The following is a 288,358-nucleotide window of genomic DNA, read 5'->3' on the forward strand; positions in this document are numbered from 1 at the left end:
AGAAATAAATCAAAAATTAAAAAACTAAATATAATTTTGTGTAATGTAAGCACTTTTTATTAGCCATGCTGACTACACTAAGCTCCAGGAATGACATTGTTAGTTGGCAGGTCGTTTGGTCCACCACTTTCGCCCAGACTGAAATATCTTGACAAGGATTGAACGGATTGCCATGAAATCTGATATTCACAGTGCCCAGAGGATGAATCCTTATGACCTTATGACAAGCTTTTGACCTTCAATTTAGCGATACCAGCAGGTTGCAGTCGTCACGTATCCAGTGGAACATCAACATCTCTACATCCACTTGATGGATTGTCACCAACTGTTGAACAGACATTACAGGGAAAGGTGTGTAATGAAATATTTACTGTGCTCCTCAATAATTTAACTCATTGTTCCATCGGGAGACTACAAGATATGGTCTGTTAGTTAATGTGGACATTCCAAAGGACAAAGCCAAAAGTCTCGCCGGGGGAGCACAGGAGAGTTGAAGGTGATGCAAAGATACTGCGTGAGGTGAATTTTAGTAAGAAATTGTACTCAGCTTCGAAGTCATAACTCAGTCATATTTGAACACACACATAAAACACACATTCATGCCTTTCAGGGTGACTTACACTTCCCAATGATATCATTAGCTCTGATGTCGATCACAAAGAAACATCCATAAATCAGTTTAAAAATCATTTTAAAAAGGCACTACACTGAGCTGATAAAAATGCAAAGAATTAGAAGTACAAGCAGCTCTTTCCACGGAAAGAACTCAGAGATCTGCTTTAAAGGATGCCACTACATGCAGGATTTAAAGTACAGGAGGACCAGCGAGTTTGCTGAAAAATGTTTCTGTAATTATTCTTAAGGGTGGTTGTGAAAAACTTCCCACATACACCCTCTGGGCAGGATTAAAATCTCTGACCAGGGTAGGTAATGTTAAAATAACCCTACCTCCCGTAGAGAATTAAATCCAGTCCAAACTAAGTTTAAGATGATGAGCCTGGTGAGCAGTACACCTTCTAAATATAAGTGTGATAACATTGTCATTTTGAGCATGGTAGCTTGCTGATGTTAACATTTAACTGTGCCTAATCAATGTTTCCCAGAGTCACTGGCATGGCTGTAGTCTTGCCAGACTATTTAGGCAAAGAGAGTGTCCAATTTTAGTTTCATAGTGTGGATTTTTCCATTGGCGCTAAACTGAAATGTAAGTTATTAATATTAAAACTATGTATGACAATTTGTACATAATCATGTCAACTTATTTTTTATTTTGTATTACTGCACACCTCCATGTTTTTTTCTTGTCATATTTGCGGCCAAGTGCTCATTTCTGGGGTCTTTTTGCACTCCGCTTCCCAAATGTCATCTGTCAATCTAAGCGTGTGTGCAGAGTGACATCTTGTAATCTCTGTAGAAAAGGTTTGAACTTTTTCAGGTTTCGTTTTTTGCTTTATTACTGTGGGTGTTGCTTCTTGGTCTTTTTTGGCGGCAATTACGGATCATGCTGATTCCTTTTTTGTTTATTCCAAACAAAGCGCATTAATTTGATGGCTTCAGATTATTGCTCAGATCCACTGATGACTCATAAATTGACTGACTTGAATCCACCAAGTTCCTTCTTCATATGCAGAGATTTTCCTTTTTATCGACAGGTTTGAAGGGACAGCAGGTTATGGTGAGAGGTAATGATGTGGAAAGCTGTGCTGGAGGAAGGGGTGAGGGCCGGAGGGGGCTGTGACAGCTGTCACACAGTAACAAACGCCTCCCTCTGTGAAAGGACAGAGACGAGGGGTGGGGGTGGGGGTCTCCCTCATCACACAGCTGCCACAGACCTGTCAGTCAGGATGTTATCGTGCCCCCTCATCTGGACTAGATAATGGACTTCTGGTCAGTGTGGGCATTAGCCAGACATCTCTACAGTGACTCCTGGATGCCACCCACAACTCTGGAGCGATGGCCTTCAAAAGATGTTAAAGCTAAATTGAACCAAAATTGCACTAAAGACTCTGAAGGTGCCTTGGGAACACTTCGTGTTAAATAGACAAGTGAATGGTTTTCAATACTCAACCGCATAATGATGTGTCTGTCTTGATTGTAGGATCACAAGGTCAAATAGTGCTGACTGACTAAATTATCCCAACACTACAATCGGGCACAGTAGCATTCAATTTAATGAGTGTCTTCACAATTACAACCTAAAGTCCTTCATTATCCAATGAATGAAGGCAAAATAAGTCCAATACTGCCACCCAGTGATACTTCAGAGGCCAATGACAGTGTGTAATCATTGTGAGAATGTATTTCTAAGACACATGCACACACAGCACTTTACTGAATACTCATTAACGTGATCAGCTAACTTCATAAGTGAAAGGTAGTCCAACAAAAGGTTAAGGGGGGTTCAAGAGTGCTACTGTGTAAGGTTTCTGAGGTGTTTAGTTCTTCGTTTCCCTTGCTGACAGCTGGTTCTTTGGGAAGGACACTTCCTCGTGTAGCTTCTCACTGTGTTCATTTACTTCACGTTTCAGTTTGTGACAGGTATAGTAAGTTGTTTCTTACTAACTACAGTGGCTTCACTGGCCCTTGTGTGTGCATTTCTTTCCCTGCTGTGCTGAAGGCATTTTCCCTCTGTTGGTTCAATAGAGTTCCGCTAGTACTAAATATTGCCATAATGTTACAAAATAAAGTGTGACAGTGCTGACCTGCACCTGTTGACACATATATAAGCAAGGAAATTTGTTGATTTGGAATAAACCATTAATCTAAATTGTGCTTGGATTAGAGAAGTCAGTGATTTGTATAGAGCGGATGTTTTTGATCTGTGATTTTGGCTAAACAGATGAGGTTATATTTAGTGAAAAGGAGAACAGTTTAACTTGCCTAACAGTGCACACTTATATTAATATATTTTTTTAAAATACAGCAGGTACTGTGTATAGTAATAAAGATCTGGGAAAGGGATCAAAATTTAAACATAGGAGGAAAAATGGGAAAAAGTTAGAAAATATTGGAAAACATGGTGGCTAATGCCGGGTGGTGGGTTAGAAATACATTTACTGTAAAAGTATACAGATCTTTTTATATACTATGTTAATATAATAATAATACAACAATTAGGAATTGTGTTGGCTTTATTGGTGCTTCAAGGATTGTTTGCTGCCATTTGAAGAGTCAGACAAAGCCTGCTTTTGCTGAATGGTTAAAAAAATTTAATTTGATATCTGCAATTTGGTTTTTTTTATTGTGTGTAGTATTTGTACTTTTTTGATTTGTTATTTTTTGATGATTTGCTGTAAGATGTTGTACTGTGTTTACAAGTCACGTGTTGAAAACCTTACAGAAAACAAACCTGCCACTTTACAGGACAGAGGTTTCACTGAGAATGAATAAATATTGACATATTAAATATGACAGGGTCTTTAAATTAGTCAGTGAAGGTGTCCATGCTGGAGGCAAACATCCTATACAACAGGATATGAAATGTCCTGAAATTTGTCTTACAGGTGTCACATCCTTCTGTCACAGCACTTTGTGACTGACATGTTAATTTCCCCACATCCTCTTTCACTGACAGATTTTGGAATTAGATAGTGTTTTTCTGTTTGAACAGCATTACTATCTACTGCCATCTCCTGGAAGAAAGCAAGAATGCAAGAGTCACATTTGAATTAGCGTTTCTTCTGCAACTTTCTTCTATTCTATGGATTCTATGCTTAAAAAAGAGGATTACAAAATTTCACTTCCTTCTTTGGATAATTGTGTAATAAGAGGAAGTTACAGGCTATTTTAGCAGGTTTATTTAACCAGCTTGTGTCTCTATGTGTTTCTAATCAACAAAAATGCTCATGTCTGATAAATAGTTTACACTCGACTTACTCGACTGCCAAAACAGGTCGGACAAGGAAGCTCGGTTATGAGCTTGACAGCAAACATTGGTCACAAGGTGGAACAATTTCATCATTTTCTCTCTCGCCAGGGTCACCAGTTGATGTCAATTAAGCCCCTCTCTGCCGGGACATTTACATAAGGCTCTGCAGAGCAGCACAGAGCATGGTTTGTTTCCCATTTTGGCAGCGGCCGTTTCCTAGATACACACAGGCCTGTTTTCAGCACCTTCAGGAGCTTTGTGTTTGACAAGCAGCAAAAAAAAAGGCCTAATCCCCTTGGTTTATATTTAGTACAGTCCTCTCATTACAAGAAGTCTGAATCACAGACTCATTGGTTTGACACATTGCCAGTTATGGTTTGAATGAATGGAGGAATGAGTGGGAGAGATGGTCTTGGCCCTGAGCATGGCAACCTCCTCTGTGTTTTGGATGAAATGGCTGTTGTTTTTAGTATGGTGAATGGCTACAGGCTTGTGACGTGTTTCTGAGCACACCCTATTTACTGAAAATAAGAATTCCCTTAGATACAAAGCTGCTTTGTAACTGATGATATCGTCACTCACAAGGTTTTGCTATTTAGTAAAACTAAGATAGGGGATGAAACTTTGTGTATGCGTGGGAAGTCACCTCTAGATGGCAGTAACACAGACACAATCGCCCTGTGATGGCAATTAACGGTTCTGAGATTGACAGATTCGGGTTTAACATTTCATATATGTGTGTGTGGCATCATTTGATTAAGGTATGAAAAGGCAGATGAGGTTTCAATGGCAAATGAAGAAGAGGAGAGAAGAGGTTCAGTTACATATTTGGTGTAAATGGTAAAATAAATTTCACATCAGGCCATAAACTTATTAACAACCCCAGAAGGATAATGAAATACTGCAGAGTGTGTGAGTGAAGCAGTGAGGAAACTAGCAAAGGTTTTAACTAAGCTTTAAACACAACATTTACATACTATTAGCTCAGAAAATTTAAATGTGTTAGCAAACAATTGACTATTTGAATGGAGTCGTGCTTCTGTCCACACTTTGTCTGTCTGCCATTTGGTGCTGTGCAGTTAGCATACAGTGGATTTATCAGAACTGTTTCACTTAAGAATAGCTGCCTGCTGCAGCTGGGAGCGAGGCTGAGGAGTGTGGTGAGACTGATTCAGAATAATAAAGTTGCGGGCTGTTAAAAAAACAAACAAACAATTAACTGAAAGATGATAAAACATTCCATAGAGTTCAGGGGAACTGAAGGGTTTGTCAAGTTGAGAGACCACTTTAATACTGCACATAATAATTGTATCCATGTTTATGCAGAATTATTTATAGCAGCTTTTTATAGCAGCTTTAAAGAGGTGGTATTATGCTTTTTGGCTTTTTCCCTCTCCTTTACTAAGTTATATACCTTTTTTGTGCATGTAACAGGTTTGCAAAGTGAAAAAGCCCAAAGTCCAGCCCAAAGGGCATTCCCATCTCCCACAGAAAACTCTGCTCTGAACTGCTTGAAAACAGCTTGTTTGTAGTCCAGCTATTTCCCTTTCATCCCTGTGACTTCACAGGCATGAAAGCTAAATACGCCTCATATAACGCTCGCCAAGCAGCTAGTCCAACACGCCCTCAAAAACACTGGTGGAAAAATACTCTGAGCTGCAGCACACAGTGACAAGACGTCCGCCTGCTGCCTCTCCTCTCCCTTCCTAACACTAGCTACCCTCCACGCAGTCAATGAACATAAAGTAGTTACTGTGATGTAGAGACAGAGCTCAGTTAAAACTTTATGGATGAAATTTACATTTGTGAGATTAATAACTCACCCCTTTGAAACGCTTGCTCCAGTCTATGTTGCCAAGCTGGTCGGCAACACGTAGCTTAGAGCTGAACCGAAGCCTTGTTTACGGGCTTCTCACTGACCCGCCCTTCTCTGCTTCTGATTGGCTAGTAGTCCTTAACAAGGAACTGCAAATGTGCATCTCCCAACAAAGATCATTTAGAGACAAGATGTATCACTCCGTAGCTAAAACGAAGCCTTCAACACACAGGGTGAAAAGAGGAGCTGCAGCAACGTGCAGTATGACAAAAATATGGTGTTTTTTGAAAATTAAACCATGTAAAGCTGTTTTGGTACAACCCCTAAATAGGATTTTGAAGCTGAAAATGAGCATAATACCACCTCTTTAAAGCAGCTATAAATCAGTGGTTTTTTCTATTTTACCATCTATTTTGTCATTTTCATCAGCGTGGATTCCAGCAATTTAAAGGCTCTAAAAAAATCCTGTTGAGCACCAAACATCAGAAAAAGTTAGCGACTAGCTGGTGAACAATGTGCAGCATTTAGCAGTAAAAGACTCTATTAGAAATATTGGTATTTCCCCAAGGAGTTTGTAGAGACCAAAACAGAGGGAATAGGAAGAGTGACTTACATTCATCAGCTAGACAAGATAAGAGATAAGAGCCAATAATATTTCAGTTATTGTGCCTACAGTCTATTTCCTCTGCCCCAAAGTAGCAAAAAAAAAAACCTCTCCATGCAGGTTTAACTTTTCAAATTTTCTTCTTTTTTTTGATAGAATTATTTGGTTTCCATAAAATTTACATCATTAGAACTGTTCTGAAAATAGTACTAACAATAAGTTGAAGCAGGGACAGTCTCCCTCTGTCAGTCCCTGATGAGCTAAAAAATGATTTAGGCCATCAGCAGCCTCTTTCAGAAAATAACTGACCTTTGTCCCAGTAGAATAACGTGCTCCAAATTAATTGGTAAGGGAGGATAAATTAGTATGGGGCGATATTATAAAGCACCCAGTGGGAGCTCCAAAATAGGCTTCCTCACAGTGGGATCCACTCTGGCCAAGAGAGAGAAGTGGAGAAATATGCCAGAGATTTAAGGCTACAGTCCAGGCAGAAAAGGCTAACTTTGTAGCTGACCCAACTAATATAATAAGACAGGGATAACTGAAGCGGTGAGCTTTTCCTGGCCCTGTATGTCCACTTTGTGTGCTTGGGGTTTTGTGAGGGGGACAGTGTGTTAGCCCCATATTTCAGTGCATTTCCTTAGGTCTTTACAATAACTTGAATCAAGCAGAAGAAGCATTACTTGAAATTGGGGAATTCTGGTTATTTTTAATTTACAATCTAAAAAAAAGACAGTTTACCTAGTGAAAAAAAGGTCAAATTCAAAACATTTATACTGTGGATTTTTTTAGCAATGCTTTGAGAAAGAAATAGTCCACTGTCTCACTGTCAACATTTTCTTTAAGGAGATTTGAATGAGGTTCTGTGAAAAGCTTAAGTTTTTTTCTTTCAGATTATTTACTACTTGTCCACAGTCATTTGAGAGCTAAAACAAAACAACATATGAAGTGTACATATTATGCATTATGGACCGCAAAATGATGTCCTATTCTACAACGGCAACCTTTCTTCAAGCAATTAGCAATCATTCAATAAAAACAAGGCAGTCAGAAATGGAGGATATAAATAATATGTAACTGAAAGATGCTTTTACTCACTTTGTTTTCACATGTAAAATGTTTTTTTCACTCGTAATTAGAACGAGCATTGGAAAGACTTAGGCAGACTTAATTTTTACAGATCAGTTTGGCTCATTTCACAATTCAAGCGGCATTCTTGGGGGGAAAATGTAAATATCTAAAATTATAGCATGTTTGAATGCTGAATTTCAACTTTTTGTCGGATAGTAAATTCTGTATTCAAGGTATATGTGTCAACTCCTAAACCTTGCACAAGGTACCAGGTAAAATGAACTGATATTTAGTTTGTTCTGACCTTGTATGTATATGTATTTAGCGATGACATGCAATTGTTTAAGTAGTTTATTAAATAACCTTTAAAACATATAAATGCTTTGAAAATACACAGTAACATGGGTTAACCCGAAACTATTGTTACCTCAGTTAACTCGTTAGTAAGCCTGAAATTGGACCAGTCAGGGGCGTTGTCAGGATCTTGAAACATTGAAGGCTTAGCCCAGCACAGAAAAATGTATCTAATAATTTTTGAGCTGTTTGTTGTGGTGGCAGCCCGGCTGAGGGTGAGTGTCCTGTTTGTTTCTCCTTTTTTCCACCATTCTGTTTTCCCTTGTGTTTTGCCTGCCTCTCTGTGTCTCCTCCTCTCCCCCTGTGTGTGCTCTCCCTCCGCTCCTGAGCCCAGCTGACGATCCACACCTGCACCTCATCAGCAGCAGCTTCCTCTGCCTGCCACACCTGCCAGCAATCAACTCCATCTCCGCTAGTATATCAACCCCGGTTCTCCACACAATCTTGGTTTGATCGTTGTTGCTACTTTTTCCCCATTCTCAATTTTCCCTGAGATTAACCCTGTCTGTCTGCTTTTCCCAGGTTCACTCACCTCCACCTACCGTTGTGTCAGCTGGGCTCGCCTACCTGCCCTCTCCCCTCAGGCTTCCTCCACGCGTCCTCCTGGCTCTTCCTCGTGCCTCGCCAGTCAGCCTGCCACCAAACTCATCTACCAACCCCCCCGGTCAGGTCTCCAGTGCCTCCTCCCTTTCTCGGCCCTCGGTGCCCCTCAGTTCCCTTGTCTTAGCCTCCTCTGCCCTACTTGCTCCTCGGCCCTCTGCGCCCGTGTTCCCCGGCAGCCACCTCTCCTTAATCTCCACTCCCTCAACCCCTTTTTCTCCCTTAATACAACCTGTTTAATCCTGAGCATTGCGTTTGGGTCTGTTCTGTCCTGACTCACAACAGTTTTGCACTAGATTGCCTACACTGGCTAACCCTGTTAGTGAAAGAACTCTCTTCACCAAACTGAGCTTGAAGATGAGGCCATGGCAAATGGAGATAACTCCTTCACCTCCTCTTGCCTCGGCTGTTTCTTGTTGCCTTCTGTACCATACTCACAGACAGCTACCACCAGATGCCAACACTGACAAGCCCTGAAGCTGTTACCAATGTGCACTTAATCTCAATAATTGACATTTCTCGACAATGTACCACATGACAATGTGAAAACAAGGTGAAAATATTTAAGGGATCGCTTGTAATGATGTACCTACAGAGAATTATCACCCTTTGGATTTATTGAGCTTTGCAAATTTCAGCTGATTGTTTAGCGGTTCGGCCCTAAACCTTACTGTTTTGGTTCACTATCACCACTCTAGTGTCATTTTTGGCCTCAGCAGCAGAGTAAAACCTCTAAAATCACACCGTACACAATCTGATCAGCATGAGACAGCGGACAGACACAGTTAGCTGGTGCACGTCATGGAGGATTTAGCAGCTAAAGAGCCAGATATATCTCACAGAATGGCTTAGTTTCTGCCAGTAAAACTATAAAGTACTTACAAAGTAAGTAAAATTACATCCATCAAGTATTATAATTATGGTTCACTAAAAGAAACATATGATAGTTTTGTTCAAACAATCTGAAAGCGCTGCTGTAGGCAAACATTTTATTCAAATGACATGGAAATATGTCAGAGAGACATAAATTGTCTCTGGAATGAATCAGAGAAATTCTCTCTCAATTCAATCTAGCTTTATTAGCATGAATGTAAAAAAACAATATTGCCAAAGCTACAAATAAATTACAAATTAACAATTCATTTTATTCAGTTCATTAAATAAAGTAAAAGTGTGTGTTCAAAAGTTTTCTCCCAGTAAATGGGGGAGTTTCTGTGTGTCTGATCTAAATTTGAATTTGGAGCATATTTGGGAAATGTTTGCATGAGGTTAGAAAGTGCAGCTCTGTCTCTACCTGTCCTCTGTCACACTGGGAACAGAGTCTCTCCTCTTCTGGCAGCCAGCTCTGTCTGTGGCGACCCTTTTCTATGGCCAGGCTGTGTTCACTCAGTCTGTACAGGTGCTGGTCATATTATTAGAATATCATCAAAAAGTTTGATTTATTTCAGTAATTCCATTCAAAAAGTGAAACTTGTATAATGTATACATTCATTACACACAGACTGATATATTTCAAATGTTTCATTTAATTGTGATGATTAAAACTGACAACTAATGAAAATCCCAAATTCAGTATCTCTGAAAATTAGAATATTACTTAAGACCAATACAAAAAAAGGATTTGTAGAAATGTTGGCCAACTGAAAAGTATGAACATGAAAAGTATGAGCATGTACAGCACTCAATACTTAGTTGGGGCTCCTTTTGCCTGAATTACTGCAGCAATGCGGCGTGGCATGGAGTCCATCAGTCTGTGGCACTGCTCAGGTGTTATGAGAGTCCAGGTTGCTCTGATAGTGGCCTTCAGCTCTTCTGCATTGTTGGGTCTGGCGTATCTCATCTTCCTCTTCACAATACCCCATAGATTTTCTATAGGGTTAAGGTCAGGCGAGTTTGCTGGCCAATTAAGAACAGGGATACCATGGTCCTTAAACCAGGTACTGGTAGCTTTGGCACTGTGTGCAGGTGCCAAGTCCTGTTGGAAAATGAAATCTGCATCTCCATAAAGTTGGTCAGCAGCAGGAAGCATGAAGTGCTCTAAAACTTCCTGGTAGACGGCTGTGTTGACCTTGGACCTCAGAAAACACAGTGGACCAACACCAGCAGATGGCATGGCACCCCAAACCATCACTGACTGTGGAAACTTTACACTGGACTTCAAGCAACGTGGATTCTGTGCCTCTCCTCTCTTCCTCCAGACTCTGGGACCTTGATTTCCAAAGGAAATGCAAAATTTACTTTCATCAGAGAACATAACTTTGGACCACTCAGCAGCAGTCCCGTCCTTTTTGTCTTTAGCCCAGGCGAGACGCTTCTGACGCTGTGTCTTGTTCAAGAGTGGCTTGACACAAGGAATTCGACAGCTTTAACCCATGTCTTGCATTCGTCTGTGCGTGGTGGTTCTTGAAGCACTGACTCCAGCTGCAGTCCACTCTTTGTGAATCTCCCCCACATTTTTGAATGGGTTTTGTTTCACAATCCTCTCCAGGGTGCGGTTATCCCTATTGCTTGTACACTTTTTTCTACCACATCTTTTCCTTCCCTTCGCCTCTCTATTAATGTGCTTGGACACAGAACTCTGTGAACAGCCAGCCTCTTTAGCAATGACCTTTTGTGTCTTGCCCTCCTTGTGCAATGGTCATCTTTTGGACAGCTGTCAAGTCGGCAGTCTTCCCCATGACTGTGTAGCCTACAGAACTAGACTGAGAGACCATTTAAAGGCCTTTGCAGGTGTTTTGAGTTAATTATCTGATTAGAGTGTGGCACCAGGTGTCTGCAATATTGAACATTTTCACAATATTCTTATTTTCTGAGATACTGATTTTGGGGTTTTCATTAGTTGTCAGTTATAATCATCAAAAATTAAAAGGAATGAACACTTGAAATATATCAGTCTGTGTGGAATGAATATATACATTATACAAGTTTCACTTTTTGAATGGAATTACTGAAATAAATCAACTTTTTGATGATATTCTAATTATATGACCAGCACCTGTATATTGTCAGCAGCAGTGTTGTCAGCAATTACAAGTTACAACAACAAAACTCTCTCCCAATTAAAAAAAACTCCTCTCTGTCTCTCTGTCTCTCTCTCTCTCTCTCTCTCTCTCTCTCTCTCTCCCTTCCACTAATGAAACCCTTTTCTCATGCTAAATTCCCATGCTAACAAAGCTGGCTCTCTTGGGATACATACATCAGGTCTACATGACTGATTCCTGAGCGAGGCTGGAGATAAAATTCATGTCGAGCGAGTCTTAACACACCATTACATGGCTGAATCCCTGCTCCTTTGGAGACATGAGAAAGCCTGATTATTTCCAGGTTTGCCTATTTTTAGATAAGCAAATTTAAGAAGTAGAGAGATTGGGGTCAAAGTGCACATACTTGCTTGCAGTCTGGAATTCCAACATAATTTTTTCCATTACCCAGAGTGCAGAAGGAGGGGCTTCTGCGTCTGCGTAGAACTTCTTTATCAGCAGCCCACACACACACACACACACACACACACACACACACACACACTTCACCTTATGTTCCCCCTGAGGGATATCCTGCCTAGAGCTAATGGTGTAGTATTTATTTACCCTCATGGAACACATTACCTGAGTTGTTATCTGTTTGCACACAGACCTTTATTTGTCTTATAAATTTGAGGGCCATTTCCACTTGCTCTTCCTTCAAGCCATTTGATTAGTATTTAAATGAGAATTGATAGTTTATCAGAAATATAGTTTTGAGGGAATAGTTCGTTGGATGAGAAGATCAATAATACTCTTATGTCTGTGCAGTTACAATGATGCTAGAGCCAGGAGATGGTTAGCTTAGCTTACAATTAGGCTGGAAGCAGGTTGCTAGACTGGCACTGCCCAAAAGGTAAAATGAATCCCCCCTAAAGCATTAGCACCTCTAAAGCTCACTAATTAACACATAGACAAAAATGATGAGCTTTACTTCTACATCTCACATGTACTGATTTACAGGATGTTTTTTTGACTCTGCCTAACACCGGAGAACCAGCGGATTATAATGCGGCAGTCGCAACACTGACTGCCTACTTAGTACCACGTGTGAACACCGCATTCACATGCCAAGTTTTCTACCAGACAATACAGAAACTGGGGTAAACTATGCAGCCCTTTGTAATAAGATTACAACAGGCTGCTAGACACCATGCATTTAATGCTGACATTGATAATCAAATAAGAGATACAGTGCTAAGCAGATACATGTTGGATTTTATACGGAAAAAGTTGTTTGAGGAACCCATGATGATTTTGGCACGCTCTCTGGAGATAGCAGCACAGTGGGAGAGAGGGGAGACACAGATGGCAGCAATAAAAGTGAGCGACAACAGCAGCGCTGTACATGAAGAAAGGATATTTCCAGAGAAAGAAACCAAAATCTTGTAGGGATGGAAAAGAAAAATCTGACAATGTGATGTTTAGATGTGGTCATGGAGTTCACTTCACCAAGGACCCAGCCAACCCTGTGAGTGGACTTGCATGTGGATCTAGTCATGCTAAGCGATTCAGGTTCATCAAGTAACGTGGATGAGGACACATGGGAAATGCTCAAATGCCCAGTAAAGGGTGTGTTCAAATGCCTAATAGGGATAGGAAAACATTAGAGTTCACAGTAAAACATGGACATAGATATGCCACTGCTAAATGCAGATATTTGTCATTTCAATATGGACAAGCTAATATTCATGGGCATACTGTTCTTACAAAAGATTTGGGCATAACACAGAGCCGTACCTCAGGAGTGGTGGCCAGAATGGATAGGACTGCAAAGAAACATGAGAAATCATGTCATAGATGCCAGATAGTGGCATGACCTGATGTACCTAAACAATATCACCTATGGCACTACCAGATGGGTTGTGGCAAGATGGCACAGCTGAATTACTGGGCCAACTCCCAACAGGACATTCTATATTGGTGGTTATAGACTACTAACATCCAAAACCACAAGTACGAAATTGACAATGTGATCAAGAGTCTAGATAACATTTTCAGTCAGATCTGATTGTGGTCAAACATTCTGCGGGGTCAACAGAATACTACATGTGAAAACTGGGAACAAGCCAATGGTGAAATGGAGAGGCAACGTACTTTACTGATTAAAAAAAGACAAGCATTGCACAATCTGAAGGACTACACTGGAAGAAGGAACTCCGTAAGTACGTCACAACCTACAAGTCTATCATTCACTCAACCACAGGAAAGACCTGCTCTTCAAAAGAAAAAATGTCTGGAAAGCTTCCAGACATAATGACACCACAAAGAGATCTGGAGACAAAGATACACAGATGTTAAACAAAAGAGGAAGTCAAACATCTACACAGACAACAAAAACAGAAAAAAAATGTGACTTTCGGCAATCAGGTTCTGGTAAAACAAGACAAGATGGACAAGTTTTCCACTACATTGTACAAGACCCCACACAAGATAATCTGTAAGGACAGTAACAATGTGGTTGTCAAATCACCAAGTGGAGCTACATACTCCTGGAGCACTACATTTGTCAATAAGTACTATACTGAGGACAATGCTCCACAATCAACTAACAAAACACGTGTGCAAGCGACCAGCACAGAGACTCACAATGACATCATATCCAAGCCTCTCACAAGTATGACAGACTCCAAAGGCAGATCAAACTGCAACAGAGGCTAACAGACTTTGTCATTGAAAAAAACAACACTTAAAGTAAAACAGCCTTCCAATGCTAAGGACGATGACACCTTGAAAACGGAGAAGATGTCTGTTTCAGAAATCTAGCAATGGATGTAAAAGAGAGAAAGAAGAGAGGAAGAATATTTATGCTTTGCAGGTCAGATCATCTTTCACTAAAGCAGGATACATGCTGGTAAAAAGAACAAAAGTGATGGTCTGGAGAAATAAGTTATATACCCTAGTTAATATCAACTAATTTAACCAGCGGTGGGCGCTGGATATTTACCATTTACTGTAAACATGAGAGTGGTATTAATATTCTCATCTCTCTGTTCCTTTACAATCCTCTGTCAGAACTACTCCACAAAACATGAATGGTTTGCAAACAGTTCTGAAACAGGAGTTAAGTTCATTAGCTCAGAAGGATTTTTCCCCCCACTTCAATAAAACTCTTTATTGAATAAAATTATGTACAATTCCTAGATAACATACCAGAGGGGAGTAGACAGACCAGTACGGAGTAGAAATAGAAAGAAGCTTAGGATACTATTGTGACTGACTAATACTAGCATGTCCCTGCCGGCTAGTGTGTCAGCTGTTAGCTGGCTATAGTGGTTCTGCTAGTAGTCTCTATGTCAACATGCTTCTAAAACCGAAGAGGATCAATTTCACTGTGTAGCACTATTCAGCTAAAGATTAGGTTAATTTGTTGTTTCATGCTGGGCTTGCTGAGCTCTACTTGCGAGGCACCAACTTAATTTTCCTCCCCTTGCGCCTCTTTCTTCCTCATCCTCCGTTTCTCATTTTCTTCCCTCCTCTACTGCCTATTAAGGACACTGCCAATGTTTTTTTAAGCTTTGTCTTCTTTTGGACTCCTCCTGAGAAAAACTATTAACTCTCAGTCATCCAGACCCAGCATGATGTATCGTAAGCACATACGGCAACAAAATATTAACTTTATGATATACATTAGAATGTTACAGTACAGTGTTACAGTATGGTCCTTAATTTACTGTGACAGTGGTGAGTTTAACCTTTAAAAAAATGTATTACCTAGTTTGGATTGTTTTGAAGGCCAGTCAGATCTGTGCATGCACACACAGACGGAACAGAACTGGCAAAGATTTCTTCCCTTTGAATTTTATCATTATCAACATACACTGAAGCAAACACAATCACGACATGGGAGTCACAAAGACACGCATCTACCCCCCCCCACACACACACACGCACGCACACACACGCACGCACACACATACAAACACTCTCTCCGATGCCAGACACAGCTGTGACCGTTCTCATTTTGGCGATAATCTCTCAGCTGTCTTCAAAGACTCTTAGTGAGCCATGATCATTCCCCCCCCTTCCCAAACACACACACACACACACACACACACACACACACACACACACACAAAATGCATTCCCTAGCCCCCTTACCTTAAACATCACAACCCTCAAAAAGCAGTCTCTACCAATAGGGACCTCAATTTTTGTCCCCACAGTGACATAAGTCCCAATGGGTTGGCGTGCATTCACACACACACACACACATACACACACACACACACACACCCTTGATCCCTCTTGTCATCTCTGCACAGCTGGAAGATCACTGAATGTGTGACATTTGGTTCAATTCACACAAAATACAAAATAGTAACATTGAGAAGCCTAAAGATTAATTTAACTTAGTCAATAAAGTGAGCTCTCACTGATTCAGTTACCTCATCTGTCCTCTTGGAACAGGAGCTCACTGCGTTGTTATCCAGTGCAAGCCTGCCCTATGCGTTTGACCTCAAACTACCTTTGACTGGAGTAGGCTATTTATGGTCCTGGGCTCCCGCAAAATCATCAGGGGAGATCACACCATGCCGTGTGAAAAGCATATCTGTAATTAATAGATGATGGCAGAAAAGTAATGGTGTGTTTTTACCAGATGTTGGACATTTTTAAATTTAGGTTACTTTTGTTTCCCCAGCTCATTCATAAACCATGGGTCAGTAAACAGGTGAGCTAATGCTGTATTTGTCAACAAACAGGTTTTGTAAAGCCAGGAAAAGGCTGATGTAATCTCTTCTCATTCACAATAATTCATTACGCATGAGTTTGGCTATGTCTTTGAGCACCCTTGGCAAAATCCAGTCATTCACACAGATCTGGTTTCCAGTCTTGTATTATATAATGACTTTTCCAAGATCTTCCTGCCAAAACCTTAATAGGCCATTTTTTGATCACGCAATGGCAATTTTAGTCTAAATTCTGTTGTACAACATGTTAGGACATGTGCAGCTGTCTGCCAATGGCTGCGGATTGAGCCCAGGTACATACATACAGTAGATGAGTGTGATAGCTATCTGCTGTTAGGCATCCACTACATGATAGAGGTTATCAGGGGTGTGATGTGATCATGACGTATCAACAGTTAATAAAAAACACCACCTTCACCACCATGTAGTGTTAGACCCTACAGGTCTTCTGCAATTTTGTGCCATTTCACCCTTCACCAGGTTTCGCAAACAAAAGCAGTTATGGTTTATTTAAAGAAATGTGCAGTCCCATTGCAGTCTTGGCTCACAAGATTACATTACCCGCCCACTGTTAAAAGGCTGATGTTTAACATCTAGCAAGCTTAAGAGACCACAGTGCTAAAATACCAGTGAAGACTGCACAAGTATGCCCACATAGTCCTGTTTTGGTTGAATGTGTAAACAACAGATAGTTCGTCTCATTAATCTTATTATTTACAAGTGCAATGAAATGTGCAACTTGACAATATGATCTTGTGACATGAATGGGCTATGGAGTATGTCTCTACAGTACAGTATGTGTCATTTTTAAAGTGATATTTGTGTCCTAATCTGACCCAGAACAGGGTTCTCAGTCACTCTCCAGTGCATTTTCTTCTCCACATTGGACTATCTAAGAAAAGAAAAATACAAACAAAGAAAGAACAAAAAAATAAAAACCTAAACCAGTAAGAAAAACAGACCTGGCCTGTAAACCTATCGTACACCCTAGTTCCAGCTCGTTCATGGTTTGTGACTAGACATAGATTTCAAGCTAGAACTCCGGCAAATACCTCAGTAGTACTGAAAGGAACTTCATCTCTGCACACCCTAAAGTAAAAAAAGGAATCCATGAGTGGTTCTATGATGGTACCTTCTGGTGGTCTGTGACCTAAGCCAGTGGACTGCATGCAGTCTGTTTCTGCATAAAGCATGAACAAGCACATACCATGTGATATGGTATGTGTCAGATAAGAACCCTGCCTGTTGCAATGTCAAAACACATAAGGCATCAGTAGGATTCATGGACAAATATGCACTGATAAGGAAGCTGCATTGTTGTAAGTGATGTCTCTTAACCTTAAGGCTGTTTATTAAAAGTTCAAAAACCTTGCAATATTGCAAATATGCAAAACACCCCATCTATTCAAGCCACAAATATGTAAATTTCGAAAAAATGGAAATAGTTTACATAAACAAAAGCCTGTTATTTAATATTATAACAAACTCAAGTTGCAGTTGTGGTTACGGACAACAAGGGGTGGACAGACTGAAAAATATAACCACTCATCACCATGGGATAGTCCAGCTGTGTCCGATAATGGACGCCGTGACATCAGAGGCAGCGCTGTTGTGTTTACGGCGCGCTGGCCCTTTAAGACAGCCCGTGTTTCCATTGGCACGGTGACGTCAGAGCAGCGAAGGACTCCAGCCTATCCTCTCCAAACAGTGAAGGCAATGGTCCTGGCAGAGAGTCCTGCTTTCGGAGAGAGACTTTTACACTGCACCAAAGCTAGGGAGACACTCGTACCCGAAGAGAACCAGAGCCCTCGGGCACTCGTCGTGGAATAAAACGGAAACTTTTGCTATGGCTCTGAACGTGAAAAAGTAGCACGAGAAGCAGCACGCTAACCGCCGCCGCCGCCGCCGCCGCCGCCGCCAACGGACCTTCTACTGCAAAGCAACTCCTAGTAGATGCACGGCCACTGCTGAAAAAATATGCTCCAGCCGAGCCGCCTCAACCCCGGCTTCAGTCGCACATTTCCAGCCTTATAACCAGTTTCGTGAGACATTCGCCGCCTTCTGTTTGTTTGTCCCCCCCCCTCACCCCCCCCCCGCTGCTTACCTACAAAGTCCTCTGTACAAGTCTCCGACCCACCTGCGAGAGAGAATTATGGCAGGGAAGCTGACAGCAGCGCAAGGCACAGGAATACTGCTTGTGACAGCCAACGTTGGATCCCTGTTCGAGGATGTGAGTTTCTCCATTGATAAACGCGGTCTGTCTGGGCTGACTGTACACACCAGTGTTGTGTTTGCACTTGTTTATTTTTTTCCCTCCTTTCAATTGTCAACTCAGTCTTCGTGTTAGGCTAAATAACGTCTCAGCTGGTCACGACTCGTGTGTGCCAAGTCGCGTGCTGTAGCCCGAACACATACTCTCAGGCATAAACACACGGGCCTGTCATAACCATAAAGACACATGCTAGCTCCGTGCGTTAAGGGTACTGTTTTCTACACACGCGGTGACCCACTTCTTCTGTCTCTTCTGGATGAATGGCAATGTAAATATGTGACCGTTAATATAACTGCTGTAGTATTGCCATGATGACCGTGATTGTTATTTTCTGTGATCTTAGGGATATTAGGAACTTAGGTAATCAGGCAGGTTACCTTTGCAGAGCACACCCACCTTTTAGACTGATGTGAATCTGCTTGTGTGCATCATAGAAAGTAAAAACAAACTTATGTAAGTTAAATGATTTTTTGTCTTGTTTTGAGAAAGCACATTCCATACACTTTTAAAGGGTAATAGAAGTTTACTAGTATCTGTGGTTGTGGAAGCATTTTTTTAAATATATATTTAATGTATAGGAGTATATTTGTTTGTTCATTTGTTTTCCATCAATATACAGTGAGGCAGCCCATGTTGTACACCTCCCGAGTTGTTTTTTTTCATTCATGTCATTGCTGCCCTGCTGTATGTCGCTGAGCAAGAGGTAAGGTATTTCCTAGAGTGGACAGTGTCATGAATAACACCAATGCCAGCTGAGATTGCACACTCACCAACATCCTATTTGCATAATTATGAGAGCAAGCAGCATTCAAATATTCACTCTAGATAAAGCCACTTGCTTTCTTGGCTGAAGAAAGCAAGAGCATGCTCTGTGTGAAAGGTGTGTCAGCCTCCTAAGGAGTGTCTGTGCAGGTTGTTGAGTGGCTGTCATGGACTCTTGGCTGTTCCTATGTTAGGCTGTAGCTTTGTACCTGTACGCTTAATTATGGTGGAAAGTGTAACTGTTACGGTTAAAAGCTTCACGGTGAAACACTGTGTCACTTTCAGTGTTGTGTCAATAGAGTCCCCCTCTCCCTCCCTCCTTTCACCAGTGTGAAGAGCTGATCCCAAACATGAGGGAAGAGCTGTCTCCCTCACTGGAGTAAGCCTATAAATAGCCTGCTTCTCACAAGCAGCACACTTTGGGTGACTGTTGGATTTTTTTTCCCTACACCAGACTTCTAACAGACTGAGCCAAAATGCACATTAGAAATTCCTTCTATGAGTTGGTGTGCCGGTCATATAAGAGTCTATATATAATCTGCAGTGTGTTGGTACCCCTCATCTGTTGGCATAGATGAGTTGAATGAAGTCTCTGTGTACTGCCTTTAATGTTTTTTTTCACTGTTAGGCCTGTTGTAGATGAAACGATTCTGTGTTATAGCGGCATGACCCTGAAGATACACTATAAAATGCATCACATACTCTAAAGTTGGAGTTATGTTCCCAAATTTGATCTCTAGATGGAAAATTTGCTTTTTGAAACTTTCCTTTCCTCATTGCAACTCAAGTTACATGGCTGCAGGCTCCTATGTTTACAGCCATTAGAACGCTCTTAACAGCCTCAACATGCAGTTGCGGTGTGTTTGAACAAGTAGTGCCACTCTGCAAGTATAGATTAAAACCTCTTAATGTGAAATATATTCCTTGTTGATTGAAGGTGTAGGAGAAAGGGGTACCAAAGGTGAAGAGGACAGAATGACTGTGGACAGGTGGACGTTGGCTGTGTGCCATTTTGCCTCGGGAACTTGGGACCTTCGGGTTTGCAGTTTTCGGCTAAGGCACAGATCAAAATTAGTTTGTTCTCTACTTTCTGAAACTGGTCGTCTTGTGGAAATGTAGTTGGGGTAATTATAGTATTTGCGGAGGTATGGATGCATTGGCTCTAAAGCCAGACTTAGCAAGAAGTAGAAACTGCATATTCATTATTTCACAAATGAAAAGTGGAATTCATGGATAATAAAATATTCCTTTCATATTCAGTACACTTGGGTTTTGCTGCTACTGCCGTATGACCATTACCTTATGTTGGCTAATGTTAGCTAATTTTTAATAGATATTGCTGTGTAACTGACATTATGGAGTCAGTTTGCTGACTTTATGACTCTTCTCTACTTCTGCTAATGACTACGTTTGAGCATATACCATTATACTACAACCGCCATTTGTGACAGCACTGCTGGTTGTTAAGGAAAAGTTACATAGGCTAAATGTATTGCTCTATGTGAAATGGAGATAGCTCCACCATATAGGAACTGTGGAAATGACATACAACATCAGTCAAGAGCTGCTTCACTTTAAGTCATTTTTATTTATTTGTGCAGTTTAAGCTGAACAGAAATGGCAAAAACATATTTCCATGTATTTAAAAAACAAAGCAAGCAGGGTATTGAAAAATACTGCCCCATTGCTTGTTTGTCCCACTTCTAACTTTCTTTGCGTCAAGTGATCCCACAGAATAGTGCACAATAGCTAAAGTTGCTGTTAAGCAGTTTTAAGCATCTCACCACAAAAATACAGTGTCTCAGTTGGTGGATTCACAAAATGCAATGCAGCGACGTGGTTGTGCCGTAGGTGGCCCAACGGGAACAGAACCCACAACTCTGCCAGTCTTAGTGTCTGCATTAACTATTGTCACACAGCACTATTGTTCCGAAATGCTGTCTTACAGTTCAATGTCCAAGATTGCCTTATTCGTGCCTTGATGTTAAAACGGCTATTTTGCTGGTCAGCCGCATCGTGCTTGGATTCATCCCATTTGTATTTTCTCTGATTCCAGTTATCCGTTTTTGTTCAGACATCTAAAGCAAAACCCAGACAATCAACCTCAAGCGTAAGTCATTTTCCATTATTGTCTCTCTGAGCCATCCTCAGTGAATCTAATTATGACAGCAAACATTGGCTTCTCCCATGTTTAGAAGATTCATCAAGCGTTAACCATTATTTGCTTTTTGTTGAGTCTCACATGTTCACTTTGTGTTTCTAAGGTAAAGAACCCCCTCCAGCTCAAAGCTGGATTGTCTGTTTGCTACTTTAAATTTTCAATAAGATAACCAGACGCTCTAAAAACAGCAGGGTTCACGTTTAAAGGTAACTTAGTTAAATAGAGCAACAAGCGAGCAGCCACTGAAATGTACTGTTAAAAGACAACGAGACTTAAGCTGGAGACACACGGGATCTGTTGACGGATATCAAGTCAGTGGATCCTATTCATTTTCAAATATGAATCAAGAATCAAGCAATTGCACTATTGACCAACAAAAACCTGTTCTAAAGTCAATGGCACAGTATTTTCCTGCTATATAAAGGGTGCATTATTCAGATGGTAAGATGCTCCTGCAAAGGCAGGCTCTAGTTTCATCATAGTTAATAATGCATCACAGTGAGGATACAGATGTTTCATCAAGGAGACAAGCATATCTAACTCAGATCTGTCACTGTTAACAGAGTCTCTATAGTTATAGTAGTACGCACTTAACTGATAAACCACCGAACTGTAGAGTAACTTTAGGCTTCATGATGATGGCCTGTATTTCGCTCGTCCACATGAGCTGCCTCTCTCTCTCTGTGGCGAGTCTGTATCAAACTTTTTTATTTATTTATATTTTATTATGGTTTTTATGATGTGCCATTCTTCCACCATTTAAATAGCAATGCACCAGATTGCAGGCACACTTGGCTTTTCTTTGAAAGCTTATGGGAGATGACAATGAATTCATGTTATCCCCACAACACATAGGATTGATTGATTGATTTGCACCTTGTGCTTTACTTTGAGACTAGACTATGCACCGTTTAACTAGCAAGTGTGGAGATGGACACAACCTAAATGCATTTGCAACATCCAACTTTAGACCATGTTCTATAGATAATCTAAACAGGTTTGCGAGTGTTCAGAACGTGAATCACCAGACATAGTAGAGGATGACCCTGATCTGAAATCTTTCCCTCTTTCTGATTCTAATTAATTTATTGAACCATGTTGAGTATTGCTGATCTTTTGCTAGACAGGGCTTTTAGTTTTAAATCTTCAAGTGACAATGTTCAGACTCCATCACTTTCCTTTTTTTTAATTCAGACAACGAATGTTACATGTTGACCTCGTGCTGAAACAGTAACTTCTTATTAAATGAGTGCTCGATGATGATGCAGCTTTAACATACATTATCCTACATAATACATTAAGTCCCTCCAAGCCTTAGGATATCTCCTTCCCAGGCTCAGTTTTATTATCCGCTCCCATCCTGGAGACACAGTGTGAAGGCACTGCGGGAAGCCAATTAATGATTTTGCATTACTGGCAACATTTGTCAAGCCTGCTAATGGCTAAAGGGGAGTGATTAGTGAATACATGAATAAATAAGTTGTTGTTTCAGGAGATGCTTTAAAACATGGTGGTATCTTACAAATAAGTCAAACCATTGCATTTCTGTTGCACCAACCTGAAGCGCAGACGAAGCTGACGATGGAGTCGTTACATTAGTTAACTGTCACTCCTGTTCAGCTCTGGCTAGAATCTCGTGCTAGTATGTGGGCATGTTCCCATCAAACGTGTTTGGAGAGCTCTGGAGTGTTTTTCCTTTTAGCGTTGGTTTGTTTGAACAGGTGGACACCGTGCTGGCTGAAATTGGGTGTCACCAAATAACATGCATCATGACGCCTGAGGCGCAGGTTTTTCTTTTGAATGAGGATGGCAGAATAGTTCTTGAGTGAAGGTAATCTGCTGTACCAACAAACCAGTGACAGGATAATGCCTCCAGAATGGAAAGTTTGGAAATTGAAATTCCTGCTTGAAAAACCTAAATGCCCAAGTGCTGGATGCAAGCTACTGCCTGCAATTCATGTTTTCCTAACCTGACATGAACATCTGAGAAGCTATATTTCAGACAAGACTGTGATAATCATAATGATAATCAACTTTATTCTGCAGATATGTTCATCAGGTTTCACTTTCAAGGACCAATCCAGTTGATCTTCCACCACCCAAAACCTCCACCACCTCCTTAGCTTGCTTGCATTTGTGCAGTTTGAACCTAAATAAACCCAACAAAAACAGTATCAAAGTAAACTTTTCCGCTAGGGTTTGGTTCAGAGAAAACAAACTATAGGTGTGACTGGAGTGTCCTTGTACACAATGTGATCTCTGGTGGTGACTGAATTTGGCTTGCTGACAGTATCTGTGAGATCGTATCATGACATTTGGAGACTTTCCAGCTGGAAAGCTCAGTTGGATTAATCCAAATTATTAAAATCTGACAAACAGATGCCAACTTTCCAGCTAGCTTTTATTTATTTATTTTCTATTATTTTATTGTTGAGGATGTAAGGTGATTGTGAGGTGTTGCTCTACTTTCGACGGCTGTGTGGGTAGTCTCCTCTTTTCCTAGTGTCCGAGTGATGGCCCCTACATTCTCAAGAGCTCTCATTGCAGTAAACACTGGTTCCTGGCTGTGGTTTTCTTTTGATTATAGCCACTCAGTTTTTGATTACACACCTCTTGTTTGCCGAGCCAAGATGACCATATGAATAGCCCACCTTGTGGGTTTGGTCTTCAAACTTATTTTTCATCATGTCTCTCTTTTCCTCCCCCTCTTCCTGCCTCTGCTTCTCCCTCTCCTGTCCACTGACAGCTCATTAGCTCAGGCTATCACAGGCTGGACCCCACTGAGCTGGCATATTTACACCTGCAACAATAGAAAAAAGTCCTTCCTGACTTCAACCTGGAAGCTTTGCATAAACTGCTCCCAGTATTTTGTCTTCAATGACTGTGTGTGTGTGTGTGTGTGTGTGTGTGTGTGTGTGTGTGTGTGTGTGTGTGTGTGTGTGTGTGAGAAGTATTTTAGAGGTCTTTGTCAGTACCAGACACCAGAGAGAGATACTAGTATTTTCCTTGTAAACTGGAAACTATGTTTTGTCTTTGGTCACATGGCTGGTGGTAGTAAATTCCCAAACTCAATAACGTATTTTAGAATTCAGGATGAGTATTTATAGCATTGGCAATTGTAGTGCAAATGTGTGATACCAGACGTGGTGCGGTGTTGATAAGAGGTTAAAATGGAGGAAGCTAACAATGAGCAAATGGCTTTATTCTTAATATCGAGTCTTTACTTTGTGTCCAGCTCTCCATTGTTTCTCCAGATTTTTTAGCTCAAGTTTTATAAGGAGAAGCTGAACAGAAGAGACTGTGACTAAATAGTTCATCTGACAGCTTGATTTTGCGTTTCTTCCTCTGCCAAAGTCTGTTCCAGTGTGTTGCTGCAGGAGTGGAAAAGTTTATGAAAGAAAGATCAGATGATGCTATTTTGGTGTTCTCCCTGCTCTGCCCTCCTCCATCCTGTCATAACACGGAATTAGAAGTTCAAAAGGAAAAGATGTTGGAAAGAGCTGAGAGTTGCCACCAGCAGGCAACGAAAAGTAGAACCTATTCCTCACCAGTACGTAGCATCCCGCATTGTCAATTATATATGTAACAATTATAATGAATTATATATTTTTAATGTGCTGGTATTTTACAGTTGATATTACTGACGCTGTAGTCAACCAAAGAAAATCTTGGTCGACTGATGTTCTACCTACACTTCTACCAGCCGATGTGCCGATGAACAAAAAAGACATTTAATGGTAATTTGGGTATTTTTTAAACCTGGGCCCTATCTTCACATATTTTGGTGTTAAAATGACTAGTAGGTACAAAAAGCTTTGGAATCCATGCAATCTACTGCACGGATTCCAAAGTCGGCAGCCGTGAACCTGCTGCAGTGGCTGCAACGTATTACTTTAGGGTAATTGCAGCCGTCAAAATTACATCCTCAAAGAGCTTCTTTTTGCCACCGACAGGCTCAGACTGTCATGCCAAGTGTCTGACAACATCATGGAAAGGATCCCTACAAGTGACACCCCTTGTTTTGATGCAGTGTTTTGATGCAGAAGCCTCTCCATGACAATTCTCGCTCTGAAATCTCATGAGAGGCGAGTTGTTGCAGGAAGATGCCAGGCGGAAAAGCGAGTCAGAGTTGGAGAGAGGAGATTATTATTTTTTATTCATAATAAATGTTATTTGTGACAAAATATAGCCTATCACCCCCAAAACAATGAATTAAGAAGCAACTTGTCTGATCAATGACAATCTGGTCAGACAAGAGCATTTTGACCAACCAACCTACCAGGAGGTGTCATCCCTAGAAATTATTTTAATGTAATGTCTTATTTAAGTCTCGTATCATGGTAACACTGTTATGAGTTGTTATGCTCAAAAATATATTTTCGTTTGGTTATCACCACAAATAATTTTTTATTTCCTCAATATATCATTTTAATACTGATAAAAATATCCATGTTATTGAAGATGGTGAGAATATGGTTGATGCTAGAATAATTTATGGTATTGCAAAATGATCAGTGGTATCACAATATGTGTGTGAGATTGTAGTAGATGCTTTTATTTTAACCCCTGTAGCTAATAACAATGTGAGAATGTGGTTAGAATGTTGCAATCTCTTGTTTGTCAGTTAAAAAACAACACACAAAAAAGTGTAAGGTATATTTTGCATGTTGTAACCACAACAGAGTGAGAGAGAAGATGGTCTTCAAATCTTTAAGGAAAGCCCTGTAGCTGTAAGCTACTCTGCACAGATTCAAGCCTCTCACAACCACTCCTGTCACTAGGGGTAACAGCTGAGTGCCCTCTAGGATTATTATTTTTTTTTTCTGTTATGAGAGGTAAGCCCCGTTTGTCTTGCATCACTCTTCACACGGGCCAGTCGCTCTCATATGCCAGACTCACTGACTTGTTATAGCCTATCACTGTGACAGCTGCCAAGTTAGCTTCCACAAAATGGCATATAAAAAACTGACATTACATAAAGGAGGAGTAGCATACTGTCCTTTGATGTCACCACTTCCTTTACAAGCTACTTAGCAATGGCCATTTTGGGCCTTTTATATTTAGCATTCATCTGAATTAATTTGGGGAAACCACATCATTTAAATATTCAAAAGTCATTCCACAAAGTTGGAATTCTGGCCGTAGAAAAAGACAGTGTAATGGGAATATATCTCGTAAGAATGCATTCATTTCAATATAATCGTTGCAATCAGTAGATCCGTTAGGAGGGGCGCAAACTTTTCCTATTTGTCCAACTGTAGGTAACTCTCATAATCGAATTCACACCGGTGACCTATTTCAAGCTGTATTAACAGGGCTGACGGTTGAGCGAAACAAGTCCTAAATAAATGGTGCAACACAGATCCAGTTTTATTTAGCGTTCCTCTCTCAGAGTATAAACTTCTCCACAAGAGGAATGCTTTGCAGACCGTTATGAGACTGAGTTGGTGATAGAAATTTACGTAAATAAACTGTAAACTGTCTCTCCCATTGGCAACTGAGCTAACGAGATTCCTAACTGAAAGTTAGGAAGCTTTCTACCAAGGAAAGCCCTCTTTAGCAGCTCTTAATTGAATCAAATGATGTACAATCCTGAGGATATAATGCTAGGGGAGTAAACGGCAGAGAAAATAGAGAGAAGCTCTGAGAGCTGTTGTGACTGACTGGTGCTAACATCACACTTATCTGAGCTGTACCTCCTAGGTCCTGAGTCAGGTTACCATGCCCCCCCCGAACAGAGTCTGTTCAGGCCCACACCAGCAGAGGTGTGGAGATGATGGTGTTGCTGATGTGGAGAACAATCTGTCCCCCCGGCTGTACTGAGCTGTTGATGTTACCAAGCAAAATAAGCAGTCACTCACTGAACCAGCCAGGAGAGTTTATGGTGCGGGTCTCTCAGGGGAAATGACGCACTCACAGACGTCTATGTGAATATGGAGACACACATACACACCAACTCTCAGTAATAAATGAGACACGGAGACATGAGACAGTGGGTCGACACAGCCAACTTTTTCCAGGGTTCATTGACCCCGTGCAGGAGGATTTGACAATGTGAGTGCGAGCAGAACGAGACATTGAGTTGCCGGGCCCCATTGGACCCAGATAAGAAAATGGGATAAGGGTGGGAGTGTCGACGCAGAGAAAGGGAAGCTTGGGTTTACTCCAAGAGCCATAATTATCCAGGATGGGAAAGCCAGAGAGGGACACCACCCCCACTGATGAGGAAAGGAGTCATTCATAAGATTCCCTGAAGGGACAGCAGTGTAGGCTCAGTCCCCATGAAAATTCACAAACAGTAGTACAAGGAACTGGTGCCATGCGAGCTTAGCCAGTATCAGAATCAAGTTATTGTTTCTGCTTGTGTTTGGTCATGTTGTGATCCTGTCAGATACAGAGGGCATTTTTTTTGTCAGTTTTTATCTGAGTCACCTTGGCTCTTTTAGTGCAAGAGGTCAGAGTCACCTCTGGTGATTGTTGCACTAGCCATAGTAATTGACGAGGCTCATTAATGTCAGATGCAAATGACAGGAGACGTTTAATAGCTCCCAACTAATTAAGTGTATCATTTGATTCGTACTGCTTGCTGCCACTTTCTGTTGCCATCAAATTGTTGTGTGGTGCAAGTCTGACTTTCACAGACATTGACAACCACACAGTACCAAATGTTTCCGAGCCAACGTGTTTAATATGTAAGTTAATGTGGCATTTTAGCAAGGTGTACAAGCTGTAACTGGGTTATTCTAACCCGTGTACTGAATAGCATGTACTTTTGTCAGCACAAAAACAGGTTAGTTGAGTAACCGGGTTAAGTGCAGAATGCTCTGTGCTCATAAACATGCAGGGATGATTAGGTGGTAATATGTTAATGACACTAATGTCACCACAGTGTTACATTAGTGGAAGTTAGAGCCATGAGACTTCGGCAGCAGCCGTCTTCCATCTGCGCATGTATGCTAAATGTTGGTTGATGTGCAGAGAGGAGTTATCTGATGGAGGTTTCTGTGTCTCAGAACACACAACGTGGATTTCCCAAACTATACCTGCATGTCCAGACATGCCTGTCTGTTAAAGGGACTGTAAGTGATTGTAACCAAATACACTTTTTATCAGTGAATATTTCCTCACGGCTTGCTAGCTCTCTGTTTTTCCTACACAGCCCTGGCTCTTTAAATGGAAACAAAGCAGTGTGGGCCTTGCCTAAAACATTGTTCCAGTCAATCAGCAACATTGTACAATCCTGTGCACAAAGCTTAGTACTTACTCTCACTCACACTTACTCTCACTTTAAGTCATTCATTGTGTTTGAGGATGTAAGTTGTGTTTTTAGTCAATGTTGAGTGTATCTTTTGGTATTTTCCAATCATATGTATAATTGATTTTGCTTGCATTAGACAAAGCGTGTCAGTCTTTCTTTCTGTTCCTCGTAAAGATACTGGTTAAGATATTATATTGTCTTAAAATAACAGTTTCTGGTTTGAGCACTTTAGTTCTTAGGTCTTCAGCATGCATTAAATTCAAGCTCAACCTTAGAGGGCCAGTTAATCCAAATCCCAAACAATATCACATGACTGTTTGAACTAGCTATACGTATAGCTTTGTTTTGGTTTTGAGATGGCTTTGTCTGAGTTATCTGCTGCCACTGCAGTACAGTGAAGATGAATTGAATTTTGCCTACGCACGTTGAACTTTCAAAGTCTGATAGTTAAAACCTCATGACAAAAAACGAGAAGGTCGATGCTTAGGTGCAACAAGGCCAAAAGCATCAAGTATAAAGAAAGGAAGGCTCTGCACTCCTAGGTCCAATGCAAGTATTTAAACTAAAGCCAATCTTTCTGTCAGGGCAGAAAGCCTTCAGGGCAACAGTCTGACAAAGTGTGTGTATGATTTTAAAAATGTTTTGATGGCAAGCACATGCTCGCTGTCTTAAATATCTATTCTATTTCAGGTTAGATACTATACTGTATAAAGAAATGAGAGAACTTTACTAAGGCTGAAATCAACATTTCTGATACCAGCACATGAGGATTTGAGTGAAAACCCTCATAACTCCTCTGTCCTTGATAGGACGGAGGGGTCTGTCCATGTACGATGAGAATTGTGACCTTTTTCTTCTGCTCACATATTGATGTGGTTGGAAAGTTCACAGCTTCTTGCATACTTCTCACTATGTTATCAAACTCTGGCTGAAGCAGACCATGTGGGCTTTGTTACAACTACATAACAAGACGGTTTCTTTGTAGACATGTTTTGGATTATCTCCTAGAAGTAGATAATTTTGTATAGTTTGCAGAAAGAGGTTTATGTTTTTATGATTTTAATGGTGTGTCATGAAACTGTTGGTATTTATACCTGGAAAAGTTTGTGTGCAGTACTTAGCTTGCGTCAGTGCTGTTTATCAAAGGAATTTGGCTCATCTTGTAAACCCAAAGTGTGTGTTTTTAAGAACTCTCTGAGCAACAGCAGGCCTTCTGTCCACTTATGTTTTCATCCACATCCACTTCACTTACATATGATCTCTTGTGGTGATGTCAGTTTTACACCTTACACTGCGTTTGTGGTAGTCACATGCTCACATGAACATGTGCACATGCTTTTCTCTCTGTTCTGCTGTTCTCTAAGCAACTGAGTCTGCTGGGGAGACGCACAAACTGAATGATTACAGAAGTGTACAGACCTCTTTTATCTCCATAGAAGCCAAACTTCTGAAATAAAGTAGCCATGACTTGTATCCTGCCTGTGCTTTTGTAGATGCAGACGGGTTTTAAAAAGGGAAGCAACTTCCAGTGTTGGTCGCGGACATCACATGTCTTTCCATTGGATTAATGGAAGTTACAGCTTTGCAGACTGGATTTCCTCTGACTTTTAAGGATATTATTACAGGCTCAGCAGCACTTCACTTTCAATTCATGTATTTCAGAAATGACATTATCATGTTAAACAGGAGGAATTGTTAGACGGTGTTCACTAAACTGCATATTTTTTCACAGCTTGAACTGCGCTGTATTAAAAGCAAACCTCCAGCCATTGTTGACTTTATTAAGGGAAGGTCCAGAATTAAGGTTTACCACAATGATTCCAAGGGTCACTGTTTTTGAAACAATATCATTTTAATGTGTCAGTTATCTGTGACCTTTGTTGTGTTAAAATCTCTGTCTGCAATGAAATCAAGTCAAACAGTGGCTGTTGCCTTGTGTGCTAACACCAGAGATAACTAAACTGTGAAGTTGTTGTGTTGTAGCTACAGTTGGGCTGTAGACTTTTACAGAAAGTGCTGTGAAAGATTGTTGTTCTATTCAGTGGATTCATGAGCCACTAATAGTTGCAGAAAGAGTATAGAGAACACCAGAATTAGCTGTCCATACCTTTTAACTGACCCTTTAGCATTTTATTATTTAGGGTTAGATATTGAGAACCAGTTCTAAAATGGAGCATGTACTAAATGTATAAGATTAAATTCTTAACTAGAAGCTTTTTGTTTTTCAACATTTTGAGAAATATTTGTATTGGCTTTTTTTCAGGCTTTTTTTCCCAGAAAATTGATACTATTATGTGACCAAATCTGTGACTACAACCACAGGACCGTACTCTTAGCTTAATATAAAGGCTGGGAACAGGAGGAAAGAGCTAGCCTGGCTCTCAAAGGTAAAAACAATCTGTCTACCAGCAACTCTAAGGCCTTGTTCAGACCGACTTTAACTCTGCATAAAGAATGGGGCCAGTCCAGAGACTCAGCAGGAGTGCCAACACTGAGGCAACGTTGTCTGCCAAAAAAGTTGAACCAGGCTCAACTTTTGCCACAATGCAGTCGTCTGGCAAGGCGCTGTGTTGGCCAATCGCATATGATACGTAGCAGCTCTGTAGCTTTTTTTATTATAAACCATTGTGCAGTGTTTAGGTGTCTGATATGCCATCAAATGAATGGATCTATTACTCAAACGGAGTATTTCATTGTCTCACTGGTCCCTGAAGCAAGACGGACCCCATCACATACATCACCTTATATTTAGAAATGCCAGAGCAGAGGTGAAATTGCTTTTTAAAACCGACTGATGGTTTGAACCAACTGACATTACCTTACTTCTGAATTACTGTGAGCCGATTTCACACTCTCTCTTTGCCTTTGCCTTTTATCAGAATCCTCAAAATCCTCAAAATCCTCATTTTAATTCTGTGGCTGTCCTTGCATAGCCACATCTTACAAAGAAGGGTCTGCTCACAGGGCATATGATGAGAGTCACATGTCAGGTCCTCCTCTACAAAGTCTGAGACATGCTGTGATGGATTAGGCGCTGTAGTCTCTCATGATATCCAGATTCTTTGCATCCTCTGTGTTATTATGCTAGTTTATTATTCCAGAGAAAACAGAGTTCTCCAGTTGGGTTGCACTTGTTCTCCCTCTCACTCCCTTTATCCCCCGCAGAGACAACCACTCACCAGTTCCCTTTATCTTTTTCCCATACAGACTCAGCTGCACATTCCCAGCAGGACGGCTGTTTATTTAACCCTAAGCCTTTGATGGAGAGTGCTTATTGTCTCTGGTCCACATACACGTCGGTGGTTGAATATTTCCCAGTTAAGGCCATTGTTTTTTTTCCACAGTGGCCCCTGTCTGAAATAGTACTTGTCTGGCCAAGTCATTAAGCAGGTCCTCGTACTGACTATGACTATACTTTTCCTCTAGCTTCTTGCTCTTTCAAGTTTCCTGCTCTGGAGTCAGCATGTTGTTAGTCAGAGCACCTGGATGGTATTACTGTATGCTGTGCTTCTATAAATATCGGGTATGATTTGGTCACCAACATACCTCTTTGATGAATTAAAAAGCGAGGACATGCATCAGTCAGAGTGTTACATTGCTCAAAAGTAAATCTTCCATCACTCAGAACTACGTCTGGTTTCTCTCAACATCTTGCTAAGCCATAATGGCAAAACTCCCTCCCAATGAACATCAGTATTTGACCGTTTGACACCCTCTGGTTCCCATTTAAGGCAAGCAGATCTCTGATAGAGTAATACATAACACACACACACACTTAATATACACTCACTGCTGGCTCTCCATCACTACTGAAATAGCTTGATAGCTCCTGTTATTTGTCACATGGCACTCCAAAGAGTTTCAGCTTTGCATTTATTATACTTGAGAAATCATAGTGTGGAATACTGACTGTAGATGTGTACTGCGTATATCCAGCACATGGAAATGTTAGTTTTGTGCTTATTGCTGGTCATTTCTCGTGCTGCATCCAGAATGCTCGTGTTGTTTTCTTCCCTCAGATGCAAATAGAGGGCCAGCTGCATGGGGTGTGGTGGTGGTGGTGGTGGTGGTGGTGGGGGGGGGTGGTATTGAGTGTTACTCCTCACCAAGCTGCTGTGGTGTGTTTGGCGCCTGCTTTAATTACTGCATCATTAGTCCTCCTACTCTCAGCCTCGCTTCTGGAGAAAATGTAGGTCCAGAACTGTTGAGTACCTTGAATGTATTTTTTTTTCAACACACTCAACGTAAACAAGTTTACCATAGCTAAAAACAATTGAAACACCTTAGCACTGAACTGTGACAATCTGTCTTCCTCTGTCTTTGCACCAGCAGGTACCAAATCTGCTACATGCTCCATGCATTCACAGGGCCAGCTGCACAGGGGGGTGGTATAAGGCATACATAACGCGTGCACACACACACACAGGCACACACACAGGCACACACACAGGCACACACACAGGCACACACACAGGCACACACACAGGCACACGCGTGCGCACAGGACAATGCAAGCCTACAGCATTTTTATGTTTTCTTTATCAATAACATACACATTACTTACAAATTTTAGCATTACAAATAAACAAATAATAAATAGTTAATGTAATAATATATAATAGTTATATATAATAATAGTTACTGGCAATGAGTGACCAATCATATAGCACTGTTATCACATGAAATGACATTATTTAGTATTTAATACTTATAAATGCTTCTTCACTCTTCATTACAACTGATGCTGCAGAAAGCTCTGGAAGAAATCTCCTAAGTTTTGTCAGGTTTCTGAGGTCAAGAATGAATCTTTAAGCTAGGTACGTGCACGGTACATTCACGGTTTTGAACAGATGTATAAACAGATTCAAAACCTCTTCTTCCTCATTTCCTTCTTTAACACCCCTAATCTTGCTGTAAACATTGCCCCTTGCTGTGCGCTTGCTGTCATAGACCATGTAATTAGCCTAAGGCATAATCTTAAGTCTAAATCAGGACTGTGAAACTGAAGCAAACTTTTGTTTCATTATCTACACCTGTGCGTTTTATATTATAACATGTCAAAATGTCTTCAGTGAAAAAAGCCTATGGAATCAAAGTGTTTTTTGATAATTTTTTTAAATAACAGTGTGAGACAACAAAAATTCAATATCAGAATGAACAAAACAAAGGAATTTGATTTTTATGTTATGCCACAAATGTTTAAAAAAAAAAAAAAATAATAATGGCACCAGAAGTTGAGAGAGAACATTGTGTTTATTACAGTAACAAATCTAAGCTTGAAAGCTGGGTTAGTTGCAGCTCTCTTGTCGACTGTGCTGATGTGATGTGAGTTGTTGGGTGGGAGTATGACCACTCCCTGCTGATTTCCCCTTTGTTTTGAAATTGTAACTGGTCCTCTGCCAGTTTCCAGCACATATGTGTGCATTTGTACTGAGGTGTGTGTGTGTGTGTGTGTGTGTGTGTGTGTGTGTGTGTGTGTGTGTGTGTGTGTGTGTGTGTGTGTGTGTGTGTGTGTGTGTGTGTGTGTGTGTGTGTGTGTGTGTGTGTGTGTGTGTGTGTGTGTGTGTGTGTGTGTGTGTGTGTGTGTGTGTGTGTGTGTGTGTGTGTGTGTGTGGTCCAGTTCACTGCCTTATCATTCCCGGCTTTTGCAGAGGGTTATCATTTGGTCTTCCACTACCGACAGTAAAGTTTCCACTGCGGACAGCTCGAACAATGCAGACCCTCCCTTGTTTCTCCACCACTTCTGCCTCTCCTCTGGCAGCTATATATAAACCTCAACCACAAGTATATCTTTGTCTAAGACATCCTATTATTTCTTTATAGTTTTGCCGGAAAAGGGCCACAATGTTCCCGGGCCTGGGAAACTGTGACAGTTAAGTATTGAGTGTCACCCAAATTTCCTCCTACAACAACAAAAACAGTGAGATAGCTAGCATAGGTGACAATAAATCATGTAGGGATTTTGGTGTTTTATGGGCTAGGTTGTGATTTGACCTGTCTAAATAATGCTCCTCCTTGTGCTTTTTTTGTGGAAAAGTTCCCTCAGGGACACATTGTGTATTGCACTGTGTTTTTGTTGTGATTTCTTTCAGGAGCAGCGCTTATATCTGCACCTTTGCTATATCAGAAGTGTGTCAGCCAGTTGTTTGCAACATGAGCATAAAGGTGGACAGTCAAGCAGTGATTTAAATGGTCTTTGAGAGGCTGTAGATAAAAGGAAGTAGAAACACTTCTGAAGGGTTTCCCTGGCCATTTGCCTGCAGCCTGTCAGCGCTCCTTCAGACAAAGTCCCTCTCAGACTGCATGGGACTGGCCAGCCCTGAGATGCTAGTCCACATACCAGTTGAACAGATGGTACCATCTCTACCTTGCCTGCTTTACAGATTTTTATTACCCAATTTGGCCAGCGAGAGGCTAGTTAGAAAGGGAGGACAAATACATTGTGAAAAAGGAGTATGTTTTTTCAACCTGCTAATGCTCATCATTTATCTTTTATAAGCATTTGCTTTGTCTGTGTAACAGTTGAAAACCTTGTTAAGTTGTGTGAGTAAAAGAAAAAATTAAATTCATGTTACTGCACAAGCCCTACTTAGTGTGTCAGTTGGGTTGTAGCTTTACTGTACTGTTAATGCAGTATGGCAGGGAAAAACTCATGTACTTATGCTATTTACAGCTATCCAATAGACATAAAACTGTCAGACACAAGATAGTAGAAGGGTTTATAAGGTTTGGCATCTGTTTTGTGCCAGTCTTGTAAAAATGTGTTTAAAATCGATTGCCTGGCTGCTTCTTCAAATGGCACATAATCATCTTTATCTTTATATCTATAGATACAGTGATATGGATACGGATGACTCTGTTTTACAGGCAGTGTGCTGTTGACCATTACACTCTGGCCTAGTTATGTCTTATGCTGCACTCATCTTCACCTGGATATGTACCTGTAGTAGCCAGTAGACTGTAACTATATTTCAGTTTACTTCATGTTTTTAATGATGTGTATCTACAGTTGCATGGTCAAGTTTTTTCCTGGTAATGCACCGGTCTGTATAATGTAGGCTGGTTAAACATATGACTCATACAGATACATGGCTTTAAACCACAACTTCAGTGCTCATACTTAAATGAGCAGAGATTGCAGCAGAAAGAGTGTCAGTTCTGTTGTTCTGAATAGGAGACTTCCAGCTCAGCAGCAGACCTTTGTTTTTTCACCAGTCCCAGCTCTGGCTTGTAGTAACAGAAAATAAGCAAGGGGTTGCTTTTCCACCTCGCCACAAGCCTATCAGTCCATTTTCACTTACATGCATTAGTGCAGTTGTTCACCTTCAGAGCCATCATTTGCCATGATTTCATTCACTGATGTCACAATAGGTGCTTGGTCCTACACTGTGATTCCAAACTATTCACCGGTCACCCAGTTTTTTCCCCCACATTTGGCGCGTGTTGAGTGTTCATTTGGGACACCGTTTTTACACATGGATCCAACCACAGTGAGGTGTGAAAGACAAAGTGTCTTATCTGATTAGCTGCTGGCAAAGGTAAAGTGGCGTGTGAAGGGACATAGAAGAGAGATAGGTGGCCAGTGATGGTGGTCTAGGTCTGGCCCTTCCTCTCCACCATATTTTTCTACTTCTACGTACTTTTAGTGACACTGTGTGAAACTGTGCGGCCATCTAGGGGCAGATTAACACTGGACACTGTTTACTGGTGCTTGAGGATTTCAACATCAAGGTAGTTAGCTGCAGTGAATATTATAGTTCACATACTTATGATGTTTATGCAATGATCTTTATTACCTTTGATTACAGTCATGCATCTTAACACACCAGTTTACAGTTTGGCACAGTTAGGCACAATGGAGTCTTAAGATGCATTCTAAGACAGGGGAACAATAGACATGGGCCTACTTTATTTGTACTTTGTGTGCATGCACTCACAGTAAAGGTGAAAACAAACTAAACATGCAACCAATAAGGCCCAGTCACATCAGAAAGTGGCTGATGTAGGTACCACTCGCAGGGCTAGTTAATGAACTACTGTAGCTGGTAAGCCAATGGCTAACGTGCTAGCCAGCTGTGAACATTTAAGTGCTGGGTGAGTAGAGGTGAGTAGAGGCTACTGGCTTTAAATCGAGCACGTCGGCTGTTTTCTCGCCGATGTCCGCCTGAAATCGTACGTTGGCAATGTATAGTTCGGAAATAGCAGCCAGCAGGCAGTGGTGTGTTTACTGCGAACAGCTGATGGAGTTACTCTAAATACTGGGTCTGAAGTTGTAGTTTAAAATTTTCATCAGTCAGCAGGTTTATACACAGAGCCAAAGTCGGTCTCCTCTTCTCTAAGACAGATTACAGAGCGCTGATTACAGCAGGTAATAACGCTTGTTAAAATTCCCGTTTATCGTGTGTCTCTCTATTTTACTCCCACAAAAAAAAGCTGTTTTTAATGGTCAAGCAAACGCTATAGTTTTTCATTATATTCCAATCAAATCTGATGTTCATTTATAAATTTTGCTTATGGATAGTAGTTACAAGTAATGATGCCTGTGCATTGCTTTGTACGGTGCACAGGCCTACAGCCTATGTCAGCTGGTTAATTTGCCTAATCTTTGCAGGTCTTTAGACCACAGTGGAAACACACACCAGTGGGCATAAGAAACCTCTCAGGTACTTTTGGTGGAAATGTGGCTTTAGTCACTGACAGGAAAAGGTCACACAGTTTATTCAAAAGATGTATTTGTACCATCAACTCCTCCCATAATGGTCTAAAAACCGCGTTAACTTTCATGGAGCAGTTTACACTGCGAAAGAGGAGTGTTAGATTGTGGACAATGCAACACCGCTAATAAACAACGAGGCGTCCTCCATTTTGGACTCTCTGGCTCTCTTTTTCCCTTAGAAGTCAGCACAGTGAAGACACTATGCCAGGGATTGTCAAATGTTATTTATTGTGGACCACATACAGAAAAATATAAGAACCGGCCAAATTCTGAAATGTTCAGCTTTTGCTCGCTATCTTCCGTCATTTCAGTTCCACTATGTTTAAACAACTGAGGTAAATGTTTTCAGTGACTAGTAATCCGCCTTTGTAGGCAGGGTCTGAAATCAACTTTTTTCACTACCTGCCACTGTGGCATGCAAGTTTTATTTTGTTGCCATTCAGAAATTGTGTCTGCCACTTTTTAAATGTATGGGCTAAATGAAGGAATAACCTAAATAATGTTGTCTGTAAGTGTTCAGTATATTTACACAAAACCATGCATGTTTACACGCACAAAGGACCCATGTCTTTCAGTACATGACAATCACCCCACCTTACAGGTATTTCAAAGATGCCGACAGATGACACGAAACACAAAGCAAACATGAACTTGAAGTTTCTCACACTGTATTATACAGTCAGTACTAGGGCTGCGACTAAAGACTATTTTGATAGTCAGATAGTCGATTATTCGATTATTGAAATGATTAATTGACTGTTCAGATTATGAATTCCGAAATTACTCCGTGCCTCTTATTTAGCTATAAGCCTTTAAATTTAGCTTGAGGTTGTTTTAGGCATGTGCTAATTAACAATAAAGACGATACAGTTAATGAAAGATTCTCCTGTGGCAACACGATGTTGCACTAAACAGGATATATACATTTAAGAAATAAAAGTGTGTGCAACGTTGTTTGTTGCACTCATCTGTGCAGCTGATCTGTTGTTTACGAGGCAAATCATTTATCTGTTGACAGAACGTTACACGGTGGTACTGCAACACACCGGGACAAACTGAAACAATATTTTTATACAACGAATTTACAAGAGGGGAAAATAATAACAAAGTAGACAGCTTCCCCTATCTCAACAAAAAACAAAACTCTTTAATTTTTTAAGGGTGTCTGGGTCGAATTAGCTGCCTCCTCAGTTATTACATTTCAACTAGCTTACAGAGACGAGTCTTCATCATCCAGAGATGATGACAGCTTTGCAAATTCTGCAGTTCACGACCTTTTTGGCTAACTTTACTGTTACGGTGTTTCTACGGCCTTATGACGTCATGGGCCTCTGGCAGGCTAACCGGCTGTCACTCAGTACGGGCTGGGCCTCTTGATTTTGGTTTGAAGCACTGCCATATATATTACCTGATCTGACTGGTATATGAGTGTGTGTCACGCTATATTCTAGTTTATTTCAAAAAATTAACTGCATACCACTTAAAATCGGGCAGTGGGCCGCAGTTGTTGTTACTGGCCAGTGGCATGAATTTGCATATCAAGAGTTCACCAAAGTTGAACATTCACTATTACTGAATGTCATTTGTTTCATTACAGGTTCTCTTTCAAGTCAGACCTAATATATGAATGGAGTATTGTTCGTCATTCAAGTGTATTTATACATTTGACCCAAACTTAGCTTAACCATCTTATGTAAATATTCTACGTTAGTACACTTTAAGAACTATTTTATTGGGGCCACTACAGAAAATTGCAGATGAACATTTAATATCCAGGGACATTAGAGACATTACCACTAACTATTCGTACATTATACATCATACACTTTATTAGGTACACCTGTTCAATTGTTTGTTAACAAAAATAGCTAATCAGCCAATCACATGGGAGCAACTCAATGCATTTAGGCATGTAGACATGGTCAAAACAACTTGCTGAAGTTCAAACCAAGCATCAGAATGGGCAAGAAAGGGGATTTAAGTGACTTTTAAGGTGGCATGGTTGTTGGTGGGCTGGTCTGAGTATTTCAGAAACTGCTGATCTGCTGGGATTTTTAAGCACGACCATCTTTAGGGTTTACAGAGAATAGTCCGAAAAAGAGAAAATATCAAGTTGAGCGGCAGATGTGTGGACGACAATGCCTTGTTGATGTCAGAGGTCAGAGTAGAATGGGCAGACTGGTTCGAAATGACAGAAAGGCAACAGTAACTCAGATAACACCTTGTTACTACCAAGGTATGTGGAATACCATCAAAGCATTGAACCTTGAAGGTCACACTGGGTGCCACTCCTGTCAGCTAACAGTCCATCACTTTATGACCACAGTGTACCCATCTTCTGATGGCTACTTCCAACAGGATAATGCACCATGTCACAGAGCCTTCATCACCGCAAACGCAATGAGTTCACTGTACTCCAACGGCCTCCACAGTCACCAGATCTCAATTAAGAGCACCCTTGTGGAACGGGAGATTTGCATCATGGATGTGCAGCCGACAAATCATCAGCAACTGTGTGATGCTGTCATGTCAAAATGGACCAAAGTCTCTGAGGAATGTTTCCAACAACTTGTTATAAGTATGCCACTAGGAATTACGGCAGTTCTGATGGCAAAAGGGGGTCCAACTAGAAAGGTGTACCTAATAATAAAGTGGCCTGTGAGTGTACATAATAGGGTTTGACTTAGTCTTGTTTTTCCCCCAATAGCTATGGTTATCATTTTTACCATCAACTCAGTTATTATTTGTGTGAAAAATAATCCTTCAGTCATTTGTGAGAGAGATGACAATTTGTTACCGAGAGTCTGAAACAACTTTAAGGTACTAAAAATAATCGCTCTATGGCTTAATATATCAAGTGTAAGAGTGCGCATGTATGTGAGCATGGGCAGGCCCAGTGTGCATTTTCACAAACCTCGGAGGTAGTGAAGGTGAGTTTAGGCACCCAGTGTTTTGTATCTGTCTGTGTGGCTCAGTGGAGTTTCTTCACATCAGGGGACTTGAGTTAGCCCAAATGGTTTAGCTTTTGTTAGAGACAACAGTGTGTGTGAGAAAGGGTGTTTGTGAGTTTGTATGAATTTTGCGTCTGGAACAGAGAGATTACATAGAACTGTCTCTCAATTCCTGTTTACGCATCTTTCGTGATGACCAGTAAACACTCCTTATCCTGTGTGTGTGTGTGTGTGTGTGTGTGTGTGTGTGTGTGTGTGTGTGTGTGTGTGTGTGTGTGTGTGTGTGTGTGTGTGTGTGTGTGTGTGTGTGTGTGTGTGTGTGTGTGTGTGTGTGTGTGTGTGTGTGTGTGTGTGTGTGTGTGTGTGTGTGTGTGTGTGTGTGTGTGTGTGTGTGTGTGTGTGTGTGTGTGTGTGTGTGTGGCACTCTTGAGTGTGTGCAGTTTCCCTATTTTGTCCTGTCCTATTGTGTGTACTTATTCTGCAGGAAGGTGCCCAGAGAGTGACGGGACTGCCTGGGAGATGTGATTAGATATATCAGGTGGTGAATGGGAACCTGGGTGGTTGCATCTGTAAAACTGATGAAGTGTATTGTGAGACCCGCTGCACTCTAACAGGAGATGCAGCTGTACAAACAGTGAATCATTTTGAGAATTGAAATAGATCTCAGACAGGGCTGGATTCTGTTTTTGTAGTGCACTGTGGCCAAAATTGTTTGCCTGTGTTCAGGTGATCCGTGTGTGTGTGTGTGTGTGTGTGTGTGTGTGTGTGTGTGTGTGTGTCATTCCATTCTACACTTCACCCATATTTCATTATCTGGCAAGATGTGTGAATACTAGGGCTGCAGCTAACGATGATTTTAGTATTCGAAGCTTCTATAGATTATTTCATCGATGCGTCGTTTAAGAAGTACTTTTGCTTGGCGGCGGTCTCCAAACCACTTTTATCAAGAAAACATACGTGAAACGGGAAACGAGCGATCCTGCACATGAAACAGCTGTTTGTTATTATAAAGATGGCAATTATAAAGACAAAGAATATGGTTGAAAGGATGGATTAGCACTCGCAGGTAGCAGGGATTGTCTGAGCTACAGAGAGCTGCAGGGGAGTTTAAAGGTGCAGCTCCTCGACACCCAGTTAACTCCTGACTGTGAGGTCACAACTCACGGCCCAAAAAGGAGAACAACAAACGCACGTGTGCACATTTTCAGCTGAGGACTGCAGCTTACTTTGGCTTCAACTCAACAATCAGTCATGATTTCAGTTAAATGCTAAAGTTGCTGTTACTGTTACCTTGTCTGTGGTCCGCTGGCAGAACACCGGTTGCTTTCTGATGAGGCGCCGTTGTGCTGTTGCCGAGGCGACAAAAGTTTGGTTTTACGGTGGACGGACGGTAACATTACAGAGTTGTTGTTTTCTTTAGCTTGAAATAATCCCATACTTTGGACACTTTATTTTTTGGCCCTCGCTGTTTCTCTCTCTTCCCCCGCTTTGCAAACGGCTCCATCGATGTGAGCAATGTGCAACAGTAATAAATGTCCCTGCGAAACTGTGCTGTATAGTTACATGGATTAAACGAAGCATCGATGCAAAGAATTTGTGAATACTCAAATCACATTTGGGATTAGAATACATTAAATTGATTGTTTTGCTGCTAGTGGCTTCAACAGTAAGACAGACAAAAAACAAAACATTCAACATACTGTATATTTGTAGTTCAAAGAGATTCACCAAAATCTTCAAGTGGATATTAGTTAATTTACTGTTCTTCACAACAGTGTTCTCAAAAATATAGATTTTCCCTCTTCCTCTCACTCACAGCGTTGTTGACTCGTTTCATTCGCTCAGGTTGAATTGTGTATTTTTTTTTTTTTTGACAAGTCGCGCCCTACTGTGCTGTGATTGGCTAGTACTCGTCAATTGTGATTGAATGCTGGCAAAGGATACAAGCAAGCCCACATGGTATGGTACAGAGCAGTGGAGCTGCCTCAGAGCTACCAGGGAGCTTCTCGGCACGGCTTTCTGCTGTTCTTCCTCGGGGCGGGGCGCAGCTTTCCCCGGGACACGCAGTCTGGGGTCCTTTGCGCTTTGGGGGGTCGTGGGGTACCCTGGCTACTAGGGGTGGGGATATCTGGGCGCTGCGCGGGTTGGTCCGGTTGCGGTTTGGAGGGCTGTGATGGGATTGTAGGGCGATTGTCGATGCATCTTGATGCATTGTGGTTTTTTTTTTGGTTATTTTGTTTTTTTCTCCTTCCCTGTGCAGGGCCTCTGGATGGCTGCTGGGTGTTTAGTTTGTGCATTGGAGTCCGGGGGAGGCATTTCCTCGTTGGCTTGGAGGGACCGGTTTGCGTCCCTGGTTTGCTTCGTTGACCTCAGATCCATGCTTCCCCATTTCTCTCTCGGCCAGTTGTTGGACCCCTCTGGATACTGAAGTTTAAAGTTAGTTTTCGGGATGTGCAGTGTGGGTGCGGGGCAGGGCTGTGCTCCAGTTTTTTCTGGGCTTGTGCCTGTAGTTCTCGGCCCTTGTTTTGGTTGTTCGCTGCGCGGCGGTGGGGTGCTGGGTTGGGGGGGAGCACTGGTCTATGTTGTGTGCGCCCTGCAGTCAGTCCGGGTGCTGCTCTTCCACGTGGTCGTTTTTATTTTGTTTATTTTTTTTGGGCGTCTGTTGGTTGGGTCGTGGTCTTCCGTGTTTGCATCGCGGTGCATCTTGAAGTCATATTTTTATTTTTTTCTCCCACCCCTAATTGGGTACTGGGGTTCTTGCCTGCCTGTTGCTGGGGTCGGTGTGGCACAGTCATGGCGTCCCACTCTCACTAACAACTACATTCTTTAACAGGCTTACACACACACACACACACACACACACACACACACACATTTAGGTTCCCTGGTAGAATTATTCCTGATGCTTTTCTTTCAGTTTATTTAAATTAATTGTAATTATTCCAGCTCTCGTGGCTGTGCTGTGTTGCTTATTTAATGTGCTGGACTGTTGACTGTTTTCATTTTTCTCTTAGATGTCTTACTATGTCAGCTGTTTATTGCTGCTGTTCGGCTGGTTGTCTTTTACAATTATTATTTTTTTTATTGTTTGTTTGTTGTTGTTTTTCTCCTCCCCAAGCCCCCCTCCCCGTTCTATTGCAGGTTTTGTTGCTTTCTGCATTTGGTGTTTCCCTCTGCTATTCCCTGTTGTCCCCACCTTCTATCCCCCTTCTCTTGCAGGTGTTGTCCTTTCTCTGTGCTGTCTGTTTGTGCTCCCCCATCCCGTCCATCATGTAATTTTTATTTTACATACACACAACACGTTTCACACACAAACACAACTCTTTTACTGTATTTACTTATTTAATGAAATGTTTAAAATTAATTGTTCTTATATAATTTATTTATAGCTTTGTCAATATTGTTGTTATACATTCATGCCAATAAAGCTGATTTGAATTAAAAATATTGGATGGATTTCCAAAACATTTTGACATCCATGGTGTTGAGAGAATGAATCTAAATGACTTTTGCGATCCCCTGACTTTTCCTTCAGCGCCACAATTAGGTAGATACATTTTCACTTATCCAGTGAATTATCTAAACATCTACAGCATACATAACATCTAATTTCGATACAGGCATTTATGGTCCACCGATGATGAATTCTACTGACTTTGGTGATACTTTCACCTAATACTTGTCATGAAAGTAATGTCACAGCCATGACATTCCTGTTTCCCACAGGATGACTTGTTAGAACTCTGGTGATCCCCCACACTTTCTGTCTTCTGTCTGTCTGGCCACGCAAAGATGCTTCCCTTCCCTCTCTGTCTTTCAGATGACCTACATGGCCACTATTCTAGTTGTCTAACTCTAAAATAAGTGATCTACTCAAGCTTCCAAACATATGACGCACTTGAAATGTTGTATGAAATGTAGGCTAGCCCACTTCTTTCCCAAATGCTGCTCTGTGAGGTCAGTTCATAAGAAAGTTGCAAAACTGAATTGTGAAATTATTCAAGTGTTTCATGAAAACTGTGAACTTAAATTGTCAAAAAAGGAAAATAATGAGTGCTTGAAGAGACCTGACCAGGGCTGTGCTCAGATAAACAGCAGATAACAAGATAAAGTGACAGAGGGCCAAAGTAACTCGTTCTGTTGGGGGGGATTCCCCCAGACTGTCATATATTGTTAGTGTTCTGATGTTTGTGGGAACAAGTGGAAATTTCTTATAATAGCCAAGGAGGAGCCCTGGAGAATATTTTATGCAGGAAAAGAAAGGAGGTGAAACTGAAGGGAGAGACAGATTGAGAGAGTTCAGCTGCAGGGAAATACTGTTATTCATCAGCAGTCTAAATACCACCAACAAACCCTTACATGCAGGTTCTAGATACTACTTCAGTAGATTATCATCTTTAACAAGCTTGTCGTGTGTCCAACGTCTTCGCCTAGCCCAGGTTGTAACCACTGAGGGCTGTTGTGGTGTTTCTGAGCCGTGACTCATCTATTCTGGGTCTGGTTGAGGTCTGAGCCTAGGCACTGTTTGTGGAAATCCAGCGCCCTCTCCATTGTTTATTTTGGAAGTCCGATTTTCTGGCACTCTGTGAAGGTCAATGCTGAGGGGAACCATTAAATGAGAGGACTACTTGGGAGCTATATTCTTGATTTGGACAAATTTTGGACGTGCTTTCTGTTGATAGAGCAGGGGAGAGTCTGGTTTGCCCCGTTTTGGGCTTGCCTGATGAACTTCGATGAATGTAATCTATTTTTGTGTGACACGGATGTTGATCTTTTTGCTCTACACAGTACACGGGACATGCCAGAAAGAATTGTTGCAGGGCTTCTTAAAGACATTTTAATGGGGTCCTGGTGGAAATGGAAACTGACCCTTCTGTGCCCCCTATTCCCTCCCAAACTGTCCACTCCCCTTGCTCACTCTTTTTCCTCCCCTCTTTTTTGTCTTTCCATTCTTACTCTCTCTGAAGCACTCCCACAGCAGGAAGAACCCAATTATAGAGATATCGGGCCCATGCTGAAAACGTGATAGCCTGTGAAATGTCTTCGGCGTCACACAGAGACAATGTTTGTGCTGCCCCAGTGCAAACAGGATGCTGTGTGCAGGAGAGCGTCGCGCGATAAGAACAGACAACGGCAAGAGGGAAAGACCAAAAAAAAGGCCTAGGGGGCAGAGGACAACATGGACAGAGAAGAGTGGGGCGGGGGGGGCAGCTGAGACCTGTCATGCAGAGATGATCTGATGACCCCAGGGGACAAGAAGCAGAGCAACAGTACAGTAACACTAAAATAATGAGATTTCTGTACAGGAAGTAGAGGGGTATGCGCTACCACCTGAAGGAAACACAACGTGTACTTCAGACATTGTTGTCTCTCCGCCTCCTCCTACTCAACCATTTCCTGTTGCGTCCTTGCTTGATAGTAGTTCACAGTGACTTAATTTACCAAGGAAATTAAAGGGTGAAGGGTGATCACCTGCTTTGCGCACAGACACTGGCAACAGGGATTTTGTATTATAGGCGTTATCACATGTTATTCTCACATGGAAACAGATTACTGGGTGATTTATCATCTTTTTCAACTAAGCCAAAAGATTATTCTCCCTTGCCGTGGTGTACTGAGCTCACTGTCTCCATAATGCTGCTGTTAAACTACTAATTCACGATTAAACGGGTGTCACGTCACTGTTGGTTGACAGATTGAAAAATTTGATTTGACTTATTTATGCTCAACATGAAGTCCCTTTTTATTTCTGTTGCCAACAATGTTGTGTGAGTTGACTTAATTATACTTTCTCATGACAAAGAACCTTAAATTATTTTTTAATATTATTATAATTATTATAACCTTGTTTGATTAAGGCCATAATTATAGTAAGTTGTTTGAACTTTTTCATAATGAATAACTACACTGCAACACTGATGTAATATAGACCCCACCTCATTTATATGCATCATTAAAAGCCATTAAAGATACCGAAAACAAAAAGAGAATTCAGACATTGCAGTTTATGTAAAGAGGGAAATGATTGATCTTGCTTACAAAAGGACAACATGATTGAAACATCAGTAAATAGCATGGCATGTTCATAACCTCCACTCATTCATATTCGTCTTAACAGTTATGTAGAGAACCATTGTACAAGCTTTTATGAGGTTGTGTTTTTCTGTTGCTATGGGATTTGTCTTTTTTGGTAGCTCTCAAAATTAACACCAAAAGCCATCTCTTTTGTTAGTTTTGTTGAATCGATGCAGGTAATGGTCCCTGACACCAAGACACAAACGCCAGAATCAATATCGGAATCAATTTTAGACTTTTAAACTTTGCACATAAACACGCACAGGCATAAAAACGGAACTCAAAAACCAGCTCGGTCCTCATCAAACATGTCTGTGCCTCTAGAGATGAGAGGCATCGGAGTGACTTTTCAAAGCTTGAGCAACTAGAGCAGGCTTTTTATGTTGTATCTGTGACAGCCTAATTCTCTCGCTCTCTCTCTTTCCTCTGTTGCTAAATTATTTATGCATGTTTCTAAGTATGTCCTTTTTACAGATTGAATCCTCCTTTTTGAAAGTGTGCACAGAACCAGTTTGATCGTGTCCCTCAGGATCTCCTCAGGCAGTCCGAGCACTGAGCGAGCGCCTCAGAGTTTTGGTAGACTCAGTATTTATGAGCAGCCGTGCAGGAATACTGTATTGTAATGTTTATTGTAACATGCGATAATTGTCTAAAGTGTAAAATTGGTTTTATTATGGTGCACAAGATATTATCAATACTAGACGTGTTGCTGGAGTTTTTGTCTTGGGTATCTTACAAATATGTAAAGTTGTACCAGAACCCGCTAACAGAAAATTTGTCAGGCAGCCAAAGAAGTAAATATATTTGTCTTGTAACTTTTAAGGGAAGTCTCAAAGGTTCTTGGGAAAAGAACTGATAATGGAGACGAAGTTCATTTTGGAAAAACACTGGCAAGATTCTGTGCATCATAAATATTGTGACAGACTCTTTGTTGGGTTCCTTGATAATGTGACTTACCCTGCAGCATAGCTACCATCTTGAATTACCCCGGCGGGGGCAAAGTAAACACCAGGATTAACCTTCAGCACTGCATCTGGCATAGCTTTTAAATCTCAGATAGAATGCATTTTCAGCGCAAAACAATAAGAAATCCTCCCAGTCTTCTCAGTGGCTGGCCTACTGATCTGTGAATGTCTGTGTAGAAAACCTCAGCTTAGCACATTTTCTTTCAATAATGCTTCCAAACTCTTTATCTTCAGATGCTTTACAGATTATTACATGAGTGAATAAGACATTCTACTTACAGTGACAGTAACCAGGCCTTAACAGCATTTTATTAGATCTTTCAATTAATGATGCCATATGGAACATTGTTTAATTCTTCAGGAAAGCGTCTGATGCTTGTAAAAGTTGAACGTTTTTATTTCTTTTCCAGAGAAGTTACACTCAGTCGGACGTGGATGTTTTTTAGTACAACCTTAGCCTGTCACTGTTAATGAGCTGCTGCAGTGGAAGTGTGCAAGAGCTTTGCTCTGCTGTACTTCATCTTTTTAAGGAACAATGGCATTAATTCGTCACTTTCTACTATAGGTGACGTATTGTTCCTACAATTAGAATGACCTTTGTCCAGAAAAGCAAATATATTTAATTTTTGTTTCCTTGAAAATTGTTGCCATATGACCTTATTTGCTCAGGATTATTTTATCCTTCCGTGCAAGGGATGTACAGGTTTATAAAGTTTGTAAAAATAATGTCTTAAAAATTCCAGTAGTGTCATTGACTCTGCTGCCATTTCCATTGTGATATCTCTTATTGTGGGGGGCAGATGTGCAGTTACTAAAATAAGTAATCTATTTGAAGCTGTTGCCATAACCTTTGGCCAAAACTCAGAATAGGTACCAAGTTATCTGGAAATTTAGCTAAAGCAATAAATGTACGCAGCAGAATTGATTTTGGCCTTGTTTTATACATACTCTTCCTTGTTTCTCAGGATAAGCTTGCAACATCAGGGCTAACTTGGCTCTAGACCAAGACCAGTGTTGGGTTAGCCCTCTTTGCACTGATTGAAAGATTTGCCATTGTGAAAAGCTTCTTATCTCAATGTCTAACAGTGTGTTTATTTTTTTTATTATGTCCGTAAAAAGCTGTACAGAACACCACCCAAGATTAAGTCAGTCAAGAAATCAACGTTCGGGAAAATGTAATGAGTTATTGTTCTTGGTCATTCTCTGTGACCACCAGAACAGACATTGTTGAGTACTGTCTACGGAGACAGATAAAATTATAATGTTAATTTCCCCTTCTAGCCCTATTAAATAGTAGAGATCCAGTAAGCAGCCTTTAGCTCCCAATCACCGGTGGTTGAATGTGAACAAGCCTTAGTGTGGATCAAAGAGAGACACAGCAGGCCTTCACAGTATAGATAGTCTTCTTCTTTGCTCCTAATTACAGTGTGGTGGGTCTGGGTGGCATCTGTAACACCAGACACTCCCTTCCTCTCTCAGTGATGGTTGACAGCATTTCCCTATGTTATTCTGACACATCTTTTTACAGTCATGTATAGATGCAGGCCTTTTTGCTGGACATATTTGACTTTTGTGGGAAGAATTAAACCATCAAACTATTTAAAATAGTATTATATACATACAGATTAAATACAATTTAAAATGTAGGCTACTGGTTACAATCATAAATGCTAATATGATTCCTACATTAAGCTGAGGGTCTACATCTACAGTATTTAATAGGGCTGTAATGATTCAATACAAGGCTCCTCCAGTAATGGAACGATTCAAAATACATGTTGTCAAAAAATCAACAAATGTGGTGCTGGGTTTCCTGAGCTGAGATGATATCATCACATTTGATTGTTGGTGTTTTTTGCACCGCACTCCTGTCACACTGTTGGACAGAATCAATGTCGATGCAGCAGAACCAGAGGTGCCCTTTTTTGTTTAAATTTATTTTTTATTCCACGTGAACTTCACAAAACACAGAACAGTTTAGCCAGACGATTCAAGCGTGTTATGCTAGCAGAGGCTAATGTAACCTTGAGCCTCAAGCAGAGATGAGGAGCTATAAATCACTATGTATCCAATCAGACCACAGCCTCTACCCCAGTCAGATACAAACCTTGAACAGTGTTTGATAGTTTAAAGATAGATTTTGGGTGGGGACACTGGCTTCTTGACAATCCCCAAAGGCTTGAAAAACTCTGTTGATTATTTTAGGCATCTTGTGGAGACATGTCCTGTTTTTTGTGGCATGCTGCACGTGCCTGACCTTTTTATACACACGCGCACACACACACTGACTGTGACTGTAACATTCTATATGTGCTTTACCAAGCTATATTTTTTTGAAAGATAATGATTCAGGTGGCCTGAACATTACAGTTTGTGTAATTCATTCTTAATTCGGTACATAAAGAATATTAGTTTATTACAGGACGATTCAGTATACATATAACCTGTCCTAAATCATATTGAATTAGGACATCGCCATGTGTTGAAGGTTCCTCTTCATGACTTCTCACTAAAGATGTATTTGAGTGCAGTACAGTAGCTCTATGCATCATATTGTTGTCTGTGTTGAGTAACACATGGCAGAGGTGTGAGTGGGAGAGCTTGTACTATTCAGATAGTAGGAAAGCTCCTTCAGGCCTGGTGTGTATTGCACAATGCGGACACATTTCAGTTTGGAATGTTACAGTTTCTTAGATGTGAATTGCCGACACATTGCGAAATGCTTGATGAAATCATTTATCAGAAGACATTTTTGACAGCTTGATTGACACAGGCTCTGTTCAGCAGTGCCGATGCACCGCTGTGTGTTAACCCTGACTGTACAGCATCATCCTCAACAGTTACTGTATCCATATGAGGTGTGTGAACTTTTGAATTGTACTGTAAGTGTGTGCTGCAGTCTCATGTAGAGAGGAAAAGGATTTCTAACCACCCAGCTGTGGTTGCTCTGAGTGGTGTAATTTCCTGTTTTCTGATGACACTTAATCTACAGAAATCCCATCTGATTGGATTATTGATTCACACTAAAAGGGGTGAGAGTGTGTGCACTCCCATGAATACTGTTTTCCCGTTTTCACTATGCCACTGCTGCATTTACCCTGCAGCTATTATTCCATTTATGCAAAGTATACTGTTTACTTCTCTGTTTATTGCTTATACAAAGAACTACCTTCTTAGTATGCAATTTTACACATTTATTTTGATCCTCTGATGCTTCTTTATACAACGTTGATGTTTCGTGCCTCTGTTCAACATATTTAAATACGGTGAAGAAGAAAAGTTTTCTCTAGAATGTTTTCATTGCAGAGAAGAAAAGCTTTTAACACATCACTGAGCGACCAAAACTCCATGATCTATACGTGCTTCTTTCTGTTCGGGGTCGAGGGGGGTTGGAACCTGTCCCAGCACGAATCGGGTAAAAGGCCCTGAAGAGCTCTGAGAGCTAGCAAAAATGCACAAGAGAATAAGCAGTCGCACATAAAAGCAAACCTATACGGGAACTGAAACAAACATTATATGGTCCTTTTGTTGTGCACTTGCTATATAGGAATGAGATAAAACTTGCAACAACACTCAAATAGAAGTCTCTCTCAGAATGAATTTGCTGCTGAGTGAAAAGCAGCGTGAAATGCTTGGGTGAAGATACTTGAAGACGTTTCGCCTCTCATCTAAGAGGCTTCTTCAGTGCTGCTCATGTCTGTAAATGTACATTTCACATTGTAGTAACTCAAGACTAGGCTAAGAGTAGTGTGTCTCTCGTTGAAAGTTTCAAGTCTCTTAAACCCCTGAATGTTGGGTGTGGTTGATGTGGCTGAAGATGCTCTCTGTTGCATCTGTGTACACACCTAACAGTGATGTCACAGTGTACTTATGTACCCTGGAGTACAATTCTACATCACGCCAGCCATGTAAGAGGTTGGAGGAGGGCAAAAATATGATTTGATGTTATATGATGTTAAGTGGATCTTTTAGGGTTTCCTCTAGATAGGCAGCATAGTATTAGTCAGTTGTATAAAAAAATATCCATCATACTGTAATGGAGCTGGATAACATTCGCTTAAAAGTCTTGAAATATTGAGGCTTGTATGCTATGCTTCAAATGAAACTAGTTTGTTTTGAGTGTTGTCCGATAACCAGCGATTGCTGGATGAACTGCTTTTTGAGGTGGAAAAGTTGTGCAATGGAAACAGACTCAGTAAATACATTGCGATGTACATGAGGCTTCACTAAGAGATCTGTGTGGAGCGGAGACCGTAAACTTCCTCAAATTGATACGTACTGTATTCTTTCCTTCGATGTTTGACTAGAGCTCTGTTATTTATGTCATCTCATTCGGCCCCTTTCTTCTACAATGGTTAAATTTTATTTTTATTGTATTAATTTAATTGCTGCTGGAGAATTGGTGTCACCAGCTGTTTATCTTGATAAACCAGCTTCTAAAATTCACATAACAGCGGATGGAAATGCATATTAATTTCTGGATGGGGTACAGTGCACATTTTTGGACCGTCTTATCTCAAAGGCAAAAAAACTTTCAGGCTCCCCTGCATCTGACGTTGAAAAGGTGTTGGCCAAGTGGGGATGATTCAATTGGCACTTTGTTTGAAACATACCAATTCTTTAACCCTCCTCCATACTTTTATACTCCAGAAGGATGAAGAAGTCTGTCAGGAGTTAGCTTAGGTCTAATTTAGTGTTTCCTCAGAGTGAGTTTGCTCTAATTAATTCCATGATGAGCCTCTTTGATGTGGAGTTAAATAAAACACTGAGGGGACACACCTCCGCTTCATCCGGCCTCCACTGAGCAACTGTGAAGGAGAGTTGTTACGGCAGCAACCTGTTGAAGGGGGCAGCCAATCAGCTTGATTCCCCTGCTGATTCTCCAGCTGCTCTCCTTCCTCAGATCAATGGCCTCCATCTAGGCAGGGTATTTTTAGTCAACTGCCCGCTCCCCTGAAAGCCAATAACCTCCTTTCTAACAGTCTGTCAGCACATACACTCACTCACATCTCACATCTCATTAGCACAGATAAAGTTTGAGAGACATATGTTAAAGCCTTTTTTACTCTATTTATGTGTAGTAGTATAGTAGTTTGTAGAATACATTTGTAAATGTGTTAATTGTATTTTATTTAAATGTTTAACCTACCTCGTGTGTTCTGTAAATGTTTTGGAACTGATTTATTTTTTTTATGTAAACCGTTGCTACTGCAACACTGTAGTTTCCCGTCAGGGATGATGATAGAATGAAGTATCACTCTTGGCTGCTCAATTATAGAAAAAAATCATAGTCAGGATTATTATAGTCAATATTGTGATCACAATTATTTAACACATTTACTCATTGACTTAGGAAACATCATGCATTCATTGAACTATTAAAACTGAATGTTTCATTTTTATAAATTATTATATACGCCAAAAAAAACAACTATGAACATGAAATAAGAAATGCCCTAGTAACATTATTACCTTTAAACAGCGTCTTAGAATGCAAGAGGACAACTGCAACACAGATTTCCCCCGTGGATGTATAGTGAGTGGGGTTTCCTGGGTTTCTCTGGGTAGACTGGGTCCCTGAGGGGGCTCTCTGTGTGTGTGCACACGGAGGTGTAGCAGAACAGGTGACAGGTAAACTGCTCGAAGTTGATGATTACTCTTTACGTTACATAACCCTTGAACCTACTCAGAGGGGCCATTTGTAGTTTTCAGTGGGCTCTAACGGTGAGGTTTAAGATTGCTAACGCTACCTTTCCAATCCTGTGCTTGTGCACATGCTCGAAGTAATGAGCAAGCACTCAAAATTGGTCAAAACAGAGACCCACACATCAGAGACGGCATCACCGTAGTAATTACCGTTACTATACTAAAGGCGAAGAAGCTATGTACCTGAGTATCGGAAAATGATACGGCTCAAGCTTAACTAAACATGCCACAGGCCTAGCTAAGAGTGAGTTTGGACTTTTAGGGAGGGTTGAGAGCCACCGCTGGAAAGGAAAGTGTTGCACTGGATTTATGACACAAGATAAAACCAGCACAGCACTGAAAAATGGGATGCGGCGCATTAATTGTTTTATGTTTGGTTAATCTTATTTTAATAATCGTTGGAATCCAAAATCGTAATTGAAAATAAAATTCTATGCAAAAATTCTATTCTATTCAATTGCACAGCCCGAATATCTACTCACACAAGCTTGCCCATGCACAGGGATCTGTGCCACAAGGTTTGGGGGGGAAAAAAACAAGGCTTTGACATGAAAGGCCTCTGTTGCATGCGAAGTGCTGCTGCTGAAAATGTTTCACTGTTAAATTTATATTTCTTTGGGATCTAGCAGTTTTTGTTGCTATTAATTAGGTTGTTTGAGATGGATATGAGAAAATGAAATCCTGGTAATAGCTATAATTCAGTCAAGCTTGGAACAATGAAAGCAGTGAAGGGAATCTCTTTGAAAATATGTTTTTCTGAGCTGTGGTTGTTGGGAGAAGCATTCCAAGCCTTCCTGGTAGAAGCACTCCCTGATTTATTCTCTCATTTTCCAAGGCAAATGAGGAGGTTGTGATTTGGAAAGAAAAAGATCCATCTTATCATGTCAATAGTTTGTTTACTCAAATTGGACATGCCTTATTTAATTGAATATGTACTTGAAAGTCTGCTTTGCATTTTGTTCTCTGAAGCAAAGACAAAGTCACAAGGCGTTTAAGATATTTTGACTATAGGTGGTAAGATAGACATTTCAAAAGAAAGAAGGAGGCTAAGCGGACTGGGCAGAGCATGACAGCACTACCAATGTGTGTTTGGTTACTTCGGAGAAACCAATACCAAAACTTACAAGCTGCTGTAATCAGTATTTTTATATCCACAATTGCTCACATGACTCTGTGGCTCCCCATAGCTCTACGGAGCTTTTTAACATCACTCAGATATGTTCTTCTTCAGCCCACATCACTCAAACCAGTGTGTCCGTCACTCCAGATAAAAGCACCTCGCGCCATTCATGTATATAAGGCAATTTATTTTCCGCCATGTGTCTGCTTTAGAGCGAGGTCCACTGGTTTGTATCAGAGATGGAGATGGAACAGGAACACCACATTAGAGCCCTACTGTAACGTACCTTGGTTTTATAAGTTTTACCTCAAATGCAGAGTTTCTTTTTCTGTGTTAGACCTGTATGTGTCTGGTATTAGTGCCAGGTGTAACCAAGCAACCGTTGCTTTTTTAAGACTCATCGCCACTCTCTTCTTTTCAATTACGCAGGTTACATGGTGCAGTTATTTTATTTTTTACTTTGTCTCTCTTACCCCAGAGAAAGCGAGACCAGGGCGTGCTTGCTGGGAATGAAAGAATAGCGCAATTGTTGAGAAGGATGAAGCAAAATAACCGCCACGGGAGACAGAAGGATGGACAAAACCTTGTAGATCAGCAGAACCAACTGAAAATAATAATATTGTAGTTGAAATTGAGACCAGTAGGAAACAGCGTGAGGATTACTTGGACTATGGAGTAGGTGGAGAAAGAGGAAACTCATGTGGTGGCCATGTGTTCCCAGCAGATCGCCACAGGGGTCTTTAACGGGATGGGCCCTGACGTAATTTCCCTTAAAAAATGGCCTGCTGTAATACCAAGATGGGTTTGGGGAATGCTGCTACACTATTGGCCAAAGAATTCCTCACCGCATGAGCCACAAGTGTGTGCACTTCAGGTCACGACCTGTGAGGCTCTGTGGTAGCCTGAAGGTTGTGACCTATGCTCGACTCGTAAAGCTTCATGTTTGTGTTTTAGTCCAGCACACCACATTTAAAGCAGGAGAGCATCGGTACACTTTGCATGTTATTGTCAGAGTACAGACTACATACGGAAGACATTTCTAGCAGTATTATGTTATCTTGTGAGAATAATCTAGTGAATGTGTGCACACATGTTTTGATTCATCACTTTCCTCATGTTACAGAGACATAACCACACGTTTCACTGGAAATTAAGTTTATAACAAATAGGCACAATTTCCTAATTAGAGAATGGTGTGTTGCAGCACCCGTTTGTGGTTTCGGTTACAGTCAGTTCACTCAAATCATAAAAAACAACAATATTTCTCACAAAGTAGCTTCTAGTCATACAGATATTTGGGTTATTGTTCATTTTGTTTGGTGATTATTCAAGCTGTAGAAAGTAGTTCCAATAAAGACTTTTCAGTAAGGTCTATTACTGCTATTGATAGGATAAAAGATTTTATCATAATAGTTTTGAATGTTCTACCTCAGATTTGTGAAGTGATCTACTGTTTGGCATCAAGTATTTATCATCTTCTGACCATAAAGAACAGTTTAAACCACAATTAACCATCAGGATTCAACTCTCACTCAGGAGCAGAAATCAACCTTTAAACTTGAAAGAAATAACTATTTGATACTATTTGATAATTAACGATATAGAAGTAGTGATAATATTTTTGGCCATATTGTCCAGCCAGATCTACACATTTGATACTTTGAAATATCATCACAAGGTCATTCACATTTATAATTTCAGAATGTAGTTCTACTCCATGTGACGCCACCTTTTGCCCAACATGCCCCGCTACAGTGCTTTGTATTGGCTTTGTTAAATTCAAAGATTGGGCATTTGTGTTGCAATAGTTAAAAGAAGAGCTGATAAGTTGAAGGTTGCTATGCTTTAATGTCAGATCAAACTGAAAAGGAAGAGATGTATTGTCATATTGAAGGGTCACAGTTCTGTCTAGTATTTTCCACTCTGTGATCAAAGAGTGCAACAGCATTAGAGATGTACTTTTAATGGCTTGGATTTTAAATATATCTCCACTAAAAACCCAAGCAGAGTCTCTTAGTTCCCCACGCTGTCTCAAAAGTAGGCCATCAACTGAGAAAACAGAGGCATGGGCAAAGAAGAGAGGAGGTGGAGAGAACTAAGCGAGCGAATGTGCCAGCGGAGGAAGAGGAGGTGTGCGTGGAGGAGAGGCTGGGGAGGGTATGGGTTTATTTTTACCTCTCTGCTAGTATAGCCCAACTTTCTAATTAACTGCAAATTAACTTCTGATAAGCTGAGGGCGGGTGGCAGAGTGCCGTGGCTACAGATATAGACTCTGTTCGACCTCCCTTCCCCTCCGCTATTAGCCCACTTTCTCTCCAGGGCACAGGCCTCTGAAGGCCTGCCGGTCTTCCTCTGAGCCACCCTGGCAAGGCCAACATCAGTTCCCCAGAACCATCACATCAGAGATGGGTCAGCCTAAATCTGCACACTCTATAAAGCTCTGGATGATTTTCTATACAACCAAGCTGCTGTAGCTGTTTTCTTTCCACTCTCCGCTCCATGTCGAGTTGATCTAGGCCACCACATATTCCCCAGATGAGATACTTTAAGACTTGTGTGTAAAACTGTCAACAGTTTGGTTTTATTGCCTCATTATCATGGTCACCCCTTTGTTAATTTGCCATCTGCTGTGTTGTCCACTTGTGCACTTGGAGGGAGATTTTTGCGAGATTAAATGCATCAGCCTTGCACCCTGTGCTGCGCAGAGTCTTTGTGAAATGAGTGTGATGCACAGGAAAACTCTGAAACTGGAGAGAGTGCAGTGGTCCTGGGAGAAACAACCAATCGAAAGAGCTAAAAATATCTGGATGATTCGTCAGAGGCTGCCATTTTACTGGATGGCACAATCACTATCTAAACTTGAGACATACAGAGAAGCATATTTGAAATGTGGTTTTTGGGCACCGTTCGCCAGTAAGCCACCAACACAAACGTGAGCTGCATGATGTACTATAACCTAGGGCTGGGCGATATGGACCAAAAAGTATACAGTTAGTGTTAGGCAGAACTCCGGTATAAAATAAGTATCTGTTTTTTCTGCTAAGTGGGGGGGGGGGTTCCTACTGCATGAACTTGGCTTGTTTGTTATTTCACCATTTTAATTGTACTTCATTCTCCACCTTATTTAAGTGTCACTCACTTGTTGAATCTGCCTCCTTCAGTTCTCTTCACACTCACAGACCTAACATACCTCTGCTGCAAACACGTCAGTGTGCCCCGCTTCTTCCGGCCTCTCCCTGGTTACCTCTATGCTGGTAACTTTCTCCATCAGTAGTAGGCTACGTTATATAAAGTCGCCTGTCTTCTTTCCTCCCATGATTCTGTTCACAGGAGCAGCTGCGCCGCATGTGATCCTTTCAAAACAAAATCAACGAATTACATCTGCACTATTGTGTTCATTGTCGCTTTACCTGGTCCGCACTTGTAAAATATCCACCATGCCCGCGACTTGTAACGTAATGACTGTTTCTCTGAAAAATGCTACCTGTCACCAAATATACCTGGGTGTCCCCCCGAAGTAAAGTGCATGTGTGAGGAAACACTGGCTGAACCACTGTTTTTTTTTTTTTTTTTTTTTACAAGCAGCTTCAGCAGCGTCGACCAGCGCTGTCTCTCCATCCATGTTGTTGGCTGCGTGCAGATGCACAGGGAGAGAGAGGAGCAAACGCTGGCAGGACTTTGAAACATATTAATTTACTCAACATCAAACTATATCAGTATAAACGGTTTTGTCTAATTTAATATCTCTTTTGAAAATATTTCGGTATAAGCTTATACCAATATACCGCCCAGCCCCACTACAACCCTGAAGCACGGGCACGACACGCACGCACGCACGCACGCAATGAGTCTGACCTGTCAGTGTAAACTTATGACTGTGTATGGCCGTTGATGATGCCACCAAGATGGTCAGGTGGCAACTCCCTGGTTTGAACCTTTCTGTTCCTCTGTCTGCCTGTCTCAGTCTCACTCTCTTTTTCTCTTCCTCCATCTATGTGACTAATGACAAGGTCCAGGGTTTATGTCCTTATATAGACCTATGCTCTGTCTGATCTGGCCGAGGCTGGGACGATGGTACACACACACACACACACACACACACACACACTTGCTGAGTCTTGAGACACTTAGGTGCCCATGGAAATGTCAGCATATATCAGGCATGAGCTCTGGACTGCATTAATTAATCGGTTTGTATGGGAGTATATCTATGGGAAGTGCAAAAAAGGATTAATTCCTACCTTGATGGTAAAGGAATAGTTCATTTAAGGAAACAACACTTATTTGCTTTAATGTGGGGACATATGTTACAACTGTTGTAACTGCCAATTATGAACATGATGGGCGTGACGACCTTCACGCCCATATCATCAGCGGGTGTTGATGGTCAGTACATAATATCATATAGTATGTGTGATGTAAATATTCTAATCTGAAGTCTTCACATCCAGTCACCTCTAGTCATTCTCATTAAATTTCTTGTAAATGTGTTTTTTGCAACTGTCACTTCTTTGTCTACTGATGGAGGCACACTGATAAAGAGCTGGTAGTTTCTTTTTACAAAGTTCACATAACTCCAGTTCTCTCATGTTTCTCACCCAACCCGCAAATGTAACAGCTTATAAATAATAAATAATAATTTTTATTTTTTTAACTTTATAGATATAGTATCTTATAAAAATAATAACCAGACAAGGCAGTAAAAATAAGAATAAGGCCAAATAACATGAGCAAAGAGGAAGTAAAGACATTAAATGAGATCAAATCAATACGAATAAAAACAGTAAAAAAAAAAAAAAACAAAAAAAACATGCATCAAACATTTCCAAATGCTTTCACTCACAGAAAAGATTTAAGAAGGGATTTAAAAGAAGCTAGAGACGTATCTGACTTCAGTAGGCAGACCGTTCCGTGGTGTGGGGGCTGTAATAGCAAAAGCCAAATCACCCTTTGTCACAAAATGTCTAAATGGTTGAGAGGGCACATACCAGGCCAATAAATCAGAAATGCATTTAGGAGTAAGGCCATTTAAGGCCTTAAAATTGAGCTATACAATTTTTTAACTCGGGTCAAAATCTAACGGGGAGCCAGCGGAGGTTGCCAAGCACAGGTGTGATTGTGCCTCTTTGTCCGCGTTAACAATTCGAGTAGGGCTGCAGCTAACGATGATTTTCATCGATGCGTTGTTTAAGAAGTACTTTTGCTTGTCACAATACAGAGTTGTTGTTTTCTTTTAGCTTTAAATAATCCCTGTAATAACTTTGGACACTTTCTTCTTCGTCCCTCGCTATTTTCTCTCTCTTCCTCCGTTTTGCAAACAGCGGCATCATAATCACGTGTTCTTACAGCGTAAGCGCGATTTGTGATAGTAATAAGTGTCTGCGCAAACCAGTGTGTTATAGTTATGTTACAGTGACATGGATTAAAGGAAGCCTCGATGCAAAGAATTTGCGTCGATGCATTTTAGTAAGCAATTTAATCGATTAATTCTTTCAGCCCTAGAGTCGAGCAGAAGCATTTTGTACCAGCTTGAGACTTATGTTATGCTTATTAAGTGCCTTGCAGTAATCAAGCAGGATGTAGGCCTGGATAAAATCATGTACAACTTTTTTTGTATATTAGCAATTGATACAAAGATTGGCCTGAGCAGGAAGAAACATGACCGAACGCCATTTTTAACATGATCATCAAAACAGAGGTTAGGATCAAATTTTACCCCAAGATTCCTAGCATATAAACAGTGCAAGCTTCCAGTTAGCGTCCTCGTTTTGGCATGTTTCCCGCTGGATTTGTAGGATTGCCGGTGTATTGTCTTCTGTATTTACTCACAGCTGTAAGATTTATGGTCCCTCCTGACCATTCTCTGCAAGTTAATGGAAACAATTTCTTCTAGTCTTTCAGGCTTTGTCCCAAGATTTAGATGAGAAGGTTGATATCACACTTGTGACAGTGTGTTAAGCACAGCTAGAACCAGAAGGCCAGTTAGCTTAGCATGAAGACCGAATGCAGGGGCACACTAATTAGTACTTGTATCTTGTTTTAATAAAAACAGTTGTTCACCAAGAAATAGTTACAGTTTGTAATGCTCCCATAAACCACAAATTGCTCTTTTTGCACAACTATTTGTATACAGGTCAAACAAACAGCTTTAGAGATTTTTATGAACTTTGGTGGTATTTGTTGGTGTTACTCTTCAAATAAGAAGACTGAAAGCAGGGGAAACAGCTAGCTTGGAACCCACCAAACACCAAATTCTCTCTCTTTTTTTTTAAGTTAGTAAGTTACATGTAATATGTAAATATGTTAATGTAGGTAATATTGATTTCCACATTCTGGAGACACTATATTTGGCGCATCGCCGCTGCTGACTTATAGAGCTGCTACTAAAATTTCACTCATGTTATTATTTGTCAATGTGGAACTACTGATTTTCACCTGCACACTGCGCGAGCTCGACAACACACGCTTTGCTAGCTGCCTCTCCTCATTCATCAAAGGACATCAAAGTTATGTGACAGCTGCAGTGTGTGTTCATAGCGAGTGAGTGGCTAAGCGAATGTGAGAGAGTGGCAGAAAGTGACGGAAAAAAAGAGCAAATTAGTTGTCATTCTGGCAGTAAATGTCTAGTGAAGGTCACAGTGTGTCCGAAAATAAAATGGATGTCTATTGTTTCGCCAACTGCTGGAAAGTGAAGCTGGTTAGCGCTAGCTAACCTCTGCCTGACTTCGGTCTGGAAGCTGAGCAGGACTGGACAGGGTGGTTTCATGTGACCACACACACAGTAGTATGTTTTTAAGGGTGAAATACATGGAGTAGAATAAAATGTGATTATTAAATACAGATGCTTCAAAAGTACAGTACTTAGTTACATTTCACCCCTGGCAAAAACCTGTTCACCTGCAAGTATGGAATGTGTGTGCCCACATCAATATTAAGTCAGATTTAGTTTTTTTCCAATAAGTAAAATGTTTTCAGATATTGAGTTGTCATGGCGATGTGGTATTTGGTGTGCTTTGTGCCCTGATGCCATCCAAGGACACCTTCTTCTTAAATATATTAGGGCTTTGTTACAGATACCAACAGACCCTTTAGATCCCTTGTGCACTCTTATTATAGACTAGTCTTGTTAGGACAAAGTCTTCAAAACACACACACACACGCACACACACACACACACACACACACACACACACACACACACACACACACACACACACACACACACACACACACACACACACACACACAGTTGTTCATCAGACCTAGTTATCAACATAGGGAGATCTTTCCTTAAATGGTAGACTGCCCAGGGCTCTGTCTCTGTTTCCACTGCACAAACCAAAAGGAGTCCAGGTCTGGGAATGGCCTTTTAAAGTGGAGGGGAGAGAGGGAGGGAATGACCGATACAGGCAGAGAAAAAGAAGGTGAGAGAAAGAAGATGGCGTGAGGCTCGTTAATGCCCTGGAAAACATGATTCATGATAGAAAGATGCTGTAACTGGAGAAAGACCACTTCCTGTCACTTGACAGCAGCACATGATGATACATATTATATACTGTGTGTGTGTGTGTGTGTGTGTATCAGTATACTGTATATGTATATATATTTCCACATACCCCATGCTCATGTACCAATGTGTTTGGTCAAGAGAAATCTTACAAGTTTTGTCTTTAGATGTTTGGCATTAGTTTAGATGTCAAATATCAGAGTTGGGTCTAACATGACAGCATCCAGATGTGAGTTTTGTCATGTATTCTTCTGATTGCCAAATTATGTGATCCTGCACAACCCGTCTGGCATTTTAAACAAGTTAAAACACACACTTCAAACCTGTGATGATGTCAGAAAATATATCGCTAACATCTTTTCTTTTTTCTCTTTCCAGCCTGAAAATCTACAGAAAACATGGCTGAGGGAGTTTTACCAGGTAGGTGATGCAGTATCCATCCTCAAATATGTAATGATGTTAGTCCAACAATGGCGCTTATGACACGATATAAATAAAATATCTTCTAATATAGTCTAACATAAATTAAAAGGTTATTATTATTATTTCTATTTGACATAATGACAGAATGTAATAAGAAATGGCATTGAATATATTTTTTACACAAATTGAGAATATACCATAGGGACACTGATCAATACATACTTGGAGTGCAGTTCTTTATGTACTTTATCATACTACAGTTTTTACTATTGTGCGTTATCTGAATTGTTATCTACTTATTTTGTCCACATCATCATTTCCCAGTATGCTACAGTAGTGGGAGTGTCACAGTTCTCCAAATTTACAACTCAGTTTGATTTTTGATTTTAGCACTTACGGCTATCCCATTGTTAGACTGTCAAGTCTTGGTTCGTAAACATCAACAGGTCATTGGTTATGCCTTGACAACTGTCCTTTACGTTTTCAAATTCTATAGACTCCTATGCAGTAGTAGTACAGTTCGATGTGCTATTCACCCAGCAGGCCCAGCAGTGTTTCTGTAACTTCAAGAGTTGTCATGGGACTGTGACCACAAACCTTGGGGGTAGTCCATGTGATTTTCTTTTTCAGTTGAAACTCTGTAGATTAAAGGGAGACTAAATGATTCTGCATAAGGAGTGTTGATAGGTGAACTCAACTGCCAAACAAATACACTCCTCCCTTCAGTGCTTCCTCAGATTTTCCTCTTTGGCTGTTTCTAGTCCAGCAAGTTTGAATGTGCTGCTGTATAGAACTCTCTCTACCCCCTCCCCCCCATCTCTCCTGTGCATAAGCTCTACCTGTTGCTGATTGGCAGTACAATGTTGTGGGCAAGGTCCACACCGCTTTCTTTGTTTTCCATGTGGAGAGCCAGGGCTGTGTAGGAAAAACAGTTTTTTTGCAGAGCACACAGAAATCTAGCAGGAAATATTTGTTGAATTTAACTAAAAATGTGCTTCCTATAGATGCAATGTCTTTTTTTGCAAAGAGAAAATCTAAATGTAGTTTTGCTGCAACCTATGATGCACTTGTTTGTGACTGTGCAAAATGTACATTTATCTTTTCATAATCAACTGATCCTGTTTGACAGTCCTTTTTAAAAAAAATCTTGCAGACTAATGTTTTTTTAAGCTGCTGTGATCTTATTCACCTTATTTTCACCCTTCTAAATTCATTGTTTTTTTTTCAAAAAGCAAAAGCTTGAGCTCAGTCATGTTTCATATCTTATCTTTTCATCTACATAGAAACCCTGACTAACCACAACTCTTTCCACTGGGGTAAGGGAAGTGAGGCAGCGAGAACTCTTAACTGCTGTCTGAAAGTGCTGCTGAAAGTGACAGACCGAAGAGAGAGAGAGAGAGAGAGAGAGACATGTAGTTTTGCTAAGTTTACCAAAATTACTATTTTCTTCTTTACAACTCTGGTGTGGTTTTGAAAGGTAATTTCAGCATACTGCGTTCTGTGCTTGTAAATTTATTTTTGTCAATCATGGGGTAATGTATGGAGTGCTGACCACCTGTTGCTGTGAGTTGTGACAGCTTAGACATTTGCCATCACCACAACTGGACCTATGAAAGAAGCGCATCTAAAGCTAGCTAGCTGTAATATGGGTTGAACACAACATCAAGTGTGGTGGAGCTACTGATTACTCAGCAGCTGTTAAAATAACATTAACAAAAGGTACCATCAGTGGGAATCAGCACTAATGTTAGTGAGCTAAGCTATATAGCTTCAACTTTCAGAGTGGAAGTTAGTTAGCTTAGCTTGCTAGCGTGTAAAACAGACTTTCTACAAATGCTCTAAAGGGACAGACAGCCTCTTTTCTTCATCCTTTTTGAAAAATGGAAAAAATAGATGCAGATCACTTCACTAGCATCAAACCGTCCGTACAGAAGTTGGTACAAGCTGCCAAAGTCAAATGTTACGGGACTTGATGACAGAGTTACACAAAAGGAAAGTCAGATAGACAACAAAAAGTTAATGAAAGACACCCAAGGAGAAATACTGATATAGAAAGAGACATAATAAATAATAAAATTAGCTGTGTCTTTAAATTTATCAGTAAGGCTGGCTGGAATTTAGCAATTCTTATAGCATTACTCAATACTGCTGTCAGGCTAAATAGCCCAGTATTGATTTATGTGTCAGTAATAGTAGCGTGCCAGTGCCAACAAGGGGCATTAGAGCCATGAATGTAGCTTGATGTTGTAGCGCCAATGTCTCTATACAGCAAGAGAGGACAGGAACAGGATCCTACCTGGGTTGGCATCCAGGTACGCTAGCAGTCAGCAATGCCAGGCGATAATACTACTAATGAGAGAGAGGGTTTTTTTGTTGTTGTTTAGAAAGTGAGTAGAAATCCATATGTACTGAAGAGGGCGGTGTGAGTTTAGTGAATGACACATTTTCGCTCTAAAACAGCACAAGATTCCGGGTTGGTTTGACTTACAGTGGTTATCCAGTTGCGCCTTTATCAATAAGAGGTATCCTGGAATAACTGCATGTGACCCAGACATGAATTTTTCCAGTCATGACACCACAATCTTACACTGTGAGCTTATTGGTGAATGTCTGTACAGTGTAGTTACGACTATTGAATGAAAAGTGTTCAGTTAAAGTGAAAGAGAAGATAAGGGGAGTCTCATGAACTATTGAGAAAACTCAGGCTCAGAGAACTGCACTGAGCTCACGCCCCTTCATATTGACAGCAAGGGTTTCTTGTAGATGTTTGTAATGGAGACCAGGGGTTCCATTACCTGAAATAGTCAACAGAGTATTAAGGTGGGGATTACTGATAAAGCAGGAGCCATACACATTGTTATTTTGATTGTTTATTTAATTTGTGAAACATTTGATGGCTGTCTTTGTTGTGAGTAGTTCCACAGGGGGGGTCTGGCCATCCTGCCTGTGTGGAAAGAAACCTCAATCAGTGATAGTCAGGGTTCACGACATAGTATTGAGTGCTCTTACTCCATTTCAGTTAGTTGTTATATTAGTTTAAAGAAGATAAGATGAACAATGTAAGTACTCACCTCTTCCTGGTTGTCTCTTCAGCAGGGGGCGGAGGCAAAGGAGTGTTGTAGGCCCAAGCACCTGCTTAACAGCTGCAGGAGCAAACCATGAAGCTGAGAGGGGGGGAGTAAAGCCATCAACAATGCTGATTTATGTGATTATTTTGAGTATGCTTTATTGATTTACTGATAGAAATTTGTATTTATGTAAATATTAATTCTTTGGGCTCTATTTTTCTATGGTGTTGGGTTATTGGGTAAATATTTATTATTCTAAATGATGGTGGTCCCACCTGAGTAGTTTTACCCACTTAATTAACTGCAGCAAAGAGTGTATAAAAGGCAGTGAGTTACTTTCAGTGTAAGTTTTGTTGCTTGTTGGTGTCGGTGTCTCCTCTTGTTTGTATGGAAGACAATAAATGCCACGTTTGTGCTTGCATTTTACCTCTGTCTCATGTCTCTCTCTGAAAAACGTAAAGCCACCGCCAGGCCATCGGACAATGTTACATTATCTTCTCTACACTTCATTCATAATAGTAGATTTTATGAAATGTGTTTGTGTGGGCAGAAGTTAAACATGCTTTTTGTTTTAAGAGTTTCTTGAATGTAAGAGAGCATCAATGCAGAGAATCAGAGTTGTTTTTATATGCATAATATATATACAAATGCATGCAAACTTGGTACTCTTCCTCAGGCTGCATCCAATGCTACATGCTATAAAGAGTATATGCCTGGCCAAGTTTTTTGTGTTCTTGTTGGCTCTTATTAGTGCTGATATTACACGATAGATGGATAGAATGAACAATCTTATTTACTATTCCCGTGAAGCATTGGTCCATTGGTTGTGACAGAAAATATTCCAGACTCACCCTGAACACACACACTGTCTGTTGTCATTCTATTTAACCCCAAGTGTTTACATGAATACTGTCTTTCACATATTCAAATATTGTTGCAAGGACATGAAAATGTATATTTTAATCCAAAAGATTGAGATTAATAGTTGAGTTGTGATCCATCTAATAAGGATGTTTGAAATTTGAAATAATACTTGTTAATACGGTACACGTCAAAGACCTCAGAACAACTCTGTGTACACAAGGCATTTGAGGTCTGTATTTTACTACAGCGCTTCTGCAGTCAAGTGCTCTATCTGTAATGGATTGCCTCAAGTGGGAGTCATGAATTTCCTCATATAAACTGAACACGCATACAGATAAATTTGATACAGGACTAATAACCAAGAAGTGAATGCTGATTAGGTTTCCTGGTAAGTGCCAGACCAATAAGTTCCATTAAGTCTTCTTATGCCACTTCACATCAACAGCATTTATAAGAGCTGGAATATATTGCGGCTGGCCTCATGACTTCTACTTCCTTTCACTCAACAGAAAGTACGTTTAGCTTATTGTTTGTATACTGTAGGATATAAAAGCAACCAAATAAGCCATTGTGCATAACTTTCAAAAGAGAATAAAATCCTTTTTGGACATATTTAAGGAAACAGTGTCTAAGCTTCAAGCATCTTTATCGCCTCTGTATCATGTATTATTGTGCATTGCAAGCTTTACTTACTTAAAACCGTTGATTGCTGGTATGTGACTTTTGTGTGGTGTATTGTGCTGGGTTTTTGTTAATGTAAACAGTACACGCACTCATGCTCAGCACAAATGAAGTTCCTAACAGATAAAGTTCTTTGAAAGGAATTGAATTCCATGGCAGTGGGTGACTGACATCCGAGGGCTGGCGTGGCTAAAGCTGATGATACACGGGGCAACTTTTTGAGCAATGTTGCTGGGCAACCTTGCTAGTGGCAAGTCTGACTATGTTTTGAACGGATAGCGGCGGTGCGGGACGGGTGGTGGGGGAAGGGGATTTCGGTAGTAATCTTTACTCATTACCATTGACGGCAACGTTGCCCTGCATGATTGCTCTAAAAGTTGCTCTGTGTATCATCAGCTTTAGAGACACGCTGTGAATTAATAGCCACGTGTAGTAGACAAATATTGATAGAAGATATTTTTCCCCTTATCAACAATCCCACTTAGTGTTGGGTGTCGACGTCTGTCCCTTTACAACTTTCAACATTTGGGAGATTCCAGTGAGCTGTTATGTTTGTATTCCACTTGGAAAAAGAAAGCGAGCAAGTTAGGCTAAGTAACCTCCGTCAGAAGGTGAAAGATAGTCAGTGTTAGCTATAATTCACGCTACACAACTAAATAATATATTACAGACTTTTTGGATAAAAAATATGCCATGTCTAAATGAAAAGAACAAAACAAATGAGATCTTTATGTGGACTGTGTAAGCATTTATTTACTTATTTATCTTCTAACGTTATTTTGGCCATTCCGTCCTCTTGGCTTTCAGCTTTGATACATTTACTTTTACTTCCGTGTCAATACTAACCAATTAGATAGGCATCAGTAGGTTCTGATACTGATCTTTGAAACTGGTTTGGGACATCACAAAAATTTCACTTTTAGTAGTGTTTATTGTGTCTCTCACGCCAACTAATCTAAATCTCTCAAAGGCTCATTATGCCAAGAGAATTTCACCTCTTCTGAGACTGTACAGCCGGTTACGGAAGTCAGAAAATAGGGAAGAACAGACTCAGCTGCATGGCCTCTGCATGTCTGAGTCTTTGTCAACTTTGCTTTACTCTTTCCTGTAATTATTACTGTCACTGGCATGCCAAAACATGTCGATTGCCAGGTGATTCCAGCCTGTATGTTTTGTTTCGCACTAGGATAGCAGAAGCACTGTGTGTGTGTTGGGGGGGGGGGACTGGAGGCATACTGTGGTTATGGCTATTGAGGAATTCAGTTTGCATTGTGCAGCAGGCTTGCACACTTTAGAGGAGGGTGTCGTGTCTGCTAATGTGTATGCATTGAGAAAGAGGGAGAGAAAAGCATGCAGAGAGAGAGAGGGGGAGAAAGGTGTGCCCCTGTGTGAACCAGGCAGGCCTGTAGCGTCATGCCAGCTCTGTGTCGCTGCTGGCTGACGTCATGGAAAGAAGCATCAGACTCTGAACTGGGCACGGCTGGGAACAACCAGCAGTGACGGCTAGAGTTAACTACAATCAGCCATGCTGCGCTAGTTCATCGTGACTCCTCTACACACACAATACACTCACTGTGTCTTCTGGTCCATCGCCTGCTATTTGGTCACAAACTATTCAAACTATGATGTGTTCTTCACTACAAAAACCTCAGTGGATATGAAAAGCACATTATATGTTTAATACAGCATAGTGTCACGGCTTCTGCTTTGAGGTGACTTCGCAAGAATCCAGAGGCTGTTTCACACAGGAAAACTTTGGTGTAACACCCAACAAACTGAATCAGCACTGTCGCTTTTAGTCATACAGGAACATCTTATCATCAGGAAACATTTAAGAAGCTGGTGTGGCCACTTCACACTGTAATACGTCCCCAAAATACCAGGTGCATCGCTACACCAAGGCAGCTGAATGCATTTCACACCCAGTCAACTGTCACTTGCTTGTAAGTAAAGTGATGTCTTATTTTGTGTGCGCCAAAACGAATCGCACCATAGTTCCTCTGCCACATCCTGGAAAATAAACAAGACAAGCTGTTAAACTGGCTTCTGTGGATGTGCGACTACAAGAAAGGACATTGGACAAGGTTGCCTGTTGGTACCTGCGGAGTTCCTACATATATTTATGTTTGTGTGTATTCTAGCAGTTGTGCCTTGTTTCTTTCAGCTATTCAGTACAGTGAACGGCACAGCGGGTCTGCAGCTTAAGGGAATTCCTTGAGGAAATACATTTTTTTTAATTTTATGTCACAACTCGGTCATAGTTCATGGACATGTTTGCACTAGTTACCATAAAACCTGCTTCAGTGCTCACTCTCCTCTTGATACGACTCTATGTAGGTTTCTTTTCAGTGGCTGTGATTTCTGACACGCTGTGTTCATACCATGCATGTTTGGAGCAGTTTAAAGTTAAAAACTCTGCTGTGTTAACTTGTTTTGTTCAGTTTTATTCGGGAGAACAAACGGAGCTGCAATAAGATGTCTGCACGTGTATGTCTCTTTTCTAAGAACTGCAGTGCGTTTTTTACAAATAAAAATGTGATTTTAACCATTTACAGGAACCTACCTCTGAGTGTAAGGTTTAAAAATATATTAACATCTGGCAGCCAGCACTTACTCATGAATCAATGTATGTGCTATTACTCATTCAGCTTTTCTTTCATGTGGTCTTAACTTGTATGACTTGTATTACACGAAAGAGCACAGAAACATCCCTCAGGCTCAGTTACAGTTAAAGGGATGTTGTTGTTTTTTTACTTTTCCCTCCACAAAAGAAGTGTTGCGATCATAAGTTACCAGAACTGTTCAATATTGCAGCTATGGGTGAATTATTGGGACTTGGGTTTAGCTTGAATTTTATTGGACAATATGAAAGTAATGTTAAGTGAAAAGGCAAAATTATTAACTACTATTATTTGGGAGGCCCATGATACATGCAATGACTAAGGCTTTTTCAAAGTTTTTGCTTTTCATTCCCTTCCTTCTCATGCTAGTAAGTCCTATCTAATCCTGTATCAGGACTCTCACTCAGTCTAAGGATATCCCAGTAATTTACATGTAAGCAAAGCAGAGTCATTTGCCTGCTCCACATGTGTGCAATAGACGGAGTTAAATGGGAATCGGGTATTGCTGCTGCGGGAGTACGAACAGTGCTTTGCATTGCACCACACTAAATTGAATAATCCCACAGCCAATTTGCATTGGAAACCACTGTCAGAGGCCAGTGATCGTGTCCCCACATCCAGTCTTGTGATTTGTAAAATTGTAGATGCACAGTACTACAAGTCATCAGATAGTTTATTGATTTGATGTTTTGTTAAAACCTGAAGTGCAGAACTTTTGTCTCCCCTTCTGGCAGTGAGAGTGACTACACAAACACCGTCCACACATGTTAATGACGGATGCCCACAGGTGAGCTTGCCCCAGGCTTGTGTTCATAATGGTAACCGAGAAATGTCCACAATTCCCATTATTTGGATTGAGGAAATCAAAAGGTTACATGTCTTACAAATACTTACCTGTCCAAGAGCAGTAACATGACATTCATGTCTGCCCTCAGTCGAGTTTCTCAGCTCAGCGCTATCCAAGGAGGAAAAGCTACACCAATGGTTATCCGTATTTGTTCTTGCCGTCGATCGCTTTCTTTTTTTTTGACTGTAATTCTTCCCCTCAGAAACTTTTCCTGGTTGCTGTGTCCTACTCCGTCACTACAGTTTTTCCAGTGCCATGTAGAGAGAGAGTTGCGTCTTCTCCGTTCAGTATCAGTTTCAAGTGGCTATATTGGCATGACTGCATACAATACAACGTTGCAAAAGCATATTAACACAAACTATACAATCATAAAAAACTTATACTTACCGCAATAAATGATCTCTCCAAGGATTTTGGAGCTCTCTACATGGCTCTGAGTTGCTCCCACTTTCAGATTCAGCAAACCAATCATTGCTGTTTGGCGTAAAATACTTCACTACTTGCTCAAGTGCAGGAACCGAGCCCAGATTTAAATACTCTGCGAACAGAGGGATTTACCTGTGAATCTTTCTGGAAAGGGCTTGAATTTAACAGATGTGCGTTTATATGTATAAGTCCTGCACTCAAGCTTTAAAGACTCAATCTGTAATTATATTATTGCTTGTGAAGACTTTAACCCCAGGCCTGCCTGTCAAAGAGATGTATTGGAATTGAAGGGTTTTAATTTAATAAAAAAGTAACATGATGAACTCCAGATTGTCTCCCGAATCCCTATATTTCCCATATTATGTTCACAGAAGCTTTTGAGTGAGTGAATGAACCACAGTTTGGACAATGAAGCAAAGAAGCCTCGTCGTACATCAGCTCACAAACTCCTCAGATTCCTGTGATTATTTTTCACCTCGAAATAGACTCATGAAATACGACTCAGGCTCTCCTGATTAGTCCTCATCAAAGGCCCTCTCTGTCTAGTAGATAATATCTGGTGCACAGTGCAGCTTTTGACATCTATGCTAGTTTATGAAGATGAAACACACTGTTTCTATTCTTCACTGTTCAACTGCGTTCGTCTTTTACTCTTCAAATGACATTTCCATTGCTTTCACCACTTAAGCATCAGCTAACATTTCAACTGCATTTGTCACTTTCTCTTCAACGACTATTTAAATTTAATGGTTAACATTGTGACTGACACTTGAAACTGTTTCAGTTATCTGATCTTCACCTTTGAACATAAAAACCCTTTCATTTTACTACTTTTATTGTTTATACACAACTTAGTACTTTACAGCTGCTTACAGTGCTTACACTTCAGCTGGGACTGTTTCAGTTGAAGCACTTAATGTGGCACTGACTTCTCTCAGGACTTCAGTTCAACTGACACCACCTTAATTTGTCACCTGCTTCTACTGACATTTCAATTTCATTCACTATTATACTTAGGCTCTATTTTTAATCGCTAATTCAACATGGAATTCGGCTGTCACTTCAACTACAAATTCAACTGGTTCACCTATTTCAAATGTTTCAACTGCACATTTTCAGCAGCTAGGCTACATTTTCTGAAGATATTTAGCCTATTCTAGTTTGAGGAAAGTTGTGATTGAGGTTTGTTATGTCACAACTTCTTTGTCACAAGGTGCGTCACATGGTCTTCTCTCTTACAAAAATGAACAACACAACATGATCATACACAACCAGGAGCATTCTGGATGTTTGCTGTGAGCACCCATGTAAAGAAATATGAATTTGGAAGATTCCGAATTGGATTAGACTTTAGTAGGGCAGTGCATATTCCAGTGGGCCACGGCTTGACAAATATTTAATGTAGACAAATGGAAACCTCCTTGGCATTCCCATGTCAAGAATCAGGTCATGGTAGGATGGAGATCAGGGAGAGGATGACACACATACACCTCCATATCAAACACATCAGCATCTGACATCCTTGTGAGGTTGAGAAATGGTCCCATATGGCAGTGCTCTGTTCAGCACGGCCAGATAGGATTTTCTCACCACTGCCATAGCAGCTGTCACTGTCTGAGGGTTGTTTAGAGAGGTGGCGACTGTTGTTGGCCATCATAAAATCATGTTTTATAGATACAATATTTGGCATGTCAATATTTCGGTCACTACTCAACTCAAATGTCAACAGAATTTCCTGTTAATAGTGGTGGATTTAATTGGATATTGGTTACAGGATTGCTCTTTGCCAAAGTAAATTAAGGTCACTGGTTTATGCTGTTTGGGTTAGGGCTGATAGCGTGATTGTGATTCTGTTAATAAAATTACCTGGATACTGTCTGTTTGCCAACATAGACCTGAATTTACAGCCTGGAAAGATAAATAGAATGCTGTCAGTTAACACAAGCACGTGTATGTTAGTGTGTGTGCACGCACACACGTCCCAGGCGTCACATTCGAACCTGACATTAGTTGCAAGCTCCTTGAGAGTGTGACCTTTTCCGTCGTGAGTTGATAGGTCCACTAATCTTTCCAAGTTTGAGCTGCTGTAGGTCCCCCGCTCTTGGGTCATCGGGCTAAGTGACAAGCCATAGGTTGATGGAAAATCCATAGTGTTATTGCCATACATTACTTTTATTTGATTGGGCCTGTAGTGAGCATAATGCTATGCAGTGGGGTGCTGGTGAAGAAGCAGGGCTCCGTTCGGGTCCAGGGTCCATTTTTTCGCTTCTCCACCCCCCAATATCCAGTGACAGTGATGTATGGACTTTTCCTACCATCCATAGGCCCAACCTGTGAGTGCTTGTGAGTGCTCTAAATCACTATGTGGTATTGATTTTCCATTAGAGGTCAACCACTCTGAGCACCTCTGACAGGGTGCTCACAAACACCTCACTGTGTGTAAGAGGGACTGTTAAAGGAACGCAACATGAGGTCATGTGACTCTAGATGGGATAGCATGCAGGAAGTGAGTCTTTCTACTTTTAAAGTATATACATATTTTTACTGTAATTAAAGAACTTTCATGCAAGTCTATATTCATTTCAACTTCTTTTTTTTTTCTGTCACAGCCTGTATTTGCTGGAGCCATGCCCACATTCTGATAAACATTCCTGACATATTCCTGCAGCTGTTTGTTGTTGGTATTGCGAGTGATGTGTCAGCACAAGTGGTGACGTGTGAGCATCTGTCACACCCTGCTGTACATACACACTGTGCTGCAGGCACATCCTAATGGTAGATGAAGAGGGGCCGGCGTTATGCTTGTGGAACAAGCTCACTAAGTGCCCTCTGCCTACATTAGCAAGACACTTTGTCTTGTGTAAATATAGTAGCATGTCCCAGAGTCACGTTAGGAAGAATTATGAGGCACTGCACTCACATAGGTTTTGTGCACGACTGAATAATTTGACTTAAGCTTTGTTTATTGGGAGCAAATAGGCTTACTGTAGTGTTGTAACAGCTGTTACTGGATGCACTTGCACTGAAAAATAAAGTGCAGTAGAACGGTTTTCCCTGTCCCTCCTTTTTGACCTGTGTTTCTTTCTCTCTCTTCTCTTACAGACAGTACAGACACATAAGCCTCACTTCTTGGCAGTGCACTGTCAAGAGGTGGGTGGGAAGAATTATGAGGCGTCCATGTCACATGTGGATAGTTTTGTCAAGTAAGTTTTGTGCTTATGTTTTTTTTGTTTTAATATAATATAATGGCTCAGCAGTTTCTATGATAAGAAAACATCCACTTGGCGGTTTGTTGAACGTGCTGGAGTTGTCCGTTTTTAACTGAACTGACTACTCCCCCCACTGGTCGCATCACAGCTGCACTTCAGCACATGTTGTTTTCTTTAAGAGAAATATACCATATAGTGTAAATCTTGGAGTGTATAAATATTAACTCGTGTGTGTGTGTGTGTGTGTGTGTGTGTATTCTGTCCATCAGAGAGCTGTTGTCTAGTGATCCTATGAAGGAGTACAACAGAGCCCGCATCTACCTCGATGAGAACTACAATTCCCTGGAGCATTTCACAGTAAGTCACTGTTTCATACATTAATGATTCAGTACACACAAACTCTTGGAATTTGAAGTGATCTTCATTTAAGCTTACATGTGTTGAATTAGGGATGAATCCCAGGCTTGATTCAATTCGATTTTCAAGTGGGCAATTTCAGTTCTTTCTTGATTTAATCTATTTACAAAAAAGATTATATTCAAGACTGATCAGGCAAAACACATGTATAAAATAAACTTAGAATAACATGAGCAACACAGACTGCAGAATTATGTATTGGACCTTTTTTTTCAAAAATAAGGCACAAAAAGTCACGTTTCTGTTTTTTTCACTAAATATTGAAAACCAGTAATTGACTTGACAGCCCCCTTTGATCTGAATTCTGATGTGACTAACAAGGAAACATCTCAGACTGTGAACATTAAATTCTTAAATTAGGGCACTGTGGTGTAATTTTAGCTTGGTGGCTGAAACTGCAATGTCTGTTTGCTGCAGTCAGAAGATAAACTATTGAAACTATCACCCACTATGTACATGAATGTTAAATGTTGCCGAGCGTGATTGTCAAATGCAGCCAAAGTCGGTTGACAACGTTGAGCGTGGTGTTTGGCTTTGAATGGCCTTCAATGAGTCTAAATTCAAGAATGCATCTTTTAGGGAATTTGGCTTATTAAAATCTGAATACAGCATAAACTAAGACCTGCAGATGACACAGGAACTTCAAACTAGCTGATTGACCAGGATCTGTTGGTTGACACAGAAAAAAACTACATATAGATGCTTGTGCATAGAGTGGTATTGCTTGTAAATGTTAGTGATCTGAAGACTGAAGTCCCAGCTTAATATACCTATAACAACAGCAGATGGCAGCAGATACTTGGGGATGATTTTGTTGTCAGAGCTCAGGTTAAAACTTTAAACGTTTTGGGACTGCTTCTTTACTGATTATCAGAATTTATTAACAAATGACGGGTTCCCGAGCATTGTAGTTACTTTTAGTTAACAAAAGTAAGTTTAATGCAGTTAACTATATAGCAATGCATACACAGGCTAAAAACACAACGGCCTAAAAAATAAAACTAAAAGTCAATGCAAATATTTTAGTTTGTCCATTTTTGTAAAGGTCTCCTGTCCAGTAGTAGGATGATGATGTGTTACACTGTGCCATCTTCATATATCAAGTTCCCTGTTTAGCTGGCACATCAGTAAATAATACTAGCATCTATGAATATAATTGGGATGGAATTGTACTTATGATAGAACCTTTAATCTTGGCAAATGACCCTTTTTTAATTCAATTATTAGTTCCACACCCGAACACATTTTGTATATGGCCACTTGGTGGAGCCAGATACTTAAACCTAACAGCAGAGGCAGAGGACTTGAGCCATGTTCTCTATTACCATCCTGACATTTACAAGGAAACATGGTTTTAAGAGTGGTTTTATGTCCGATGCTTAATTGACAGACCACTGGTATGTCAGATGATCATGTCTGCATTCCCAGGAGATTATGTGGGGAAAAAAGAAAGGACTATAGAAGAAAATACAGAGATTGGTCCAGAAATGGACTGGTATCAGTTTGTCTGTAATCACTGAGTTATGTGTGTTTTGGTTGTCCTCCATGTTTTTTGGCGTTATCGCCACGCTACACTGCACCTCCACAAACGCTCATAAATCACAGCACACACCAAGTCACATTTGCTCTTTTCAAAAAAATATTACAAATATTGGCCTTTAGAAAATATAATTATCTGGCTTTTCATATAAGCGCCGCGTAATATCCCGGCATTATGAGCTGTTTATTTAATGGTGTTTGTCTATAGATTAACCTTTTTGTTGTATTTTCATTTTCATCAAATAGAGATGGCAGTTTGCGCTTCTCTTTGTGAATCAGTCAGTGGAAAGGGAAACATCTGATGTGCTTTCTATGATGTTGATATTGAAATCCCGGCAACAGTAAATATGAATAGACTCTCCAGTCTTTCTCACACAGGGCTTGCCATTTAGCTTTGATGACATCACCCATATTTGTTTTCTCAGTCTTCGATCCCCCCCTCCCCCGTGCTCCTGGGATAATTGTTTGTTGTCTGCCCCGCCTGTCAATTTTCAGATAATGTAAGTGGGAACACTTTTCTGGGAACCAGAGCGTCCACTTTGTATGAGTGTGTGTTTTGTTGTGTTTTTGTATTATGCAGTTATGTGTGTGTAGTTTCTTTGGAAGTAGACAAGTGAATGTTTTGGATGAGTGGGAGTATAGTAAATGTGGCAAGGGTGTGATGAAGGCCAGTGAGATTGTTTACGTGCCTGCCCTGAGTGCGTTTGAACTGCATTTCTGTGTCAGTGATTGATAAATTAATGTGAGAATGTGTGACCCTTTTATTTTGCAAATGTGATTGGCGCTGAAAAAATGTGTCAATTAATCAATAAGACGATTGATGCAAAACAAAAAGCACTCATGTAATTTTTTAAATAAAAAAAAACCCAGGTTCCAGCTTCTCAGGTGTGAATTTTTGCTGGTTCCATTTGGGAAATTCTGATGGCAGTTTCCTTTTAACCTTTTTTTTTTTTCTCTATGGACCAGTCAATTAATCGAGAAAATATTGAGCAGGTAATGGAAATTATCAGTTGAATCCCTAACTGTGCTTAAATATGAAGAAATTATAAAATAAGTAATAAATGATAAATATCTATTTAAAAAGTGGACTTCGCTGTCTTTAAGTGACATTATTTCAAATACTGTAAACATTGATAGACCAAAACCCCTTTAAGGTTAATGAAAGTTTGATATTCTATAGAAAAAAAATATAGAATAATTTTTTTTGTAAAATCTGACAAATTTCCCCCAAATCTGACTGACAGATACATAATCTAAAATACAGTGTAGAGGCTGGAATGAGCTGTGGCCTTGTCTATTTAGTGTATCTTAATTTCTCTAAATTAAACTGTAATAATTCCTTGCTGTTAAAATGCTACATGTAACACCTTGGTGCTGAATCTGAACAATGAGAAGTCTAGGCGAGGAGCTGGAGCTCCTCCTCTCCTCCCAGAGGAAGGCAGCCGTGATGGGGAATAGCTTGACTGACACGTCCCCCCTACGGCTGAGCTCAGGCTTGGTGTTTTACAGGCCTGTTAAGGTATACAGCAGGTAAAATGTCAATTAGGAAGGCCCGCCCTGATAACTCAACTCCCAATCCACTTGTTCTTGGCCATTAATATTTATCATGGGCCTGGCCCTGGAGCTGCAGCTCATGTCATCTGGAATGATGCGCGCTAATGTTACGCTTCCTGACAAACACTTGTACTCTGGTGTCTGTACAGCTTAACAGAAATGCCTGCAAACCTGCATGCACAAACACACACCTACTGCTGTCACACAGTGTAATCAAGCTATCCACATACACCGACAGTGACACACAGCAGCACACACTGCCTACTCAGCCCTCAGTTGTTCCAGGGGCATTTTAATGGGAAATTAAAGGCATCCCTCATGTCTGTGGTCTGCAGGACAGGAATGAGAGCAGCGACAGAGGATAAATCAGGCTGTGGGGCTTGACAGGACACCGCTGTCTCCTTTTACCCTGTGGTTGAGTGTGTATGCGTGCATGTGTGTATTTGTACTTGCAACTGCTTTCACTCTAGGAGGCAGTGTAATAGTATGCAAGCACTTTGCCCTGACCAGTATGTGTGATGGATCTAAAACACTCATATTGGAAGTTCGGAGCTTTTTTAATGTCATCATCAAGGGGTCAGTGTAAGTGTATACGATCTGCAAATGGTAGTAGATTTCTAATAAAAGTCAGGTAACAGAGTACCTTGAATCCCAACTTAAAGGACGTTTAGTGGTTCAAATAATTGATTTAATGTGAAATAAGTTGCACTTTACATCATAAAACCACCCAGGCCTCGTCTTTTCTGAAGGAAATTTGAAAATGACCAAACATGCACGTTTACAGTAAATAAGCTCCTCTGAGATTAGCACATAATTAAAAATAAGATAAGTCTTAGGTCAAATTCCTAATTTGAATGGAATCCACAATTATATTTGAAGTGATTTACAGGGGAAATACAAGAACAATAAAAGAAGGGAAACAGAGTAAAATAACCAAAAACAACAGAAACGCTCAACTAAATCCTCACAGGGAACTACACAATGTAAATTGTAAAGTAAGTTCATATATGAAACATTTAAATCAGCCAGTCCTCTGGAGTGCTGCACTTTAGGCTTGTAGCATTGTTTTTCTGTTACTTTAGTATAATATGAATTTATTTAAAATGTTTCCAAGAAACATGTTGTTTGAAAGTATACAGAAGTGCATATAATGTTGGAACTAATGTTTTTCGTACAGTATATGTGTTACCAGAAGATGGATGCTCCATCCATCAATTGTCAGCCGCTTATCCTGCGTACAGGGTCATGTTATATTTGTTTTTTATGTTTGATAAACAGTGTCTTGTAATCCAATGTGGGCCAAATGTTAGACACAGAAACACAAAACAACTTATTACATAATAACATTTATGTTCTTGCTCAAAATTAAGAAACAAAGAAATTACTTCTATGAGAATGCTCAATTGAATAGAAAATGTTTTAAGATGTGGATGCAAGTCTCAGATCAGTTGGCCCATACTTTCATTTTTAAATACTCAATGCAATCGGACCAGATTCAGAGTAAGCTCTCCCGGCACTAGAGGACAAAATCTTAAGAATTTACATGTCAAAAGTCTGTCATGAAGACAGAAAGTCTAGTTTAGAACAGTACAGTGGACTAGTATTGTAGATTGTCTCTTAAAAGAGAAGTTGCTGGTTTGACCCCCACTACAGCCATATATTGATGAGTCTCTGAGCAAGGCACTTAACCTCCATCTATAGTCTGTCAGTGTAATTTTAAGGCTCTCAACAAAATGATTAACAGCACCAGCTAGATTCTTAATTTTCGCCTATCCTCCCCAAGCTGCCGTCTGGTCTCTGGTCAGTAGAGAAGCCTTGTCAGTAGCTGAGTAGGTGAGTCCTTAATTCTCCTCCAGGCAGCGTGCTGTAATGCAATCATCAGTACCGCTCTGCTCGGCCAGGAATTTATGAACACTTAGTGTCCCTCTGTGCTGACAGGGCCTCAGCGCGAGTGTGTTTACGGTATTGGCCAGAAATGCATGTCACTTGCATTTATCACTACTTCTTTTTTTTTTTTTTTTACTACGTCCTACGTATATCACCAAACCTGTTCCACCTTTTTATGATGAAACAAAACCAAGTTGCATATAGAGATTGTGGGGTCATAGAGGAGGGCTCTCTGTGTACAGTCTGTTGGTTTTACACACGGAGGTTAACTAGCAGGAGCAGCCCCCTCCTCCCTCCTCCACCTCTCAGCTCTGTTTAAAAAGGCCGCGGCAGGCATGTAAGCAGGTTAAAATATTGCTAACTAAATTTAAGAGAGCTCTTATTTCAATATGGTGAGAAGTACGGCACTGACTTAGGCCACTTGAATGGAGTAGATGTCAGCACAGTAATATCGCCAGGCCATAACTCTCCACGGCCATCACTCATACTCTCGGGACAGACATAAGTGCATACTGCACACACACATATAGTGGCAAAGCTGAATAAACACTGACACAAGCACGCACGCTGGAACACGCGCACACACACACACACACACTCAGGACACGGGTTGAGCGACAATCAATGAATCTGCCATCAGACGTGAGATATGAGGCAGAGAGAGTGGGCATTCCCTGTGTGAAAATATTTTGACTGAAAATGTAGATATAATTAATAGATTGTGTGAAGAGGTGGAGAAATTGATGCATTTATTACAAGGAGTCAAATCTGGCGGAACTGAGCCTTTTGCCCTCCTGGATCATCACTGCAGTGGGCATGGGCCGCTCTCACACACACTGAGAAGTCCACCTAAACACCCCGAGCTTCTCCTCATAAACTCTGATAAAGTGTTAACGTGTGTGTGTGTGTGGGGACGGGATCTAGCTGGGGGGAGTAAATCAGTTGTGTTGGCGGTGGAGGTGTTGTTGTCCTGAGGTGGTGGGAGGGTTGGGGGTCTCCAGCCACAGATAATGATGTGATTCCAGCATGAGGCGGGCCGGTGTACCTCGCCGCCGTCCATTATGATGTGCGGCCCCCATCCACCGAGGGGGCAGAGTGAAGGTGAGCCTGTCATATCGATCTTTTTAGTGCTAAAATATGAGCCACTTTACTCTGCTCCCCGGCGCAGTGATGTGAAAAATAATAACTCGGACCCAAATTAAAAATATTGATCGCTCAGGAGGTGTTGAGAGCAAATAAACACCCTCTGAAGGATTTTTATCCCCCCACCCCCTTACCCTCCTCCCTCCTCCGTCTTGTCCCTCCCCGCCCAGTGAAAGGGTCGGGTCAGGGATGGTGGCTAGCTGAACTGTAAAAAATATCACACCATCTTGTTGCTCTAGTAGTCTTGATAATAACAAGTTGCCAGGCTCTTGATGCTCCTTATTGTTTCCAGACACAAATCAACAAGCAACCATCTTTTCAGCGACTCTCTAACACTGATTGATCGGGTTTTGACTCCATAATCTGGCATTTGCTCGGCTCCATTCAGGTACACCCCCCCACACACCCCGAGTCATAATTTTTTGCACATCCGAGCTTGACTTTTTTATTCCTTCCCGCTGTAACAGATGAGCTGACACGGGGCCATCAAACGGGTGGGAAAACAATTGCCACAAGGTTAATTTTATTGCCTGCTCCATGCATTTGTGAGCAGGCGGGAGGTGTCCTCTGCCCGGGTCCTGATGAATGGCTGTGCCGAACGGGCAGGAATGAAAATGAGAGGGGAGAGGCCAGGCACGGGGAGTAGGAGTCTCTCCGCTCCCACCTGAAATTGAAATTTTTCTGACATGCTCAAAATTGGTATTCTGATATATAAGAGAGGCGATGTTCCATTTAGTTTGATGATGAAAGCCGTTGTGTGTCCCAGTCAATTGCATTTTACGACACCCACTTTACCTCATACATCCAAAGGAGGTTAATATCCGCACATTCTAAATGGCGGATGTCAGATTGTCCAGGCTCTGTAGGAAAATAAACTACTTAGTGTATCTAAATGCTGTCGTAATACTTGGCTGTCCTGGTAGCAGCACTATTGATTGTCCACAAGGACGTTTGTTCTGTTTTGGGGCCAAGGCGGGATGAATAGATATTTGATGGAGCGTGGAGTGGGGCCGGACCAGCATCTGGATCTCAGTGCTGTGTCAGTGGGGATGAGAGCCAGGCGTCGGGGGGGAATCACATGCTTCCTGTTGACATCAGTGAGAGGGAGCGCGGCCGGAGCTGGCGATATCTCCGGTTCCCCACTTGAGCTGGGTCCTTGTGCTGAAAGCTCACTCCTGTCTGCTGGCTGCAGGCCCTCACTCTGTGTGTGTGTGTGTGTGTGTGTGTGTGTGTGTGTGTGTGTGTGTGTGTTTGAATGCCTGTGCGTACATACACATGTATGCCTGTGTAGCATTACTGATATCGGGCCATCTCAGCCAGCACTTTGTCCATACCTATTGATTTTTCCTCCCCTACTGGCTTGAACTGCTTCATTTGCATGGCCCAGTTGAACCAAGCAGTCAGTGGCCATTATATTCCCATTAGCTAATCTCTCAGCTTTGATTTCCATAATCCCCTGTCTATTGAGAGCCCTCACAGCTCTCACCGTCCCCCTCTCCAAGAAGAAAAAATACCTCAAACCTCCCCACCCCAGTCACTTTACTCTCCAAAAAAAACAACATATATATATACATATAGTATATACTATACTTTGCTACAGTGTAAAGTAGTTTACAGCTTGAATAACAGTGTAAATTTGCTGTCCCCCAAAATAACCCATCACACAGCCATGTAATTTCTAAACTACTGGCAACAAACATGAGTACACCCATAAGTGAAAATGTCCAAATTGGGTCCAAAGTGTCAATATTTTGCAGCACTGCCTTAACCCTCTTGGACATGGAGTTCACCAGAGCTTCACAGGTTTCCACTGGAGTCCTCTTCCACTCCTACATGATGACATCACGGAGCTGGTGGATGTCAGAGACCTTTCGCTCTACCTTCCGTTTCAGGACGCCCCACAGATGCTCAATAGGGTTTAGGTCTGGAGACATGCTTGGCCAGTCCATCACCTTCACCCTCAGCTTCTTTAGCAAGACAGTGGTTGTCTTGGAGGTGTGTTTGGGGTCGTTATCATGTTGGAATACTGCCCCGCGGTCCATTCTCCGAAGGGAGGGGATCATGCTCTGCTATGTTGACATTCATGGTTCCCTCAATGAACTGTAGCTCCCCAGTGCCGGCAGCACTCATGCAGCCCCAGACCAGGACACTCCCACCACCATGCTTGACTGCAGGCAAGACACACGTGTCTTTGTACTCACCTGGCTGCCGCCACACACGCTCAAACCAAATAAGGTTATTTTGGTCTCATCAGACCACAGGACAGGGTTCCAGTAATCCATGTCCTTAGTCTGCTTGTGTTCAGCAAACTGTTTGTGGGCTTTCTTGTGGATCATCTTTAGAAGAGGCTTCCTTCTGGGACGACAGCCATGCAGACCAATTTGATGCAGTGTGCGGTGTATGGTCTGAGCACTGACAGGCTGACCCCCCCCACCCCTTCAACCTGCAGCAATGCTGGCAGCACTAATACGTCTATTTCCCAAAGACAACCTCTGGATATGACACTGAACACATGCACTCAACTTCTTTGGTCGACCGTGGCGAGGCCTGTTCTGAGTGGAACCTGTCCTGTAGAACCTTTGCATGGTCTTGGCCACCGTGCTGCAGCTCAGTTTCAGGGTCTTGGCAGTCTTCTTATAGCCTAGGCCATCTTTATGTAGAGAGTTGCCATGTTGAACTTCCAGTGACCAGTATGAGGGAGTGTGAGAGCGATAACACCAAATTTAACACACCTGCTCCCCATTCATACCTGAGACCTTGTAACACTAACGAGTCACATGACACCGGGGAGGGAAAATGGCTAATTGGGCCCAATTTGAACATTTTCACTTAGGGGTGTCCTCACTTTTGTTGCCAGCGGTTTAGACATTACATGGCTATGTGATGTCTTATTTTGTGGGGACATATACAGTGTGTGTGTGTGTGTGTGTGTGTGTGTGTGTGTGTGTATATGTATGTGTGTGTATATATAATATAATATAGGCGCCCTGCGATGGACTGGCGACCTGTCCAGGGTGTGTACCCTGCCTTTTGCCCGATGTAAGCTGGAATTGGCTTCAGCCCCCCGCTGAACTGTACTGTCCATCACCGTTTATTATCATGGAAGTATATTTAGCTAGTTAAGTTGCCATGTAATCTGAAGTGAAATATAGTGTCCACCTCCCAGTTTCTTACAAAGCCATCTGTAACTTTGGGGCCACTGAGTTACAGATCCTCTCAGTGCATGTACATTTGTGTAGATGTGTTGAGACTAGTGCTGGTGACAAGATAGGTGAATTGTCAAGCAGAGGCTCGTTAAAGGCTTCAGCAGTCTGAATTGGACTTTGTGCCCCATCTCTCTGGAATTACGTTAAGATAGTCTCTTTTCACTCCCAGAATGGAGAGGAGAAATTATTACAATAACTATTTTAATGTACTAATGGGCATGGGAGTATTTTATTAAGATAGACATGAAGAAATGTAAACCTACTCTTTAAATAGCTCTTGGTGTCTCCGCTTTAAAAGCACCCTTTATTAACATGAAAGCCGTGGCACAACTCAACATGGTCATACTTCATTGCATCATACCATCATATACAGACCAAATACAGACAATTCTCTCTTACTTAGGTAAGTGTATTTAACACTCTAGCCTGAAAACCAATCACTAATGCTATGACTAAGGCTTGCCAGCGATGTCGATGAGATACCTACAGCTGACACATTCGCCTCCCACATCTCCAGGGGCATCCTCTCCTGGAAGACACATCCGGTGTGCCAGGCCAAATTGTCCCTGATCACTCTCCGTAAAGTTATCTGGGAGCGATTGCTTATATTGATAAAAGAGGACCCACCACTTACCGCCCACACTCCACCCTTGACACCCCCCTACCCCCTCCAAATGAGCTGATAATTAATAAGGACTGGCGCTGCTAACACCAGCCACCAGACAGCATGATGGATTGGGCAGCTTGGATGCAAACCCAATACAATGCCAAGATTGTCTCCGGCCCTTGGGTGTCCTTTACCCTGCATGATCAGGCATGCATATGAGCACCCTCCCTGCTAATTAAATACTCACAGGTTGCCCTTGTTTTCCAGCTGGGATGCTTTCTATCTGTTCACTATTGGCATGTATTTAATAATTCATGGAGCTGCACCACTGAGGACGGTGCTCAGGCTCTGTGCTGTACTGTTGCAGACTTTGTGATAGTCTGTCAGGTTGCAGAGGTTTAATAGCTGAAATGCTAAAGCATATTTCTTAGCGTTCACTTAATTTTGGGAAAATGAACTTGTAATTTTCAGCATTTACTTTCTGGTTGTTGATTGAGCAGCTACACTCTAAATGCTGATCATGTAGGATACAGATAAGGCATATTAATAATAATTGTCATTCAGACAATTGAACAGGCAGTCACACCACTGTGGGACCTTTGCTGTTGAGATGCCAAATAACTACACCTGTCACTGGTGGTTCAACATCAGTGAACAGCATCACAGAATTATTCTGACATGTGACGGCCGTCTGCTTTTTTGCTGAATGAGATGAGCAGTGATGGCCACGTCCATGACTGATCCATACTGCAGCGCTAATGACCTCCTTTTAATCACTGAACTTCCTCGTGTTTTGTCACCGTACGACTTGTTAGCAGCTAATTGAGTGAGATATGGAACTTTCAGCTGTTTGCTGCTTCAACAGTCTGACTCAGGGCTTCACAAAAAACTGCTTGTCACCAGTGGTTTATACACGGTCATGGTTGTGTGTTTCATTGTCATTTGGAATAATGACTGTGTATGTTTAGAGAGCGTTGAGGAAATGAAGAAACAGAAAGTGGAAACTGCAGGTCTGATTCTTAATGATGTTACGTCCCGTTTCTGCAAGGCAACAGTTGCCGTAGAAAGAGCGGTTGTCGGGCCCCTGTGTGGCCCCTAACCGGTGTGATTGGGTGTAATTGGTGGATCTGGTCTAAGAGGAGTGCAGGGTCGCCGGCTGTGAGCCTGTCATAATAACAACCAACAATGTGATCATTTCATTTCCTTTTCACTTACACATCACCTCGCTTGACATGAGACAGGACACACACACGGACACGGGGACAAGGTTAACATTGGGCCCCATTTATTTTACTCCAACAATGACTCTAAATAGCCTTTCAAAAGCGGAGTGAGGAGGGAGACAAAAATAATCGAATCACACAATTACTGCTGGGCTTCATTCTATAGTTAAGTGCATTTTTATTGTGTAACGTTTCTTTTTCCCCTGCACCCTCTCCCACCTCTTCCACCCCCTCTATTTTTCCTGCCTCCCTCGGCAAGCGTTCTCTCCCTGCCACTTCTCATCTAATATGGCCATAATTGGGTTTGGTTGTACAAATCAGATTTCAGCAATTGGGTTATCCTCCTCTGAAATTGGAGAGGTCTCTGGGCTGGCATGGGTGGAGAGTTAATCTGCTTTTGTTAAGCCCTCCTTTTGGTGACTGCGGCAGCAACATCGGGCTGTGCCAGTTACAGCGTTTTACCTGTCACTGTGGACATGGCTCGTTATTCACCCCCCTCTTCAAAAGAAAGGGGGGGGGGGAAAACTCTCTCACGCACACACACATGCACACACAGAGTAGACATACAGCCATCTGCCTCTCCTCATGCAAATAATGACATTTGAATCGAGCATTAACAGGTTTAATTACTTTAAAATTGTCATTTTAATTTACACTGATATAGTATTGATCACACAAGCAGAGATTAAGGCCCTCAGTGGAGCGGTTGATGTGGAATTAAACAGGGCCGGGTCCTCCTGGGGCCCGCCTGGCCTGTCCTGCTGCAGCCAGAAGAGGAATGACATCCTCCCACTAATGAACTGGCAGCATGCGCAGACATGAATTTCAGGCCCCGCTGGAGAAGGAGGGAAATAATGGGGTTTGGGGAGCCATGGCGGGTTATTCATTCACTGCCATGCACCAATTCTCCTGTGATTCATCCCCAGGCCCCCAGGCCCCCAGACCCCCACTGCATGTTTGCCTGCCACATTCAGCCCGCCTGACCTTTCTCCAGCCTAAGTGTGTGTATATATATATATATATATCCCCTCCCTCCACCCGGAGCACCTAGCCCCATACCAGTTATCATGTACAGAAGGAGGGAGTGGTATGGGGGGAGCAGGTTTGGGGGCACCTACAGCAAGCTGCCAGCCTCTAATCCAAACATCTCCACAGTGGTGGAAGTGCCGTCCGTGATTCTCCCTCTCATCCTGGCCTGTCTGAAGAAGATGACACTTTCCCGGGGGATTGATCTCCTCGCTCAAGCCTAGTGTCACGTACAGCTGGTTAATATCAGGGGTGAAATCGTTACATTAAATCCAAGCATTTTCTCCCCAGTTTGAAGAAAGCCTGTGGCTCCTGTGGTAAGTGCTGTGTTGTGGAGTAATTATAGCGGTAGAAACAACCTCTTGACACCTGTCTCCAATGAACACACTCAAACAATCACACTCCACACAAGTGTTTTTAATGACTGGCTCTTAGAGCGAGGGGCATGTTAAGAATAAGGCCAATGCAGAGAGGAAAGGAGAGTATTCCTATGCATGTGCTGTGGACTAGTGATGTTGAGTCAGTACATTATGTAAATGCAGGTACCAGTTTCATGCAGATAATAAAATGAAGAAATGAAGAAAGAAAGAAATTTAAGGCATAATACCTGATAATGGAAAACCACCCAAGGCGACTGCTTCACCCATTACAACTTGGATTATATTACTATGGATGCAAAAGTTTCAAATTCATGAGGAATCCTAGAATGCTTATCCTTAAAGGGGCTATATGTAGTTTTCAGCGGCCACTAGCTGTGCGGGGTTTAGATTGCAACCAGGTGTGTGCCTGTGTGCATGCTTGAAATCAAGCGAGCAAAATCTGACACAGAGACCAACACAGCTTCACACAACATGCTGGAAACTCACATAAATGCCCCTTGCAACGTTACAGTTACAATAACTATTTGTGTATGTTTTACCAGAGAGGCTCAGCTAAATGTATTGGATGATAAAGAAACGGTTAGTGAGCTAGACTGAATATTATAAATGAGATTGTTGCCATACTTTATAACAGTTAGGCTGCAGTAAGTAACATTACTGGAGCTACCACTGTGTTCGTTGGTTAGGTAGCATTATTGGATATTATGTGGGTCACGTTAGTTAGAGCGACTGAGAAGCGTGGAGAAGCTGTGTACCTGAGTATCATTATAACAATAAATCTAAATTGAACGCTACGATCTACGTTTTAGGGAACTCCATGTCGGTAGTTGCAGGTTCATCCCTGTTAAGTGTAGTCAGTAGACAATGCAAGAGGTGCGGATGCACGTCACAGCCAAGAGATTTCCGGAAAATCTGACCCCGAGCCTTCACATAGGATTAGGCATACTGGCCTTCAGAGGTAACAGAAAAACCAGGCAAGTGGATAGTTTTTATGTGAGGTTACACCTCCTTCACCCACAGGCAATAAAAAAGTGATTCATTTCAATAAAAAACTACATATAGCCCCCTAACTGAAAAGCTATTTAACTGTTTTTTTGTTTTGTTTTTTTACAGTGTAATACTGTGCATTCATTCAGAACTGCAAACAAACACCTGCCTAATAGGTTTCTGAATATACTATATGGTAACTAGTAATTAATGGGCTCCTGCTACTCAGTAAGAGCTTAGTATTATCTGTGGCTGTAGTATAAATGTATATAGATAATTTATATTAGACAGCCCACAACAATCATGGTGGTAACTCTATCAGCCTCTATATATTATGGCAATAATATGTTTTTGCAGCTGTGTCTGTGTGGCATCCTCTCATCTTCATCTCCAACTTTCTCGTTGTTTTCCACTCTGGACTGTCGAGCTATATAAATGATTTATGGAAACGCATCATGAAATCAGACCGTGATGGCTCAGTGGCAAAGTCAAAACAGAATTCAAGTCTATGCTTGTCCTTGAGCCAGTTGACTACCAGTGTTTCCTAAAACGGCCCAAAGGTCCCAGAGCAGATTGATCGGGCAGGGGTGTTTGGGAAGGGGATGTTTGTGAGGTCCTCATTTGATTGCATTATCTATGCCTGGATGCCACGAGGTGGAAGCCATCTTCACAATGAAGGCTAAACAAAACAACAACCCCTCTCTCTTTTGGCTGGCAACTTCCCATGACGCATATCAAGATGTCTCCAATACACATAATGGACTTGGCAAGGCCTGAGGTGGCTGGACTTGGGCCTTCTACTCCACTCTGTCATCCAATCACCTTATTCTAATGCTATTGCATTGTTTAGTCAACCAGCCGTCCATTTACATCAACCCATAACCACACACAGCCACACCACAGAAGCACTTAATAGAATTAGCAGGTATTGTGCAGCACATTTTAAACACATAGGCCATTTTAAACACACACACTCAGTCACTCCACCTCCCTCCCTGGGCTGATGATCCCCCCGCTTGCTGTCAGAGTAATGGCATCACAAGCTCTCTATGCAGCGCCTGCCTTTCCTCTTTAACTGTCATAACTCTATACTCTGGCCACCATGGACAGTTGATTCAGATCTTTAAATGTGTAGCCAATATTGTTGTCATGTTTATGTTATGTACTACATATTAATAGCTCATAAAGCACATTTGTTGCATTATTAAATCATTTTTCACTCGCTCTTCATTAGGAAATAGGAAGCTGAAGCTCTCAACTGAAACAGCCGGTTAATTATAGGGCTCATAATTTCCTAATCTGATTTTGGGGAATGCGAGTCTGTTCGACTAGCCAGCATATAAATAGACAAACAAAAATTAAACTGCCACATGGCTGGGAATTTGCAGTCATATGCCCCGTCTTGCCCTTGACTGAATGCATTATTTTCCTTCTTAAACCTCAACACTCCAATGCACATCTTTTCAAACAAATTAATCTCATATACTTCCCTACTTGTGATTAGCACAGAACAAATTCACATCAAATAACACCAAAATTGTCTTAAGGCCTCATTTACTTATGATATTAAATGGGGCACGTGTGTGTTTATTTGAAATGACTCATCTGTGGGGTCAGGGGAAATGAGCAGTCCCTTTGTCCCCTAGCCACCACCCCCTGTTAAACTATTACCTATAAAACAGCCGTACACTCCCAGCCAGAGGGTGTGTCCTGCTCGGTGTAATAACAAGGGCCTTCCTCCTTGTCCCGTTCCTCAGCCAATTGATTTTTCTTAGGAAAATTAATGCAGTCTTTGTAAGGTTCTGGAGGTTAGAGGTAGACAAGCTTCAGCAGATGAGGGGCGGTGCTGTGCTGCATGCTGCTGCGGGACCTCCAGAGTCTGCCTGATGAAACTTACTGTGGGTTTGTTTGAGGGCGGAGCATGAAATAGCTTATGATGTATTGTCTCTGTGCGGTTTCATGCACACACCAAAATGCATCTCTTATGATTGACCAAGCCAATATATAGGCCTGTTTATTGACTACACTCACTCACCTCAGTGTTGGTTGTTTTTGTTGCCCTTGTTTTATGTTGGCTGTTCTTCTGTTCGTTGTCTTGACAACAAGACAGAGAAACACTTGTAGTTTAGGACTATTCATTTGAAGCATATCCAAGCTGTGTCTTATTAAGGTCCTATATAGGAATAAAAGCATAACCATATTTCAGTGAGTAATCAATCGCAAGTGGGAACCAATCTAACACAAGGGTGACCCAGTCAACAGGGTCCCTGCACAAGTTCAAGCCACAATGGTGCCCTGTGTCCACTGTGCTGTAGCTAATTTCCAACTCATTAAAGAGCCCTTTAATTAGATTGGATCTTATGCTATTTCAGTTAAATTCAAGCTCTTAATTTTAACTGCCTAATTACATTTTTGGAGCTACAGAGAACTGAACCTTATCGTCTCTGTTAAGTGAGTGTGTATCATTGAGACTTTAGGAGCATAAATCAGTGGAATGAGCTTATAGAAATGTATTGATAATTGTTGATATAGAGGATCTAATAGTGCTTTCAGCTGATAAAGCATACTTTCTGGAGGCCTTATTAGGGGGGACAAAAGTGGGTTAAAACAGCTGGTTGACTGTCTAAACAAAGGGTTTACAAAATAGGGGCCACGCTTGATTTGATTTATTTATGAACAATTAACAACAAAAAAGAGTGCCGCTAACTGCTGATGCTAACAAGCCTATCAAATAAGGTTAGCAATATTACAAAACAACACGTTTTTCTCAAAAGGGCGAATGACAAAGAAAAGTTCAATACAAACCAGTCTGATGAGTCAGCAAAATTGAGAACATGTTAGGGTTACTACACGTGCCATGTCTGAGCAAGAAATTAAGCATGTGATTTTAAAAATGTGTAACTTATCTGTAGTAGCACAACTTAACAGGAAAACACTTCATTGTAGGTAAAAGCCAGGGGAGGGGGGTAGTATTCAGAGAAAAAACTGACAAATGTGAATATTCTCTGAGATTTAAGTCTTAGATTTGCGACAAAAAACCTCAGAAAATACTTTTTTTCAGATGTGCTTGTGTTATTAAAGGCTCTGTACTCTGTAATAACAACATCTGTCACATTTCCGCTATTGTCACAAACCAGTATTATGAGACCAAAAGCATAAGAAATTGGCAAGAACTGCAAACATTTATAAATCACTAAGATGTGACACATGCTTTCAAGTGGCTTTGTTACAGTCCCTCTTATCTGCCTAACTGTCTGAAAGCTCCACCTTTTCTCTTATGTCTGCACTGACTCTTGGCTTGTATTATTAATGACTGAGAAAAACTAGAATGAGTAGTACGAGAAAATGAGTATGTTCTCGTAAAATTACGACTTTAATCTTGGAAATTCAGAGTTTATTCTCAGAACAGTACCCCCCTCTTCTGGTTCTGTAATTTATTTATTTTTTATCTCCAGTAGACCTAATACGACATCATAGTAACTACAAATACCATAAAAGCTAGGTATTTACTGGAACTTAAAAGCGCAGGAACATCGTCAACTACGTGTCTAATACCTCTTTAAAAACTTTGAAAGACATCAGCTCAGATGACATTTTGTTAAATCCCACTTAACAGTTTCCTGTAGATGCATTGACATACAATCATTATGTAATTCACCTACACCTCATCAATATTCACAGGTCAAAGGGGGGAAAAAAGCTTGGTTGTTAATTTTCTAGCCCTTGTTTGTGCAATCTCACCACTCTGCTAAATCTTCATGATGGCACCTGCAAAGCCAACTTCATGTCTAGTACTGAGTCAAATTAGTTCTCTGATGTAACAGATGCACTGTCCATTGCGTATTCTTCTCTACTGACACGTGACCTAATCATACACAATAGCGTACCACCTGGTCATCTGTCGAGCAGTCAAAGGGGCGACCCAGGAGCGTTGTTGCAGACCTGCATGGGGCCCTCCAAATCCTCTTTTCTTCCCACATTTCTGTGGGTGTGATATTTACAGGAGAGCAGACGTGAGTTTGCTGCCACTCTTACCCCTGGCACAGGACCTCTGCTCACTCACATCTTAAAGCTGTGTCTCAAGAGGGGCCACTGGAAAGGCCGGATGCTGCGATTGTACGGATAAAAAGAAACATCTGCGCAAGAAAAGTCCTCCGTTGTTCACTCTTTTTTTATTTATTATTATAATAATACAATAAGAGGAAAAAACCCCATGACATAATTTCTTGTTATCTAAGAAGCTGAGGCTGCATTTACATTTGCTTTTCATGCAGCGTCCATGTGCTCTTAGGGGCGATGCACTGGAGTATAACTAAGCTAGCATGGAGGATATCCAACCATTTAAATCAAGCCTCTGGGAATTTTACATAACACATCATTGGCAAGCATTGGTTTTTACATAAAGACAAAGACGGCCACAAAGAACCACCGGACGGGCGTCTTAGCCTGAGACGAGCCGCAGCGTGTGTTTTTGCAGAGTCCTCTAAAGCTTCACGGTCCTGTGGTCACTGTTGTGCTCCGAGAACGCCTCTGCTCATACCCAGACTGAACACAGACAGAAAGCTGCTTATTTTTTTTATACATTGAGGGGGGGGGAAAAATAATTTTTCTGACCTCAAAACTGAACCCTCTCTTCTGATGCGGTGACTTCTCGGCTTGATCTTCAGAGGAGTGCTCTCTCAAACCTCTGGGCCCAAGGAGATATTGTAGACCACCATCGATTGTCCCCGTGTCGGGAAAGCTGTCATATTTTATTGATGTTTCACGAGATGGCTCATGATCTAGACGATGTCGCCCTCATTTAGGAAGAGTTGTGTTTGTACTAAGGGAGGAGCAAGTGCTCTTGATACAGAGAAACGAGGACCTTCCTGATAAATTTTTCTCACAAATGCCACTAAGATGCAGCAAACAAATATATTTCATTGTGGCGCTCTGCAATAGAGCTGTATCTCATGGGCAGCCAAGGATGCCACTTTGTCATTACAAGGCCGGCGTAGGACAGGGACAGAATCAAAGCTGCCTCTGGACAGAAGCTGACTGATTACTTTCCCTACTGATATCACCGCTCTGACAGCTATCCCAGTGTCCTTAGGGGGAGTCGAGTTTGGTCAATACTAAGTATTTGACATCGAAAGTTGCTCATGTCACTGGTCACTTTACCCCAGATGTTGACTTGTGTGTGTGCACATGTGCTTCACCTCAAATACACTTACATGTTTAAAGTTTAAAAAAAGTGTTCATTAAAGGCAAGTAAACAAGTTGTGTATTCAGCCAATATAAAAAAAAAACTTTTCAAACTTCCTCACAGTCTTCATTTGGCCACAGCGATCAGTTAAAATGATATTGCATCCATTCTCCCTACAGCCAGTATGATCCTAATTCAATCAATTCTTTCACAAATGAGGCCACATGAATAGGCGTAATATTAAATCAGATAATAATATAGATTGATGAACAGTCCATGACAACATTAGCGGCCTTTCCAAAATGCAGAGATGAAAAAAAAAATCAATGAGCTCAAAGACCTGTCATTTGCATAGGCCTCTTCCCCTAATGGGAATACTTTTACAGACGGGGAATTACAAGTTGAAATATTCTTTTTGATTATTGGACATCCATAGCCAAATATGATTTACATTAATGAGCATAAGTATATTAAAGGCATTTTATCCCCTAGCATCCGAAACAATTGAATAATGGCTCTGGCAACCAAGCAGTGGCCTGAGAAAATAGAGAGGAGGTAATGTCACTTTAATTACTAATGGATACCTCAATTGTTCAGACTTTGATTTTTCATCTTTGGGAACAATCTAATAAGGTAGATATTCATCATCTTCATATCCCCTTTTAAAACGATGATTTTGTCAAGCCCAGACAGAACAGTTATTTAAAGAAAGTGGCCATTTACCGTCCTGGCCTCTAAAATCAACGGTTTATTTGAAGATTCCTTTCAAAAGATTGTTTTGCTGTGAAGAAGGAAGAAAGGTCTTTTCATTCCCAATTGCAGATGTCTGATGCACTTAGGGTTGAGAAGTTGACCTTGTTAGCAGGGACAGACATTTTCCCTTTAGAACTATAATTGTCCGGCATTACTGTTTGTCATTGACTGAATGTTACATCCTGTTTTAGTACTAGTTTGTTGTGCGCTGCAGTGTTTGTGACCTGAGCTTCATTGTACAGAACAATCTTAACATAGCTGTGTGTAAAGTATGGGGTTGGGTGACCTTGTTAAACTGCCCAGTCAACAGCAATTCAATTAGAACTCTGTTTAACACACAAGATCATTTATTTATAATACGCATAAAAGGTCCTGATGACCTCTCCAGTCATTGGAAATATATTGTTAAGTGTCTCCAAGTTAATATGAGGTGACCGCAAACTGTTGTAAGCATGCTGGCGTTTGTCTTGGTTTTTCATTATCATTAGATGTAGGCAGAATTTCTCCTTATATTGACCAAGAAAAGCTTAGAATAAGCTAACCTGACCTCAGTTAAGTTCACTGGTGTAATGCAGTATATTTCTGTAACCAAAAACCACGTTAACTTTGTTTTAGTTGTTTTGAAATTGTAGTATGCACACTTTAGAATTACCATTTACCAGTCCAGGCCTTTGAATATGCAGTGTTTAACAACAACAAAAATAACCTTATATAAAAAATGCAATGGGTGTGAAAATATTTAAGTGATTTCATCTTTTAATCATTGGTTACATAAGCTAACTAATTACTCTTTTGACCAATAAAATTACATTAGTTGAGTAATTGAGGAAACAAATATTTTTAAAATAGCTGTGGAAACTAAGTACCACACCTGTCTGCTCAGTGATTGAAACAATGCTGTTAAAACTGCTTATACTGTAGATATTCTGTGTCTGGCGTAGGGTTAATCTTTTTTAAAATGTGGTTAGCGCTAGAATTTTGGAGTAAAAATTGGCGCAAGGTTTATTTGCCGGGTGATTTCGTGTTGCTTTTCCATGAAGTTGGAGGACTCAAAGGATTAACAACAGAATGGTCCAAATTTTAAGCAGCAGAAGACAGATTGGTCAAGCTCCAGAAACGCTGGTTGCTACACTTAGGCCTGCCCACAGAAATGACTGGGCCCCTGAAAAAGTCCAGTGAATGGGCCCTCTGCAGATCTGCTTTACTCATGTCAACGCATGTTGTGCTGTCTATCTCGTACATAAACACATACATGGCCTGCCGTATGCGGTGCACTTTTGATGTTTTGACGTTTTGTACAACAAACATTACTCATACCATTTTCAGGAGAAGGGGTTTTCATTATGAAACAGGCTATATTTTACTAAAGCAACATTAAATTTTATTATTTTTACAAGTAATGATGAGTTTTTTGGTCCAAAATAAATTTGGTTATCTTTGCTTATATTTATAATGGACATCATTAGTGCTGGACTGCATGGGCCCCCAGGTGTAATCTGACCTTTGCCTGACACCAGAAGGAACAACCATCCTAGTCTGACTCACCTACATCACCACTGGCTGTTGCTTTAGCTGCTTTCTACTTTTGAGCCTGCAGCTCATATGTACGTTGTACCTGTGTCAAGCTACGCCCTCACCATGGCTTCATTTAATTAATATCCCCTATGAATTTACAGACTGTTCTGCCATGCAAAGGACATTTTGCCCAGCCTCCATAAGAGGTCAGCAGCAGAACAGGCCCCACAGGTGTAATCCCATTTACTTTGATCCTCTGTTTTTATGTCCTCGTTAAAAGCTGCTGAAGTAGCAACATGGTATTAGTAAATACACAAGTGGAATATATATGAGCATTAATCATTCTCTGCATTGAACAGGGCACTGCTACCTTACTAGAAATTGGGGACTGTGCAGAAATGATGCATTGATTTGAATTAAGATTCAAATCAATCCTTTAATAAGGATTGGAGTTATGTACCTTTCCTGTATGTATACTGCATATGTTACGTCACAATGTGCACAACCACATCTTTCTCATTGCTTAATCAGAAGACATTTATTCAAACCTCCCTCTCTGAAAATAGAAACGAGGTGCTGTTACTGTGTGTATAGAACATTTTTAACAAAGTTATCAAACTCTTCCATCTGGATTATGCTGAAGAACGCCAATGATGTGGTCTAGAGCAACAAAAAAAGTCCAGGCAATATAAAGAAGCTCTTTTAAAGTCTGAGTCATATCATGTATACACGTATTCACTTTTCTTTTTTTTGTTGAATGTCATTGCTTTGATGGTTTTATTGCTTTAGACCCCTCTGCCGGGCAGGTTAGAGGAGCGACTGCACGACTGATGAGCATGGCAGGAAATTGGCAGATGGAAGCATCCATTTCACCGCTAATTAGGGGGTCCAGAAGCCCGCCGACTGACAGGGTTCAACTGGGCAATGTAGTGCCTGCCAGCTCCCATCCCGTGCGCTTTATAAAACGCTCTTTAATTCCCCGGCACAATATCATTAACTTTGTAAGTGGATGAACACAATGGACAAGCAATTTAATTAACTTCTACCATTGAATGTTGGAGGGGAGACTAAATGAAATTAATGCACAATATTTCCCAGGGAGGCAGCCAACCTTGGGAGTGGGTCTGGATTGTTGGCAGGTCAGGCGCTGCTGTGGGTTTGGCCAATTATGCCTTGTTTAGACCCATCCATAATATTTTCCTCAAAAGAAAATAAAATCAGTGGTTTTGAGATCAATCATGAGCGCATGTCGCTCTGCATTCTGGGAGATTTTAGAATAATGAAGTGGAAGCCCGGAAACAGTCTTCAGAGCTAAACAGGTATCCTAACAGATCCATGCAGCCATTGGGGTTTACTTGAAATAGACAATCAATTAATGGGTGGATGGAGGTTTGGGAACTGTAGCAAAGTGGTTCAGTGGTTTGTAATTGTGGATCTAGGGATGGCAATGTCGGCTCGTTGGGCAGTCCATCACGTTGGTCCAGATTGAAATATCATAACAACTGTTGGGTGGCTTGCCATGAAATTCTTACTTTGGTGGGTACCTGACTTTTCATCTAGTAAGTCAGAATTTTCAGTTATATATGAAATATCCCAACACCTATAAAAGACGGATTGGCAAACTTTGTGCTCGACGAAGAGTCCTACTGATTTTGGTGATCCCCTGACTTTTCCTCTAGCGCCACCAGCAGGTTGACAATTTGTGAGTGTGAAATGTTTGATGCATTTTGATGCAGACATTGATGGCCTTTGGAAACCTGGTGATCTCTTGACTTTTCATCGTGCTTCATTCATCACCAGGTCAAAATTTCAGTTGTTCCAATACATTTGTTAATCTATCTACTTCATTATCTGTTTGGTTTTTGCAGCCTTGCAAAGCTGCTAGTGTGGCTATTGACTGTTAATCTAGTTTTGTAAACACACGGCTGCTAACATTATTACAGCGTTTCAGTGTAAATGTCCTCATCTAGCCATATTTTGATGCTGCAGGTCAGTATTATTCACTGTAGCCACAATACGAGTCAAAATGAGGATCAGGTGGTCTAGATCTGCTCTTCCTGTTGTAATTGTAAGGGATCGATACTAGTCCTGCTTTGCCATGTAAACCAATTTTCTTGCAAGGTCTGCTCAGAGGTCCCTCATGGGGGCAGTGAAAGAGCATTAAGGAGAATAATCTTAACTTAAATCTTAATTACTGTGAAATAACTAAGTACATTTATGTTAACATGTTTCCTTTTAGTATATCTTTGAGCAGTCTAATTCCTTCCCTCTGTCCCTTACCCATACCCCCCAACACACACACAAACACACCCCAGAGACAAGGGCTCCTTCAGGACGTGACGGATGGCTCCAACACTCGGGCCGCTTTCAAATCACAGGAAGTGACAGAGGAAGTTTTAATGAGAGTTTTGTCTGTGTATCCAGTCAGGCCTTCCAGGCAGCCGATGAATAATAGACACTGTGGCTCAATACTCTGAATACTCAATCAATGGCACTGGGAGAGGGCCTTGGCAAACACATATGGCGGCCCAGGGTGGGCGGTGGGCTCAGGAGGGGTAGAAAATACTAAGGCTTCTCCATCTGTATCTCCGGGCTGAAAAACCAAGCCATCTCTATTGATGCTGCTCACTTTTGTGCTGGGGTGTTTTCCTTCCCGGGGATGACAAACAGGCTGTTTGTGCAGTAACGGAGATTTGTGCAGAGAGGCTTCTGTGAAGATGCTCTTTTAGCCCCCGATACTGCATATCAATGGGTCCCCTGCTGGGACATAGAGGGCTGATCTTGAAATAGATATGTGGATCCTTGCATTCAGAAGCTGTCAGACCATGCTATGCTCTTGTCTGCTGAAGGGTTCACGTTTTACACCTTGATTTGGAGAATGTTAAGAATTTAGCCATGTATGAATGCTGGTGCTTAGTGACTGATGAGGATATTATGTACCTATTAGTCAGAGCTTATGTCCCTGCCTCCTTCTCTAAGCTGTTTTGACATAGCATGTGTTACTGATATATCGCAACACCATTTCTTCATGACAGCATATCTGATTGACCTTTCCGATAAGATTGCGTGTGTGTGTGGGAGTTGTTTTTGTGTGGTTATGTTTGTATATGTGCAGGTTTATGTGGAAGTGTGGCATCACTCGTGGTTTGACAGATGAGGAGACTCCAGGGATTTCTGAGCAATGAGATATAAACTGGAAAACAGCCCATTCTGTCTCTGCTGTCTAGAGGGCAAAATGCCACCGGAAACCCTGAGGTGGCCGTAACGAGTCTGTAGCCTGAACACTGAGATAACTCTGATCACAGTTCAAGTACTGTATCACTTTGAAGAGAGCAATTTTAAAGGGTAATTCTGTTTTAGTACAACTTGTCTTATATTCATAGTTTTGGCCATCTTTGCTGTCTAATAATAAGACTGTATTCACCAAGTCAATTTCTGAAAGGTGGCAGTCGTATCCCCAGTATAATAATAATGATAATAATAATGATGATGATCGTTTATGTTTTTATTAAAAACAAAACCCACGTTGTATCTAAGCATAATTATACTTAAAGGTTGACAAAGCACCACCAGTACCAGAGGTGCTGAAATTAGAAATGAGGTGCAACATTGGCAGATTAAAAATGAAAAGCAAGGGGAACTTACAAAAGATTAAAAGAATACTTATGGGGAGGGGGATCCCTCCTATGCTGCTCTGCCTGTGGTTTCTACCTTTTTTCCCCCTGTTAAAATGTTCAAGGGACTAAAAATAAGAGGGTCGTATGCTGTACAGACTGTAAAGCCCCTTGAGGCAGATTTGTTTTGTAATATAAAAATAAAATGTACTTTTTACTTACTTGATTCATGGAGTGGGATAGACCTCAATGCTATGGCCTCAGTTAACCATCTTATTTCAAAAGTATAGGGGGGGGAAAGCCTTCACCGTAGGACCACAGGAGTGGTATCCTCTTCCTTTCACAGAATGCACGCATACAACCTGGATGAACCACAGTAACAAAAATTCAAGGAAAAAAGTACCTTTTTCAAAACAATCATGTTAACATCTTTTGTAAACATCTTTTGAGCGAGCCTCTCTTGCTAAAGTGCATCATCTAGTTTCCTATTAAAACCCTCATTGGACACACATGCTCTATGCTCCACAAAACCCATAAGCCTCCACTTTGCCAGTGTCTGGGGGACAGCAGAACATTACCCTCGGAAGTTGTACAGTGACACTGTGATGACACTGGAGTGTGTATGTGTCAGCTCTCCTGGGACTGGCCACTCTCCCTTAGCGCAGATTGGAGGTGAGACCTTGAAGAAAAATTATTACTTTTATGTTTGCTTTATGGCTCATTTTTCACATTAAACGCAGAAAATCTATTCGGAGGTCACAGAATTCCTGCTTCTCTTCGTCGGCCAGAACTAATTTTTGCAGCCCTCGGTATCGATAAAGCATTCAGTGGAGCAAAGTATGCAGGCTATGTACTGCAGCTCTCAAGTCTCTATTTTCCACCAGCCAGTCTATTGGGACTTGTTCAGCCCATATCTGCTGGGGTTTTGGAAATGTCAACTACAAACTCGTACGAACACACATACACACACACACACACACACACACAGGCACACGGACAGCAAGCACAGCCGCCGTTGTGTCGGTGTTCCCTTAACTGTGAGCAGCGTAGCCAGTACAACTCGTGATAAGACATAGCATTGCCAGAATGAGTCATAAAACCCCAGCTTTTATGGCGCAGTTATTGTCTTTCTGTCTACAATTATGGTGATTACTCATTTCCCCTTACCTCCCCTGCGGCCCTCATGGTGCACTTAATAGACTGCATTTTACTAATGGAAAATTAAGTAGACGCTGTGGCAGTGGGGTTTATAAATATGTAAAATATACTTTTAATTATTTCAAGTGAATCTGGCAGCTAATCAATAAAGAGGGACGTGACAAACATACGTTTGACACAGGCCATTGTAAAGCTACTGGTAAAAGATAAGCACGGCCTGTCAGCGCAGTCCAGCCCTAATGAATATTTTGAGCCTGTCATGCAAGGAGACAAATGGATTAATTGCGCCCTGCTAATATAATAGCTTCTTCATGAAGAGTGCAGGAGGCAGGCAGAGGAGAGGAGAGAGAGCAGAGCAGCTGCTAGGTTCTGAACCCTGATGTCAAATAAATATTTATTAGGGTTGAGGGTTAAGTAGATTTTTGCGATTACACGGATAGCCACTTAAGCATAGTTGTTTGTCATTTATCTGAAAATTGATTCATGCCGATTTGTTTGATGTCATATTCATTTTACTTTTCGTAGTCGCAGGCATCGAGGGCCCGTAGAGGGATCCGCTTCCATTGCAATAGAGACAGTGGCTGTCTGGAATTAAAGTGAAGGGTTTAATCACTTCTTTATTTATTTATTTAGTTAGTTCTATTATTACTTTTATTCTCTGCACACAATAATTGTTGAAGACTCCCCTTTTTAAGCCAAGGTGTTTACTCTTAAGGGCGAAAACTGATCATAATTTTCAATCTGAGTATTTTTCCAATGAATTGAGTGAGAAATGAAATGAAATTGCAATTTCCCAGAGCCCAAGGTGAAAACTTTATATTGCCAGTTTTGCTTGTTCAGCAGTCTAAATATTCAATTCACAATACTACACTAACAGAATAGAGCAGAAAAATCCTCATATTCAAGCATAAACTGTTCATCCATTTGCTTAAACCATTAAACAGTTCTTGAAATGTATGTCTATTTCCAGAGAAACAGCAGTTAAATAATGTAATGTGGAGTGAAGTATCTCCTTTCTTCTCATTTCAAAATAGTAATTTTTACTCGACTACCCACTGAAATATTCACACAAACAGCAGCAGTTAGCGTAGTGGCACCATTGTGACAGATTCCCTCCCTCTGCCTGATTCCCTATCCATCTCTGTCTCCAAGTCTGCTGTTGGCACTTTAAGGTGAAAGAGAACATAAAGACAAGTGAGCACAAATAAGTGTAGGGGGAAGCTTCCTGGAAGCCGTCCTCTCGCAATGGGAAGCTGTGACCTTGAGTCCTGCCATCGCCAAACGGCATCCCCTCTCATACGTGCGCCCACCTCCCCTCTTCCCTCTATCCCTGTCCTCCGTCAGAGCAGGAGAAGGAATGAGGGAGGGAGGGGGGAGCGTGGCGGGGGGTCCGGGTCACCAGCCTCTGTTCTCATCAATTAAATGTGCGACAGTGTTTTCCGTCGGCTGAACTTATATGTCAAGGAGATGGGCAGGACCTCATGTTTGTGCTTTTGACAAATCAGCAAATGTTTAATCTCAAGATGTGCCGGCGCTCATAAATAATGCAGAGGCCGGGCCTAAACTCTCTCCCATCGTGCCGGAGAGAGGCGTCTGCACCCGGCCTCAATAGCAAAACGCAGGAAACCCCTTCAGGCTTAATCCTTCCTCTTGCTTAGAGCCTTTTTCTTCTACACGTCTCCTCCTTTTTGATCACAACCCATCAACCTCTCATCATCACGCCTCTTTATTTTACTGTCCCTGAGCGTCCTACCTTACATTATCTCTTATCTTCTACCTTGCACCTTCACTGTATTCTGTCTAACTCTCTTTGTTGTTCGACATTTTTTCTCTCTACTCGCTTATGTTTTAATTTGGTCGCTATGGTCTCTATAGTAAAAGTTACTCACCACCCTCTGCCTGTCTCTTTGAGGGCAGGAAGGAGACCCAGTATTATCCCGAGCCAAAGGTCTGCTATCTCAAAGACACAGGGGATTGAGCTTGAGCTTTGCCTCCATTTGCCCTAAATGTAAAGAGGGCAACAGAAAGCAGTGTAGTGGACTGTGAACCGCATCAAATCCCCCCTCTGCACGACTCTCACTTCTTCCCACAGACTTTGATTGGCCTTTTCCCCGACTGGGAAAGTTTCCTGATTGTTCACAAGGAAAATTAAGATTTTAAGCCTATTGAAGTTGATCTTTGCTCATTCAAAAGTCCATCTGAATGTGTCCTTTGAAAGCTTAAATTGTTGACTCGCGACATTAGAAGACTCTGAGCCCGAGAATGGGCTGTACAGAGACTATGCTGAGTGTACTGTACTGAGAGCACATTGCACCTGTTGTTGTGTAGTTGATGGTGTGTAGTGTATGTGGCTTCCCATTGAGCGGAGCTGTGGGAAGTGTGCTGTGGAGTGTGTTAAAGAGTCAGGCTCTATACTTTCAGCCTAGTTTATTAGCCAAGCATTCCCACATTAGGTCAATCCTTTGCACACTCTGCATTGTGAGAGGCTATGAACAGGGTTCTTGGAAACTGGAGAAATAATGTGATAAATTGTTGCTCTTGAACAGGTTGACAGTTCTTCCAAAAAAATTATGGGAAATGTGATTTTATTCCTCCCCTTTATGAGGATGATTTTCATCTGTGAAGTGATATGACAAATCTTGACAGGATCCAGGTCCTGGACTGGATCCAGAGCCAGTAAAGAAAGGAATATTTTGAAAAAGTATGCAATTATTTGTGATAAATATGTCCAATCTAACAAATATCTTCCCTCTTGCAGGCTTTGGGAAGTTTCTACTTTATCCACGAGTCTTTGAAAAACATCCACCAGTTTGATTTCAAAGGTGAGTGCCCCCCTCCAACATGCTTCCACATATAAATCATTACCACTGTCTCGAAATAAAATCCTCACATCGTGCCCCCTCATCCCACCCCTGCATATCAAACACAACCATTTGCAGGCTATTCCCGCTCCCATCAAAACCAGCGTGCTAAGATTGGCTTTGATAATGTAAAGGGAGGGGGACCGAATGGTAATGCTTATTAATATTAGGATTTAATTCATAAGATTTCGGGCCTACAGTAATGGTGTGCAGCGGGTTATTGGACAGTTACAGCGGTCTCATCAGCCTGCGGTGTCAGAGGGCCCTGGGGTCCGGTGGCTGCGCTAATTAAAGAAGGGATATAGATGTGGAGGCGCCTCGCTTCCTATTAGACCCAAGTCAGCATTAGCACCAGTTACCCCAGTGAAGGACAGGGCGAAGGCAGGGGAGGGGTCGAGAGGGGAGAGGACCACTCCACTTGTACACACCTGCTTTAAAGATTTGATTTAATTTAAAAGAATTACATAAACAGCTGGATATGGACGGTAGGGAAAGCACAGGTGTTACTAGTAACATTAACAATGGCTCTGTTTTATTCAAGTGTCCCAGTAAGTTGTGACAGTGAGCCAGCATACACAATACCAGGTCCCTGAAACTGAAGCGGCTAAATGGATTTCAGCTGTCATTAATTTAATTATTACCTACTGTGGCATGTCAAAATGTCTTCTGTGTAAAAGTTCTTTCTGTTGTTTCAGAGAAATTAAACTTCCTATGCACAGTAAGTAACTGACATTAGTGGTGTAACAATACAGTCTGCTCACAGTTCAGTTTAATACTCTAACAGGGTTCACAGTTTAAAACAAAGCTGTAAACGAACTGTAAAGACTTTCTTCATTAACCATAAAATGTGCAAAAACTATTAATTTAAGTAGCTTTTTTATAAGCTGATCTTTATGCACAACTAAACTGAAGATTGAAAATCAATGAGATTTATTTAATATTGCAATCCTGTCGTGCCATTGCCATGATAGGATTTTTTGTATCACAACAATATGTCGTTACGCTCTTCAGTGACACTAGCTCTCCCTCACTCACACGTTTAATCAGTCCCTTATGGCAGCAAAGCTTGTACATGAGCTTGAGTACAGACTCTGTGGTCGCATGGGTACTGAACTGTCAAGTTTGTTTATGTAGCCAAATCACACCTCAAATCAACATGCCTTAGAAGACTAACGTAGAACATACAGCACACAGTGATCTTAGACTCTTGAATCGGATAAGAAAGTACCCCACAAAAAAAGTTATTCTTCCTTCATGTTGTGGTAAATATGGAGGTATCCTGACATGGCAAAGCACTTTACTTAAGGATATTTTCAGGGTCATTATTCACAAACCACAGTATCTACCTGTGAGATCAAAGCCAGGCTTACGTGTTTTTATTTTAACTCACACTCACCTCTCCAGAATATGAATACAGATGTTCTTCACTCTGACCAGCAGGTGGTGCAGTTGTCTGAGGAAGCCAAAGTTGCTCTGGCTTTCAGTGAGCACTGATTGTGTTAGGAGATTCAGACTCACACACAGGGGTCTCTAAAAATTAACCCGCCATGTTTGTAACAATAAACTGTCTTCCTCCCTTTTCCTTGCTCTGTTTCTCCATCTCCTCCCCTTCCCTTTCTACCCCCGTCCGTCTTCCCTTCACTTTCCACCTTAGCCAAGAAATTCAAGAAGGTGGTAGGGAAGGAAACCTACTCAGACACACTAGAAAGCACACCCTCGCTGGAGAAGGAGAAGTTTCCACAGGACTACTTTCCTGAGGTGGGTAATGTAACAAGAACACTTGAGTGACTGATGGTGGTGTTGTCATCTAATGACAGCTTTCTGTCATGTGACAAATGGACACACGGCTTGTTTACACCATATTCAGTCTGTACAGTATGCGTTGCCCTTTTTACCACCCATATTGTTCAGTGTTTTATATAACAAGCACAATTATTATAAATATATTTCCCCCTAAACAAGACTGCAAAATAAATCTTGGAAAGTGCCTCAACCATTGAGTCTTAGTCTGTTATTTTATATATTAACAATGCCAAACTTTTAGATAGTAATTTATAATAAAAAAGAATATTATTATTATTAAAAGAATATTTCCTTTTCCCTACTTTTTATAGATTTTTTTCAAAATGTTTAGTTTTTTTGTTTTACTGTCCAATCTTTTTCTGCTTTCAAGGAAATCCAGCTGACACATGGCTTATTTGAAGACAAATCAGTCTCAAAATTCAAATCGTGAAACGGAGAAAGTCCTCGTTGTGCCTGTCGTGTCCCGTGGAGCAATTCTCTGCTCACTTCGCTGTGTTCACTTTTCTGGTTTCGGTGCGGTTTGCCATCAGAGGGGAGCTGAGCGCTGAGCATAGCTGTGCTGATATAGTAATAAAGAGCACGACTGCCCGTGTGTCATCCCCGCACTCCCCACTCATCTGTCAACCATGCTCCGACGGCCGCCTCCGCAAATATATGCAAAACAGATGGATACGGCCCCTTCACACACTTCCCCCCAATTTCCGTCTCTTTCACACACTGCAGGACTCCCCACCCTGCCCGCCCCGAGCCACCCTAGACATACACACAAACACATGCATTCACACACCCAAACAGCTTCACGTCTCAGGTTCCCCTCTTTCCCGTTCCACAGATGATCGAAAACCAATTACACTGATTGAGACGCAAAGCCATTTAAAATGATTAGAGTGAAAAAGCATTGTTCTGCGTTTAACAGGACAAGCAAAGAAAACCACAAAACAAACCTGGCATGGCACGGCGTGAGAGGGATGAGCGGAGTGATGTAGAGAGAAAGTGTGTGTGTGTGTGTGTGTGTGTTTGGGGGGGGCGATGAGAAAAGTTTTGTCCGGTGATTTATGCCTCTTTCCCGGCTGGGATATGAATCTGGGATGATGCTCCAGAGAGCAGCACTCCAGATAATGTTAGCCCATTTAAAAAGAGCAGATTTGTGTAGTCTATCAGGGTCGGCGAGTATTTTTTTTTCCCCCCTCCTCCCCCTCCTCCGTAGTGAGAAATTGGTTGTTATCATAGATCACAGATACTGCTCAAACCTCTTATGAAAGATGAATTAATTTCACTAATGCTTTAATGCAAAGCTCTCATGAGGGAGGCAGACTGGTGATAACCCCTGCCTCGTCCCCGCTTCCTCCGCTAGTGATTTATGCCCTCTTTTAGTAGATGAAACCGCCTAGATTTGCCATCCATCTGCAGCTTTGAGGAATCCTATTACACAGGGATCTTGGACCGGACAGAACGCCACACAAGAGTCCCAAACCCGTAGCTTGAGACCCAGCTCTCAGTTTTGGGTCACGCACCCTTTGATGTGTCGAGTAATTGTTGCATCATATGTGCAAAGATACCTGAAACTGAATGATTTAAAGTTATCAAAAAAGACACAGAGGGTAGGTATGTTGTTGACATGCTCATAACTAATCAGTGCGAAACAAGAACAAACTATATTGTATTTGGAATTCATCCAGTTTGTCAGACAGAATCCTCTGAGGAAGGTTAGGGAGTGACAGCAGACAGCTCAGGTGGCCAGTGGGAGACAGATGTGTGTGTTTCTCTGCTTGTGTCTCACCTTTACAGTTTCCCATTAATAAAGTGTCACTGAGCGAGCTGCTGATGACATCATGGTGGGAGGGCTGTGTACGTGTCTACATGTGTGTTGGTTTGTGTAGAAGCCAAATGTCATTCAGTACATTTGGCTGCACTTGATCGCTGCACTGGGGTTTAGTCCCAGGAAGTGTCCTCTCAAGATTCTGTGTGCCAAGCAGGGCTGCAGCTATCGATTATTTTAATTATCGATTCATCTGCAGATTCTTTTTCCAGATTAAACGATTAATAATTTTGTCCATAGAATTGGAAAGAACATCCACCCCAATTTCCCAGAACTCAAGGTGAATCACATTGCTCATTTTGTTCCATAAACCAAAGCTGTGCAGTTTACACTAAAACAAGTGCAGAGCGTGCTACTTAATGTCCTGTGCAATCAGAAATCTAACCAGAGTTTTTCCCCTTAATAATATTACTTAACGCTTCGATAAGCTCCATTTTCACATAACCTAGCTCATGCTCGTGATGGTTTTCTCTTTCAGCTCCTAAAAGTGGCTAAACTCAGTGTCATATAATAAAATATTAGGTAAAGTCACTTACATACACTTTTCCCGCTTGTGGCCCTTTCTGACGCTTACAGTACTTTGATTCTGATTTAAGTGACAACCCCTCCATATGCAAAACATCAGTTCTTCCCGTAATCCCACCTTGAGTTATAGCTGTAAGTGAAGGAGAGAGAAGCAGGGACATTAATTGAAATGCTGAATAAGAAGGAAGTGGACAAAATTGTGGGTGCATTTCTTTTGAAAGGTCGCTGTGATGGATTTGGCGGCTTGTCGTTTCCCGTTGTTCCGTCAATCTCTCCACCTCCCCAGTGGGCATTAATATATTTATTTGTTTGGCGCAGTAATACATACCTCCAAAAACCATTGCATCATAAGGATTTGTCATTGCCTTATATAAATAAAGTATACGACCCAGACCTTAATGTGCCCTTGCTATTGATTGTTTTACACAGCCGTAGGAAGAAAAAAAAAAAAGAAAAAGAAAGAAGGGAAGGAAATAGCGGACAGGCTGTAGATCAACATCCATATGAGTTTGTATTTGTTGTTTGGCACCATGAGCGTGTCCATAAAAGCATTGACTTTTCATACCCTTTTAGTGCCCTCTGTAGTAAGCTCTGATACGGGGCCGTGATTACTTTCAAGTTCTGCCCCCGATGAAAGTTAACTTCCCTCATGTTTTTCTCCTTTGATTTAAACACCGTATGTGATTCATAGATGCGATGCGTAGTACGTTAAGGAGATGAAGTCATTTAAACGGGCATTGCTTGTAAAATGCATCCCGCATTTATCACCAGACAAGACACCTGTGACACAGATGCTGTCCTCTGTGACAGGCGTGAGCCATGAGACTGCAAGGAGCTCATAAATGAGGGGATAATGTTGAAATGAAAGCTAAACGAAGGCTTTGTATGTGGGGGTTTGTTTTTTGTGTACAGAAGGATCAGAAAAAAATATCTTGATTTTTACAAGTGAACTGTAAAAAATCCAGTTTAGGCTGCTTTCTGGCTGTTTTAAATCCATCATTTTTCTTTTATCTGCTAGAATTTAACATATGAATTCTTAGAGCACTTGGCATGCCTACATCATGTTTACTGCAATATTTGAGTGGTGACAATGACAGAGACTGTTCCCTGTACACGTGGTGCATCTTTATCACACACACACACGCGTACATTCATGTGCTGTCCAGTCATATAAACCCTATGTGAGGCCCCCACTTATTTGATGGGCCCCCCTGGAAGATGGTATAAAGATTAATGTGACTGTCTACTGGGGCTCAAATCAATCAGCGTTTGTGTGTATTACTTATTACTCACAGTGCATTTCTGTCACAGGGCTTTTGTGTAACTCCCCCCCCCGCCAACCGTCCTGCACTCTTCTATCACCCCCCTCCAAACATCACCCCGCTGTAATATTATTTATGGAGGTCGGACTTTGAGCTGAAATATAAGAAAGGTCAAAGAATCAAACAGGAAACGATGGCAGGAGGGTGTCTTGGACACGGACTGGGAATAGGATCGTGTCTGTTTCTGTGTGTGTGTGTGTGTGTGTGTGTGTGTGTGTCCTGACTGTGTCATGTCTGACATTTTATAGGAGCGTAATTTTCCAATGGTCACAACTGGGGAGTTTTATGTAGTGGTTCCCAGTTTCCAGTGAATCCGATGGTTCTACTTTCCTCCATCATCGTGTCTTTTTCCATCCTTGTCTGTTGGTCTGTCTCTTTCTCATCGTGTGTGTGTGTGTGTGTGGTGGTAAGCCTGTATATGTATTGCCCGACACCCCTGGATGTGACCCACTGTGTAGCTGCCGTTCATCACTGTCATGGGCGGAGACGCCATCGCTGACCTGTGGAAGGTCAGCCAATGTCACCCCAAGCCTTGTGACCCTTTACCGTTGCCCTTTGACTTCCAGCCTCACCCTCCCCACTGCCTCTTTATAGCCACCAAAGTCACCTATCCATTTCATCCAAATATGTCTTTAACTCTAGCTGTGACATAGCTTATCAAAGATTGTACTGGCTAAAGTCATCTGTTTTTAAGATGCATTTGTGTGTGTGTGTGTGTGTGGGTGTGGGGTGTGTGTGTGTGTGTGTGTGTGTGTGTGTGTGTGTGTGTGTGAAAGGAGTGGGGAGGGAGGGATGATGATGTTTTCAGCATGAGATTAAATGGGGCTGGACAGCATCTGTGTCATCATCTCTGCTCCAATATCAGCTGCAGCAACCAAATGATGATGTCATCATGTCAACCAATAGAGAGAAATAGAGAGACTCTTTCCTTCTTCTGCACTTTTGATTGATTGTGGGAGATAAATATCTTAACCAGACTTCTATTACAGAATAAAAGCAGTTAAAATAGATAACACAGTGTATTTTTATTTCCTACTTTCTGATATGTATATGCTTGTTCCACTTGACTGGGAGGGTCGTCTGAGTGTTTATTCTGTGTGTATGCGTGTGTGTGTGTTGTGAGCGTGTTTATAAGGAAGCGATGATGCAGGGGGTCAATCAGTCATACGTGGAGGAAATGGGGCAATCTGGGGCCGGGTGTCAAGGAAGTGATGGATTTTAATGCTGCGATTGTAGTTAATGGCTCTTTAAATTAAATCCAGATTAAACGTCTCTGGTCCCAGCTTGTATGGGCACTGAGCAAGCCCCCCCCCCCCGAAACACACACACACACACAAACCCCCAAACACTCACTCTTCATCTTGTACCTCCTCATCCTCCCCACTCTCTGACTTTCTCTTCTCAACTTTACATCAGCAAATGCATACAGTACAGTAGGCTTATGGATTTTCTATGAAACGTAGTAAATGTATAATTGAATATACATGTACGCTTTGTGTACATGAACGCATGACTGAGATCACCGAGCTTGGTCACTCAGTCCTCATTGCTTTCGTTTATCTTTCCAATGAATTCTGATTCAGTTTGTTTAAAACATATTTTTCTTAATTGTGCTGCAGTGTGACACTCGCATCTGATTCCATTTGCTCCTTTCAAAGTCACAATATTGGGACAGCGAGTTATAATTGGGCCCATACATCCTGCCGAGGCAGTATGGATTAATTCAAGTATGCTAATGTAATTCAATTTGATACAGTTAATCTTGTACTAATGCAGATTGAAGGATGTGAGGCGCAATCAAATACCTCTTAGCCTTTTAATTTGCATCTGAGTTTTTTAAATAAAATTAGTCAATTTGTAATTATGTGACCTGGCCCATAATTAGTTTATTCATCACTGCAGTTAACTCCCCATTAGGAGAGTCGGGGCGAGAGAGACAGAAAAAGAGAGAGACTGAGGCAAAGAGACTTATTTATCTATTCAGAATGAGAACACTCGCAACATCAATTTGTCTCTCATTTAATAACGCACTTCATGGTCAATCATGTGCTGTTTGAGAAAGATCTTTGGACTTGTGATTGGATAATTTAACTCAAGGCTGGTGGGATCTGATCAAACAGCTGCCTACTAGATGTCTTCACACACCCAGTTGTATGCTCTGAATGTTTTATGTAACTTTCACCTACACAGACTGTAGGCTGTGTCTTGAAGCCTTTCGTATAACAGTTCCCTGCATTATTTATCAGACATGTTGCAAAGTGACTGACAAGGAATTTCAAACTAACTTTTGAAGTGTCCAAAAGAGAAAATGTGTTCTAGTCAGCTGGGTTTAAATAAATAAACATGGTGCCTGCCTCTACATGTAACTTTGATACTTGCAGTGTGTTCCACTTGTTCAGGGCTGCAACAAACAAATTTAATTTATTTTTTATTTAATCAGTTATTCTTCTGGTGTATAAAATGTCAAAATATAGTGAAACATCCCCACCAGAAGTCCAACTTAATCTTATCAAATTGTGAGTTTTGTCCAACTAAATGTCTAAAGTCCAAGACTAGGTTATTTGATTTACTAATCAAGAAAAGCGGTGAGAAGCCAGAATTAGGATTGGTTGGCATTTTTGACTGAAAAATTCCTTAAACAATTAATCAATTATGTAAATAGTTGCAAGCAATCATGAAGTCAATCGAGTAAACTGCAGTGGTGGGAGAAGTACACAGATCCTTTACTCCAGTGTAAATTAGTTACAAGTAAAACTATTTAATTATTTACTATGTAAGAAACATTTTCTTAAAGTGTCAAAATAATAAATGTTCTCACTGTAGAATGACCCCCTTTTTGGAGTATTATTATTATAATGTACATTATAGTATTGGCTTAATATTATTGATATTGAGATGTAAACAGCATTTCTTTTATGTTGTGGCTGGTCGCTCTCAAGCTATTTTGGATCATCACAATGGATCATACTGTATGTGCAAAAAAGTCTGAATGTACATAGTAACTTTTAACTATAGCTGTATATGCAGTTGAATAAAAAGTGCATTAATTCCCTAAAGTAGCATCAAATGGACCTTAAGTATTATAAGTGCCTCAAATGTGTACTTAAGTACAGTACTTGAGTAAATGTACTTGGTTACTTTCACCACGGCTAACCTATTAATAGTTAATAGATTATTAATCATTTCAGCTCTACATCTCTCTATCGGCGGTATCCATCAACAAGCTCTTACCAAAAGCGAGCAAATTTTATTCAAAAGTTTAATTTCAATAAAATTATAATTCGATACAACAGAATTTTCCAGAATTTTTTGGGTGGTATAGAAACTATTCTTGAAATACGTGAAACTGAATCAGTGCTCTCAGATTATTGACATTGTTACTTGATTATGAAACATTTGACATTTATAGCTTTCATTTGCCTTGTGATGACTGGTGAATCCTTACTAATGTCAAAGTCTACCACTGTCATGCTAAATTGAGTCTCTCTCTGTTCTGCAGTGCAAGTGGTCCAGAAAGGGATTCATCAGAACTCGATGGGCCCTGGCTGACTGGTGAGTTTTATTAATAAGTCCCTACAATGACAAATCCCACCTCATCTATGCTCAGTCCTGCATCATTACAACTGTATCATTGTGATTAGAGATGAAGATCTAACCATGTCAGTCATGTCCGGTTTACCCACAAGCCGCAGTGGGCTGTGTGGTTTTTGTAGACAGCTCAGACAGAGAGAGTGAGTTACATAGCGGAACCCTCTCCGAACAGTGTCCCGCGGAAGCGAGCGGGGATTTGATTAGACGTAATCACGTTAGTCAAGCAGTTGCATATGACAGATGACAAAAAACATTAGATGCAATTGAACCTGTACGGGATGAATACAAACGCTGGCTTCCAGCGTGCAGGGCAGGGGATGGGTGGGGGTGGTGGCTGAGGGGTGGAAGACGGGGATTGTAATCTAATGGAAGGATGACATGAGAACTAAAGAGCTGAAACGGTAAGCATTTAATAGGGGCATGACGTTTGACAAGAGCGGCGGAGGGAGAGAGGCTGGTGAAGAATAGGGAGATCAGATCAGAGATGGGATAGACAGAGATAGCCAAAGCCATGCATATATTCATTTTTTCTGGATGTCACTGCAGAATAAAACCCTTGAGATAAGACCAATTGCTCTGGGTCCCCCTGCCTGACACCATGCCAACAAAACAGGCCAGATTGATAGGATCAGCAGGGAGGTGTTCATCACTGTACATTGAGCCATCTTGGGTTTCCCTGACAGGACAAACTGAAAGAAAGCAGATTAGTGTTTGTATGTATGGATGTCTACACTCATATGTAGTGTTTGAGCATCTGTGGTTAGAGAAGCTTTTTATCCCACCTTTTAAGAAAGGTCGGGAGAGGGTTACCATCAGGAAATATCAGAAACATGTGTACCAAGTCAGCAATGACAAAATACTTGCTTGTTATTGTCAAATTGTTACTGTCTATAATTTAATCAAAAGCTCATCTAATGCCCCGATTCACAAATATCTATGTCTGGGGATTCATTCTCATCACATTAAAAATACACAGAGCAAGCTTTTATCAGTGCTGAAGTTGCCTGTGATTACTGTGTTAAAGAGATAAAGTCTTAATGCGGTTGATGAATTCATGAAAAAAAAAAAACAATTTTACAAATGTTCTAGTTGAAGAAGGTCACTTAGACTGTGTTCTTTCATCCCAGTGCCTTTGATCTGGTCAACATCCACCTTTTCCACGATGCTTCCAACTTGGTGGCCTGGGAGAAAAGCCCCTCTGTCTACTCTGGGACCAGGCAGAAGGCTCTGGGCTTTGTTTTAGACAGGTACTATACACTCCACCTCTGTTTCTCTTTTAGGTTTTCCATCCATGCTGTATTCTTGATGAGATCAAGGGAAAACCTCTTTCTTACATAATTATATTTTCATTGAATATGACCATAAAGAGTCCCTCACCTGTGGAGAGACTCCCTGCTTCTACTATTACTAGATGTTGTCAGACCATCACAGTTTATGTAGTTTTATGGACTCTACATGGTAATGTCTGTGCTTAATTGAGAAGCATAGACTCCAATTAAACTGTGAAATAGAAATTTAGAAAAAATACAAAGAAATATGTTTGGATTTTTTATCAATTTTTAAGAATGGGATTTGGATATTTACAAAATGTAGTAGATATTATCCTCAATTCCCCAGCATGTCTGGCGTGACAAGACCTGTATTGATATTGTAATATCGATCTCAGCTTAGCATGAGACCAAGCAGGAGAGGTACAGCGGAGAGGATTTTGGTGGGATTCAGTCTAGACCAATGGGATTACATCTGTCTGTAAAAGTAGGGGGTCTTACTCACTACACGGTCTGTGAACTCCCAACTCTCTTGTATCTGTTCTTTTTCTGTCCCTCTCTCTAACCACTCCTCACTTTTTTCAGCATTTTCTTTTTTTTTTTGTATTGTAATCCTACATTCATTTTCACTTTTGTCCCCTTACCGGCAGTATAAGTGTTTGTCCTTTAGCTGTTTGTGCCATGCGTCCAATTTGGTCCAGTGTATCTCAAAACATATCAAAAGTATGATTCTGGGGATCATGATCTTTTCTCTAGCACCGCCAATTTGGACAAAATTTCCCCTTGAATAACGATTTGGTACATCAGGATTTTAAAATGGGTTTGGTTTGCATGAAATTGGCAATGGACAATATTGGTCCCCTAATCTTAATTTGATTGCCATGACATTTACTGAGCCCATTCCAGCTCCCCAAAGGAGGACAACTTTCCATTCTGGACCATCCGTGACCTCAGTCCGCTGGTTTATTTGTCAAATATGTACACTAGATATCAAAGACAATTGCCCTTATTCCAGTTAAATCTGCTGTAGATATTCAGAGGATTCGCCCTAAAGTTTTTGGTGACCCCCTGACTTTTCCTGTTGCACCACCATCAAGCCAAAATGTCAAATTCTAGATTTAAAATATTTAACAAGCAATAGCCATGCCATTTGCAGATTTGTGCTTCCAAGAGGATCAAGCTTCAGAATAAATGTAACCTTTTTTAATAATGGTTGCGAGACTCTAGGTATCTTAATTGTAATGGGAAAGATTTCTCAGCACTGCACTGAGCAGTGCCAGCTTCTGTACAAACAGGCCAGGCTATCCATTCATAGGCCACACTAATGTGATTTATGGAATATCCATTTGCAGCGGAGCAGAACGAGAGGGTGCACGGTGCAACCTCTGCTCCCTACCTGGTCATGCTAACACAGAATAAAAGCCCGGTAGCAGCCTCGTAGCAGGTGACCTCCCATTCAGATGGCATCAGAATGCAAGACATGCCTCACCGCCGCCTCCACTTTGAATAACAACATGCATATATCGTTGGCATACATTATCACCAGGCTTTCTGATGTGCATGAGTTACGAGGCACTTTTTTTAAAGTATTCTCTACGAGGTCATAATTTACCTGTACTTCATTCTTGATTTGATGAAAGAACGGTCCACCTTTAATGGACAGGGAAATTGGAACGTTTTAAGAATATGGCCACTTTTGCAGTTTTTATTACGCTGTAACTTACCTGGATTTACTGGCATAATGAAGTTTCAAAAGGCCCCCTGTTGTTGCTTACATTTAAGTGTTTTTATTGTAATTCCTCTGCTTTCATCATGCAGTTGATTTATTTTTTTAAAGGCTCCCTTGTAAACACACCTAAATAGTGGAGTCTCTGAGTTTAAGTTGGGTGGCTGAGGGGATTGAATAGAAGTTGTGTTGGCTGAGTGGCAGTTTCCACGCTCCCTCTTTCTAAATCCCCTTGTGTTGTGAATGGTAACCCTGTTGTTACTTCTGGGCCATATCATTTAAAGGTTCTTTTTTGACAGGGGTGGGGATGAGGGGTAAGTGGTGTGAGGCAAGGTGGTGGAGGGGAGGTCGTTATATGTTCCGGCTACCCTGGTATTCCTTGCTAAGGCTACAGGGGTGGGATAGTGGTGGCATCGCGCCTCAGTCGCTCACTTTGGGGGAAACCGTAGGGCGCAGATCCGGAGCACCGGAGTGAGAAAAAGCTGGCGGTGCAGAGGGAAGGGAGGAGGAGCACAAAGGGTGCTTGGGCTCTGTAAAGGGCAGTGAATAATGGGTTGGTCCTTTCACAGAGGCTGCTAACCTTTTGGCAGCCACCAGCAAACTCCATTCTCCTCTGCAGATCTGGGAGGACAATGTGCCCGGGCCGGGCTTTGAATGAAGCGCTACCACCAACAGTGTTCCCATTCAGCGGCTGGTTGGGAACCATCTTTTTAGCCATTGTCCTAACTCTGACTCCTACCCCCAGAAAGCAGAGCAGGAAAAGGGAAAGGGGGAATATCTAAAGCCAAACTGCCCCTCCCTCTCTCCCTCGCTGAGCTCTAATCTCTCTCTCATTGCGGGATAGGAGAGGAGGGCAGGGGGGCTCCTGAACACACTACCAGCTGAGTTCCATAAGGCAGCCGGCACAGCAGCCTGATCACACGGCAGTGCTGGGGGACAGAGTTCTGCTGCCGGGCATCAAACTTCCAGCCTCCACCTTATCTGAGGCCCAGGCCTAATAATGCAGCTTACGGCCCATTGAGAAGACATCTGATAAGCCTTTTCCTCTGTGGCCCTTTTAACTGCTAAACGGTGTTTATCTCCAAAGTGCTTCAAGGCCTCAAGGGAACAATGCTGAGAAGGAACAGCGTTTAGCCAGCCAGACCTCACTATTGAGTCACATCAAAAAAGCACTGCTCTATAGCTGCGTTGATGTGTGAGCCACTTCCATGAGAGTGAAGCAAAGCTCTGCTTGAAATGCATCCTCTGCTAGTTTTCCTGTCCTTTGAAAATGCACATATGTGCTCAGGGCTGCATCAAGTGTTATTTACCTTGTTGACTCTGTTACACCTTTATGTGGAATTTTAATTATGTCAAGGTTTAATAGTTTTTGTGTGCACACAATGTAAAAAAAAGATTTTTAATACATTTTCTAAAATGTAAAGAATAATGTTCACCCACTAATTGCTATAAAGGGACAAGATGCTAGAGATGTGTATGCAGTAAAAAGATGCTTCTTATTTGCTTTCTGCACAAGACAGCTGATAGTGATGCTGGCCTCTTGAGAGGATGGAGAACATGGCTACTGAAATCATAGCATGAGATAAAATCAACAGTTTTTTTTCCTCTTCCTTAAAAAAATCCCTTTTGTGTATTGGAGTTTGTTTCTTTTTCCAACCCCCATTCAGAGTGGCTGGTCCGGTTCAGGGGAGAACAGTTTTACATTACAACTGTGAAATCCTGACATAAAGGCGTCCTTTGTGGCGCACCATTATTTTCACACAAATATAGTCTATTGTCACAGTGCTGAAGTTAATTTGATCAACATTGGGGACATTTAACTGTTTTGTTCGCTGAAAAGACTTGTTTCATGCTCATTTTCGGGGCATTGAAAAGCAATGATTGGCAGAAAAATAATGTTGCCGTTAACAATTCAAAGCAATTAGTTTCCCATGGGGAGGCAGTGGGCCGCACTGGCCACCACACAGCGATGCTTTGTCATTTTATGGACGGTCATCAGTCAACTGTCAGAGTGTCTCAAAGAGCCCTCCAATCTAAATGTTTCCCTTTAGGCTTTTCCCAGAACAACAGGCTGAAAGAGCAGAGAAAGGCTGGCTAGTTTCCAGCCAATAGACATGTTGAGCTGCAAGAGGGAGGACTGGATAATCACAGGGAGATCCTCCATAAAGCCAGAATGAATTTATTAAAGAGAGTAGTGCGTGTGTGTGTGTGTGTGTGTGTGTGTGTGTGTGTGTGTGTGTGAATGCATCCAAGTATTATGCTCGGTGCTCATATTTTTTACTGCAACTTCCCCAACTTCCATGTCATATGTGTCTGTTTGAAAGATGCTTGTTTTGTTCTTCCTCAGTGTATTCCCCAGCTGTATACGAATTACATTGGATAACAAAATTACTGTTTTTGTGTGTGTGTGTGTGTGTGAGAGAGAGAGAGAGAGTGATTGTGTGATTGTGGCTGTTTGTGTGTGTGTGTGAGAGAGAGAGAGAGAGAGAGTGATTGTGTGTGTGTGTGTGTGTGTGTGTGTGGTGTCACTGTGTGACTCTAAACTGCCTTCTCACCCTGGGAGGCCTACAGGAGCAGAGGTTAATCTTCTCCAGTGTCTCTCTGCTCATAGTAGACCTGTTTATTTCTCACACACACACACACTGTGCTACAGCAGGCACTCTGAGAGATGGTGGGGGGTAGACATATATGGAGGAATCACTCCAGCACCTGAAAAGAACATAGAATGTTCCCCTCCTCCCACTTCTCTAAGTTTTTTTTAGATAGATATGGGCCATTCAGAGATTTGTTAGATACAGCTTTTCCACCTGTGTCTCTTCATTCACAGACAAGTAAATCTACCCATGAAATGTCAATATAACACTGATGATATAAGATTGCATATAAATTACACAAACTGTAGATGAGAGTCCCAAACTAATGGCAAATGTGTTAAGTACATTTTCCTTCTTATCCTCACAGTTTGTATTTATTAGTGTTGCCCGAATTTCTACATCTATATCTAAAGTAGAATAGCCCTAATTTCCTCTTCTTCCTCTTTTTTCATCTGAAAGTCACAAAATGCAAAACAATGCAGGTGCATTTTGAAATGTGGCTCACATATCGTTCATGTCTTGTCTCTCACTTTGTCGCCGGTTATTGTTTCCACTGGGCCCCTAGAAGTAGCATCTTCTCTGCTACTTGCACCCTCACACTCCATCATGCTGATACCGTGAGACAGGTTTTCACCTTAACGAGAAATAACCTAAAATTTCAAAATCGTGACATCTCGTGGCACTAATCGACACACGGGGAACCTGGAGCTTTTGGGGACCCGGATATCTGGGGCCTCCAGTCCATTTCAGACAAAATTCCAAACACCTCTCAGTCACAGTTACGGAAAGTTTTCTTGTCCTCTCCACACATTATTTCACAAGTTGGCTCCTCCTTTACTCAAAGCTGTCATGAGTTTGCGTTGACAGCACTTTTGGCTTGAGTTGGCCTTATTTGTTAACCTCTGTGTGACCGCAGCCACATCCTTGCACCCCCTCAGCACCAGATCTTTCCTGCACGGTGTTCTTGGTTGGGTGGGCGTTACTGAGGGTGCTAGGGTCCTAACAGGGGGACGTGGGGAAGGCTATCCTGCAGTGTCAAAGGTCCTGTCAGGGGCCACCCCTGGCCTATTCAAAAAGACGTCACCCAGCACATTCTTCACAATGTTAACATTCTCCAAAATTCTCAACATTTACTTACAATGGATGACTGCGCTCAGCCCAGCTATTGTGTGCAAAGTTGAATCTGAACGGCCAACTTATGGTAAGTCATCTTGTCAATATAAGCATGACATGGCCCCCCGTTGCACCCTCATAATCCCACATAGACTGTCTATTATGGCTCAGTTTAGCTGTCAATCACAGTGTGTAATCTGGCGAGGAGTCAGTGAGGGATTGCGGCTGGTGTGAAGGAGAAAGATTTATAAGCGGGCAGGTTTTGTATGTGTTATTGTGGTATACATGACTGTTATCTGTTAGACTGGCATGCTGTCCGTGCCTTTGGTGCAAGAGTCTTGGACACAGGTGGGGTTTGTTCACTTCTATGACAGAATATTTGTGTGTGAGAGAAAAGTAGAGTCAGAAAGAGAGAATGTGCTGTGGTTGCTTTGTGTTGGTGGTTTAAGGAGCCTGGGAGCAGAGTCGGGGGCCATGTTATAAATTAGCGTCTGACCCTTGTCTTTGTGTGGCCCCTAGGAAGGCCCGAAGAAGGCCCCAGCCCAAACCTCAGTGAGAACGGCCCTTGTGAAGAGCCTCTTTCAGGGGTGTCACTGCGCGATGAATTGGCCAGGAGAAGCATGTTTATAGACTGTGTAAAGGAGTGCGTCTTTGTGGGAGAATGTCACCGACACTGTTACAGTTTGCCTGAATGAACTGTGATGACGAGGCTAATGGGGCCCCCGCCGAAAGTTGAGGGTCAGCGAGGGGGGCCCCCCAAGCTCGGGACCCCCCACCCTCAGGCCCCTTTCACGCCCAGTAGCTGTAGCTAATGTTGCGATTCTTCGTTCCCCTCACAAAGGCCAAGAAAAAAGTCAACTTTCACACCAGCGGGTCACCATGAGTGCTTTAGGAAATGATCGTGTAAACAGAGTGTTACCTTCTGACCTGTGGCTGATACCTTGGAGCAGCAGACAAAACAGCCAGGCTGCGGGTATTAGACATGGTTGTTAGTGGGATAAAGCTACAGGAAAGGGAGGAGGAAGACCTTCACACTCTAGAAATAGACATACACTCTTACTTTTTATATCCCCGTCTTTATATGTCTTTTTATGTATTAGTGGTGTCATTGTCTGATCTGTACGTGTACAGATTTCTGACTGAAACAAAGTAAAACTGAGATTGACTTTTGGCTATATTCTTCTCTTACAACAGCAGATGTGGTAAATTCTCTATTAGCACAAGGAACACAAGAGTTCCCACGCCTATAACAACTGCATTGACGCATGTCTACAGCCATTTTACTGCCCTCCATTCGAGCCAATAGCGTAAACCGGCCACTAACCCTGTTTGAATAGAGCTGAGTCTCTTAGCACCAGGATGTAAGGTCATTAATGACATCAGTCCCAGTTTGAGTGTATAAATGAGCTACTGCAGACACACACACACGCAGTATAGTCTATATACAGGTAAGCGTGTTTTTACTTGTACAGTTTGAAAAAGTATTTAGCTCAGAATCTTATCATAGTGATATGCACTAAGTGAGATTGTAGAGGTATTTCTATGGCTTCTCCCAGTATAGATTCTTTTGGCTAGTGAACCACAGATCCACCTTGGACCGGTGCTGTAAATGAGCCCATTTAAAAATATGGGAGACATGTTTTCCTTATTTTTAAGACGATATTGGTTCCAGTATCTCTACTCAGGAGCGGTGCACCTAGGTAAATAAATTGTGTTGTCCTGAGGCTGATGGATCCCAGTGTTGAACTGAAGCTTTTGTTTATTAATCTAAACTTGATCTTTATCTGTGAAGAAGGTTTATGATATCAATACCTTAGGCAAATGATATTTCACCATCTGTGTAACCTTAGGATCCGTATGACATATATTTCATCAGCTGCTCATGTACGGACACACACCTCCAAGACCTAACTGTCTGTTTTAGAGTCTATCAAGGCTGATATATTTCTCTTGCACACACAACTCAAGCATCGCATTATTTCTGTTTGGCCCCACCTCAAGCTTTTTACGATACCATCACGTCAACAGCCATTTGCTTTGCCCATAATGTTTGATGCTACTGCAGTCAAAGAATCCTTTTAGTATTGTGAGTAGAGCTAAAACCATAGGTCAAGAAATCGATTAAATGAAAAAAGTTAATCATTCACACAAAAATGACAAAAATCCAGTGGTTCCAGATTCTCAACTGCTTTTCTTTTCTATGACGGTGAACTGAAAATCTTTGAGCGCTTGGTCAAACAAACAAGCCATGTGAAGATGTGATCTGGAAATTTGTAAAAGGCATTTTTCAATATTTTTGATATTTTATAGACCAGACCATTAATCGGGAATATAATTGTTTGTTTGCAGTGACTGCAATTAAGGAGGATCAATATTGCTCAAATAATGGATATAAATGGTAGATCTCATTTTGAAGTGTTCATTTACTCCCACACATCTAGAGTGAATGAAGCAGATGTCCATCATACAGGTGGAACAGTCTTAGGAATTAGTAATTACATAAATTATAAGCAGGTAACATGTCTGTTTTTATTTTCTAGATGCTGTTCCCATCTTTCTGTTGACCCCTCTTGAAAATCCTATGGGACAGAAAGACAATATAGTTTCTGTTTAATATAATGGTATGTCAAAGATGCATACTCTCTTTTTAATATAATAGCCCCTCCTTACTCCAATCACCTTCGCCTCCCTGCCATTTCCTCACCCTCTCTTGTAGAGAAAAAGTGGCCATGCTTTACGACAGCCGTCCAGAGCCGAGACCCACCACTAAGAACAGGCTTCTTCTCTCTTTACGGCCCCATAAATATATTGTTATCTGGGCCTGGGAAGTCCACGGTGAGATTTATCCGCACGCTTAGCGGAGATAGCGAGCCAAGCATCCTGAATCATTAATTACACAAGAGGCTGCGCTACGTCCACCTTAATTTCCTATCTCTACTCTGTAGAGGAGCCACTTTTAAGTAGGTGATGAGGCATAGGAGTTAATTATATGTCGCTTAGGTGCTTTTCTTTTTTTTCTTTTTTTTTAAGCACTGGTATACTGGCGCTGTGGCGAAGTTCTGGAGATATCGAAGAAGTCAGAGAGGATCTAACTCGAACGAATCCTCTGACACAGTATACTCTCAGGTTTATTAAAGCAATGCATGCAGTGCATAAAATATATTTGCAAGAGACAAAGTGTGTGAGATTAAAAAAGTAATAGTCACTTTAGTTACGCTCAAACTGAAGCAGAGCCTGTGGCTGCATGGGTGGATGGAATCCTTCAAGCTGTACAAGTCTGTCTGACTCTCATACCCGAAAGCCCACGAACACATCTACAGAGTCAGTTGATCTTATCTCTCTCTGAGGCAGCTGCCAGGACCAACATGGAGAATATCTTCAGGAATCGACTCCTCGGGTTTGGGTTCACTCTCCCTTTGATCAATTCAGTAAAGTGAATTTTCTTTGCCATCAAAGGAGATTATCAAAGGAAATTATCAAGATTTGTTAATTGAATTGTGGTGTCAGCTGAGAATTAACTGGAAGCATGTTTACTTGCATGTATTCAGAGACTTATGCTACAGACAAGTCCCAGAAGATGAAGGGATGACGTGGGTGCTGCAAAAGATGGTCTCTGAGTTGTTTCACTCTATTCACTTGTTTTTGTGGAAATTGTTACACATGGGAAATTGCAAAAATGTCAAACATATCACTTGATTTGCATAATAGATGGTTTCCTGAAGGCAAATACAGTGATATAAGGGTAAGGGTTTTTTTTTCAAGCTGTTGCAAGCTGTTTAAACACCTATATATTACTTTGCGCCTATAAATAAATCCTCAAATCCTTTGAGGTCCATGATGTCTCTGTCTGCCCCATCCTTATGTCCATACACAAATTGCTATGCCAAAAGATTGTCAGACTACAAAAGATGTATAAAATAAAATAAAAAACAAATAAAGTAAATATTATCCCTGCTTTGGAAAGGTGAAAATGTTCAGACCACCAGGTGGAGCTGTGGCCCTCATTTACTAAATACCCTAAGCTCAGGGGACCCATCAAAAGTCAGCTTGAAGTCTTTGACAGCTAATGGAAATAGACATAAAGATTGTGGTTTTCAGGATCTATAGTATTACATATAATACATACATATAAAATGTATATTTAGATAAGATTAGATTTTAGGAATGATGATTTACGGCTGTCCCATCGGCCTGCACTCGTGACAGAAGTTATGATGGTGGTTTAAAACGTTCTTACTGACATGGATGTAATGTTTTTCAGGATCACTGACCAGCGGTTTGAGAAGCTGCCATATTTTGTCTTTGGAGACTTCAACTTCAGGCTGGACTCGAAGCAGGTTATTGAGGTGAGTGGTTTTGTGTTACACCATTAGTGATGAAAAGGCATATTGTATAGATTATCTGTGCGCAACTGTATGTTAATATACTGCACACATATGTGGTTAAGTACTGTCAAACTCATAGTAATATAACGTTTGTGTTTGTGTTTATGTGTATTAGAGAGCGCAATATAGTAAAAGTGGTTTTAGTAGCCCTCTGTCTCTTTAGAGTTATGACTCATTAAACGGTTCACTGTTGCTGGTCCAGCTGTGTTTGCCAACTGAGCCTCCAAGTGCATTGTTATGTTATGGTGCCATTCACTGCTCTTTCTCTCTCCCTTCCTCTTTTTTTCCTTCTCCTCCCCTCCTTTTCTGGGTGCAAATGAGGCCAGTGAGGGCCAAGGTAGCGCGGTCATTCAGCATTCTCCGTGAGGAGATGGGGGAGTTGGTGGCATAACAAGTCATAAAGGCCCACCGCAGACAGTGGTGTCCTATGATAACAGAGTGGGAGAGCCACTTGTTGGCCGATCCTCTCCCTCCTCTCCAGCACAATGACCCTCGAATCAGTGGGCCTGTTTTAAGGTGTGGGCATTGTTCAGTTCAACCAGAGCCCCTTTCAGGGGAGAAGGGAAGAGGAGGGAAGGCTTTCTGAATGGAGGGTTTTTGCTCAAATGACTTAGGAAGGACTTTGCTCTGTATGGCACACAACAAGAAACCTTTTGTACTGTAGTTGAGTCATCTGGCCACTAGAGGAGCAGTAAATAGCAACCCCCTAAAGAATGGCCAGCTAAGTAGGATCAGCATTTTATCAGGGGCATTGATTGATTGCCTCAAAATTTGTGCAGTACATTTGATTTTGGATCTGTAATTGGGTCACAGTAACTGCCTAATCATGTGAAAATGCATTACTTCAGTGATAATAAACAGAATCCACAACACCAGATGTGCAAACAGTGAACCTATTCAGAAGTCAACTTTTGCCCTTTTGCAATTAAATGTGACCTTGCCCACATTTAGGTCACCACAGTGATTTTCTATAAATGAAATGCTGTTGTTTATCTTATCAGCATTGCTGTGATAAGACACTGCGTTTTACACATTAAAATATATAAAACGTTATTTGGTTTTATAAGAAAAATGTTTTTCCGATGCCAGTGCAGGCAAGCAACGTGAATGCATTAGTGTGAAAGGAAAGCATCCAGTTAAACAAAGTCATATGAGATGGTTTGGAGTCTATGTGTGTTTGTCCTGTATAGCTAATCTAGATAACTCTCTCCTCATGTTTCCTGTCTTGTCCGTGCTGCTCTGTGGTAGGTAAGCACTCACCCACTCCATGTCCCTACCACTCTGAAATGCTGTTTGAGTGCAGTAGGGGTCATGAACCCTTTTCCAGAGATGTGTTAGGCCTGCATCGGTGTGTGTGTGTCCATCTCTGCCCCCTCTCCCCTCCACGCAGCTCCTTTCTTATGCACCTTGGCCCCCATTCACATACATATTCACACCCAGAGCGAATACACACACACACAAATACACACACACAAACCAATTTGTTAGGCCAAATGAGTCTGATTGATTCACTCCATCTAAAGGGGTGTGGTAGCCATGCAGGGGGTTCTTTTAGACTTCCTCTCAGGAAGTTAGAGCTGTGGGCAATGGGGTACTCAAACATACCAACCATTTAATGGGGACAACCGAAAAGGCTGATGATGTCAGCTGTGCAAAATGCATCGTTAGAGGGGCAGCGCTGCTTCATATAAACCCTTCCTGCGTAGTGCTCAACCTTTCTCATTTAACAGTGACCTGTGTGTTAGTGGCAGAGAGAGCTGTGATGTCACCAACAAACAAATGGGTTGCAACCTTAGCGTGGGATGTAACTCACAGCCGGGAGGCCGTTTTAAGCCCTTTAATGACAATTAATGTCAACAGGACAATTAGTGCACATCCACTGAAGTGCTTAACTGTAGATGGGCTGGTGGTGGATCGATCGTCCATACTTATCCGAAGATTGATTCAGACACCGAGAAGCCGGCTCTCATTCTCACTGTCTGAGAGTCTCATTTTTTGCTTTTCTCAATTTTCTCTCTCCCCTTTAAATCGATAGGAAAGCGCCCCAAAAAACTACACAGATGAATAGATTTTGCTGTGTTAAGTGGACAAAATGAAAGCAAAATTAATCTACTTGCCTCTTTGATTTGAACACCAGGGGCAACCTTCAGGCACCCATGGGGATCACCAGGCCCCACTTTGAGAGTCACTGGATCAGAAAATACTCCAGTACATTTCTCTACAGCTGCACGCTACACCACTTCCCTTCTTCTCTGTCTCTGGTCCATTGTGGGTGACTAGACTGTGGACAACCACTAGCCACTCCCCTGTCACCCATCCTGCATTGTGGGTGGGTGGATGGGACAGGGGGTAGTTTAGGATGTATCCATGTGTGTTCAGAAAAGGAGGTGGGTTTGGAAGCCTGGGTTTGTTATTGTCACAGGGCAAATTCCAGGTGGCAAATTCCTGGCATGCTTGTGCGGCAGGATCAGTAACCAAAGGCCTGCGGCCGCCCCCCTTCTGCCCGGTCCGGGCAACCCCATTAATTGTGTCCGACAGAGGGAATTGGTTTCAATTGACCTCCATTCAGCGGCCCTTTGACTGGCAGACAAAGGACACAGCCACGTGGAGACTAATGCTAGGGCTGAGCAGCCTGGAGGTGGTCCAGTCCCCACCAACCTTCTCTTTCCTCTCCCATGGGTCTGATCATGCTTTGGCTTGATCATGATTTGCATCGGTGCTGATGAAACAGGAAACGGCAAAGGTTTTGTTGATGTGCTGCCCGTGATTTCTTTTAATCCCATGTTCAAGCCACATTCAAGCCAGCAGTGACTGACTGACTTAAGATTCAATGCATGTTGTCCCAGACTGGAGACCTGTTGCAATAAAAGACACCTAGCACTACGCGATTGGTGTGGGATGAAATTACATTTAAGAGGTTGTTATTAGTGCTCTCAATCACATTTAAATACATTTCCTTCTGGCAAACTGTACAATTAAGATAAAGATGTTTCAGTTTATTCTTTTATTCAGCCATTTTCATTTGGTTTCTTTCTTGGCCTCCCTTTCTGGACTAGTCTTGCAGTTGGTCACAGCAAATGAAATTGCCGTCCCTAATCTAACTTTCATTTATAAACAGTAACACTGTCACTGCTGCTCTGAAGTCTGATGCCCCGGGATGTGGTTTGTCGCTGCTGCAATAGGAATGTATTAACATCTTTGTATACAAGCTCTGTGTCCGTTTTTTCAAAGGCAGTTAATAACCCTTGTTTCCAGTTCATGTCTTAAGGTTGACTTTAACTATTGTGATTGAGCAGACAGGTTTACAGTACACATTGTTTCAGGTAGTAGTGATCAGAATCAAGTGGGATCAAGCAGAAGTTGGACAGCGAATCTTTTGTAACAGGGAGTAATGGTCAGAAATCCTGCAAGATTAGACAGGTGATTTAAAAAACAGTCCCACACAAACCTCTAGTCACTGCCAGTATCATGTTTACATTAAAAGTAAGGTTCTGATAATAATCCTATAGTAACCACTAGAAAATGCTATTATAGAAACCCAGAGCCTTTCAGACCAAAGCGGAGGCGTGCCAGCTCCCAGGTTGGGAGCTCAGTCATGATGCCAGGTCACATAATCCTTGTTGTCCCATTCACACCTACAGCAAACATAGGTTTTTGGTTCCATGCTTCAGCTGGTTATAAGGTATATAGTGGTGTGTGTGGGTGTGAGAAAGAGTGTGCATGTTTCCCTCGAGGTGGCCGTGAATCAGTGGTGTCGATGACAGGCTCAGGGCTCCGTGCCTGGACTCCTAGTATATTTAAAATCCCTCCTAATTAAACTTAATAGAATGTAAATTTAATATCTGCAGAGATTGTGTGCTGCTGGCCGGCCTGCTCCAATTTAAGGATTGATAGAGGCCAACGGGAAGGTTAATTGCTGACTTGATCTACTGTCCCTGTGACATGGTGTGGGTCTGCTTTTAATTGGGCCTGATCTGCTGCTACATGGTCAGATTTCATTAGGCTAGCTGGCCTCTCGCTGACTGGAGAGAGGTTTGGATCAGCACCCCCTGTCTGCGTCTGCAGGAATTGCAGAGGGCCGGACCACCCATCAATCTTCCTTCCTTTGTCCTGCGTCCTTTCTCTCGCTTGAGCAGCATGAAATTAAAGGTGGGGCCCTAGACTAGCCCCACTCCTAATGAATGCTGTAAAATGCTCAGTAATGACAGGCCAGCATGATAGATCATTCATTTTTCACACTGTGGAGTCACTCACTGCACACGCCCCCATGTCAACAGCAATTTTTTGGATGACATATTAGAGATAATATTCTGTCATGAATGCCATCTTTTTTTAATTTGTGTTTATTGCTGCATGTATGTGCGAGTTTTTAGAAGGATTGCTTTGCTATTCTTGATCCAGTTTGAAAAAGAATCAAAGAAGGACTTGAGTTACTAACCGTCTTGGGGCACTATAATTTGCTTCAATTTGTACTGATAAGAAAATATGTATACTGTTGGGGCCACTGTTTAAGTAGTGAGAGGAAGTGGCATGTTACCTGCGGTCTTTGTGTTGCCCCTCATGTTGAAACCAAGTAAGTGTTCGTTACATATTTGATGGCTGCTGAACCCAGTCTCTTTGCACCAGTAAAGGGTAAAGAATTTTCTCTTTTTAGCCCGACTTTGACTAGCATGTGTGTATCTGGCCAGCTATAAATCAAAAGGCGGCCGGTGTAATTAAGTGTACACTACATTAGTCAGGCTAATTAATTTTGGGGGCCATCCATCCATTAACCAGCGGGCCAGCACTGATTGGGCCTCTGTTCTGTGGAACCCCTGACACTAGGGACCACGACCCTCCTTGGCTGCCTTCAGTTTCCCAGATAAGCATTTACACCCGGAGTCACAGATGTATACACACGCATACGTGCACCAGCCCTCTTGTACTTAATCAAATTTTGACTTAAAAAGAGAAGCCTATTACAACACATTTGACAATTCTTATGTCATAACTCTTCAGGGCAGCGTTCTTTAATTTATTTTCAAATATGGAGTATTAGCAAGGCTCTACTTACTGACGCACTAGTGTTGTATTTGTCTATTTTATTGCTTGCAAATTATATTGACAAATGCTTTACATGGTTTGTTGTACTAAATCAAAATACTTTTCTGTGAAAGACAACCCACCTGACACCATTTTAATTGTCCTGATGCAATAAAACCCGCCCATTTACTACACACCAGGCAAGTTAAAACAGTTGTTAGCACCTACTATTTGACCCCAGCCTGTTTATGGCCATACAGGTGACGCCTGCAATGGAGATGTTTCCTTAGAATACAATAAAGGCATATTATCTGGCTAGAAGAGTCCAATCTATCACAATGAGGGCCCATTATATCACAGATAACCCATCTGGATATAGAGGGAGACTATTCCCTCTAGACAACAGCGCCTGTTCTCTCTCTCTCTCTTCTCTCTGTTTGCTTTCGATGCTAATGAATACAGCGCTGAAGACACAGAGGGGGAAAAAAGCTCAGCTATGAGGGTGTAACTTGAGCGATGCAGCTTTGATGGGAGCGCTGTCCATATAATTAAAACGCTGGCAAATGAAGAACAAGCAGTGGCTTCTGTTGGTCCTGCTCATTAACAACAGGCCGTTTGAGCCCGGCGCCAACCATGCTATTGCCATTGTGTACTTGGAGGGTGGGGGCACTGTGACTGGCAGCTGGGAACACCATGCCAACGGTGGGATGGCGTGACAATTCAAGCCAAGGATGAGCGCAGAGCCTGGCACTAACAGGGCCTTGGAGGACACGTTGCCTTGTAGCCCCCTGGGGTTGGCCCCGGTCAGGGATGTAACCTGAGTTACCCCTCAATCGTTCACCGCTGCTGTCATCTCCAGCTGGAGCCAATGTTTTTACTCCATCCTTGATGCTCTACTGTTGCGCTGTCACTCCTTCTCCCAGGATAGTTTTATAGTTAGACAGTAAACAGCAGTTTGACAGACACTTGCAGTATGTGTGAAACATTCAAGAAATATATCAGTGATGTTAGTGCACATTGGATGCATAAAAGGGGATATCTACCATGCTTATTATTTACATAATCAATACGCCAATTATTTTCTCAATTGATCAACTAATCGTTTGGTCTGAAAAATGTCAAATATTAGTGATAGCAAATATATATCAGAGCTGGAACCAGTACATTTTTCAGAATCAGAAGGAGCTTTATTGCCAAGTAGTGTTTTACACATACGTGAAATTTGCTTTGGTGATAAGGTGCTAGACGTAGACAAACATACAGTTGACATAAATAAATGTAGAAATATATAAATATGGAATAAACAAATGCAAATTATATCAGAATAATAAAAGAATAGAGAAAAATAATTTAAAAAAAAATAATTACTATTACTATTTTGTACTATTTTAAAAGATCAGGGAAAGACTACCAAAAGTAAAGACACAAGATGTTTAGTCTCTTTTAGAGAGCTCCATTCTCACAAAAATCTTTTGTAAAGCAGATTATTTGTAATATATTAGCCAGAACCATAGTATGTTGCAAACGTTGACACTAAACTTGTAAAGGCATGTTGTAATATGATGCCTCCTTAAATATCCATGAGCCTTCTATCTGTAAGAAAGCTGTGTCTGTGAAATGCAATGCAATTTAAAATATTTTGTTATTTTAAATGGCGGAGATGAGTCACTTCAAATCTTGCATTTATTAGTAACCATGATGCAGTTGTCAACATTATGCAAACAATATAAATATTCTAAATCTAATTATTGAATAATTCGATCAGCCTGTAAATTCAAGACTCAATATTCAATCTGTGTCTTTCTTATTTAATCCACCGTCAGTATAATCTCTCCATAAATCATGAATAATCAACTTTGGCTTCAAGCTCACTCTTCTTATTCTTATCTCTTGCTTTATTGATAGTTTGTCTTCTGTTAGTCAGAATGGACCCCTGCCTTTGAAATCACAAGTAGGACCAGCAACAGCTAACAGTGATGCTATTATTTAGTCCAGATGAAATGTGGCATAAACTGTGAAGGATAGGGATCTCTTTGTGCCTGGTACATAGTGTTCAACTTGTATGATGTCAGTCTATTTTTGACTAATGCAGTCCTCAGTCTTTGTAGAACGGAGCACAATAATAGTTGTTTTCCCTCTCTCTGAAGGATGGAGTGGTTGCCAAGATAAAACATGTTGTCTCTGGGAGTTGTGCACAAACATGCACACACCGTCTCCATTGCTATTTCAAGCATTTGAATCATTATAGTTCGTTCTAATACAAATGCAAAGAAGCAGTCTCTGTAAGAATGGCTGAATTCACAGCCTACTCAACAAGTCGGTCAAAGTTCCTATTCAAATCAGGCAATACCTTAGCTCGTGGTATTTGTTTGTCTGGGATCACAATTAAAAAGGACAGATGACTGAGGATAAAATCTTATTGGAAGGATTATTTAAACAACTTGGTCTACTGGTTTCCCAGTGTGAATCTTTACTGTCAGCAGCAGAGTGATGCTTCTACAGAAAGGCTCATTGCGACACAGCTGTAAACCCAGGGTTGGCACCGTGGGCTTTTAAACAACTTAGCCCTCTGACATTAAAAGTCGCTGGGCTCCATTCACATCCACGCACAAATATCCCATCATATTTAAGAGGGCCCATTAAGGGCCACATTGAGAATTCATGGGCCTTTCTCTCACTCCCCCTTGTGTGATTTATCTGTGACGGCCATATTGCCGGGCCCTTTCAGAAGGAGTGGCTCCAGTTTTTGTCTTAGAGGAGGCCCAAAACAATGCATTTCAGGCCCATTTCTCCGACAGGGCCTCCTCTTTCAGGGGGCAGAGAGAGCCGGGGCTGGCCTAACATCTGTTTGTGTCCAGAGCCAGGCGGGACCGGAGCACAGCGTGCCTCGGTGGCCCCCTTCCCCTCTCCCTGGGGGTCTTTGTTCCCGATTTCATGCTATCAGAGCGGCAGCATGTTTTCCTGCGCAGAGCTGTCAGGGGCATAAAAGGCCCTGAGTGGGGTCACATCAAGAGGGATGGGCATGAAAAATTGGTAAAATGTATCACAAAGCCCACCCACTAGATGGTTGCCTAGCGCCCTGTGGTGGGGCTTCAAGACCCCTCCTCCCCCTCCCTGTACCTTCCTCCTTCCCTTTTCCATGGCTGAATTACACCTCTCCCTCTCACCCTGGTGGACAAGCACATCATTTAGATGAAATGGTGCAAACAAATTAAAGGGTGGTGCTCCAAATGAATCAATGTTCTTTGTGTGTGAGGAGGGTTTTGTGCCTCTCCCAGTGCACACTGGAAGGAAGATAGCTGGTCACCTGCCTGCTGAAAAAGCCATCAACTGCTTTGGTGGCTCAACTGTTGCTACAGAGAAGAAAAAGAACAGCTCTTTGTTGTAATACTCCTGTCTAACAATTCTCACTGGTCAGATCAGTGATCATTGATTGAATCTTAGTCCAACTGAGTGGAATCTCTGTTGCATATTTGTAGTTCATCTCGTTGATAGTGCTAACCAGGCTTTATCGAATACCAGAGTAATGAACTAGACAGACTCTGCATTCCTATTGGACCATCACTAATCACCAATCACTGATTGGATCTTCGATATCCTGTAATTGACTCAGCAACGACAAATTACCTCACTGTCTGTTCCCTGTAATTGATTCCCAGCTAGAGCTACGGTGGAACAGGTAAATTAAATGAGCATGCAATGTCTTCAGGTGCATAGTAAGTGTTTATACTATATCAATAGCTCTTCTGTTGGCTATGTTTAAATGCACTGCAGTGATTGCTGCACGGTTGGCTGTGAATTTGTTTCCTCATTAGCAGGATAAATGCTCTTTTTAAGTCTGAGGCAATCAAAAGAAAACATGAATGGCCGTGGCGCTGTTGGCTACTTCTTCAGATCACAAAGCCTCCTTCTGGAAACACAACAACTGCAGCTAACCACATTCAAATGAAAACCCAATAAGATGGCTATTGAGCAATTTAAGCATGCATGGCCTTATTGAGAGGTTAAGAGAAGCCGGTACGTTAAACAGTCTTGCAGACATCTGCCGCGGTTGGTTTCAAAGTGCTGGCTAAAAGTGGCAGGGGAGGTTTCTCAGATTAAATCTCTCATTAGGTTGTCTTTGTACAGGTGGCAGTAATGTGTCAAGAGCCCGGCCTGAGACAATGTCCTCCTCTTACTGGGACTAATACGCCACAGGAGAACCCACCCTCCTTTTACTGCCACTACTTTACACAGAGACACAGTCACAATGAAGCATCTGGTGGCCCTTTCCTGTGTAGAAGGCTTTTCCACAGCCATTGTGCTAGTGTGCATGTGTGAGAGAAAGACGCAGAGAGATCAGGAGGCTTAGTACATTTCTGTGACTCAACTTGTCTTGTTTAACTTACTGTGCGTTTCTGTTAGTATGGATCTTTACTTAAAAAATTCTGAATATTTGCTCCCAGCTCTGACTAAGAGTTGTGTGTGTGTGTGTGTGTGTGTGTGTGTGTGTGTGTGTGAAACCCCCCAGTAGTGGGAGGTCGCCGGGGTCAAAGTGATGAATTTTTATAGGCCTGTTCCCTGTGTTTCAGCCCTGTCCCTTTCTCTGCGCGCTGCACTGCCTCTCAAAGACAACCATGCAGGGCAATTTGTCCTGCGGGGCCTTGCAGAATGGGCCAGCAGAGAAGTTAAATACCAGGGGGGAACACACACACACTCACACAAAACATACACACAAATTCAGTTTCTCTCTCACACGCACACACCCCTCCGTCCTGTTGTCCTGAATGATTTGTGGCCTGTCCATTATCCATTACGAAAGGACAAATGCTTTTGGCTAGTTTCTGAAGGTAAAGCCAGAAGAGCAGCTCTCAGTGCGCGCCATTGTTTTTAGAGAAGTTTCCCAGATGTTATAATGCACAAGATAAATAGGTCACATTATCACTACCTTGCACGCCCCCTTACCTCTCCAAGCTCATTTTTGGCGAGGGCGTGGCAGGTTAGGAGACCTCCTACGACGCACACACTGCAGTCTACTCTTAGTGTCAGCTCTCACGAAGCTCAACTGGTTCCTGAGAAGGGGTGAGTGGGTGTGTGTGTGTGTGTGTGTGTGTTTGTGTGTTACTTGCTGTTAGGGGTGACACAGGTTTACTAGGGTCAGTTGTTGACCAGTGGGTCACACACAGTCTAACCTTGCGGGTGATAATGTGGCCACTGTCACCTCTCCTCCACGTTCAATCCCCATCCTGCTGTGGATGATGATGATGAATCCACAGTGTTTGGAAGCATTAAATTAGCCAGCCACAGGGAGAGAGGAGTGGATAACTCTGGCTTGTGTCCAGTCAGATCGGGTGGGGAGGGTCACAGCTGATTTACTGGCTTTCCTGTGTAATAGCTGGCAGGAAAGCAGGAGGCCAAATTTGTTGTTGCCTATTTCGGATGCCCCCTTTTACCCAGCTCGGGCAGATGTCGCAATCATGCATGCGGGATGGGCGTGATGAACGGTGGAGATCAGAAGAAAAGTGATCGGAGTGCTAAGCAATTCACGCTGAACCTGACACCCCCGCTGGCACACCTTACCTCAGCTGGCAGTCCGGCTTTGCGTGGCAGCGAGAAAATAATGGCGCGTTCTGACAATGCCACTGCCCCTGCTGACACAAAGGGGAGCCCCTGTCCCCTGCCTTTGGTAATGAAGAATGAATAGTTAGCTCATTGTCCACTCATGCTGTCTCTCTCTGCACAAAGTCTCACACTCTCTCTTACCTAATTGAGGTTTAATCACTGAGTTCTAAATGCACTCACTGGATTATTATATTGGTGGAATGACAGTTTAGTGAATAGCTTGAATCATGTCATGAGATTGGGTGGAGGGAGGGAGGAATATAAACCCCAGAGATTTGCATATTTGCTTTATGCCTTTTTTATGCCAACACAGTCGTGGCAGAAATGAGTGACGTAACAGGGTACCAGCCAATGCACAGGGCAAAAAAAGTCCTCTATATTTAGTGAACCAAGAACATAAGATATTAAGTTAAACAGAAAATCTCAAATATAATAATATAAGAATAGATCGACTTTTTATTGATCCCACACCAGGGTAATTCACTTGTGTGGATCATAGTTAAAAGGGCTGGAGTAGCTAGAGCCAAGAACCAAACAGTTTAATGTTCTGAACAAAGGAGTCTGAAGAAAACAAATTTATCTTTAAAGGGTTCTACAAACAAGTCTGTGTATCTAAAGCCTGATACATCTAATTCCTCTGTGCCATAGAGCTCCATTGTTGTTCAAAAACTATTAAAAGCACATCAGTGAGCCACGCTGTTGCACTGGTTGACATGGTCCTTCATTACCATGACACACACACACTGTAGTTTATTTTGATTCAGTCCCGCCAACACCGTCCTGCTGCTGTAAATAATCACGAGCCTAACTAATATGTATTAATCCATGACTGAAAATGTCCCCAACAAATGCACCATTTACTCCTGTTGAGTAACATTTGCCAAGATCTACAGTGCCCAGCTATTTTATGAAATTAGCCTGTATTTATTTTTTAAATGACATAAAAATGTATATATATAAATGTGCGACCTGTTCTTAAAGAAGTTGATGTTCAGTAGAAACCAATGGGGCTGTGTGCCACAGAGAGGTAGGGAAGTCGGAACATATTGAGAGAGAGAATAACATTTGGTTGTGTTTTTTTTCCCCCCCATGTGATTTGCTGACAATAAGAAAACTATATATAAGAATATCTAACAACTGTAGAGGGAAGTTTTCCCTCCTTTTCATATATTAACCAGGCTTGTATGGGTAGTTCCCTTTAGTCGGTTTCTTTTCTAAATGCTGATATGTAAAACAGCCCTGTGTGTGCGAGATGCATTGTCAGGAATGCCATGGTGCTGCATGTGGGTGTTGTTTAAGTTGGGCACAGTGGATCACCTCCATCTGTTGGCAGGACCAGAGACAGAAGGCTTGAATGTGTGTGTGTCTTTGGTCTTTGAAGTGGGACAGATTGCTTTAACCTCTCTCCTAAGGAGAGCAGCTGGAATAGAGAGCTCCTTTAAACAGCCGCTTCCTCCTTCGACAGTCATGAGATTATCCTCCATTGATGCACAATGGCAGCGCCTTCCTCGGCAACTCCTCATCCCGGCCCCCCGGCCTATGGGCCCTCTACAAACACTCAGTGTTGACCTGTGACCCATAATGCAAAGATTTGATGCCAAGTCACTTTGCAGGATCAGTTAAAGAACCCAGAGGAGTGAAGACATCCTTACTGTCTCCTGGAACACAGTGTTTTTTCTCAACAGCTGTCTTTAAATATTTTCCTATTGCCTTGTTTCCTCTTTCCCTCTCTGACTAATTGCCATGCATTGACTATGAAGCCAATTGCAGCCAAATGAATTATAGTAAAATCATTTTGGATCTGCTGGAAGTAGGAAGGCGACATCATTGGATTGATATGGTCTAAAGTGACAGCATAGGGTTCTCATTTTCCCCATCTTGGTGTTAGCTGGGCAGATCTTATGACACAGGCACTGGGATGAGCGAGGAATGAGGTTTTGCTGTCTGTGTGTGTGCGTGTGTGTGTTGTTGGATGATGTTGTGTGTGTCGGTGATGTTTTTCACGAAGGACAACGGTAGGAGAGCTGTGATCAATCGGGTGCAATCAGCCACTACCAACTGCACTGACACACTGATTGGTCAGTCAATGAACTTATGAATACATCCATCAATCAGCCTCCAACATTTCAGCATCCAACACTGTGCAACAGTCCCGCCATGGCGATCTGCTGCCTTTTGTGAACTGTAGTTTGTTTAAAATATATATGGGGGAAAACATTGCTTTATCCTTTTCAGTTAGATACTGAGGAGTATCTTAAATAAATCGAGTCCTCAGCTTCTTTGTTGCTCTTGCGGTAGGCTAAACCTGAAATGTGCCGTTGGAGTCATTAGTTTCCTTGAAGCTAAAATAGTTTAATTCACCCAGGAATCCAGAATGTAATTGTTCTGGCAAAAGACTTTTTTTCCCCCCTCCACAAGTAAAGGAAGCATTAGCTAATTGTCTTTTTTTCCTAATTGAACCTTTCCGTGCAGTGACACTCTTGGCACAAGATATAGGCTAACATGAATACAAAACCTGTGGTTCAATTATCTCACTGACAATGATGTCATTCTGCTCTTCTCTAAGTAGAAATGTGTATGGTCTTCTATCTGTTCATATCCACGTGTAATTGCACTTACTTGTGTTGGTGTACCTCTGCCAAATGTAAAGGACGTGTTTAGTGGTGTTTAGTGATGACTGTGTGTTGATTCAAGCCCCTCTTACTGAATTATCTGAACACTTTGAACATGAATAGGGGGGCTGTTTCTGTCCTTTAGATATTGATGCTTATTGTATTAAGCAGCGTGAGCCCCTGGCCTCAGTGGTAGCTGTGAAGTGGCCAGGGATTTCTGCTTGACTGACTTTTGGATTTGCAAAGCAGACGACAGAAGGGGGCTCACTTGGGAGAATTGCAAGACCCTGATGCTTGCAGAATCTTAAAACACGAAGTTCCATTTGGAAAAACATTTTTTTTTAAATATTCTTTAGACTGTCAAAAGAAGTTGTAGTTTTTGTCACTTACATCTGACATGCATTAAATATTTTGAACAGAACATTGATATTGACCACACTTGGGGCAGTTGGCGCTAATCAGAGATGGCAAAAAAATTACCTTCTGCGGTTATCTTCTGCTTTTTGTGGCTAGAATGACTTTTTGACAGGGAAAGTATCTCTTGCCCTTCTCACTAGCTCTTTCTTTGGCCTATTCATTGCACAAAGCTGCTTAAGCGCACTTAAGCGCATTAGCATTTGGCTGCCAGGGGACCAGGGAGAGCGATTTGTTAGGGCTTTAGAAAGTTGCTTTTGAGGAGGAGGGGGGTTCGAGTTGAGGCAGTGGGTGTTTTTTTTGGGGGGGGGCTGCAGAGAGTTGTTCCACTTTCTCTCAGGGCATGGTGTTTGTTCTAATCTGGTGTGCTGTTTCTCCGTGGCCGAAGCAGGACTGATTTGTGACATTTCAGTCTCAAAGGACCTTTTTCTGCTCACTATATTGGCTTGACCCGATTATCTAATCTGTGCTTTGAATTTCAATCAGGTCACCCAGTCTCTGCCGTGTGGTATGGGAACCACTGGCTGAGGGATTACCTCATTCAACTGTCTTCAAACACAGATGGTCGAATGTTTAACTAATTGTTAAAAGAGTCCACAAAGGGGAATTTAGCCATGCACACAGTCCATGGGGTCAGTGCATAGACCCAGATAAAGAGAAGGGTAATTTGTGAGGTAGTTCTTTAAAAATCATTCAAATGTGGCGCAGTGTATTGCGTGGTGTTGGGCTCTGTAGAGCATTCTACACTATTACACTACTGTACAGCTACTGTACTGTGTGTGTGTGTGTGATGGTGAGGAGGGTAGCTATAGCTACATATAGGGGTGGCTGTGGCTCAGGAGCTAGAGTGGGTTGGCCGTTAATCGGAAGGTCGGCGGTTCAATCCAGGCTCCCCCAGGCTGCATGTTGAAGTGTCCTTGGGTCCAAGATACTGAACCCCGAATTGCCCCTGGTAACATTCCTACAGGCTGTGTATTCATACACTGTGTACTGTGTATGCTGTGTATGAATGTTAGTTTCTGTTTGAGCACTTAGGCTCAGTGAATGAGTGAGTGAATGGTGAATGTGATGTAGTGTAAAAGCGCTTTGAATGGTCAAAAAGAAGAAGTCAAGGCGCTATACAAATACGGAGCATTTACATTACATTTACATATGAACAACTTGTAAACTAATATAATAATAGTAAAATAAATAGACATTCATAAATACTATATTAGTGTCTTTCTTTTCCCTAATATGATTTAACCTTTCCTCCCCGTCATAACTCATTCTCTTCCCCTCTCACCTCCAGAGTCTCTGCTCCACGGCCACCATGCAGACTGTCAGAGCCGCCGACACCAACGAAGTCAACAAGCTAATATTCCGGGAAAGTGATAATGACCGAAAGGTAAGCTGAAAAGTGCAGTAATGCTGCCTATCACAATACTGACTTGTCATGACCTCATTCAAATTAACATACATTTACAACTGAATTTAAATCATGTGGTTATCCTCAAATTTCAATAAAAACAAATTTGTTTAGAGGCCTAGTCACACCAGAAAGTGGCAGAGTGAACTTCCCTAACTGTGAGTTAGCAAGCGTGTTTGCTCAGTAGCTAACTGGACAGTAAATTCAAATCAATTTTATTTATATAACACCGATTCATAATAGAAGTTATCTTAGTTCACTTTGAATTTAGAGCAGGTCCATACTCTTTATAATATTATTCACAGAAAGATATTTGCACCATTGACGCCAATCATAACTATGTAAAACATCGTGCCTTTTATGGAGCACTTTATTCCCCCAGCTAATAAGCCACAATAGCTCCCTCCATCTCTAACTCTCTAGGTCTCAAAGGTCAGCACTGTCAACATGGCTTGCTATTAGTGAGAATTTGCATGTCCAAGTTCACCAAAGTTGAACTTGTGTGTATCGCAACTCCACTGCACACCACGCTGGTGTGACGAGGCCTTAATATGATGATGCATCTATACTGCATGTTGAAAAAGGGAAATGGCACTTCTGAATTTGTAATTAAACCTTCAAATATTTGCCATATACCTGAGGTAACACAGGTTGTGTTAACGTGCAGTGTGAAGTGGTGTGATGCCTCAGTGAGACGAGTGTAGTGTAGTGCTGTCTGCCACTGCAGCACACTGCTGTTCATTAGTGCTCTAATTAAAAAGTGCAGTTCACATTAGTATTGATATTAATCAGAGCACCGTTTCTCTCTCGCCACTGATTTAGGTTGTTCTTCAACTTGAAAAGAAGCTTTTTAATTATGTCAACCAGGACGTTTTCCGGGAAAACAATGGGACCTCAGTAAGTAACCCCGTTGCTTCCTAACCCTTTATTATATTTATCTACTCTCTCATTTCTCAACTTCCCTTTTTTTTTTCTTTTACAAATTATATTCATTCTATCACATCCATAGACTTTCTTTTCCCACTTTATAGTCACAACCGCTGCCATTCACTATATTTTAAATTGATTATCTGTGAAAAGGATAGAGTGCCAGAGAACAGAAGACAAAATAATTATTGCAGTTACATTTCTTTTTGAGGGCTAACACATTTTAATAGTAAAGGGTAGTTTAAAGGTAAATAAGCTCATGTACAAACAATATTTTAGTTGATGCCCTCACATAATTTCGGCCTAATGCACGCTCCCCTGTGGGACCAAATGTCTTTGGAATAACTTTTAAATGAGACTGGGGGTAGATGAGGTGAGTGTTAATCGTCTGTAGAAGAAAAACACCTGTTAACAGGTCCAATTTATATGGCTATATATTACATTAAGTATTCAAAGTTGGACCTTGTTAAAAACCCCATGAAGGATGCACACTCACCCACACACCTACACATCAACAGAATGGATTGTGAAGCCACTTGTCTGCCAGGACTGGAAGCATAGAGTTTTTATATACGTTGTTGGCCACATAATGTAAAAACATAATATTGGTAATGATCATTTATAAACTTTATTAGGAATTGAATTGTGATGATATCGTGTTATCATTTTACAAAATTTAATTCCAAGGAAATGGTATATTAGAGCAAAACTATTATTGAAGATTTTGTTGTATATGTGTTATCGGTGGGGGGGTTACTGCAACACAGATGGTGTAAAAAAAAAAAAAAAAAAGTCTATATAAAGGCCCATACAGTTCCTTTCTTATGGTGGTCTTAATCTTTTGGTGTATATGTGTATATCAGTAGCTCATGTTCTTTCATATGACATATACCACTCATGTGGCTCCTAAGCAGGCTAAAACATACTTGGTTTAATCTTTATATAAGCAGGGAAGGTTTGCTTTGCACAAATGCTCTTTTTCAGCATTGATCTGCGTTATGCTTGTGTACTAAGTGCAGTAAAAATGAAAGAAAAATCACTCCCCAACTTCTTCCCCATTAGGTTTCTTAAAATTTAAATGGGAAAGTTTTCTGCGCTGTGAAATTTTAGATTCTTAAGATTAATTTAAAATAAAATTTTGTGGGTTTAGTAGCACAGTTTCAGTCGTTTAAATAAGTCTCTGTTTGACCTACCAATTAGATATCTGTTTATTTTTGAGTGAGAGATCATCTTAAACGGATGTCCTGAATAAATGTTATTTTGTGATTATTTTTCCTGAATAAAAGCATATAAACTGATAAAGGTAGTTCACCAAAACAGCAGAAAAGGATGTCATCCAGCTATTTAACAAAAGATGGAATTTAAAAGGCTCTGATGCTGACAGATTTGACTTTACACACTGTACTGTTGGACATTGTTGAATCATTGAATCTGATCAGCAAAAATATGCAGGAAGTGCGTATCCCCCCTCCCCCGATTTCCTCCTCCCTCTTTTCCTCCTCACCACGCCAGACAAGATGGATGACATAATGGGGGCATCGGAGATAATCTGATGGTCATGGTCTAGTTAAACACACCATGTTATGATCCTTATAAAACAAACTACCTTTCCAAAAGGATAAATGTCCCTCCTCACACTCCTCCACTGGGGAAGGGGAAAGGAGAAAAAAAAATCCATTGCATCCTTCATCAACTGCAAGACTTGTACCAGCTTGACAGAAATTTAATTCGAGGCAGCTCTTGAAAATAATTATTGTATTTTGAGGGGAGTAATCATTGGCCGGGACATGATTGAATGTGTCCATGCCTATTGACTTTTGCTATGATTAATAGGTTTGTTTAGTCGATATTCCCATCGAAATTGTATAATTAATTATCCCCGGCGCTGTCATGGTGGGACGATGGAGAGCCCTGATGAGTATTTGGGAAGATTAAATTTTCCGGGCGCTCGTGGCGTCAAGGGGCACCGCGGGGGCCTTGCTCCGGTGGAGAGATGGGAGGAGCATTGTGTGTGTGTGTGTGTGTGTGTGTGTGTGTGTGTGGGAATGCATGCGTCTTGTGTATGTTTGTGCTGTGCATCTGTATCTCAGCACAGTCTCTTCCTCTCCTGGAGCACACACTCCCAGGCCCCCCACCCCCTCCTCCGGCCCCATTGATTTTGTTTCAGTATCTCTTTATTGTAACTTTATCAGTGTGGTGTCGGCAGATGGGGGACCAGGAGAGGGAGGGTTTGTTTGTGTACTAGCTGTAGTAAGTGATGAACTTTTCTGTCTGGCCTGCCTCTCCTTGTCATGCCAGCAGCGTAGTCCTCAGCATTACTCAAAAAAGCCCAGAGAATTTTTTTAAACATGAGAGGCCATAAAAGAAATAAAGAACAAATACCCCTCCAGCCTAAAGCTTTTTTCCTGTCAAATCTCCTAAGTGGCAATACAGAGGACATGCTAAATGCAATGACAGGATTTATATAAACTGATGCTGTATTGGGTCCCTGGTTGTCTCTTTGTTTAGCTCGCCTCTATTTTCAGTGGTTCAGGAAAGTACAGACTGCTTACTAAGCCTTATCAGAATACATAGCCTGTATGTACATTAGGCCTAATTTACTGTTATATGGCTGATTTAACCTGAGTTTTTCACAGTCAGTGCCTAGTTCTTCTAGCTTCTGAGTAGGGATAAAAGTCTAAATTGTGCCCTAGTTGTGGAAGTCACCCTCCTTTTTCTGAACTATTGTGATCATTGTATTACATTTCCATCCTCTACATAATTAAATTAAAATGGAAGTAAGAGTTCAGAGGGGCAGTCTACCGTAGTGTTGGGTTTTGTATGGTGTTGAGTGGGGCCAACCCAATCGGCCACCCCCCATGTCAGTGACAGTTTATCGCTTTTTCACACAAAATAATGAAGATCCCATAAAAAGAAGGAAAAATATAGCCTTTGCAATGAAAGCCAAATGTGAGGTCTAAAAATCAAATTAAATGACCTTTCACCCCAACATTTATTGATGGGTTTTAATGGCAGCAGGTGTTGTCACAGGGGATATTTGACAACGCGTAAATCAAAGCACAATTACAGGTGGTGGACAAGCCTCCAGCAAAGTGAGAGGGACAGTGTTTATTTTTTTAACCCCCCTTAACTTCCTGCCTCTTAACTATCACCGCCACTCTGATTTAAGAGTGTACTGATCATCCAAGCAAAGTCAGAAATTTGTGCCCATGACAGGGTAGTTTTTACCCAGACAATTCTTCATCTTTTTCCCTCCGTGATATTGCCGGAGCTGCAGCATCTTGCACCACCTCCTCCACAACTCCCAAGGTCACTTCTGGTTGACAAACTACTGCAGGCTTTATAATGTCACAAGGCCTTGAACCAATATAAGCTGTTTTTTTATTTTACCACTGACCTAGCAGAGTATTATGCTTAATTGACCTGGGATGAAATGTAGTGTGAAAATTGTGTCTGCAGGGTTTGTCATTCACCTGAATGAATTACTTAACATTAACTGAAGGCACACACTCCGTAGATACAAACAGCCATATGTTGCTCATCCCCTTCTGTTGAAACTGTGTCACACACTTATAATTCTCAAACAAATAGAATTACACCTGTAACTTCCCACCATCTTTCTTTCTCACACTACATCTATATCGAAATTCAGTCGTGCCAATATATTGGTTGATATTAGCTTAATCTAAATATGTCACCAAATGTATAAGCTGTATGACGGTCAGTACAGAAATGCCAAAGATATGTTTGAGGTAACATAGAAATAATCTCCACCAGAGAAGATTGACACTTTTATTTTCCAATTTAAATAAATCAGATAATGTTTGGATATTTCATGTGTTTATGTAGAAAAAATACTACTGAATAATATATACATAATTGACTGATTGCAAAACCCCTCCCCCAAACAGCGATTGTCCAGTCATAGCTTAGCAGCCATATCTAGGGATGACAGGCCTCTCAATATTTCTATACATGTTGAAGTGGTGTGCATGAGTCTCTATGTACTAAAAGTTTGGATGTTGATTTCTTTCTTTAACCCTCTCCAAAACTAAAGATACAAGAGCAAAAGAATTTGTAAACAAAGTGTTATGTCTGCTCCGATGTAAGCTGCAAAACGTAACCTCCGGTAATAAACTCTGATGCATTTATTATGATGCAGTTATTTTTCAAAAAATCCTTGTTCATGACTAACACATCCACTATGTAGTATGTCCCCCGCTGTGTAGAAGCCTGTCCTGGATGTTACTGTCAGACTGTAGGCTAACATTAGTGGCTCTGCCCTGCTCTGTTGGGAGGTTTGTGAAGATTCCAATGTTCTTATGACGCTAATGTTAGCTTAGTTAGATAGCTCGTTACAGCTAATACATTCAGCCAGCAAAATCAGCGGTCACCACCTAGAATTTAGAAGCTAGCTTTTGTTTACCTCTGTCTGAAATAAGGAATCCATTGTTTCAAAACAATGGTTTAGATTTTCAAGTGGTCATAAATCTGGCATAGCAGCAGTAGTACCTAAGGCAAGCTAGGTCTTTTAATTGTTAATTATCTGATTATTTAAATATATATTTTGTCTACAATTTTTAATTTCACATTGAATTATCAGCTTTTTACTCCCAATAACCACTAATGCTATCGGCCTCAAAAATCCAGTATCAGCCAGTACATAACACACACACACACACACACACACACACACACACACACACTAAAGGAAGGTATCAGAGGGCTGATGGTGAGACTGGGTGTACAGCAGAGCGTGGGGTTGCATCCCCTGCTCAGCCATCCCTCATCCACAGTGTGTGAGTCTCTCCTGTGACCCCGGCACTGTGAGTTTGATGAATGCGGCACATCTGCCCTCCTGAACCACTGAGACTCCGACTGGGAGGCCCCTCTGCCTGCAAGTAATGGCCACTGTTCTACACCACTGACACATAATCACACATACACGCAGACACACAGAGCATCATCGTGATGGCACATACTGGACTTTGGCTTATTTATACATGTGTATTCGGCAGTGCTGTAAAAATCGCACACGGTCATAGATACACAACATAAATATGTCAGTGTAGATGCAAGACTGTAGTTAGCTTCCACTGATATAATAATATTCATATGACATCCTCCTCCCTCCTCGCATGTCTCCACTTTGTGAGGACGTCCTTACCCATGTGCACCGCCTCATGCCCGTTGATATTTCATCATGTAGCCATCAACATATTGCTGCATGTAATACACCAATGTAATGTCATTTATGTCAAGCTGCCTATACAGCCGCTGTCAGACTCATACCGTCTAGGATGAGGTCTTCATCAGGCCATAATTGTAGCCTGGTGTTTGCAACATGTACAATAGCCCAATTTACCACTAAGCAAACAAGTCTCGGCTTCATCTTGATGTCTTCCTGTCTGAAAGGAAAGGGTGGGGCTAGCGTGAGCTCCTCCAAGCGTTGCTGGGAAACGTCGCTGTCAGTCTCTCAGGGAGGCAGTCATGCAGGTGCCCAAGCTACCTGTTCATCTACCAGATAATTAATGTGTACAAGAAGCCACTAATTGCACTTTTCACTAATGATTTATGGGTTTTGTGAAAGGGGGGAAATTGGGGGACGTGTGTGTGTACACTCTGGTGAGCGAGTACAGCTGGGTGAGGAGACATGATTGATGAAGAGTGTGTGGATGCACTGTCAGTGTGGAGAGAAAGACCCCCAGGAGGACAGGCCTAGTAACGCACACACAACTGGTCAACTGCTGTCAATTTTTGCCAGCATGGAACATGAAAGTAACTAAATAAACCCATAGACGGTATCCTGCTCTGCCCTCCTAAACTCTCATTTGGCTTATTCTTATCCACCCCTCACCAAGACTGACGCCTGATGATGTAAGAGTGTTGACTTCTAGGTTCAGCCAATATCAGACGTCAAATTAAACTGTCAGAGGAGGTTTCAATTTGCCCTTCAGCTGTCTTAGCATGTGTCTGTGGGTGAAAAACCTACAATTTTTTCAGAAGACAAATCTAAAGTTTGAAACCTAAACACACAATCACAAAAACTGTTCAGCAGGTCCCAGAAATGCTCAAAGATCTACAGTGGAAAACGTATTGTGCCAACCAACTTTTATGAATATGAATATAGAGCAGAGCAGAGCTGAAAAAGAGTATTCATGCTCAGCAGACCTTCCCTTGATCAGGCTTGAAAAAAAGTAATAATTCAAACTTCTCTCTGTCCTCATTCCCATACTTTTTTTCTTTCCACAGCTTTTAGAGTATGACAAAGAGCTGTCGGTGTTCAAGGATCGGCTGCATGAACTGGAGATCTCTTTCCCACCCAGGTATGGAGCCATTTAAAATTACACTATACTACCCTCTGATTGTCTGCTACTGTCTGACATTCCTGAAAAGATATAAGGTCCTGAATTTATTAGCCACTCTAGCAGTGTGGCTCTAGGTGCACTACTTTTGGATGGATTGGCATTTCATGGCCCCTAGTGGCTGAATCCCACTGACTTTGGTGATCATGTGACTGAAGCACCACTAAGAAAAAAACTGTTGAATGGATTACCATGTAACTAGTTTGGTTTTCTGTACAATGAGAGCTGCTAGCATGGCTGTAGACTCTTAGAGCTCTATTTTATTAATGTAAGCACAATGAAGAGTGCAAAGCGGCAGGTCTTGGGCACACAGACTGTGTGGGTCTCTCTCAAAGTACAACTGCTATTTTGGTTCATGTATGTGCAGCCGCGCGAAGTGCAAAAGGGCTGGGTGAACTTGAATGTGGATCAGAGGCTCTGGTTATTAATAAATATACTCTCAGCCAGTCACATCACTGGTCTCCTCTCCTCTCTCTGAAGCAGCTCCCAGAGACGTATGACGTCAACAGCTCAACAAATGAAAGGACGCCCAGGGAATCACATTGTTGTCTGGATTGTGTAGAGCCGCACGATGTATGCATGTTGTTTTTTGTTGTTTTTAGTGCATTGGCAAGAGAAAACAATAATAAAAAGAAACTGTTTGGTGAAACAGTTTACATGATTACATCAATCTGACACTACTTCAGTCATAATTCTACAGTATTGTTACATATTAAAGTATGATACAACTGCTTTTCCTTCATTATGAATTTCAGGAGTCAAACATGAACCAGTTATTTTTTTAAGTCTGATGTCTCCCACATAAACAGAATACAGAATACTGAGATATAATGGACCTGTCTGATGTGTGTAGAGGTGTGTGTAGCTATTCTGTAGCCACCTGGCGTTGTTCATTAGTGATCTAATGCAGATAAACACAGTGGACGTCTGTGCATAATGGCACTGCGCTCTGACATGGCACTTCTCATACAGTATAAATCTAAGTGCAAAATCTAAGACCAACATCTCACTTTGGTCTGCCTCATCTGAATGAACATCCCCATCGTCTAAAAAGTCCTTAAAAATATGGATTTACCCTAATAAACCTTTCAGGCGTCATAAGGAAAAGCTGGAAATAGATCATTCAAGTACATCATTACCTAGCAAGAGGCGATGGTGTGCAAAAATTGAGCTGCATCCACCAAACATAAGAACAGCCCCATATGCAGAAGAACCCTGTATGAATGACAACTATCAAAATGTAAAAATCTGTAACAAAAATACACAAAAATCAGTAAGTGTAAAATAGTTAGTTTTATGGATTTTGTATAGCAAAGTTAATGATAACAGACTGACTTTAATATAAAACATTTTTGATGAATTCACAGGGGTTTGAAAATATTGTTTAGCCTAAGAAAATGTTCTCAAATTAGAAAGGACTCCTTCAGTTTATTTAAAAAATAAATAAAAATTGCCAAATTCAGAGATGCATTGTTATTATTGCACAGCAACTAAATGAAAGAATAAAGACAACAACATCAATAGAAGAAACCCTAAGTCTTACGTTTTTACCCACTGGGTTCTAACACATGTTGGTCAATGCAGTGAATATGCTGACCAGAGCTTGGCCATAAGGACTCATTATTAATATGTAGAATCAGAAGGAGTCCCTTTTTGTCCAAAATGGTTTTATGAAAGCTCCTGGATCTGTGTTTGATGGGTATCAGTGTTAATAAGTATGATTGGATATGGTCCCAAACTGCTCCCAAGTGTATGTTTTTTCACATGTGTGGCGTGCGCTTGTGTCGCTGTGCGAACGCTTCGGGCGGCATTGATATTCCGTCTCAGTGGGACTTGGGGGAGCCTGGAGCGGGTGGTCTCCTCTCCTCTTTCTCAAACAAATGCATTTGCAATTAGCCCTTTCAGAAGAGAGGGAGGGCAAACACGCGGCCGGCGTGGAAATATGTTTCGGGAGCAGCGCGTTAATGGCGCTTGACCTTTGCCGTCGGTTGTGACTCAATCAGTGCAGATAATGAAACGCTGTAATCAAACAATAATTACTTGATAAACTGCTCTAGTGGCAGGCGCAGGGCGGCAGGGGATTTTAGCGTGTCTGTGTGTCTGTGTGTGTGTGTGTGTGTGTGTGTGTGTGTGTGTGTGAGGGAGAGAGGGTCTGAGATACATAGAGCTATCAAAGTGTGTGTATGTGTGAGTGCATGTGTCAAGGTTCTGCTAGTCCCTGTTTTTTAAATGACTCTGTGTCTTAATCAGGGACCCCATTTACATCACTTTGCATAAGTGACAGGTGGATTTATTGTCCTTTTACACTGGCTGGCTTTTGCACCTATCCATATAATACTGAATCATCTTTCCACAGGGAGGGATGAATGTGCTGCTGTGGAAGAATACAAATGATTTCCTCATACTTGAGGTGATGATGAATCAAATAGATGAAACCCGGGAGCAGCATATGAAATTTGATTTGATCTACTCTATGCGTGCGACAAACCACTCATTGTCAGCCTTGTAATGGGTAGCAGTGGCCTAGTTAAACTTAAACAACCCCCTCCTCCCACTTCACACACACACACACACACACACACACATACATATACTGGTACCCCTCCCCCTGTCAAGTCTGCCTTGTGCTCCTTGAGCAATCAAGCCTCAGCGATTGTTCTCCATCACATAGCCTGCTCCGGACCAGCCCCTTGCCATCTGTGAGGTTATTATTCTTTTTAATGCAGGCCATCAGTACACACCCTCACTGACACACACACTCATGCACGCACACGGTTCACTTTTGTCCAAATCTATAAATCAATATTGGTCACAAACATGTAATCTGCAAGTTAATTCTTTGTGTCTTGCGGTGGAAAAGAAGTTGTCACAAAATGGGACATGCTGTCAAGGGTGACCTAAGGATTGGATAATAGAGAGTGACTGATGCACATACGTAGTAATAGCCACACAGTAGAATATTGTATCTCCAGCTTTCTGTTTTTACCAGGTAACAACAACACTAAGCATCCCTGCAGGATGTATTTTCGTATGTTTGATTTGGACGTCCAGTTTTGAACGTACATCTCTGTCCCCACATCTGAATTCTTCCCCCTGCATCGCTGCAGAGGCCGCAAGCTGTAAAATGCATATATCTCTACTTTCAAAAAGTCGTCTGTCAAAGTTGGCCATGACAAGTCTAAGTGCTTGGGCACTGGGGTGAGGAATTTGCCCGGGCCTTGTCACAGTTGGACCTGGAGCCAGTCGGCTGCTTCTGGACAACTCATACGCACTCATATACAGGAGCCCATGTATGGTTACTAGTTTTGTCAGTCGGTTTATGGGGGAGAATAGATGAGTCTGTTAATCAGAAACCAATCATATTTTTACACAAAGTTTTCCCTTTGCTTAATGCATGAGACTGCAGCAAGCCATTAGGTCATTATCTTTGCATATGCTGCAGCATGGCCATTTGACTGAAAATAATGGTAATTTTTACTATACATTATGGTACTTTTGATTTCGTATTAGGAATGGCATAACTACGGTAATATCGTCTAAAACATACTAAGGCAGCAGTAACTTATTCATGTATTTTGATTGATTTAGGAGGAAAGCTTTTAGTACTCCTCTGATCTGATTTCTTTGCCCTTATTTTGCACGAGATCAATGCAAAAATTGAATCGGGACCCCAGCTTCAGGAGGAAATGCAGTGGACAATGAGGGAGCACTGGAAGAATATATTTTGCCTGTAACATGGTTACTGGGAATAGGAGATTGAGGGAGATTTTGAGTGACATCAGCCCAGCGGTACAACTCCATCAATGGACAAATCATGAGTGATTTCAGAGCAGGGAGATGGTGTGGAAAGTGTGCAATGTTGGTGGGTGGAAAAATGGGAAAAGTAAGGAGTAGAAAAGATGGCTGGAGGAGGTACAGATACATACACAGTACATAATGTCTGGGTACTAGTGAAGTACAGCTACTGTTACTAATAACACTACAGCTTGCTATTAATGCATGTATATCGCAATATAATGCTAAAAAAAAAAATTGTTGTATTGTGGTTCAACTTTGATTTAAAGAGAAGAGAAGAAAAAAGAATTAAGGTAAAATCTCTATTAAGATCAGAGATGAACCAGGCAATGTTAGCAGGTGCCCCCAGTATATTTTACCAAGAAGCAGAAGAGGATGCTGCTGAGCTGAGGAGGCAACTGCAAGTGAGAAGATCCAGGATGAAGAGGAGGATGGAACAGCATTGTGCTAACTTAGCGTTTGCCTCTGCCTCTTGTCTTAAGAGGTGTTCAACTAAACAGAATAAATACAGTGCAATAGATGGAAATGTTGCTGAAGTCATGTACTGCGCTGCCTGCAGTGGTCTCTGTGACTGTGGGGTCTGTCTTGCTAACTACTTCTCAACTCCAAAAAAGTTTTTGATTAAATTTTTATTTTATTGTAAAACTTCCAATATTTGAAATCTGCATAGCTGATTTCTGATTTAAAGAGAAGGGAAGTTAGTGAAGTAATAGTATACGAAAAAGATGACGAGTGTGGTGCTCGAGCCGTCTGCCTCGCAGTCCTGCCATTGGACAGTCTGAAGAGACGCAAAGCATTTAGGGGAGGTTAAGTATGCACAGTAAGCGTACGCCACACAGTCAGAAATCATTGCTAATCTAGTATACATCCGTGCATTTCTGCGTACAAAAATCAACATAACATGCACTTGGAATACTCAATTACATCGTACATAGTTTTTTTGAGCACAGTCATTGTCTTTCATCAACTACTGTTGCAGTGTGTTTGGGTAAGGCACTGCTACTCTGAAGCTCTTTAGTGGTACAGTTAAATCCCTGATATACATGCAGTTCTGTTGATGTTTCTGTTGTTCCTCAATAACTGCGAAACACACACAAGGCCAAGTGATGAAAATGATCAGTAATCTTAAAAACAAAACTACACTTGTGCAAACTAAACCAGAGTGTACAGCCATGCTTCAGTCCCATGTGTATGTGTTTGTCAAGTCTAGACATGGGAAAAAGCAGGGTGTGGCCCAGGGGTCAGGAGGTGAGGTCAGAGAGGAGGCAGAAACTTGGGAAGCAACCTGGGACCAACCTTGGCACGTTAGCATACGTTTTCGAAAGCTGTAGGTCTATGAGGATGAGCCAAAAAGCGACTTGCTGGGGAAAGCTACAGCATTCACAGGTCCATGAAAGAGGAAGGGGGAGGTTTGAAAGCTGATGCCAGAGAGAATGACTTTGCCATTAAGATGAGAAAGAATTTTGGTCAAGTGACACAAATGGCTACCTGCCAGTTCCTCAATAACTGCTAATAAGCATGTTTGAGAGAATTTTCAGAGCTGTGGAGAATTCCTGAAAACCCGTTTTGAGCTCATAGGAAGTGCTCACACAGATGGTACAGGAACTGTCTTTGTTCTGTGGATAACACTCTTCGCACAACACCCTTGGCCTCTGATGGCCTGTACGAATGATGTCACCCTCTCTACATGTGTATGTGTGTATTTGACTGAATACATTAGTCCTATAGCTCTGCTGTTTGCATCCTACATGAACAAGGCTTCTTGTTCTCTGCTCTATGAACAGCCATGCTATACTGGAGTGGAGGCGCGTGACTCCATTTAAGGAGCACCACAGATCTACTTTAGCAACAATGTTTGGTTAAAGCACTGCGTTCCGAGCCGCTGTAAGCGTATGGCTCGTGTTGCCTCTGTGCAGCCACAGGATTCAGCGTTACAAGCAGATCTACTGAACAGGAACATTGTTGTACAACCATCAGCACATCCATCATTCTAACTACTAGAGAGGCCGTGAAAATGATGAGGGGCCATTGTGGCGATAATAGCTGAATATTGTCCGCCGTCTTGTGTCATTGCCTCTTGCCTGAGATGATGCCACTGAGAGGGAGGCTTTGTTAAAAACAATCTTACTCGGAGAGGATTAAATGGATGCCATGTGTGTCTTCTTGTCTTCATTTAGAGCAGCTTAAGACAGAACATGTCATAGCTGAACCCCAGCAGGCCGTGAGCCATGAGCTACTGATGGCATTTCACTCTGTTTGTACTGCACTATGCCAATGTTGTGCCTGCGAGCCTCCCAGCTCTACAAACTGAAGCAAACATTCAGCTTTATTGATAGCATTTGGCTGATCTTTTTGTGTGTGTGTGTGTGTGTGTGTGTGTGTGTGTGTGTGTGTGTAGTTGTGGTTTGCCAAGCTTCCCCTGACAACGGCAAACAAACATAGCTGTAGAGGCAGCGAGTCGTTCAAAACCCATAGTTTCTGACTTTTTAGCCAATCCCATGATGCTCTTTACCACCTTTGACCTCATGTCACTATTACTATGACTCTTATCTTTGGCTTCCTGCCGTACCTATTATTTAAAAGTTTATATTGCCCTCATTAAATACTGAGCACCTGAATAGCCCACTGCTTGGCCTGTCACTTATTTGTCATTATGTAGAACAAGGTAATGGCTTTTGATGGGAAGATAAGAGAATGTAGTACAAGGAAGTCTGAAAACCACACCAGGACTGGAGTGTCAGGTCCTGGGGATGCAGGTTGGTGGTCTGGCTTACCAACTAAATCTTAACTCGCATTTTATACATAGCTTTTTAATGTTTTTATTTAAAATGTTACTCAAATAAAACAGTAACTTTTATAGTACAGTAATGTATGTCACGAGAGCCTCTCCCTCTGCTGGGTGAGGCTGAGTGACACACTACAGGTAGGGCCTACGCTCACCTCGCCAGTTTTTACTGTTGCAAGACAAACAAGCTGACAACCGGCCGGAAAACACATGTGAGTAATGTGTCGGCAGCCAAGTCAAACATTAAACCCCAAACCGAGCATGAATGAATGAGCTCTCAGTGGGTGCTGGAGGGTCTCCGTGTGCGACTGTACACACATGTATCATCTGAGATGTGGTCAGCAACACAAAAGAGTGGAGGAACAAGCAGGAACGCAATATTCTTATGTCAACTTTACTTTAGGAGGTGATCGCTGTAAAAAAGTGATCAAGACAAAGACACCTGGAAAGACAAATATTTCAGTCATCCAACCGCCAGCAGTGTCAGCGTCATTAACCAACACAGATGACTGTGGGATGTCTCAAACTTTTCTCTTCTCCCTTTTTCACTTGAGCTCTTTCTTAACATGTAAGGTTATTACGCACTGTAAATAAAGTAAAGAAGTGTCTTTTTTTACTTGTCCTCTTGGATGTACAGTATATTTATATGCTCTGGCAGTACAGCTCTGTCACTTTTATATCTGTGCACCTGCAGGGTAGCTAATTATAAAGGCAGGTGCTGTGAGCCAATTTCATACTGCGTATTTATTTTACACATTATATACTGTATGCTGAGCTATGTAATAAACTGTTTTTTGCAGGTAGTATACAAGCAATCAACATACTTGACCATTTTAAACCTAAACACGAAACTACAAAGCATTTTTGATTATACTTGATTTTGTCATTTTTACAACGTGTACACATTAAGTACTTAAATTTATTACTGCGTATGTTGGTATTATATTAGATGACCTTAAACTTTAGACAGAAGATCATGTAGCCTACAATAAGGAAGCAGTTTTCGTTTTCACAGATTTTTAGGATGAAGACAAATTCAAGTTTGTGTTTTCTCTGCCATTGTAGTTATTTATTTTTATTTTTCAGTCTCAAAAAAACAATGCACATGATATACTGTATATGAACTTAATAGATTTTGAGTACCACCAGGAAAAATCTAAAACTAATTGGCTCTGGTGCGTTAATTAAAATGCAGGAAGTGAGACGCATATGTAACTCCTAAATGCCTGCAAGGCATCTTAAACAGTAACGGAACGCATTTGATTCAATAACAAACTAATCAGGTCAAAGCGGCAGCCATTTCACCTGCAGTTACCTGACTGTCACCAAATGATCTATCTTCGAGACATAGAAGTATTCTTTCATGAATCAAGCCTGTATTATCATTGTCACATCTGTTCCTTAGGTTTTGACCCTACTACATGTCATGCATGGATGCATTTTGCAATTATTTTGTCCTTTTCCTTTTTATTTTACAACTCTCATTAACTTGCAAATATAACTTTTATTAATAGTCTTACATATTAGAGTTGCTAAAGCAGTTTATGTAGCTGTTTGTATCTACATGTGTGTGTGGATACCTTGAAGTGCAGCTCCCCCTCCTATACAGTTACACAATTGTTGGAGTTATCAGCTTAGCCCATTAATTAGTGTAATTAGTCTTGCTACGGGCAATAAGGGTCTGATATGAGCTGACTGCCTCCAGCCCACACGCCCTCTCGGCCCGTTTACCTTCCCCGATAAGTTTGTGAGCTCGCTAATCGGACACATTAATCACTTTGGCCCCAGCGCGCCATTTGACTGTTTGCTGTTGCATTAAGACTTGTTATCTCTATTGGAGCCAATGGAGGGTGCGGTAAAACAGAAAGCGGAACAACCTATACCTGCACACACAGGGACGGAGAATGGCCCTTTAATGGCCATTGTTGAGCATTTTAATCAGCTTTTACAATGGCTGGCTGTCATCAAAAATGACTGAACGATAGCAAAGTTTTGCTGTTGAAGTGCTTGGGGAAGTTTGCTATCAGACGGGGAGTTCATTGTTTGAAGGAGGTGAGAGGGGGGGGACTTGATTTTCTCTCAATCTCTTTAACACCAAAATGACCCCAGGCTTGTTAGTCAATAAAGCTATAACAGAGTCCCTGATAGGAGGATTGTTCACAGGCCAAGGACCGTCCCTCAGGAAGCAGGAGTATTCAGGCCACCCTGAAGTCGAGCAGCTCGACAAGCCCTTTGAAGACTTTGCTCTTTTCCACCCTCACTTTGCCTCTTTCTGTCTGATCCGTCTTTATCCCCTCTCTTCTGCCTCCTTGTCTATCTCTGTTTCACTCATCCTATTCTTCATGCTCTCTTTTATCCTAGGATCACTTCTTTAGCCCTTTTTATTAGCATACCAAAACCCCCATGCATTTCCTCCATGGTTTAAGTGCTATTAATGCTAATTGGAGGCAGGGAACTTCTCTAAGTAGCTTTCTGCAGGTCTGTTTGTTCACCTGGTGGGGGGGATCTCTGTGTGTGTGTGTGCGTGTGTGTGTGTGTGTGTGTGTGTGTGTGTGTGTGTGTGTGAGAGAGAGAGAGAGTGAGCGAGCGAGAGAGAGATCTGTTTAAAACTTCACCATGTGTCACAGTGAATGGCAGAATATCAGTGTATCATTTCATGTACACATTGACGCTTTGTGAAGGAGGCATTGTCAGGAAAATTAGGCCATCCATAGATTTACGTATTAACCGCTGTACTATTGGACAGACAGAAAAACAGTTACATGTTAATGAATAATCCCCAATAAAATCTCTAGTCGGCTCCACCTGATAATTAACATTAGTTTTTCATTACATGACTTTATTGCACAGGGACAATGCTCATTGATCAACAGAAAAAAAACAGAATGAGCAAGAGTTACCCTAAAGGCTAATTTTCATGTATTGTCTCTGGCCGGATGGAAAAAGACACCCAATGTATAGAATAAAAAGTCACATCTTATAAAATCCATAAACATAAATATGCACAAAATAGTACAGTACACATCCACAATAAAGAATGCTACAGAAAAACGCATGGTGCTTCAATTCATAGTAAATAAGTAAGTTAACAATAACTTGTAAGGAATAAGAGAGCACTGATCAAGACAATTCGAGGCAGCAGGGAAGACGGCTAATATCCTAATGTTTCAACTGGCCAGTGACAGAATGGTAAGCCTTGAGTTCCATAATGTGCACTCATAGTAAATTAAAAGGTATTGTTTTTGGCGCTGTTATAGAAAATGCTGACTGACCGATGGTGCCTCTGTTTGAGCTTTTGTATCATGTAATGTTTGAGTCAAACACATAATTTCTGTCACTGTCAGGACTGTCACTTGTACTAACCTTTTTACTTACGATAAAGTGATTGACCGTTGGAAAGATTCTTTGGTTCCATCGCAGTCAAGAGATTTTGATCATACGCGCAGTCAATAAGACAGTATGCACAAGTCCATCCATCGTCAACTGCTTATCCTGCGTACAGGGTCGCGGGAGTATGCATATGCATAAAGTGTGGTGTGCAAAAACGTTGTTGAAATGGTTGCCTGTTGGAAACACTTTGGAAATGTGTCCTTCTAGAAGACGTTTATGCACTCCCAAAACAAATTTGTATATATTATCAATATTATTGGGTACTTCAGGCCTTTATTTGAGAGGGACGGTAGAAAGATGACAGGAAATAAGGAGAGACAGAGACATACAATAAAGGTACCCAGCTGCATACAAACTGGGGACATTGCAGTTCATGGTCTGCTCCTCAACACCTGGGCCACCAGAGCGCCTCAAAACCCAAGTTTTTGTAGTTCTTTTCAGCTGAAACATTTTCTCCATTAAAATGAGACACAGATATACACAACAAAATGTTAGCTATGCCTCATCAGTCTCATCAGAAGAGGTACGTTTAGGCTGAATTTAAGGGGGCACAAAGAGAAGTTGTAGTATTATAATAGCACTAGCAGTACCTGTGGCTGTAGAAGTGTTGGTAATGTTGAATGCACATATAATATATATACATACAAAGCAACAAAAACCACATGCTTGTTAAATGTGTTCTGCCTTAGCACAAAGTCCAATTAAGCTATCAGAGCTCGGCTGGTGTGATGAATCGAAGGCCAGAAGTGTGTGTTTATTTTATCATTAAGATATCACCATCCTAGGAGAAGAGGCACTTTGTGTTATGCTACGGTTAGCACGCGTGGCACTGAAGGAGCAAATTGGATTGGTATTACAGTTTGTAAGCCCAGTCCTACATCCTGATGAGCGCCGACAAACAAATTGGATTGGTGGTGTGTAAATCTGAAGCAGTTTGATGAGCGGAAGGGGCAAATTGAATTCTCAACAATGTAAATCTGCATCAGCTCGATGGCTCCCCGCCCGACTCGAGCCCTGCCGCCGCTTAAATCATGCGATTGTTCCCTGCTGTTCAAAGATACAATCTCTCATGGCCATTTGCTGCGGCACCTAATCTGTTTTTGATGACTCGGTAGGGATGTAGCTATACATATGGGCAACTGAATCTCCCTCTGGCTCGCTCTGACTAAATCACTCACATTCTTTCTTTTTTTATTTTCCCTCTCTCTTGCTCGCAAACACACACTCACAACCTGTACAGTTGGCAGAGGAAGATTGTTTTGATTGAGCCATCCATGTGTGTTGATTTAAGAGATTACTCAGATGATTGGGCATACTTATAGACCTCCTGTTTTCTCAAGAATATATTTTGATCTCCGTTTCTGAGATAAGGCAGATGACGTGGTGACTCATTTATTACTCCTCTGGAGCCCCGTTGATTCATACAAATCATGTTTATTGCTTTTCCTTATTGGCTTTCCTCATCGTCTTGCTATTTGTGCAGTACTTTACTTGAAAATAAAGTTCATTATCACTTGGATACTACTTAAACATGTATAAATTACTATAAATGTTGGCTGTGTGAGTCTATATTTTTCTATTTACTGACTGTGACTTTTGCTTGTGTCTCTTCAGTTATCCGTACAGTGAAGACAGCAGTCAGGGGAAGCAGTACATGAACACCAGATGCCCCGCTTGGTGTGACCGAATCCTCCTGTCTGGTTCTGCCAGAGACCTGGTCTTCAAGGTGAGTCTGAACCTGCCATTTTAGGTCCAACTCTGGGGCGTTGATTTTAAAAGTCAGATTCCTTAATATTTTGACCAAAATGTCACCACTCCTCCCTCAACTAAAACACAGGCATCTTTATAAATGTCTCACCCTTTGTTTCTACAACTCCTTCGTCCTTGATCCACATTACCCTCCTCGCCCTCTGTCTGTGAATATTAATTTGGAGCGCTAAGCCATGGGTCCACCCAGACAGTATATATATCCCAGCACTTCACACCAGCGGGCCCCATGTTCTTAATAAAGCCGCAGATCTGTCTCCTTCCTCAGAGAGTCAAACCCTGCAGGCCCCTGCTCAGCCTGAAATCCATCCCAGCATTGTAAACCCCAGCCAATCTGCCGCCTCTATGCTCTCCTTCTATTTTGTTTGCTGGATTACTTAGAGATCTACCATTCAGCTCTGCCAAGTTTCCCCAGATTTTTTGTTACCCGTTTTACATAAGACAGCATCTTTTGGATTTGTGTATGTGTGTGGGGGGGGGGGGGGTCTGCAATGACCACCAGAAACAATCCATCAAGTGAAGAAAAACCACATTTTTTGGCATTGTAGATTGACCAGGAATCAGTTCAACTTTAGAGGTCTGAGTCTTTTCACTGCTGGAACACACAGGCTTTCATGTCTTCATGTGTGTGAAAGAGATGCAGCAGTGTATTGTACAGGTACAGTCCACAGCAGGGGGCTGCTCAGGAAGTTTGGCTTTCCTTTGTCCGCCACAAATGAGAAATTCCTTCCTGATCTTTCTTCTTGACTGACTGAAGCTGAACTAGAACAATGACTCCGATAACTGTATTACAGTAAGTCGTGAAAAACAAAGACTGTAAAGCATTTTAAAATGATAACACCCATTTTGTTTCACCCACTTAATGTGTCAGGATTATGTAAAAAGTGATTCTCACATACACACACACACACAGCTGGCTTGTTGTTTGCTTTTCTTCCCCTCAAGCGCTGGCTAATTGCTTGTAATGCAGGGACAGAGTGGAACAGTTAGTGTGTTCGCAGATTGGCTGATGATTCACTGAGCACACACTCTCTGGCTGCGAGCATTACAGATTGTTGAGACATAGGCCCGTAAACAGCCCGGCGTGTGGCGTCATCTATCATGGCACGGTCGGTTAACTCGCCATCATGTTATTTTCTGCTTGCCGAGCCCTAACACGCCAAAGGTTGCCCGCTGGCTGTGCGGTGCGGCACCAGCTCCGGGAGCGCCGGTAATGAATGTTTAGCGGAGCGAGCGCTCCCTCTCTGCCGGAGGGCCCCGGGTAATTTGTTTATCTGTCTAAAGATTATGCAGCCCGAAAATCCACAATTTTATGCTGCCTTTGTAAATTATCAAGTGTGTGTTTGATGAATGTATCTCAGGCTTTGGGAGGCAACGGCTCGGGCCGGCTGCCAGACAAATAGAGAAGTGCCAGTGCGTGGCCCGCTAGAAAAGGTAGAGTGAGGTGGAGGCACACCGTGTGCTGACCCCGCTCCACTGCAGGATTGGTCTGAAGTTAATTTGGATTTCGTTTTATGGTTCATTCCCAAGCTCTCTGTCTCTTTCTTCTAAAGCGCCAGTGCAGCTCACCGAGTCACAACTGGTAGCACCCACCAGCCTCTGTGTGTGTGTGTGTGTGTGTGTGTGTGTGTGTGTGTGTGTGCACACGTGGGGGTTGAGGCGGCTGTTTAAAAAGTCTTTAGTTCAACCAGACAAGTGTGATTTATACTCCAGTCTGCAGATTCATGTGTGAGTGGGTAACAGCTTCTTTGTGTGCAGAAAGTGATATTGAAACCTGATTCCCTCAGATAGGCACTTAGATTACACTGAGAGAGTATTTGGTCGAGAGGCAAATGTCCACTTTGTAAATTGCTCCTGCTTTTCATTTCTCTTCGCTGCACCGTGCACAAGTTTGAAAGTTAAAACTGCGATGCGAGTTCTGTGAGTTCCTAAAGGTGCATTCAGTTCATTGCATTCTTGTGTTATTCAAAAGTCAGATGCTGTGCTACTGCTCCCGGAAGCGTTCTTTTAAGGAGTTTAACAAAATAAATGTATGATATTTGCGATGTTTCCAGAGTTTTTCATAAATGATCAATCCTGCATTGTAAAAAGTAGTTTAAACGATTGTATAATGTAACTGAGACAAATGTGTTTATATACTTTCTTTCTTTCTTTTCACTTTATTTTTTTGTCCCAGTAAATTTACCTAATTGTACTAAAGGCTGTCCCCTACAATTCTCTGAACTGTGTCTAAGTACATAATGAATTACCTTAACTTTATCCATAATTACTTAGCAGTTACAACTGGTGTTCATATTTAAAATTGTAGTATTGCCTCCTACTAATTATACTTAGTTGCAAAATAACCTGCACAAAGTAACTGCACTGGTGACATAAGTAGGATTTTATTGGCACCTAAACTAATTGTTATTGTCCTGGCTCATTTTTACAATTTATTTAAAAGTGAAAATTGTGCACAACCACAAAATAGGTACTTTATACGGACATATTTTAATCTCGCCATTGTACGGTTCTAGGTGACTTTTATTTTGAAATCAACAATATAATCCTTCTAATTGTGTTTGATGGACCTGGTATGTTGATTGCTCATCCATGAATGTGTCATAAAACATGACACAAGCCTGTAATGATCGTACTGTGTAAACACAAACACGCCGCTGCATTGTGTGTGTGTGTGTGTGTGTGTGTTTACTACTGTACTGCAGCACAGTGTGCGGAACGGTGATTTCATATCATGAATAAAACATATTGTTCATCCCGTTTTCATCCCCAACATTTTGATTTTGTGTCTCTGCAGCCTGAAAATGAAGAGAAGTCCATAGTCTATGATAACATCGGGCCCAATGTCTGCATGGGGGACCACAAGGTAACAACAGGGACTCTGCCCACATCTTCACTCAGTGTGACTGTGTTGCGATGCTGTGATTAAACTGTTCGTTGTAAATTGACTCTGTGAGTGGGAACCTGGAGTGGGAGAGGATCGACTACTCTCAACACATTTGCATCTAGTGGGGAAACAGCTATTTGTATTATACTGAACAAAATTATAAATGCAACACTTGTTTTTTCCCCCATTCATCATAAGCTGAACTCAAAGATCTCTGTGTACACATAAAGGCCTATTTCTCTTAACTATTGTTCACAAATCTGTCAAAATCTGTGTTAGTGAGCACTTCTCCTTTGCCGAGATAATCCATCCACCTCACAGGTGTGGCATATCAAGATGCTGATCAGACAGCATGGGGATTGCACAGGCCCGAGACCTCCACATCCAGCATCTTCACTTCCAAGATCGTCTGAGACCAGCCACCCGGACAGCTGCTGCAACAATTGGTTTGCATGACCAAAGAATTTCTGCACAAACAGTCAGGAAAGCGTCTCAGGGAAGCTCATCTGCATGCTCATCATCCTCATCGGGGTCTTGACCTGACTGCAACTTCGCACAGCCATTGAAGAAGAGTGGACCAACACTCCACAGGCCACAGTCAACAACCTGATCAACTCTATGCGAAGGAGATGTGTTGCACTGCGTCTGGCAAATGGTGGTCACACCAGAATCTGACTGGTTTCTGGACCCTCCTTATACATTGAAACTGCACCTTTTCGAGTGGCCTTTTATTGTGGCCAGTATTTGAGAGAAATAGGCCTTTTGTGTACATAGAGAAAGTCTTAGATCTTTGAGTTCAGCTCATGATGAATGGGGGCAAAAACAAAAGTGTTGCGTTTATAAATTTGTTCAGTGTACATGTGGACATTTGGAAATGAATGTGTTGCAGCTATCTGAGCCTGCTAATGTTGTTAAAGGGTTTAGTTATACTACACTGGCTGTCACCTGCATTGATTTTATTGCAAGATTTTGATTGCACTATGCTCAGTTATCAACAATTATGTCATTATTGAGGGTCCATTTATTGGGCCTTGATGTTAAGGTTTTACTTTTGGGTAGCATAAATGCTGTTTCAGATGCTTTACTAGAAGCACATTTGGAAGCATAAACTATCCTAAAACAACTAACCATAGAGTGCAAATAAAATCAATCTTACGACTAAATTTCTCCTACCAGCAGCTGTATTCCAAAGAGGGAAACAGTCAGCTCTTACTTAAAGCTGTTTATATTTAAGGAAGAACCTAAAAAAAGTTGGAGAGAGGTCAGAGCAGCACAGAGAGGGTATTTTTTAAGCTGACTGTATAGAAAGTGTTTAACACTGTCGTTCAGTCAGACAGAAGGTCTTACACTGAAAGAGAGGCGCCTTAAGTCAGGTCTTTCATCAATACTAGTGTGACATAGACAGTAGTGTGTGTGTGCGAGGTGACCTGAGCACACTGAGAGAACTGCAGCAGCCCTCACCTCCCAGCCACACACTACTGCTAAAATCACAGCTGGCGATGTTTAAAAAAATGTCCAATGTAGTTAGCACTCAGGCCCAAAAATGCACAGCACTGGTATGTGAGTTTAACCTGCGTGTCATCGGCACTCAGACAGGGAGACAGCTTATACTTAATACAGCCTTCAACTTGTTGTCTCTAACTGTGGTTCGTCTCTGTCCCCTGCCAGCCCGTCTTCCTGTCCTTCCGAATAACAGCGGGGGCAGGTAAACCTAATGCAAATAAGCACAAGTGTTGTGTGGTGCAGTGATGTCGTGGTAAATATTATTTTTTCTTAATTATAATTCTTCCCATTGTTGCTATTGTTTGTTTGATTTGCTTGAATTTTTTCATGACTTTGCACAGAGTTTTATTCCAAAATAAAACATCATCAGTGTAAAAGTGTGACATGATTGCTGGTTGCTTAAAATGCTTCAGTCATTTTAAGACATTTACTTACAAACTGGAGCTGCATCTTGTATATTAACTTTTTTAAAAGTGGGCGTCAGGTCATTATTTTCTTTTTTTTGGTAAAAATGTCTACTTGGTATTTAGGAATAAAACGTTTCCTTTTTTCCCTCCACAGGGAAGTGTTGCCAAAGGGGAGAGAAGATATTCCGTGAAGCGCCTCTGTGAGAACACCAGAGAAACAAATAGGACACCAACACGCACACACACACACACACACAAACACACGCACACAAATACACACACACTTTGCACAAGCGTACACTGAAGAGCCTAGACAAAGTTTTTCAGCTGTGCTGACCAGTTGCAGTTGTCCTGACACCTCATCCATACGAAAACTCTCTCCATAAAACACTTGTTGAGATGTGGACAAGCACCCGAGGGCCCGGCTCCAGACAAGACACACATCGCTGACCTCACTGTTGCCATGCAACCCCATTCCCCAGAGAAGAAATAAAAGGACGGACGGACGGACGACTCTTTTCCATGCCACAGCCTTGTTGCCAAAACTCTAATTGAAATCAGTCCTACTACATACTTTTAGACACCGTACTTGCCATTTTTAGGTATGCCTCTATGTATAGAAGCTACTTTCCACACAGTATGTAAGGTGTTTTAAAAAAAGAGTGCAATGCAAAAAAAAGTTGTTTATCTATATTGTTAGGGTTATTTGTACATTGGACAGTATAACATAGAGTTGTTGATGGTTTTAGTGCCGTTTTCTGACCAAACATGGTCCCTTTGTTGGAATAGATAGAACGTTTCGGTTTATTTCAACAAATGAATATATATATATATATTTTATTTTTTTCTTTGTTTGTTTTGTTTTTGAGTTGTCATTGTTGTTGTGTGCACAACACACTGCCATGCCTGACACATCAGTTGAATCTCATTTTATATACTGTACTTTTTAAAGAGATAATTTATAATTCTTACCAAAATGTTTATGCTGAGGTGTGCGCAGACAGAGTGACTGTGTGGGTGTTCATGCAGCCACACTGACCTTTGAATAGTCAGTACAAGAGGGAAACAGAAGCTGTTCAGTGATTTATTGCCTATCCAAGAATGTTTTAAGCAGTGCCATAGTAGACCATGCAAGTATATAAGATAATGTTTCATATATAGCACTCTCACATTATATCATTATTATTCTTACTCTAACTTATTTCTATAATATTATGGTTCTGAATGTGATATTTTAGATAGGCTTGGGTATCCTTAAAATGTAAACTGTTTGTTTGGTTTTTTTTGGTCAATTTGTGTTACTGCATTATGGTGCCAAGTATCCTACACCGAAATTAATCTGTGTAAAGAGTTATAAAATACTTAAGTCAGATGGTAATTGGTGGTGATTATGAAATGTAAAAAAAAAAAAAAAAAGACAGAGAAACTCTAAATGCGGAGAAAGAGCAGGAAGACTTGCTTTTTATTTGTTTGGTATGTAGCCTTCTGCAGCCTTCGTTGCAAATAATTTGAGCATTAAAGGGGCGCCAGCGTTTCCTTTTATCGATTTAATTTACTACACTACAGATTTCAGACTATGTGAAGCCGTCAGATTGATCCTCCATGGTTTTCTTTTCTCTTTCTAACTCACCGCAAGTGGAAATGATTTTGTGCCTGCAGCAGACTTTATGTTGTCTTGTGTGATTTGGTTGGTAGGCAAAAGTTTTATTTTTTCTTAGTTTTTTTTTTTTTTTTTTTAAAGCCTGCTTGTTTTTGTTCCTGCTGGTCATTGTGAGTATACTGTAGGAGTATAAGCCGCAGTTTTTCTTCACTCCATCTTATAAAAGCAGATAGAGATTTTATTATAGCCCCTTCTGGACGGCCTGGCCTCTACTGTAGGTGATGCAGTTCTCAAGCAATAAAAACCATTAGAGCTCAATGGCTGTTTGTCCTCATTACCTCTCATTTTACCACTTTACTACACAATAAGAGCTCTGCTCGAAAAGGTCTCCATTAATTAGCCTTCCACTAGATCATCAGTGTATCATCAGTATATTATTACAGCAGTGTTATAGAGTGGTAGGGCTTACCAACAGGATGAGAATTACACATTTCTTTTGGTCGTTTCTCTTCGGGGAGACTCACTGTGACACCAGCTTTAATTGGCTTAAAATGGGCCTCCATTCCAGCCTGGAGCGAAAATTATTTCAGATCGGGGGATCGACTTTAGGTTGGAGATTTATATTTTCTATTTAATTTGGTATAGCTGCATTTACAAATTTTCCCATAGGTTGGTTTTGAAATATATATCCTATATATTTTGCTCAGTTAAGAAACTACCACTTCTTGCTGAGAAATGTTCACATTTAGCCCTTTAACAGACAATTTTATCCAGGCGGAGGTAAATTAACCAAGTTAGCTACGACCGGCTGAAGCGAGAGGCCTTATATAAATGATAGCCTATTAGGCTATATAAGTCAGTTTTAAGCTGGTTATTCACCACAATTTAAGTGCACGATGTAAATGGCGAATAGACATTTTGGGCAGCTTATGCGGTTTATTTGATTCTAAACATTCCAGAAAATTAAAGTAATGAAACTATTTGAATTAAAAGGGTACTAAAAACTAGGCTATATGTAATATATAGGATACTTTAGTCACATCAAAATGACATTTTAAAAAGAAAAATAACTTCTGTACAATAAAGTCACTCTAAGTCCATCATTAAGCACTAATGCTGTGCTGTATTAGCCCGTAGGATGATTACGAAATAACATTTTTAAAGTTATTGTCTATCAAACTATTTATCTTTTTCGTTTCATTCAGAGCCACATTATATGACTTATGTGTTCACTTTATTCAGGGCTTATCGAAGAATCTTAAGTGGGATTTGATTTTATGACCACTCATTTCTGATTGGCTGAATCCAGAGGAGCAGTGCAGAAAGCTCCCATTGATTTCAACTACTGGGAGGAAGAAATTGGTGTAGTACCACATGAGTCAGAGGGGGGGCACTTCTATCTAGGATCTCCACATGACTGGGTGTGATTTGAAAAGAAATCCGGGAACTATTTACACCAAACATTATAAAACTGCAACCGATCATTTTCTTAAATTAATTAATGGGTCATTTTGCTGCGCATCCACTAAAGGTCCAAAAGAGTTCATTAATCTGAGGTGGGGGGAAATGAAAATAACTGCTAAATAAAGCGTGCCTTATTAAAAGAGAACAAACTGACTGACTTTGTAGAGAAAGACTCTGCTTAGGTTTGTAAAAAAAAATTATTATACAGCAGCATATAATAATTATTATAATTATAATATTTACTCCTTTGTGTAACTTGTTGGGATTCCTTACTATAAAAATATAAAAAAGGTTGAACCTGTAGACAAAAAACATATTTTCACTTTGTAAACAATCGCAGTTTAAACGCTGCTAAATCAAATTTATTGTGACATTATTATTATTATTATTATTGTTGTTGTTGTTGTTGTTGTTAAGAGTTCATTGTTTCCCTTTTCAGCTTTCTTCAGACTTTGGTAAAATGTAAATAATTCTCAAGATAAAACAGCATTAATCCTCTAAAAGCATCATTGTTGGCAATAACGAAATTCAATTATTGATAGTCATGAATTTATCTTTAATTTATATTAAGCCCATACATTAAAACAAAACTCATAATAAAACAAAAATGCTTGTTAAATAATTTATTCATAATACAAAGTGTTTTTTTTCTTCCTATAACCTTCCCGGAAGCAATAATACTCTCTTTAATTCCAACAGAAACGATGGTCCAGTTTTCTATTCCGCTGTGTTGATGAGGTAAAACAAACTTTCTCGAGTGAAACCAAAAGAAAAGTGTGTACTGTGTTGCCGTTAAAACAAGCTGGTTTTTACAAGGATTATTTACAGCAGTTTGCGTCTATACATTTGTGTGCCGGTACTGAAATGAGAAATGTAAAACGTGGAGAAAAGTGGGCGACATTACTCTGCAGAAATAAAAACGAAGCAGCAGGTATATCTGAGAGGGAATAAGCGCGTCCGGGGGAGAAAGGCTGCCGCGTTTCCACTGGTTGAAACAACATAACTTATTCAGTAAAAAATATATACAATCTCACGTACATTTTCATCTTTAGGCTACAGCACAAATCATTCATCCATCTCAAACCTGCGCCCCCTCAAAACCTTTTATTCTCTTGCCTTTTAGGACAGTGGATACCCTGGTTAAACTGAGCTTTAGAAGCATCACAGGCCCCTTTTACACCTGCCATTTTAAACATGCGTCTGGGATCCGGATCAGTGCTGCTCCTATTAAATCACTACTATTAAACGTCTGCAGTTGCTTTTGTTTAAACCAAAAATGGCATAAAAGCTGAATGATCTAAAAAGTAAATGGTGTACACCCTATGTTTAGATGAAAATAATACTGAACATGATCACCAGTTAATAAGAACATTCAACGGCCTCGTTCAAAGCAAAAGGACTGGCCTTCCTGGCTTTTAAAGGTGACAGAGGCTGCTAATTCTGGATAGAGGTGTGACAGAAAATACTGTAATAAGTATACTGAATAAAGCAGCATTACTTGTGGAATAAAAGCAGAGTCACACTAATAAGCCCAACACTGATCCGGACTGTGTGTGTTATATTTTGTTTACATTTACACCTGTTGTTAAACCTTCAGCTGTATGCGTAAAAACTGATTTGCGTCGCCAAAACAATTTCCTTTCCCAACATTTTTGTCCTTTCAACTGATATGACCTTGCCATTATCAGTCTTCTTGACGTCCAGCTCTGACAGGAGTTATATCTCCGTGTATACACTGTCTGTTAATGGGTTTGGATGCAGCCAAATGTGTCTCTGGCCACCTTTGGTCCGCGCGTCTGGCCCCACACACTCGGATTTTACGCATTTTCTTTGCTCTGTCTGAGCAAAATGCGATCCCCTCAGGCGCATGTTCTTAATGTCAGGTGAAAAGGGGGTCAGAAAGAGCGCGATAAGTCTCTGTTGGACCCTTTGGCCGCCAACTTTGGCCCCCAGCTGCGTGGGCATCACAAGGTGTCCGAGCTGTTACTGCAGGGGCTGATGAGCGCCAGGTTGGTGGCCTTGTGCTTTTTCAACAGTCTCGTGATTTTCTCATCGTCTGAATTTGGGTCCAGCGGTTTGTTGTACTCGTCGTCGTCCTCGTTGTCCGAGCTCTCCTTCATCTTCTCCGTCTCTGAGTCGTGCTTCTTCTTGGCCGTGGCCATTTCTGCCGCGTGTCGCTTCCGCCATTTGGTCCTTCTGTTCTGAAACCAAACCTGTTGAGGAGGGAGAGAGATGCACAGATGCTCAACAGGTCCAGAAAAAAAGCTATCAAAGGCAGAAAGCAAATAGCCCTATACTTTAAACCGATCACAACAGGTGTAGTTAATCCTGGCTACCAAACGTAATAGCAACAACAGTAGCAATAACAACGATATTATTATTATTATTATTAGCCTAATAACAATACTTTTAAGTTGGATAATAAAAGTTGTATGCAATTGTTCAGCAATAACTTATAACTAACTATAAATTATAACTAATCTAGGCCTGCGCAGCCAAGAGTAAGATTTCACAAATTGCAGAAAAGTGAAAGACGGATAATCAAATAATATTCCACAATTGCCAAAAAAAAATATACTACGCAGGTAGCCTATGTGACAGTTTTTACCTTGACTTGGCTCTCGGTCATTCCTAAAGAGTAAGCCAGGCGGGCTCTCTCTGGGCCGGCCAGGTATTTCGTCTGCTCGAAAGTTTTTTCCAGTGCAAAGATTTGCTGTCCTGAAAAAGTCGGTCTGGAGTGTTTCTTCTTGCCGTCCTTGTCCATCATTACATTAGCTTGACCTGGGAAAAGAAACACACGGAGGTCATGGTCATGCAGCCTACAGAATGGAAGTTTAAACAACTGTCCTGATAAAGCCCACCCGCTGTTTTTAAATGTGACGCTCACGTAAGAGGACACATTTACGCAACTTCACATCTCTGCGTCAAAATCAGCCTCAAATATTCCTCGATGTGTGTCTGAGCTACATGACGGTGGTACTACTATTATAGCCTACTTTTAAATATGAATATTAGTTTACAAGTTTGAAAGTTCTGCAAAGTTTCACATTAAAATGTAGGCTAAGTGTCTGTGATGCTCAAAAGTAGCTTACATGTAGCTAATATCAACATTATTTTGAATATTGTCAAAAGAATATGTTGATATTAGCTGTGGTGACTGTAAAATATATAAATATGGTATGATTATTGTGTGTGTGTGTGTGTGTGTGTGTGTGTGTGTGTGTGTCTGTCTGTCTGTCTGTCTGTCTGTGTGTGTGCAGGCCTGTGTGTGTGTGTTTGCTCTGTGTAAGTGACAGGCCTCTTATCTAAATCACAAGACAAGCAACATAGCTCTGCAAAAACAGTCTGCAAGCCCCACAGCGGTGCCTCTGCTTTTCTGAATGTATACTATTCATTCACTAACCATAAAAGTGTTCGAGTAGACAGCCAGGGAGCCAGGACTTACTAGGACAGGGAATCCGCGGGTCCCTCCAGGGAGAACCCTGCATCACCCCCGGCCAAAAGATGGGCGCCCGCCCCGGCAGCTCGGCCAGGGGCTTCGGGTACCGCGACACCGCCGGGCTGAAGTACATCCCCGCTGCTGCGGCGGCTGCGGTAGTGGTCAGGCCGTTTATCCTGGGGAACCCGGACAGCAGCTGTCCGGCCGTGGTGATGGGTCTCCCCAGGATGTCGCTTATTCCGTGGGGAGTCCCAATGGCGATCTGGGAGTTGAGGTTGGAGAGCTGGGGCGCCTTGAAGCCCCCCGGGCTCTGCTGCAGCGTGTACGGGAACAGGGATGTCTTCATCTCGGTCATGTTGTGCAACGCCGCCAGCGGGGTGCTGCCCAGGACGAAAGCACTCTGCCGGTTAGCCTCCATCTGCCCGACCGCTAACATTTGTGAACATGAACCACCAAACTTGCTTGGATAAAAACGGGAAACAAACAAAAACAAATCACCTAATAAGTGTAAATAAGGGCGCAGGGCGGACTGGTGATATTCAGGAGCCAGGCCACTTCTGCCGCCCTCTGCAAAAGTATCCTGGACGAGGAAGAAGCGGACTCTTTGAAATGTTGAAAAACTTGAGCGAAAGCGAACTTCTCCTCTCTCTTGGGAAGTGAAGAGCTTGGTCAAACTCCCAAAAATGTCTCCGCGTGTTTGTTTTGCTCGGGAGTCTGTCAGTTCGGAGAAGGCTGCATGCGTCCGCCACAGGAATCCTCGCGGAAGTCGGACCGTCTGATGATGTTTTTAGTGGTTTTGATGGGGACCATTAAGGGGTCGACTTGTCTTTCCATAAATTGACTCGCTCTAGACTAAGAGTGAAGCGGGACCCGCTGATAATAGCGCAGCCACCTGCACGCGCGCTATTCCCATTGGACAGGGCTGAGTGAGGCAGCGCCGTGATTGGAGGAGACAGAAACTTCGCTGCTTCACACGTGCGTCTCCGCTGGACGGGTGCTGCCTTGGCGTGCTGTCGGAAATAGCAGTTTCCAGTTCAGCTGCATATGAACGACGCCGCTCAGTGCTTATTAGGACTGACTGGATTTATTTATGATAAATGATGATGTTATATGTTGCGGAGAAGTAACGTTTCAGAGCAGGTAGCTACACATCCGAAAAGTAGGCTATAGCCTAATATAGGCCTATAGGCTATATTACTCTATTTTATTCCAATATAAAAATTGTCCACTTTTTTTGGGAAAGTTGTATTTATAGCCTAGGCTACTCGAAACTTGTTACAAAAGGCCACGGCAGATCAACATTTTCCCGACTTTTCTGTGCAAAAGAAAAGAGCTCCACTAGCTTATAGAAAATGGTCTAGAAATATCGTTTTCATCCTCGATTAAAACCACTTAATTGTTGCTCAAAGCCGTGTTAAAGACTTTTTATTTGGAAGGCAGGGTGTCGGAGGAGACCTTGAATGCATCAACAGCCACACTCCATTAAGATCTTTAGCGGTGCTGTTAATGATGCGTCTCACACCGTGGAAATCATTGTTTCCACATATGACAAAGAATATACATTTACATTATAAGCTGTTATCGCAGACACTGTGAGTATATTAAAACAGAAACGTGACCCGGCCGGGGTGAGGAAGGATTCCTAATGTGTGAAGTGAATTTAAAGGAGACTGAAGATTACACTTTTGTAATTGAAAGACCAGTCCTCGGAAAACTTCAGCTAGAATTTTTCTTTTTGCTTGCCCGTTTTTTTTAAATTGTGGTTGTTGATATCTTTGATATGCAATGCGGTTAGGACGTTTCCACCAGTCAGCGTGTTTTTATTTTATTTTATTTCCTTTGATCCCGGTACTTTGGAGAATGAGGTTGGATAAACTGAGTTATTCCTGCGCTTTCTGCAGGTCTAATCTGACTGAAAAGATTACGATTTCACTCAATTTACCCCATCTTGAACATCGTTATTATTTCAAGCCATTTCATGTGTTTTCATCAAGAATTTGAAAAGAATGGATTAAAAAGAGCAGCGCCTGGCCTCTGAACAGGATTATTACAGAGTAAAAACTCTTTACAGGCCAGAGCTCGGTTTTATGTGAGTGATATAATCAGTGTTTTTGAGACAAACTGCGTTATTACGGTGAAAGCGTGTGAGAAAAGGCTCCAGGCTCCAGTCATCACTCTGAGTGCTGTAATATTTTATGGAGATGTGAGAAGGTTGTAAGGGTGAAATATGGCTACGTTAGCATTTGAAAGGCTTCAGCAAATGCACCTTGCTGCCCATTTGCTCACCGGGGAGAGATTGTGGTTTTTAAAAAGGTTTTCAACGCGAGGTGATTCACAATTTTGACTGTATTTCTTCAAGTTGAAGGGATGCAGTACACACGTTTTCTAATTCTGTAAATGGCCCTCTATTTCTAATTTATATCCGTATATTTCCCCTCTGATCATATGCATGGATTTTATTACCTTATTTGAAAGTCTTTCTAAAATGATCACTATAGGAGTAGCTTGAGGGGAAAAATAAATATGGTCCTATACTTTTTTTTTTACAAGTGTTGCTCAATCTCTTCGTTTTTGTAAAATGTCAGTAGGCTAAGTTAAATGAGGCAGCTCCTGGCTGACCCAGTGTGAGATCAATGACGGAAAGATTGGCACTTTCTCCAGTTCATCTACAGCCAAAGACGGGAGCTGCCAAACAGCCCGTCACCGTAAAACCATAATCGCAATTTAAAATAATGAATGATTTGAATTTCTGTCTTCTAAATTTACAAGTAATTTAAAGTTTAAACTCTTAAACTCGAATTTGTTACAGACAGTCAGAGGTGGCGCTCACTAAACCAATGGAGGGTAAATATCCTGACTGATAATTATTGGACACATTATTAAACCAATAAAGACTAAGAGTTGACCACACCTACATTAATATTTCAAAGACAATAACATGGTAATTTATAAGTGAAAGGATAATGATAATAATAATAATAATAATAATAATATATATATAATAAGCCTCATTGCGATAAATAAAGAAGAATATCGGCTATAGCCTAGTCTTAATAGGAAATGTTGATTTTATTATTTATTCTAAAATTTGTAGTTAAATGTAAGCCTGTTGTTCACAGCAGCAAGTTATTACACTGCAGTCCAGATGAATATAAGCCTGATTTATTCGGTAAATTCTATTGTGATTTTTAATAATGGGCTGTTGGCCTGCTGCTGGCGCGTACCGCAAGCCTTTGTCCTGCTATTGAAGGGAAATAGGTTAATAAACAGCACAATGATAATCTTATCTGAGTGTAACCTCGACACAAATGGGAATTGACAGAACAGTGACGGGGAAGATAAGCAGATGTTTGGACAAAAAGACGCTTGTTGCAGTCAGTAGATCTGCTCCTAGTCAGCCGTTCAGCTGCTTCAGCACCAGCCAGTGCCCCTCTGTGCTTTACAGTTAACACAACAGTCATAACCATTAAAGACATGAATACAATCCTAATTGCAGAAAATGTAATAATAAAAAAAGGCACTAGGCCCTTCAAATAATAATTATATTCAAAGCAGTCATAGAAAGAAGGAAAGTCCAACAACTAGAAGGTAAAACATTTATTTGCTGTTTTCAGTGCATCCACAGCGTCTCTTTAAGCACTCAGTGGGAAGTCAGATTGGGATTGGGACCCCCTTCCAAACACGTGATCACATGTAAAGTAGTAAATATGTAGTAGTGCACAGGAAATCAAAATGAACGCCTGTATAATTTAACCAGGACCGCCCTCTAGTGGCACTCACGCAGAAGCTGAGATGATCACAGTCAGGCTTCCCTGCGAAGGAACAAAAAGCTCATCATCAAACAACCTATGATTCTTAGCTGAGTTTTGTGTCTTTTATTCGATATAGAAGCTGTAAAATTACCCTTATGAAAAGCCGCTTTCCTAAAACCTTTGTGATATGATGAAATCGCCCTAAATTAAGAGTGGAATAATGGAATTAATAAACAACAACAAAAAAAATGTAAATGCATGTGAAACCAAAATGGAGTCATGAACAGTGTGAGGGTTAATCCTTGACAAGTTTTCTTAAATTAAACATCTCAGCTGGTCCCTCATCAGGAGGAAAACTGTGTGAAAAATCAGGACAAAAAATAGAAAAACACATGGAAACTTGTCAATGATGGAAAAAAAAACTATTTTAAAAAACAAGACTGGTATTTTAAGGGACAATTAAGTTTTAAAAAATCCCCTAAGAATAGACAGACAGAAAATCTCAATCAAATTATTTTCATTGTTGAGTAAAACAGAACAGTTTTACAAAGAGCTGTGGCCTTTCCAGTCCACATCGTTCACTATGAGTATTTTTCTAGTTTGACCATAAATTTGTTTTTGTCTTTTTCACTCTTACCATATCAAAATAACAGTTGGTGTTAATTATTTCATCCCATGACATCAGTAAATTTCAGTAATTTACCAGTAAAATCAGAATAGAGTTACTTTCGATTCCTTTTGTTTTGACTCTCCTCCCATCTCATAGGATATTAAATAAAAAATCAAATTGTTTCAGTGTTCCGTTATTAAATAGCATTATTTTTTATCATGTGTAACTTTAAAAACATTTCAGATGTCAGACATGCTTCTGTTAAATCCAAAAAAAGATGTCTTATTTGTCCTTCCAAAACATCGTGAGCTGGTTTAGTGAATCAGAGTCCTCCCCATGTGATCCATTTATTCCAACACGATTTTAACACACTGCATTTCAAATAAAAGACTTGTTGTATTAGTGATAATAAACAATTTGTGTGCTCACCACTGGAGCCTTCATCCAGCTGCTTTAAAATAAATGTTATATTCATTATTATTTTCAACAAAACATTGGCTCCTATTAGCTTTAGTAGTAATTAGTTTAATTATTTGGCCTGATAAATTAATAAACAGTGCTGCTTTGATGGTGATGATGGCTGATGGTTGTTAACCTCAACATTTCATTTAGTTGACAAACACAAAATGGATTGTGTGTCTCCTGTACATCAAAGTATTTCAAATTGTGCATGTGAATAAAATTCCACAAATATATACAGTTACAAAAAACTTGTGATTTAGCATTTAATTAGTCTTATATCACTCAGGCCCGCTGGCAGTTTAAGAATTAAAATCAAAATGTTTAATCCTCCAAATATGCTATATCTGAGACATCGTCAAGGGACTACAGTGGATTGAACATAATCTTAGTCTATAACATTAGTTCAGTCAGTCCCCAACTTTCTCCGTCACTCCCCCTCTGGAGGCCGAAAACATGTCAAGCAAACATTGATAGCAACTTTATCAACAGGTAACAACAGTGGGGAAACAAAAGGAGCCCAGTGAAATGTATTGAAATAACATGAACTGGATGTTTCTTTTCAAGAATCTTTTTCGTTAGGTTCTGTTGTGCAAATAATGCAAGTTAAACTTTGTTAAACTGGAGTTTTTATACACAAAACACACAAGACTCCCCTCCTACACTGACAGTAAACTCAAGAGCAAGCTCATACCTGAAATCTGACTGACGTGTTTCTTTTATAAATCTAGCCAACCCAAATCTTGATAGTCTTGTCGGCATCACAGCGCCCGTGTTTCTTTATCATTTGCAAGTGAAGACATTTTGCTGTGCTAATGTTATTCAAAATTTCCTCAGTAATACTTCAAATCCGTGTTGTGAAACCTCTCACTTAGGAAGGGAATGAACCTAGTAAAACCACTAGATGGCAACATGCATCAAGCATAAGGACAAGAAACTGCAAGATCCTCCTGGCTGTGTGTCTGGATCATGTGTGGATGGCACCCTGAGCCCTCTGCCCTCATGCGTCAGTGGTTATCCAGGACCCACAGGTTTACAACTTGACTTCAGATGCTGGAAACCAACACTTGGTTGCAGTCACATGTACACATATTCAGGTTACACTTTATTTGGACACTCCAGTGGTAATTTACAATAAAATGAAATGAAGTGTCATAGTTTAGTGAAGTATAGTATAGTTTCAGCCGGTTTCATATAATAATTTGATATGGAGAGGCTTAGGGATATATACCAGAAATATAATACAGTACAATAAAGGTGGACTTTATGGTATATAAGAGTGTAACAAATAAATAGGTTATGGATTTAAAATGATACTGCCAATATTTGTAGGATTTGAAAACATGGCTTTGGCTCCCCCTAGTGGTTGTATCAAAAAGAGAAGGAAAGAAACAGACTTTTTTTAAACAAGCAAAACAAATGAAATGATGCAGCAATCATGTAAAAACGCCACACACAGTGGCTTTAAAATTACAGTTAAACACTTTATATATCTATGACCCCTGAATTGTGCGATTGTGTGATACATATATTGTCTGTTAAAAAAATATTATAGTACCAAAATGAAGTTTTCCCCCAGCAAATGTTGATAACTGTAGTACAGATACTCGTTCATCCAAGACCCTGAACCAGCAGGCAGGTTCATGGCCTGGCCCTGTCTCTTTCCAGCTTGACCCAGATGCTAGAGTTTTCCTTCCCTGCCTTCCGCTTCAGTGTATGCTTGCCTTGGTGAGTTCATGATTTTTTTTTTTTTTCATTTTATGAAACTGTGTCATACCAATACCTAAGCCCTTGATCTGGTAAAACTAGAATAAGCTTTGCAGTACAATGAGCGACATTCATCTCACGACACATTTCTCTCTGTCTTGTCATTTTTTTTGTTATGTGGCCATTTAGAAATCAAAGAGTGAAAGCTGCATTACAGCACACATCAGGGAGCAATAACTTGGGGGACTAGAGGGAAATGAAAGTGCTGGGTGGTGCATCTCAGCTTTGATTGACCGTAGCTTAGAAAAACATTGTTTTTGGCCAAACTCTCAGGCAGCCTATTTGTTCAGCCCAGGCAGGGCTGAACAGCAGAGAACCATACCATCTCGGATGCTTGAGGATTTTGAAATATCATCCCCTTAAATTCCCCTTGGATAACACAGTGAACACTGGTCTAACAAAGGCTATGTGGCCAGTTTATTGCTTTGTGTTTGCAACTTGAATAACAAGGAGGAATATAACTTCATGAAACCTAGAATGGGCAGCATGATGCAGTCACAATGCAAAAGTCACGCATAGATTTAATAGTTTTCTTTCTGAATGTACTGCATGTGTAAATGATCATGCTCAATTGATTGCATTGCTATTTTTTGCTGTTGGATGGCACAAGACTGCAGACTGCATTTCAGTTGTCAGCACTGTAATATCTGAGCATCAGATTCATGATGTCTTATAACACTGAATTGCATTTGCACACCACATTTCACAGAACTAATGGAGATGTACGGAAATCCAGCCACCTTGAGATACTGAGATAACACATGTACGCTGCCTGCAACCTGGTGCATCTCAACTGCCCCAAGTCATCTGTGCAAAGATCTAATCAGGTGGGGATTGATGGAAACCCATTCTTACTTAGAATTGCACTTTTTTATCTCCTGATACTGTTCATGTGAGGATTTTAACAGTAAGCTGAAGGATTTTAGCGCTTTGATGTCCAGCACTACATGAAAATGACATGTACCGTTTTGATATGTGTTAGCTCTCTGGAGGAGCTCTGCCTCCAAGCAAAGTTTGGAATCCTAGCTGTAGAGGACTGAGGCATCATCATTTTCTGTCTGTATGCAGTTTGTTAATTTGTAAATTTATTTTTATCAACTGCCTTTAGTAAATCTTTTTTTGGCTTATCAAGTTTGTTGTAAAATTGGATGCAAAATGAAAGCTATATTGAAAATTCAACATGCATTTCCAGGAACACATTGTGAAGCGAGCAATGAAAGACGGCTGAAATAATAATGACACAAGTGATGTTCCAGTAAAAGTAGCACCGAGCTAAGTCCATTTGCTAATGTAACATTTTGCCTGCCCCTTCCTCAAAACATTAATATACATAAAAATAGATGGTCTGTCCATTACGTTTACTTACCGACCAATACTTACAGGAACATGAGAAAGAAAACTAATTAAGAGCCACATACAATAATTCACCATGAAGGAAACACATTCGCTGACAACTTCATGTTGTTTAGTTATTCTTGATTTATTATTTCTTGAACTGAAACATATTTGTATAATAATAATATACAACCCTTTCAATCATCCTGTAGAGAATTGCACAGTTTGACGCCAACCATTGTAGTGCACATAAACAGTCTCTATTACTCTGTTAACTCTACACTCTTAACAGCTTCCTGGTTTACTCTATTAAACTGTACACATTGTTGTCTGTTATCTAAACAACCTCTTAACCAGTTTAGAACTATTCCTCTAACGTCATTGTAATGTCATTTAGAAATTAAGTAATACTGTACATGACAGCAAGAACACAGGTCTGTAGTTGGTAAAGCTGTGTTTATCTCCCATTTTAAAGGTCCAGTGTGTGAGTTTAAGTGGCATCTAGTGGTGACGGCTGTGAATTGCAACCAGCGACTCACGGTTGTGAGTCTTTAAGTTGTGAAGTCTTTATTCTGACTTCAGTGTGCTCATGTGCTCTTAAGTCGGAATGTGAAATCACCATGGACGCTACTACAAAGCTGTGTTGGATTAACATTATCAGAGCGATTAAACAACACGCAGACATCTAGTTCACTCTACATGGACAGCAAACTAACTGTAAATGCAACACCTGATTTTGCTCAAATCAAAGTTCTGTAAAGTTCTTTATGTCTCATGTACACTTTATTACTCTTTTTGCAATAAAGATTTAAGGAGGGGAAACATGGAAACATGGCGGTGCAACACGGCTACGTCCATGTAAGATACAAATGGCTCATTCTAAGGTAATAAAAACATAATAGTTCATTATGTAAGGTCTTTATACACCACTGAAAACATAGTTATGGATATTAGATTGCTTTTCTGTCAATATATCCTCCTAAATATTACACACTGGACCTTTAAAAGGTGGAATAACCTTTGCTATGTTACATTACATTTGGTGCTTATATCCAAAGAGACATTACATTTGATGAACAACATACAAACATCAACAGAGCATTTGATATTTCATCATGTCGGGGGTGGGAGATCTTACATCTTACATCATTCATCATCTGTTCATTCAATCTGGAAAGATACAGTACCTGTTTGAAAACAGAGACTAAAAATATAGCAAAGATGTTTGATGATGTCGTCAATAGTCTTTTTCACTTAATCATGTTGATCACTCCCGATCAGTTGTTGACTTATTTTAGGATTTTGCTACAATTGATTTAATTTCAGTTTCACTCAACTCTCCAAGACAAATGGACTGTACTGTACTTCCAGCCACCCTGTATTCCCCCATCATTACATTTTTTAATAGAATTTGCAAGATTAGGCCCAACATTTACAAAAAAGGAATTTGAATTAATTTACCATTTCATTTTTTATAATCTTATTATTGTCATTAAAAGCACAATGTGTAAGATCTCCCACCCCCCACATGATGAAATATTTAGAATCCACTATAATGAAGTATAACTGCTGTTTGTTTTTGTTTTTTAAATGATGTACTTATCCCACATATTGTCAGTTGTGTCTGAACAGAGTGACAAAGAGGAGCAGACACACACGGGGAGGATCATCACGCCAGGCGATGGTCCTTTTAACTTCTTTGTTGCAGAAGAAGTGATGCCCGCTAATCCAGGAAGACATAAAAAGCCTCATTTAATTAAAGATCAGCTATACATGTAATTACAAAAGAGCAGATGAGAAGAATGGCTTAGAGAGTTGCCTGGCTGAGGGAGAGGAGGAGGTGAAATTCTGCCTCCTATTTCTTTGGAGCATGTGGCCAGGAACTACACAGTACCTTTAATGAAATGCCTGGGCAGACTTGGACACAGATTTATTACAGTTTTATCGAAGTACCTTTGATATCATTTTGATTTTCTTTTCACACTTTATTATAATGTTCTTTCATGGCTTGTCCCGTGATTGTCACTTATTTTTATAAACCTGCTTTTCAGCTGTAATTTTGTGAAGTTTCTGAAAATATGTTTTTTTTAATAATTCAGTGATAAGTAACTGTTTAATATAAACCCCTTTTCACCACTTTTGTTTATTGCTTCATCAGTTCTTACCCTTACATGCAGTGCCTCCTTCACTTATGTTGCCTGATTAGACCTTTTCTTGGGACTATGTGGGCATGAACAGAACTCCCTCACTCTCCTGTTAGCTGTGTTGCACCATTTACAACATTATCATTGTTACTAGTTCATAAAGTTTGGTGAAAGGTAATTCCCATCATGGCTCCAATCCACTTTTAGAGAGATCCCTTACCAGGATGGCCGAGCATAGTCATAGGCATAGCATAGTAAAAGCACAGTAACATTAACTGGGTCAAAAGTTAAAGCGTATGGGACACCGGTGGATTAGTAGGAGCTTGAGCCAGCGCCAGAATCTGTATCCATCTGCAGGGGGAGCCACTGCAACAAAGATCCCTCATCCACTCGCTCTTTCTCATCTCATCTCATCAAGTGCAACTCAGGCTATCTCTGCTATGTGTACACTCACACGGGGAGCAGACACAGGCTGTTTCAAAGCATATACTAACGGACTGCCTACTACATACTCAAACATTATGTAATGCATACTACTAAATGAACGATTAAGCACGCCATTACGAGCAGACTGTTTACACTGAAGTACACTCAAGCCAGACGGTTTTGTGACTGCATCATGTGACCACCAATGCACAGTCACAGACACATTTTGGGACAGTTGAGTGTGTGCTGTGAGCTCACAGCGTACACTCAGAAAGTCTTGCTAATCTAACATACACTCAGGCCTTTCTCACATACACAAAAATCCACATACTATGCAGTATGGAACACACTACATACTCAATTTGATATTATACTTAGTATAATTATAAATAAGTAACATCAAACTCAACCAATAACTGAATGATCTCATAGCAAACAGAATGAGTATAGAGGTAGAAGTATAAGAAGAGAATCATAAACCATGGCCCCACCAGCACTGACTTCATCAGTGTTGTATGAGTGAGGATAACAGATTGAACGAACTAAATGTTGCTCATCATGGTCATTGCAAAAGATAGACAAGTTCCAGTTGTCTTTAGCTGTGTGTGGTCTCTGAAATATTTTGTTTTGGAGTGAAAATGAATGTGGACGCTCCGCAGGATTTTGCCAAAACATAAAATGAGGATGAAAAATTGTCATCGGGAAGGCACTAAACCTTAAATTAAGTTTAGGGTGTTCAGATTTCATATTGTGAGCCCCAGAGTGCATTCTATAAGACAGGTAGGAAATGAGCCAAGACAGTGCAGGCCCACAATGTCCACCCTGTCTTCCTAAATGGTTGAGAAGTATATTGTAATTACTTGTATTGAGAGCGGCAGCAAGACCGATTAGCACCTGAATTGGTGGAGTACTTGAAGGCAAAGAAGAGGTTCTTAACCACCTATGTGATGGCAGCTGCATCACATACTGTATGCGGCCTGTTCTGCTGTGCCTGTCGGCTGTGTGGCTCAGCCTCAGTCTCGGTCAAACTAACACAGAGACGGAGGAATCAATGTAACATTGCCACTAGTATGTTTTTATAGTATGAGCAGCATTCGAATGTTGCTTTAGAATTCAAATGTCAATGTTATGAACGACACATCCACAGCCCTTAGATTAAAAATGTCTGTTGGGAAAATGTAAAGAGACAGGAAGTTTCACGTTAATGTAAAACAGGACAAAACAGATTTGTAATTAGAGTATGTAACACTTTATACAACATCACCAAAAGATACATTTGTTGAAGCGCATCATAGAAACTAGAGCCCACCAATTTATCGTTTTGCAGATATTATTATTTCGCTGTAATTTATTACTTCTAAATATTTTCTAACATTGCCAACAGCAAATAACACTGCCTGTTGCTAAATTAGCCACAAAGCTAATGCTGTGTTTATCAGTGGAGGAGGCTAACTTTTTGAGCGATTCAACTGTAACATAGTGTCTGTAGTTACAGTCAGCGTGTCAGAAATGATTAAACCAGAGGGGACTTGTGAACAAGTATCTAACACACAGTTGCAGGTCCTTTTGTAGACAGTCATGTAGTATTAGATTAATTCAAGGGCAGCGTTTCCTCTGCGTCACTGTATCATAGAGCCAGAAGTGTGTTAGGAAATCGTTTCTGCAGCATTGGATAGAATTACCAGAGCGCAGGTGATAAATTAGATGTAGAAAGTAGTCATCGTGGCAGATTACATCTTAGGTAATAACTACTGCATGACAAAAAACATATATATAATTATTTGCCTATGTAGGAGAGCCTTGTTTATCATTATTTTGATAACAATGACATGAGAGATGATATATGGTATTATTATTATTATTAGTACTATATTGGTGTTTTTATAGTTTCTGTTTCTCTGGCCCCCACAATACATACACTTGTTAATTTAATGTTCATTAGTAGTACTCTATAATTTATAATAAATCAGATATTAAAAAAATGTTTTCTGTAGTTTCATACAATTGACTCTAATTGATCAAAACTTTAATATATTTTGTTGTACTTTTGTTCAAAATACTATTTCTAACAATAAGAAAAGTTTATTTTTAAACTGCATTATGTCATGGTATATTGATGAGGTCTCAAAATAACAAATGTCAGGGATAATCTTTGTTAATGTTATACATTTTTATAAGGGGGGAAAAGAATATCGGCCGATATATTGGCTATCGAATTTTAAAACCCTCAAATATCGAAATCGGTATCGGACTTAAAAATCCCATATTGGTCGGTCTCTAATAGTCATGGTCATGGAAATATGTTGACAATTTTTGTACTGACACAGTATGGCAGACAGCATTCCTGAACTAACTTCCCCCCCACGAATAATGAGGAACTTCGGTTAAAAGAAACAGCTGTTTCCATTGCATTATTTCAGAATTGGGTACATCCCTTATAAGCATTGACATTAAAGCTGTTGGTATGATCCTGTTTGGATGACAGCCAGTAATTGAACACCAGCACCTGTGATTCACACCAGCCCTCATTTGAATGTTTATACAGCTATGAAGCAGCAATGATTTAGTCAGAGATTCCCTCGAGGTGTCTGGATTCAGGGTGTTTTGACTTAGCTTTTTTTGGGTGTTGAGCATAGAAATGAAATATCTGTCAATCATGAAACACTAACCTTTTCCTAAAATGCTAATGCCTTGAAAAAAACATGGTTTAGAGTATTCTGAAAGTTCATTTGTCAGTGATTTCCAACAAATGATGTCTGTGTCCTTTTGGTGAGTCACAGTGTTTCAACAAACCCAGCTGGGAAAACTATTTCATCACTGATGATTTTTATTGATCTAAAAGAAGTTGACTGGTCCATATAAAAGACTTCCTGAGTATTAACATCCAAGGAACTAATTCTACAATTACAGCAGTAAGGACAGAAATGATGTGGGCTTGAGGTAAGATGTTGGAAGGTGGAGCTGGAGCACCCAGGAAGTTCCACGCCTGGTGCCCTCGTAACCTGTGTCAGCAGCGAGATTAATGTAATGCCTCCTGTTAGGCACATATCAAGGGTACAGACAGGCTGTTTAGGAGAGCTGAGGCGACCACAGGGTCATGCTGATTGATCGCTCTGACACGCAAAGGTCAGCTCTGCTAGGGTTCTCCTACCTCTGACGCAGCCCGAAGGCCGCTACTGTTTGAATTTTCTCCAAGTTCCTGAAAATATTTTGCATTTTTTGTTCTTGAGGACATTTGTCAGGGACGGTGTGTTAATGTCTGCTCTCCTTGGCAGCGGGCCAGCTCGTGGTGGGTGTTGCTGGTAGTGATGACAGAGCAAATGAGAAGTGAGAGAATTAAAAGCAGATGAAGGATAAGATTAAGACAAATGAGTGGCTGGGCCCGGCGGAATTGTATGTTCTCTAAGCTTTTGTTTCTGGGTCAGAACATTTACCCAGACAACAGGGATATTTCATGAGCAATGCCCATGGATATTACAAAGTCATTCCTAATGAACAGGTATGACTTTTTGAACACGTTTGGTCAGCAAAAATTTTAATCATTGTTTTTAAGTGGCTCATAAAGGCTTACTTTCTCTTGTAAAGAAGCAATTAGCATCTGATTTATTGATCGATCAGTAGCCTCTTCATGCAAAGTGGAAGCTAGATGTCCACACTGGGGTGACAGGAGCTTCTCCAGAGGACATTCCCATTCTTCGTTTGTCGGAGTTACTTCTGCGAGCAGCTCGACAGCTCATTTGCTCCCTAATTGAGATGAACTGGTGGGGATAGTCCAAGGGAGAGGGAGATGCTGCTTTCTCCAGGCAGGAGAACAGAGGAGGAGGGATATGGCTGCAGGTTGCCGACCATCACCACTGTAATTGATTACATTCATCACAGCGTATCGCAGCACCTTACAGTACTGTATAAAACTGCTGCCTAGGTAGAGCACCCATGTCAGCCTTCAAATGAAGACATATTGGCTGGCAGAGATAAGAAAAAGTCCAAACTTTTCAATCTCCATCCATGTCCAGTATCTGTGTGATTAAAGGTCACGGTGCTGTGTAAACATGTTGTGGGCAGCTGTGCATAAAACATAAATAAATATCAATAAATATCATGTAAGAGCACCGTTAGCGCCTTGGTAATGTGGTGAGCTTTAACACACTATTGTCATGGTTGAATATAGAAGCAGTCCTGAAAGAGGTCTGTGTGGTCCAGGATAAAGGCTGATAGATGATGGCGCCCTGTCACAAGAGGGCTCTTTTGCCATGCTCTCAGTACCATTGAGCTCAAGCAGATATCTCATTGTGTAATCCAAATGCAAAGCAAGAGAAAAGAAGGAGATTGGCTTGATTGTGTATAAATGGGGACTATAATTAGACCACGACCGCTTCTGTCACATCAAACAGGTAAACATCCAACCACACAGAGGCAAGAACAAATGAAGGTTTTGTTCCAAAAAACGAACTGCACGGTAATTCAGACCAATTAATAGCCTCAGTTCATAGATTCAGACCTGACGAACATTATAACCACACAGTAACCTGGCTTCTTTTCAGCCGTGAAACTATTATTTCTCATTGAGCTTTGCTGTGAATGACTTGCATTGTCAGTATGTGCCTGCATGAAAACCCATCCAGACCTGAGTTAGACTGACTGAAACAATCCCTTCAGCTGCAATATTTTAATAAGATCCTGCTTGGCGTTACCAATAGAAGAGCCACGGCTCATTTCATGCATTCAGTGAAGTTTGTAGGTGACAGCAAAGACGGGTGATAGGTTTCCTTCACAGATCCAGAACACATAATCACTTTTTAAAGTTCAAGGACACAGGAGACAGGAGACAAGTGAACAACTACCAGTACTGTGCAACTCATACTGATGTATTGCTTGACTTTGATGCATTCAGTGGCAAGGTGGCAATTAGAGATTTCATTCCCTTGCAGAAGAAGTCCATACCTGCATCTTCTTTTTGACAGTTTTTTTTGTTGTTGTTATTATTATGTATATTTTGGGATATCCAGAATTTACCTTCTCTTTAAAGGTTCAGTTGATCAAAGTCACAAAAAAAGAAACAAAACAAAAAGAAAAAAACTTTCTGAAGAAATTATTGTGATGTTGCTTTAATCAGTATTTTTATATTAACAATGGATCACGTGACTGGTTGGGTGTTAAAGGGGGCGCTCCCCCAACTCTGCATGTCCCCTCAGCTCAGTGTTTTAGTTTTATGACCCACATGTATTTGTCAGAGTAGTTTCAATGCAGCATACGTTTTACTCAACTTAAATACATTTTTAGAGAAAGTTCATTACTTTTACTCTGTGATATTTGGATGCATTAATCGCGCTACTTTTTAAAATGTATTATTTTATGCAGAGGTGTAAAGAGTACAAAAATATTCTACTTAATTAAAAGTACGATTTTCCTTAATTATGTGAGCAGTCATGATCTGACTTTATGCTGCACATGATATAAGTCTGCCAACATCGAAAGTGAAAGGAGATGGTTACCTGGCTGAGAAGGTGGAGGTGTGCAGCCTGTTGCCTGCAGCTCTTTATCTAATAGCTCACTGTGTCTGCTGCTGACTGTTTACTCACTGCAATATTTCAAACTGGTCCGAAACTGATGGTTGTCTTGTTGTGTAGATGCATTTTTGATGAATGAGAGCAGTCAGCGCTGATCTCACTTACAGATTGCATTTCCTGTGTCTACGTCAAAATAAAAGTCAACTTGTGTTTCGTCAGTTGAATGTGAAGCTACAGCAGCAGGAAATGTTCAGTTTGCATTAGCAGTAACTTAAGACAGCATTTTTTCACAGCTTACACTGGATGATAAAGCTGTCCTCTGCCAAAGAGGTAGCAAAGTACAATACTTTAAATTAAACATACAAAAGTAAAGGCCCACTGCTTTCGTCTTATCGACTTGTCCGTTGTTGTATTTCACTGGAAACCAAAGTGTTCCCAAACAGAAGACCTTAACAATAAGAGAGGGTCTTAAAGCTCTGGCTTCTCTGCACTGGCCGTGATGCTTAAGTCACTAGTTAGCGATAGGCTGGGCTAAAGCGGCTGCTTGTGTAGCACTGTAGTGCCGCAATGTGTGGAATTTACGTATGTTCCACACACACAACAAGCCTAATATATGACGTTAAAGACTGCATTCCGATGGTCTTGTACTGAAACGGTCTGGTACGAATACATGTACCGTTACATCTCTAATTCATACACATTCCGTTAAGAGGCACCTGTGGCCAACTGGTCCCAGGTCTGCTGGTGCCCTGGTATCCTATTCCAGCCATGCCTCCTTTCAAATAGTGCTATCAGCAAATATTTACAGACGAATTAACAGCGCACCATGCAGCTAGCTCCGGTTGTTGACGCTGGTCTGAGATCAGAGATCAGAACCCTGTTGACACTCGGCTGACGGAGCATTGTGTCTGTTGTGTTAATGCCAATAAGTTTAATAATATATACACAAACATTATATTATTCTTTAAAGCTACTACTCCTGCTTTTCGGTGTCATATAAATATTCAAGCTAACGGTGTGTGTGTGTGCGGCGTGTATTTAATCAGTCACACTCATCCATGTAGCATGATTAAGGCAGAAAAGTAGCAACCCAATTTTGCACACGAAAAAAAGACCATCTGCTTTTATTTCACAACATCACTGAGATAACGTTTCAACCACAGATGGTCTTCCTCGGGTTAAAGTGAAGAAGAGAACACACCTGTATTTAATAGGCAATCAATGATGAAAGGTCACAGCATTTCATCCTAAGTAGCCCAAATAGTCACCTGATATGAGACATTTTCTCTGATCTTATTGTCTTCATGTGATGGGAGAGACCTGGGTGAGGAAGGTTACACCTGACCTGTGTGCAGTCTCTGATAGGAACTGGGACTTGGGACACCCTGAAATTATCAAAGACATCGTAACATGTTAACAATCTTTATATTACTTTTTACCTAACAGAGAATATCTATTATGCACATGCACACAATCTGCTTATTTATATACCATTTTACTCATTCATTTACATTTATTCATTTAGCTGACGCTTTTATCCAAAGCGAATTACAACAATTGTACAATTGCTGGGTTAAGTGTCTTGCTCAGGGACACATTGGTGTCTCACAGTGGAACCCGGTTCTCTCACACCAAAGGCATATGTCTTATCCACTGTGCCAGACAAAAAGCAAGTAACGTAATAAAAAGAACTTACTTATTGGTGTACTTATTTGAGTATAATATTAATGTAATATTTTGTGATCACGCTTGAGAGATACATACTGGGAATATTGTGACCAGTTATCCACTCAGGAGATGATGACTCATCATTTCATTTCACAAGTAAATACAGGTGTATGTTTGCTTATTTACCTTTGCCTGAGGATAGAGCATCAGCACACAGTGATGACCACGATTAATTAACTGAAAGAAAATCCAGAGTTTTGCTTCTCGGTAAGCAACCAAATGCTTGGACCCAGTCATCGCCGCTTGTGGCTATATTTACATTCCATCTTTGTCCCTTTAAATTTGAATCTGGTCTGAACATGTGTTTGCTGTCTAAGCTTTATTTGCAGAGAGTTAGATGGGATGATCAATACTCATATGAGTGGCATTGATTGTCTCATCTACCTCTATCAAGAAAGCAAATAAGAGTATTTCTTAAAATGTTGAACAATTCCTTTACACCAGTTTCTTGTGTGTGACAGTTTTGATTCATTGTTCAGTTACATATCTTGTCTGCTTCTTTTTAGCTAGTTTCTTTATCACTTGATCAGTCAGATCCGTATGCGTATTCCTCTCAGAAAAAGGTAACATACTCTATGGTTTCTTTTTTAACCAGAAAATTAATTAATAAAATTAATAATTATAGTATATCAGGTGGTATGAAGATACATCATTTTCCATAAAAAATAAATGACCAGCTAACTCTTAAACTACATGTATCAAAACACATTTACATCTTGCTGTGTTTTATTGAAGTTACATTACACAGTACAACTAAACTACTTCAACATCTAAGCTGTATGAGCAATATCACAATATGCCCTTTAAAACCTAAGATAAACACAGCAATTCAGCGCTAAAATTTAAAAACTCAAAAATTTAGAAACTCATTTTGTTTCAGATTATCAGTGTAATGAAGTGGAACGTGTGAATACTAAACATGATTCACTACAGTATTATGACTGAATCTTTGCTCATCCACATCCAAGTTTTATAAATCAGAGCAATAAACAGAAAGTAATGCTCCATGACTGGGTAAGTTTGACACTGCTTACATTATGTCTCAGTGTCAGTTAGACAGAATACGTCGCAACATCCTCTGAGAAAATGACACGAGTTAGTATAAGAGATGCAATGGTGACAACGCCAGGGTGAAAATTCCGCACTGCTACATAATGCATGGACTAGAGAACCTACAGTGCAGCAACAGCAACAATATTTATGGTATATGGTATTACCTGACAAATGGATGGATGGTATGCAGTGTGTCTGCAGCTGTGGTGAACATTGAGTCAACGTATTTTTAGCAAATGTACACATTGACTCTACAGCCAGCCAAACTTTGAGGGCAATATGTAGTCGGCACACTTGAGATCACAGACTTTTACTGAGTTCAAACATACCGACCTAATACATCTTAAGTTTAAAGTTGATCCTGTAAAACAATCGTAGGTTAGACTTAATCATTTTAAGTTGTACCTGAATGCAATTGTCTCAGAACATAGTAAATGAGAGTTTGTGGGAGCTCTAAAACTTCACCTGTATGCCTGGCATTTTTGCTTATTGAAATGGTAAAAATATAAACTAAATACCGATGCAGTAAGAAGAAGAACTTATTGTATTGCTGCTTCCGTAACAAGGAGTGTTACCAACTCCCCTTTATAAGGGGGTCAAAGAGACAACAGAAAAGCACGTGGTGAAAATCAGCATCAGCTATGTATATACATTTGTATATACAATTGTTGATAAATGTTTTTGGAGTAGGCCATTCTAAAGCTAAGCCGTTATGATGTGTTACTGACCTAATAAATATTTTTACATTAACAATGGCTATACTTATTATATAAAAGGTTTGCACATAGTGCCTATCACCCTACTCTGCAGCTCTTAGCACTAAAGAACTGTTTAGAACAGCAGACAGACAAAGTTAGCGACTGGCTGGTGAACATAGTGGAGCATTTAGCAGCTACAGAGTTTGGAGACCAAAATAGAGCTAAAAGGAAAGACTTACATCCATCAAGTGGCCTGAAATGCAACCCCAAAGAAATGCTAATGTTGCTCTGTGTCTACTGGATAAGTAAATAGGGAACTGTGTGCTAACAAAAATTACATTTAGAAGCTAATGAAGCAATATAGCTTTAATTGTGTCCAGTACAATACAGGACCAGCACCTCAGTAGCCCACGGTGTGTATTAAATACAATAATTCCACTCTCCTATATTCCTGTGAACTTATTCATTACATCATCATTTAATGACTTATATAATCGGGGGGACATCTTCCTCAAGGCTTATCAAGTCTTTCACCTCAGCTTCAGTGTTAGGATTTTCATTTCATTTCATGGGATAGAGAAAGAATGCTGTTGTTTGTCTCCCATGAACACAAAGAACAACCAACTTTGACTTTTACATTGCGCTCTGTTTGCTAGGTGACATTTGCAAGTGGGCGCAGTGAAGGAGAGCAGGTGATAGTCCACAGCAGAAAACTCAGAGAGCCATAAAAGTATCTATTGCGGAACCCCAATTAATCCCTGCTGTCTTCCCCCTCCCGCAGCCCCCTTTGGGGGTTTCTTTACAAGTGTATCTATCTGGGTTGATGCTCAGATGTAGAGTTATCCTTGATTTTCTATAAAACAATGTTAGGATTTTGAGTGAATTTCCTCGTCCAGGTTACCCTCTGTTGGCAGTCGCGGATGTGTTTCAGCTGCACTCTCCCCTGGGAGCTCAAGGCCCATTTAGTGATTCACTCCAGGAGAGCTGTCAGCATGAGAGGAGAGTCACTCCCAATCCTCTGCCCTCATGAATTCACATGAGGCTGGTGTGCCTGACTCTGCTTAAGGAACACTGCCTGTATTCATCAGACACATGGAAGTCTGAGGAGTTTACCTCCACAGTGCTCCAACTCCACGAAAATCTCTTGGCACATAACTAAATCTCTTATTCAACAGAATGATAATAAACAAGGAAGTAATGATGCCATTTCAATAATCATTAATTAATAATGTTTTAAAATAAATGGTTTCGTGGTAGAGTAGAATAGAATAAAATACCACTTTATTGTCCAGCCAAGGCTGGAAAATTGTCTTTGGTCTCACCAGACCTATAAAAACATCACTATACAAACATGAACATATATAAACATACGAACATCATATCACATCGGTGCCGTACATCTCTCCGCCCATCCCATCACATCATTGCAGTTTATCCCATACACACCGTGTACAATATACTTTCTGTACAGAAAAATACCATTTAGTGCAGTTTACTCATTAAATTTATTGCACTAGGTATAAAAGATCGCTTATAGATATTCCTGTTTGCCAGAGGCGCACTGTATTGTCATCCTGAAGGGAGCAGCTCAAACTCAATATGGAGGGGGTGTTATTGTCACCAATGATGCTCAGGGCCTTTCTGTGTAGAGCTGTACTGTGAAGGTCATCCAGTGACTTTTGTTGCCGGCCTTTTACCTTTCCTGCTGTGTTAAATAACCGAACCAGACCGAGATTTTAAAAACGAGAATACTCTCTATCAGGCTGACATACACTTTCTCCAGGATGTTTTGACTGACACCAAACTCCTTCAGTTTCCTAATTAAAAACATTCTCTGCCCAGCTTTTTTACAGATGCAATCAGTATTTTCAGTGAAACTCAATTTGTCATCCACGTGTGTACCTAGATACTTAAAACTGTTTACTATCTCCACTGTTTGACCACAGAGAGTAAGCGACAGGGATGGTTCTGCATGATGTAAACTCAGCTCCTTTGTTTTCACAACATTGATTGCCAGATAGCTAGACCTACACCATTGCTCCAGCCAGGAAACCTAATAATAATAATCAGACACAGCATCATTCTTAAAATCTATAAATAAAATACATGCATACGTATTTTTCTGCTGGAGATGACTGGAAACCATGTTAACCATGGTAAGGGTAGCATTCTCAGTTCTCCTATTTGTCCTGTAAGCAAACTGTAATGGATCGAATTGTTCTTTAATGCATGAGGTAAGATATTTGCTGACAATCTTCTCCATGCACTTAGCCAGTATGGGGGTTAAGGCTACAGGGCAGAAGTCATTCAGGGATTTAGACCTTGGTTTTTTGGGTACTGGTCTTATGATCGAATGTTTCCATGTCTTAGGTACAGTGCAGGTATATAGTAAAAACTGAAATAATCTAGCTAAGACAGTCTTAGTCTAGCTGGCTGGCACACACCTTCAGAGCAGGTACCAACCTCTTGCTCTGAAAGCTGAATGATGGGGTTTCTGTGTACACCGAGACAAATGGCGTTGCTCTTATCCTTAAAATCTGAAATGTCAAATCTTCCATAAAACCGGTTAAGATCATTCACAAAGGAGGGAGTGTCCAGTAAGTCGTCATCTCCTCCTTTGGGCATCCTTCCCATCATTGTGTTAAGCGCCTTCCATGCTTGTCTGGGGTTCCCTGTACAAAACTGGTCCTCCACCTTATGCTTAAAGTCCATTTTGGCCCTTTGTATCTTGGCTCTGAGCTCCTTTCTTTTGTTTTGAACACCTTCACCAAGGTGTTTTTGTTGCCTATGTTAAGTTTGTTGTTTGGTTTGGACCCAAGAGCAAACTCGGACACGCAAGAGTTTGTAAAAGGTTTCACACGGGATTAGGATGGTGTGATGTTTGGAGGAGTGAGCTGGCTAGTTGGGAAGTGGTGTTGCAACGGTGGTCCTGTTGCTGCGTGGTGTGGCTGAAGGCATGGGAGATGCTGGCATGGCAAAAATAAACATTAGCGGAGAATCCAGAAAGGAGCAAAAAGAGAACACTAGAAAATACTACAGGTCACGTCGGCTGAAAGCATGTTACCATGACGTGACAAAACATCTGGTGCTGACAGTCTAAAGCTCCGAGGTATTTCTGCAAGAGCTTGATAAGGATATTGTCAGCAGGTGTGTCAGATAGCCAGGTGTCCTAGGAAAGCCACACCTAGTCATAAAATGTTTTCTTGTCCTTTCATAGGATTAAATAAATGCTGTAATGTCATAAATAAATATTTTTTGTGTGTGTGACTTTACAATTTACTCCGTTTGGTGTGACTAAGATGTTATATGGCTGTACAGGTAATGTTCCTGTTTACGTCAGTGTTTAGCTTTACACTCTGGACTGTGGAGTGTTTGCGGTGCATGAGCTCTTGTATCCAAGCTCTGATAAATCTGACAGGTCCAACAGTTTGGCAACAGTAACTAAGGGGGGCATGGCTTAGTGAAGGGTCAATTGGGAAAACTAATTATTACCATATGGATGTGATTTCTGGAAGATAGAGTGAGTACAGGAGCAACAATTACATCAATCAAAAACTAATAAGTTGACCTACTGTACACTTTAAGACAAGAAGTGGAACATTGGCTCAAAGGTTCTCATTTTCATCTACAATTTGAAAATACAAACTGCATCAGTACTGATACATTTATATGTGAGAAAAATAGCATTTCAAATTATTCAAGCATTTTCATGCATTTGAATACACACACGTGCACATGTAGACATACATGAACATGTACACTTAAGTCTTGCCCATCACACATGAATGGCTTCGTGTGTGATGGGCAGCCTGCCAGTCAAATTGGTAGACTTCCTGTTGTGCTCTTCAGACCAGGCTATAACCTCTGCTGAGTGCACAGATGACAGACAGAAGCAACCATGGGTAGTTCTACAGGGAAGATGTATATTGAAACTGCAACTCAGTGACAAATGACCCCAAATCCTTTTTTATTCATTTTATTGTTTTTATATTAAAATCTACATGTAAAGTAAAACAAAATGTGTTACAATGGTCAATAAGCAGTGGGACCATAAGGCTTCCAATCTGTTTCCCTAACAGTAAATGACAAGTGTATAAATTCTGTCACACCTGACCTCTCTTTCTTCTATGTTTTTATAGAGATTTTCCTAAGCGTGATAAATGTCGAATGTAGTGATGTGGTATTTTTCACATGTTGCCCAACAGATTAATAGGTTTATTCTGCTTTGTTAGTCTAAAGATTCCAAGAAGGCTCTGCGTATCTAAAGAGGAATTAAGCCATAGTTCAGTTGAGCACATCGCTGAGATGAGCAGCTCTTGACATATTTTTCGAGAGGATATCCACTTGACTGGCTCATTAGCCTTCAAGCTGTTCTCTTCAACTCCTAAATTGGATGCTTGCCTGTCCTACCAATCTGTTAAGGGCAAGGCTGTTGACTACTGATGTATCTGTATTTTCCTAGTGTGGTTTTGCAGTAGAATGAGTACACATCAACGTTTGTTTTCTAAATACTACCTGAAGTGTCCTGGTGGATGAGTGAATGACATATTTTTGTGAACATAGGCCTGTTCAGTGGGAAGTGATGTAATGTTCTCCTACAGACTTTATGTGGTTATGTGCACAAAGAAAACAGGTCTCTACAACATGGAAAAAAGAAATTACATTTAAACCAACGTTCACCTTTTATCTGTCTTCTCTCTGTTCAGTAGAGCAAATATTGTGTTGTGCACTCTTTTTCTAGCAGTCGCTTGAAGTATGGTAGGTCAAAAAATACCTGAAGAATGCGTTGAAGTTTTCAGAATCAGACCTTTTCAGGCACATTTCTTACAGGAAAGTCGCACGATGTTTATGGTGGTGTTTTCGTAGGTAATCATATTTTTTTATTTATTTACGTATGTTTGTTTCAGAGGCCTCACAGAATAGAATTGTGTAAATGAAACCGTACTCCAAAGTCTCCAAATTTATAACAGAAAGTGAGTGCATTACATACGGGAGGTGCAAGCCCACAGGGAGCTGGACCGGTTTTCTGATGTGGGTCATTGCAACTTCCACGCTCATCATTTGTCCACTATCCAAAAAGCATTTTCCCACAATCATTGGAAAGCGAGTAAATGGTCTAAAATGTGCATGCTTTCAACAGGCTAGGCTGGAGAAGGTCTCTAGTGAGCACGGTCTATGGGCCGAAAAACACCGAAGTGTGCATAGACTTATTCAGTGCACACGCCCAGTGAGTAAAGGTGGTTAATTACAGCTCTTAGTGTTTGTATGTGAGTGCTTTTATGGGAATGTAGATCTTTCAGATGAATTTGAGAAGTGCCTATGATCATGTACCACATTTTATTGTGTGGGGCACTTGTCCTGGTCTTGACTTGGTCTCAACCCCTCAAAGTCTTGATCCTGTCTCAGTCTCGATAAACTTTGGTCTTGGTCATGACATGGTCTTGGTTTGTGTGATTTTTACTACAACACTAGAAAGTGCAATACCAAAATTGCCAGAGTTCTCCTTAAATGGACATTTACGCTGTTTGTAGAAGCCCATAATTTAAAAAGTGTGTGGTCAGTTGATTTTTTTTTAATTAACACTAGTAAATTTAAAAGTTAGTCACAGTGTTGGCAGGATATCTGAAAAATAATTGGTACATTGGTTCATTAGCTGAAAAGTCTTCAAGATATTTGACGTTTTCCTTTGCAAGAGATGTTAAGCTAATTCACGTTAATTCACTAAACTCCGTCCAGCACGAAGCCCGTTGCCAGTATGACCTTCTCTTATCTGGACGATCAGAACAAAGTGGGTCACGTTGTGTAATACAGAGGAAGGGAGTGAAGAACATCATGTCTATCCGGTCCCCATGTGGCCTCGGTGGGACGAAGGGGGAGGAGGGTTGTGTTTTTGAGGTGACACATGGTTTTTCTCAGCGCAGACAGATCAACATCTCCCTTGCCTTCTCGAGTCTCCAGGCAAACAGCTGAGACTGGCCTCGTTTCTGGAGCTCCGTCTTCCCCTTCCTCGCCCATCCCTGCTGCACTCTCTACGTGATTTGTGTTTGATCTCAAACAGCACGTCTCATTAGAGCGAAGGGGGAAACTTGTGACCTTGGAATTGCAATGCTCCAACTGCCCCCAGGTGCGATTTAGGTATTTAGTATTAAGGAACTGCTAAACCTTACAGTTTTACGGTTTCATATTAGTCACATGATGTACCCATGATGTTCATGTTAGTTCCCCCCCTTTACTGGACACAAAATAGTAAACAACCAAAAACATGGATGGGAAGAAAGATGGAAATAATGTGTCAAAGTCTCCTGTTAGATTTAACCAAATAAAATTGGTGATTTTTGAAAAGTAAAAATGTTATAATACACAGATGATGTGATATTAGCATGTTTAATACTAAAACTGTAACTTGATCTTCTTCCAAAACACCTATACCGACATGCCCTTCATTTTCCTAATATTTCTTCTTGGCAAAAGTATCTAAACGTTCCTATTTTTTAAAAATTACTTAAACATGATTATAGTAATATTTTTGTGTAAGTACAGTATCTACATTAAATAGCTGGCCAGAAAATTAAATGGAAGAAAGAAAATGTGAATGTTTATATGAATATAAGAAATAAACCACCTCAGTAAGTTGGAGAATGTTTTTCACCACGTCATTCAGCCTCAAACCTAGAAATGTCAGTCTAACCACACCATATGCTTACACATCCATCCATGTATTTTTACTTGTCCATAAGCATGAACAAGCACATACACAGACACACACAAACATGCACACAGCAAGGGGGGGATTGGATAAATCTGGTTGACTTTCTTAGAAGTGTCTGTGGCCTGAGACATGCATCAGGGGCATCCAGTCTGGATTTCTAGCGGCATCAAAGGTCCCAACAGCCAGCCAGCTGCTCCATCACACTCTTCACCCTAGGCCACGCTCATTTAGCAACACTGAGATACTGCACATAGCCACATGGACAGCCAACATCCCACTAATCAGTGTTTTCACCTTTACTGCCCAGCTCTGACCTGACCAGAGAGTCATTATTTTGGAAAAGAAAGATTTTAGTGAAAGTTTCCTCTTCACTCAGGAAGTTGGGCTTATATGCGCTGTACAGTGCAATGGAATATTTTTTCTCTTTTTTATTTAAGCTTTATTCAACAGGTGAGTCTCATTGAGATTAAAATATCTTTTGCAAGAGAGACCTGATTTCCAGCATTAAGTCCATTAAGACTCTTCAGCTGATCCAGAATGCTGCAGCACGTGTTCTGACAGGAAACAGGAAAAGAGATCATATTTCTCCTGTCTTAGCTTCTTTGCATTGGCTTCCAGTAAAATCCAGAATAGAATTTAAAATCATTCTTCTTACCTACAAAGCTCTTAATGGTCAGGTACCATCTTATCTTAAAGAGCTCATAGTACCTTACTACCCCACCAGAGCACTGCGCTCCCAGAATGCAGGGTTACTTGTGGTTCCTAGAGTCTTCCTAGACTATTCAATTCAATTTTATTTATATAGCGCCAAATCACAACAACAGTTATCTCACAGCGCTTTTCATAAAAGAGCAGGTCTAGACCGTACTCTATGATGCTGTTTACAGAAGCCCAACAGTTCCCACCAAGAGCAGCACTAGGCGACAGAGGCAAGGAAAAACTTCCTTTTAAGAGGCAGAAACCTCGAGCAGAACCATGGCTCAGGGTGGGCGGCCATCTGCCACGACCGGTTGGGGTGAAGGAGAGAGAGGGAGAGAGAGCGAGAGAGAGAGAGAGAGAGAGAGAGGGCAAGAGAGGAACAGAGAGAAAAAGAGAGAGATGGCTATATAAATAAAATTGAATTGAACATATAAAAGACATCAAGTACACATACATTTAAGACAAGCCCCTGTGTTGAATAAGGCAGAATACAACTTTATAAACAGCAACATTGACCAATGTTCACCTGCTCCATATCCTTCAGAGTTGAAAAGGAATAAAGGCAGTCAATTTCAACGAGTTCTGAAGAAGGTTCCAAGCAGAAGGTGCAGCAAACATGAAGGCTTTTTTACCTAATTCTGTAGATGAAACACAGCCAATGAGCGGGCCATTTAGCTTTATAGTAAAGGGTGCAATGATGTGTCCTATAATTACAGCCAGTGAAAAAACGCAATGCACAATGATACACAACATTCAATTTCTGTAGGCACTGGGCAGATCACCATAATCTAATATGGGGGAAAAAAGCATGAATGGATAAGCATGATTTTGATCTGTAGAGAAAGCCAAGCTTTATCTTGAGCTTAGAAACCAGGTTGCTAATATGAGTTATGAAACACAGTTTACAATCAATGATTATACCTAAATATTTATAACTGTTAACTAATTCAATTTCATTTCCTTCAAAAGTTGAGATGCTTGAAGTAGTAACTGGAAGTTGTCTTGAGTTGTGAATACCATTACTTTGGACTTTTCTACATTTAAGACCAACTTAAGCTGTTTTAAACGGCTCTGAACAATACTGAAAGCAGACTGCAAAAGATCAAGGACTTGTGCAGTAGATGATGCAGTACAGTAAATAACAGTGTCATCAGCATAAAAATGATACATAGCATTCGATAGATTATCACAAAGATTGTTAAGGTGGCCCGTAGGTTTCAGGCCTAATACAAAAGCCACAACACAAACACAAATCCCACAACATGAATACAAACGCCACAACACGAACACAAAAGCCACAACATGATTACAAAAGCCACAACACAAATACAAACGCCACAACACAATTACAAAAGCCAGGGCTAGGCCTATGTGGAAGAAGAGCTTCTTACCCGTTTGATAAATAAGCAATACTTTTTCTGGTCAAATAATATACAGCGGGATATTTGTGTGAATTAAACAGCTATCTGTGCAGATTAGCATCAAAAATAGACTCAAAATGTGCTAAACAAAAAGCAAGGAGTCTCAGGTTACCACGGAGATGACTTTATACTTATACAAAAGGGTGTGGAGGGCGCTGCAGCACCCCCTATTCATAGTTTTCACGTGACGTCACATTCCATGAAAAACGCTCCCTTGGAGGGCAAAAAATACGTTATTTTCCACTGCAAGGAAGCAAGTGATACACTGTTACTATGAGTTTTTTACTTTTGCATTGCCAAAATGCTGGATGGTAGTTGTACTTTCTGATGCACAAATCGAGGAAGAGACAAGCCTGAGCTGTGTTAGGTGAGGGATTCCCCACAAGATAAATGTAAACATTACCGCAGTCGAGCGGCAGCAGGGACCTGGCACTTTTTAACGACAGAAAACATGGATCGGAAGTGCCCAACACTTGCAGTTTGTGTTCGTTTCTTTCTTTTTCTTAAGTTGAGAGATGTAAATAAATGTAACTGCTTTTGCGACATCTCTAAGGGGGAGTCGCGGCGTGAGCCGTTGTGTTGGTCTGTTGGTTTTGCCCTCCAGGTAGCCTACCTCGAATGTCACGTGACTAAAACTATGAATTGACAGGGAGGAACACTTCTAACTATTGTTACAATATGAGAACATAAAATACACCATGTTAGTGCTGAATGCAAAAGATGCTCTTTATGTTATACAGCCTAATGATTTGACATCAGCAGCTGTTTACACTGTTTTGTCACGATTAAATGAGCTACATTGGTGTGATGTGCGAACTGGCTCTGACAATATCTGAATAATGATGTACGCACAAATCATCCACCCACACTCAACCCAACTAATTATTAGTTGGGTTAGTTTGTGTTACTAATTTTCTCAGATTTATCCCCACCTCTACTGGTCCTTTTTGTTGTGGTGGCAGCCCGGCTGACGGTGAGTGTCCTGGTTTTTCCTCCTTTATATCAGTTTTCTGCTTTTTCCCTTGGTTTCCTGTTCTCTGCCCGCCTCTCTGTGTTTTCTCCCCCGTGTGCTCTCTCTCCCTCTGCTCCTGAGCCCAGCCAACTACCTGCACCTGCAACCCATCATCCACCTCGTCAGCCTGCCACACCTGCCAGTAATCAACCTCATCCCAGCCTGTATTTCAACCCCGGTTCTCCACACCATCCTTGCTTGATCGTCGTTGCTCCATACCTGGTGCCACTCCTGTGTTCAGGCTTCCTTGTTTCTTGTTTTTTCAAACTTACCCTGTGCCTTGTCATTGTCTCCCCCTAACCTTGTCTCTCTGTTTGTTTCCCTCCCAGGTACACTCACCCTCGTCCTCCGCTCGGCTGGGCTCATCCACTGGCCCACTCCCCTTCGGACCTCCCTCTCGGCGTCCTCCCTGTTCCCCTGCCTCTCCTCGCTTCCTCGGCCCGTGTTCCCCGGCTCCCTGGCCCCCTGTCTCCTTGGTTCCCCGTGCCAGTACTTCCCCGACGTCCTCCTCTCTCTCCCTCCACTCCAGTCCCTCTCACCCTTTTTTCCCCCAATAAACCTCCTTCCCTCTGAGTGCAGCATTTGGGTCCTCTCTGTCCACACACCACACCCCGTAACACTTTTAACTTTCCAGGTGATTTCTTTATTGTGTTGATGTATGAGTGTTTTTGTTTAATGGTTTACTTTCATGATTAGAAAGGCGTCTGTCAGTCATTTTTTAAATGTTTCCATCGGTGCTGTAATGTCACAGCAAATAGGCTATCCTGGGACATGAAGCTGTTTAATTCACAAAAATATCCCACTGTATATTATTTGACCAGAACAAAGTACTAATTATTTATCAAACGGGTAAGAAGTTCTTCTTCCACATAGGCCTCCATTTACTAATTTGGCAGACACTATTATGCGGGAAAAAGTCACCTGAAGAAGAATGTTCTTTCTACAATTCAAACCCAGACCTCCTGAATGTGGGACGGCTACACTGCCACTGTACTACTGTGTAGCTGTGTTCTGTGGAGAGTAATCCACTGTTACTAAGCTCTCTTTCAGGTTGTCAACTTCCCTTGTGGTTCACTTCCATTGTGGCCTTTTGTATTTTTGTTGTGGCGTTTGTATTTCCGTTGTGGTTTTTGTAATCGTGTTGTGGCTTTTATAATTGTGTTGTGGTGTTTGTATTCGTGTTGTGGGATTTGTGTTCGTGTTGTGGCTTTTGTATTAGGCCTGAAACCTACGGGCCACCGTAGATTGTTTATATACATTGAAAACAATATGGGCCCAAGTACTGAGCCTTGAGGAACCCCCTTGGAAATGGGCAAAAAGGAAGAGAAAGAGCCAGCCATCTGAACACTTTGGTTTCTACCTGACAGATAATTTGCAAACCAATCTACTGAATGCTTAGACAGGCCAATGCTCAGTTTTACCAGAATGCAGTGATCAACTGTATCAAAAGCTTTTGAAAGATCTATGAACAGTGCAGCGCACATTTTCTTGTTATCCAGTGCCACAACAATATCATTTATCACTTTCAATGCTGCAGATATGGTGCTGTGTTGCTTCCTAAAATCAGATTGAATTGGGGGATAAGACATCATTAGAATTTAAAAATTCCTTTAGCTGCTCACCAACAAAGCATTCAAGGAGTTTGGCTAAAACACACAGCTTTGAAATAGGCCTTTAGTTGTTTAAAATAGAGGGATCACCACCTTTTAGTAGGGGTGTAACATGGGCTGACTTCCATACTTTGGGGATGTCATTTTCAATAAATGTTAGATTAAAAATATAAGATAGAGGCTCTGCAATGAAGTCAGCTGCTAACTTTAGAAAGAAGGTTCAGGAGGTTAGCATGAGTCAGTGGGGTGCTCCTGCGCACTGGGACCAGAAGAAGCAAGGCATAAGGATTCAAATAAGGATCCTGAAGAAATAAAGTGCTCATTAAAGTAAGCTAACATTGTTGGTTTATCAGTCACCTTGACCAAATCAATCATAACATAAGGGGGTAATTCACTACAACTAATATTTCCAAAGGAGGCTTTAATGATTTTCCAGAACTTTACTCTGTTGTCAAACTGGCCTCAGTCTGTCTCGGCAGTTAGCAGCAGTTATGACCTGATATGTGATATGCTGCCCCCTATTTTTTGGAGTATGAATTCGGCAGGTGAAGAGTACCTTTAAAGGCTAATCAATGTAATTGTTGTCGAGTTAGATGAAAAGATCACCACTTTCTACAGGAGTCAAGCTAAAGTCAGCAACTGGTTAGCTTAGCTTAGGATAAAGACTGGAGACTCCTTGGGAATGTAGGCCTATTCGAAAAAGGTGTGGTGTTCAGGGTGGAAAATTGAGTCTTGAGGATTTATATTTCACACTCTGGGACACACAGGAAATATCCCAGAATCTGAAATAACCATGTTTAGATTCTAAAGGATAGAATCTAAATCTAATCCAATACAAATATATATATATATATGAATAGTAAGTTTATCTTACCCAATAGATCATGTAACCAGAAAAAACTGAGGAGAAAGTTACTGGAATTTATCCTGTCATCATCTAAGAATATATAAGAAGAATATATAAACTAGACCATCTTTAAATATATTTTACTTAAAAATATTTGAAAGAATACATTATCCCATTTCTAATCTCACCATTTTAATTCTACTTAATTCTCCATCTTATTTTGTGTTTAATCACAAACTATAGTAATCTGCTCACCTTGATTTTCCCATCAGACACACATGTACACACACCTGTCTCTCTCTCTGTCTGCTCTGACTTTATTGCTCAGTTTTATAAAAAGATCAACCGGCACATCAGTAGAAGGTGACTTACAATCCAACAAGCTATTAAACAAGCTACTAAACGACTTAGGTAATGTTATAATAACATAGTGGCTCATGGAAAAATAATCGGTTATCATACATTTTTGTCATGATTAATTTATGAATGACTCAGCATCATCTGTATTAAAGTAAAAATAATCAGTTCATCTGATATTTAAAGTGCATAAAACATCCCTGCCAGCCTGCTTAACATTAGGATACTGGAATTCCACAACTACTGAAGGATTCAAACTTGTTTTCTCCCACTGGACTCCTGTGGGAAGGAAAGCAGGCAGTGAACCAAAACACTTTGAGGCAAAGGAGAGGGGACTGAAAATGTTTCTAAACTTAAAACTCACTTTGATTGGCCTGTTGCGTTTGTTTTACCACTTAAACAAATATTCTAAGTATATATCATTATATTATTTAACGGTTTTTAAGGGGGGACAACCTTCAGACTAGACCCCCCCCTTGATTTCCGCCTATGTGCAAATCTCCAGTTTATAGCAGACTGTTTTATCAAAGTGATAAAAAGTACCAAACTCAATGACCTAACACAGTCAGTGTGCAGAGCCCTGCCTGTAAGGGTGAAGAACTTCAAACCTGTCTTTGATGCAGGAGAGCAAACATGGTGGTTCACATGGTTGAGGAGAAGGAGAAGAGAAAAAAAGAAAAGTTTGAAATTCACTTCACAGTGAAGGAAAAAGTTAATGGGACTCTAAAGACTCTGCAGGGTGATTTTTCAGGCCAACTTTAAAAAAAAAAAAAAAAAAAGGGAAAACACATCTAGAGCATCAGACATCTAACCCTAAATCTAAAAAGAAGATTGAGGAAATGTACTCCTTCCTGAAGGTGTGCAGACTATCCAAGGTTGTCACCACATCTTGATCAAAGAAGAAGTAGTAATAATACACAGCAGGGTTCGGCAAATAAGTTTTGCATCGGAGCAATATTTTCACCCATTAGATGCTTGTGAATCTGGCAACACACTGACAATCTACTGTAAATGATCTACTATAAATGATATATTATATAAATGATCCAATTTTGATAAATGGTTTAATATGCGTCCCATGCTTGCCAATCCTTTTGATTTCTTTGCCCCTTTCACTGCTGTTATCCTGGAGTTTGAGTTCTCTGTTTCTTTTATACTGTCACTGGTATTTGTTAATGTGTTTTTCAAATCATGTACTTATTCCATTTTTCATCCATTATTTCAGTTTTTATAGAGGAGGAGGTGAAATGCTGCATCCGATTTGTTTGAAGCATGTGACCAGGAATTACACAGTGTGCCTTTAAAAAACACATTTAAAGTGGTGTGATGGAAATGATGATTTCCTCTGAATGTTGAATAAAATGACAAAAACTATGTATTTTTAAGAATTTGTGTTAGATTTTCTAAAAGTTTCCAACCAAAATGCACCATAGTTGAAGAAATACCTGTTAGCCTGAATTTATGTATTTTCAGGGAAATTATGTTTGAAAAAGTAGAGCGAAGTATTTTTGAGCACTACACATTTACATCTTTACAACATCAGGAATATGTTGTAAAGATGTAAATGTTCAGTGTTGTCTTTCAATGGAGAGTCTACCAGTATAACCACTTTTTCAAGACAAAAGGCTTCTTTTAGAACAGTTGACTAAATAAATAACATATACTTCCCCCCTCCCCAAAAATATATGTGGGGGGGGGGGCTGCATTCAGCAGACTTCAACTCGTGACCTCAGTATTTCAAAAATTTCACAAATCTTTGTTACAGCTTTACTTATCATTTCATGTGTGAGGAAAGTCAAATATCAAGCAGCGCTGGACTGGGACAGCCGTGGCATTTTTGGCCCAGACCCGCTCCGCACAAGCAGACACCCCCCACCAATAAACCATCCTCAAAACACAACAAAGTTGAGCAGTTAGTGCTGTGGACCAGTGCACTCACTCGCTCTTGGCTGACACCCTGGTGATCAGGAGGCTGTGGTTTACACAATATCGATACTCAAGTCGTCTAGAACTTCTTGTTCCTGCCTGTGTCTAATATCCACTGCTACTTCAACAACCAGGCAGTGACATGGGGAGAGATTACAATTAATTGGGTGTGATATTACCATGATTATAAATTCATATCCACCCAACAAAAAAATAATGCCAAATAGCTCATGCTACTCTATTGGCATTGACTGACTAAGTGAGCACCAGCAGCTGACGGTCTCACTTTATGATAGAGTTACATTTATGTTAACTTATCTTATAATCAGTGCCATTAATTTAATTAATCATCATTCATGATCATCATGATAGCATGGCACACACCACCTCCTTGAGAGTCCCAATTTCCCTACATGTTGCTCATGCGTACCACTTCAACCACACTCTCCTCCTGCTCAATCTGTTCCTCTCTTTCCTGTCACACGCCTGCTCGCATGAATGAAGACACGCGCGATTAAGTTTACTTTCTATTGTGATTGTTATTGTAACAGCTCTTGTGAGAATAATTAGGATCTTGCCTGGCCACCTCTTCCTCTAGTGAGGAGGAAACTTTGATATGTAGTGCAATGATGTGGCAGTAAGTAAGGAATTTCTGTGTGTCTGATTTAGCTCTCTCTCACGCACCTACACACACTCTTACTGTTTGGAGCAGGTTTTTAGGCGTCCTTCTTTTGCTACCATGGAATGAAGTTGGTTCAATATAAACTATATTGTATGTATATATATATGGAGCTTGCCATGTTGATGTAGCTTAGATCACTACATTTTTCAAGTAGCTTGCCCAACACTGGTTTTATGGAAGCTTGAAAGGGAGCATGGCAAGTCAGCATGGCCAGCACCAAGGAGAAAATATAAACTTTAATTTGAAAAAATGTTTTTGGGTAGGAGAGTCTAGGAGAGTCGTTTAAATCAAATTTGCTTTGTACTCCTCGCTCTGATTTCTCTCCCTTTGAATGAACACCTATTGAGTTTGCAGGCCTTGTGTATGTAAGGCAGAGATGACCTATGACAAAGTGTCAATATCATTTCTGCACCTTCAGCCTCAGCTAATTTCTTCCCACTGTGTGGACCTTTTAGAGATCAAACAGCCATGACCCTGACTGTGTGTCTGGTCTGGGAAGGGTGGTGGTGGTGACAGAATAAGATTTAGGTGACTTGTTTTGATGACACTCGTGCTGGGACCTTTCTTCATATGCCAGTCCGCCGAATGGCATTACACATTTCTCTCTCAAAGTTTATTTGCCTACTCTCTTATCTGCCACATGAGAAGCCCAGACAACCCCCCATCAGGAGATGAATGATAATTGTCAGCACCTTTCCAGGAAACTGCAGGTAAGGGAAATGGACTGGCATTTATACACACATTAGTTTATTGGTTAAGCCGCAGAAGGTGGAATTGAGGCTACAGGCAGCTGGAAGCAATCTGATTGTGCCACTCTTGCAGACCGGAGTGTAAATCACAACATCAGCAACTGCATTTCATGAATAAGAAATGAAAAGCTGTCCAAGTTCTAATAATTTCCTTTATCTAACTTTTACTTACAACTATTAGATGTAATGTTCACCAACATATGTTAATTAATCTGTAGAGGAAAATGACATAATAGTAGAGTAGGACATGCACGCTTATTAAGTCACAGTCGGGGGTAATCAGACCTTAGCCTTTACCCATCCTGTAGTTTTCTTAATCATGTTCCTCAGCTACACTTGGAACCTATATAAATGCTAATTACTTTTTTGTTACTGTACACAATGGCAGCACATGCTAATAATATGCAACAGTCCCATGAAGCTGCATCGACCTTTCCTGCAGATTACTTTGGTGTTAAGCTGTTCATTTGTTGTAACCTTTCAGCCCTATGGTGAATCAGAGAGCACAACATTATGCTGTTTATTTGGTGTAATGAGACACTCACGCAGGCGGGCGTCCACTGGTGTCACAGTGGCTTGACCTTTCCAAACTACTCTCCAGGGGCATGTCGGTAAATGTCGGATCACTTCCTATTATGAGAAAAAAGTTCAAACTAAACTTGTGTTTAGGGATGGGTATCGTTAAGATTTTATCAATTCTACCACTTTTATAAGTTTGGTTCTTTATCAATACTCTTATTGTTTCTTTTTCATAAGTACTTTAAAAGAAATTCAGAACAGGATTAGCATTTAATTCTTTGAATAAAACAAAATGTTTCTGGAGCAGTCAGCAAAGTCAGCAGGTTTATATGCTTGTTGAACAGGTGTATTGATTAAGTATTTGCTTTTTCGCCTAAAGGTTTTCTTTCACTTACTTACACTATCGAGTGTTGTTGCCGTCAACTTGAGTAATCTTGCCATTATCTTTACTTCGCCTGGTTCACTTCTCCGCTGCGGATTTGTTCTTCACAATGTAAAGTTAGCATAATCACAGGAAAAAAGGGTACATTGATAGTGACTTTACTGTGTCCTGCACAGTACCTCTGAAACTTTGCACATGTACAGATAGCGCATGTTGCATATAGCGTCTATGTATGCATCTATGTAGCGTAGGGCTGAACGATTTGGGGGAAAAAATCTGCCAGAAATTGCGTTTACAATTCGATTTGCGTTTTTTTTTTTGGTTTAGCTAAAGTTTGATATTCACTGCCAGTCTATTTTTGATGGAAGCTGCATCAAGCACAGTGCAGACGAGCAACGGCAGAGAGAATCCGGTCAAGACTCCTAATCATATATCAACAATAAACACAATTAAAACAGAAAAAAACAGAAACAATTTAACAAGTCAGCAAAATCAGACAGGCAAAACGCTCTTATTCTGAAATGTTCCAAGTGGGATCTGTAGCCTGCGGAAAGCTGCACAAAACTGGCTCACAGAGAGCTGTTATCTGTAGTTGAAGCACAAGAAAGGTCAAATTAACAAAACATCAACAACGTAAGGCTAAACGCTCCGCTGCTGAAACACACAGTGTGAGTTGATGCCGCACAAAACCGCGACTGCCTCTGTCTGTTCGCCAACATGACGCTTGTGATTGGTGAGCAGGTCTGTCACACAAGGACGACAACGGACTAAATTTGTAACTGCATGGCTTTTTAAAATGGGTCAGATGTGCTGTAAAATTAACCTACATTTTAATCGCCGTCTTCATGATTGGCTTATCGCGTTCTTTCAAATCGCAATTTTGATTTGAAAACGATTCATCGTTCAGCCCTAACGTAGCGTCTTTGTGTTCATTCATAGATTCATTTTTGCAAGTGGAATGTAAAACTAAAACCAAGTAGTTTATGACTTTCAAAATTCAGTACTTACTAGGTAAATGAAAATTGATTTTTCCATTCCATTTATTTTTTAACTGTAATATTTAAAAATAAATATCGACCCCTTTCTCTTCTGTTTATCAAATGAATATTCCTTGGCTTAAAGGTACAAGGTACATTTATTTGTCACAATTTAACAGCTTGTAGAGTGAAAATGGGGGAAAAGCTGCTCTACAGTCTGGTGGTGTAAGCAAAAACTTCTATCTCTCTTCCCAGAAGGCAGCAGGGTGAACAGGCTGTGGCTGGGTGGGTACTGTCCTACCAATGATCTTCTGAGTAGTTTTAATCACCCACTGCAGAGCCCTCCAGTCCTGGGCCATGCACATCCTATTAGAGATGTGCGGATCGATCCTAAATACCAACGTTTCCTGCTCCAGGATCGATACTCATATAAAAGGATCGATATCTAAACTCATTAATTTGGAGTGAGTGTGTGTTTTATCATAAGTATATTTCTGTCACCAGGATGGTCTAACCACTCAGTTGATAGGAACTACTTTTCCTTCCGCCTGTCAAAGTCATGCTTGCGCTACGGCTCTGTGACGGATCTTCTCTGAAGTGAGCCACCGCAGCCCTTTACATTTCCCGCGATTGAATACTGACTCTGGCTGACTGTAAAAGCAGTCACGTCTGGCTGTATTTTAGCTGTGAAGGTAATAATGTTGCTCTGTGTGATGTGTATGCAAAGACAGTGAAATACTTTGGCAACACTGCAAACTTCGCTAAACATCTGAGATTAAGTCTGCCACAATAAGAGGATGATGTTATGAAGCGGCAGGATATTTTCATTATAATTAAAGAATATGACAGTAGTTTGATGTCTTGTCATTATGCACTATTATTTTGAATTGGTAAGGCTACAGCCTACTCCTTATTTCTCTCATAAATACAGAAACAGGGGAGGGGAGGTCACATTAAACTAGAAATAAAATATGTAAAAAGGTATTGGTATCGGTATAGGCAATACCAGCCTGGGTATTACTTCGTATTGGATCGGATAGGAATTAAGTGGTATCGCACATCACTACATCCCATGCCAGTTTGTGATGTTTCCTGTCAGGATGCATTCTATTGCGCCTCTGTAAAGCTGACAGGAACTTGGCGTGGGAATTTGGCCATCATAAGCTTCCTTTAGAAATACAGATGTTTCTGAGCTTTCTTCACCAGCGTGGAGATGTAAGATGACCACGTCAGGTTCTCTGTGATGCTGATTCCCAGGAACCTTAAACAGCTCACCTGCTCCACCTCAGCACCACTGATGTAGACAGGAGTGTATGTCTTTATTTCTTTTTTCCTAAAAGCATTGATCAGCTCCTTGGTTTTGCTGATGTAGAGCAGTAGATTGTTCTCTCTGCACCACTCTGCAAGATTATCAATTTCCTCCCGATTTCTTCCCGAGGTTCGTCGTTGTAAAGGTTCAGTGTTGTTTACTTTCAACAAATATATTAAAATTTAACTTAAATTTGTTTTCTACAACTCCCAGTGATCACTAAACTATTTCACTCTTCTTCTCTTTTTCAAATACAAAAAAACCCCCAAAGCTGTCGTCCTTCCTCTGATGATACTACCCGTGTAAGGATAAGGAACGATCTGATCAATTCCCAATATTTTTATATAAGAGTTATTTTAAATAAGAAAAAAAAGTAAAGAAAATAGATCACACACACTTGTCCATAACAACAATAATTATACCAATCACCTGGCAGGTGGCATTTTACACAAGGTATCGAATGAAGTCCTCTATTGGTATTGGTATCGCTTAAAGAGTACTGGTTTTGGTACTAGTATCGTAAAATTTAAAATGATACCCAACCCTAGTTTCCGCTCATCCTTCCCTTCCCTTCCCAAGCGCTTAGAAGAAGCTATGGTTGCCAACATGCTCTGTCGGCTCTTGTGCTAAATAAAAAGTATGGTGCTCCATTTATCCAAATTGCACTACTCTTCTTACTTCTAATAAACCTGATGAAGACTACTAATAGTTCTTCTTCTTCGTATGTATTCAACATAGTGATGAAACACGCTCTGTGGAGCAGAGCTAATGAAAACAACGGTTCACTATGTAAGGTCTTCATGCACCACTGAAAACATTGTTATGTATATTATTTTGCATTTTGTCAGTAGATCCGCCTAAATATTACACACTGGACCTTAAACTAAAAGTGAAAATGCAACAATGAAAACATCAACAATTCATAGAAAATATGTCATTCCTATGAATTCCAAAGGATGGGCTACCTGGTTATGCTAATGACTTAGAAGGACTATAACGTGACAGGTTTTGAATTCTCCTTTTGTCTCCAATTGTCACAACAAAACCTATTTACCTTCTGTGTTAGATAGTCTTCTTAATTTTGGTAATTTTCTGTAGACTGGACCAACGTTTGGCAGAAAATTTATGACTAAACGAGTTTTTGCTGTGGAAGTTGGGTTGGACGAGTTCGGCTTGGAATTGGGAATACCCTATATCATGTTTCGTGGTAGGGTCTTACAAGTCTAATTTGAGCATTATCTGAAATAATAACCCATAACCCTAACCCTAAGAAAAAATTAAGCATAAAACTGAAGTGGTCCTTTGCTAAGCCTGTACACTGCCATAATGAGAATGTAAGAAGCTACTGTAATGTTTCTACCTATGTAATAGTTACACCGATTTGCCAGCGGCTGCTTCCTGTTTCATTATGTATGTGTCAGTATCAGTGCTCTTTGCTACTGCATTCCCTATTAGATAACCTAGGTAGGACATAACACACAACTTACCTGGCCAGGCAAAACTCCAGCCTGTTATTAACCATACGCTTGCTATACATGCACAACCAAGTGTTCATATGAACTTACAGCAGGAAAGACAATGGGGTGGCAGACATGAAATTCTCATTCATGTAATTCAACTTGTCAAAATGTTTTCATTTCATATTACAGGGACTGCAGGAACTTTAACCGAGGGCTCTACCATGCTGCCCCAAACATTGCTATGGGAAATTAGCAATGTTTGGGGTGACCCATGTTATTGCAATAGATGGTTATAGTAGCAAAGTCGTGGCTCATGAAACAATGCCGGTGAAGAATTAGTTGGTTCAATTGAAAGCATAAATAGCAATTTATCTATGCGACAAAATGACCCTCAAAGGTAACAAACGTCATAGACAAAGACACACAGTCCTCAACTCTGATTAACTATATATAAATAATCCCTTCCATATGTTTCTACAATCCGAGGCCTGCTGTTGTCAACCATAAGATGTGGGACCAGGTGAGAGTCAACCCTAGCAAGGAATTCTACTTGTTTCTTTTTATTCAGGAACTCCTTGCTCCCCATAGGCACAATCAGCACAAACCACCATACTGCAAAATCCTGTCAACAAAAGGTAAGAACTTGGGAAATGTATGTAGACCTTTAAATATGTCACATTTATCACCATTAATTTATTTGACCATATCATTTGCTTTGTGGACTGAGTTTTGACAGTTTCATATGTCCCCTTATCTTATAATAGATAGTTGCAATTCACAACCTTCACCATTGGATGCCACTAAATCTTACACACTGAGCCTTTAAAGCAATTCATTGTCAAACAGGCTGCAAAAGCAAGTGACCGGGAGATTAGTGGAGCTGAGGGTGTTTTGGGCAGGAGTACAATACTGTGGCAGGCGAGGCTGGCAAGAGGGTGAGGCTGGCATTCTTAGGAATTTGTCTAGTGGAAGTTACTGGTGAGCGAGCTGGATTGCAAATCCGAGACTTGAGTAGGAATCCAGTGATTACTCCTGAAGACGGGGAGAGCGAACATCAGTACAGACTGGCAGGCAAAGTACAGGTAACTGATTATCAAAAGGTTCACAGCACAAGTAAACAATTGATGTGCAGTTAGACCATATTAGAAGTAGAGTAGACTCAACTATCCAGCGGGGACTGAATGACAGGCCTCTCCTTATGTAGCAGGTTTGATTGGAATCTGGATCAGGTGTGTGATTGGAAGGAGGTGAGGATTGGTGCCAAATTTAGGGAGCCAGGTACACCCAAAGACTCCATTAAAAAAAGAGATAGAGAGAATGCACTAAAAGAAAAAGCTTGTCGAGCTCTCTATACAATTAAACAGATATTCTATTACATAAGTACCCCAATGACTGTTCACTGCATGGAAGGTTACATCTTGTTCACTTTTATTTCTAGTCTATGTCCTATCTGTATTTGTTATTTTTGATTTTTGTAATTTATAACTGCTATTGAATGGTCTTGGATTGTATTAATTTTGTTATGTGATATTCAAATGTAAACTTTGTGGCAAATTGTTTTGGCATCATTGTTTAAATGAAACATTCATGCCAATAAATCACACTGAACTGAACTGAGAAAGAGCCAGAAGAGAAAAAGTGAGAAGACAGGCGGACAGACAAAACTAAAACGCACCAAGCACACCACATTCACCCAAATGCAAAAATGAACAAAACCCCTCACACTTAAAAACCAGCTGTCATGGGGCAGGTGTCATGGCAAGGGGGCTGTGACACCTGCAAGCCAAAGAGAACATTCTGCCTTTACATGCAAACATTTTAACTATTAATCAATGTATTAAGTCCAGGGATGCATATGACCCCAACCCTAACCCAGATCAATGTAATTAAACTTATTTGCAATGGATTTCCTAAGACAACACACTTCACATCATCATGCTGCTGCTTGTGGTCCATTGAACCCACTGTGCTGTCAGTTGACAATCATTAATTCAAAATAACTCCAGTATTACTCGACTTGATGACAGCTATATTTATTACTGTAAGTGCAATAAAACCTTCGCCAGTAAAACCTTAACACTCAATACACCAGTTCAACAAGCAACATGTAAACATCTTTTAAACACGGCTTTGCTGGTATAAACATTACTGTTGCTGCTATGGAAACAACATTTAGTTATAATGAAAAAGAACCAATAAAAGTGATCCGATAACAGTAGTAATATCAATAAAAATATCCAGTCTAGTTAATGCTACTTTAATCTTGATTATTTGACGATTCATGTGTTTATTGTTGTTGTTGGACAGGAGAGGAGGGGAGACAGCATCAGCGCAGCAGAGCAGAGAATAGTAGAACACGTGTTTGGAAGCTGAAGCAGCGTAATAAAGTCTGTCGTCAAGAAAATAATCTGTAGATATCTGCATTCTTGAGCAAACTTAAAATGGAATTTAAAGTCATTTTAGTAAGAGATTTTTTCTCTGATGATAATGAGTAAATTATTAAAATCAACAAGATTTTGTTAACAATAAATCTGTGAATGTAATATTCCTGTGATTATTTCCCTGATTCACAACAAAGTCCTCTCAGTATCTCTCACACCCTGTGCCATCAGCAGCATAATACAGCTGGACATGCATACAAAAGCTATAAAATTAGTAAAGCATGTTAAATATGTTTGACAATCTTTTTGTATAGTGTCCTGAAGTGATATCCGTGCAGACAAATGTCAGGGTGGATCTGCAGTTTTTGTACAGGAGTATGATAACAACTACCACCAGCACTTTACAGAGCATTCCCTTGTCAACAACCTTTTCAACACATTCTTAAGATGAGCACAGGTTGTGTCCAGTAGCCTAATAAGACAACAAAAGCATCTCAAAGGACACATTTAATGTCCAGCTACGGATTATCTGATCAATACCTGTAGGTGTCCTGTGATTATACAGATCTTTTCTCACATTGACTCTGCCTTCCATTGCAGGACTGTAATGGATTTGTATTGTTGCATTGTGTGTTGTCCCTCTTCCATACGGCGTTACTTTATGAACTTAATGGCATTTGTGTCCATAGAAAACATGTAACCAAGGAGGGATCGCTTTGGGGATTTGTGTGTAATCAGTGTGTGTTCTCTTGGGGGGTAATGCAATTTCTTGGTGAGCCCTACAGATGGTCTAAAGCTTTTTGTTTAAAGAGCGAACCATCTAGTGAGGCCTCAAGAGTAATTAATAAATGATCTTTCACTAAGTCATAACCCAAAACTGAGGTCATCTTGCTGATTCCACAGAGGCCACATAGTGGGAACTATCGATTTGCCTGATTCTGATCTCACAAAAGAATGAATAGCATGATCTGACAGCTGTATGCCAAAGGTAGGAAAATTTTATCTGTCACACATGATTAATCTGCCTCTGGAGTGAAAAAGGTGGACTCACATATCTACACCTTTTTAAATCATAATCATGGAACATAGATGGTCCATGTAGACACATGCCTTCGGCGTTGGAGACAAGGTTCAATTCCAACTGCGACACCATTGTGTCCCACTTAACACAAGTTCCTCCAGAGGCGTGCAACCTCTGACATATAGCAACTGTAAGCTGCTTTGAACAAAAGCGTCAGCTAAATGTGATGTGAGAAAAAATTTGATGTAATCTCAGAACTCTTAACATGTTGTCAAATTAATAGTAACTATAATCTAGTAAGTATATAAACACTAGTTTACTAGACACTAGTAATGAGGTCATTGCTGCCTTCAGGTACTTTTGCTGTCTCTCAGAACTTGAACCTCATTTTGTGCCCTGATACTTTTAGTCACAAGGAGGACGTTGTTATTTGTCCACTGTTGGACTCACTGGCTTCACTTCTGGTGGTTGCTTTGGCTGTATTGAAAAATACAGACTTGTTGAAAATAGGTTTCTAAAATTTCTAAAATCTAAAATCTTCCATGGCAGTGTTGGAAGAAGTACTGATCTTTTACATAAATAAAAGTAGCAATACCACAGTGTCAAAAAGTAATACAAAAGCCCTGCATTGAGTCCTTATGCAGAATGGCCAATTTCACAATAATGTACATTATAGTACTCGATTATAATTATTGATGCATTAATGTGTACATCACTTTAATGTTGCAGCTGGTAAAGTCTTATCTCATCTTAATCCATTATAACAGAATTTATTTGTTGATTATATTTTGTATTATTAATTTGAATCTGCCAAGTAACTAGTGAGCGAATAAATGTAGAAGAGTAAAAACTACAATATTTGCCTCTTAATCTCACACTCTTCTAAACGTACAACTGCTTGCTGCACAAGATAGCGCCAACGCTCCCTGAAAAAACTCGCACAACGTATTGAAACAGTGCTCTTCACAGGAGTGAAACAAGCTTCGGCCCTTGGGTATCACCCTCCCATCTGAGTGAACTAACCTCAGCTAACATTAACAAGTAACCATGTGTTGCTATTCTAATTAGACATAAAGTACAGTTCTGCCCCTCTAAAAATGGTCGATATGTTATTGTAGCTGGTGTTCTTTATTATATTCCAGTGTTATTGGTCAACCCCTAATTTCGACGATGTCAGCTTTGCTCACACATTACTCAGCAATCTTACTTTGGACAGACAAACGCACTGCATCTCATCCCACAACTAAATCATTTTCCTTCTTTTTTCAAGCAGATTATTTTTTTCCAGAATTATTTTTTATAGACAATTCACTCAATCCATCAATATCAATATCAATTTTATTTATATAGCACATTTAAAACAACCAAGGTTGACCAAGGTGCTTCACAGGTTAAATACAACAACAAGACAGTACTTACACAGTAAAAGTACAGCAATAAAACATTATAATATACAGTATATGATATATAGTGATATTAAAATTGCCAGGAATAATAACAGACTTAACTCGAAGGAAATGCCAAAGAAAAGAGATCTTTTTAACAATGATTTAAAACTCGAGAGTTGGGGCGGTTCTGATATTGACTGGCAGGTTGTTCCACAGGTTAGAGGCAGCTACACTAAAGGCTTGATTGCCTCTGGTTTTCAGTCTGCTTCTGGGTACATCCAGGAGGAGGAAGAAGCTCCATTAAGTACAATGGAGCCAATCCACAATCCATTAAGGCATTTAAAAGTTAAAAGTAAGATTTTAAAATCAATCCTGTAATGAACAGGAAGCCAGTGGAGGGAGCGCAACACAGGTGTGATGTGGTCCCTTCTTTCCTGTCAGGAGGCGGGCAGCAGCATTTTGGACTAACTGCAGGCGCTGAATCGATGACTTGTCTAAGCCCACATATAAGGAGTTGCAATAGTCAAGGCAGGAAGTTATGAAGGCATTAATCACCCTCTCCAAATCTTTAGGAGGGAGATAGGTCTTTATCTTGGCTATAGTTCTCAACTGGAAAAAGCAGGATCTAACAGTGGCGGATATCTGTTTATCAAATTTAAATGCACTTTCCAATACAACACCAAGACTCCTCACAGTTGAGCGGCTGTTTGAAGTTAAAGGGCCGAGAGAATCTACATCAAGCAGTTCAGGGTGTCCAAACTATGATCTCTGTCTTGTCTCCGTTTAGGTTGAGGAAGTTTAGGTTCATCCACGTTTTGATGTCCTTCATACAGTCAAGCAGGGGCTTCAGTTAGCCCTTTGCTTTTACATTCATGGGCAAATAAATTTGAATATCGCCTGCAAAACAGTGGAAAGAGACCTCATACCTCTCAAAAATGGAGGCCATGGCAGCATATACAAAGAAAATAAGACTAAGACAGAACCTTGAGGTCAACAGGGTCAAAGGCAGCAGTGAGATCTAAGAGCACTAGGACGGCAGAGACTCCTGAGTCAACAGGACGATCCATGATTAATTTTCTCTGAATACTTAAGTATTGTTATTTTGGATCATGCTCTTTGTCCTTAGATTGCAAATTCTCATATCAGACGCCCTCGTCTTTGGAGATTTAACCCCTTCCTGCTATCTGATAGTGAGTTCCGTGAGTTTATTTCAAATTCCATTGATTTTCTTACACACAAAGCTAGGCTTTATGAGCTCACATCATGATCAAGATCAAGATATCTCAGCTTAATAAAAACTGTTCTTCAAATCCCAACTCTATAACTATTTAACAGCAACCCGACTTGCAGGCTGCAGAGCAGATACTAATACAAATAAAGAAAGCTCTTATTATGCACACAGCAACAAGCCAGGACATTTATTAGGACACCAATTAAAACGTCACGAGGGAAACTCCATGACAAGTTGACCCCAGTCTTTCTTTTTAAAAATGAGCCTCCAAAGCGCTTTGAGGCTCAGGGTTGGATGAGTCTGTGGCTGAAGGTGCTCCCGAGCTGCCTTAGCTCAGCATGGAGAAGATGAGAGGGGTTGTCCATGATGGCTTTCAGCTTCGCTCTCATCCTCCTCTCAGTCACTGCCTCCACAGTATCCAATTCCGTCCCCACCACCCAGCTGGCCTTCTTCACCAGTTTGCCCAGTTTGTTGGCACCACAAGTCCGGATGCCACCTCCCCAGCACTAAATGTTAAGTGTCAGTCTTAGTGCTGATTCACGACACTTTGCTGTGCCGCAAACAGGATTTTAGATGACGATGTAGGCAAGGACCAATCACTGAATACATTTCCTTATTTACATTTACATTTACATTTACTCATTTTGCAGACGCTTTTATCCAAAGTGACTTACATTTGAGGAACATACAAGCATCAACAGAGCATCAACTACAGATCTACAACTGACAATACACACTAGTAATATTCTCAGATTAATTCACATTGAATGGTGAAATTCCTTAATTACAGTAAGAGGAGTTTAACAGACATTTGACAATTAAAATGTTTTAAGGGAATCCATTATGTACATAGGCTATGCACAGATTGTAAATGAAAGATAAAAAAGTTGATCTTCATATGAGCGGCATCAATTGCACCTACTACTCCTGGGAAGCCGGCTATTTGCATGAATTGTGTGTGGAGCTGTAAGTGCCATAATTGTTTCCATGACAATTCGGCTTATTGATGGTTGTGACAGGCTAAAATCCTCAGCATTGCTGCATTTTTCCTGTGGCAAATTAACAAAGCGTCATCACAACCTGCAATTTAGCTGAAAACGTATTGCTGCAGAAAGTCAGTGAGATGATGTCCCTCACCAACTCGCTGACAAAGATTATGGCTGTACTGTCCGATCCTGTCTAATTAACTGTGCATCATCAAATAATTCAGAAACATTCTTCCTCTCCTGAAAGATTCATGTCTCTGTCTCCACAGTGCCATCATAAGCCCCTACTGGCAACTCCTAACCACTTGAGAGACGTCTGGAGCTGTCTTAAATAACTGGGAGAGTAAGAGTGATTCTAAGCTCTAAGAAATTTGATAACTTGCTTTTATACTTAAGTTTGAAAGTAGGGTTAAATTTCATAAATTCACATCACTTAAGGCTAAAATGGCACTTTGAGAAGCTTGATAAATACCGTCCCAGAACAATTGTTTTATTTCAGTAAAAATGAAAATTTAATTTCCACATACCCCCACAGTACAGTGGACAATATTCAAATGTTAATTCAAATTTAAAAATTAAAGTGCAATATAAACAAGATAACCTGATTTTCCATTTGTGCAAGCAATATTCAAGTCGAGAATGAAAATGCATTTGACATTTCATTTTCAAAGACTTAATCTGCTGTACAGTGGATAATTCAAATGCAACGAACAATGCCAGCAGTTTATTGCATTTACATTTACATTTCACCATGCTCTTTAGGTGTCAAAATGAAAATGCCAGTTTTAGAAAGCGCTCTAGTTTAGATACAGTGAGATCATTGTAAAACATGTATTGTCCCATTGGATGCAATTACTTGTATGAACCCTGACATTTGACGTGATAGCTGTAGAACCTAAAATAATAAACATTTGAGACACACTCATTGCTCCAGTGCCAGGCTACTCTCTAAGCAATTCTGCTCTTTTCCATTTCACGTAAAGCAGATCTTTATAATAACCTCATAAATTGGGACACATCATCATTTTTGAGAATCAGATAATTTTTTATCATTTGTAATATATCGTTTATATTGTTTATAGTAAATTATCAGTGTGTTTTCTAGCCAGATTCACTCGTGGCTGTACCTAAGCTGGGTTGCTCTGACTGAATTAACGAGAGTGCTGAAAAGGATGTGGGCGGTGCTTCACTGCGCTTCTGTCTCCTGTGTGTCCACGGACATCAGCTATTTCACATCCAATCTGCCAAGTCAGCAACAGGTCTCGGGGCAGCCATAGTTCTTCGTCCTCTCATGTTGGACTGAGGGCAGACTGGATGCTACAGTGACTCATCATCGCCTCTCGAGGCACAAGTGGTATTGCAACACAGGATAGGCCGTGGCTAGCGGGTTAGCATGCTAATCTTAACAGACATCTCTGCAACACAATACATAAAACGGTTGCTTCTTCCCATTCTGTTGATCATGTTAGTTTATTGAATATGAATGTACATTATAATATGTGAATGTCTAAAATTCTGGCCAAATCTTACATGTTGTACCTTTAAGGTAGATGTTCAAAGTGAGTATGTGAGCTCAGATGTCTGATGTGGATGATATTGGAATTTTGTTCAGAGCAGAAGCTGAAATGTTTGTTTGGTTTGTAGTTACTGCATAAAACCCTGTGCCTTGAAATCACAGCACACACAATCCCTTTTTATTTTTATTCGACTTCTGATAACCAGACAGGTCTGGGAGAGAACTTTAAATACAGCACCTATGCACCTTGAATACACGATTCTCAATAGCAAGGTATATGTTTTAGTATGAATGTGCGTGTGTCTGTCTATAGTCTAATGTTCCATTTCAAATCCCAGCTTGATACTGTATTGTCTGTGTGTCCGACAGTAGATTTAGAAAGCTGTAGAAATACAGTTCATGGCCAAGTCTCCAAATTGTTCTGTATATTTCACTTTATTAAGTAGAGGACTGGATTGTTGCACACATGTCACCTAAATAAGTCACAGGATGTTATCGCAACTGCACACACACACACCAACACAAAAGCTTCAGAGCTGGAGGGTGTTTCTGCACCCTGCAGGTGATCTGGAGCATGGGAAGAGGAATAAACAATGCTGGTGAGGTCAGTTTTGTCTCTTGTCCACCAGGGAAACAAAGGAACCATGTAAACCAACCTGCAGATCACAGAGTGAAAATGTTGTCCATGGATTGACTAGGGGTGAAAACCCTAGGACAGGTGAGCATGACAGGAGAAGTTACTGAGGGGGATTATTTTGATATTATATTTTGATATTATTATATTACATTATATGAAGATTATTTTGAGACAAGGCAGCTTGAAATGGACTTTTTGCTAAGCCCCGTCCCCTTTTTATACTTTTGCCACGCAAGCTTTCCATTCTTGCATGGCTCATGTACAATTTACAATGATAAGAGTGGCAGATTTAACACCTCAAACCTTTTGTAACTTTTTAATCCCTTTTAGGTCATTGATTTCACACACAGGTAGTCCAAAGGATGAGTTATCATTTCTGCAACTGCTGCAAAGTTTATTGGATAATTATGCAACTTTTTTCTTAGATATCTGGATATCTAGATGCCTGTATATCTGAAAAACTTAGGCTAAAGCTGCAGGAAGTCATCACCCTCATCAGTTAATGATACATGTAGAAGACATGTTGATAAAGAAACAGCACTGTTCTTGCACTGCATGGTAGAGCTAGTTAGTTCTAATATTTTTAATGTTATTAATTAAGTATGATAAAGCAAAATCTAAGATGATACTCATATTACATTGTAACATTAACATGTTTGTCTGCTTTGCTTCCATACTTGGACACGCAGCTGGGACAGAGGTTAGACTTATGCTTTACTGTTTGTATTTTCAGTCAGCATTACAAGAGAAAAGGCTTTTTAGGTGAGGATTGACCAACCGATGTGTTTGGCGAATGTAACGCTATCTAGATAATGAGTTTGGCTTGAGTTACTGGAATATAAATCTACACAACGCAGACCACAGCTGCTAACGTTACTCTTATATAGTAGTGAAAAAAAGTGTATAAAGGTTTCTCCCACTTCCACCCTGTGATAGAGTGCTGAAGGAAAGACCACAGGCTTGTCCATTTGAGGGCTGTCTTTCAGTTGCCAGCGCTTCTAAGAAATTCTCCCATGAGTTTATATTCCCATTCAACCCTAAGCCTTCGGTGAAACAGCTAGACCAGCTACTTCCACAGGTCACTGCCCTGGTGGAAGCCTGGAAAACACGTAATAGAAGGGTGGGATGAGATGGGATTGTGTACTGCAAAACCCCATGCGCCACAGTGATGTAATGTTGTAATCTATGGTTTTTTCTACAATATTGTTAGCATTAAGGTTCGCGTGAGGGTTTTAATCATTGCACAATTAAATCTAAATGACCATGTCAGCTTGTAGGTGTTCAATGCTGCTGCAGAGTGAATGATGCCATTGTAAAAGCCCTGAAAAGGGGAGTAGTTGAATGAAAGATGCACAGACACAAACTTTCCTCAGATCATGTATGTAATGACTGTATATCAAAAACGAAGGTTACGATATGGTAACCCTAGTTCTATAAGCACAGGCTCCGCCCTCTACTGGACTCTATGGGTACTACCTCCTCCAATCACACGCACGCACTTGCCCACTGAAATTTTATCGTGCACCTAGCCAACCAATAGGACGCCGCTACCGATATGTGCGTGACGTATAAATAGCAGTGTCCCTAATGCCTCAGCATCCTTTTTTCTTCAGCAAACGGCGAACTGCTCACTGAATTCACCACCTCCACGGATGGAGTCGACACCAGATTACCCATGTCCTGCCCGGACAAGTCCAAACCCCCCGCCGAGTCCAGGCCCCCCCGCCAGCCGACCTGCGGCTGGGGAAGGGAGCGAATGACCAACTCACCGTCATGGAGGGAGAGAGGCCTGCTGACGCCGCTACAATCCCCCGTCTGATGTTCAAGAAGAGTTTTGAGCACTTCCGGAAGCATCTCATGGAGACGCACCCGGTGCATCTCACACAGACACTAAAGCGTACCTTTAGCGTCAAATACCTACGCTTTGTCACTCTTTCTCAAATCGTTGCTATATGACGCCCTGAGATGAGAACGGGCTGAAAAGACTCATACCTGAAAAGGGGAGTGGTTGAATGAAAGATGCACGGACCCAAACTTTCCTCACATCATGTGTGTAATGACTGAAGGGAGGAAGCGAGGTGCACAGTAACATAGCTCAACAGTTTTATGTTCCCCCTGCTTGAGCCATCTAGTAACTTCAACACACTTAACAACACTCTACCGCTGCTGTTGTTGTTAGAATGACATTTTGTACATGAAAAATAAGAAATTAGTAAAGTACTGTACTGTACTTACTGCAACTTACAATAACAACTTGAAGCATAGAATATGAAATACCATTAAAATATGACAATGGCAAAATTACTAAATATGAACCCATAAAGTATTGCTCTACTGCTTACTCAAATGCTTGCTATGACTTACTGGTAAAACACATTATTTCCATGTGTCACACCATATTTAACGACAATCATGGAAAGTAATTTAGCAAACAGTTTGGACTAAGTTTGGACTGAAACTAATTGGATCTCCTCCCCTTGAGCAAAGCGCAACCTTGAACTTGAACTTGACACTTTATAACACCTGCCAAACAAAACGCAGTCATACAGAGGACTGGACAGACAGCACAAGCAATAAATCTTCATTTACGTGATGGTCACTGAGGTGTGACAAGCTGGCTTCCAAAAGACGGAACTAGATCAAAGACTGGGCAAAGATAGAGACAGCGGGAAGGTGATTCACCTCTGAGGAAAAGTTCTGTGCAGACGGGTAACCTAAAATATAAATGACATGTTTGCAAAATTTTGAATCAATTTGGAACAAATGTTTAATTCTGTATTCCTTTGAAACTCCTGATCCACTTTAATCTCCATGCTGTGCCTTAAAGTGCAATGTATAATTATTGAAATACATCTGGTCCAAACCAGCTTAATGTCAGAATCAGCTCTTCAGTGCAACTGGACCATGCACCATTCTTGCAATATTCAACACTATTAGGTTCAGTTGGGAGCTTTTTTCTCCAACCCTTGAGAGCCTAATAATGTCTCAGAGTCATGTACAGGCCACTGCAGTTATTATTGACAAGACAGTTCCTCAGGATGATGCGGTTTCCAGTAGCACTAAATATTTTCCATTCTGTCTTCAAGAAGCCATTTTGGGCAGCTGTAGCTAAGGCTTGGAAAATGTTGGCAGGCATCTAAGTAAGAAACTCTCCTCATTCCCCTAAACAGCCAACAACCAAGATACACTGTAGATGTTCTTGAGTGACACAGTAGTGTGCTGTTGTTTTTAAAAAAGTGAAAGTTTGCCGTTAAATTCAGAAAATGTCTGTGCATTGTTCACAAACAGGGTGCAATTTCCTTTCCCATCTTAAAATGATTGTGCACATTAAGGACTAGAAATAGACAGCAAACTGAAATTAGCATGGTGAAAGGTGTGAAGGCAGGGGGGTGGATTGAAGCGTAGCATTCAGAATGCATTCAAAGAGTTTCCCATAACTTTTCCCTGACCAGTTAGCTGTCTAAACTCTAATATTAGTGTATTTGCCTAGTTTTAACTATTTAACAGAACATCTGGTTGTGTATGTGTCACATAGATCCCCAAAGGATTTCTGCCATTGTTTTAGAATGTATGCTCATTGCACAGACTTTTTTAAGACATTAATTGAGCAACAACGCCCCCAGTACTGGGGGCAGCACGTGATTTTTGCACAAAATGCAGATTGAGCCATTCATGTCTGAAACTATTATTGCATTCAAGCGGGAAGCTTGAATGCAATAATAGTGCCCCCTCCCCCCATCACTGTGGGATGTTCCATTCTCAAGTTATATGCCTGTAAAGCATGGGAGTGCTTTTTTTCATAGGAATGTTGATGAATATTGAATATTTTTATCAATAGTTCAATGTTTAGGAAACTTAATGTTAGTTGGAATGTGGTTGTACGGACAAAAATAGTGTTTTAAAAATAACTCCCAATTAAAGTCAATATTTAAACAGTAAATATTGCCAAAATATGGACATTCGCCTGGTATATTGAAAAAAACAATGTATGTTTACTGTTGTATTTTAGTTTATTTTCATTAAATTTACAGTTACCATAGCATTCCAGGTGTATTAAAAAGATATTCATTTGTATTATAATCTATTTGATGGTTAATTGCATTAAAAATATCATATTTTTCTTTATTGCATTTCCATTTAGTCTGTAATGGTAAAATGGATTTATATTCCTTAGTTTCTGACCTTCCAAAGGAGACCAGAATTATGCATCTAGGCCAAATGGTTGAGGAGTTATTCCTGATTCATTTTAGGAATGTTATTTTAGGCGTTTCAAAGCTGTTACATCGCCTATTATACCTTTAAAACAAACCAAAGAAGAATAAAATAAAATAATAATATGGACTTGCAAACCAGACTATTGGAAGGCACAGCTAAGAACGAGGGTTTTCAGCTATCTTTTTAGACTTGTATCTATTGAAATTACACTGAAAAGTTACTTTACCACACAGGTGTTTGACTATCACTCAAAGCTTTCTATATGCAGCACACTTCATTTCTACACGTAATGTGTGAAATGTGAACACGTGCGTTAATTCTGATGAATACAACAATGTCCACAATCAGACTCCTCGGGTGACTAATTACAATGCCACCAGATCTCAATGTGTGGTCCAATTCCAGAACGCGCCTTACAACAGAGACTCACTTGGTGAATTAATCGTGACGTTGTGATTATTGATTTGTGGTAAAAAGGCTGTGGCATGGTCCGCAGCTATAAGCTCATCAGTGTCCGAAGCGCGCAAAGAAGCGCGCGCGCGCCACTTCTGGTCGCCTCTCCTGGGGGGCAGCAACGATGCCGGAGCCGCCTATATAAGAGCTTCCAAGATGCCACTAAACGGTCATTCATGCGCTTGCTGCATGCGCTTTTGAAGACATCGCCTCTGCCTGCACCGTGTAACGTGCGCTCTCACATGTAGACGCACGCTCTCCAACAGCTCAACATTTCTGGCGGATTTCTCCTCTCCCCTGCTCTGCCATGCGCGTCAACCACCGAGGACTTCAACAAAAGAACTTTATCAAAGAAGAGTCCCAGGGTGCAAAGGACGCTCCGCAGCGCGTTTAGTGACCACATCTTTGAGTGCGGCTGCTCAGGAGTGTCTCCACATGAAGTTGTGAGTGTGAGAAAAAGAGAGGGTAGCCTACATTTTGGGCATGGACAATGGATACTTTAAGTCTCTCAGTGAACGCTGTGTCTTACACTGTGGCAGCTGAACTCTCCACTACTAATAATCCGTTTAATGGACCAATCAACAACATAGAGCCATGGAACTTCACGATTCTGGCCGTGCTCATGTTTGTGATCACCTCGCTGTCTCTGAGCGAAAATTTCCTCGTCATGTTTGTCACTTTCAAGTTCAAACAACTCAGACAGCCCCTAAACTATATTATAGTTAATTTGTCCATCGCTGACTTTCTGGTCTCCCTCACCGGTGGAGTAATAAGTTTCCTGACAAACTCCAGGGGTTATTTTTTCCTTGGAAAGTGGGCTTGCGTCTTGGAGGGGTTTGCTGTTACTTTTTTCGGTAGGTTTACCTGTCCTCCCCCTCCCCTTTTTTTAAGATACTGTCATTGCAGGGCTGCATAACACCACTTCCATAACTGTAGGTGTCAGTGTTTGAGCTCTTTATATTTATACTGCAAAGATGTGCGATGACTGTGAGACAGCTCCACATGGGAAACCCTCCGACTTCCATCAGCACTGACTTCAACGTCTTTTCATAATTAAAGCATCTGAGAGGGACATAACCCACAAAGACAGAAGCACATTAAGATTCTTTAAGGCAGAATTCAAATCCATGCTCAAGAGACATAGGCCTACATACACACTGCAGAACAATAAGTAGGTTCCCAGCACAGTTACCACTAATAATATTTAACTAATCAGTGCATTGGTTTCTGGTCTCTGTTGAAGCCCTAGGCTTAAGACAGAGGTTACCAAAGTGGGATCCTGGGTGTCTGGTGAGTACCCTGCATTGCTGGAAATCAATGAAAAATAGAATACTTGACTGATTCAGGCAAAGGCTCCATATTAGATTTGGTAATATGGTTTGTGCATCCCATTTTGGCAACAGGAAGTCGCAGGATGTCTTTATTGTGGTGCTTTAATGAGACAGTATCAGTGAGTTACAATATTCCATATGGAACTTTGTCAGACCTACATTACACTGAGTGTTAGTTACATTCAGTAAGCCTGGGGAATAGACTTTATATACTAATGCTAAAGTTACAACAAAATCCCCAGTATTTAAAGTACACAAGAATCATAACCTGGAGGAATGCTCCGCTTAATATTCTGCTCAGGTTTTTTTTTATTTCTGTCTATTTTGAGGTTTTCTGCATGCACCTGTGCTTCACAGATTAATACATGAAAACTTATGGTCAGTTTTAGTCTACTTTAAAAAGTCACAAAAATTGGTGTTACTTTTATTAGTGAACTTTGCAGAGGTTCTTGTTAAAATTCAATTGAATTTTATTTATAATTGACCACCCTGGTTTCCACCGCTCTCTTCTGTCCTCTCCAGTGGGCTTAGTAGGCAGACTCTAGGAGTACCTGGCTGTGGAGAGATAGGTGATTAACCAGTCTGTGAAAGCAACATATTACCATAATTAGTCAGCTTTTTTTTTTAACCCATTAGGAGGCAGCTTAATGTACCCACCCTGGATCATTAAACTATTTCTAGCAACAGTCCTGCCATGCTTACCTTTGCACTGTACTGAAATGGAATAACTGTAAGTATGAAAAATTAAGAAAGTTACAGTACAGGGGATGTTTTATACAGTCTACGGTCTTAACCAGGCATTCCCAGTTGGATTCATTCCAAAAGCAGTGATATAATGAAACTAATTACATTTCACAGCAATCTGAAAGAGATGCAAATATACACATTATATGCTCAGATACTGTGACATTCCAGAAAACTATTTCTTTAGGTTTATTTCAGTTATCAAATAAAAAACACGGAGCTGTGATTTTTTTTTAAATAGTTGTGTTGTGTGTTTCTGACTGCTGTCGTCGCACTGGGCTCCTACACACTACCTCCTGCTGTTTGCTTCAGGGATCGTGGCCATGTGGTCCCTCGCAGTCCTGTCCTTTGAACGATTCTTTGTGATCTGCCGGCCTCTGGGAAACATCCGGCTGCAAGCGAAGCATGCGTTCCTGGGTCTGCTGTTCGTCTGGACCTTCTCCTTCATCTGGACCTTCCCTCCAGTGCTGGGCTGGAACAGATACACTGTAAGCAAGATCGGAACCACCTGTGAGCCTGACTGGTGAGAAATGAGCATTTTATTATCTCTGTAACCCACAAAGAGTTGGAACTGTTAAAACTGTCAGACAACAGAGAAAATTTGACCTCACTTGAATCACACAAATTATTTTTCACACGTAATCCTTACTGTGGATGTTTCTGTTGTGCAATTTATTAGTACCTGAGAAAATAGCCCAATGAAAACTGCTGACAGTGAGGTTTTATGGATTATTGATTGGAACAGGTACATATTTTCTGGAAAGTCATTTTTAGTGCTTTGGTCAGCACAAACAAAATTCTATTCAGCTCCATTTTTGGGGGGTGGCACTAGTTTTGGAGTATAACATTTCAGAATCCTGCCACAAAACTGTGGATTAAGTCAGACTATTTATTTTTGTGATTTAAATGAAGTGAGTTATTTTAGCCCACCTCGTACCTTGATGTAGAACAAATTGGTGTTTTTTGTTCATGCGGTTTTTGAGTCACAGCCGCATGTACTGTATGTGCTACTGTATGTAATGTATGTGCTGAAACAAACTTGTTTGTTTTTCACACCATGCGCATGAAATCACACACTCATTTTCCTTATAACTTTTAAGAAGGAAAAATGTATCCTAAATTAAATCCTGCTTTCCTAACCTCGAACAAAACCAAACTTTAAACCTATGGTAGTTGATTTTCTTGGCCACTTGGGGGCAGCACATGAAGCTGTAAGGTTAAAGGTTCAGCTTTATTGTCGTTATACAAACAGGATTCCACAGTGAAATAGAGTTGTAGGTCCCTCCATGCTACACCCACAGAAAATGAATTTAAAAAAACATTGTCACATGGGGCATTGACTTATGCAGGGTTGCTAAATTTACAGTATCTTTCAGTTTCTTACATGCCAGGGTTTAAACTTCTTATTAAAAAGAGAAATAGAGCTAGAGCACCAGTCATGACAGTGTGGCACCATAAAAATGTAATATAAGGCTTACATACTTTGTTCTTTTAAAACCTCAGAAAGAAACCTTACCTCCAAAAGAAGGCTACTTACAAAAGAAAACAATGCACATTTAAAAATACAGCTCCAAATCAAACTAAAATCTTATTCTTATTCATATTCTAGGTTTGGGGCAGGCGTGTGCTACTCCAGTGCATTGCTGCCTCTCAGGTTTAAGGGTCCAGTGTGTAATATTTAGGAGGATCTATAATATCTAAGATCTATATAATATTCATAACTATGTTTTCAGTGGAGTATAAAGACCTTATATAATGAACCGTTATGTTTTTATTACTTTAGAATGAGCCATTTCTATCTACATACACAGCGTGTCCTCTTACATGGACATTACCATGTTGTACCAGCATGTTTCTGCAGTATCCCAAAATGGACAAATGGTTTTCAGAGTGCGTTTCGTCACAACAATGAATACGTACAAAAAGAACAAGACCAAGTAGTAGTAGTATTCAACTGGTTTGTTAGAAGTAAGAAAAGGAGAGAAATTTGGACAAATGGAGGCCAACACATATTATTTAAGAGCCGACAGAGCGTCGGCCACCGTAGCTTCTCCTACTCTCTAGGAAGGGGAGGAGTGAGTGGTGCGTTCATGTGGTTTTTGAATAATCAGAATCTTTACTTCCTCTTTAATTCTTTATTGCACAAAGAAAAATAAAGTACATGGGACATAAAGAAGTATACAGAAATAAGTATTCGTGCAAAATCCCGTATTGCATTTACATATTTTGCAAACATGTAATTTGTAATACGGTTATAACGGTTAGATTGCTGTCCATGTAGAGTGAACTAGACGACTGCGTGTTGTTTGTATGCTCTAATAATGCTAATCCAACACAGCTTTGTAACAGCCTTAATGTTGATTACACACTGCAACTTAATTTTCTGGCACATGTATCATGTCCAGATGTACAAAAAAGCCTCTTGCAGTGATTCCCTAAACCCAACAGGAAGTCATTTTTTAAAGGTTCATTTTGGGTGATTTACAGGCTCCATACTTTAACAAACTCCTCCTAGAGAATTAGTCTGATCGACAAAAAATCTTTGCTGTACAATCTAAAGGCACGGTGAAAAGTTGTATAAACTGTGAGTTTTTGCTGAAGGGTGTGTCCGCAACTTGGCGTCAAAAATTGTTGATTTGCAATGAAACAGGAAGTTGTTGTAACTTCACTGTACATCAGTGGTTGGCAATAGGCGGCCCGCGGGCCAGAACCGGCCCGCCAGCAATAATATCTGGCCCGCGGCCAGATTGCTTTGATAGCAGAAAAATAAAAAATAAATAAATTGACATAAATTGATCTCAGTCATCTCAGACAGCAACAGTTACTCACATAACCACTTCCTCTTAAGTGATTGTGCCTCCAAAATAAAAGCACAAGAGCGTATTTTGCAGCAATGCTTAATGTCAAGTTTGTTAAGAGCTTTAACTGAAGGAAATTCAAAAGAGTCCTGCTTGACACACCTCTGAAAAAGCCGTCAGTAAACGTGTGATCGGATTCCCCTGAATTTCCTCAGGGAAAGGAAAATAAGTGTCCATAGGTTTATGAATGCGGATCAAACACCGGAAGGCGCACACACTGCAGCACATGCTTTATGTGAGCCTGTGCAAAAGTGTCCTTTTATCCACTTTAAAGCTTAATAGATTGATGATGCTGTGCAGGAAGGTTCCATGCTTTGCCATTAAACAGGAAGTTGTTGTTACTTCACTGTACATGCTCAAATCTGTACCAAACCGCCCTGAACACATCTACGTCCCAAAATTCAGTAATAGTGTGTTGAACACTAGAATGGAGGAGGTGTGGTCATCCATCCGAACTGTCTAGGGTCTGTTTGTGAGAAAGTCCAACATCCAGTTCCAGAGTGTGGTATTTAAGCGCAGAGTACTAAGTATGCCAGTCAGTTTCATGGGATTGATTGTGTTAAATTCTGAGCTCCTGAGCTCCAATCAACAGCATTTCTGGTGTAGGTGTTATTTTCAAGAGGTGTGAGGGCTGAGTGGAGGGCAGTAGAGATGGCCTCTATGGATCTGTTGGCTCGTCATGCAAAACTTGTGAGAGTCCAGGCTGGCTGAGATGTCCTTACAGGGACAAAGGTAACCGTTTATTCACATTCCCACTTAGCAGGGTTCTTCTCACATCCGCTAAGTATACTGAGAGTGGACAGCCCTTTGTTGGCAGGACATGACTTGGCAGCTGACTCTTTGTTCAGGAGATCAAAGCAAGCATAGAAAGTGTTAAGCTCATCTGGCAACAAGGCCTCACACATGATGAAGTCAGTCCTGCTTCTGTAGCCTGTGATTTGTGGTCTGATTTCTTGTTGCTGGGATAGTCTGTAATGTCAATCTTACTTTTTTGGGACCAGATATCAGCCAGGAGTAGGCTGGGTAATTGGTTAGACATAGGTCCGAGTCCAAGTTGTTATCCCAGTTCTCTTCCCCCTCTTCCTGCGGTGGTTGTTGCACTGCTTGCTATGGTGTTTGGTCCAGGATAGGCCTGGATGGTACTTGTTGTGGGCATTGATCTTTCTGCTGCACTTAATGCAATCCCTGCACTTACTATTCCGATGTTGATGGGTATAGGTCATACATTGTACTATATGCTTTGGTAAGTACTGCGAAAAAGAGCGTGTCTACACACACTGCCCTCTTGTCCAAAATAAAAAACAACACAGACTTAGTATCACTTTATAACGCTGATATGGCTAATGTCTACTTACATAACCAGCAAAGCCGGAACAACATCCAGAGCAACTGTAGCATTCATTTGGAGTAGTGTTTCCTACCACCTTGTGAATATAAATCCATTATTCACTTCCCTCTTAGCTCTGTTTGGGTCCGCTGCTAAATGCTCCATTGTGTTCACAAGCTAGTCGCTAACTATGTCTTTTGTTTGGTGCCTGGTAGCGACACTAGGTTTATCCACACTTTTTTCCTGAAAACAGCTGCCTGCTGCGGCTGCCAACGAGGTTGATGAGAGCAGTGAGAATGAACCAAAATAGGTATGTTGTGGGTTGTATAACCAAAAGAGCTGAGCTGAAAGAGGCTAAAACACTCCATAGGGGTGAGGGTAGCTGCAGAGTCGGGTAATTATTCTTTGTGGGTTCATCATTATGACCACTTTACATTGCACATTGATTTGACCCATTTGTAATACTGTTGATTGCAGTAGCTTTAAGCTAACTCCTACTCCTAACCATAATACTAAGGTGATAATTATGCTAACACTGGTGACTCAAGCTAACCTTTTGCCAGAATAACTCCATATTAAGGATTTTCCTTACCATACACCTTGCACACAAACAGACTTATTTTATTTTAGTATTATTTTAGATTGTACTCTCAACTCTGTGACTCAGATCCAAATAGCTGCTTCAGCTTTGCTGTGAATGTATCTCATGAAAAAGTCAAGAAACAGGTCGGCTCTGACATTGGCCCTCCTGGTGCCATTTGGGTTATGCTATTTGTCTGCTTTGATCAAAGACGTCCAGATAGGGGGCTGAGTGTTTGCCTCAAGCCCTGTAAGGAAACCATTGCTCAGATGAAGCATAGAGGGAATTAACAGTTCAGACAATACAATTAAGACATCACCTTATGTAGATACCCAGCGAAAAGGTGACCCGATCCACCTCTGAGTGCATGCTGCATGAGTTCTGTCAGAAAACATTTGGTTAACAGCAGGAGCACAACAGTACAGGTGTGTGAGGTCCAAAATCTTGCCATATGCACAGCCTGATGCATTTTAAAAGCCTCATTTATGTGCAACTTTTCGTCTCTGGACACATGCAGATATTCAGTACTGGATGACTTTGGAATGTTAAATCATACATAAAAAGGTTTTGAAGGATCGTGCAGGAGAAGCTAGTGTCGGTAAATTGTCAGTAGTTGGCTGCGTCGTTGGTGAGTAGTTGGTATACAATCTACTGCCAGTATGCTGCTGACTTTCTTTCAGATCCCTTACAGTGCTCAGGTATTGTGTCAGCTATTAATTGCAAAGATACGCACTGATAGAGGATGCCAACTCAAATCCCTGGACTTGCTGGGAAAATGTGCACATGCACAGCAAATCACATGACAATTAGCTCATGAGGAATGAGGTGTGAATTGCCCCATCACAAATGTGTGGTCAGCTAAATGTCTGTGGTTCAACAAGGATAAACATGCATGTTTACAAGTACACACACACACACACACACCTCTATGACTTCCAGGTAGTCCCTTACACAATAATCTAGAACGTGTTTCATTTGGTGGGTATTCTCATAGACATAATTAGACAAAATTAGTGGCCTCTGGGCCTCTAATTGTGTGACAGAGATTTGTCTCAGCTGTGAAATTTCTCTTTTAACTGATGCTCAAATGAGGTGCAAAACTGTCATTTTTCTCTCCATCCAGATAAAAGCCTCTGAATGTCAAAATGACATTTCAGAGACAGCTCATAGCTGGAAAATTATGGGACTGTTAACCATGTTATTCTTAAAGGGACACCCACGTGTTATAAAACAAATGGTTCAGTATAATTTCAGCTGTATGCATCAATCTTTTGATTGATCTCTATCTAGTTGTATTGTTATTGATGGTTTACTACATATCACTACATTTACTTTAAGCAAAACATAAAAACTTGGTCAGGTTTATGTGTATGGTTTTGAATCAGTTTAAAGCTCATTAAATGTCAATGTAAATATCTTTGTTTTCCACCTCTGAACAGGTATTCAGCCGGCATTGTGAATCACAGCTACATCATCACTTTCTTCATCACCTGTTTCATTCTGCCTCTTGGAGTAATATTTTTCTGCTATGGAAAGCTCCTGCGGAAGCTCAGGAAGGTCAGTATGAGTTCTAACACAACATGAAATTTCATAAATTAATGATTCCCATCATTAATTCATAGGGCTATGCACGTTAACGCGTTTATTATCGCTCAAGAACGTGCTGCTCGGTGAGCTCTGTGAATTGGAAATAGAAATAGCTTTACTGCAACACAACTGCTGTCCACGAATACGTGAAGCAGCATGACCATGTCAAGCGAAAGTATCCCAGAGCTCTGACGGCAACACAAGCACGGCAATCCTGTTAAGATGTATTTCTTCATCGCCTTCATGTTAAAAGTAATTTCTGCCCCGCTGCTGTCATGGTAATGTAACGTTACACTGCGTGTCATCTATCGTTCGGCCGTTTATATTTTCTGTTTATTTAACGGCCACATATGAGCAAGAAAACAACTGAATCTAACATTGCAGACAATCTGTGACTTTCTGTATAGTCTCTGAATCATTATTAATTAATGTCTGTCACATCAGTGACGTGGAAATTGGGTTCATTTTAAGATATGCAACTATTGTCATTATTCTAATGGGCTTCATCAGGACGATTGAATAAAATATAGATTTATTGATTAGACATGTTTTTGATACTTATTTTGGATAAATTGTTAAAAATGTTAATCGAGTAATATAACTTTTTTTCCCCTTTAGAATACACAAAATTTGTCTTAGATTAATCGACTTGAAAAATAATCGTTATGTACAGCCCTAATTTTATCGCACGTTAACGCAGTTTTTATTTTTTTATTTTGAAAGTCTGTTGCTCACTGGCTCTGAATACACATCCAGTCAAACCATGGGTCACAGGAGGGGTGGGATGTTGATCAGCCTGCAAATCACCCACCCAAACAAGCAGTGGAGGGCAGACTACACTGGATGCAGTGTGTGGGAGAAGTAGATAAACAAAAGCAAGACAAGTGATCAAATGCCATAACGAAGTGGATAGCTACACACTGCATGCTGATTAGTATTGGGGAAGATGTCGGTCTTAGGAACGTTCTTAAAACCACAACGTAGTCGCATGCAAATTCCCTCTTGTTGATGTCCTCTTTAGTAGTAATAGATTCTGGAAACTCACAAACAGCGAGGATCAGTCTCTCTTCCGTTGATTTGTGCTCTGCGTCGCATACAAAAAGTGTGCGTGAGGCGACCACTTCACCTCACTCTAACAGGGACACTACTGAACATGGACTGTTTATGCTGCTCCCTGATAAAAGAAAAATGTTTCAGCTGATACCTGTTCAGAAAAAAACAACAACAAGAAAACTTATAGATGTTAACCTGTTGCTCAGTAGGTAAAATGTTATGATGTTATGATGGTGGCTCTGGACTCTAACTTGTTTTAACAAGCTATAAAAGGTAATGCCCAGGCAGTGGCAAATAGCTTTGGTTTTATATTTGATTTGATTACATTAATGTTTAACTTGAGATTTACAACAAATATTTTATTGCTACTGTGTAAAGGGAATACTGCTGGTAAAAAGCTTTAGAATTCATTATTCAATTTTGCGCAGACAAAATCACGTTATTAATCATGATTAAAGATTTTAATCGTTGCCTAGCCCTATTAATTTATTAAATTTACTTTATAAATACAGCTCAGACTCTCAGTCATGTTTAGGAAATTTGTAAAATGATTACCCTGTAAATGTATTTCCCCCTGTTCCTGTTCCTATAAAAAGTGAGGTGGTAGCTGATTTTTATGAATGCACAAATGTTTTTTTTCCCCACTCCATATATCTAAAAATGAAAAGTAAATGCTGTTTCTGGTCAGTAACTCCCATTTCTTAGTGGCCAAGCTGCAGATTTTGGGTTAATTGACCCACAGTACGTGGATGGAGGGGTGCAATAAGGGCTATCTGCAACAAACTGTGATGTCAAATTAAAGATGCCCTGTAGAGTTTTTATTATATTAATAGTAAATTAATCCTTCATGTAAGACAGCAATGAATCTGGGAGACTCCCTATGAATAAATAAGAGTGATATGCCTAATAACATAAACTGATTAGTGTGGCTTAATATCTTATGGTAGTCTAAGATCTCAAATCTCAAATTATGTGAGACTCAAATTAAATATTTATTACAGAATGAATGTATTCTTACTTAAAATCTTTTTTAAAGTTGTATATTTTGGAGTATTAAAATAAAATAATTTGGTCCAAGTGTCAGGAAAACCTATGTTTGTTCTTCTTCTAATAGATTCACTCTGATAAATTACTCATAGTTCTCTGTTTACTCCAGGTATCTCATGGTCGTCTAGCTACGGCCAAGAAGCCAGAGCGGCAGGTGACCCGTATGGTGGTGGTGATGATTGTGGCATTCATGGTGGGCTGGACTCCGTACGCAATCTTCGCCATACTGGTCACAGCTCATCCAACTATTGAACTCGACCCCAGGATGGCCTCTATCCCTGCCTTCTTTTCCAAGACAGCTGCTGTCTATAATCCGATCATCTACGTCTTCATGAACAAACAGGTAACTACGTTTTCATGTTAGAAAGGAATACTACTTGATTCAGCCATTTTTATCCAGTTTGCTTGGTAAATTCAAGTATTTTTGAAACGCCCAATGGCAAACTAGTTAGGGCAGTGTTGTTAAACTTCTTCCTTTGCCAGAGTTGAGACACATTGCTGTATGCAGCAGATGGAAGCTGATGCAGAATACTGAGGTGTTTTTTTCCTGTTGTTATTGGGTGTTAGCCCGTCTCTCAATAATGCATGGTGTATGAATAAAAGAAACATGAAAGCCAGAGAGTACAATTGTTCATGTGTGACTCTGTTAAAAAATTCACTAGCCACCTATGGTTTGCTTGTGAAGCTTGCAATTGTGAAACGGCCAGTGCTGACATTTTTTCATGCTTTGTTTAATTTTACATTGTGCTGTCTAGCTCTTTTTCTTAGTGTAAGTGAGACACACACTCTTTGGGAAATCTTTATTGACTTCACAAAGATTGACTCTATGACAGCAGCCAGTGGAAAAGATTGATTATGTGCAGTTCATGCATGTATGTATGCACTGTATGTGCAGACATATGTTTTTTGGTTAAAAGGCCTGCCCATAAGTTTCTAGATTCCTTTTGAATTCATAGTTTAACACATTGCTATTTTTTTTGGCTATCTTTGTAAAACAAACCATTGTTTTTCAGAGTAACAGTAAGCATTTTGTTGTTGCACACTGGCATTTGCCTTCCATGGTGATTACTAAAGTGATTGATAGTGTTCCACCAAAGACGTAAATAACTGATTTAAGGACCTATTTATTGGCAGATGTAACAGCCTAATGGGACTTTTAATTTCTTTAATCAAGGTACATGTGCTAAAAAGGTAAGATATATCTGCAACTGGAGCCAGAGTAGAGCGTCAATCCAGGCCATGTCCAATTCAGTTCACATGTCAAATGTCAGTTATTGAGTGGATACATGATAAGAGACTGTCCTACTTACTGTAGACAAAAGATTGATGTAGTTTATAGTCTATATTTTGCTCAAATGTCGTTCAACTCGGACAGAGAACCACACACTTGACTATGCTACGCCGCATGCATTTTCCCTTTTCCACTTCTCTGAGCGTGGTGTGCTTATAGAAAACATGCTGTTAGGTGAATCGTGTGGGTTTGAAATGTAGCTGCACTTTAGATACAGTATGAGAAAATATACAGGTATTTATTTAAAATTATAATGCTATACAATTACAACATCTACATTTGTGGATCATTTGTGTCAAGTATTCATGCATGCTGACAAAACAGCACCCTAAAAGCAGAGTGAAGCCATTAAGACTATTTCTTGTCTATTTTCATCAACCTGCACACAAGTTGATGACTTGCTGTAATTGCACCTACAGTATGTAAATGTATGTTTTTTTCAGTGGCGACTAAAGCTGTGATGGCAAATGCATGATGTGATCACATTATCTTATCATTAATACAATACTGTGGCAGTTTTGTGAATGATCTGTTCCTCTGTTGATGCACAGTGGGACAATTGCATCATACTCTACACAAAATAGTTTTTGTGTGCAGAAATAAACCTCACAGTGTCCTTAGGCACTGATACCCTGCAGGGCTGACAGCACCTAGAATGCTGGACTCACCAACTTTGGCTGTTTTGTATCTCTAGTAAACATGAGCATGCTGTGTCCAACTTACTTACATCACATCCATTTTCTTTACCTCTTGCTGCAGTTACTGTTCACAGTTGTCCTGTGAAGCTCTATTTATACTTACATATAAAACTGAAGCTTCCTAAAGTTCTTTAAGAACATTTTCGTGTTAACATGTATTCCTTCACATTTTCACATTGCGTGATTGTCTGCAGCAAGTTTCTATTATACATGACAGGTTTAGTTTTTTAGTAAAATGACAGTTTTACGTACAGTAAAACTGTCAAAGGCAGTTATGACAAACATGTGAGACTTGTCTACGGTGCTATTTAAGTGGTCCATTTTCAGATATGGTAATAGAAGTCCAGCTATACGTATATGTACTTGGCATGATGCTTAGATCAGACCTCCCTTGCCAGGGAACTGCATGCAGTCTGCATTTCCATCTGATTGCCCTAATTCTGAGCTACACTCGCTGTTTAAATGGGTCAGCCAGTGCCTCCACCAAGACATCGATAGGATGTAAATAAGGACAGCTAGCAGGCAGATTCTGGTTTGAGCAGAGCACCTGGGACTTCAGCCAAATTGCTAGTACTTTTGCGAGTACTAGAAGTCAGTTGACCTCTAGTGAGTGGTCTCTCTGTGTGTCTCTTTCTGGGTTACATAATAAGGTGAGGTGAGTCTCAGGGGATTTCCGCGATGCATGGCCACTGCTACTTGGAGTAGCAATTTTAGATTGAGATAGTCTCCTGGGATTTCTTAGGCTAAAAAGTTGAAGGTGAAAAAACATTCATTCAAATATTCATTTCTCACTTCTACTAGTATTATTTTTCACATGAGGCGTGATTTGATTGTCAATGTCATACTGCATGATCAATAGGAAAGGCAAATCAGAGATCTAAAAATAAACCATGTAAGAAAATTAAGCCTGGACTGTTTTGACGATATATATGCTATTTAGATTAATAAATTCATGTTTTGCCTGCTAGGACCTTTTATTGATCTGTTTTAAGAAAATTCTTCTCCTACCCCTAATGCCATGTATGGATTAAGGCTGAACCCTAATAGTCGAAGAGTCGATGCTTCGATGGGCGGAGCCTGATTTGACTGTCAATCTCACAGTCAAAGCTTAGCAGGGAAACTAGGATTGTGCCATTTTGGCGATACGGGGGTGCTCAACATCTGATTTTTTTAGATAGAATTACCTGTTTTCTATCTAAGTTAATATACAGCCTATTACAATATACATTCCAACAGTTAATGCTGTAAATAAACATGTAAAAAGAAAAAAACTTTCAATAAATGTTTTTAAAGTGTGTGAATAAATCCAAAATTGTAACCCATGCAGTTGTTGGCAGCACGGAATGCACGCTAAACTCTGCACAAGACCAGAGAATGACAGGCGAGAGAGAGAGAGAGAGAAAAGGGTCTTCATAAAGCCTCAGTTAAGCTGGCAATTTACAGTGTAAGTTGAATGATTAGAGAGTGCAGCTCTGCAGCTTCTCAAGATTAAAGCGGAGCAATCGGCACACACAAAAACACACATGATTCGACTATCAGTCGACTATAGGCAGGACTTGACGATTCTGGTTGGACTATTACTGTCAATTTGCATACTTGGTCAGTGGAAAAAAAATATAATGAGTGCAAGGTGCATAGCCTACATCCGCCATTGCTCATGGACGATCTCGACGTCTATCGGCCCAACCTTAACCGCTACTGCTCGTGCACATCCTGCACATCCCTCCTTCGCACACATTTTCTCACTCAGTCAAGCACAATGTCTTCAGCTTGTGGCTTTAGAAGTTTTGCAAACACAATGTCTGAGAACAAACACCAGCAATGAAAGAACTACCCATTCTTCAGCCGACAATAGTGCATAAATTCAAAACATGTGTGGGATCATTTCCCAGCTCCACACGGAACTTCTGACTCTTTATGTTCGATGCCATGGCGCTCGAATTGACGAGTGGCAAAGAGGCATAACAGTGGAGAATAACTTTTAAGGGGGACAGTAGTGTACTAGATTCTAATGCAGCTGTTAGACATCATCACAGCTGTCTCTGAAGCCTAGGGCATTCTACCCGGGGCTGCAAAGCATTGGAGTGGCGAGACTCTTCTATCCAAGCAGGAAGCTGCTGGATTTGATTTGAGCATTTGATTTACCACCTCAGTAAACACTTCATTAATGAGATTATGGTCTCAATTTCTACTTTAAAGTTTTCCTCAACACAGCATGATGTTCATTTTGAAAATTATACTCCCTTTTAGAGTAAAATAGATGATGAAGCAAGGCATGCTTTAGGGCGTGGCTACCTTGTGATGGACAAGTTACTACACAGAGACTTTTCAGGTGTAGAAATGCAAATACCTCCACAGCTCCACCCTTTCCAAATGTAGTCATTTCTGGTTCCAAAAAACCCAAGATGGCAACTGCCAAAATGCCAAACTCAAGTCTTAAAAATGGTAATCTGCAAGTCTGTAATCAAAGTCTGTAGTCAAAAGGCTGTATGAGGAGCTGGATACCATGTTGTGACATATTTGGCTTAACAAGGGAGTTTTAATATAGTCCTTTGTCATTTTTATTATTTATATAATTATGTATGTATATATATTTGCCACCAGGCTGGACATGGGAGCATAAATGGGGGTGGTGGGGGGCACAAACATCAGACATCACTGAGAAAGGAAAGTATCTGCAAGAGAACAGGGGTGGGGGATGGGGGTGACAACAGGAAATAGAGAAAATATACTAATCGCTGAAAGGGAAGACACCTGTAAGAGAACGGGGAAAACAGGAGACAACCAGCTGAACAACAGCACTAAACAGCCGACATAAGAAACAACTAAGGGAGAATGAAAAGTGCGTCACCGCCCTGCGTGGTAACTAAGGCGCAGTTAAAATTGAGGGGTAATCGCGACATGGGCAGCACAACTGAAAGGCAGTGCAGCCTCCCAACGAGCCCCGCCCACCAAACGCCCCGCAGCATGCCTGGCCCCAGAGTCCTAAGGGTGGATTTAGTGAGACACTACTGGAAGGGAGGTGGAAGAGGTCACAGGGAGGCTAGGCAGAAATGGTCATTCCCACTGGGCAATTTGGGCAATTTCAGAATTCATACACCTGTTGATAGGGATGACACAATGAATGAACAATAACTGAATGGTGGTGGGTGGCGCAATGGAAAAGATGGCTGCCTTTTGTGTGAGAGACCCGGGTTCAATCCACCAGTGTGTCCCTGAGCAAGATACTTCAATGTATAGCAATTGTAAGTCACTCTGGATAAAAGCGTCAGATAAATGTAAATGAATCAGCACAGGCTTTACTCCATCTCATCCTTTCTGCCTCATTCTGAATTTTGAGCATCATCAAAATTCCTTCTACAAAGCAAAATGTTAAACTGTTATCTAGCAGTAGGTTGAAGCATCAAAGGTATTTTCATGATCTCATGATATCTGCTGTCTGCCCAACAGTAAACCAACATTTAAACACAATATTTACACAGACTGTACACTCTACCCTGTACTTCTTCTCTGCGCGCTAACTATGGCAGGCCAGGTCAGCGGTTTTGCCCCAAGCAAACTTTTTATCCTTTTATACATAAAGTCAGTGAGAAAACAAAAATAACTTTGAAGATACAAGAAAGCTCTATGGCCAAAGTGTAGAGTATCATACAGAGTGCTGAGGTCACAAATGGAGCTACCGAGCACCAAATGCAGACAGAAAACGTTAAGCAATTAGCTGGTGAACATAGTGTAGCACTTAGCAGCTAACGAGCAGATATTATAACTCTGAAGTTAGTGGAGACAAAAACAGAGCTAAAAGGACAGTGAACATTGGACTTACTTTCTTACTTTCTTATGTACTTACTTACTTGCTTAATGTAAGTAAGTGAACTGTGCTGCACCAGGAAACAACTTGAATAAAGTAAAAGATTGCTAACTTTGCAACATGTAAGCTGGATGTGTAAATAGTTGATTGCTAACACATTTGCCAACAACTATTCACTAGAAACCAGAAAGGTCATACTGTATATTAGATGTCTTGTTTTACACTTTGTTGCGTTGCCCCCGAACTGCCAAAAAGATAATAAATGCATTTGTAAGTACCGATATAACACACCTGACACAAAAGGCACATATCCAAGTTTCTGCACCAGCATTCCCTTTGTCCGATCAAATTGCAGTGATTTTTTTCTGTAAAACTGCATCCTTTATTGTGAGAGGTTGTGGTCCAGTTAAATTTAAGAATAAACATTACAATTAATTAATTATGCCAATATCCATCGCTACAGCACATAATGCTAAAAATAAGCTTACTCAGACTGTTCACGTCGCCATTAAGATAACATGTACTTAATCTTACTCTGACTGTTTTAAAAGCTATATTTTTCAAAGTTAGAAGGAGGTGTTATGCAAGCACTAGATGTAAGGGGTTTAAGGTCCCAGAGTGAACAAAGCCACAGACTGCAACATTAAAGCCTTATGTGTTTTGATGACATTAGAGGGCCACTCTTTGAAAGCATTACCGGTTTGACGGAAGCAGTTAGGAGGCTTGTGTGTTAAATTTAGACAGGTCATTAAGGGTCAGGAATGATGCTTTCTCCCCCAGGGCTTCACAAAGTGGGAGCTTCAACACTGAAAAAAGGTCAATAGTGTTTAGATTTAAAGTAATGTGGAAACCAATGATTGTGATGCTATTAGTGAGGACCGGTTGAAAATGGCTGTGTTCTTCCAAGAAAAAACTGTGACAAGATGTCATTGTCACTGCCATTGTGTACGTGTGTGTGTGTGTCTGACAGGGCTATGCAGACAAAGTTGCTCATTGTGTAACATGCCGACTGATGGTCTTTGATTGTTCGGAGTAGAAATGTGTTTGACCACAAAAAAATTATATTCTGGAATTATTGATTTTATGCACATCACTCAGAGCAGAGCCAGGTATTAACCTATACACTAGGAGGTGTATAGGCATGACTACACAGGAAGTTTCTGATGTAACAGATACACTTCTTTTTTAAACAATCCAGCTGTCTACACAGGCTGCGTAACAGTTTGTGGTTCACCTCATATTTATCTGGGCGTAGTTTTAGTGTTACAGCAAACCAAATAAGGTCTGAGTCTGCAGACTTGCTTTGTGGAGTGCCTCAAGGCTCTGTTCTGGGCCCCGTTTTATTTTTGTTGTATTTGATCCCTTTGGGAAAGATCATACAAAGGTTCAATGATGTTTCTTTTCATCTATTTGCTGATGATATCCAACTTTACTGCTGCTTCAAGCCGTCAGAGATCTGGAAGTTAAACTCCTTGCTCCATTGTCTTGTGGAAATTAAAAAATGGCTAAGTGAAAACTCCCTGCAGCTAAATGCAGACAAAACAGAAACATTAATCATTGCCCCTGAGGATGCAATTCCAGGAATTAAACAATACTTGGGTGATTTAGGCCAGTCTGCTAAGCAAAGTCTTAGAAATTTGGGAGTTGTCCTGGACAAAGACATGTCGTTAGTGCAGCACTGCAAGCAGCTGACGAGAAACTGCTTCTTTCAATTAAGGAAAATCTCAAAACTTAGAAATATAGTTTCAAGAAATGATTTGGAGCTAATCATTCACGCCTTTGTGTCGTCGCGGTTAGACTATTGTAATAGTTTATTTTTATGCCTAAACCAGAAGGAGCTCTCTCGACTGCAATTAGTACAAAACTCTGCAGCCAGAATTTTAACACGTACTAATAGGAGGTCTCACATATCACCAATCCTAAAAGAACTTCATTGGCTACCAGTGTCTTATAGGATAAATTTTAAAATTTTGGTTTTAGTTTTCAGAGCTTTACATGGCCAGGCTCCACCCTATATTAGTGACCTGATTCAGCGTTATACCCCTGTGCGTGCTCTGAGGTCTGTGGATCAGAACCTGCTGACGGTTCCACGCACTCGCTACCGTACTAGAGGTGACCGATCTTTTCAGGCTGTTGCCCCTAGGTTGTGGAATGACCTTCCACCATCTATGCGCTCTTCTGATTCTGTTGATGCCTTCAAATGCAGACTAAAGACACATTTATTTGTTCAGGCTTTCAATTAGCTACTTGTGGGTTGATATGATCATGTACTGTCTATGCTTTATTGTGTGTATTTTATGATATTAATGTTTTTGTTGTGAAGCACTTTGTGGCCCTATACCTGTGAAAGGTGCTATAGAAATAAACTTTTACTTACTTACTTACTTACTTGTGTTTTGCTCACAGTAAATGCAAAACCAAAGCGTATTTATACACTTAAAAGTCCAATTTCTTTTTGTTTTATGTGTTTTAACTACAGTTATTTTGTTCTGGGCTCTGAGCACTGCTAAAACATGCGTGGCCTACAGTCAAAACTGTGCTTGACTGTGCCTGTGGCTACGCATCCAGTTTAGATACAGATGCTCTTCTAATGTGTTGCTTTTGGCTAGACGGGCTGTGTAGACATGTGTTCAAGAGAGATGTGAATCTCTCTTGAACATGTTTTTACATTTCATTTGTATACAGATTACAAAATGTTAATTAGTGAGCTTGAGAGGTGCTGGTAGTTGTATTTTTGAACTTTAGACAGAGCCAGGCAAGCTGTTCCCCATTGCCTGCAAGCTAAGCTAAACTAAACTGAGAGGGATATTGATCTTTTCAGTAATGCCCAAAATGTTGCACTATTCCTTTGCAAACTTTTTTTCATGTCCTATAAATACGGTCCCTAAAATATATTAATGCTAACTGCTTTTAATTCCCTTGTTTTTTGTCTAGTTCCGGAAGTGCCTAATCCAGCTCTTCACCGGCAGGGGGACTATCCCAGACAGCAATATGAACCAGACCTCAGAGCGACCTGGAATTACTGCAGAGAGTCAAACAGGAGAAATGTCAGCCATTGCTGCCCGTATCCCCGAGGGTGGCAATGTGTCGCCCAGGTCTGACGGTTCTCCAACCAACTGTGGCTCGTTTGCCCAGCTGCCTATCCCGGAGAACAAAGTGTGTCCAATGTAACCTTGTCCCAACAGGTGTTCTCTTACTGGGTCCATAATACCCTTCTTTAACCTTCTGTGTCTCTACATACAGTGTGTTTCGGAGCCTGTTTGGACTACAGGAGAACTTTAATTTTGTTCATTTCTTGCGGAGATGTAGGGTGCAGCGTGAAGAACAGAGAGTAAACCTTTGAAGGGTTTTCATTGTTGATGATGATTGTAGCATTTTTAAAATGTATTTCACTTGCAAAAGTAATTAAGGACAGAAACAAAACATCAGAAACTAGAGAAAAGGTTTGGATTCCTGCATTTATGCATCAGTAGTTTGTTCAGTATTTGATTAAAAAAGAACAACAGAGGGCACAAGAAGGAACTATATAGATTGAAATGCTCAAAGCGTTACCCCATATCTTGTAAATATTTGCGTGCTGGACACCTTCTTGTTATTTGAGGAGATCTTGGATGTTCACTTGACCATCATGGCACACCTGCTAGTGTGTCACATTAGAGGGCACTTGATTCGACTTGATAGAGTCTGCCTTGATATCCCAATAAAAAAAGAGACTCCTAAAAACACAAACTTTGACATCAGTTTATTGAGGGCTAGCCAGTGTTTCCAGTCCACAATGCATCCTGCCTTTCATCTCGTCCTCACGTTCTCCTTTGAAGCCCTGTGATGGAGCCTTTAGAGAAAGCGTTGTTTTTCTATGCTGTTTCAGTACTTTGCTTTGGCAGCGCATCTTCATTCATCTCTGCTCGTCAAGAGGACAGAGCAGTCTTTTGAATTTAGATACTTTTACTTTAGTTTATCCCATGTTGACTTTTTTTGGGTCAAAGCTTTCATATTTAGTGAAAATGGTCAGTGGGACTTGGAAATGCCAGTCTCCTGTTACCTCAGTTGCAGATGTAGAACAACAACTGCCAGCAGGGAACGAACAAACACAAACATGCACACAACTCCAAGCAGCACATACACAGGCGCCGATGATGTTGGTGCTCCGGTGCTCGAACCCATTGTAAAGGTTGAGCACATACGAGGATGCAAAAAACAGCATCTTTAAGAAAACTACATGTATTTATTACATTATTACTATTATCTGTGAACGCTTAACTATATATAATCTCCCTAACTATAAATCGTATTATCCAATTAAATGTTTCACAGCTCTGTGCGTGTGTACGTTATCGATAAAGATAACCAAGATAGAAATATCCTTCAAAAATCTCAAATCTATTTCCCCCTCTGCTCCTTCAGCCTCCTCTCCCCCACTGTTTGATAATCCCTCAGATCTTGTCAACTATTATAATGACACACTCTCCTCCTGTTTTGATGAGCTGGATCCCATTAAAACCAAAACAAAAGTGTCTGATTCATACACTTGGCTCCCTGGTATAATCCTGAACTCAGCAAAATGAAATCCCATCTGTGCCAGCTTGAAAGACTCTGCAAGAAAAACTGATTCAACAGTGGATCTTCAAGCCTACACAGACTATCTTCAACGATACAAAGATGGTCTCATTACAGCCCGGTCCACCTACTTCTCACACCTCATACACTCCGGGTCCATCAACACCAAGGCTCTCTTTTCCACAATAAACAAGCTTCTGAAACCCAGTGACAACACCTCCAAATCCTTCAGAGCTGACAAGTGAAAATCTTTCCATTTCCTTTCCAAATAAAAATTGACACCATCTACAGCAACCATCTGCCCCACTCTGCTGCCACTCAGTCCATGTCTGAGTTCTTCCCTGTGTCACCAATGGAGCTGTCCACCTTCATGGTAGGAATGAGAAACTTCACTCATCTTCTGGATCCCATCCCATCTAATCTTTTTTATGTACTGTCTCTCAGCTATCTAGTCACAGAAATCATTACATCCTCCTTCAGCTGCGGTTCAGTCCCCCAAACATTCAAATTGGCTGCTGTTAACCCCATCCTCAAAAAAACCTGGACTCACCACTGATATCATATGCAATCTCACTTTTTTTACTAGAAGTACTGGGACGTATTGCTGCCTTCCAACGCGAAGCCCACCTCATCTCCAGCTCCCTGTTTGGACCATTTCAATGCGGTTTCCACTAACAGCACAGCACAGAAACAGGTCAAGTCACCAGTGACCTCCTCCTGTCCTGACTCTAGTTACCCCACCATTCTGATCCTCCTCAACTTAACTTTAGCTTTTGACACCTTCAACTACACTATTCTCTTCTCCCTCCCTCAACATCACCGGTACTGCCCCCTCCTGGCTAAGGTCATATCTCACAGTTCATCAACAACTGCACTTCCTCCAACGCTCCTCGGTTGCATGGCGTCCCCCAGGTTTCAGTGCTTGGTCCTCTACTGTTCATCCACTACATGCTCCACTTTAATAACATCATATGCTGTCACGGTCTCCACTTCCACTGCTACGCTGATGACGACCAGCTCTACGTCTCCACTAAATCCATCATCACTGCAACTCATTCCACTCTGGCCAACTTAAATCCTGAATGCAAGACATCTTCCTCAAACCAAACTCTGATAAATCAGACATGAACAGCATCAGTCCCTAAATCCCTCACTAAACTTCTGCCATCGATAACTACACTCTGTCTCCCTCCCAATACATGCGCAACCTCAGAGTAATTTTCAACAGCAACCTCTTCTTCGAACACCACGCCAATAAAATCACCTGAACTACCTTATTCCACCTAAAAAAACATAGCTCAGAGCCATCACTCTCATTCTCTGCTGCTGAAATTTAGATTCATGCCTTCATCACATCCAGAATTGACTACTGCATTGACTAACAGCATTCTTTATGGCACATCATCCAAAGTCCTAAATAAACTCCAGTATATCCAGAACTCTACTGCTCGCCCCCTCCTACATCACTCGTCCTTCAGAACATCCACTGCCCCCTTGTCCCACAACGGATCCAATTCAAAGTCCTTCTACTCACTCACAGAGCCCTCCATAATCAGGTGCCCTCCTACCTCAAGACCACCTCCAACACCACACTACTCCCCCCAGCCTTTGCTGGATTGAGCTGCATTGATGATTATTTTGGGTTCTGTACAATATTTGGCATGTCAAGGACTAGCAGCTTGACGACATGTAGACAATGAGTTAAACTAAATAGAGAAACTTTTTATTGGATTTTTACCAGACCACTAGCCCAACCGCTGACGCAATTTTTGAGCTGTTGAAGGACGTACTGCTGAGACTTTCCCTGCCTAACCTTAAACTGTAGAGGTCATTGTTATGATGGCGCTTGAATATGTCCAGTATTCCAAAGGGTCTCCAGGCATGTGTACAAGAACAGAAGGCTCAAGCAATGTAAGTCTATTGTGTTGCACATGTGGTGGTGTTATTGCAAGTATTAAGGTGTATTGTAAGTATTATGACTTCTCAAAATATTACCTCTTTATTAAATTAAATTTATATTAAATGTTTAATGTTTGACTAAATCATGCGTATATGTGTTGACTCAGCAGGAATGATATTAAATAAGAAAAGTTGATCCACGAGATAATACATATTTGAAAACAATGCCAATATATTTTGATTTTGTGGATTGTCACCTGCCACCTAAATTTTGATTTTGTGTTTCCCTTTACATAATAAAGACATTTCCACCATAAATTGATGCAGAAAAACAGAAATTGGTGGTGGGGGTCAGAAAGACTTAATATGTGCTCCTTCCAGTGTTGAAATGAAACCTATGCAATTGCATGACCTGATAACACTGACACAAAATTCACCAAAACGAATTGCTTGGAGTTCTGCAGCGAAGACACCTGTCTGTACGACCTCTGTGCTCAAAGTACTGGATGGTGAAAGCTGCTTCTCTACAGTGAATTGCATCAAATTACAGTACGCTAAAGAGAGTCTCTTGAAAACCTGTCTTCAGAAGATACGGGTGAAGCAGGCAGCAAAGCAGGCGGTTTACTTCAGCACCTGCAGAAGTTCGGTACATTTTTCTCATCAAAGCTGATTTTTTCTGCTTGCAGAAATGGCCAATGGCCACTGCAAAACAAAAAGTTTTCTAGCTCATTGAAATGCGACACAAGGATATCAAGCATCTTTGTGAAATGGATTTGAAGTTGTTTTTTTTTTTAAACACAAATGCAGCTGCTAATGATCTCAATGTGGAGAGCCCAGCTCTGCCAAGGCCAAGAAAAACCCCATGTTGACTGGAGGTGCACCATCACAGACAGCAATTTTACCAGGTAATGGACACTGCAACAACATCTTTGTATTGCAGCTTCATTCACTCTGCATTCAAACACGTGCAATATCGAGGATTTTTTGAGGGTAAAGGGTGACCATGAGAGCATTACGGAGTTCCATGGAGATGATCTGGATAAAGGCAGGCTGACACTTCATCGTAATATGTTCAATGACATATCTAAACAAGGGTGTGTTTGCCTGACAACTTTTTGTGATGCTCTGGATTTCCTGATGGGACAACAAGGGAGAGCCACTGAGGACCCCGCAGTCAAAACTCACCAGATCAATCAGACTTGGACTCACCGTTCCTGTGACCTCTTGCACTGTCCTAAAACTTATCTACGCCTCAGGATGGGGCAAGGAAGACTTAATTACCTTAAAGTATTGAACGGAAAAACCCTGGAAGGAGCAGAAACCTGGATGCCATAGCTGATGAGGTCATCAGACACACTGCTGTGAGAGAAAACACAGTCCTTCTTTGGAAATAGCCTGTAGCCAGTGGTGAGTGGCAAGTGTGAGCAAATGTTTTTTTCTTTCTATCTTTTACAATAGGCCACTGTGTAGGCTAGGCTTGTCATCTCAAAATTTGTTGTGAATGGATTTGAGTAAAATTCATAGTTGAATTGTTTGTGTAGCTATATTTCTTTTAGTTGAACTGAAAGATTAGGGTTAACTTGTGACTGTGTGGTGAATACCAAGTTATGGTATTCATATGTCTAGGTATTTTTTTCTTGTACTTGACACACACCAGCGAGTAGTCTTATGTTGTGGCATGTGTATGTAAATACTATCCCCTCAAGACTGTGTGCAGGTGTGGTGTAGCCTGTTAAATTTGCAGTAGAGCAGTGTCTCATTTCTTTGCGGTTTGTGTTTACGTCCGACAGACAACAGTCGCCTACATCAGGGTAATTACTAAAGCAAGTGCAATAAAAGTTGTTTTGTGACAATCAACACCGTGGTCATTTGGGCACCCAGGGGCTATAACATAAATCGGCGCCTATGAGCACATATTGTATATATACACACCACACATGCATGCACATACACACACACACACACACACACACACACACACACACACAAATTGCAGTATTATGATAAATACTCAACAGGCACTGTGATGAAGCAGTCAATAAATATCCTAGCACAAGAGAGGCGTGTTAAGCAGCCATGTACAAAAGCAATGACAATTACCATCATAAGCAGAAGTCAACAGCAATATTAAAATGAAATACGGTCACAGTTTGAATACTTAAGCGCTAACTGCAGTAGATGTAGCAGTGAGTGTTAAAACGTCCTCTAATTGACTTTGTGGTGCATGTTTGTTCATTATTGCTGGATATTTGTCAAAACACTGTTGTATTCTCTATGCTGCACAGTGTTTCACTATGGTAAAAAAAAAAAAAAAAGTATGCTGTCCGTTTGCAATGTACTGAGTGTGTGTTCCAATCACGTTTGCCCAGTCTGGTAGGAGTAACATTTAGTATTGATGCATCTGTGCCAAATTCATTGTGATGACTTTCAGACATACATTAATGAGGTGGCCAGAAACATGATTTCAAATGAATGCTAATATTCCTCCATGTCTATGTGAATGCAAGTAGGCAACTGTTTGCCAAGAAATTGCCATATCAGTGTTATTTGGTAGTGGTTGTGTATTTGCCAGCTTGATTTGGCAATTCTTTGACAACAAATTATTAATTGGCATTTGGAGATTACCACTTGATTAAATGTTCAATATCAACACTAAACTGTATAAACAAAATGTGTAAAAGCATAAATGCAAAAACTTAGCAGAGTAAAATATTTAAACCTAAAGTTTTTTCCCCAGACATGTCTTTTGGCGCTGTTGTAAAATGCAAAATCTGTATTGTGTGTACATCTACCAGTGTGGGAAATTGTTTTCAACTGCTTTTCAATAGACAAGCAAAGGCCAAGCTTAAAAGTCCAAAACCATGAACTATGGTTCGAATGGCTTGTACTCTGACCTCTGCAGTAAAGTCAAATAACAAGTGTCTTGTCATAAATGTCCTACATTACTTTTCACAGTGATTGTTCAGATCTTTTATGGTAAATTAATGTACGTAAATGAGCTCAGGCAACCAGTCTTGTGGTTGCAGATCTCCCAGTGAGCCAGGGGCTTTATTCAAAAATGAGCAGCATCACACAGCCAGCCAACAACAATATGTAAATGCTCCAAGCACGATGTCATCACATCATGTTCCAGGCTTCCAGCTTTCAGTGTGTAGTAACACACAGGTATATATGAACAAACAAAACAGTTCCAAGATACTGTGAAGTATAAGGAAAGGATCCAGCTGCAGAAATCTAAAACAAATGTGTTTGGTTGCTCATTTCTGAATTTCAGTGCCATGTCTCTCTGGAACCACAGCACTGCCTGCTCAAGATAATATCCACGCACCAAAATCATAATGGGTCAGCAACTCATACTATCTACTCGTGTGTCAACAAAATCCAGATTTTCTGTTTAAGTGTTCACACACACTGTCTTCGCCAGTCACTACCAATCAATTTAACCTTTCCCAAGCCTCCCCATTACTGACACACACACACACACACACACACACACACACACACACACACACACAAACCACACCCCATCTACAGGCAAAGATACAGTAGGTGTGTAGGGGCTTTTGGAAGTAGGGACTTCACCTTGAAGATCAGACAGGATATAAATCAAACAAACCTGCCACTGTTACTTTGTGGTACACAGATTACATGCATGCTGATAAGGGAAGGGAGCACTTCCAACATGTATAGATGGGATAAAGCTCCTATTTCTGACCTTCCAGCCCTGAATTTCAAGCCGCTCCATTTGTTTGTTGTGTTGTAGGCATGTCAAGACTTGTTCTGTTTTTTGTGTCAAGAGTACATTTGTCTTGAGTTTGATTTACATGGGTTTACAGGACATGCACGCTGGTTATAAAATGTCTGTATTAAAGTATATTTTTTGAAAAGCAATTATGCACTGTGTTGTTCTGTTGGTACTTTTTCACAAAAAATAAAAGTGAAAGTTGTTAGTACTTTGATGCTATGCTAGAGGCTCTGGATAGGACTCACTCCACCTCTTCCTAAGGTCCATCAAGCATGGTACAGTTTGAGGTGAAATCCAAATATTGTCCATCACAATGCATTCCCACTAAATCTTTGGAAGATCAGGGTTGTCCCACTGTAAAACTGGCAAGTACTTGTGGGTTCACCAGATTTATGAGGCCTTTATGCACAAGTCCACAATCCATAAAGACTTGACAGAGGAAGCCCAGAACCATCAGCTACAAAGAAAAGACAAACCAAGAAAAAAACAACCCTTTTATCTTGCCGACACAGTGGAATATATAACCGCAGATACAGTAAAATTAAAATAGTATGCTGGACATTTAACATCAATCAAAATCTGTGACAGCTTTGTGATCAAGATAGACGGTGGAGCCACTGTTAATTTCATCAACGAAAAACTATGCCTCGAATTTCATTTTAATTTGAATGGCCAAGACAACTTATACCTAACACCAACATACTGTATGTCAAAGCAGCCACATCAACAACAGGGAACTAATTATGCATGATGAATGCATGGAGATGAAGAGGGCCTGGACTAGTATTAAAGAGGTGGTACAATACTCATTTTCAGGTTCATCATCTTATTAAGTGGTTGTACCAGAACGGGTTTACAAGGTTTTATTTTCAGAAACACCATATTTTTGTCATACTGTACATTGCTGCATCTCCTCTTTCCACCCTGTGTTGAAGGCTTCGTTTTAGCTATGGAGTGATACATCTTGCCTCTACGTGATCTTTGTTGGGAGATGCATGCAGTTCCTATTTAATCATCAATCAGAAGCAGAGAAGGGCGGCTCCTGAGAATCCGGTAAACACGGCTTTGGTTCAGCTGTATATCCCCTTTCCAGCTTAGCAACATAGACTGGAGCAACAGTTTCAGAGTGGTGAGTTATTAATTTGTAACAAAAGTATCTTTCATCCATAAAATTAGAACTGAGCTCTGTCTCTACATCACAGTAACAACTTTCTGTCCATTGACTGACTGGAGGGTAGCTAATGTTTGGAAAGGAGAGGGGAGGCAGCAGGTGGACGTAGACGAGCATTATGATGTGTCATCACAGGGATGAAAGGGAAATGGCTGGACTACAAACAAGCTATTTTCAGGCAGAGTTTTCTGTGGGAGATGGGAACTCCCTTTGGGCTGGACTTTGGGCTTTTTCATTTTGCAAACCTATTACATGCACAAAAAAGGTATATAACTCAATAAAGGAGATGGAAAAAGCTAAAAAGCAGAATACCACTTCTTTAAGAATCTTAAGGGGTTTTCAATGAAATCACTTATTAATAAATCTAATCTAATTTTCACTGCCTTATTGTCAGTGGGCTGTAGCCTTAGAAATGAAGCACACGCCTGTTTCCTCTGTTGCTTGGAACAGCCAGTATTCTGCTTTTAATGTGAAGGCACTGGATTGGGATGTAGCTCTGTGCGCGCTCCCAAGCCTCTCTCCGACTACAGCAACAACACTGCAGCTAACGAAATGCAGTCCATTAACACCACAAAACAACGGCTCCCAGCACAGACTCTAAAAACAACAATAAAGGTTTATGTGCTGAAGCCAGTCAAGCCAAAGAAAATCTGATGATGTCGGTGAAAACAGTGAACATTAGAAAGGCTGGTGTCACCTAGAGAGTCACGTTAGGCTAACGCAGAGCAATTACCAGTGGTGGAAACTAACAAAGTATATACATACCGGCATATGCAGTGACAGTCCAGCGCAGAGCTGGATGGGCCCGCCTCACTTTCCAGTCAAAGGTGAACGTGAATGTTTACAACTTTGATGAGAGGATGAAGAGGGACTATCCTTCTAGCCACGAGAAGAGAAAAAAACTCAATGAGAGTGAAGTGCGGGAACAGCAGTCAGGTAAACGTGTTCTCTTCTCTCCAAGTCTGATGTGCATATCACCCTTTTGTGCAGCTGCAGTAAATCTCTCTGTCTGTCTGTCCTGTTAACCAGCTAAGCAGCGCAGCTCTTGGTCTGTCCCAGTCTTGGTTGCTTGCCAGTCTGTGTCTGAACAGTGTTACAGTGAAATACAGCTCTTTATTACATTTGAGAAACGCAGACGGGCCACAGAAAGATGCGCGTGGAAATGCGTTCATATGCAGTTGCACAAAATGAAACTATTCCAGCAAGAAACATCTGTGGGACCAGTCCAGACAGGATGTGAGGGCACTCCTCATACATTATTTTAAAACAAGCAAGTGAAATTTAGTTAAAACTCTGGACTAATGCAAGATGGGAAGCAGTGGATTCACATTGAATATTAAAATACTGATAAGCGGGGAAGACTGGACAATATGGATGCACATCTCAGTAAATAATAAGTATCACATATTCAGCAAAGTCATTTTATAAATAGTATTTTATTTGAAAATGTATTGAAGGAAACCTGGAGGAGCCAGTGTGAATGGGCCTGATGGAGCTGATAACAATAAATAGAAAATATTTATAATTTACAGGGGCAATGCTTTAGTCTGTCAGCAGAGTAGATGCTGGATCATCAGCCAGTACAAGAATAGGCTCCAGCTACTACAAGCACAGTTGATCCACATCCAGCCTCAGCCAGTACCTGCACAGACCCAGACCAGACTTCAGCAGGTCACACAGACCCAGGTGAAATACAAGCAGCCTCAGCCAGTTTGAGCATAGCCAGACATGTACAGCCAGCATCAGATACAAGCAGCTCAGACCCTAATGGAACAGATACTGCTCCTCCAAATGACCCAGAAGATTGGCCCCCCGTCTTAACAGACTTCATGTCTGTGAAAGTCATCCAGGTCATAGTTACCCAACAAAGGTTGTGGTCAAGGGCAACTGGACTTGATTGAAGATACTTTCTAGAAGAGGTTTCTATTCAGGCTTCTTACAGAGGGAGGATTGTAGTGAGAGCATTGTGATGTCAGGTGTGACTGCAGCAGCTCTATTTTTGCATGTAAATGCTCCGTATTTGTATAGCACCTTTCTAGTCTTTTCGACCACTCAAAGCGCTTTTAATCTACATCTGCATTCACCATTCAGTCACATTTATACACTGAGCCTAAGTGCTCAAACAGAAACTAACATTCACACACATTCATACACTTGCGAAACAGCCGACAGGGGCAATTTGGGGTTCAGTATCTTGCCCAAGGACACTTCAACATGCAGCTTGAAGGAGTCGGGGATTCACTAGAACTTATAATGCAGTATTCAAATCTGTATTGAGTGAATTTAAAAAGATAGATTGCTTTTTGTTTTTGTTTTTGTTTTTGCTTTGATTTTTAAAACCAGGTACTTTTTTTACGTTTACTTGAGTAGGTTTATACTGGATGACTTTTATTTGAGTAAAATTTTTCATGTGCTATCTGTACTTGTACTTAAGTATGAAAATTTAGTACTTCTTCCACCACTGGCAGTTGCTAGCTCCAGGAGTACTGTTTTAATATGCCGGCTCACCGTATGAGCAGGGAACATTTAGGTAACAGAGCCTGAACATGTCAGTGTCATGATTAGCTGAGTGCAGTATCAGGAAACTGAATAGTGGACCCAAATGCAGACATATTCAAGGAATATGCTGTTCAGGGGGTTTATTGAAGCTAAACAAGTACAAACAAAAGTAACATACCATCAACGAAAAATAGTCCAAACAAGGCAGATGATCCAAAAGAAATAATCCTACAGTCCAAATAAAGGTAAATCCAAACAGGGAAGAAGTAATCCAAATCACAGAACCAAGACCAGGAGAACAGTGAACAGGTATAGGCAGAACACTCAACATAAGACGATGATACCACAAAGACAGAACAGAACTGACGGCTTAAATACACAGGCAAACAAGCAGGGAGGGAGTGCACAGGTGAAGACATGAGGAACTTATTTGGCACAGCAGACACACAGTGAAACAGGGCAAAATGAATCAAGAAGGCAAGAAACCATGAAAGCAAATCGAATCAGATCGGAGTAAAGAATTCACTAAAATGACCATAAACACAAGCAGCCAAATACATAAACCAAGCTGGATGGTACAGCGGCAGTATTGTTGCCCTTTGAACAGGGGTTCAAATCCAGCTCAGGGGCAGCCTCTAGCACAGTTACTCAAGCATAGACAGTAATGTAGTGCAATCAAGCTCACAAACATCTCTCCAGAGCTCCCAACTGCTTTTTAGGAGCAATAAGCAAGACATTAATAAACTCAAAAAGATTCAATGATGAGATCTCATCTGTTACTTTCATTTATCCTATTGTAATCTCAATTCAGTATCCATTTGTCTTACCTAAGTCTCAAAACCTCAATCTCTCTTCATCTCATCCTTTTCTCGTAAGGGGTTTTAGGAGCAACAATTCAGATTGGAGTGATCTCAAAAAGATATACTATTGAGATCTTAGTGTTTTCTCAAGAGATGTCTGAATATATGGAATGGAAGTCTGAATATAGTGAATGAAAGTCTGAATATAGTGAATGAAAGTCTGAATAAATTGAATGGAAGTCTGAATATAGTGAATGAAAGTCTGACTATAGTGAATGAAAGTCTGAATATAGTGAATGAAAGTCTGAATAAATTGAATGGAAGTCTGAATATAGTGAATGAAAGTCTGAATATACTGAATGAAAGTCTGAATATAGTGAATGAAAGTCTGAATATAGTGAATGAAAGTCTGAATAAATTGAATGGAAGTCTGAATATAGTGAATGAAAGTCTGAATATAGTGAATGAAAGTCTGAATAAATTGAATGGAAGTCTGAATATAGTGAATGAAAGTCTGAATAAATTGAATGGAAGTCTGAATATAGTGAATGAAAGTCTGACTATAGTGAATGAAAGTCTGAATAAATTGAATGGAAGTCTGAATATATGGAATGAAAGTCTGAGGGGGCTACCTGTAGTTTGGTTCATTTGGTCTGAACCAAGTGAAAAAAATTATATTGAATGATGATTTTAGTTCTGGTCCGGTTCATGTTCACACTGCAGTTTTACAAACGAACCAAGAGAAGTAAACATGACGTTACACAGACTTACAGGTAACTTGGTGATTGGACAGCTTTGGCGATTGTTATCCTGCATCATCAGGACCCACGTGGGGAAATCAAACTCCAGTGACTGATAGAAGTTTATGCAGAACTGTACTGCTTCTGATCTGTATCGCTAAGAGCTCACCAAGTAATAATTTATTAAAAGCATTATTAGTTATGTTAGACAGCAGATCGACCGCATAGCCTGTTATGAATAATAACGTAGAAACAGGAAATGTACAGTAATAATTTGGGGCTTATTTGCCTATAGTATACTGTAGTATTGCTGTCACACATGTTTTATGGACTTAATGAACTGACAGGGTAAACGGAATACTACTTGCCCTCTTTTTTTAACAGATTTTAATCTATTAATCAGGGAAATACCCGCGCTGACAAGCAGGCTATACCTTATAAAATGATTTTCATAAACATAGCGGCTCATACATATCAATTATAAGATTGCTTAAAGAGGTGGTCTCGGTACGCTTGTTTGGTCCATTTTGGTGCGCACCCGAGTGCGATTGCTACATTCACACCTGCCCAAACGAACCGCACCAAGGGGGAAAAAAACAAACTCTAGTGCGATTCAACCAAACTAGATGAGGCAGGTGTGAAAGCATCCTGAATAAATGGGCTGTGTTCGAAACGGGCTAAACTGCTGTCTCAGAAGGTGTCTAACAGGACAGCGAGGCATGAGTGCTGTTCGAAACTGCTCGAACGATCTCTTCCTGTCTCCTGAGATGCTTTCAAGCTGCCCCAGTAATGGCCAGTTTTGATGGCAGCATCAATGATGACTTGATGCTGACTATTACCCAGGAAGCAGCGCGTCTGCGGCCGCCGGAGCTTTCGAAAACTGGTCAAGATGGCAGACAAACGAGCCGAATTTGTACACAAGTTTTTAAAGGTTTTTAGTAGTTTTTAGCGGTTTTCTCGCTTCGATTTTTGAAAATCTAGCGAGAACTAAACACAGAACTATCATATTAGCCCGTGACTGTAACCAACCAAGTTTGTTCAGTATGATTTCTGAGGCGTCTGTTTCAGTAGCTAGTTAGCTTATGCTAAGGCTAGCGTCTCTTCTGACAAACAGAAGAGACGCAAGACGGCGTGCTGATGTCACACGTTGCCGTAAGTGCTGCCCTGGAAGGCTGTTCGAAACTAATGTAAACAGAGCTGCCTTCACTTGAAAGTGATGCCTTCTGAGGCAGCTGTCTATTACGGTATCGAGGCAGTGAGGCAACAGCCTTCCGTTTCGAACACAGCCATGGAATGAAAGTCTGGATATATTGAATGGAAGTCTGAATATATGGCATGAAAGTCTATATTCAGACTTTGATTCCATATATTCAGATGGATAAACTTCATATATATATTATTTCCTAAACGGCATGTCATAAAATATATATAGAGATATAGATATAGATAGATAGATAGATATAGATATAGATATATAGATAGATAGATATAGATATAGATAGATATGTCAAAAGGGGAAATTTGGATCAATATTCAATATATAGTGGACACTAGGCTGTTAAAGAGCCCATTTCCACCATGAAAAAAAGATGAAAAGTTAGACATGATAGAAGTCAAATTACTCATGATGACTCAAAATTAAAATTTTCTAAATCATGAATTTGACTTTAACCCTCCGAAGTCGAGGTATATTTGGGTGATTTTAGCAGACTTTCTGTGCATTTCTTTTTGTCTTTGCTTAGCATGTTTTATGTGGGCTAACCACATGCATAGTATCCTTTGTTTTAGTACAATTTACTAAGTATGACTCATTATCAGTTTGTCAATTTAAGAAAGTATTAAGCTGCCAAGAATCCAAAAATAAAAAAATGACACAGGCACCTATACAAATCTACAAATCATTGGTGATAATCACTCAAAATATTATTATAGTTCAAGATTTAACAGTTCAAAGTTGTAGAAAATATTGTTTAACTATTTATACACACAAACAGAGCAGAAAAATGTAAGACTATCATTGAAAGTCTCTGCATGCCTGTAAACTGTGATCTATAAAATGAGATACTGCATCAAAGCCCTGTGTCAGTACTCTGAAGTGATTTTCTCTCTCTACATAATATTTAAAGTTAAAGTACTACAAATAAAACATGCTTAGTGCATTCACCTATGAATAGACGGATTAGTAAATCACTCTTGGTCAGAGCAATACTCTATATATACTGCTGAACATAGATTTACATCAAATGAAGTCTGGGATATATTTAACAAATGTTTCTTTTCTCTCTGCATTGACCCTAAAATATTCAATGTTCCTCTTGAACTGCCATAATGAAAATTTAAGTTTAATGGATTGATTGTGGTTTGATGATCAACAAATTTAATTTTTTTTTAATGGTGAAAAACCCAATTTCTGTTTCGTAGATCCCTGAGTGTTTGTACTTTTGTCGTTCGAAGTGATTGTGGACTGAATCTATTCTTTGGTTTCTGGACTGGTGCACAGATGAAAGCGCTGCTCTGTGGGAGCACACCCTGAGCTGCTCCATGGAAATACGCTGGCTGAGATTCAGTGCCTTGCTCAAGGGTCTTTGTTGATCCACATATATGCTGAGTGGCCTTTTCTCTCTTCCCTAGCCACTGGAATATTTCAGTCCATCCTTTGAAGCAACAGTGACACCAGTGACTCCATATCCATCATGCAGAAGGAGTTGTAAATATTTACAAAGATTGTCAAACCACAAACCACTGATGACAGCTGAGATGAAAGAGTTGGTGCAGGCATAGAGCAAAGGAAAGAAAAGGATGACACATAACATAGTAGCAGAGGTTACGGTCCCAGAGGTAAAGTCCGGTGTAATAAGTGAGAGGTCCAACATAACCATCACCGGGGGGTTTTCCAATTGGTAGTTAATGCTTTGAGGATAAATGATATCGCGAATCTCTGCTGACAGGCTCTGACACACTGAATCTAGCTTTAACAGCTTTTATAGATTACATCTTTAAATTAATTCCTTCACAAACACATTGAATTACAATATCTCAAATTATCGTTGACATGTTAATTTTTTTATGAGTAACTCTCTCCTCAAACTTACTAAAGTACAGTACAGTATTCGTCTTGTTAAACTTAATTTTTGCTCTCTAGTGATTAAAATGATGTTCGAGATGAAGCTATTACCCCATATTATTACTGCCCCCAGCACAAAGACAGCTTAGATATACTTGTGCCTCCTCTCAATGATCCAACCAAATCATAAACTCTCTTGCTCTCCATCTCTCTTCACAACTGAAATCACAGACTAAAATTCTCATATATCACTAAATGGATTATTGAATAGCCAAGACGATGCTAAAGGGTTACCCAGTGCGTTGAAAAGCAATGCTTGATGGGTCTTGAGAGTCCCCAAGTAACGAGGTGGGAGCAAGAATGTGTTGTAGACTGCAGTGGGTTTATCAGAGGTTTTTCATTGAAAACAGCTGCCTGATGGAAATGAGGATAATTAGAGCAGTGACACTGCATCACGGTAAAGTTGTCGGCCGTGAAATTTAAAACAATGAGCTGATGAAAGGTGCCAAAGAGGCATTGTAGAGCTGAGGGGAACTGTCACAGTTGATCTAGTGTTGAGATAAAAATATTGATCAGTGCAGCTTTAATGGAGTTTTCATAGCATGTGCTATGACTTGGAATGTTTTGAAGAAGGGACAGTGGAGACACAAGGTACATAAAACTAATGGCACCACTATATCACAGGCATGTCATCCACATGTAAATAAAAACATGGACAGGTAAAAAAAAAAAAATCAATATCTTACGTGTTTTGCTTTATGATGATACTCAAAAATGGGAGTCACCTTCTTCTCCACTTACTTAATAATTCTCCTACAGAAATATATGTAACTTTCTCATGAATCATTATTAGTGCTCATACTCTTCATCTAGTCAAAACACTGACAGGTGTCGTCCATCATCTATGTGAATACAGTGACAAGAGGAGGGTAGAATGAAGGTGAAAGCTATGGATAGCAGTCTCAACTCATCTGTCTTCTCTATTTAAGGTGCTGAGCCATCACACTGGCTTAGAAAAACAGTGAACTTCTGCTCTGTAGCAGCTGAAGAGAATTAGTACACAGTTATGGTTGGTAACTTGGATCGTGCATGTACGAGAACTGGATACAGTGTTCAGTTCAAGTCATAGCAATGAAAGTTGTGCACCTCACTCAAATTCTGAGTTTTGCAGGCTTTTCTTGGCTAACACAACATGCATTAGAGTTTTAGCTTGGTTTCATAACAGTTTCTTTCTGGGCCAGACGTCACATGGCCTGCTGTTCTGACTGTGGTCACTATCTTAAAATCGCTTTTAAATGTTCTTTTAAGTGTTTTCCTTTAATTGATATTGCCTATGGTACGGATGGATGATTAACAAGGGTTTACACTATAATCTTAAAGTATGAGTTTGAATCTGCTTCGATGCTAAACTTAGCAGCTGTTCAGGTAAACTGTCTGTGTTATTGGACACGTTGTTATTGACCAGACGTGCTAAGGACAGCATGCCAGAGGAGTAACTTACCTGTGTTTCGGGTAACAACAAGTCACTATATTCTCGGTATTTTGAATTGACCGCACATATAGGCATAGGTACATAACATTCATTGCTCCGCGCGGACGTGAGTGAGGGGGGGGAGAAGATAGAAGCAGGCAGCCAAACACTACACTGCACGTATTTGAACTACAGAGTGACCAACGAGGAATCGATGATGGAATCCAGCTCCACACGGCCGTGGCTCCCTTTCCAGCTGCCAGGATGGTTAGGTCTCAGGGGTTTAATGTTGTTTTTGACTGGTTTTTCTGCGATTATGGTATTTCCTATTCTGTACACATTTGACAAACGTCCACCCACATCCAACTCGAGCACACTGATACCACATAGTCTGAATAGATCAAAGCGCGCAGTAGCACCACTGAGCTTCCCACTGGAGGGGAACGCCTGGTACTGAGTGCTGAATAGTTCTGTGCGCGCCACTTTAAATTCTAGTTGCTATGCATACATAATCGGGAAGCTATGCTCTAGGCAGTTGCCTCTGCCTGCGCGGAACGCTCAGATGTAGTCTCCAAATTTAAACCTTTTCCGCACTCCAACGCCCCCCAGACCCCGGCCGGGGCCTGGAACTGCATGCTCACACGCGGCTACAAAATCGGCACGGCCCTGTTAGAAACTTATGCTAGATGTCCACTTCTCCCAAACATGAGAAATGCAAATCCTTCAAACAGCACAGTTGCAAAGATTAAGACTATAAATTAAAAATAGCTAATTCCAAGTACCCCAAACCCAGATGTGGGTAGTTCCCAGGAGTGTGTTCACACACCTATGATTCTGTTGTTACCAATAAAATTAGCTGTACACAGGTTGTCTTAACAAATCCACTGAAATGCAAAGATTGTTTGACATTAACATATCACACCCTCACAGAAAATATGCTCTATCACAGAACACATCTTACCTTAGTGTGTGTACCCAGTGGGGTTCCAAATGAATTTAAGGCCACAAATCAGATTACAGCTGGGTTTGAATCAAGTATCTATTGTACAATTAACCAAAATGTGGAGATGTTGGATCCTTTTATTACAATCAATCAAAGCTTGTGACTGTTAAATATGGAGATATCTGGAGACCATACACATGTGTTCATGGCAATCCATCCAATAGTTGTTGACATGTTTCTGAATAATGTCTAATTATGTCTGGACCAAATTACTGGACCGGCTGACCAATAGACAAGGCCATCTGTAGAGCCACATCGCTAATGTGGCTAAAAATCAACACTAAATCACTCTTCAGATCTCGCCTCTCTAAATCTGTAGGTTCAAATATCACTAACACTGCCCAAATAACTCTACCATCTATGTTGGAGAGTTGGAAATAAATCCACATGTGTCAAATAGTTTGACACACATATTTTTTCTTGCACACATATCCATCCTGTCTTTCATGTCTGTCTGCCCTGGGTGCATATCTCATCTCATCTTCTTGTTCATCAAGGGGGCACCCTCTGTGCACAAGCCACTACCAACTTTGATTGATCATTCACCATCAGAGCACAACCTCAAGACCCAATTGGAGAGGATGGAGAAATCAAGGAGAGATAGACAAAATCCATAAAAACCTGGAAGTTAATCAGTGAAATCAATCAGTGATTCTAAGGAGAACTGAAATATCAAAGTCTATTTGTCCTTTTCTGACTAATTATGGGGCTCTTCTTTAACAATGGATTCCTTTCTTGCAAGCCTGCAGTTCACAGGGGATTTAGGATCCCTTTGATTTGATCCCTTTCCCCGTTGATTCAGACTCACCCTCTAAAAAGAATGACAGAAGACAAATTGCATTGATTCTTCCATTGCTGTAAAAGCACTTTACTATTTCTCTTTTCTTTCCACTGTGGCGCTTAGATGCCAAAAGCGAATTCTCAGTTGATTGGACCAGAAGTGTTGAAACTACGGTCAGTACCCAGTTTGGTTGCCTTCTGGAGGTATGATGCTATGTTCCTGCACTCCTGGCAGACTTCTAAGCTCAGCGCAACACATCAATTCACTGACAGCGAAATGAAGTCATATCTTGCCAGTGATAGAGTGCTGCTCATATGTCAAGGGGGGCATCATTCACAAAGCAGTGGAACTGAGGTAACTAGAGTGGAAAATGAAAAAGACTGATATATTCATTCAACGCCACAGATTGAAAGCGAGGTTCTGGTTATAAGCACAGTTATGACATGATAAGCTTTTACTGTGTACATACGTATTTCATAAAGATGTCTAAGTATGTTTTAGTAGGAGTGTGTGTGTGTGTGTGTGTGTGTGTGTGTGTGTGTGTGTGTGAGAGAAAGGGTAGGAGCAAGAGACATCAAGAGAGTGATGGCAAAATAGAATTCTAATTTGGGTTTGATTTGCATATGTCTGAATAACAGAGTGGCAGGAGGCTGAAAAGCGTAGTAAATGTCTCAATCAAAAAGCTGGATTCTGAAGTATGTATCTACTATATATATATGATTTACAGTAAAGCCTGTAACTGTCATGTGAGAAAAGAAGTGTAATGGTCATCTCTTGTAGTTGTTAAGCTTCATGTATGATCTCTACCTTCTCTGAGTTGCTGTTGTCACTGGGTGGTCTTCAAGAGCAAAACCGAGCGACAGAAAATCTATTTCATTTCACCCCCAGATTTGATATGAGTAACATCCCCAGGTGCAAACAGAGTTTGTCATGGTGAAAGCAATTTTGTACATGTCAAGCACATGAGTGATATACAGCAGCAGTAGATGTACATTGGAAATAAAATAAAAAACATGATCCTTTCTGTGCTTCTGAATTTCTCTTCTGTGAGTCCCCATGTAGTGAAATGTTTGTGATTATTGTATAACGGCACACACCAACGCTTGAACTGGGCCTACAGTGTATTACTGGCAAACTACATTTCTATCCTAACAAGTACAGTTATATATCATTTAGTACCACCACTTTCTAATAAATGTAAGGACTAATGTTTTAGTAATAGTGCGTCTGGCAAAATAGGCCAAGTCTCCTGCTCAAACAAGTCAAGAGGAGGCAAAATGTGCCACTGTCTGAGGTACAATATGTGGTCTGGGAATCACTCTGGGGATCCTATAACTTTTTTGTATAGAGCCACAATGAGGTCAAACGTTTATTTTGTTCAGTACTTTGGTTTGTGTGATAGTGAAATGAGTCTGGCTATTAGGGGGTGCATGTGAAGTAACTGCTGTTTCTACACACGTCCTCTTGTTTTGACTTTGAATGATTATTGTAAATAATCTGATTAAATGCCATGGTTCTAGGGTGTTGATGTTTTTTCTCTTCCTATTTTACATTGTAGTTTGGCTGCCCCTAGTGTCATTGTCTTGTTTTATTTCCTGTCCTTGTGTTTCTAAGTTGATTGAACAAAATACTACAATAGACTGAGCAACACAGCCCTCAAACCATCTTTTTAAATAAATCCTGGTGTGTATGCTGGTTTATCTTTATGTTGCATAAAAATAATATATTGCCAACGACTTATGCATAGAACTCCAAATCCTTCAAACCACTAACTATTAGTCACATCATTTTGTGATAGTTATCACAATTCAGTAGGTAATTTGCAATCAATTTTGTGGTGAATATAAATAAATTGTATTATATTATTAATTATTAAAGTAATAGTAGTAACAATAATCATTATCATATTATTTATTATAAATACTGATGCCATTTATAAATACTGATGCCATTTAAACCTTTATCTCCAACATGAACACGGACCCCCTTCTTCACTATAATCCTACCACAGCAATTCACTTTACCCTTAGACCTAGCTGGTTATAAAGTTGGGCTTAATCTCAGAGAATATCCTAGTTTATTTTCTTGTAAATCGACGACTTCAATCATAGAAATATAGTTTTTTCGTGAAATATTACCCCCTCCAACCTGATCAGTAATAATGTGTTGTAACAATTTATATGTGCTAATAAGCAAATATAAAAAACCTAAATATATGAGGCAAACATGGTGAAAAGTTTTGTTGATTGCTAAACATCATCATGTTAGCATGCTGATGTTAGCATTTAGCTCAAAATACACTGTACAGCCTAATAACAATGTATGTGCTGAGCTTTATGCAGGGTTCATACACATTTTGTCCAATGAATTTCCATGACCGAACAAAAGACAGAGCAGGCTTGTGTGTGCACATAATTTGAAAGAATAATGTGAATTGGCCACCTTTAGCACCCACAGTACCTCCGCAGTTAGCAGGTCTTATTGGATACTGCATCTGTCATCGATGTTTGCTTGGTAACCGAAGAGAGATGCACTGTTTGCAGGTTGAAAAAGACAGTGACTGGTGTTGAAGTTGCTTTGCATGCAGCAGCACTCCAATGTTTGTTTCCTTTGGCATAGCTAGCTACTGCTGCTTCTCCCATGTTCGAAATGTCAACTTTTTCCACACAATGTGCATTTTGCGCATCTGGGGTCTGGGTGTTAAACTCCCTAGCAGGTATTATGTACACCTCACAGTACAGTATAGAACAATTCAAGTAATAAACTACAAAAATTTAATCACCTAACCTGAACATTACAAGCTCCACAAAGGTAGTATTTATTTCAGTGGTACTGCATTCTATTACATATTGCATTATATTGGACAGTGGATTATGTGTAGGATATCTGTTGGTGTGGCTAAATATGGAAATATCCAAAATATGACTGTGGAATGGTCTGCCAGTCACTAGACCAATCAGTAAAATCAGCTAGTGACGCATCAATTTTCATCTGTGGACTACAATGGGAAAAGATTGGCGGTTTAAAAGGAATAGTGCTCCCAATTAAAATTTTGGCTTATTAAGTCATACTGTATCAGCTGACACACTGATGACGTTCACATGTCAACACAGCACAATAAATGTAACAGCCATCAAATTAGCTGGCACAGCTCCATATCAGCCTTCTTAAAATAGCTACTGTAAATGGAAAAAACACTCTTCAGAGCTCTAATAAGAGTTAAAAAGATCCAAAATATCACTGTAAACATAAACCGAGTGAAAAACTCACATAACACATGGTGACACACTAACGAAATGATTTATCTATAATCTTGAATATCGCTCGTTCCTTGTTGATTATTTGAGCTAATTCAGCGTGAGTGGGTGTGAAAAAGAAGATATGTTAAACATAAAGAAAAGAGTCCCTGTCTACAAAATATGTAATTCTCACAAGCCAGAAACGGAGGCAGCCCAGCTGTACAAAACAACACTATGAATGTCATTTCCACATGACGACTGATTTGTCAGAGCTGGTACTCTTTAAAAGGCCGCGTCTAATTGCTGGTGCATAAATATTCCACAACAGATCAGTCTTTTTTACACAAGATGAAAAAGGACATTAGGGCTTTCTATTTCCCCTGCACTTTTAAACCCATCATTAATTGATAAGATGTCATCATTTTGTCAAGACGTCAGCGTTAATATTTTATCTCAGGGGGAAAAAAAGGCAAAGGCAGAAAATTATGAATCCTGATGAAATAGACCTGAATGAAAAGGCCCTGTGTTGGCTGGATACCTTTGGGTGATTCAGATAGAAACTAAAATAAATCCAAATGTCAGAGATAGATTTTGGCTGGAATAGGTAATGAATTTAAATATGTGCTAAATTGGGCTCTAAAATAATTAGTCTTGAGATATTATATAGATATTCTTTTTCACCTGCTGAGAGGCGGGCATCGCTTTGCCATGGCATTCTGCTGGCTTAATTACATTGTTCTGTGGATGTATATGTGAATGCTCCAATTGATTTACAGAGATTAAAAAATAAATTCTATTCTGTAATATGAGTAAGTTTGATTTGATTATAATAAAAGTCACAGCAAAGGTTTGATCTGAAAGATTTTTTTACAATCATAATCCGCCCCTGAATGCACTTGGTTATCTGCTCAGGCTGTTTGTCATCCAGCAATCTAGGTTGCATCAGGTAGGCAAGCTGAAATACCATTTATCAGCTCCTTGCTGTCACTTCAGGGTCAAGTCAAGTTAAGTTTATTTACAGGGGTTGGACAATGAAACTGAGACGCCTCTCATTTTAGTGTGGGAGGTTTCATGGCTAAATTGGACCAGCCTGGTGGCCAATCTCCATTAATTGCACATTGAACCAATAAGAGCAGACTGTGAAGGTCCAATTAGCAGGGTAAGAGCACAGTTTTGCTCAAAATATTGCAATGCACACAACATTATGGGTGACATACCAGAGTTCAAAAGAGGACAAATTGTTGGTGCACGTCTTGCTGGCGCATCTGTGACCAAGACAGCAAGTCTTTGTGATGTATCAAGAGCCACGATATCCAGGGTAATGTCAGCATACCACCAAGAAGGACGAACCACATCCAACAGGATTAACTGTGGACGCAAGAGGAAGCTGTCTGAAAGGGATGTTCGGGTGCTAACCCGGATTGTATCCAAAAACATAAAACCACGGATGCCCAAATCACGGCAGAATTAAATGTGCACCTCAACTCTCCTGTTTCCACCAAAACTGTCCGTCGGGAGCTCCACAGGGTCAATATACACGGCCGGGCTGCTATAGCCAAACCTTTGGTCACTCGTGCCAATGCCAAACGTCGGTTTCAATGGTGCAAGGAGCGCAAATCTTGGGATGTGGACAATGTGAAACATGTATTGTTCTCTGATGAATCCGTCTTCACTGTTTTCCCCACATCCGGGAGAGTTACGGTGTGGAGAAGCCCCAAAGAAGCGTACCACCCAGACTGTTGCATGCCCAGAGTGAAGCATGGGGGTGGATCAGTGATGGTTTGGGCTGCCATATCATGGCATTCCCTTGGCCCCATACTTGTGCTAGATGGGCGCGTTATTGCCAAGGACTACCGAACCATTCTGGAGGACCATGTGCATCCAATGGTTCAAACATTGTATCCTGAAGGAGGTGCCGTGTATCAGGATGACAATGCACCAATACACACAGCAAGACTGGTGAAAGATTGGTTTGATGAACATGAAAGTGAAGTTGAACATCTCCCATGGCCTGCACAGTCACCAGATCTAAATATTATTGAGCCACTTTGGGGTGTTTTGGAGGAGCGAGTCAGGAAACATTTTCCTCCACCAGCATCACGTCGTGACCTGGCCACTATCCTGCAAGAAGAATGGCTTAAAATCCCTCTGACCACTGTGCAGGACTTGTATATGTCATTCCCAAGACAAATTGACGCTGTATTGGCCGCAAAAGGAGGCCCTACACCATACTAATAAATTATTGTGGTCTAAAACCAGGTGTTTCAGTTTCATTGTCCAATCCCTGTATATTTTGGAGTATTTCATTTTCTGTCTTAGTGGTTGCTCGTCCTCTAATTTTGTATTTGATTAGGTTTTCCTAATTCTTGATTTATTTTATTACTAACCCCCCCCCCTCGTTTCTGATCACATAACTTCCCACTTGTATGATTGTCTGCTAGGGAGAGAGAGGGAGAGAGAGAGATGTGGGACCCAAATAAACCGAGGGACAAACATTAATAGGTTTAAAGAGTCTGAGAGCTACCTGGAGCAGACCTGAAATAATCAAAGAATGAGCAACTAAGTGAAAGCAGACAGATTTGTGAAAAATATTTGAGAGAAATAGGCCTTTTGTCTACATAGAGAAAGTCTTAGATCTTTGAGTTCAGCTCATGATGAATTGGGGCAAAAACAAAAGTGTTTATAATTTTATTCAGTGTAATTAGCCAGCATCATAATGGATGGCCACTGTTTTAACACATAATCTGTTAAAATTACGTGAACAACCTGGTAATGTTGGCGTTGTACAATGTATTTGCCACACCAAAGAATAGTTATTTTTTAGGCAATTATTTCACAACTTTTGTTACAACTTTTTTTTTTTTATCGCTTTGGCACCATTATTGCAAGTTTGTGGAAAAAATGTCACAAAACTCCAAATTCATCACACTTGTAACAGAGTCAGTCTTTCATTCAGACCTCACAACCATTGATTCACAATGTAAGTTTCTTGTGAAATGTCATGAGAACATATGGTTCATTTATTTGAGGTCGTGTTTCTGGCCATCTGATGAATTTAGGTTGAATATTTACTCTCCTCTGTTTACTAGTTGGTAGCCAACTTTGTCTGCTGTTTGCTGCTGAACATAGTTTTTTAGAGTTCTCGTTGAAAACAGCTGCCTGCTGCTGTGGGATACAAGGTTGATAAGTTGTGGGCTGTACAACAAAAACAATGAATTTAAAGATGGTAAAATGTTTCATAAAGCTGGATGGAATTGCAGAGTTGGGTGATTATTGGGGCGGCTGTGGCTCAGGAGGTAGAGCGGGTTGGCCATTAATCGGAAGGTCGGCGGTTCAATCCCTGGCTCCCCCTGGTTGCGTGTCGAATGTGTGTGACTGGTGAATGCATGTAGTGTAGCTATACAAGTACGGAGCATTTACATTTACATTTATTCTCTGTGGGTTCGTCATTACGAGGGAGTCCTTTCACATTACACGTAGTAATCTGAGCCATTTTTCATGTAAAATATTGATTTGTGCAGTGTCTACATGTCCAGCCAGCATGACGGCATAGACACAAAGTCATGGGTCAAAGGCTTTTTCACAAACCATGTTCCGCATATTTCTACAGACACTCACGGATGCAGGTTGTAGGATATCTAATAGTAATAAGTCAAAGGCCCACATGTTTGATCCATGGTCCAGCTGAACAACACTTGCTTAGATGTTAAAGGCAAAACACTATTTTTTATATAATAGTCCAATGCTCAGATATATTGTATTATTTTTTTTGAACATCAAAAAGTATATTTCAAAAAGCAGATTTACCACTGGTGGATTTTCTGCTGTGGCTTCTTTCTGGTTAGTGATCTCAGCAGTTCCTCCTGCTCCTCCTGTTTTTCACTGCCACCATTAAATCTGAAAGGAGAAACAAATATTTGCTTCCCCTAAAGCTAGAGTGTGGGATTTTGAAATAAATGAACATCCGTTACTTTCAAGCCCCTGCCAAACGAGTTAAAACACTGCTGATTAAACCTACCACCGCCAGGTAAATCTATTTTGCAGTATAATGGAATATTTAAAATCTGTGGCAACATTCCAGCACTGGCGCACCGGTAATGATTTGGTTTATGTTAACCACAGTAGGCTGCATCAACTAAGAGTATGGCAGAGCCTATGGCAGAAAATCAGGTAAGAAATGTCCAAGGAACGTTTCTGATGTCCTAGATAAAAAATAAACTTGGCATTCAGAGGAAGGGTTGTATTGCTAGAGGGGAAAGACAAAAGTTCCAAACTGCAGGTTTAATCATAAAAGCGGACAAAGTACCATAATTATCACAAACAAATTTTTGCAAAATAAAATAATCAGAAACTGAGTCCAGTGCATTATCAGTCACAGCGTGGTGGCTTGACTCTCTGACTGACACTCGCTGCTGGGGAGGGATGTGGAGCGTGATCTCTGTCGGACAGCTATTAGTGAGTCTCACCATATAGAGAGCTAGAACGAAACCAAGACAGATGGCAAGAGTGGGGAAGACGGCACGAGAGGAGCTGAAATGGACAGCCAGCGAACCCCAGTGCTGCCGCCACACACTGTGTTCATTTCTCATCACCAAAGAGAGGCGTGTAATGAGAGGGACCCTGACAGTGTACCATGCAGTCTCCACATGGCGGGCTCAATGCCAGACTCATCTATCCCATATTTAATCAGTAATGTAGTTTGATTTGCTGGCATAATGGAATTCTAGCTAATGTCATTGATTTATTATTGGATCCTTTGAAAGTTAATCTTATTATAGAGAAAGCATTGGGTAAAGTGTAAAAGAAAGAGGTGGAAGTAATTCTGATCCAAGTCTCGTTTTGTTGCTGGAGACTTATATGTTGCCAAGTTTAATTCTTGAACACAAATTAAAGATGACAGTGTAAATTTATAATAGATAAGTTTTCATAATCTGTCTGATTCCACTTTATCAGTCTCTGTCTCTCTCGCCAGCAGACACAGAACAGGAACCATGGTCAACAGCCAAATAAAATGCATCAAGCAGCCAGTGGAAAACTACAGGACAGTAATACATGTCAAAGGGAAAACCTAAGTAATGTTATTTAAAATGTATAAATTGGATCAAAATGAATGTCACAGCTTTGGAAGACAAAAAAAGAGGAGGAATAAGATTTTTAAGAATTTTTCTCTTCTTTGAGGTCAGTTATGTCTGAACAACAAAATATCATCCATATCATCTAGTCAAATCTGTCTGTGTGGCACCAACATTTAAGCAGAATGCGTTTTTTGGACACTTTAGTGCATCACTCCACAACAAACACATGTTAAAACTTCCCCATAGTACAATGGTAAAAACATGTAATCACAGATCTTAATTTTAAAATAGGAGTTACTTTTCCCTGCATCAGATTTCAAGCTTGAAGTCAAAATTGTATTATGCATGGTCCGTTAAATAAACTGCCACATAAAGTTGACATGGTTACCATGTTAGCAGACAAGCTGCCTATTCCCACAAAGCTGTGGCTGGAAACACGGATGGTGAGAGCAGAATGATGAGTTGAAACTCTGTAACTCCTTTATTTTCTTTTTTCTACCTCTCATTCTCCATCTTCTCTTCTACAAACATTGATTTGGAGAAACAATCAAATGTAATATCAGAATTTGATTTGGCACAGTACGGCTCTGTCTTTTGCGCATGAGACATCGTTTTGAGAAGAAATCGTGACCTCATTATCGTGTGCGGACTTTCGGAAATGATTGCATCCTGAGTGACCTACTTTTCTTTGCCAGGATCCCATAAATATCTAAGTAAAATGTAAACAGGTAACATTGCAGCTTGCCCTCATTTGGAATGAGCATGTTGCTCAGGGTTGAAATTAAATTGAGGGCGCGGGGTGCTCAAGAGTTGGAGTGGTTTTGTTTCACTGTCTCCCATCTATTGGGTTCAGTCTCCATTTCAAGGTGTACATTTCTCAAGTGTCAGACTGGATATAGTGTTACAGCTAATTGAGCAACATCTGTCCTTGAATTTATAATACCTGGGGCTGTCTGAATATATTTCTGCAAATATTGAGTGCTGTTGTACTCAAACTGAAACGTGCTGGACTGTGCAGTATTTATGAGGTGCAAAATTTGCACTTGCTTGGTAATTTTGTGGCTGATAAAAAAACAAAGATGGGTGTTAAAGCTGATATTCATAGGGCAAGGGAACACAAACATATCTATTCAAATCTACCATAATGAAACACATACTGTATATACACTACGAGGACCATTTTAATGGTCTGAAAAACCCTGTATTCTCCTTTAAGTAGTAAAAATTCTTGTTTGAATATAATTCACATACTTATGGGGCAGTTGTACCCTGGAGGAAGGGTAGACAACTAGGCTAATGACTTAATGACTGGAAGGTCAATAATTTTAACTGGACTTGGAAAATCTGGGTAGGGGAAGTGAATAAAAATACTCCTTTTCATTACCAGTTACTCTCAAAGTGCCCTTGAACAAGGTTTACTTCAGTTCAGTCAGGAGAAACTAGGTTACTGATATAAAGCAAAGTCAGGATTTTTGAGGCAGACTGCTGACAAACATTACCATATGCATCACTAGTCTTAGCAGGGTTATTTTGGGTTTATGTAGCTGATTACACAGCACAGGTGTTCTACAGTCCAACTTGTTGTAATTTATTGTATCAAATGCCAACCCTGTCTCTTAGGAATTACATTTACATAGTGCTCATTTGTTTTCATAGTTACACTTTGTGAGGACACATCATTGCTGTCTGGATTATGTTCACAGGCAATGTTGTTTTGAGAGAAGGAACTGCTACATTCTTCTGTAGAAAGCGCAGGACTATGACAACTGAGGCCAGGATCTCTTCATATTCTATGTCCCATGTGCGGTTAGTTTCAAGCTTTCAGCATGGTGTGTGTGGCGACCCATTTACAATCTCCCATGTGAGTGTTTGAGCACTGTCTACAGGTGCATGCGTGTCTTTACGGACACCAGTGCATGCTGCAGGGCTCATAGAGCAAAAGCACTGTGGTTAAGGTTAGTGAAAAACTGTGTTATTTGTTAAATGCTACATGTACACATGTCTCACTTTTGACACACTAATTCACTGATCTGATAACCATAAAAGGTTTAATCATGCTTGAGTTGCTAGGAGCAGATATCAGATTGCATGACTGGCTTTAGAAATATGTTGTCAGGGAAATTTTTGCATTTTGTGACAACTTTCATCAGAGAAACTAATATTTGCGCCACTGTATGTTTGGCGGTATGGCTCTGTTCTGCGATCTCCCCGCCCTTCCACATGCCTACGTGGAAAACCATAAGTAGAGCACCTCCCTGCCCATCCATGTGCATACATGCAAAGCCTGAGACAGAGAGTAGCAGTAAAGACCCCCAAAATAACCACAAACCTACCTGGCCTTCCATGCGCTGACATGGAAGTGACTATGGGAAGGGACTAACAGGCAGCGGTGTAAGTTGAAACATGTACACACACAGTCAGGCCATTCTCATGAGCAGTTGCAGAGGAAGCAGCAAGGGCAAGTAGGAAAGCTACAGCAGCTTAAACAAGGGGCCTTGGATGGAATTTGGCAATGAATGCTAAGAGAGGAATCAGCTGAGCTGTCTGCTGATGTGGCTGGCTTGAGATGGTTGCTATCAGATGAAGTGCTGGGATTGTGAGTTGAGCTTGACTTTGTTGCCTGCTTGAACTAAGGCTTTGCTTGATTTGAGTGCCAATAAGGTTCTGTTTTTGTTAAAGAAACATTTCTAAACATAATTTTAGGTAACAGGGTTGCAAATAGACATAATACACGTGCACACACACACAGACATTATAGAACATGCACATGATTGTGAGTGCACACACAAACCGACTGTGATCATAGTAATCATTACTAACACTGTGACAACCAACCGACAGCAAACTAAATATACCTGTAAAGTGGCATCTTGTTTTTATGGTGATTACCAGTTCAAGAGTACATCTGTCAAACACTGCATACGAAAGCTTCTTTTATCGCACTACACACCACAGGGAATATCTTTACAACCTACATGCTGTGTTTGCATTTTGGTATGGCTGAATAAACACAAACACAGTAATCCTGATAATCCTTCTCTGACAGTGCCGGGAGCCTGACTAATAAAGCCTCAGTCTATGGCATAGAGAAGAGATTTTACAGGAACCAGTTGTTGATTGGTCCCTTTAATTAAAAGACATGATGCTTACTAAATTACCAGCAATGACTCAAATGCTATTTTATTTATGAACTCACAAGATGCTGTTGTGTGTGTGTGACTGACAACTATCTCACGTTACATATTGGCAGCATCCCTTCCCTCTCTCAGGTCTTTGCTACTCAGGGTCATGCAGTCCCGGTGGCAGGGACGATTACCTTCTGTACATTGCGTGTTCCCACTCAGCCCTGCCACCTTTTACCACGGCTGATAAGCTGATTTGAGTACCATCAAAGAAGAGTGCCTCCTGTTGATAGGTAGAGAGTGAGCAAAGAAGAGAGGAGTAAGCCAGAGAGAAATAGAGAGCCTCCTACAGTGGGATGAAACTGCTGAAACTTTGGTCATTTTTGCAACCACCTTACTCTGATTATCAAAAATGTATTTGCTGCTTTTTAGTAAGTCGGAAAATTTTTGTTGAAAACAGTGCAGAACCCTAAATCACTTATCACACAGTGGTTGCACAAAAATGATTCTTTTTATTATATGTGATGTAATTTAGATGTGTCATAAAAACTGTCATAAAGACAGTAAATGTATTTTTTATTTTGAAATCCTTATTGCATCCATTGTGATTCAGTGTAGTAAAAAAACAGTCCAAGGGGTGACAATAAGTTTTAAACTTATTGAAAAGGGCATTTTTAATAAGACCCTTATAACCATGTGTCCTGACCCATCTCAATTGTTATGCAGAGCACACCGCAGAACACAGTAGCAACTCTGACAGTCAAACTAATAAAAGTATGTAAAAGATGTGCTTGGAATTCCTGCTTACTTTTGAATGGGCAAAATGTGCATGCAGTCCATCCATAAAGTGAGTTTTCTCTGCTCAAAGAAAGAGCAGCCACACTGCAGAAAGAAAACGAAAAGCCACTGTTTGTGGCTGATGGTGACTCTTACTGGTGACTGACTCTTGTGGTGCAAAGAGGAACCAGAAGCGTTAAATTTGAGAACATGACAAGCTTACTCACAACACCACTAATAAAGGATCATATCTATAAGGAGTAAGCAAAATGTCCTTTTTTAAAGCTTTGTTATACATTTGTTTCTGACAACATACTTCATAGCTACAAGAAACATATTATGGACACCATTACACTGTCTCACTGAAACCTTGAAATGTATTTGCTGAAGACAGGAATGGACTTCAGTCTTTAACAGTTTTTAGACTTACTTGCAGCATATGTTGGTCGTCAGTCCACCATCACTTTGGTCCAGACTGAGATTGGAATGATTGCCATGAAATTTTTTACAGACACTCTTGGTCTCCAAAGGACATTTCTCCTGACTTTAGTGAATCCCTCGCCCCGCTAGTTTACGGTTTAACATTTCCATAAAACCTGGGGCCGTATAATTCATGTTCCCCACAGGATCAACTGTAATAACTTTGGTGATCCTTTGACTTTTCATCAAGCACAATCATTTAAATGTGTAAGGTTTATGACTAAATACCTGCAAAACTAATGACATTCCTATCAGCCTCAGTTGTACTTTGTGTTTAGTGATAATCACAAGACCTGCTAAACATCAGCATGTTAATAATGTCAGTGTAAGCATGTCAGCATGCTGACATTACTGTACTGTTCTTGACACTATTACAAACAGTTGTCGATATTTTTAAGGGAACAGCCAAGATCAAAGACATGCACAAGTAAGCTGTATTGAAACAAATGTTAATAACAACTTGTATCCAGGTATAATTGTACTACAATATATAAAACTAGTAATTAATCCCCTTTATGCAAATTGATTTTAATTAGTATGGCCTCATTTTGAAACTAGACTCTTAATGGATCTCTACAACTCTACAAGTAGCGTTGTTCCATGAGATATCCACAGAGTGATTTAGAGGAAAACCTTTTCCATCCTCCAGTGTACTTTTTTCTCTTTTATCCCTTCACAGTATTGCAGCCACAGCTCCTCAGATCTCACTGTGGTTCCAGCCTGCATTAAAATGCACAGCCAGCTGGGGTTTGCTCATGACTCGCATGCCCTTGCACAGTGGTGTGAACAGCAAGATGGGGGGCTGGAGGGGCTGGCCGTCTTGCCGGCACCTGGAGTCTAAAGCCCCAGAGGGGAGCCACAACTGCAGCTTCTTGCCTGAGGGCAACTTCTCCATCCGCATAGTGTTGACCACAATCCATCAGCGTTTCTCCACAGCCATGACTGACATGCTGCTAGTTATTCAGTGACACTGTCACCACTACCTGGGGGCCTCTGCACCATGCTGATGCCATGAGATCCTTGCTGTATCTGGATATTTCTCAGTTCCACACAATATTAGAAATGTGATCTTCTTTTCCCCAATAGTTTGTGTAATGGATATCTGACATTTATAATAAGAAGTTTGCATGCAGCTACAGGAGAATCTGAAACTGGGGCCTGAGATGGGATCAAAGACAGAAAGCCAAAAGGTATTTCTGACAGACAATATTCAGGTGATTCCTCTCTTTGTGTACCGTATGTGTGTGTGGGGGAAAAAAATCAAATCTTTCCTCTGAAGTGGGAGTCTTGACTGGGATCTCATCTCTGTGTAGACTACAGGCCTGGCACGTCTTACTGTGTTTGACAATCTCTTCAGTCTTTTCTACTGCATTTTCACGAGGTTGAGTTGGTGCTAGATGTATGGCTATCCATCGGTCTTTCTCTGTGAAATCAGTGTTTTACTATCGTGCAGTGTGTACAGCATTACAGAGCAACAAAAATGACTCTTCTGTGTTGCCAACGCTGTTGTTGCCTATGTTTGAATGGATGGAAAATCTGTAGGCATACAGGGTCACGCCAGCAATCAATAGATCAAATGGATAAAAGGGAGGGAAAAACACAGCTGACCCCTGCAGCCAATGGGGAACAGTTAAAAAAATGAGAAAGCAATCAGAGCACTGCGACGCATAGTCAATCTGTAAATGAAAAATTTGTGCTTGACTAAGTAGCTATTTTACTCTACTAATGAGAGGCCAGGATATTCTACTTAGTTTAACCCTCTCAATCAGAATCATAATTTCCTAAACACTCACAGTGATAAGACAAGGTGAGCAATCTGAAGGTCGTTGATGGAGGCAATCAAGAGAGGGATGATTTAGCCTAAAGTGACAATAGCTTTGAGGCAAAGATATTAGAGCATCTGTGCTGGAGTAACATTAGGCTTCATGTAGACATGCTTGCATGCTCCCTCTTATGCACCTTTCCTCCGCCATTTAAATAGCAAGACACCAGAAAGGCCCTGCAATGGATTGGTGACCTGTCCAGGGTGTACCCCGCTTTTCGCCCGATGTCAGCTGGTATTGGCTCAAGCCCCTGCGACCCTGTACGCAGGATAAGCGGCTGACGATGGATGGATGGATGGCACCAGATGGCTTATAAGGGGAATGGGAGATGACAAATTTAATTCAAGTTACTCCCAAAACACACCTATGATTAATTAAGAGACTAAATACAACCCCTTTGCACCTTGTGCCTTACTTTGCGTGCAGATTATGCACCATTTAACTAGCAAAAGTGGAGTCGGGCCTGCACTTTAGATTATGACTATAGATCATTTAAAATAGGGCCACAAGTGTCTTAATTTGTTGGGGCACCATTTGCTGCCAGAACACTTTCAACGCGCATTGGCGAAGACTCTCCTAGTCTCTGAAACTCTACTGGAGGAATGAAGACCATTCTTCCAAAGATATTCCTTCAATGTTTTTATGATGGTGGTGGAGAGTGCGCTCTTGCAAATTGCTCAACATCTCCCGTATTTGTTCATTTGGGTTGAGATCTAGTGACTGTGATGGCCATGGTGTATAATTCCCATTTATGTCCTGTTGTATGGATGAACATTAGCATTTGCTTGCATGGGTTTCTACGCTCATTTATTCAGGGTTTTCCTTCAGCTGTCTGTAGGTTTTTCTAAGAATCTGAACAAGTGACCAATGGTGTCTTTTGTTTTTGGTAAGAACAGTGTATGCTGTAGGATAATATAGCCACTCCATATGGTAGTAGCCCATGTGAACAATGTAGTACTGATTGTTTCTTTCCCCATTAAACTGTGCAATAATAGAGATGCATGATAAAATACTCCTAAATAAAGACAGAAAACAGGATTTTTGTACTCAAGTGGCTTCAAGGCAATTTTCAATGAAGCAACTTCTGTATTATTTATACATTTAGTACATTTTTACAGATGTTCCCATTGTGATGTGGATTATTGCGCTGTTCTGTCTGAAAATATTGTAGATTTTCAGAGCTGAACTTATAAGGCACTGAGAAGGCAAACAGCATCCACGCAGCAAAAGCCCTGAAATTGTTTCACTCAGTTACTGTTCCCTCTGCTTCATGGCACGAGAACAAACTTCCCTACCTGACATTGCCTGAGGGCTTATAGCGAGGAATGGCATAGGAATACAGATCGAGCTTTCCAGCATGTCTCAAAATAAAAACAACTCCAGACTGAGTTGTTGTTAGTTACTGAATGAGTGCCCTTGCACCTGTTTGCACATGGCGACGATGGCAATGTGCTTATGTAACTTTGAGGTCAAAGAGGTCTCTGACAGTATTGAAAATAAAGAGGAAAGGATGAAATTTTGGCCTTCAAAACACCACAGAAGCTTCACAGCCAATAGCTGTTCCTTCATACAGTCAAAAGAGAGCGTCAATGCATTGCCCAGACATGATGCAAAAAAAATAAAAAATAAGAATGACCTGCAGAGTAATTATGAACCCCACTAGGCAGTTTCATTTATTGCAATGTGAGGTCTTCAGAGGCAGGCAAATACACAGGTATTGTGTAGGTTATACAGTGAGGTAAAAAGAAACAGCCAGCTGATGTTATGCACCTCTGATTAATAGGTGCTTTCTATCAGCTGATTTAGTTTTTTCCCCCTTTTGCCTCCCTAAACAGTTAAAGCCCCACAATACCTGTGCAGTACCTATAAGACTTCTCATAGGTCACAACTTCAAAACTATTGATTGTGCAGATAATTCTTTAAGTATAACGTCTCAGTGAATTTCACACTGGTCTCTGACTTTCCTTTTGTTTTTTACTTTCTGCAAAAAGAGATGCAAAATGTTAACCTCTAAATACCATCTCATTATTTTCATTTACAACTATTAACCGTCATATTTTCTTAAAAGTTTAGATTACTATTTTATTTCCAATTAACATAGGGAACTGATGATTAGTCTTGCCTGATTTTATTTAACAAAAACGATTACACTACACAGGAAACAGTTAAACAAATTAAAATCCTATACTGCATTCATGAAAACGTCATTAAAAAGGTTACATATGTTAAAGTTGTTTTGTATGACTTGAAGTAATGTACAGTTAATACACTTAAATGACATAATGTGTGACAGTTGTAACAGTAATCATAATAATGTAACCTATGGATAGGACGCTGGTGTCATAATTTAAAATTTTATATACTGTGGGATAAGGTGTGAAAAAATAAAAACAATGGTTCAGCAGGTGCTGTCAGGGAAGAGAGCCAGCCACGGTGGAAGGTGGGACTTTCATATCATGTAGCGCACTGGACTCACGGAACTCATCAGGTAGAAGTCGACTAAGCAGGGGCCGTCACACGTCTTACATGAGAGACAGGCGAGAGGTTAGAAATACGTGCAGCCGGAAATCGTAGACAAAAAATAAGAAGCACCTGTCACACACCTTATATCTCTAAGCTAATCTAGCTTTACATAACTCGCCCTACAGCCCAAGAGACGTCCAGCAGGGCGAAGATGCTTCTCAAGCTCTTTGGAAAAGTAACACGGCAGCAAAATGTATATAATATCCAATGTAATATCAGCGCTCTAAAGTCTAGTTCAGGGGTCGGGAACCTATGGCTCCTGAACCAGATGTGGCTCTTTTGATGGCTGCATCTGGCTCGCAGACAAATCTTTAATAAAAAAAAATAATAACGTTAAAAATATAAAACATTCTCATGTATTTCAATCCATTCATTTCCTACTGCTCATGTTCATGGTTGCGGGTGGCTGGAGCCAATCACAGCTGTACACCGGGACAACACCAAATTTTTATTGGATAATGCGTAACGTACACGGGTCGTTGTGAGGTCAGAAAGTAAACTTCCCGCCTTTTAATCAAGTGGTCAGCTAGCTAACTGCAGAAACCCTTTTGACGAAGAAGATGGCTAAAAGAAAAAAAGATGAGGAGTATCGTACTTTTCAGCAGGAATGGACAGAGGAATTCGCCTTTGTGGAGAGAGCAGGTTCTGCAGTGTGTCTTATATGCAATGATAAAATTGCATCGATGAAACGATCAAATATAAAGCGGCACTTTATACTGCATCGAAATATCCTTCGGGGAACAGCAGGAAGAAAGCATGTCAAGAGCTACTGTGCAGAGTGCAAGCTAGTCAGCAGCAACTCCGTGTTTGGACACAACAAGGTGACTGGAATTCGGCTGGCCTTGCTGGCGCTTTAGCAATTGTGAGAAACGGAAAGCCATTCACAGATGAGTAGTATACCAAAACATTCATGCTTGATGTTGCCAATTAACTTTTTGACGACTTTTTGGATAAAGACAAGATAATCAAACGAATAAAAGACATGCCTCTGTCGGCAAGAACTGTTCACGATCGTACCATCATGATGGCAAATCAAATTGAGGCAACACAAGTGAAGGACATAAATGCAGCACCATTCTTTTCTCTCGCCTTGGATGAGTCAACAGACGTAAGCCATTTATCCCAGTTCAGCGTGATTGCAAGGTATGCCGTCGATGACACACTACGTGAGGAAAGTCTAGCTGTTTTGCCTATGAAAGGGACAACAAGAGGGGAGGATTTATTCAAGTCTTCCACTGAGTTCGCTAAAGAAAAAAATCTACCGATGGATAAACCTACTTCGGTGTGTACTGATGGTGCTCCGATGGTGCTCCGTGCATGGGGAGGAAAAACACAGGATTCCTAGCGCTTCTTCGTGAACATGAAAAGAGACCCATCCTAAGTTTTCACTGCATCCGACATCAGGATGCGCTTTGTGCTCAGATAGTGTGGCGAGCAGCTTGTCTTTCGGGTGGTCAACTTTATTGTTGCCCGAGCTTTAAATGATCGCCAGTTTAAAACACTGCTAGATGAAGTTGGGAATAATTATCCTGGTCAGCTTCTGCACAGCAATATGCGTTGGTTGTCAAGAGGGAAGGTGCTCAGCCGTTTCGCGGCTTGTCTGAGCGAAATCCGGACTTTTCTTGAAATTAAAAACGTCAAGCATCCTGAGTTAGCTAACACTGAGTGGCTCCTGAAGTTCTACTATCTCGTGGACATGACTGAACATCTGAACCAGCTCAATGTGAAAATGCAAGGCGTTATACAGTCTTATCCCTTCAACAGGCAGTGTTTGCATTTGAAAACAAGCTGGAACTCTTCATCGCTGACATTGAAACAGGTCGTTTACTACACTTTAGGAGAGTTTAAATATGCATGCACAGCAAGTGACCCTGCTCAACATCTTGATCTTCAGCAGCTAGCGGGCTTCACATCTAATTTCCTGCAGTCATTCAAAGCGCGCTTTGGAGAATTTCGTGAGCGCACTCGTCTTTTTAAGTTCATCACCCATCCACACGAGTGTGCAGTGGACAGCGCCGACCTGAGTTACATCCCCGGTGTCTCCGTCAGAGATTTTGAGCTACAAGCTGCTGACCTGAAGGCCTCAGACATGTGGGTGAATAAGTTCAAGTCACTGAATGAAGACTTGGAAAGACTTGCACAACAGCAAGCAGAGTTGGCGAGCAAACACAAGTGGGGAGAAATGAAAAAAACTTCAACCCTGCATGAAGCTTAACCTCACCACGTATCAACCAGACTACAAAGCCATCAGCAAAACCATGCAGCACCAGAAGTCGCATTAATGGTAAGAAGTACTTTATTCATCATTGGTTAGCAACAGCATAACAACGTTATTAAAAAGAATTCAGAGACTTATTGTACTTTCAAAGTGTTGGTCTTACATAAAATGCACACATTTACTTGTATTTAGTGTTAAACATATTGTATGACTCTCACGGAATTACATTTTAAAATATGCGGCGTTCATGGCTCTCTCAGTCAAAAAGGTTCCCGACCCCTGGTCTAGTTTATACTGTGTGACCATAAACTTCAGTTCCCATAGTCACAGAAAACTAGTTTTGCTGCATGCATAATGTGTTAAACATGAGTCGCTAACCTTAAGCTTGCTATAGTCATGTCCGAGTGCACAAATCAAATAAAAATGGACGTAGTATCCGTGATGTGGGCGGAGCTGGCTGTCGCCATCTTGGCACCGCGTGTCACTCCCGGATAACCATAAATGGGCGAAGTTAATTATTTAATTAATTCCCCACACTGCTATATTGAGTAACGCTGCTGCTGTCGGCAGGGCTGTGTGGGATTATTGTCTGGAATAGGACACTTGAGAGAGAAAGGTACTTTTTATATTGGTCACAAGATTCTTGTTGAGGATCTGATGCCTCCACGCCTGCTTTAACTGTAAGCAACTTGACTACTGGACATTTGACAGCTGTTAAAAAAATGAGACCGTCGGCCTTGTTCCATTTCTCCCACTTATAATAGTGCTGTTAACATTAAAACACTGAGGCATGTTTTAGAGGAGCATCTCAAAAAATTTGAATACTGAGTAAAAGTTCATTGTGAGCATCAGAACCAGACTGAGAGATTACAGGCCTCAAAAACCTTTGCAGGTGTTTTTAGTTAATTAGCTGATTAGAGAGCTCTTCTCCAGTTGACATGTCTGTATAATCTATAATACAGAAATGTATTTTTATTCTAAAATCTTTATACATTTTGAAATACTGGAGTTTTTATTTCCATGAGCTATAAACCGTAATCAAGATGAAAACAAAAAAAGGGTTTGAAATGCTTCACTTTGTGTAATGAATCTAGAATATACCACAGATTCACTTTTTGAATAGAATTACATTAGAAAATTAACTTCACCACAATATTCTATTTATTAAAGACTCATCTGTATTGTTTCCTTTATATTTTTCATCACCTGAAGCATTTATTACACATTTTCCTCCTAGTGTCACACTGTGGATCGGATGTCCCACCTGGTGCCAGAGAGCTGCAGAGACCTGGAAGCCTTGCTATTGTCGTGGAAGTCTGTATCTGTTGGCGTGGACTGACGTGGAAAGGCGTTCTCTCTTTCTGTTTACTTTGACTTTTAAATATTGTCCATATTTATATCATAGGTCCATTTAAAAAAAGATATGGTTTATGGTTCACATTGTAAAAAGTTCTATATATATTAGCACTCCCTGTCTTTACTACTTACTGAAAAGCTAATCGTATACCACAGATAAAACATGAAACATCAGTCTAGGATAAGGTGAAAAGTGAAAATACTCATAATACTCGTAATTATGCAGTGTATTTCTATGTGTGCAGGAGTATTTTCACTTTCTACCTTATACTTTAAGATAAATAAGGAGCCATACACCCTGGACCCATATACTGTATAACAGAGCGTGAAGTTTCTGAAGAGTGCCTTGTTTGCTGCTCTGATATAAGTCTAGTTTAAACACAGAATAATGTGGGCACATCCAAACCATCCTGTGGGTAAGTGCTGAAACAAAGAATGATCTGCACAGAGTAATTATGAATCCCACTAGGTGGTTTTTATTGTGACCTTGCAAACTCTGAGGTCTCAGAGCTGACCAAATGCACATATAGTAAATAAGTGAGTCTATACAATGTAAACCACACAAGACGTCAGAGGTCGCAATAAATGACATCTCCTACAGGGCTTCAAATCTATTCAGTGTGCAGATAATTCTTTGTTTTTCACTACAGAGTAACTTCTCATTCAATGTCACATTTGTCTCTTAAATAAATGTCAAAATAAAACAGTATATAACATCAATCTTTAATTTTTTACTTTCTACTAACATATATAAAATGTTAGCCTATAAATAACATCTTAATGTTTTCATTTACAGCTATTAACTATAATATATTGTTAAGTTTAGATCACACTATTTAAAATTAAAATATGAAACTGATGATGAATGAAGAATTTTTATTATGTATAATTAGTTTGATACACTTTATAACAAAGTATTCCTAATACAAAAGCAATAGTTTAATAAATTAAACTCTTGCATTCATGAAAAGATCCTAATGTTAACAGTTTTATTCTTTAGAGGACAACAACAGAACTTTAAATACACTTCTGAGTTTTGAGGCGAGAAATCAACTGTGTAGATGTCGAATTTCGGCAGTCTGGTGAAAACTGACGGTGAATCGAAAATGTGTTCAAACGTTTTTGGAGTTGACAAGTGCCGACCATGGTGCCGGCGGGTGTCAATATATAACTGCAGTAACGTTAGGCTGCACAGCAGCACAATGGAGGTTAGCCCTATCTGCTAGCAGTTGATGTGTGCCACTGTAGGGTTAACGTTAACTGGTTGACATGCATACAATCAATTACTTTAGGCACACACCCTGTGATATATATACCCAGAATATTCTTGGTTTGTGAAACTTAAAATCTCTTTGGAATAACTAAAATATACAACAACAGTATGAATTGAAACATTGCTTTATTACTATTATTATCTTTACGCTATTATAAATAAATATTTACAGTAATAATATACTATAATATAGTAGTAAAGTATAGAGTAAATATTAACACATAATGTACACTGATTGGTAAGTGTGCACTTATTTATCGGCTCTTTTTTTTTAACGGCTCTGCGTGGGCTGAACGGTCGAGATAAACATCATCACGTTTTGTGCGCGGTGGCTTGTGGGACAAACCATATATGGAAGTTAAACTTCCTTCAAGTTTGTCTGGTTTGTCTGCAGGCTGCAGCTGGACCCTTCCCCACAAATGCACAGCCAGTCAAGCTTCATGCTAAGACGGCTAACGTTAGGTAACTGTTACACATGTCATTCTATAAAGGGAGACAGCGATAGACTCCGTGACCTTGCCAACGGTAAATATAAATCATTAAATCATGCACACAGCGGGAGACTATTCGCCTACTACTGTAGAGGTTGTACACCTTGAAATAAAACCATTTCTCATACAATAATTCTGAAATATTTATCCAGCTTTATAATGAATGGCTACAGTGATTCTCTCATATTTTATTTGCATACAGTAATTTCTGTTCATCCTACTCACACACCAGTAGTGAGCACAGATGCTACATTGTATATATAGCCTACACCACCCCTGCTTCCAACTTCTGTGTGTGTTTGCTAAATGAGTGAGTGAGATGAACCATGAGCGACACAGCTGTTGTATCAAAAGTTAACTTGAGCATTTACCGTGGCCAAAGCTCCAACTCCACACTGTGTTCGGGCGGCGTGTAGCTCATCCTAAACATCCAGACTGTTTCACTTACAGGCTGGATGACAAACTGTTCTCAGGTCAACTCGACGTCAGATAAATAACGACCCATGATACAAATGTTGACTGGCAAGCCAATGTTGGTAACGATGGCAAAGATAGCGGAATATAAACGTGATCGATGGTACGAAGCTGTGTCACAGGTTAATCTGGGCGCTCTGCACAGCTAACAGCGTCTCCACTTTGTGGTCCATCTGAGGGTCAAACACCTCAGCCTGTTTCCCGTATGTAAGTGAGAACACATTTAACCCGACCGTGGCACAAATCAGACAGACAACATGAACAACAAAAATTTAGTAGGTTTATTAAAGTTTTGCAGTGTTTTGAACAGCGACACAGTCACCTCCATGATTACGCTCAAAGTCCTCGCTTTAAACTAATCTGCAGGTGGGAGAGGTCCCCGTGAATCATCGTGCAGCTAACGATGTAGCCTGCAAACTACATTCAGAAGCATATATCTATATAATAATACATTACGTAGATAAACGTTATCGGAACGTATTTCCTGGTTTGCAGTCAGTGGATCCTGAAGCCACGCCTACGACACATCTGGGACTATCAACAGTTAATTTTGCCACCAGTTAAACTGTCACACCGGTTACGTTAGCAAGACATTCAGCTGATTGGTAACGTTAATTGGCAATATAACTGTATGTTAGCTTAGAGCATGGAAGCATCAGCCAGCTAAACTTTTACCGACTGGTAGAAAAACATTTATTGTTAGTTAGATTGGTTTATTTTCCAGCGCTGTGCTTTGGCTTGTGGTGTTATGTTAGTTGGATTAATTTCATGTAGTGACTCTGCTCTGTTTTGGCTTTGTATGTTACATTTGTGAGAATTAGCTGATCACTAATTGGCAATAAAACGGCAGCTTCCAGCATCGAAGCTCAGATCAGCCAGCTAAACTTTTACTGCACTGGTAGAAAAAATATGTAGTTGGATTGTAACTTCATGTAGTTCTTCTCCAGCCTCTATTATGGCTTTGTTACGTGGACAGAAATGTGGCGTTACCTTCCTGAGACAAACAGCTGATGAATATTATTGATAATGAAACGGTAACTGCAGGGAAGCTCAGATCAGCAGCTAGATTTCACATTTTACTGCCCTGTTGGAAAACATGTTTTTCTTTTTACTGCTAATGGTGATATATAACAAGACCGTGTGCCTATCAAGTGACCAATAATACTTTCCGAATTTGCATAAAAAAAAAATGTTATTGGATATTGCGTCACTGTCCACACAAATATGTAATTTGTAATTCCACATGCTAAAAAACGTTGTACTGTTTTACCACAAGCTGAATGTCTATGGCTGTTAGTACTACTTTGTGTTTCTGTTGTATTTCAAAAAATTACAAGACATTTTGGTAATATTTGCAGATTTCTTATCTAATTAAGCAAAGTGAGAGGAGCCTTGATCCTCACATAAATACTTGATGCACTAGATGTGATAGTGTTTAGTGGTAGTGAATTTCATCATTTTCTTTGGTATGTTAGTCCAGATGAGCCAACCCTCCTAAGATGTAAAATAATGTATTACATTATTAGACATCATGTAGCACTTCATTTCTTCATGTGGCTGTTGTTTATTAATGAGAAAGTAAGAATAATATTAAAAAAAAAAACTATGGTTTTACATAATTTATATAATTTCTTAATATATCTAAAAGAAACCTAATTTCTTGACTGACAATCTCTTTTATCTCATAGATGACATCTTTGTCCTGTCTCAGGCACCGTAGCTATACTCCAACCCTCACCACTAGATGTCACTAGAACTTACACACTGAACCTTTAACATCGACAATTATTTTAAATCACGTTAACGCAGTTTTTATAATTAACATTATTATTTTGAAAGTCCGTTGCTCACTGGCTCTGAATACACATCCAGTCAAACCATGGGTCACAGGAGGGGTGGGATGTTGATCAGCCTGCAAATCACCCACCCAAACAAGCAGTGGAGGGCAGACTACACTGGATGCAGTGTGTGGGAGAAGTAGATAAACAAAAGCAAGACAAGTGATCAAATGCCAAAACGAAGTGGATAGCTACACACTGCATGCTGATTAGTATTGGGGAAGATGTCGGTCTTAGAAACGTTCTTAAAACCACAACGTAGTCGCTTGGCCCCGCTGGGTTGCTCTGTGCTCCTCAGGTGAACAGGAGACAAATAGTAACCATGACAATGACTACTGTGTGCTGCACAGCTGCAGCCTATTTAAATTATAGGCAACATAACTTTACCTGATAGGCCTTCATCTAGTTTTGCGGGGATGCTCTGCCATGCAAATTCCCTCCTGTTGATGTCCTCTTTAGTAGTAATAGATTCTGGAAACTCACAAACAGCGAGGATCAGTCTCTCTTCCATTGATTTGTGCTCTGTGTCATGTACAAAAAGTTCAAGACAATTCAACTTTGGCAGAGGGCGGGAGTGTGTGTGAGGCGACCACTTCACCTCACTCTAACAGGGACACTACTGAACATGGACTGTTTATGCTGCTCCCTGATAAAAGAAAAATGTTTCTGCTGATACCTGTTCAGAAAAAAACAACAACAACAAAACTTATAGACGTTAACCTGTTGCTCAGTAGGTAAAATGTTATGATGTTATGATGGTGGCTCTGGACTCTAACTTGTTTTAACAAGCTATAAAAGGTAATGCCCAGGCAGTGGCAAATAGCTTTGGTTTTATATTTGATTTGATTACATTAATGTTTAACTTGAGATTTACAACAAATATTTTATTGCTACTGTGTAAAGGGAATACTTCTGGTAAAAAGCACCATATTTGTTTAAAGTGTTTGCAAACCACTTTATTCCACCTTTGTGTATACAGCAGTACATTTAAATTAAAAGTGCGCAATACACTATTTTAAAATTCATTATTCAATTTTGTGCATAACTATGCAATTAATCACGATAAAAAGTTTTAATTGACACCCAGCGCTACTAATTCTATATGTGAATAATAATAATAATAATAATATTTTTAACAACGCTAGCAATAACAAAGAAAATCTCAACAACAATTTAATGGTCTGCCATGACATTTTGTACAAACATTCATGGTTATCACAGGTGAAGCCTTTAACTGTCTGAGGGTGTTGAACGCCTAGCTGAAGTCCACAAACAGGATCCTAGCATATGTCCCTGGAGAGTCGAGGTGTTGCAGGATGTGATGCAGACCCAAGTTGACAGCATCATCCACTGACCTGTTAGCCCTGTAGGCAAACTGCAGGGGGTCCAGCAGGGGGCCTGTAATGTCCTTCAGGTGGGCCAACACCAGTCTTTCAAAGGACTTCATGACTATGGATGTCAGGGCGACGGGCCTGTAGTCATTTAGTCCAGAGTTGGAGGGTTTTTTTGGGACCGACTGTGGAGCATTTGAAGCAGGAGGGAACTTCACACAGCTCCAGTGATTTGTTGAAGATCTGAGTGAAGATGGGGGCCAGCTGGTCTGCACAGATTTTCAGGCACGATGGTGAGACACCGTCAGGCCCAGGAGCCTTCCTGATCTTCTGCCTTTGGAAGAGGTGGCTCATGTCCTCTTCACAGATCTTGAGTGCAGGTGAGAGATCAGTGGGGGAAGGTGACTGTTTGAAGATGGCGTTTGAGCGGGGGAGAGGTGTGACTCTGGGCTTTTCAAACCTACAGTAGAAACCATTCAGCTCGTCTGCCAGGCGTTGAGTACTAGCAGTGTTGGGGGATGGTCTCTTGTAATTTGTGAGTGTCCGTAGGCTTCTCCACACTGACGCAGGGTCGTTGACTGCAAAGCTGTTATTTACTATTTACTTTTCAGCATAGCACCTCTTTGCAGCTTTGACCTCTTTAGTCATTGTGTTCCTGGCCTGGTTGTACAAGACTCTGTCCCCACTTCTGAAGGCCTCCTACTTGGTCTGTGAACCAGGGTTTTTGGTTGTTGTATGTGCGGAAGGTTTTAGTCGGCACACACGTCCTCACAACAACTGATGTAAGATGTCACAGTGTCAGTTAGTTCGTCCAGGTCAGTGGCTGCAACCTCAAAAACACTCCTGTCAGTGCAGTCAAATCAGGTCTGTAAATCCAGCTTCCACTCGTTGGTCCATCTTTTCACACTTTTCACAACAGGTTTAGCAGATTTCAGTTTTTGCAAGCGTGTCGGGAGAAGATGAACCAGACAGTGATAAGAGAGTCCCAAGGCTGCGCGGGGAACAGAGCGATAGGCGTCCTTTAGTGTAGTGTAGCAGTTATCTAGTGTGTTAGTGTCCCTGGTGGGACACTTAATATGCTGTCTGTATTTTGGAAGTTCATGACTGAGGTTTGCTTTGTTAAAGTCCCCAAGAACAATGAGCAGGGAGTCTGGATGTTTTTTCTCCACGTTAGTTATCTGGTCGGCCAGGTGTAGTAACGCCTCACTAACACAGGCCTGAGGTGGAATTTAAACAGTGACCAGAACAAACGAGGAAAACTCCAGCAGTGAATAAAACGGTTTACAGTTTAAAAATAATGTCCTGACCCCTGTGACATAACCGACATCACTCGTTATGCTGGGTCAGTCAGGCTTGGTGTCTGACAAAAGAAGATTGTGTTTGTCTGGACATGTAAAAAGACAACAGAAGAGTCTCAAAGAGAAGAGGCAGGAAGATACTGTAAAGGGATGTAAGCCCACAGGCTCCGTTTTCCTATGCCTGTATGTTTAGATAATCTGAACTGAAGGTCTTACATTAGCCTTAGTAAGCTGCGCTAGTATCAATGAATGATGCTAACGCTATACTGTAGTTTGCTAACATGCTAACCGTGATTAGCATCACAACTTTTACAAGCTACAAAAATTGGTATAGTATTAGTATTATACTGTACCACTGTATTACTAAAGTCAGTTGATTAAGTTAATTTTGTTATTAGGACATGGGTCTTCCTCAATTTGTTTCAAGTCGTTTATCTATTATCTATGGAACTGTGCTGTTCACTGGTGTTATAAAGCATTTAACAGAACAAAACCAGAAATGCCACGTTTGAACACAATCATGTCACCCAAGAAGCTGACACTGCTGGTAAGGTATTTGTTTTAGTTGAACCTATAGAGATGCCCTGTTCTTTGATTATAAATCAAATCTGTCAGGTAGGGAATGTGTAGTAGCTGTATTTAAGGACTGATTATTGAGCAACATCAGAGCCTCCTCCAAAGTTGCCAGTGTTGAAAAGATATCTAATCTAAAGTCACGTTTTAAAAGGAGACAGCATCTCTTGCAGATTGTCTTGCATTAGAATATCACCCAGATCT

General features: G+C 40.7%; 3 protein-coding genes and 1 long non-coding RNA gene across 6 annotated transcripts; 2 read left to right on the forward strand and 2 right to left on the reverse strand.

Annotated features, from left to right (window-relative positions):
• The first annotated feature begins 17,714 nt into the window (after window positions 1-17,714).
• On the forward strand, window positions 17,715-163,658 carry LOC119917210 (inositol polyphosphate-5-phosphatase A). 2 transcript variants are annotated; one of them, XM_038737408.1, is made up of 16 exons: window positions 17,715-18,254; window positions 61,896-61,937; window positions 73,550-73,650; window positions 73,926-74,013; window positions 102,609-102,672; window positions 104,366-104,469; window positions 111,680-111,732; window positions 112,899-113,018; window positions 122,734-122,818; window positions 137,798-137,893; window positions 138,737-138,811; window positions 145,094-145,167; window positions 156,791-156,902; window positions 159,741-159,809; window positions 161,499-161,535; window positions 161,895-163,658. In XM_038737408.1, the coding sequence occupies exons 1-16, from the start codon at window positions 18,177-18,179 to the stop codon at window positions 161,942-161,944; spliced, it is 1,248 nt and encodes a 415-aa protein (XP_038593336.1). In that variant the 5' UTR covers window positions 17,715-18,176; the 3' UTR covers window positions 161,945-163,658. The 2 variants fall into 2 exon arrangements, with proteins under 2 accessions (XP_038593336.1, XP_038593337.1); XM_038737409.1 differs by having other exon boundaries at window positions 17,716-18,254; window positions 161,499-161,586.
• A 1,681-nt stretch (window positions 163,659-165,339) lies between these two features.
• On the reverse strand, window positions 165,340-169,102 carry nkx6.2 (NK6 homeobox 2). Of its 2 annotated transcripts, none has more exons than XM_038738047.1 (3): window positions 168,250-169,102; window positions 167,413-167,585; window positions 165,340-167,017 (listed from the first exon to the last, which is right to left on the reverse strand). In XM_038738047.1, exons 1-3 carry the CDS (start codon window positions 168,677-168,679, stop codon window positions 166,769-166,771), a joined length of 852 nt encoding a protein of 283 aa, XP_038593975.1. In that variant the 5' UTR covers window positions 168,680-169,102; the 3' UTR covers window positions 165,340-166,768. The 2 variants fall into 2 exon arrangements, with proteins under 2 accessions (XP_038593975.1, XP_038593974.1); XM_038738046.1 differs by having other exon boundaries at window positions 168,208-169,102.
• Window positions 169,103-222,327: 53,225 nt separating this feature from the next.
• valopa (vertebrate ancient long opsin a) lies at window positions 222,328-242,024 on the forward strand. Its single transcript, XM_038738033.1, has 5 exons — window positions 222,328-223,063; window positions 224,597-224,807; window positions 230,489-230,606; window positions 232,846-233,079; window positions 241,468-242,024. The coding sequence occupies exons 1-5, from the start codon at window positions 222,700-222,702 to the stop codon at window positions 241,702-241,704; spliced, it is 1,164 nt and encodes a 387-aa protein (XP_038593961.1). The 5' UTR covers window positions 222,328-222,699; the 3' UTR covers window positions 241,705-242,024.
• LOC119917639 lies at window positions 223,626-224,646 on the reverse strand. Its single transcript, XR_005447317.1, has 2 exons — window positions 224,578-224,646; window positions 223,626-224,095 (listed from the first exon to the last, which is right to left on the reverse strand). It is a non-coding gene; the product is annotated as an uncharacterized LOC119917639 (long non-coding RNA).
• Window positions 242,025-288,358: the final 46,334 nt, after the last annotated feature.

Source organism: Micropterus salmoides, unplaced genomic scaffold, assembly GCF_014851395.1.
Source record: "Micropterus salmoides isolate LMB-PRFRI ecotype aquatic unplaced genomic scaffold, ASM1485139v1 Ms_hic_scaffold_22, whole genome shotgun sequence".
In the NCBI taxonomy this organism is placed as follows: domain Eukaryota; kingdom Metazoa; phylum Chordata; class Actinopteri; order Centrarchiformes; family Centrarchidae; genus Micropterus; species Micropterus salmoides.

Excerpts from the sequence above, each read along its gene's own strand:
- valopa (XM_038738033.1), top strand. The coding sequence starts at position 222,700 with ATGGATACTTTAAGTCTCTCAGTGAACGCTGTGTCTTACACTGTGGCA. Across the intron at positions 223,064-224,596 it reads GTTTGCTGTTACTTTTTTCG|GGATCGTGGCCATGTGGTCC; the intron begins GTAGGTTTACCT and ends TGTTTGCTTCAG. Across the intron at positions 230,607-232,845 it reads TCCTGCGGAAGCTCAGGAAG|GTATCTCATGGTCGTCTAGC; the intron begins GTCAGTATGAGT and ends TGTTTACTCCAG.
- LOC119917210 (XM_038737408.1), top strand. The coding sequence starts at position 18,177 with ATGGCAGGGAAGCTGACAGCAGCGCAAGGCACAGGAATACTGCTTGTG. Across the intron at positions 122,819-137,797 it reads ACTCGAAGCAGGTTATTGAG|AGTCTCTGCTCCACGGCCAC; the intron begins GTGAGTGGTTTT and ends TCTCACCTCCAG. Across the intron at positions 145,168-156,790 it reads GAGATCTCTTTCCCACCCAG|TTATCCGTACAGTGAAGACA; the intron begins GTATGGAGCCAT and ends GTGTCTCTTCAG.
- nkx6.2 (XM_038738046.1), bottom strand. The coding sequence starts at position 168,679 with ATGTTAGCGGTCGGGCAGATGGAGGCTAACCGGCAGAGTGCTTTCGTC. Across the intron at positions 167,586-168,207 it reads TCTACTCGAACACTTTTATG|GTCAAGCTAATGTAATGATG; the intron begins GTTAGTGAATGA and ends TTCTTTTCCCAG. Across the intron at positions 167,018-167,412 it reads TGACCGAGAGCCAAGTCAAG|GTTTGGTTTCAGAACAGAAG; the intron begins GTAAAAACTGTC and ends CCTCCTCAACAG.